The sequence below is a fragment of the Aquarana catesbeiana genome, linkage group LG04 (genome assembly GCF_042186555.1).
Source record: "Aquarana catesbeiana isolate 2022-GZ linkage group LG04, ASM4218655v1, whole genome shotgun sequence".
Lineage (NCBI taxonomy): Eukaryota > Metazoa > Chordata > Amphibia > Anura > Ranidae > Aquarana > Aquarana catesbeiana.
The window spans coordinates 183757616-184001408 of record NC_133327.1 but is presented as its reverse complement, the minus strand read 5'-3'; the positions used below and the strand labels follow the sequence as shown (position 1 = coordinate 184001408).

Sequence of the window (243793 nt, the reverse complement as noted above, 5' to 3'; positions counted from 1 at the left end):
CACAGGAGAGCGCTTCTCCTAGGGGGTTTACCAATGTGAGGAGGAGCCGCGAGCGCCACCGGGGGACCCCAGAAGACGAGGTTCGGGGCCACACTGTGCAAAATGAACTGCACAGTGGAGGTAAGTATGATATGTTTGTTATTTAAAAAAAAACAAGGGTTTACAAGCCCTTTAACCTAGTCACCTTAGTGTTTTTACCTTTTATTGCTGAACTAAAAACTAGAAGAGAAGGTTTAGGAGTAGGACACCCAAAATGAGCACAGTCTTTCCATTGAATAGTAGTGTATCTCTCTCTAAGTAGTCTGTCTCTTGACCCTATTTAGAGCAGTCAAACATATCTTAAAGTGGAGGTCCACCCAAAAATGGAACTTCCGCTTTAAGGGAGGTGACCCCCTGACATGCCACATTTAGCATGTAATTTTTTTTTGGGGGGGGGGGAATACCCTCTTTTCAGAGGGTCCCAGCTCCCACTTCCTCCCGGCGCACAGCGGCACCGGAAGGGAGATCATCTCTCCCCCCTCCCTCTCGGCAATCATCTGGGACACGTCACAGGTCCCAGATGACTGCCCGGACAGTCACGGCATGCGGTGCGGCTCGCGCATGCGCAGTGGGTGACCGGCTGTGAAGCCACAGCTGGGTGCCCACAGTTAGAATGCCGGCGCCGGGGCTTCGTTCCCCCACATCGCTGGACCCTGGGACAGGTAAGTGTCCAATTATTAAAAGTCAGCAGCTGCAGTATTTGTAGCTGCTGACTTAATTTTTTTTTTTTTAAGCAGAACTCCACTTTAATTAGTCGGCATTGAATCCTTCTTACAATGTCTGGATGGTAGCTTCCACCCATCTCTTGTGCAACACCTTTCAACAAGATGATTCTTTTTCCAGAACAACTTCCTCCAGGTATACACTCCAGAAGAAAGCTTAAAGTGGGCCTCAGGCTGCTAGCATTAGTTAATAGGAAAGTATATCATATTTACTTGTTTTAAGCTTTTTTTTATTTCTTCAGCGACTTCCTGGTTTCTTGCCTAGGCAAATGATGGCATACATCTCAGGAGTCTTCAGGAAGGGAGGAGAGGAGGAGGGGTTTTCTCAGCTAAGCGCATTCTCCTGCATGCATGCTTGAGCTAAGGGCAGATGGATTCCAGGAAGTGCTACATAAATCATTTGCCCTTACTCAAGATGGCCATAGCCAGAAATACTAAGGGGTCGTTTTTCAAAGTGATTTCTCAACAACATACTGTAAAGCATAGAGACATGCATGGATGGGGGAGTTTGCTTTGAATATTAAAAATATATTAAATAGTGTTTTTGGTTTGTGATGCCCATATGCAATGAAAATCGGCTTTAAGTCCTTTGGCACCCAGCATATACCTTAGGCTGAGCCAAGGCCCAAGTGGAAATTCTTCTAGGAAGAGCCTGGGAGGAGAGAGACCTTTTGGAAAGGTGACCCATATATGTATCATTTCCCAAACCATACCTCTAAATAAGGACCTCAGGGATTGGTTGGGTTAATTTCATATTCATAACTTAGAGACTGACTTTCCCATACGGTTTACTGGAGCCTCATTCACAGTGTGGTCTCAGGTGTGAATGAGGAGCAGGTGTGTTTCAATTTGGGGTTATCGCTCTCACTCTCTCATACTGATCACTGGAAGTTCAACATGGCACCTCATGGCAAAGGACTCTCTAAGGATCTGAAAAAAAGAATTGTTGCTCTACATAAAGATGGCCTAGGCTATAAGAAGATTGCCAAGACCCTGAAACTGAGCTGCAGCATGGTCGCCAAGACCATACAGTGGTTTAACAGGACAGGTTCCAGAACAGGGAAATAGACGTATGACTGCTGCCAGTATTGCTGCAGAGGTTGTAGGGGTGGGGGGTCAGCCTCAGTGCTCAGACCATATGCCGCACACTGCACCAAATTGGTCTGCATGGCTGTCGTCCCAGAAGGAAGCCTCTTCTAAAGATGATGCACAAGAACAATTTGCTGAAGACAAGCAGACTAAGGACATGGATTACTGGAACCATGTCCTGTGATCCGATGAGACCAAGATAAAAGTATTTGGTTCAGATGGTGTCGTGTGTGATGGCAACCAGGTGAGGTGTATAAAGACAAGTGTGTCCTACGTACAGTCAAACATGGTGGTGGGAGCGTCATGGACTGGGGCTGCATAAGTGCTGCCGGCACTGGGGAGCTGCAGTTCACTGAGGGAACCATGAATGCCAATATGTACTGTGACATACTGAAGTAGAGCATGATCCCCTCCCTTCGGAGACTGGGCCGAGGGCAGTATTGCAACATGATAACGACCCCAAACACACCTCCAAGATGACCACTGCCTTGCTAAAGAAGCCGAGGGTAAAGTTGATGGACTGGCCAAGCATGTCTCCAGACCTAAACCCTGTGGGGCATCCTCAAACGGAAGGTGGAGGAGCACAAGGTCTCTAACTTCCATCAGCTCTGTGATGTCATCATGGAGGAGTGGAAGAGGACTCCACTGGCAACCTTTGAAGCTCTGGTGACATCCATGCACAAGAGGGCAGTGCTGGAAATTATTGGTGGCCACGCAAAATATTGACACTTTGGGCCCATTTGGACATTTTCACTTAGGGGTGTACTCACTTTTGTTGCCGGGGTTTAGACATTAATGGCTGTGTGTTGAGTTATTTTGAGGGGACAGCAAATTTACACTGTTATACAAGCTGTACACTCACTAATTTACATTGTAGCAAAGTGTCATTTCTTCAGTGTTGTCACATGAAAAGATAGAATAAAATATTTACAAAAATGTGAGAGGTGTATTCACTTTTGTGAGATACTGTATGTGTGTATATATATATATATATATATATATATATATATATATATATATATATTACACAGTATCTCACAAAAGTGAGTACACCCCTCACATTTTTGTAAATATTTTATTATATCTTTTCATGTGACAACACTGAAGAAATGACACATTTTTCTACAATGTAAAGAGGTGAGTGTACAGCTTGTATAACAGTGTAAATTTGCTGTCCCCTCAAAATAACTCAACACACAGCCATTAATGTCTAAACCCCGGCAACAAAAGTGAAGGAAGGGGATCACGCTCTGCTTCAGTATGTCACAGTACATGTTGGCATTTATGGTTCCCTCAATGAACTGTAACTCCCCAGTGTCGGCAGCACTCATGCAGCCCCAGACCATGACACTCCCACCACCATGCTTGACTGTAGGCAAGACACACTTGTCTTTGTACTCCTCGCCTGGTTGCCGCCACACACGCTTGACACCATCTGAACCAAATAAATTTATCTTGGTCTCATCAGACCACAGGACATGAGTCTAGTAATCCATGTCCTTAGTCTTCTTGTTTTCAGCAAACTTTGCGGGCTTTTTTGTGCATCATCTTTAGAAGAGGCTTCCTTCTGGGACAACAGTCCCAGAAGGAAGTGTGTGGTGTATGCAATGTGCGGTGTATGGTCTGAGCACTGACAGGCTGACCCCCCACCCCTTCAACCTCTGCAGCAATGCTGGCAGCACTTATATGTTTATTTCCCAAAGACAACCTCTGGATATGACGCTGAGCATGTGCACCTAACTTCTTTGGTCGACCATGGCGAGGCCTGTTCTGAGTGGAACTTGTCCTGTTAAATGCTGTATGGTCTTGGCCACCGTGCTGTGGTTCAGTTTCAGGGTCTTGGGAATCTTCTTATAGCCTAGGCCATCTTTATGTAGAGCAACAATTCTTTTTTTCAGATCCTCAGAGAGTTCTTTGTCATGTTGAACTTCTGGTGACCAGTATGAGAGAGTGAGAGTGATAACATCAAATTTAACATACCTGCTCCCCATTCACACCTGAGACCTTGTAACACTAACGAGTCACATGACACCGGGGATGAAAAATGGCTTATTGGGCCCAATTTGGACATTTTCACTTAGGGGTGTACTCACTTTTGTTGCCAGCGATTAAGACATTAATGGATGTGTGTTGAGTTATTTTGAGGGGACAGCAAATTTACACTGTTATACAAGCTGTACACTCACTACTTTATAGCAAAGTGTAATTTCTTTAGTGTTGTCACATGAAAAGATACCATAAAATATTTGCAAAAATGTGAGGGGTGTACTCACTTTTGTGAGATACAGTATATTATATAGTAGGAATATTTGTGCCTTACCTGAGTTCTTCTGCATGTAGACCTTTCACTTCCTGTGACCCTCTGCCACCCTTACAGAGACTGGAAGCTGATGCCCAGCTGGCAGCACCCCAACATTTGCCCGTGGCCCTGACCAACTGAGTAGTCAGGTACAGAACTGTAGCCCAGTTGTTCCTGCTTGTGGTCCCAGAGTACCTGATTGTTCCATATCAATGATGCCCTTCATACATTTGGAGCCAGTTTGTTCTTCATGAACACCCAGCGATCCTCTCTGAGTTCAGGATAAGCAATGTAAAAAAAAAAATCAGCACTTCGAGAACCTGTAAGCTTCTAGACTGCTCTATCTGCTCAGCCAACCACCCATCACCTGTCTCCACCCTGTACAACGTACATGTTGAACTTCCAGTGACCAGTATGAGAGACTGAGAGTGATAACACCACATTTAACACACCTGCTCCACATTCACACCTGAGACCTTGTAACACTAACGAGTCACGTGACACCGGGGAGGGAAAATGGCTAATTGGGCCCAATTTGGACATATTCACTTAGGGGTGTACTCACTTTTGTTGCTAGTGGTTTAGACATTAATGCTGTGTGTTGAGTTATTTTGAGGAGACAGCAAATTTACACTCTTATACAAGCTGTACACTCACTACTTTACATTGTAGCAAAGTGTAATTTCTTCAGTGATGTCACATGAAAAGATAGAATAAAATATTTACAAAAATGTGAGGGATATACTCACTTTTGTGAGATACACTATCTATCTATATAGATATATATCTATATAGATAGATAGTTTATCTCCTTATATCCTTTTACAGTTTATAGAAAACCACAGATATACAGTGTATATATATATATAAAGAAAACGTTAACCCTTTGGCTGGTCACTGCTTGATCTACAGGCCAACATGTCTTTGAAGTATTCAGTATAATAAACGCCACTCCAAATCATTCTTCTCCTGCCGAGCATGTCTGGGCACTGCTGGCAAATCAACTATTTCATTTTTTTTCATCCTTTTGGTAAGTGAAAGTATCTTGGCAAGCACAATGTTCAAAAGCAGGATTTTGGTGGCATCTATTGAAAAACTACATAGGACCTCTCTAACCCATACATTATTTTTTTTTCAGCGGTCCAGCTGTGAACGAGAGTCTAATCCATGGTGCACACAGAGGAGGTGCTGAAAGCCTCAATGGGACCTGTCAATACACTGCTGCACCATATGAAAAGTTTTCTTTTTCAAGTGCTGCCAAAGGTGCCGGGGTGGTACCACAAATGATTTAAGGACACATTTTGACAGGGAGAGAAAGAAAGTGTCCTTAAATGACTGGCATTGACTCTAAATACTGGGGAGCATGAACCAATTAACAAAGTGAGGGCAGTCCTTTCAGTATCCATTTTCTATAGTCTGTGGCCTGAAGCACGTAATTAAATGCATGCCTCATTCTTCACACTGTAAGAACATACAGAGTGGGGTCTGCAGGTCCACTGCATTATCTCATCCTGCATTCATTCACTGGCTTACAAAGCCACCATCTGCGCTATGGAACCTACATCATCGACCATAAAGAACGGTTACCTCAGATGACACAGTGGACAATGTATAACTTATATAAAATACATTTATGTAGGCAAATCAATCTAAATACAACACTAAGTCCATTAAAACAATATGTGAGAATACCTGGTTGGCTTTTTATTCACATATGAATGCTAAAACGAAGTTCCTGTGGCCTTGAAATAGCAGACAGATCTTTATACTTCAAAACAGCATTGCTGCAGAAAGAAAGCAGTCAAACACCATTTTCATTAAATATACTGTATATTCTGGTCATATTTTTCATTTAAACGCAAAGGTGAACATCAGCGCGGGGGGGTTTTGTTGTTTTATTTCAAAGAAATTGTCACTTTGCAGTGGCGGCTGGTGCCTACTATTTTTGGAGGGGGCGGCCCAACCAACACAACTACCCCCAACCGCAGGAGACGCAGACACGGCCAGCGGCAATCACCCCGCAGCACGCGCGGGAGACACGCACACGACCAGTGGTGATCACCCCACAGACACTGACACATCCAGCAGCAATCACCCTGCAGCATCCCCCCCCCGCGGGAGACACAGCCAGCAGCGATCACCTTACCTAGTGGAGACATGGAGGCAGGAAGAAGGAGGAGCCGGGCCGAGGACACATGCATTCTCCATTCTGGCCGATTGGAACCCAGAAGTGTGTCCTGAGACACGATTGGCCAGGGAGTCATAAGACTCCCTGGCCAATAGGTGCTTCCTGATTGGCCGGGAGGAGAATGTGGCAGAATAGCGAATATTCATTCGCTAGTGTCACACAACTGGGTGGGATCAGGGCGCACTCTCTGCGCCCCAAGCCCACCCTATTTTGAAGTCTATTAGAGCCTCTGCTTCCGCCCACAATGCACGGGCTGCCACTGCTTGACTGTCACTTCGGGGTTGATCTACTGAAGGCAAATAGACTATGCACTTTGCAAAGAGCAGTTGCACTCTGCAAGTGTAATTGCTCCAGAGCTTAGTAAATGAGGTAAAGCTTCACTTTGCAAAAAGTACCTAATCACATGCAAGGAAAAAAACCCCAGAATTTTTGCTTGCACATGATTAGATGATGGAAGTCAGCAGAGCTTCTGCTCATTTAAGGCCTGTACACGCGATACGAAAAATCGGATGGAAAAATTAGTACGACAAGCTGTCTGCTGACAGGGCCGATCCTGGGTGGGTGCGCAGTGTGCACCGCACCCAGGCGCCGCAGAGGGAGGTGCTAAAGTGCCAGCCAGGGCATCGTCAGTCCCGTGTGCTGCCTCGTGCCGGCGGCAGTGTGCACATCCCCTGCCCGCTGGCACGCCCGTGGCAGTGTGCACATCCCCCGCCCGCCGGAGTGCACGCGGCAGTGTGCATATCCCTCACCCGTGTCCCTGCACATCCCCTGCCCGGTGCCCGCTGTATTTTCCATATGAGGAGGGAGGAGGAGGTAGGCTAGATCTGCCCCACCTCCTCCCCATGTCCCTCCTGTGCCTGCCCACAATCCCTTCATGCAGCCAATCTGTGCCTGGGAACATGGTGTGGGCAGGAGATTTCAAACCAGCCATTGATCCTGCCTGATAGTCATAGTCTTCCAGCCTATGTGCCATAGTCTTCCATTTACCATAGTCTTCCAGCCTTCCATGTCCCATAGCCTTCCATGTGCCAGTTTTTCAGCCTTTCATGTGCCATAGTTTTTCAGCCTTCCATGTGCCATCGACTTCCTGCCTTCCACGTGCCATAGTCTTCTTGCCTTTCATGTACCATAGTGATCCCTCCTTCCTGCCTTCCATGTACCTCAGTGTTCCTTCCTTCCTGCCTTCCATGTACCATAGTGATCCTTCCTGCCTTCCAGATGTCATAGTGATCCATCCTGCCTTCTGTGTGCCATAGTGATCCTTCCTTTCTTCCCTGCACCATAGTGATCCTTTCTGCTTTCCATGTACCATAGTGATCCCTCCTTCCTTTCTTCAATATACCATAGTGATCCCTCCTTCCTTTTTTCCATGTACCATAGTGATCCTTCCTCCCATGTACCATATTGATCCTTCCTCCCTGCCTTCTATGTACCATAGTGATCCCTCCTTCTTGCCTTCCATGTACCACAGTGTTCCTTCCTTCCATGTACCATAGTGATCCTTCCTGCCTTCCAGGTGTCAGTGATCCTTCCTTTCTTCCTTGTACCATAGTGATCCTTCCAGCTTTCCATGTACCATAGTGACCCCTCCTTTTTTTCCATGTACCATAGTGATCCTTCCTGTCTTCCATGTACCATAGTGAGCCCTCCTTCCTTTCTTCCATGTGCCATAGTGATCCTTCCTTTCTGCCTTCCATGTACCATAGTGTTCCCCCTTCCTTTCTTCCACATACCATAGTGATCTTTCCTTTCTGTTTTCCATGTACCATAGTGATCCCTTCTTCCATGTACCCTAGTGATCCTTCCTTCCTGCCTTCCATGTACCATAGTGTCCCCCTTCCTTTTTTCCATATATCATAGTGAATCTTCCCTCTCCATACTACAGTACTTATTCTTTGGCTCCAGCCTGGGTTCCTCATATCCTTTATAATCCTCTATTTTAGGCTTTTTGTCTATTTTCAGTTTATACAAAACCAGATGTATTGGAAGTATTTTCTAATTGATTGTGTTGAGGTTTATATGTATCCCTGAGACTCCAGCTTGTGGCACAGCAATTAAAGCATATTTATAGGTACAAGGACCATTTGGTGGGCACTGATAAGGCTGCATTTGGTGGGCACTGGTAGGCTACAATTGGTGGGCACTGATGAGGCTGCAATTGGTGGGCACTGATAGGCTGCATTTGATGGGCACTGATGAGGCTGCATTGATCTCTTGTAGTATGTCTGCAGTCCCTGATCATCTCTTGTAGTATGTTTGCAGTCTCTGACCATCTCTTGTAGTATGTCTGTAGTCTCTGACCATCTCCTGTATCATGTCTGCAGTCTCTGACGATCTCCTGTAGTATGTCTGCAGTATGTCTGGGGGCTCTTTCTAACAGAGGCCCTGTGTCCATTAGAGAGACCCCCCTTCAGGTCTCATTAGAGTACTCTGCTTCTCTTCCTGTATTTTATTGTTAAGAGATCAAGGGAGGGTCCCAGAGTAATGAAGACTCCTTAGTGGAGCATCTCTGTGTATGAGCCTTTGCCATAGAAACCTTTGTAAAGGGGAGGAGTTAGGATAACCACGCCCATGTGGGGGCGCCAGAAATATTTCTGCACCCAGGCGTATGTGACACTAGGATCGGCCCTGTCTGACGATGCTTGGATCGTTAGTATGGTGCTTTTGACAGACGACTTTGCTGTTTCTTCAAAAGCTGGATGTGCAGACTATAACATTTTTGTCGGATGTGAATTCAACATCCGATTTTCGTTTCATTAGTACGGTTTTTGTACGAAAAAAAACTGTAAGAGCAGGCCTACGCTGCTCAGAGTTGAAAGAATACATACAAAATTATTCAACACATTGCATCACTTCTAACGTTGTATTCTGTCGTACGAAAAATTTGTATTGTGAGTAACTTCTTCACTTTCGACATGAGACTAGCATGCAACAAAAAACGGACGAACGGTCGTCTGAAAATCTGATCGTGTGTATGAAGCTTTACTAAGCCCTGGAACAACTGCTCTTGCAGAGTCTATATGCCTTTAGTAAATCAACCCCTTTGCCTTGAAGACCTATGACCTGACTATCACTTTCCTTGAAGACCAAAGACAGGTTTGAAGCAAGTGAAGTCTGAAGTAAAGGAGCGCTCCTGATCTGCATACTGATACTCAGTGAGTGGATCAGGATGTTTTTTAGTCACAGGTTTTCTTTTAAGTGCATGAAAACATTAACCTTTGTAATGCATTTTTTACACAGCCTAACATTTTATAAGCAAATTTTAAAGTCCCAAGTACACAAAAATTGACGCATATAAAACATATTTCAGATGCATTTTCTTCAGAACCACCAGGTTTTTCTCCATACATAGACATGATATGTACATTTCACATATCATGTTATGTCATCTCAAATATTTGTTTCTAGCCTTAAATGCTTACTTTGGAAAGGGGTAGAATTAAATTCATCAATATGCCAAAAGTGATACTAAAAAGTTATAAATACATTGAGTTTGTTGTAATTGGGTAATGTGCTACTGTAAAATAATGCGTATGTTACAACAAAATACATACAATATATATAAAACTATATTCCTGTATTTTGATACCAATATTACCATATAAATGTTATTTTGATATAAAAAAAAAAAAAACACATGATGTCCTCACTCTTATCCAAGTCTCTCCTTACTTTACTGTGTAGAAAAACTTGCTTAAACAACAATAGTGGCAAAGGAGTAAGCACTAAGCTGTCTTTTTTATTTCTTCTGTATCAGTACAAAAACAGTGCCTTTACAAAAGCTAAAATACTATATAGAAGGCCACAACAGTAAAAAGATGAGTAAAGTCTATAACATATTTCCTGAAAATTTTTTAGAAAAACTTCTGGAGCAATACAGAAACAGAGGAGTAAGAATAAATGGATGCAGCCTCTCAGGACACATTTTCACTATTGTGCTGCAGCGACGCACGTCACGTGTTGGTGCGACGTTCAGTGTAAATGGACGGAGGTTGCAGCGCAGCACAGCACAACACATGGCAGCAAACCTAATGTGTGTTGTTGAACGTTGCCACAAATTGTACTTTCTGGTGCATTAGGCGTCCGATTTAAATAGTGTAAAGTAGTAAAGTGTTACTAAATCCACAACAGTAAAATCAGTCTGTACATGCAGTAAAGCATCCTCCACATTGTGTAAAAAGGCTGTTTTGATCCTGTCTTCTCTGTTCCTCCCCTTCTTCCATTGTCCCCAATCCATTTGCTGATAGTACAGAGCCTTGGGGGCACTCTGCATATGCTCAGTTTGGTGTGTATTGCTAGAGTTTTTTTTTCTTGGGAGAGTCCATGTGATCAGCACAGGGCTAATCAGCACTGTCCAGACAGAGGGTCAGGGGCCAGGGGTCATGCAGCCTGATAGGACAATCAGGGGAGAATGAAAACTCCTCCTACAAGCTTTAGCCAGACACTGATAGAAGTCACAAGCTCTAACTTTTGATGAGAAAAGGCATTTAGCAGCTTATATTTACTAAAACCTTTGCATTTCAATGCTCTGTGTAGTGTGGGAGACCAGATATAGTGAATGCAGGGTCCTAGGTTTAGTAACACTTTAGTAACACTTTAATAGCAAAGAGGGAAGACACATTAAGGAGTCAATGCTGCTCACCCCAATATGGACAAGAAAAATGGAAAAAAGTCCCCCGAAGGGTAATGAATGAATGTAACAACATATAAATATAAGTTGGGAGCTCCAGTGGGAAAATACCCATACCAAATACATATAATAGCAAACATAGGTTATACACAGCATGTGATAAGGCTATTGCATAACAATCCTGACGCGTTTCGACCCATGAATTTTGGGGTCTCTTCAGAGGATGAGTTTGCTAAAGAAAAATGAAAAATTTATAATAGTATGTACAGCTTATTTAAAAGAGTTACAGCATTGGCAAGTTTGTTTAGCAACATGTTTAGTAACACTTTGCACATAATTACCACTGAGTTTGGATGTACTCCTCGATCAGAGCCTCCCCACATAGCAGCCAGACCATCCAGTGTGCCCACACGTAGCAGCACCCCGGAAGAGGGGGGAACAGGAATCCACTTGATATGACTTGCAAGGAGCCACACGTATAATTGCCCCCCCACCATCACGCCATAGGGGAGGTGGGGCCGGAACCTACGAAAATTGTCAGAGCGTTAGCTAATGAATATACCCATATGGGTTAGTGGTTAGATTTAACTGTTGGGCGGTCAGAAAGTGTTGTAATCATCTATTACAGCTTGAATTAGTCATGTGAAGGATAATGAGATTAATAAAGTGACTATATTAATATAACTAATATAAAATATGTCAGGGATGACCTTGTCTTTTATTGCTGACAATGGCGGTGATAGGAAGAAAAGTGAGGAATGTGCATAGTGAATAATGACGTGTAAAATATAATGTAAAAAATATGAAGAAAATGTGAAAAAAGGAATGTGCATGAAAATGATGCGAGTGAGTGTTTGAACAAAAAAAAAAACAAAACAAAAAAAACAAAAAAACAAAAAACAAAAACAAAATGAGTGTATGTGTGATGTGTGGATTTAAGGAAAAAGTGCATGATATTGCCAAGTATCTAAGTCTACGGCATCCAAAGCTGGTGTGCACATAGATCAAAATTATGTATAAGTATAATATTATTCTATGGGGTCTGATAAAGCATTGGTAATCAGATGTATCATGAGTTCTTACTCACTCCTACCGTTGAGGAAAAGAGTCTGGCCGTCCAAGGAGGAAGTGGAGAGATCACACTCAAATCCACCCTCATTAAATGGTATCCTTAATTAGTACTGAAATTAACAACAGGTATCGTTTCTTCCACCCCTTAACCCCGGTGTGTAGAGGGAGGCTGTGGCCGCCATTGGCAGGCCTCGTGTGGCTCCCTCGGCGTCCATCAAGGCGAAGCCCTGACATCTGTCGTCACCTTCGCCGTAAAATACGTGACATCATGAGGCCGCACGCACATGCGACCCGCACGTGTGCGCACACCGCACGCAATGTCCGAAGGTGATGGGGGATGCCGCCGGCAGGGTAATCACGCCCGTGGGCGGCCGACCCGGGATCCGGCCATCCAAGGGGATAGACAAGGGGAGCGCAGGTGACTGAGCTCCCCACCCTGCCGGGAAGACACATCAGGGAACATGATCCCCGACCCAGGGAGCATGCGACCATGCAGGCATCACAGGGCCCCGATGGCGCAAGCTGCAAGCGGGGAGGCGCCGATCGAGAGGCACACAAACGAGCTCACATATGCAATTTGTGAAAAACAACAAATAACAAAAGTTTTCTACATAATTGCTTATTGATAATACAAAGTAAACATTGGAAACTGTGCACTGACAATTCTAACAATATTCCTAAAAATATGTAAGAACCACAACAACCCAGAGATGGCAACATAATTTCAACGTTTAAATAGATTTGTTTGAAAGGAAATAACTCTCAGACACACAAAAATAACTCCCAGATACACAAAATAGTAAATGTATAACAACCCAAATAAGGAAATTTGCATCGGATCCAGTGGATCCCTCATTGCTCACGGTTGTGATGCGATTTTACTCTATTCGCAACCACGAACAAGGCTATGAATTATAGACTCGATTGAGTATAATAATAATACAGACTCACAATACAAGAGCGTAACTGATTTAGTGAGCTCAAGGGGAGAAATATAATTCCGATTTAGTCCTCTTATTGAGAGTCTACTTAAGATCCTAATATGCGATTTAACATGCGATTTAACACATTTTTGGAAAATATATGGATACAATCTAATGTAGTATCTAGGATTAATACAGAGGGATATATACAGGAGAACAGACAGTGCACAGCTCATGTCTAACTCCCATGTGTCAAATGGGGGAAGGGGTGTTTAACCACCCGAATTTGTATAGCAAAGAGGGAAGACACATTAAGGAGTCAATGCTGCTCACCCCAATATGGACAAGAAAAATGGAAAAAAGTCCCCCGAGCGGGGTTTTTAGGCAGCTAGCTATAGATATGAGCAAGGCATTAAGTAAAATATTAAAATGCTTTATTGAAGGGTAATGAATGTAACAACATATAAATATAAGTTGGGAGCTCCAGTGGGAAAATACCCATACCAAATACATATAATAGCAAACATAGGTTATACACAGCATGTGATAAGGCTATTGCATAACAATACTGACGCGTTTCGACCCATGAATTTTGGGGTCTCTTCAGAGGATGAGTTTGCTAAAGAAAAAAGAAAAATTTATAATAGTATGTACAGCTTATTTAAAAGAGTTACAGCATTGGCAAGTTTGTTTAGCAACATGTTTAGTAACACTTTGCACATAATTACCACTGAGTTTGGATGTACCCCTCGATCAGAGCCTCCCCACATAGCAGCCAGACCATCCAGTGTGCCCACACGTAGCAGCACCCCGGAAGAGGGGGGAACAGGAATCCACTTGATATGGCTTGCAAGGAGCCACACGTATAATTGCCCCCCCACCATCACGCCATAGGGGAGGTGGGGCCGGAACCTACGAAAATTGTCAGAGCGTTAGCTAATGAATATACCCATATGGGTTAGTGGTTAGATTTAACTGTTGGGCGGTCAGAAAGTGTTGTAATTGTCTATTACAGCTTGAATTAGACATGTGAAGGATAATGAGATTAATAAAGTGACTATATTAATATAACTAATATAAAATATGTCAGGGATGACCTTGTCTTTTATTGCTGACAATGGCGGTGATAGGAAGAAAAGTGAGGAATGTGCATAGTGAATAATGACGTGTAAAATATAATGTAAAAAATATGAAGAAAATGTGAAAAAAGGAATGTGCATGAAAATGATGCGAGTGAGTGTTTGAACAAAAAAAACAAAAAAAAAAACAAAAAAAAACAAAAAAACAAAAAAAAACAAAATGAGTGTATGTGTGATGTGTGGATTGCAAGCCATATCAAGTGGATTCCTGTTCCCCCCTCTTCCGGGGTGCTGCTACGTGTGGGCACACTGGATGGTCTGGCTGCTATGTGGGGAGGCTCTGATCGAGGGGTACATCCAAACTCAGTGGTAATTATGTGCAAAGTGTTACTAAACATGTTGCTAAACAAACTTGCCAATGCTGTAACTCTTTTAAATAAGCTGTACATACTATTATAAATTTTTCTTTTTTCTTTAGCAAACTCATCCTCTGAAGAGACCCCAAAATTCATGGGTCGAAACGCGTCAGTATTGTTATGCAATAGCCTTATCACATGCTGTGTATAACCTATGTTTGCTATTATATGTATTTGGTATGGGTATTTTCCCACTGGAGCTCCCAACTTATATTTATATGTTGTTACATTCATTCAATACCCTTCAATAAAGCATTTTAATATTTTACTTAATGCCTTGCTCATATCTATAGCTAGCTGCCTAAAAACCCCGCTCGGGGGACTTTTTTCCATTTTTCTAGTAACACTTTAATAAGCTGCCTTAATGCAACGCATGTTAAGTAGCGGCATAAAATGCATCAATGCACACGCAATAATGCACTGCAACAGTTTAGTGTCCAGTGATTTCATTTAGGGTCCATTCATTCTCTACATTTACTTTTTGTAAAACGTTGGGATGACCAAAGGCATATAAGCTCCTTAACTGACTCCTCTTAATCTGCCTCACTGACACCATTTGCTGAAGTTGCCACAGAGCTTGCACGGTGAAAAATCTGTCCTTGATAGCAAAGGAAGGCAACTGGCTGAGAAGAGGTTTTTCAACATCAGAAAATCTCAGTGAATGAGGCCTCATGCACACAGGGCTTCTGCTTAGACTAGGGGTGCTCAACCGTTTGAAGAGCAAGGGCCACGTAAGTGATATGGTAACTGTTCGTGGGTCACAATGAAATTAAGTGTTGCATAATTTCAAATTTTTTATTTTGAATATCATAATGAGCGTTTTCCTTCTGCAGTCACTGAATGCTGGTGGGTGGAAAAGAAGGAAAAGTCAACTTTCAGTGATTGCAGGAGGAAAATGGAGAGGATTGGTTGCTGTACAAATACAACTGTACAACTTGCTGTACAAGTGTAAAACAGAATGTGTGTGAGGACTGAAGCAATGTTTCTCAACTCCAGTCCTCAAGGCGCCCCAACAGGTCATGTTTTCAGGCCATCCATTATTTTGCACAGGTGATTTGATCAGTTTCATTGTCTTAGTAATTACAACAGCCGTTTCATCTGAGGGAAATCCTGAAAGCATGACTTGTTAGGACGCCTTGAGGACTGGATTTGAGAAACACCGCCAATGACAACGGCAGACAATAAGAAAGATATTTTCCATGGCCCGCTAGGAGTGCTGGAATTTAGAGCGTTGTCTGCTGCCAGCCACCAGATGGCATACTGTATGGACAGTTGGTGTCATTTGGAAAGAACTTATTAGGGTAGGTAAATATAGACAACAGGATCAGCGGCCTGATAGATGGACATTACAGAAATATGGGGTCCTCAATGTCTGTACACACTGTTCGCTCGACGCTCTGTTGGTGGAGCAATCTCAGACGGTGCCATGTGAAAGGCAATGGAACATAGTAAATACTGAGCACATTAATAAACATTGGCTTTAAAAAGTCTTTAAGACACAGTTTGGCATTTCTTGAATCTGTTTAATCTTCGTCTTCTGAGCTCGTCCAAAGTTGGATGCTGAGAAGTTTCCCTATGTCCTAAAAGTGAAAACAAGTAAAATTTTCATCAGGTGTATGATAGGTCTAAGCAATCAAAGATATGATAAAAAGGTGTTATCAATTTCTCAGCACTATCTTTAAGGACCCATTCATATTTGTATAAGCACAATGTGTTTTATTGCATGCAAATGTATTTCTACTAGAAATCTCACTTATTCCTACAGTATGTGGTCCGTTTCACATCAACATACTGCACCTTGGTCATTCTTATAATATAAAAGCATTTTTAAGCATTCATGTGCAGTGCATGTACCCATTGAAATGAATCATAAATGCACAAAACTATATGGGGTTGATTTACAAAAACTGAAGCTTGCAAAATCTAGTGCAGCTGTGCATGGTAGCCAATCAGCTTCCAGGTTTTCTTGTCAAAGCTTAATTGAACAAGCTTAAGTTAGAAGGTCATTGGCTATCAAGCACAGCTGCACCAGATTTTGCACTCTCCAATTTTAGTAAATCAACCCTATATATCAAGGATATGCAATTAGCAGACCTCCAGCTGTTGTAAAACTACAAGTCCCATCATACCTCTGCCTCTGGGTGTCATGCTTGTGCCTGTCAGAGTCTTGCTATGCCTCATGGGACTTGTAGTTCTGGAACAGCTGGAGGTCCGCTAATTGCATATCCCTGCTATATATCATGCAAATTTGCAGATTCAAGGGTTTTTAGTGCATCTGCACCATGGAAATCTATTTTAGCCTGAACTCAAAAAACACATATTTAAAATGTACAATAAGAATGCGGGCATGTGTTACTGCATGCACATGGCCTTGAAAAGGCCCTTGAGTGAATTTTTTTTTGCCTTGACTCTCTGCAGAAAGATCTGCCTCAACCTTCAACTGCATCTGTGACCAACTTTGTTTGGCCTTATGACAAACACTGGTATCACTTGGCTCCACAAAATTATCCCTAGGAAAAAAATGTAATATCTATATGAGGGTAAGTCACATTACTGCTTAGCAAGGTATCTCACAGGCACAGTGAATGGCAAAATAGCAAGCTAGTGGGTGATCAAATTATCTAAATTCCTTGCATATATTGACCATTTGTTTATCTGACAGATAATGGAATCTAGCTTTATGATGATTAGGTTGGCCATGCCGTACCTTTAAATCTGAACAGATATTGATTTCACAGGTTATGTGGCTGATTACAAAAAATACCTGTGTAATTTATACGTGCAAAGTTTTAAAGGGTTGAGGTGGAAACTCTTTACGATATCTAGAGCAGATTTTGCACAATTTTCCCCTCGCACAACCAGCATACTTGCCAACTGTCCCAAATTTCCCAGGATTTAGACATTTTTCCCGATTTTAGCGTTTCCCGGGAAATCAGTTTTTCACCGTTTTTTCGCCGCCGCCCGCCGCTAGAGGTAAGTGGACGACGGAGACAATGTCTCCGCCGGCCGCCATTTTACAGCAGACCTGAAGAAGTAACAACAAGAACAAACAAGAAGCTGAGTGATGGGTGGGTGATAATAGAAATTGAGCTGTGGTGCCGCAGTTCAATTTTTATTGTAGCCACTGGGCCGGCTCCAACTCTATTTTGTTCCCCCTTGGCCTTTTTTTCTTCTGCAATTCTGTAATGGCGGCGGAGACACCTGATGTAAGGACACTGCTGTGGGGATACCTGATGTAAGGGGGACACCGCTGGGGGGGATACTTGATGTAAGGGGGACACCGATGCGGAGATACCTGATGTAAGGGGGACACCTGATGTAAGAGGGACAAATGAGGTAAGGAGGACACCGCTGCAGGGATACCTGATGTAAGGAGGACATCGCTGGGGGGATACCTGATGTAAGGGGGACACCGCTGCGGGGGATACCTGATGTAAGGGGGACACCGCTGGGGGGATACCTGATGTAAGGAGGACACCGCTGATGGGATACCCGATGTAAGGGGGGAGACCGCGGGTGGGATACCCGATGTAAGGGGGACACTACTGGCGGGATACCCGATGTAAGGGGGGCACCGCTGCAGGGATACCTGATGTAAGGGGGACACCGCTGTGGGGATACCTGATGTAAGGGGGACACCGCTGCGGGGATACCTCATGTAAGGGGGGGCTCCACTGGAGGCACCTAATGTAAGGGGGACTCTACTGGGGACACCTGATGGCATCTGGTGGCAGGCAACGGTGGCAATTGGCACTCTCAGGGCTTCCACGTATTCTGCATTATGGCGAGTTGAACTATTTGGTTTTATATTAGAATGTAATAATAGTAATAATGTGCTTCAATCATCCTGACACCATAATCATGGTGCTGGGATGATTGAAGCGCCAACACCAAATGTTTGGAGTATCTTTATCTGCTGACTGTTAAACTAAATTATTTCTATTGTGGTGTAGGATCTGGGCCTGCTGTCCCTCCATCCGTCATTCATCTCAGACTCTAACCACACCCTTTTGAGTCATGCCCCCTTTAAGCCATGCCCAATATTTAGCTTAAAACCACACATTTTTCTTTTCCCGCTACATCACACCTACAAATGAATGCCCTGCCCCCTAATTATAACACGACTCGGCCTACAGACAAAAAAAGTGTCCCTATAAATTTTTTTACAATGTTGGCAACTATGCACCAGGAGTACAAATAACCAGCCATATGCATAGACAGTAATCTGTAAATAACAAACTGTTGGTGAGACTTGGGGACAATGATCTGGAGACAAAATAAATATTGATATGGTCCACAATGTTGTATCTGATGCTATTTTGCATTTTTATGAACTGTACTTGTATGACAGCTGAAATTTGGTAGGCCTTTTTCCAGAACTTTGAGCTTTCCTAAAATGCTTTCCTAACTAAACTGTATTTTTTAAAACTAAACTGTGTTCGGTTAGAACATGGCTTTTCCGTTTTCTAAACAGGGGACCTCAAATACCCTCTGCTTTACATATGCTGTTGGCTGTATGACCAACGGGTGGTCAGACATCAACAAGATAATGCTTGTGAGTCAGCACTTTTAAGGCTGTTTATCTAGAAACAAGAGTTAAGTATTTGGATTTGGCTTAATGCAGGTCAGCCAGAGGAAGCACTTTATTAATGAGCCACTTAAGTTAAAGCAGCATAACAGCTTTAAGTAAACTGTAATTAGTTTCCACTATAGCTTATCTTCCAGCAGGTGGCAGCAGAGTCATACACAGGATGCTGCCAGCAAATTAGGACAAATGCCAGTCAGCAAAGCTTTCCACATAGTAAGCAGAATTAGGCTTATTTTGAAAACAGATGGGCACTACAGAAGCTGCTCTACTGAATGTTATGGGGTTGTTTATTGTCTGGCTGGTTTCAAAATCAGGGATTACTCTGCAGCATCTAGCAGTTTCTGTGTCACATAAGGCTGCAACCACAGTGAGTGAAAGCCCTCGGGATCCCCATGTAGGATTTTTTATCCCATTCTTTAGTAATCCAGACTAAAAAACAAATCACGTTGCACTGTGCATGCCTTATGACAATTCATGATTTTATTATTTCAGGCAACACTTCACACTCTTATTACAAAGATTAAAAAAAACAAAACAAAACAAAAAAAAAAAAAACCTTCATCCCCAAGCTGTCAATGTTGAATGCACCATAAAAAAATAAGACAAATTCTAAGACAATGAAAATGTGTTGACATGTATGTATCAGTTCCAGTGGTTTAAAATATGACTTCACTTAGGAGCAACACCAACAGTTCTCATTTAAAGCAGTATTAAAGTTGTTCTAAAGCCTAAACATTTTTTTACCCTAATGCATTCCTTGCTTTAACCACTTCAGCTCCGGAAGGTTTACCTCTCTTCATGACCAGGCCATTTTTTGCGATACAGCACTATGTTACTTTGACTGATAATTGCGTGGGCGTGCAAAGCTGTATCCAAATAAAATGTTTGTCTTTTATTTCCCACAAATAGAGGTTTCTTTTGGTGGTATTTGATCACCTCTGCGGTTTTTAGTTTTTGCACTATAAACCAAAAAAGACTGTAAATTTTGAAAAAAAAAACCCAATATTTTTAATTTATGCTATATAACATACCCAATAAAAAAAGCTAATTTCTTCATCAATTTAGGCCAATATGTATTCTGCTACATATTTTTGGTAGAAAAAAAATCCCAAAAAGCGTATATTGATTGATTTGCGCAAAAGATATAGCATCTACAAATTATGGAAGATTTGTATTTAGTTTACTAATAATGGCAGCGATCAGCGACTTATAACAGGACTGCGATATTGTGGCCGACAAATCGAACACCTGACACTTTTTGGGGACCAGTGACACTAATACAGTGATCAGTTCTAAAAAATATGCACTGTCACTGTACTAATGACACAAATCCCCCTAATGAAGACACGTGACCCTGTGTCGAACATGCATAGGGGAAGGGCCAGGATGGAGCACGGATCCTTTCACTCGACAGATGCGATACACAGCTTATCCCTCCTGACAGGCAAACTTTGAGGCAAACTTTGGAGATTGTTATCAGATTGGTGCACTCACGCACCTTGCAAATGTGAATACCCTAATGTAGGGAGCTTTTATACTAATAAATATTTATAAATGATATCACACTATCCAGTTTTTCTTTTCCTTTATTCCTAACTGTGGAGTTGCTGCTGAAAACTGTATCTGGATTCCATCACTGAGCCGTGGGATGGCTCATAAACGTGTTTAGACTCAGTCTCACAGCTGAGTCGCACGCTCTGAGGTGAGCGGCTGTCCCCGGGGGGTCACTGGATGGCACTTGAGCATGGAATTCTGAGCACTAAGCATGAAGATTAATGCACGCACATTGGATTTTTTATGAACCGTTTTTATGGACTTTATGTTCATTTCTTTCATATATTGGACTTTAATAATCACGTACCACATCTTGGATTTGATATTCACACTCATTGTGTGGCACTTGGCACTTTGTTGTATTTTGCACTTATCACTGCGATATATTTATTTATATAATTTTTTAAAATATTGATTTATTTATTTTTTTACACGGTAAATTTCAGACTATATAAATGATTTTTTCATCCATTATATATACAGGTAGTAGTTCAGTAATCGCTAATCTTATTCTAATGGTATACATCTAGTATATTATTTACACATTGCACTTTAAAATCACTTGTTTTTTATATATATATATATCCTTTGTGCCTTGCTGTGGCTGGATAAGCAGCTTATGCGGTATTTTCAGTATACCTCATATGCATTAATAATCTCCAGATTGATATTTTCACCTTAGCGCAGGGTATCTTTTGTATACATTGTATTGCACGGCATATGAAATGTGTTCTGCGCGGGCAGCTAGGTGATTTCCACATTTGAGGCAATATACCATTGTGGCTCACAAAATCCCCCTTTTATCTACTAATGACACATGCAGGGAAGGGGTTAACATCATGCACGATCAAAGGGTTAAATGTGTTCCTAGAGAGGGCTTACTAACTGTGGGGGAGTTGATTTGGCTGGGGGAAGATAAAGATCTGTGTTCCTGCTTAGCAGAAACACAGGATCAGTACATTCCTCTCTCACAGAACAACCCGCTGATTGGCTCCCGTTGTGTCCAATCACATGGGAGTGGGTCGCCGGTGGTGAGTGCACGTGCCCCAGACCTGGAAGTGTCAGATCACTTACAAGTTACATGATCTGGCACAGAGCGGCTGCCCTGTCGCAGTATATGTGCGTGGGGCAGTGCGCAAGAAGTTAAGGAAAAAAATATTGAGGCAATCAGTATCCCTCCACCCATTCAATTTAATGCATCGTGATCAGTGGGCGGTACTGCCTGCTGAACGCAACAGCAGGGATAATTTTTTCTGCAGCATGTGTACACCCCCAGCCGCTATTATGGTAGCATAGGGCAATAAGCACGGAAACTATAGCTCAGCCATGTGGTTTTACCACCTCCCAACTGCTAATGTAAACTAGGCCTTAGGGTATCTCTACTCTGGATAGAGGAGCAATGAGACACCTTTTGACAGCAGTCTTGTCAAACATGCACCAGGGCACCTTTCACACGAGAAGTCAGATAAAGTCCAGCTATCTGTTTTTCAGCCAGACCTGATCGGACCCTCCATTCTCTTCTATGGCAGTCGGATGTACACCCTGCTACCTCCAGCTCTGACCTTATTCGGCAAAAAAGGAAATGGAAGGGAATCCGTTCCCCACCATCTGGCCGTATTGGAATGGAGGGGAGTTGGGTATAAATGAACAGCCAGTTCATTTGTATCCAACTGCCCGCAGAGCAGAGCAGGCTATGTCCGTGTTCGCTCTGCATAAACGGAGCAGACGCGGACCTGTCACCTGCATGCTCAGCTCAGGGGGAGATCAGCAGGATCCCCTGCTGAGAAAAAAACAGATCCGGCCTATGTGAAAGGGGCCTAACACCTTTCTGTTGAAGATTGGCATCCTTTATATGCCAGAGATGCACTTCAGTCCCAGCTTGACAACATACATAATTTCACAGTCCGATATCACATGAAACTTGTAACTTAAGGTCCAGAATATATGTATATTAGAATAGTTATAGTTTTCACGCAGAGATTTATCAACCTCACTGCTTCATTTACTGCTATCCATTTTATTTTTTTTATTGCAGGCTTCTATTCTTATCTTTGGAAAGCAGTAATATCCTCATACTGGTCTCATCTGCCAGATTAATGTAATTAACAGCAACTGAGGCTCATCTAAATGTGTCTGCTCAATTAAGAGCTGCCTGCCAGTCGCTTTTCTTGGAAAGGAAGATAGAGCACATTACATCTTCAATGAAACATCCTTTTCCCCAAATATAACAGAACTTCTCGGACATTTTTAGGCACCGAAAAAGCTACTCATAAATGAGTAAGGCCTAGTTTACACATGCAAAAATATATCCTCGTCAGGTCCGGCAGGCAGTACAGGCATTGAATGCAAATTATTCAAATGGTTGCTGCCTGTCAAACGCCTTCTGAAATGCAGTCCACCACGGATTGCGTTTCAGAGTGACAGGGGCTGCCGCAAGTGTAAAAGAAAGCCCTAAGGAAGAGAAATTCCACACAATCTGTAGCCATGGAACTTTGTGGCTTCCACCTGTTACAAGAAACTGCTTAGCTGTATTTTTGTAGCTTTCTAGAGACACATACCGTTTGATAGCAAAAACAGCTACAGAAGTGGCTGCAAACATAGTGCAAATGTAGTACAGTGTCTTGGTACACTTCTACCTTGCAGAACTAGGGTGCTTGGTATGATTTCCAGTCAAGACACTACATACATGGATTTTAAGGCCAGGTTCACACTAGTCCGGTGCGAATTACAGCTCCGGTTTCCCTGCGAATATAAAAATGATTCATTCAGCGGTTCCTCTCTGTTGTAGCTGCGGATCAACTGACCAGGGAGAAGGGGGAGGTGTAGGAGGAGGGGGAGAGAATTTGTGTTTACAACGGAACACATCTGCGAATTAGATGCGTTCCCATTGAAGATTATATGCCTGCAATTCGCACCGCACTGCCTAGAAAACGCACATGTTTTTTGTGCAAAGGCAGAGTGTGTATGCAACACACATATGTGAACCAGATATGAGAAGGGCAACCCAAGGTCAGGTTATGGGTATATGGGATATCTCCTTCAAAGGGCAGGGGTTTTCTTGAATCCCTTGACCTGCTGGGAGAACCTATATATTCGGGTGAGGTCAGGTGATCGCTGTTCTGTACCACCTGGATCGCTGTCTGGGTGGACATGTGTCGTATGCCCCGGACTGCTAGGCCAGAGATTGGGCCTATCCAGGGGGGCATCTGGCTGCCAGGCTGTACGAGGGCCTATTCAGAAGTAAGAGGGCTGCACAGGGTTGGGATTGCGGCTTGTCCAACCAAAAGTGACGGTTCTGTTGGCCGGAGAACCGGTCAGAGGTAGAAGGAAAGCTGTCGCCACAAAAGGACCAACCACCTTTACCAGGGACCACAGTGAGTAACTGAAGAAAGTATCGGAACCAGCCTCCCTGTGTTTAGCGCCCCCCCCGGCTGTCTGTGTGAAAAGAAGCCTTCAGGCAGCACCAATGTGCATCAATATATGGGGGCAACTCTCCACTGACCTCCAGTGGAAGAGGTTCTTATAAAGCGGCCAGTAATGTAAGAGGGGCACTTCTCCATAGACCACCAACAGAAGGGGCTTTCACCCACTAGCCATCTATGTAAGGGGGGTCATTTCTCCACTGACCACCAATAGAAGAGGAGCACTTCTTAACTGACCACCAACTGGCTGTCTATGTAATGGGGCACTTTACCACTGACCACCAATTTAGGAGAGCACTACACTGACCACCAATGTAAATAAGGCACTTCACCGACTACTTGTCTGCATTTATTTTCTAGCTATTATTAATATTATTATTCATTTAATTTCTGAATTATTACTGAAGATCAATTTAATATATAGAGGAGAAGTATTGATAAAATGTAATCCTCCCCGGTTGATAAATATGCTAGCATCACCTGTGGGTTCATCTGGGGTAAAATGGATGAGAAAGGCTTATTTAATAGAATAAAAAATAAAGAAGATTCAAGCTGGTAAAGCCATAACAGTCATATTAAAGAAAATACTATAAAGGTAAAAATGCAATAATTTAGAATACGGGCCCATTGAAAACGCATTGTACTTTCCTTTGAAATGGTGAGATAATACATGTTTGTTATAAAGGGCAAACAGAGGGTGCTTGATGCTCTGACTGCTGATGTGACAGAAAACTGCACTGATTCTACAGATAGGATGTTAGAGGTCAATATTCTGCAGGCACGTGGAGGTTTTTTTCTCGGTTTGCTTTCACCATGCAGTCTCTAACTCTTGCTACATAATATGGCTATTCTACTTATAAGAGAATGTCTTGTTTGTGTCTTGGCACATAATACATAAATTATGTCCATAGATTACAGGCAGTGCCTCTTAGCACACTTGATGAAGCTATCCAGCTGGGATCCTGGCAAATCACAAACAGCCAGTCTTTTTTCTTTTTTAAATTCTCCAAACTGAGACCATTACAAGCAACATGTATGTTATATTCCATTATATTGGTGCTGCAATAAAAGATTCACATCATAAAAAAGGTTGTATCAAAAACAAGCATGCAAAAAGTTCATAATAGAATTCCTCTGACAGATTACTGTACATTACTTATCACACAGAAATGTCTGAGCGAAAGCCTAAGCTTGATTGGAAAACATGAACTGTACATGATTGGATTAACAATGGGTTTCTATGCAAGAGAACCAGTCAATATGAAGGAGACCTAATGCTGCAAAGCAGAAGGGTGGGAAAGGTAAAAAAGTATGTCTTTAAATTATGAATATATTTTACTGTATCTATAAAATGAAATGATGGCAAGCCATTTTCACCAAGAATATCATCTCTACAACGGAGCTCATATCTTAATCCCAACAAAATGCTACAATAAAATGTAACCAGTAAAAGAAATCTCACATGAAAGAAATATGGGGACTGCTACTACTGACCTTTCTAAAAAGGCCAGGTTGTCATGCTGATCCAATGACTTCAAAATTTTCACAATCTCTGACCTCAAATAACTACGTGGATTAGGAATTTTGGCTTCAGTCCGACATCCTTTGCTGCATACTGAAATCAGAAACAGCCAGGCAACCTGCATTTTTAAAAGATGATCAGTAATGACAGCCTATGCAGATCTGCCATAGTTACATATAGTAGGTGAGGTTGAAAAAAAACACCATCAAGTCCAATCTATGTGTGTGATATTATGTCAGCATTACCTTGTATATCCCTGTATGTTGTGGTCGTTCAGGTGCTTATCTAATAGTTTTTTGAAATTATCGATGCCCCCCGCTGAAACCATTGCCTGTGGAAGGGAATTCCACATCCTTACCGCTCTTACAGTAAAGAACTCTTTACGCAGTTTAAGGTTAAACCGCTTTTCTTCTAATTTTAATGAATGGCCACCTGTCTTATCAAATTCCCTTACGCGGAAAAGTTTTATCCCTATAGTGGGATCACCAGTATGGTATTTGTACATTGAAATCATATCCCCTCTCAAGTGTCTCTTCTCCAGAGAGAACAAGTTCAGTGCTTGTAACCTTTCCTCATAACTAATATCCTCCAGAACCTTTCGTTAGTTTTGTTGCCCTTCTCTGGACTCTCTCCAGTTCCAGCACATCCTTCCTGAGGACTGGTGCCCAGAACTGGACAGCATAGTCCAGGTGCGGCTGGACCAGAGTCTTGTAGAGCGGGAGAATTATCGCTTTAGCTCTTGAGTTAATCCCCTTTTTCATGCATGCCAGTATTCAATTTGCTTTGCTTGCAGTAGCTTGGCATTGCATGCCATTGCTGAGCCTGTCTTCTACTAGGACCCCCAGGTCCTTTTTCATCCTAGATTCTCCTAGAGATTCTCCCCTCTAGTGAGTAGATTGCATTCATATTTTTGCCACCCAAATGCATCATTTTACATTTTTCCTCATTAAACCTCATTTGCCATGTAGTTGCCCACCCCATTAATTTGTTCAGATCTTCTTGCAAGGTTTCCACATCCTGCGGAGAAGTTATTGCCCTGCTTAGCTTAGCAACGCCTGCAAATACAGCGATTGAAGTGTTTATCCCATCCTCCAGGTTGTTTATGAATAAATTAAATAGGATTGGTCCCAGGACAGAACCCTGGGGGACCTCACTTTCCACCCGTGCCCATTCAGAGTACTAGTACTCCCCATTTATCAATACCCTCTGAACTCGCCCCTGCAGCCAGTTTTCAATCCATGTACTCACCCTATGGTCCATGCCAACGGACCTTACTTTGTACAGTAAACGTTTATGGGGAACTGTGTCAAATGCTTTTGCAAAATCCAGATACATCACGTCTACGGGCCTTCCTTTATCAAGATGGCAGCTCACCTCTTCCAAGAAGGTTAATAGATTGGTTTGGCAAGAACAATTCTTCATGAATCCACGCCGATTACTGCTAATGATACTGTTTTCATTTCTAAAATCTTGTATATAGTCCCTTATCATCCCCTCCAAGAGCTTACATACTATTGATGTTACGCTAACTGGTTTGTAATTCCCAGGGATGTATTTTGGCCCTTTTTTAAATATTGGTGCTATATTGGCTTTTCTCCAATCAGCTGGTACCATTCCAGTCAGTAAAAATTAGGAACAATGGTCTGGCAATTACTTGACTGAGTTCCTTAGGCCCCTTTCACACTGAGGCGGTTTGCAGGCGGTATTGCGCTAAAAATACCGCCTGCAAACCGCCCCTAAACAGCCTCCGCTGTTTGTTCAGTGTGAAAGCCCGAGGGCTTTCACACTGAAGCGGTGCGCTGGCAGGACGGTGAAAAAAGTCCTGCAAACCGCTTCTTTGGAGCGGTGAAGGAGCGGTGTATTCACCGCTCCTAAACCGCTCCTGCCCATTAAAATCAATGGGACAGCGCGGCTATACTGCGGCAATACCGCGGCTATAGCCCTGCTGTACGAGTGATTTTAACCCTTTTTCGTCCGCCAGCGGGGGTTAAAACTTCACCGCTAGCGGCCGAATACAGCTACAAGAACGATGGTACAGCAGCGCTAAAAATAGCGCTGTTGTACCGCCGACACCCCCACCGCCCCAGTGTGAAAGGGGCCTTAAGGACCATTGGGTGCAAGCCATCTGTTCCTGGTGACTTATTAATGTTACGTTTTTCAAGTCTTTTCAAGCCATGACAGGTTTCCTTTAACTAAAGATGAAGAACTCTAGTGGGGAATGTGGCGCTGTTCATAAGGTGTGTATTGGTAAGAAGTGTATAATATTAAAATAATGATATGAAAAAAACAATAAATGAATATAAAACAAAACCTATCAAGTGCATATCTTATTTGTCAAGCTTCACATGGTGTGAAAAGCAGAGGTGCAGAATGTGTGTTAGATAATCATATAGGAAATACGTGCAATCAAGAAATATTAAATTGTACCAACAGGTGAATGTGCGTGTTGGTGACGTGAGTAAGCAAAAATGCAAAAAAAACACATAAAAATGTCAAAATAAAACACAAATAACAACAATGGTGTGGTGAATAATCATGCACCAAAATGTTCATAAATCAAGTCCACATGATGTGAGTATCCAAAACTAAAAAAAACGTGTGGAAAATCTTGGCTGTCCCAAAGAACCAAAAAATATTTCATAAAGTATCTATATATGTGATATTCGTGGTTAGTGACTCTTCTTCTGGAACCCCCACTTGTGTCCCCACTCACCGAAAGACCCAACCCCTGCAGGGGTAATGGGCAAGTATAGATAAATCCCCTCCTGAGATCCGGTCAGTATCTCCTATGGATCCGGGATTCCCTTCCTGCTGTGTGTTGTCTCAATTCCTTTAGAATCGTCCACCACAGCGTTTCCGTATGTATGGAGAAAAAATGAGCCTCAGCCTCAGCCTCATTTATCTATACTTGCCCATTACCCCTGCAGGGGTTGGGTCTTTCGGTGAGTGGGGACACAAGTGGGGGTTCCAGAAGAAGAGTCACTAACCACGAATATCACATATATAGATACTTTATGAAATATTTTTTGGTTCTTTGGGACTGCCAAGATTTTCCACACTGTTTTTTAGTTTTTTAGTTTTGGATACTCACATCATACTCTTACCATTACACACCTTATGAACAGCGCCACATTCCCCACTAGAGTTCTTCATTTTTCTTTGGATTACACTTCGGTGTTTGTCCATTTTTTTGGGGGGGCTGCAGTTCTCCTTTACATACCGTCCTAAGCGCAGAAATATTTTAGTCTATAGGTTTCCTTTAACTGCCAAAATAGTATGGAGTTAATCATCTTATATCGCAAATGTTAAAAACAGAGGTGATTATATTACAAATAAATGTGTAAAAAGGAAATCTCAAAGCAGATAAATCATTGTGCAAGAAAAGTTTGTTTTTCCCTTTAAAAGAGGAACTTCATCCAAGAAAGAAACATTCAAAAGTCAGTAGCTACAAATACTGTAGCTGCTGACGTTTAATAGAAGGACACTTACCTGTCAAGGGATCTTGCGGTGTCCTCGCCGGTTCTGTGCAGGTCTGCGGGTCCCCGTCTCTGGCATGTTTACTAAGGGAAGCCCACTGTGACTCCTTGCAAAACTTCCCCTTTAGGGGGCACGCTAGTGCAGGATTCAAGGGACTGAAGCAGGCAGTGAGGAGGCATAACAATGTCTCTTTACCACGTGTCATATGCTCTCTGAAGAGCAGTACAAGTATGGCCCTAAGGCTGTCTGATGCTTGCTTGCTTGCACCAGGCTAATCTCAGTGCACCTGAAACAGACCATTTTCCCCCACCCAGTCAACCCTGGGAGCAGAAATCCTACTATGCGCTCGTGTATATGGTTGTTTGTTTTGTTAAGTACAGTCCATAGCATCTCAATAGGATTACATCCCTTTGAGATTTTTATTTTATTTTTTAAATCAATTCTTTAGGAAAACTTTAGAAAATGGTACAATATATGTCAATGAATAGTTCTATGGGCAACCAGGATATTATTCCCCAAGCTATATTCATGCTGTATTCTGTTTTTACCCAAAGTTTATTTTTTTGCAGTCCTATGGGAAAGACAGAAAGGTGGGGATAGAACTAGCGAGGGATGAAGTTAATAGTTGATTTAGGTAATGAGCGTGGATAATAGGGAGGAGGGCAGGGCAACAGGCCAGGAAGGGGAAAGATTTTTGGGGGTGAAAAGTGTAAGCCAGATGGGGTAGCCAGGCCCCGACCATATAATGGGGAACAGGCTTAGAGGTAAGATTAGGACAGGGTAGAGGGGAACGGAGGCTTATGAAAGGTTGTACGGCAGTAAAAATTAGTGCGTGAGAAATCCAGTCAGAAGGTACTGAAGGTAGAGGCTTTTTGGGTAAGGCCAAGTGGAGAAGTTGTTTGAATGCATCTATAAAAGGTGAAGTATGTCCAGTAAAACTAAGCGATCTGGAACTTGGAGTCTTTGTCCTCAAGGGAACCACTCAGGTCTTCCATCAATGTAATATCTTCAATATGACAAAGTCATTGCTGAACTGTCTTCGGGGAAGGAAACTTACAAAAAAGTGCTGGAATGAAGATACAGTTGTGCTCATAAGTTTACAAACCCTGGCAGAATTTATGATTTCTTGGCCATTTTTCAGAGAATATGAATGATGACACAAAAAACATTTCTTTCACTAATGGTTAGTGTTTGGCTGAAGCCATTTATTATCAATCAACTGTGTTTACTCTTTTTAAATCATGACAACAGAAACTACCCAAATGACCCTGATCAAAAAAGTTTACATACCCTGGTGATTTTGGCCTGATAACATGCACACAAGTTGACACAAAGGGGTTTGAATGGCTGACTGCCTTCTCCTCTTTGCGCTGTCCCATGGTGGCTACCTTGTGGGCCACGATGGGACTGTTCTGCATTTGGTTACTCATTCCCTCTGTTTGAGGTGGTGTGGCCCTTTAACCTCCCCCCTTCATCTGAGATGGGTGGGGGTTGTCTTTGTTGTGCCGCTAGCGCCCTGCAATAGGCGGACATTTCCGCCTATTGCAGCCAGCAGCAGATTATTATACGTCATCAGCTACGGCACACCTTCCCGCCCAGGCCAATTTTCAGCTTTCAGCGCTGTCGCAATTTGAACAATTGTGCGGTCATGCTACACTGTACTCAAACAATTTTTTTATCATTTTTGTTCCCACAAATAGAGCTTTCTTTTGGTGGTATTTGATCACCTCTGCGGTTTTTATTTTTTGTGCAACAAATCAAAAAAGACTGAAAATTTTGAAAAAAAACAAGTTTTTCTTTGTTTCTGTTAAAAATTTTTGTAAATAAATAAATTTTCTTCTTCAATGATGGGCACTGATACGGCGGCACTGATGGGCACCGATGAGGTGGCACCAATGAGGTGGCACTGATGATGGGCACTGATAGGTGGCACTGATGGGCACTAAGTGGCACTGGTATGCGGCACTGATGGGCACTCATAGGTGGCACCGATGGGCACTCATATGCGGCACTGATGGGCACTCGTGGGTGGCATTGATGGGTACTTATGGGTGGCACTGATGGGCATCGATAGGTGGGCACTGATGGGTACAGATGGGCACTGACAGGTGGTACCGATGGACACTGATGGGTGGCACCGATGCCCCTAAGGGTGGCATTGCTGGGCATCACTGCAATATAATGGTGCCAATCAGTGCCCATTTGTGGGCACTGATTGGCACTGACTGGGCACATGTGGATGGCCATCCACATGTTGCCCCCTTCCCTGGTGGTCCTAGTGGCGATCCCTGGTGGTCCAGTGTGGTCATCTGAGGGGGGCTGCCCTGATAAACAATCAGCGCAGACCCCCCCTGTCAGGAGAGCTGCTGATCAGCTCTCCTCTACTCTCGTCTATCAGACGCGAGTGAGGAAAAGCCGATCAAAGGCTCTTACTATTGACATCGTGATCAGCCGTGATTGGACGCGGCTGATCACGTGGTAAAGAGCCTCCGCCGGAGGCTCTTTACCAAGATCGGTGTAGCAGTGTGTCAGACTGATACACCGATCGCTGCGATGCGTGCCCCGGCGGGCGCGCGGCGGCATGTTATCCTGCTGGACGTCATATGACGCCCAGTCAGGATAACTGAACCACCGCCTGCCCGTCATCTGCTATGGGCCAGGCGGGAAGAGGTTAATGATGCTCAAAGTGAAAGAATAAAAATGTAAAATTCCTTTAAATATGGTGCCTGGGGGGGGTCCCCTTAGTCTGCCTGTAAAGTGCCGCATATGTGCCATGTATAGAACCTGCTGCAATTGACATATATAAAGAAAAATAGACATTTAAATTGATTTCCCCCCCAAAATCCAGACCAGATGCTTATCCAAGCATGCAGCCTGGAAGGCCAGAAGAGGGGGGGGGGGGGGACGAGCGAGTGTCCCCTCCTTTGCTGGCCTGCCAGGCTGCATGCTCAGATAAGGGTCTGGCATGGATTTGGGGGGGACCCCACACCCTTTTAAAAAAAATTCTATTGCTGGCAATGTTTTTTGACAGCTGATGATTCATCTGTTAAGGAAGCAGCGGCTGGCTTTCCGACCCACTCTGGAACAACCAGCAGCTATTCAATTGCACTTGGTGGGTGAACAGCAAGCCAAGAGCCCTGAAAATTCGCCAAACACCTGAACTGTTCGCTGTTCAGGGCCAAATCGATGCTCAGCCTGAACAGTTCTCCCATCTCTACTTGGGGAGAAGATGCTGGTTCCGACGAGAGACCGAGACCGTTGGGGAGAAGGGAAGATTCATGAGTTTAGTCCCTCTTTAACAAAGGTGGACCGGCCCTTTAAAATTAAATATCATCAGTGAAAACTGTGCCAAAACAGCAGTCCAACATATGGGTTTCCATTTTCTTTTCTACTAGTAACCCATTTTGTCGGAAACTGGCTCTGATGTATGGTTCAGGATACCAGCGGCTCTGCTGCTTCAGAGGAGAAAATAGTTAATTGGTTTTATTAAGAGAATTATGTATTTTTGGTACAAGAAACTACACAAAACTTTTTGTTTAGACTGGAGGCCTTCTTTAAAGGAAGGTATTCAATAATGTACAGTTTTATTTCAGAGCGAGAGGTCTGTATCAGTGTGAAATCAAACATTTTGTTAAGAATCAACCCTCTATTCACTAAAAATGGCTTCAACAACCACTGCAACAGCTTCACTTATGCTCCCAATAAAAAGCAGATTCATATTTAATACAACAAAATCCGTTAAGTGGCAGACTGGACCTCAATGAAAATAAAGGTAAGGACAGCAACATACTTATGTAAACACCAAGCAAATAAATGGCATGTTTGATATTTCCAGGAATTAAAATATTTCTCCTGGGTGTTAATGAAGGTAGAAAGAGATTCATTTAATATTGCCTCCAAACATTTCACGACTTGGATGTGGAAAAATGTTGTTATTGGAATTAAGACAAAACATGCTTTCATAGAAATAAAGGCTTTATTTTCTTAAGTTACGAGAGTTGCCAGAAGTGGATGCGAGTATGAGCCAGTGTGGCATGGTCAGAGGCTGTGAAAATGCGTTCTATCATATTGGAGAGCATTAAATCATGATGAAACTGTAGCCAATAAAAGCACTGTTCAAGCACAGTGTGATTCTGATATTGTCTTAATGTGATTAAGTAAGAGCTTACGTTATTTCAATTGCTGTGAAAAAATGATGTGATAATTACCAATGCATATACTGCTGGAGGGCTATTTGTGTAAGCGGAGTCGGACCTCACAGTATTCTACACAAGGTTCATCTTTAGGGCAAGACTTGTCTAGCCTCCCATGTGTAGAAATAAATATATTGTTAATTGCAAGGCATTTATCTAAACTAAATAAAATTCCCACTTTAGGAGGATTTCTGGAACACTTACATTTATTTCACCAAATTATTGATTTTAGATGACTATACTGAATGTATTTAATGTGTGTATTTTAGGTGAAGTATACTGTACATTTGATGTCTTTAAAGAGTATCTAAACCCAAAATAAAACATGCAATATAATGCAACTTATTGGCCCTTAGATGTAGTGGCTGCATTTGCTTAATTTATCAGGCTTTGTTTCCTTTTATTTCCACCTGGTAATCCTGCCATTAAAGGAGAAGCAGGACCAAAGCTCTTTTGGCCCTACCTCTCCTGTGGGTCATAGGAGTGCACCTTGTTCTGCACTCCTGTAACCCGTATTTAGCTGACAGCATGCTAAAGAGCGCTGGCGGCTGAAATCACTCAGCGGGTCCAGGCTCTAGAGCAGTGGTTCTCAACCTTTCTAATGCTGTGACCCCTTGATAAAATTTCCCAAGTTGTGGGGACCCCTAACAGTAAAATTATTTTCGTAGCGTGGGTTATCAGCACCCAAGGCAAGACAAGTAATTTGCGCCCCTAACCCATGGACATTTAGCGCTCCCTGACTCCCTTCCACTCGTACGGGATTAAAACCCCATATGGTACATTTTAGGATATACCACTCTTTCTATTTGTTCTCCTTTCTTTCCCTTTTATCTCTCTCTATCCTAATTTCTTGTTTTTTTCTCCCATCCCCCTCTCTTTAGCCGTCTTGTTCTTTTTCTTAATCTTTCTCTCCCTTTTTCTTTGTTCCTCCCCCTCTTTTCCTCTCCCTTCCATGAATTCTCTATTTTTATAGCTTCTCTTACTCTTTGCTTTGTTGCTTGGGGGGAATGGGATGAGTGGCAGTGTTGGCGGGGAGTTGGGATGAGTGGCAATGCTGGTGGGAGTTCTGATCAGCCAACTTAGGTGCTCTTGCTCAAGGTCATCTGCTGATCTAAGAACTGTAGTGGGGACTTTTAATGGCAACTATAATCACAGGTAGTGTTACTCACTGTGTCTCTGGCTTTGTGGTGTCTCGTAGCAGTGACACCAATGCAGAAATCAGGACATAGGGACTCCTCCAGCCCCTCCCACTTCACATCCCTCACCAGTCAGCTGAATCTAAAAAGCAACGTTTATTAGCGTGGTCCCACCTCCCCCTCTCACTCGTGGGCAAGATTAAATTTCTTAACCGCTTGCCGACCTGCCGCCACTGTTTTACTGCGGCAGAATGGCACGGATGAGTGAAACGACGTTACCTTACATCGCTTCGCCTTTTGGCCACTAGGGGCGCGCGCCTGCAGCGTGTGCCCGAAGCCAGTGCGAGTGCCTGGCGGGCCCGATGACCGCAGGGCACCCGCAATCCCTCATGACAGAGCGAGAACCGGGATCTGTGTAAACACACAGATCCTGGTTCTTTCAGGGGAGTAGAGAGAGATTGGTGTTCATACTAAGTATGAACACCGATCTCTCTCTCCTCCTAGACTGTCCCATCCCCCCTACAGTTAGAACACACCTAGGGAACACAGTTAACCCCTTCCCTGCCAGTGACATTTACACAGTAATCAGTGCATTTTTATAGCACTGATCATTGTATAATCGCCAATGGTCCCAAAAATGTGTCAAAAGTGTCCAATTTGTCCGCCGCAATATCGCAGCCATTACTAGTAAAAAAAAAAACAAAAACCCATAAATCTATCCCCTATTTTGTAGACGCTATAACGTTCACGCAAACCAATCACTATAAGCTTATTGCGTTTTTTTTTTTACCAAAAATGTGTAAAAGAATACATAGACCTAAAAACTGAGGAAAAAAAAATTTTTGGGATAAAAAAATGTGGGAAATTTATTATAGCAAAAAGTAAAAGATAGTGTCTTTTTCAAAATTTGTACGCGCATCTTTTGTTTATAGTGCAAAAAATAAAAACGAACCAAAAGAAAGCTCTATTTGTGGGAAAAAAAGGATGTCAAATTTTGTTTGGGTACAGCAGTGCCGTATCACAAAAAGTGGCCTGGTCATCGAGCAGCCAAATCTTTCAGGGCTGAAGTGGTTAAAATGAAGTTGCTACCCTCTATAGTGTATATCCTTTGCCATGCCCCGGTGTGGATCCCTAGGAAATATTTTAGGCAATTTGAATCATCTGCAGTAACCTCATTTCTTTGGGGTGCTCAAAGGCCTAGATTTCGGGTGGCAATCTTGCAAAGGCCATGGACTGAGGGTGGTTTGGAATGTCCAAATTTATTTGCATATTACCTTGCAGCTCTGCTCACTCAGACCCACAACTGGTTGGTAGCTGATGAGATTAATGCTGCCGTGGTGCTTGAGGTTGTGCAGCTCGTCTCCTATGAAGCATTACGTATTATACTATACAGGGGTAGGTTAGCCCCGTTCCCACTCACTCAGTCTATGATTGCTGTCATTAAGCGTGGCAACTTCAGCACTCAGAGCCCTCTACTGCTTTTTCACCACATACACCACTATAGCATAACCCCTCTCTAAAGCAATTTTTCTTGCTTCCTGACCCTATTGTGTGGGCTTCTAAGGGGATAAAATATCTTAGCCAAATTTGTGAAGGGGGCGTGCTCCAGACATTCGACACCCTTACATGTTACGGGAGGATAGTCTAGGTAAACCATTCTCTTCAATATATACAGTATGTCTCTTCAACCCTCTGTTTATGATGGCCTTGACAAGTTACTGTCACGCTAGCGCGAGGAGGTTCCAGAGTTAGATTCAGAAGACTGGGAGGATGTTTGGGACTACCCTATGCAAAGCTTGGTCCCAGCCAGAGACAAACTAATACAATTTAAGATTCTTCACAGATTTTTACTTCGCACACTCCCGATACCTCGATTTAAGTCACCTTAGGCCTAGGTTACCAATCACTTTGTTGTTCTTTGCGTTTGTTGTTTTTCTTTTTTCATTGTGTTTAATGCCAAGCCTGGGTAAGCCCAATAGGCTTTATTTTATATTTCACGTTATATTCTTACAATAAAAAAAAAAAAAAATGATAGCGGTGATAAAATGTCACCAAAAGAAAGCTCTATTTGTGTGGAAAAAAAATGATATAAAATTTAATTTGCGTACAGTGTTGCATGACCATACAATTGCCAGTTAAAGTAGCGCAGTGCTCAATACCAAGAAAATGCCCTGTTCATAAAGGGGTAAAACCTTCCGGAGGTCAAGTGGTTAATGTCGGGATCAACCCAGATGCCTGGACCAACAGCTGGCTCAGCCTCTCAGCGAGCCACTGAGAGGTTGAGCCAGTGGCTCTCACCCTTCTCCAGAGCCGAGTGACCAACTGAGCGCTGGAGGGGCAGATCAGAGAGCCAGTGACTGACAGTCACCAGCTCTAGGTTAACTGAAGACCTAGAACTGAACAAACTGGTCTTTGATTGCTCAGTTCTGGATTGATACTGCATCCACCTAGGAGAATATGAATTTTTTTTTTATCCTGAACTTTTCTTTTAATGAACTTTTTGGCCTGCGAGGTTTCACTCATTTCTTTACTGTATTTATTTATGGAGGGAGCCATAATTGTCAAAGAAGCTGAATTTCAAGCATGTATACTTTTCTTTATTTCCTTTACATGGTGGATTGATGGGACAAGTAGTTTACTCAAGAAAGATCAAATTCTTTGTGCTACCATTTTAGCTCTCAGTAAGTAACATTTCTGGCAAGTTTAACAAATATTTTCTGTACTTGATGAAAATGTTCTTTGCCTCAAAGAAAGAAAACCAATGCTGCCAGCACATGTAAGAACTGGTAAACTTCAAATATATTACATTCTTGTTTGAGTTTAGATATACATTAACTGCTTCAGCCCCGGAAGATTTTACCCCCTTCCTGACCAGAGCACTTTTTGCGATTCTGCACTACGTTGCTTTGACAATTGTGCGGTTGTGCGACGTTGCACCCAAACAAAATTGAGGTCCTTTTTTTCCCACAAATAGAGCTTTCTTTTGGTGGTATTTTATCGCCTCTGCGGTTTTTATTTTTTGCGCTATAAACAAAAAAAGAGTGACAATTTTGAAAAAAAAAAAACGCATTATTTTTTACTTATTGCTATAATAAATATCCCCAAAAAATATATAAAACTATTTTTGTCCTCAGTTTAGGCCGATATGTTTTCTTCTACATTTTTTTTTTTACCAAAATCGCAATAAGCGTATATTGATTGGTTTGCGCAAAAGTTATAGCGTCTACAAAATAGGGGATAGTTTTATGGCATTTTTATTATTATTATTTTTTTAAAAGTAATGGCAGCAATCTGCGATTTTTATCGGGACTGCGACATTATGGCGGACACGACGGACAATTTTGACACATTTTTGGGACCACTGGCATTAATATAGTGATCAGTGCTATAAAAATGCATTGGATTACTGTAAGAATGTCACTGGCAGTGAAGGGGTTAACACTAGGGGACGATCAAGAGGTTAATGTGTCCCCTAACTGAAGGGGAGAGGGGACTGTGCAGGGGAGATGACAGATCACTGTTCATACCCTGTATGAACAGACGATCTGTCTGTTCTCCCCTCAGAGAACCGGAAACTGTGTTTACACATACAGATCCCGGTTCTCCGTGTGTCAGTGGTGATCGCGGGAGCCCGGCGGTGATCGTGACAGCCGGGCACTCAAATCGGTTCGGGGGGCAAGCAGGGGGGTGCGCACGCCCCCTAGTGGCCACAGGGTGAAGCAATGTTACATAGTACGACTGCGGCGGCTGGTCGGCAAGTGGTTAAAGGGAAGTCTTATTCAGAAAAATAAGGTCCTGGCATTGCTGAGGTCTTTAAGAAGATAACTCTTTGAATAAAAGGCCTGACACAAGAAGGCAGATCCAAAGGTTTGGCTTTACTCTGACCTCATTTGCTGCATGTTAGTTCTGGGTCAGTGAAAATATTAATGCTAGAAAGAGTTAGCCACCTAGCATTTTCAGAGGAACTATTGTGATTGCAGCTCATAAATATTTCTGATTACAGATGCTCTTTAAGGAGTTTTCCGAATTCTGTAAAAATTAGACCTTTGTTTTGGACCACTGTGTGTACTAAGAGGGAGTACTTCTCCCTGCACCCCTCTTGTAGGTAACAGTGTGCCCCTTGTTTCACTGCTTATGTGATGTACTAAGTTTGATAAATCGATAGAATGGTGCTCATTGGGTTTGAATTGCTGGGCCCAAATACCTGATTTCACCTCTTGGTGCACAATAGAGAAATCAGAAATGCCAGCCGCTTGTCCTGGGAAAACAAGTAAGGCGTAGGAAGGAGACATTCCTAATACTACACAGTGGTCACAGAAACAGAAGTGAATTTTAATGGATGTTTTCACCTAACTCTCAAAGTAAATTTTTTGGTTACATACTGCATAAGTAATACAAGTCCATGAGAACATTCTATCTGCTCACTTAGGGAAAAGTGGACTTTGATGGTTTTTGACCAACAGACTCCCCTTAAAAACTTTGGTTGCGAGTTACAGTTTACTTTTATTGCTTTTAAGAAGAGAAAGCGAAAAAAATATATTTTAGAAAGCTGAAAGTAGAAGTTTGGATGTAGGGTGAACTGAGAGGTTAAGTGCTGTGTGTTAGAAGTCATCCAATGAGTCAAGCTCAGCAGTCACTGAAAATCCCCTATACATACACAGTACACATACGCCTTCAGACCGCCCTTAGTGGCTGAACTTTGATCACATCTTGAGTCCCAAGATGCAGTTGTGCTCCCAGGAACCCCTGTAATACATTCACTGGGCTGTGTTCGTTCCTCCTTTAAGATTATAACCTCCATGAGCAGAGCCCTCCTATTCCTTTTGTATTGAACTGTATTGAAATCATACGGTCTCCCTTTATATTGTAAATCACTGCATAATCTGTTGGTATCATAAATCCTGCATAATAATAATTATTGAGTTATCATGATAAAAGAACCGTATTTATCGGCGTATAACACGCACATTCATTTTAAGAGGGAAGTTTCAGGAAAAAACTTAAATTTTAAATAAGGAACTTTGAAGCAAAATAAGGGTCAGTGCCCATCTGAAGCCTCACCATTGCCACCAATGCAGCCTGATCAATGCCCATCTGCAGCCTCACAAGTGCCATCAATGCAGCCTCATCAGTCCACATCAATGCAACCTCACCATTGCCATCAATGCAGCAGCCTCACCATTGCCATCAATGCAGCAGCCTCACCATTGCCATCAATGCAGCAGCTTCACCATAGCCATCAATGCAGCAGCCTCACTATTGCCATCAATGCAGCAGCCTCACTATTGCCATCAATGCAGCAGCCTCACTATTGCCATCAATGCAGCAGCCTCACTATTGCCATCAATGCAGCAACCTCACCATTGCAATCAGTGGAGCCTGATCGATTGCGCATCTGCAGCCTAGAGGGGACAGGGAGGGGGGGCGGGACAAGCGCTGACAGATTACATTCAGTGAGAATCTCCTATGATAGACAGAACAGTGGTCCAATGGCGGCCCAGGAGACGGGACTTCCTATTACAGAGGCCGCCAAGTAAACAGGAGATTCTCACTGTATGTAATCTGACGACACTCGTCCTGCCCCGATCCCTGTCCCCTCCGAGGCAGCTAAAATTGAAGTACTGGCATATGACACGCACACGCTATTTGCACCTGATTTTCATGGTGAAAAAGTGAGTGTTATACACCAATAAATACAGTAATTCTTAGTACCGTATATACTCAAGTATAAGCCGTCCCGAGTATAAGCTGAGGCACCTAATTTACCACAAAAAACTGGGAAAACTTGACTCGAGTATAAGCCGAGGGTGAGAAATGCAGCAGCTACTGTAAGTGGAAAAGAAGGTCAACTATGCCCATCTGCAGCTGCATACCTCAGTGTCCATTGCTGTGTCCATTGCATACCTTAGTGTCCATTGTGCCTCACTGCTTGAAAACGGAGTGTTCCCCTATCACGGACAAGGAGGCGGTGCAGCTTTTGTACACTGGAATGGCTGCCATCGGACTGCATGACACGCTGATCAGGTAGGCAGAATAGACATGTGAACAGAAGTTATGAATTATCCGAAATAAAGAATGCCGTATCTAAACAAATGGAACAGAACGAAATAATAAATAATATTAACAGGTTTTTATTATTATTATTATTATTATTAATTAGTTACGTTCCATTCGTTTAGATACGGCATTCGTTATTACGGATAATTTGTAACTTCGGATACATTTGTATTAATTACGTTCACTAACAGCCAAATTTGAAAGGAAATTCCAATACCTATAATTTAATAGTTTGTAGTAGTTATTTCAGATGTTCGAATTTTCAGGTTTTCGAATCTTCGAATTTTCGGATCTTCGAATTTCCAAAATTTAGAATTTCCAAAATTTCGAATTTCAAATGTCCAAATTTTTGAATTTCCAAAATTTCGTATTTTCAGAATTTTCGAATATTCTGAAAAATTCAGAAACTTGATAATTCGGATATTTCCGAATTTGTCTAAATTCATTAAAAAACTAATGTGGAACTAAACAAATTGCACATGTCTAATCCCTATTGTGGGATCACCAGTATGGTATTTGTACATTGAAATCATATTCCCTCTCAAGCGTCTCTTCTCCAGAGAGAATAAGTTCAGTGCTTGTAATCTTTGCTTATAACTAATAACCTCCAGACCCTTTGATAGCTTTGTTCCCCTTCTCTGGACTCTCTCCATTTCCAGCACATCTTTCTGAGGACTGGTGCCCAGAACTGGCTGGCATACTCCAGGTGCGGCCGGAGTCTTGTAGAGTGGGAGAATTATTGTTTTCTCTCTGGAGTGAATCCCCTTTTTAATGCATGCCAATATTCTGTTGGCTTTGCTTTCAGCAGCTTGGCATTGCATGCCATTGGTGAGCCCATCATCTACTAGGACCCCCAGGTCCTTTTCCATCCTAGATTCCCCCAGAGGTTCTCCCCTCAGTGTATAAAATGCATTCATATTTTTGCCACCCAAATGCATTATTTTACATTTTTCTACATTAAACCTAATTAGCCATATATTTGCCCACCTCATTAATTTGTTCAGATCTTCTTGCAAGGTTTCCACATCATGCGGAGAAGTTATTGCTCTGCTTAGCTTAGTATCGTCTGCAAATCTCAAACAGGGGTTGAACGGTTTACCCCATCCTCCAGGTCGTTTATGAATAAATTAACCACTTCGCATCCAGGCCATTTCTGACACTTCGCTCCTACATGTCAAAAATCATAATTTCTTTGCTATAAAATTACATAGAACCCCCAAACATTATATATGTTTTTTTAGCAGAGACCCTAGAGAATACAATGGTGGTCATTGCAACTTTTTATCTTGCACGGTATTTTTTTAAAAAAAAAAACAGTTTCATGCTTTAAAAAAAACAAACCAGCAAAGTTAGCCAAATTTTTTTGCATTGTGTGAAAGATGAAGTTACGCTGAGTAAATAGATACCTAACATGTCACGCTTCAAAATTGCACACGCTCGTGGAATGGCGCCAAACTTTGGTACTTAAAAATACCCATAGGCGACGCTTTAAAATTTTTTACTGGTTACACGTTTTGAGTTACAGAGGAGGTCTAGGGGCAAAATTATTGCTCTCGCTCTAACGTTCGCGGCGATACCTCACATGTGTGGTTTGAACACCGTTTTTATATGTGGGCAGGACTTACGTATGCGTTCGCTTCTGCGTGCGAGCTCACGGGGATAGGGGCGCTTTAAATTTTTTTTTTTTTATAGTTAATTTTACTTAAAAATTTTTATTTTGACACTTTTAAAAATTATTTTTTTTTTTTGATCACTTTTATTCCTATTGCAAGGAATGTAAACATCCCTTGTAATAGGAATATGACACGATCAGTCCTCTTTACAGTGAGATATGGGGTCAATAAGACCCCACATCTCACCTCTAGGCTGGGAAGCCTAAAATAAAAAAAATAAATAAAACGATCGCCGCTTCACAGCCGAAGCGGTGCCGTTTTTTTTTAATGCAGAGGCCGGGCGTGACGTCATAACATCGCGCCCGGCCTCCGAACGATCATAGAGACTCCGGCGACCATCTGGTCCGCTGGAAATCTCTATGGTGAACATCCGGCGCCGGCGGATCTGCTATCCGATTCACCGATCGCTGAGGTGAGTCGGTAGAAGCACCGGAGGGCAGCGGGAGGGGGGGGGGCGTCCCCTCTCGCCGCCCGTAAGAACAATCAAGCGGCGGAACAGCCGCTATGATCGTTCTTATGGTGTACGGAATCGCCGGCTGAAAATGCCTGTATCTGAATGATGTCTGCAGCCATCAGGCATCATTCAGATATAAGCCCTGAAAGTCGAGGCCATCATATGACGGCCTCCGGATGTCAAGCGGTTAAATAGGATTGGTTCCAGCACAGAAACCTGGGGGACCCCACTACCCACCCCTGACCATTCTGAGTACTCCCCATTTATTACCACCCTCTGAACTCACCCTTGTAGCCAGTTTTCAATCCATGTACTCACCCTATGGTCCATGCCAATGGACCATATTTTGTACAGTAAACGTTTGTGGGGAATTGTATCAAATGCCTTTGCAAAATCCAGTTACACCAGATGGAAAACATGTAGGAATCCGCACCACTCAAAATATATTATTTGATATTATTATTATTATATTATTATATATTTTCAGAGTGGTGCGGATTCTTACATGTTTTCCATTTTTCACCTTCTGCATTATTTAAACACGACATCCAGTCCTGCTCATCGGCTGTTCCCTGGGCTTATTGTGCATGCACTTGCCTCAGCCCCGAGCCTGACATTTTATTGGACATCCCCCATCCCTCTTCCAGCAGCTGGGCTATTACACCTGTTCCATTAGCGGACATGTACTGTAAGTGTCTAGATTTTTTGCTTTCCAAAATTTTTATATATATTTTTTCTTTTTTTTTTTTTTCCCCTACATAGGGAATTCCCATTAATATATTATCCTTTACCATTCAGATTCATATTTATAGATATCGTTGACAACACACTCCTGATGAGAGGATGGATCCTCGATAAACGCGTACAGTGTTTTTACGTCACCACAGTTTGATTTTTTTACTCAGATCTACTATGTACCTGCTTATTTATGCCATCATGTATCTACTGTATATAATATGAAATCATTTTTTAAATTTATGTATGTCAGCTTTCTATGGAATTTGTTTTTTATGATCGCATCATGTATTTTGAGAATATTTTTTCTTGTCTGTATAATAAATCAATTTCTACTTCGTATATTCTTTTTTGTACCTTTACCTGATTTTGTGCCTCACTCAAAGTCCCATGACCACTGTTCTTTGCATACTTATGTATATACCGGTATAGAAGCCTGTCACTGGTGCTGTGTCAGTTCATATCTTTCTTACATAGGCAAACTGGGAGGCCGCCTAGGGTGCAGCCACGGCCGCTGGTTTCCCTTGCTGTCCAGGGTTTCTGGCATAAGCCACAGAAGGGGCAGATGGCCGCATTTGCCTCCTCTAGTGCTGACTGCAGCCCTGTCACAGAAGAGTAATCTGTCCTCTTCCTCTCCTCGCATATGTTCTCTCCCCGGCCAGTGAACTGGAGGTGTAAGTCACCTTATGCAGGGGCCTCTGGACTGGAGGTAACAGTCTCTCTATGAAGAGCCTCTATAGAGAGACCGCTACCTTCAGTCCAGGGGCACCTTCATAGAGAGATTGCCACCTCCAGTCCAGGGGCCCCACTATAGAGATATTGCAACCTCCAGCCCAGGATCGCTGCCTGATCTGCTGCAGTAAACTCTAGTCTAGCTGCTATTTATTGTCTGTCCCAGAGCAGGTGAAGAGCAAAACTGCATATAGGGGGGGGGGCAAGAAAATGGGACTATTGGAGCCTTATAAGTGGATCCTGGAGGCAGGCTCTGAATTTGATGGCACTACAGCACCACACATTCTCAGTTTAAATACATTCAAAATTCATATATTTATACAAGAATGATTTATAAATAAATATATAGAAATTTAAATATATGAATTTTGAATGTATTTGAACATGCTCAGAAGTGTCTTTTTTTTTGGGGGGGGGGGGGTGCAAGTAGCTAGTCTTGCCTATGGTGCAAAATAATCTAGCACCAGCCCTGGGAGGAGGAATATGATGTAGTGTTGTGAGGGAGGTGCTAGGAGAGGGAGCGTGCAGCTGTCACCTGTGCCCTGCCCCCGAGCATAGTGCCCAGGTCATGTGACCCCCCCCCCCTTGTCTTAGCCCTGCCTACAGTCATAGCCTCTATTGATCTCCTGAATATCCTTCCCCCGTCCATATAGCTCCTGCTCTGTATGTACAATCACTCATGCCCCATACTTGGGGAAAAGTGAAAATTGGAACAGGGAACAAAGGAAAAAAATGGAAATATTGCGGAACACGGCAGGACGCTGTGACAAATTTCCACCATATAAGTTAGTCTCCGTTCACATCTGCGTGTTCCGGTAATGCGCACAGAAATGCACGTTTCCATGCAATCCCCGAACTTGCAAAAATATGTGCCTCGCGCTTGTAGTGCCATTTATTGTAAATGTCACCCCAAAATGTGAGACGCCAATACAACAAATGTGGCAAAATACGTGGTAAATAAAACAAACCGGAACGTGCCATGGGCTACTTTGCCACGCTTGTCGCTCATAGGGCAGGGCACTGAAATCAATGGACTGCTCTATGCTTGTTGGGTGTTTGTCATCCAGGTGTATGTCAGAAGTGTGATTGGGGCCTTCATTTCACAAACTATGGAATGCTGAGAGAGCAGAAATCAGCAATTAGCACATGTGCAAAAATGAAAAGAAAAAAATAAAATGTCCAAACAGTGAAAGGGTTAAAATGACCCTCAAAATGACTGAGCGCCCCCCCCTCCCCCCCTTTTTTGCGAGCTTTGTGAATTCAGCCTGTAGGCTCAGTATACAGATGTAATAGGGATACGGCTCCTGTAATAACATGTTTTTCTTGAAGTGACGGTTATTGTGAATTAGATTTAACTCTTTCACTACCAAACTATATTGTTCATTTGTTTCAACCCTTTAACTGTCAAACCAAGTAACCCCTCCTTCCCCCTCCCACACACACACACACACACACACACTTTAACCCTTTCACTGCCGGGTAATTTTTTTCCCCCCATTTTTCGCCCATATGTTCAATTATAAATAAAGAAAAACATTTTTTTGTTAGTGTTGGATAGAGTGGAGAGGAATTAGAACCCCTGTCAGGTTTTTATTGCCGTCTGCGCCCCCTCTATGGAGAATCACCCTCTCTGTTTTTTATGTTTACAATTACCACCAAAAGTGAAAGAAAATTCCAGATTTTGGTTTGTCACCGGAACAATGAACTAGAGGGGAAATCTTCCAATGGGGACACCCAGGGATTACAGTATATAGATGGCATGATGTATATGGAAACCCCACTATAATTCTTCTTGCTAGCTGCCAATAGTCACTTTAGAGATGCAAATGAATGAAACCTATTTTGTATATTATATTTGTGTGGTAGCCTATATGTCATCTGAGAAGTAATGCAGCCACCACATCTAAGCATTGGTAGGCTGCAATATAATAGATGTTTGCTTTTGGGATCAATACCGCTTTAACCACTTGACCTCTGGAAGATTTTACCCCCTTTATGACCAGGGTATTTTTTGCTATTCAGCACTGTGCTACTTTAACTGGCAATTGTGTAGTCATGCAACACTGAATGCATTTTTAGCTTTTTCTCACACAAATAGAGCTTTCTTTTGGTGATATTTCATCACCACTGGGTTTTTCATTTTTTGTGATATAAAACGAAAAAAGACTAAAGATTTTGAAAAAAAAATATATACATTTTTTATTTTCTGCTATAAAACATATCCAATAAAAATTTTAAAAAAATCTCATTTCTTCACGAATGTAGGCCAAAATGTATTCTGCTACATGTCTGATAAAAAAAAAAAAAAATCTCAAATAAATCCCAACAACTGTATATTATTAGGTTTGCATGAAGTGTCTGGTATAGATACTGGAATTTTTTTTTTATACTAGTAATGGCGGTCATCAGCAAATTATAGTGGGACTGTGATAGTACAGCGGGCAATCTAATACTAGCTGACGCTGGCATGGTGGTATTCTAACTGACACTGTCAATAGTGACACTAATACAGTGATCAATGATAATACCATACACTGTCACTGTACTACTGACACTGGCTAGAAAGGGGTTAACATCTAGGGGCGATCAAGGGGTTAAATGTGTGCCTAACAATGTTTACTGCGTGTGTTATGTGGTGCTTTTACTAAGCGACCGCGCTGTTTTTTTCCTTGTTTTGCAGGGAATAATAAAACAGCAAGATTGCCTGTCAGTATTCGTAGCTCTGTGTTGTTTACAGCACTTAGCTCCCTTCCCTGAATGACAGAGCCGATCAGCGGGTGCCAGCAATCAATCACTGGCCAGCACTCGCTGATCAGCTTGTGCTGTAACAAATCACAGCACAGCCAGGGGTGGCGGGTGCACGTGCGCCCCCTACAGGAAAGCGCTGATCATGTGTCAGATGTCAGTCAAAAATGGAGAGGCGGAATTTCCCCAGAGAGGGCACAGACAGCAATGAAAACTGACAGGTGTTCTAATGCCTCTCCACTCTATCCAAAACTGAAAAAATAAAAATAAAATGTTTGGCAGTGAATGGGTTAAAAAAAAAAAGGGGGGGGGGGGGAGGACTGGCAGTAAAAGGGTTGAATTTTTTAATCTTTTTGGCGGTTAAAGGGTTAAATAACGATCATAATTAAAATTTGTTCTGGCAGTGAAAGAGTTAAAAAAAAATTGAGGCGAACTGCTTTGGCAGTGAAAGGGTTAAAAATTGGAAAACATCCAAAACTAAAAAAAAAAATAAAATAAAAAGTTTGGCATTGAAAAGGTTAAAAACTGAAAAAGAAAATGGACTGGCAGTGAAAGGGTTAAAAAAAATTGATCTTTTTACTTTTTTTGGCAGTTAAAGGGTTAAATAATAACAATCATAAATAAAATTTGTTTTGGCAGTGAAAGGGTTAAACATTGGAAAACCATTTGGTTTGACAGTGAAAGGAGTAAAAAAAAAAAATTAAGAGAGAGGAAGGTTTGGCAGTGAAAGGGGCAAAGAAGAAAAAAAAAAAAAAAAAAAAAAAAAAAAGAGAACTGCTTTGGCAGTGAAAGGGTTAAAAAAAAAAAGCCCACTGTGATGTCATCACCTGACCTGTTGTCATAACATCACCACTTATGATGTCATCACCTGCCCCTATATAAAGCCACGCAGGGCAGCTCTGGCATCAGTAACTGAGTGTTCATTGTACAGTGAAGACCTGTTATTGTCTCTGTCGAGTGTTTATTGTCCCTGGCACTTTGAACTTTTTTCTTTATAATTTGATGTACAAAGAAAAATATATAAAATGTAGGTAAGGATGCTCAATCCGATTCCTCTTTCTTTATTGCAGATGAAGGCGAGATTTACTGCAGACACAGCTCACACGGCAGGCCTGCCACAGTGAGCAGGATTGAAAAGGGACATTTACGTTCAGACTCCAGCAGAGCGTCTCACCCATGTTCAGGATCCAGCAGAGTGCGACACTCCCGTTCAGGCTTCAGAAGGGGGGGCCGTTCAGGCTTCAGAAGGGGGGGCCGTTCAGGCTCCAGAAGAGTGCGACGCTCACGTTCAGGCTCCAGAAGAGTGCGATGCTCAAATTGAGACTCCAGCAGAGTGTGACGCTCATGTGCAAACTCCAGTAGAGTGTGATGTGCACATTGGGACTGTACCAGACATTGAGACTCCACCAAAATGCCAGAGGAACCATGGGAACATCTCCTCCAGTAAAGATGGGGCAAGGTTAAAAGAAAGGATAAGCAGATACTGGTGTGGTAGGGGATTCAATTATTAGCGGGACAGAGAGGGCAATCTGTCACAAAGACCGTGAACTCCGAACAGTATGTTGTTTACCAGGCGCTTGGGTTCGGAACATTGCAGATTGAATGGGAAGATTGTTGCGTGGGGCTGGAGAGGACCCAGCTATCTTGGTACTTATTGGTACCCATGACGAAGTTAGAGGAAGATGGAGCAGCATACAAAATGATTTCAGGGACTTAGGAGCTATGTTGAAGAAAAGGACCTCCAAGGCAGTATTTTCAGAAATACTGCCTGTACCTCAAGCCACACCAGAAAGGCAGCAGGAGCTTAGGGAGCTTAATAAGTGCCTGAGAAATTGGTGCATAGAAGAGGAGTTTGGTTTCATGGAGAACTGGGCTGACTTTGCAGCCAATTACCACCAGCTCTACAGGGACAGACTGCACTTAAATGGCAGGGGTGCAGCTTTTTTGGGAATGAAGATGGCCAACAAGTTGGAAGAAATATTAAATTAGGTGGTGGGGGGGAGGGATCAGAGGAAGACAAGGAACATGATAGAGGATCTCCAAGTCAAGCCATCATCACTAGAGTGTCCTCTTAAGTCATCACTCTATGGAAGGATTCTAATTAGCATCGGACTCCAAGAGAGCAATATCACCAGTACTCTTCATAGACAGGAGTGCCACAGTGTTTTTTTGCAGGCGTGTGTTGGACCAGCTATGGAGGGGAGGTTGGAGGCTGGTAGTTGTTGCTGCAGGCATGCATTGGACCAGATATGAGGGGAGGTCAAAGGATGTTAGTCTATTCTACAGGCATGCATTAGACCAGCTACAAGGGGAGGTTGGAGGCCATTATTGTTTTCTGCAGACATGCCTTGGACCAGCTATAAGGGAAGGTCAGAGGCCGGTAGTCATTTTTGCAGGTGTGCGTTGGACCGGCTATGAGGGGAGCTTGGAGATCGGTAGTCCTTTTTGCAGGTGTGTGTTGGACCGGCTATGAGAGGAGGTTGGAGGCTGGTAGTCTTTGCTGCAGGCAGGCATGGATTGGACCAGCTATGAGAGAAGGTCGGAGGCCGGTAGTCTTTTGTGCAGGTGTGCGTTGGACCGGCTCTGAGGGGAGGTCGGAGGCTGGTAGTCTTTTCTGCAGGTGTGCGTTGCACTGGCTATGAGGGGAGGTTGGAGGCTGGTAGTCTTTGCTGCAGGCAGGCATGGATTGGACCAGCTATGAGAGAAGGTCGGAGGCCGGTAGTCTTTTGTGCAGGTGTGCGTTGGACCAGCTCTGAGGGGAGGTCGGAGGCTGGTAGTCTTTTCTGCAGGTGTGCGTTGCACTGGCTATGAGGGGAGGTTGGAGGCTGGTAGTCTATTTTACAGGTGTGTGTTGGGCAGGCTGTGAGGGGAGGTTAGAGGCTGGTACTTTCATTTGGCAGGTGTGCATTAGTCCAGCTGTGAAGGGAGGCTGGAGGCTGGTACTTACTTTTTGCAGGTGTGCATTGGACCGGCTAGAAAGGAAGGTGATTTCACATATGATTGCAAATATATGCAACCAAAACCTCTGTTTTTTTAAATTTGATTTTTTAACTAGTTTAGACTTTCAATGCATCTCTTGCTATGTATGTCACACTTTGGAAATTATGTTAGAGTAGAGTTAGGGACCGCACTGTACAGAGGGGCCTTGACGTGGCAGTGCGCTTCACATATATTTGCAAACGTATTCAACGTAAACCGAACGCAAGCTGTTCAAACAATTAAGACTTTTTTCATTTTGCTGGCTAGCTGGTAGGTGTTCTGGAGGATTCTGTGTATTGTATTATTCTATGAAGTACCGAATCATGTTGCAATGAATGTTAACACATATTACATGCATTAGTTTGTTGCAGTGCCATCCATTGTCAATGGTACCCCATCACATCGGCCGAACACACTTCCAACACACATGTGCACATCAATAAACTACCATGCAGTTAGAAGGATTTACGTATGTTCCGATTTTTCTTCTGACTGTTTTGAACACAACACAGTGAAATGGCCAGCTGTAGCATGATATATTATTAATAGTGGTGTTTAGTGGTTCATCAGTTTTAGTCAACTTGAAATATATAGAGAGCCTCAGGTGCGGCCCCCGGTACTTCCAGATAAGCCTAAAATAAGGTTTACCTGTAGGTAAAATGAATATCTCCTAAACGGGCGCGTTTAGAAAATATTCACACTGGATGCAGCCGGTGACATCACCGGCGCATGTGCTCTGAAGGTCCTTCACAGCACCATGCCCGGAACCGTGGGCATGCGCAGGGTAGTGACGTCATCGCGGCTCTGGCCACTCACACAGCCGGAGTCTGTGAACCCAGAAGGAAGACCAGGAGAAGACGGAAGCCCTGTTGCGCATCACAGGAGGGCTTCATTCTAAGGTATGTATTTCAGGATTGCGATGCATACTAGCACATTATGCAATTGTCTTACAGGGGATTCCAATGGAATCCAATACTCTCTTCACCGCTTCACACACCCTGGTGCCCATCAGATGTGCTCTCACCTCCTACGGTGGATCCCAATGTGTTTAAAACAGAGGTCTAATATAGCTCTCGTTTACAGGCACCTTCCATATAGAATTGCTCTGTCCTAGTTCTCTATTATTTCCCAGTGCATTCTGGGATACAGGAGCCTCCACTCTCTCTCCTCCGATGTCCAGCTAATACTTAATAAATGCTTCATTAATACACTATAAATGCTCTAAGTGACGTTAAGGTGCAGTTACAGAACATTGAAATCTTTGGAAGTGGTTGACAAGCGTCATGAAAGTGACAGGGCTGTTTCACATGAGCGTCAGCTTGTATAAGAGCGTTGTGAACAGCAAGCTTTAACAAAGCATTTGCAGAGCTTTCAGCAAATTCGTTGATGCTTTTAAAGTACCATTCAGCTCCAGACACTTTCAGAACATATACACACATAAACCAGAAATGACTGCTGGTGACGTCTTTCCAGTTGGCTTGTTGGTTTCCCGGTTTCCCAGTGCATCCTTGGATATCTCATACCTCCAAAAGACAACAAAGCGAACGCTGAAAAAAAGGCCCTCAAAAACCTAAGGTGCTATATAAGAGAGCGTAATCAGACTTCTATGGAGGCTTTGAAAATGCTTTGAAGCACCAAGAAAGCGACATGGGGTATAATTTTTTAAGCAAAACAAACACAGGACTGTAAGGTAACCATTGTATTCAGTGACAGGGGCTTTTATTGCCATTCAGCATGCTTTAAAAAGCGCATTCAAAGCCATATTTTAAAGTAAGTGTAAATGAGCCATAATAGTCCTAAAAGTAGTAAGAAGTCAACAGCAGTACTAATCCAATCTAATCCACAATCCAAAACTAGAAAAATAGTTTTATGGCTTTACATAACACTTCAACCACTTGCCGCCCGCCCACCCGCAATGTACTGTGGGTGAGTGGCCAGTGTAGGCAAAGGGACGTTCCCGGAAATAGCTGCCTACTTCTAGGTTTAGGGCATGCACATGCCCACCCCTGCCTGGCACCCGCTGTGATTGTACACAGCAGGAGCCTGTCAGCAAGTCCCAGCCAATGATGGCCAAGATCTGCTGATCGGCTGTGTGCAATCAAAGCCCAGAGCTCTGTGTTGATAAACAATACAGAGCTATGTACAGAGAGCGATCTGTCAGTTACTCACTCAGAGATCTAGTAGTAGTAAAGCAGCACATATTACACACACTACACATAGTTAGGCACACAGTTAACCCTTTGATCTCCCTAGATGTTAACCCCTTCCCAGTCAGTGTCATTAGTACAGTGACAGTGTATAGTATCACCAATCGCTGTATTAACGTCACTGGTGATGTCAGTGGCAGTTAGTCAGTTCCTCCCAGCGTCAGTTAGTGTCAGACTGCGCACTATCGCAGTCCCATTATAAGTTGCTGATCACCGTCAGTAGTATAACATTTTTTTTTTTTTTTTATTATATAAAGTTAATAAAATTTCCAGCATATATACAGTATCTCACAAAAGTGAGTACACCCCTCACATTTTTGTAAATATTTTATTATCTCTTTTCATGTGACAGCACTGAAAAAATGACACTTTGCTACAATGTAAAGTAGTGAGTGTACAGCTTGTATAACAGTGTAAATTTGCTGTCCCTCAAAATAACAACACACAGCCATTAATGTCTAAACCACTGGCAACAAAAGTGAGTACACCCTGAAGTGAAAATGTCCAAATGGGCCCAAAGTGTCAAAATTTTGTGTGCCCACCACTAATTTCCAACACTGCCTTAACCCTCTTGGGCATGGAGTTCACCAGAGCTTTACAGGTTGCCACTCCTCTTCCACTCCTCCATGACAACATCACGGAGCTGGTGGATGTTAGAAACCTTGCGCTCCACCACCTTCCGTTGGAGGATGTCCCACAGATGCTCAACAGGGTTTAGGTCTGGAGACATGCTTGGCCAGTCTATCACCTAGCAAGGCAGTGGTTGTCTTGGAGGTGTGTTTGGGGTCGTTATGTTGGAATACTGCTCTGCGGCCCAGTCCCCGAAGGGAGGGGTTCATGCTCTGCTTCAGTATGTCACAGTACATGTTGGCATTCATGGTTCCCTCGAACTGTAGCTCCTCAGTGCCAGCAGCACTCATGCAGCCCCAGACCATGACACTCCCACCACCATGCTTGACTGTAGGCAAAACAAAGTTGACTTTGTACTCCTCACCTGGTTGCTGCTACACACGCTCCACACCAGCTGAACCAAATAAGTTTATCTTGGTCTCATCAGACCAAAGGAAATGGTTCCAGTAATCCATGTCCTTAGTCTGCTTGACTTCTGCAAACTGTTTGCGGGCTTTCTTGTGCATCATCTTTAGAAGAAGCTTCCTTCTGGGATGACAGCCATGCAGACCAATTTGATGCAGAGTGTGGCGTATGGTCTGAGCACTGACAGGCTGACCTCCCACCCCTTCAACCTCTGCAGCAATGCTGGCAGCACTCATACATCTATTTCCCAAAGACAACCTCTGGATATGACGCTGAGCACGTGCACTCAACTTCTTTGGTCGACCATGGCAAGGCCTGTTCTGAGTGGAACCTGTCCTGTTAAACCGCTGCATGGTCTTGGCCACCATGCTGCAGCTTAGTTTCAGGTTCTTGGCAACCTTCCTATAGCTTAGGCCATCGTTATGTAAAGCAACAATTTTTTTTCAGATCCTCAGAGTTCTTTGCCATGCTGAAATTCCAGTGACCAGTATGAGAGAAAGAGCGATAACACCAAATTTAACACACAAAAAGAGGGGAGAAGGAAATTTCCCAAGTAATTCTTCAGAGAGGAACAGCTGGTATTATCAAAAATATAAATAATTCTTTATTGAAAAAAATCCACAAAAACACTAGTAACTAATGAATAATTAATGTATAAATGACACACCTCCACCACATACAGTAAAAATAGATAACGTTGTCTTATAACACAGATGGCCACCACAAGCAGACTCCCAAAAGGCGGAAGTCCCCGACTACTGTCGTCACTTCCACTGTAAACACGTAACGTCATGACGTCACGCGCGGACTACCACATGTTAAGGTGTTAACTTTGGGGTCATCCGTAAGTATGGTCCAAGGTTTGCGAACTATATCTTTAATTGCATTGTGTTGTCTAGAAAAGCGCAGGATTATCCTGGTAGAATCAGGACTGGAGTAATTTCTAGCTTTATGTTTGAACAATAACTGAAATCTTGATTGACTGTCTCTTTTCTGTGCGTCTTCCTGGCAGGGTGGGGAGCATAGACATCTGCGCTCCCATTTTGCCTCACTACCTGGCTGAGCATTCCCTCGGCCGCCTGTGTGAGCGATCTCCTTGCCGGCAGCATCCCCGTTCACTTCCGGACATCTCATGCCGTGCGCGCACACATGGTAATCCGCGCATGACGTCACGTGTTTACCGCGAAAGTGACGACAGTGGTCGGGGACTTCCGCCTTTTGGGATGCCGAGGGATCCACACGAGGCGTGCCTGTATGGCGGCCATAGCCTCCCTCGGTCTGTCAGGTAAGGGGGCGGGGATCACCAGCACCTTTGGCTTGTTTTGGAGTGCTCTCCTAATCAAGGACACTATATAATCATTGGGATGAAGGTTGATCTGGAAATGATCCCTTCATATCCCTCTTGGACGGTCAGACCCTTCTTAACACCTTAGGAGTAAGTTATATTTAATCATCTATTTATCATTGCTGGCCTCTTACCTTGCTTTGCCACTTACACGATAATACATTATCATTACCCTTCAATTTTTACATTTAGTGCACGCGGTCATTTCGGCCCCGATTCACACTAGTATTATTATTCATGTATGACCACTTTTCTTATTATATACCTATTAGCTATAATAGAAGTATATGTTTTTGTGGCAAAAGCTTATATATATATATATATATATATATATATATATATATATATATAGCTTTTGCCACAAAAACATATGCCAATGCTGACATATGATTGGTTGATAGCAATGCCTCCATTTTCTATTTAATTTATATATTCAGTTTTTAGAAAACATTCCCATGATCTATTTAAACATTGTGATGGAGGAATGGGTTATTAATCAGGTGTAAAACCCCTCAATCTCTCTGCATATTTTACATCTATATTCAGTAACAAGTTCCTTCCTTGCAATTTTCAGACATTCACTGTTTAACACATTATTTTCACAACTAATTTAAATAAGCAGTTGTAGCATCCTTACCAGTTTCATTAAGACTCTCCTGCAAGGCTTGTTGCAGCTGTTCCTCTTCATTGAGCCCTCCTGTGTATATATTGTAGGGTTCCTCTGAGCGGTTTCTTTGGTACTCATACTGTGGATATCTAGCATACCCTATTTGAGCAATGTACACAGTTTAGTTTTTATGGTTAATTACTTTTCTAGTAATTACAAATTTATTAACTAGGCGTAACTAGGCTCAAACCAGGATCCATGCAACAGGAAACCAAAGGAACTTTATGAGAGATCCACAGATAGCATGCCCAGATGTAGGATAAAACTTATGTCAATGCACACTGTTCTCCAAAACTAGTTGGGCTTCAAATGCCTCACTGCTCTGGTGTGCCGAGTGCTTATAGTGATTATGGTCAGGTGTGGCTGTGAAAAACAACAGGCGGGAACTCTACAAGGTTAACAGCTTATCTCAGCGTTCAATAAGCAGCATTGTAAATCACATTTCTTGAGATTGAGGAGAATTTACAAATATATGGAGGAAAGTCAATCAAGAAATAGAATGGCAATCAAGTAACAATTTAACCACTTCCTGCCCGCCGTATGCAAAATGACAGACGCAGGGTGGTTCTGTAATCCTGACTGGGCGTCATATGACGTTCAGCAGAATAAGCCGCCCGCAAGGGTGCGCAGCTCGGGGATTGGTAGTGCGGGGGTCGATCTGACACACCGCATCTCCGATCTTGGTAAAGAGCCTATGATGTAGGCCTCTTTACCATGTGATCAGCTGTGTCCAATCACAGCTGGTCACATCGTAACCAGGAAGTGCCGTGCAGTGCAGACCCATCAAGGATGCCCACTAGAGCCCACCAAGGATGCCAACCCATGCTCACCAGGGATGCCTGTCAGTGCCTCCTCATCAGTGCTGCCTATCAGTGCCACCCATCATTGCCCATCAGTGCTACCCAAAAGTGTGGTCTATCAGTGCAACCTATGAGTACCCATCAGTGCTGCAAATCAGTGCCACCTATCAGTGCCCACCATTGCTGCATATCAATGCTGACCCATCAGTGCTTATCAGTGCTGCATTTTAGTGCCTCGTCATCAGTGCCAGTCAGCGCAGCCTCATCAGTGTAGGCAAAAACTTACTTATTTACACAATTTTATATAACAGAAACGAAGAAAAACATTTTTTTTTCAAAATGTTTTTTTTTTTTTTTATTTGGTTAGCAACAAATAAAAAAACCCAGTGGTGATCAAATACCACCAAAAGAAAGCTCTATTTGTGGGAAAAAAATGATAAAAATGTTGTATGTGTACAGTGTTGCATGACCGAGCAATTGTCATTCAAAATGCAACAGCGCTGAAAGCTGAAAATTGGTCTGGGCAGGAAGGGGGTGAAAGTACCCTGTATTCAGATCCATCTTTAATATTGATTGGACCCTGGGCAAACATTTTCTTTGGGCCCCCCAGCTCCCCCCCCCCACTCAAAATCAGTTTACTGTAGCAGATCAGGCAGTGATTGCGATTGGTTGCCAGAGGCTATAGCATATCATTACCGTTCACTGACTGGATGCTAGAGGTAACAGCACACATTACAACTCACTGATTAGTTGCTAGGTTACAGCACATAATTTCTGCTTGCTGATTGGTTGCTCCTGCACGCCATGGACTGGGGAGGTGAGGGGACCCACCAATAGACAGAAAACTCCTAGAACTTGCTATTACAACTATGAAGGTTACAGAGTGCAGGCTTGACTGGTGCTTTACATCCAGAGTGCAGGATTGAGGGGTGAGTTACATATAGAGTGCAGGGTTGAGGGGTGCATTTCATACAGAGTGCAGGGTTGAGGGGTGCGTTACATACAGAGTGTGAGGTTGAGGGGTGCGTTACATATAGAGTGCAGAGATGAGGGGTGCATTACATACAGAGTGCGGGGTTGACTAGTGCGTTACATACAGAGTGCGGGGTTTACTGGTGCGTTACATACAGAGTGCAGGGTTGAGGGGTGCGTTACATACAGAGTGCAGGGTTGAGGGGACGTTACATACAGAGTGCAGGGTTGAGGGGACGTTACATACAGAGTGCAGGGTTGAGGGGACGTTACATACAGAGTGCAGGGTTGAGGGGAACGTTACATACAGAGTGCAGGATTGAGGGGTGCGTTACATACAGAGTGTAGGATTGAGGGGTGCGTTACATACAGAGTGCAGGGTTGAGGCGTGTGTTGTGTACATCCAAGTCCCCCCCCCTCCCAAATACAGAGCTTTCCTCCCCTGATTCCAGTTTAAACCCCCCCATTCAACGCATAGCTTTCCTCGGCACCAATTCCACCCCCCCCCTTCAATACACAGCAGTCCTCCTGCACCATTCCACACCCCCCCCCCCTTACTGAATACACAGCATTCCTCTGCACCAATACCACCCGCCCCCGCCTTCAGACTCCATTACCTAAAAACCATCAGAGTGGGCCGGGCTGCACAAGAGAAGCTGCAACATGCATGTCCGTGGAGGAGCTTCTTACACCCCCCCCCCCCTTCCTCTGCTCTCTTATACAGCTCAATGTGTGTAGAGCAGAGAGGGATGTGAATGGCAGCCGGGAGAGGAGCGCTGTCACTTGTAAATAGGGAAGCAGCGCTTCTGTATTAACATGTGACAGTAGTGAGCAGCTGAGCTAGCAAAGTGACAAGCGCCGGAGCGGAACTCCGGCTGAAGGAAAAACCCGGCAGGAAGCGCTGATGCCAGGGGCAGCTCAGGTGCTTTGGGGCCCCCCTACAATGGCTGAGTCCTGGGCAGATGCCCTGTTTGCCCCGCATTAAAGACAGCCCTGCCTGTATTGAAGTGGTTAAAGTTTCAATAAAAATTTGCTTTAGGTAACAATAACTCAAAATTGGTATTGCACCCAAATTATACTACATTTTCCTTTAATACATTAACGTGACACTAAATAATAGACTTACTCCTTATAGAAACATAATCCACGCACATCCACCACTTAGTATACATGTAATCTATTTTTCATGAAATTGTTTCTTCCTGTGTTTTTTTGCATGCTTTCACTTCTGATGTTTGGAGTGAGCAGTGCTCGGTAGTTTGGTCATGTGCACTTCTCTATGCACACTACAAATCCCATAGTTCCTAGTACATCTTGGGAGTGAGCAAGAGAGGGTGGCAAATAAACATAGTCGCCCTCCAACAGGAAGTCTGATCACAGTAGCCAAAAAAAAAGGTAATTGGAGGGTAATGGAAGGTACTTTTTGAGTTAGGATTACATATTTCAATAGATTTTTTTTTCAAACCAAACTTTAGTGTAACATTAATACCGTAAACAATAGCTTTAATAACTTTTCTGAAAAATTAAGCATTATTCTATATCTGGACATCCTAGAGATAGTTCCCTGTTGCCTGGAATTTGAGTGAAGCCAAGTAATCCTGCTGGATTTGCATGAACTCAGTTACTGTTAGTTTTAACTGAGAAGGTGTTGTCACATATGATTGTTTTGTCACTTGAGGTTTGTAACTGCACAAGGAAGAAAATACAACAGGGTAGCAACTATCCAACTGCATATTGGATTTATAATGAGTAAGCAAGGTGTGCAGGATTTATAGCAAAGGATCACCCCCTCTTTGTTTTTGTGTTTTTACTGACACCCATATCCTTATGAAGAAGGTTTCCTTTTACCTCCTGTCAAAATACAGACAACTCCACATCTTTAGTAGAGTGGGTCAACAACAAAGTGAAAAATTGGGAATTTGTTTAATGGTATACAAAAGTATGTAACATTCATTTGCTGTGATGTTCCTCCTAAGTACTGATTAAGTAATTTAATCTAAAAACAAAATTCTAGCATAGGCACCATAAAGGTACCAGTAATTACCAATATTGCCCTCTAACTAAATTCAGCATATAAATACAAATGGCTGGAGAATGAGCACCCTCCACCATCTTTGTAGCAGTGCTCTGGCCACTAGATAAGGGGGGGGGGGGGGGGGGTGGCAGGTAAAATGGTTACTATATATGTATCCACTGGTTTATTAAGCCATTTGGCTTAGATTCGGGTTGAAGGGTTTTATTATTAGTGTGTATATAGCATACAGAAACAGCCTACCAGAATTGTTGAATCTTTGACGTCTTGGTTGATTGCGTTCAGTGAAAAGGGATCCTAAAACAAGGAAAATATTATTGCAATAACCCTTTTTTACGCACATGAAAAAAAAAATGCACATTTTGGCATTTTAGAATTAAAGGCTGGTAAGTTACAAATTTGCAAAGAATTGCATAATTGTTTATCAAATCAAAATCTTCAGAGACAAACTAACTTATTTTTGGTGCATACAAACAGAATATAAATCTCTAATGTTTCTGTAAAATACAAAAGATGAGACTGTTTCTTAGTAAATTGATACCAAATATGTCAAGCCTCAAAATGTTGTGCTACTGCAAAATATGAAGATATTATGATACTCATATTTGTCATTCTGAGTTTTTTTAAAAGTCTTTACAGCTCATCAGTTTGTGGTTATTCATAACATTATAGCCCTAGAATTATTCCTATTCCACCATGTGTAGGGATGCTCAATATATGTTGCACAGTTATCCTTTACCTACAGGTGCATGCCCTTTGCAATTGTGTACGCATATGTGTGGGTACAGGGGGACTTTTAAAAATGTTTTTGTCATTTTTTTTATTTATATATTATTTTTTATTTTTTTAAACACATTTTTACTTATTTTCACATTGGTTCTCTTTATTGAGACCATAATGCCTTTCCTGCACCAAGGCCAAGAACATCAAGGACAGAAAGTATCCCATCTGCGGTTTACCTGGTCCAGCTGGGGAACTGAGTGATTCTAAGCTCATCACACAAAAGGAGAGCTCCCTGCACTCTCCATCCTGACAATCCAGGAGAACCAGGTGAGCACAGGAACTGTGAGGGGGGCAGCCACTACAAATCTCTGTAGAAATGTTCACCAAGAAGCTCACTGACAGAAAAAATGTAAAGTGACAAATCGCATTCACAGAGAAAATGTAAACAAACTCAGGGCTGCTATTGCAAGTGTGAGCTTGTTTATAGCCAGTTACCACTGCTGCTGAAATACTTAGGACTGTGGCTGTGAAAGATTTAAAAACACAATAAATGTCATACTCCAAAGATTTGACTTTATAAAGCTGTTAACATTAATAGGGTTTATAGCACCAGTCTTATGTGGTACCTACTTAGCGTACATACTAAGCTCTAGAGTTCTTTAAATTTTCTGTAGCCTGCTGCATACATAGCCAACTTGTATAGTTGGCTATAGTTGGTGGGTCATGTCTCTGGTTTACTGTATATGGTCAGGAGAGTTTGGACAGCTGGGGGAAAAAAAAAATGAATACCAGATAGGAAGCAGTAAGGTAAAACATTTCCCTCTTCCTTGTTTCATCAATTTCACCACAAAATACAAGAAAAAGGAACTTATTGTTAATTTAGAAATAGTGAGTGATGTCAAACAAATCATTCCTTCCTGGTCCTGTAATTTAACTCCTCTGCACACTCAATGTGTGAGGTGAGGTAGTGGACATGGGAGGAACTGTAAAGGCCCATTGACACCTGTTTGTTATGTTGCATGTTAACGTGCATTTTGTTAGGGCATTCTATTCATTTTGAATGGGCTGGAAACGCACCAAAGTGGACAGAAAAATGTTCCTGCACCTTTTTTTCTGAAGAGTTGTAAAGGTGCAAGGAAGGTCATTCAAAATGCATGGCAATGAACGGTACCAATGCGCATTACTTACGTTACCAGAACAACATCACTGGCATTAATAGATTAAAATGACAAATTCAATAGACCAGAAACAATATATAGTTGGGATATTCATAGATTTAAAAAAAAAAAACATTTGACACAATAAACCATGACATATTATTTAGTAAACTAGAACATTATGGTATTAGGGGTAAAGTGTTAGACTGGGTGAGGGTTATTTGACTAACAGGAGGCAGTTTATGAGATTGGGTGATTATTGTTCATCACGTTTGGAGATTACTTGTGGCATCCCCAGGGGTCAGTGTTGGGCCCTAAATTGCTTATTCTTAGATCAATGATTTATGTATGGCAGGGATATGCAATTAGCGGACCTCCAGCTGTTGCAGAACTAAATAGCAAGACTGACAGCCACAACTATGACACCCAGAGTCAGAGGCATGATGGGACTTGTAGTTTTGCAACAGCTGGAGGTCCACTAAAGTATTGAAGATGGTGTTATTTGCTGATGATACTAACATTTTTTGTTTGGGCAGTGATTTGCAGTCTCTAATACAGGTGATTAATATACAGTTGAGTAAATTGAAATTATGGTTTGATAGAAATAAATTATCATTAAACCTGAACAAAACAAGAGTAATACCCTTTGGGAACTGCAGAAGTAACACATAAATAGATATTCAGATGGAAAGGGTTAATATTGACAGAGTTAATGAAATTAGATTTCTCGGGGTGATAATAGATGATCAAATCTGTTGAAAATCACATATTAACATTGTGCAGTCCAAAGTATCCAAAAGTATAGCAGTTTTAAATAAAGTAAGACGTGTTCTGGATTATAAATCATTCTGTATGTTATAGTGTTCAATAGTTCTTCCATATCCTAATTATTGTGCAGAGGTTTGGGGCAATAATTATATAACTAGAATATATCCATTGATCATATTGCAAAAAGAAAGCAATACTGATTATTTATTGAGCAGGATATAGGGATCACACAAACTCCTTGTTCTTACAGTTAAAACTCCTAAAATGCAAGGACATGGTGCAATTACAGACTGCACAAATAGTATTTAAAAAGAAAAATAACTATTACCAGGAAATATACAAAAAAGTATTTATTGCAAGGGAGGCGAGTTATAATCTAAAGGGAATATTTAATTTTAAGACTCTGACTGCGCTGACAACTAGGAACAGCTTCTGTATTTCTATTTGTGCAGTGAAACTGTGGAGCTCAAGAAATGTAAGGATAAACCAGTTTAAAAAGAGGTATAAGAATGAAGGTGTTTGAACTATTATTGTTTGTTTATTTTTTTTATTAATATTGTTATTGATTTTTTTTTTTATTATTGTTAGTTTTGTTTGGGTGTGTGTATATGCATGTATGTATGCATATACTGTATATGTAAGATTGTGTAGTTAGAATATACTAATTACCAATAATCTATTTGAATTATTAATTAATTATTGTATGACTATAGCAATGGGACATTGAATAGTTAATTATTACTTATGGAGAAGGGGTAGGATTAGATACGTTTGTACTTCTTCTCACTCCTTTTCGGATATGTAAACTAAATTGTTTTTTATAGTTCTTTTTTTGTCTTCTCTTGTAACTAGTTGGTTTTGTGATGATCTACTACGGAATGATTACTACTTTTATTCTGTATGTTTTTTTTTTCACGTTTGAAATAAACTAAAACGAACTAACTTCATTACTGCAATGCAATGGTATAATCCAGCCTTAGACCATTACCAATCCATTATCCTCTAGGTAAAGTGTGAAGCCCAAAAAAGTAAGAAAAGTAAAATAAGGGAAAATATAAAATCTTTTTTAATAAGCATGTGCAATTTCAATATTTTAGACTGAATATTCAGAATCTTACTTTAAATGGAACTATACTCATCTCCCTTCCAGCAATGCGATGTCTGAGAGCTCCCTCACCATCGCTGACAACATTGCTCAGTCTTCTTCCAGGTTCAGCCATCTTTGGTCATCTTAATTGGATGATGTAACTCCCGTGCATCTGTGGGAGATCATTCATCCCAGCAAATGCCAAATTGTACCATGAGCTGCGCATGCACAGTTCAGTGTACATTGCAAAGAAAATTGTGAATAAGAATATAATAAGAAGAATCCTTTATTACAGAAGAGACATATGGGTTGATTTATTAGGGCACATAGGCTGTTCACTTTCCAAGTTGTAATTTGCAAGGGGATTTTCATCAAAACTCTGAATGTGGTAAAATACACTTTGCAAAGAATACCCAATCACGTGCAAGGAAAATTAAAAAACAGAATTTTTGCTTACAGATGTTTGGATGCTAGAAGTCAGCAGAGCTTCAGCTCATTCACAAAACTCTTTGTATTTGTGTATGTTATTGTTTTTTATGGACCTCTGTCCATTTTACTATTGTATACAAATAAATTGGCATCAGCTTTGTAAACTTTATTTACTCTGACTCTTAACCGCTTCATCCCCGGAAGATTTTATCCCCTTCCTAACCAGAGCACTTTTTGCGATTCGGCACTGCGTCGCTTTAACTGACAATTGCGCAATCGTGCAACGTGGCTCTCAAACAAAATTGACGTCCTTTTTTCCCCACAAATAGAGCTTTCTTTTGGTGGTATTTGATCACCTCTACAATTTTTATTTCTTGCGCTATAAAACAAAATAAGAGTGACAATTTTGAAAAAAAAACGCAATATTTTTTACATTTTGCTTTAATAAATATCCCCCAAAAATATATAAAAAACATTTTTTTTCCTCAGTTTAGGCCGATACGTATTCTTCTACATATTTTTGGTAAAAAAAAAAAAAAAAAAATCGCAATAAGCGTTTACTGATTGGTTTGCGCAAAAGTTATAGCGTTTACAAAATAGGGGATAGTTTTATGGCACTTTTATTAATAATTTATTTTTTTACTAGTAATGCCGGCGATCAGCGATTTTTATTGTGACTGCGACATTATGGCAGACATGTCGGACATTTTTCACACATTTTTGGGACCATTGTCATTTATACAGCGATCAGTGCTATAAAAATGCACCGATTCCTGTGTAAATGACACTGGCAGTGAAGGAGTTAACCACTAGGGGGCAGGGAGGGGTTAAGTCAGTACTAGGGAGTGATTACTAACTGTAGGGGGGATGGGCTAACTGTGACACTACACTGATCACTGCTCCGATGACAGGGAGCAGAGATCAGTGAGACTTTCACTAGGCAGAACGGGGAAATGCTGTTTACATTAGCATCTCCCTGTTCGTACTCTCCATGAGGCGATCGCGGGTATCCCTGTGGCGATCAAGTCCGCAGGACCCGCGACCCAATTTATGGAGCTCCCGGCCGGCGTGCGGAATTCAAATGGACGTACATGTAAGCCCATTTACCCAGCCGTGCCATTCTGCCGACGTACATTGGTGTTTGCCAGTCGGGAAGGGGTTAAAGGAGTTGTAAAGGCAGAAGGTTTTTTATCTTAATGCATTAAGATAAAAAACCTGTGTGCAGCAGCCAACCCAACAGTCCCTAATTACTTACATGGGCCCCATCTATCTCCAGTGATGCCCACAAGCGTCTTAGACATCCAGGACTCTCCTCCTGATTGGCCGCGCCATTGGCTCTTGCGGCTGTCAAAGTCAGTTAGCCAATCAGGGGTGAGGGGCTGGGTCAGGGCTCCGTGTCTGAATGGACACACGGAGCTGTGACACGGCTCGGGTGCCACCAAACACAAGATGCTTGCTGTGAGGGGTACTCAACAGGAGGGAGGGGCCAGGAGCAGTGAAGCGGGACCCGAGAAGAGGAGGATCCAGGCTGCTCTGTGCAAAACCAACTGCACAGAGGTGGTATGCATAACATGTTCGGTATTTTTTTTATTTTTTAAACAAGACTTTACAATCACTTTAAACTGCCTGAGGGGTGTTTTTGTTGCGCATACATGCAGTGTTTTGTATTCACTAAACTCTGGGAAAAAGTACAACTTCCAACGCAAAGCAAACAGTCTATTTGCCCGGCGAACAGGAAGGATTTTTATTGGATACTCTGGGGTTGATTTACTAAGGGCAAATAGACTGTTCGCTTTGCGTTAGAAGTTGTACTTTACAAGTTAATTTTTCCCAGAGTTTAGTGAAACCACCCTGCTAGCGACCGAGAAAGGGTTAAAAACCACCGCAAAGCGCCTCAGCAGAGGCGCTTTGCTGGCAGAGGCGCTTTGCTGGCGGTATAGCCGCGCTGTCCCATTGATTTCAATGGGCAAGAGCGGTGAAGGAGCGGTATACACTCCGCTCCTTCACCGCTCCAAAGATGCTGCTAGCAGGACTTTTTTTCCCGTCCTGCTAGCGCACCGCTCCAGTGTGAAAGCCCTGGGGCTTTCACACTGGAATCAAAGCAGCGGCACTTTCGGGTCGATTTGCAGGCGCTATTAGCGCAATAGCGCCTGCAAACCACCCCAGTGTGAAAGGGCCCTAAGGTTCGCCGTTATTGGATAAGGGTTCACTCACTTATTTTCTCGGTCATAATGGTCAATATTCCTAAAGAAGAGAGTGTAGAAGGCGCATGCACGGAAGCTCCATGAGCGGTCGCTCGTTCTGAGAGCTCCGCTCCACTCCGGCCTAATAACACCGCCACAGCTATATTAAGCGGCGGAACCGGACCATCGGACCCCCTCCTCACCTCCTGGAGTCCTGAGGGACCCCCTCGCATGATCGGGGGCTCAGCCAGACGGGACCTATCCCGATTTCTGGATCGCGGCCTACACGAAAATGGCGGCCGCCGGCGCAACATGAGGCTCCTCAAAGAATCTAGCGGCATCCCTGGAAGACTTCCCACCTCTGCCTTCTCATAAAGGCAGGATGAATCATCAAAATGTGAGTAATCCCCAGGATGGGATATTACCAACATCCCCCACAGACTCTTTAGGCTGCAGCCCCATGGAAGTCCCCCCCTAACCCAGATGGAGGAGAGCTGCCCCACATCCGGACCTCAGAATGATCCCCCTGCTCCCATCCCCACAGACTTCGCAGCCCTCATGGACACCTTCTCTAATATGCTCTCAAGAGGGTTAGCCCACAATGCCTCACAAATCACCACCACTATACAGGCAGATCTGCAGCAACTGGGTGCAAGAATTGAAGCAATCGAATTAAAGACTGATCAAATTGCTGCAGTTGCTAACCAGAACACTGACAGGATCCAAGAATTACATGACCAACTGGACATGGCATACTCAAAACACGATGACCTCTAAAATAGGTTTAGTAGATATCATTTTAGGCTAAGAGGCCTTCCAGAATCGTTTAAGGACACAGATAAAATCGTTCGCTCTTTCATCAAACATTTAATTCCGGACATACCAGACTACAGACTGGAATTAGACCAGGCACATAGGGCCCTGCAACCTCCGCGTCAAGACAGCCTACCCAGAGACATAGTGGTTAAACCCCACTTCTTCAGAGTTAAAGAAGAAGTTATGCACAAAGCAAGGGAATCAGAAAATCTCTCCATCCAGGGACATCCGATTCAAATTTTTGCGGATCTTTCCCCCTTCACGATATAGAGACGGAGATCCTTAAAGCCACTCTTGATCATCCTATCGCAAAAATCGATCACTTACAGATGGTCGTTTCCCTTTCGCCTCAACTTTGCCTACTTAAATAAATCTCACAGCTTCACGAATTTTGGAGAAGGGGAACGGTTGCTGCTACAACTGGGCCTTATTTCCCACTTGCCGGCATCATCAGCAGCTATGAATCCCAAAACACCTCAATCCGCAAAAAGACCACCACCCTCAAGTCCCATCCAACCCTTGTGGCACAAACAACAAGCCAAGAGATCCAAAGATGGACGCCCTCCTTAATGAAAAGTCTACTAGCAACAGTGCCTTCTTCTCCCCAGGATCTCCTGCGGTAGTCTTCTGGCAGCGGGACAATGACTTCCCAAGCCCCCGTTTCCCTCTGGCAAAGTTTTAGCCAGAGCCTGTTGTTGATTCTGAAACGTTTTCTTTTTGCCTCATTTTTCTCAGGACACCTTCAAGTCTATTTTTATGGTTCTATTTTTGGTTTTATTTTTCTGGCGGTTTGGCTGGAGTGGCTGCACTTCGCCTCCACGAGTTTCGGAGTGGTATTTTCCCCCACTCAGAGACACCTCCATAACCCTCTTTTTGGGGTTTTTGTTCTTTGGGAAAACCTTGAAGGGGGTGGCTTCTTGCCCCTCCCTCCTGTAAGGGTTCATAGATTGTTATCTAGTCATAATAAGAATGTTTACTTGGTTATGGCATTTCTTTTACATTGCTCTTGACATGTCTTGTCTCTCCCTCTCAGGGTTGATCTTCCCCCATTTTCTCCCCTCCTCCTCTCACCTATTCCCAGAGTCACTCGGAGGCCCGACAATGCAACTACAACCTGGATTCCAAAACTCTCAGGCTGTGAAGGCTTGGACACAAGCACAAATCTTGAAGTCTCAGGTAAGCACTTATTGTGTGATGCGCACATCCCCCCCTCTGTTCCATGCATCCTGACACACTCATCCCTCCTTCCCTCCTCTGTATAGCCACACACAATGTGCAGGGAATGAACTCTCCGGTCAAAAGACGTAAACTATTTAACCACTACAAGTCCCAAAAAAATCGCAGTTCTTTTATTACAGGAAACTCACTTCCCATCCTCATACAACCCCTCCTTCTTACATGGACACTACACTCAGTTTTTTCTTTCCAAAGCTGAAAATAAGACTAAAGGAGTAGCCATTTGCTTTGCAAAACACCTCAAATTCTCCCCATCCGAAGTTATTAAAGACCAAGCGGGCAGGTTTCTTCTGGTAAAAGGCACAATTGAGGGATCATTGTACTCCTTTATTTCTTACTACGCCCCAAACAAGGGTCAGGCTTCCTTTTTCTCCACAATGATGTCCACACTAGGCCCGCAACTTGAGGGGAAAATAATAATGGGAGGAGACACAAACCTCCCTTTTGATATTTCCCTAGGCAAATCGGGGTCTGGACCCCCTCGCTCCAGAAAACCTCCAAAACAAAGTACTAAAATAGCCACCACACTGTGTTCTCATGGCCTAGTGGACATCTGGAGAGAGATGAATCCTAGATCCAAAGACTTCACTCATTACTCCGCCCCACACCACCTCTACACCAGAATCGATCATATTTTTATTCAATCACATAACATCCCCTGGGCTACTAAAGCAGTGATTAGGGACACCTCCATTTCAGACCACTCTGTGGTTCTCTTATATATGCAACAATCTCCCAACCCGGGTAACAAATTCATATGGCGCCTTAATGAAGGGCTCCTAAGTGACCCAATCCAATGCTCGATTTTAGCAAAGGAAATACAGGAATATTTTCGTTTAAACAATACTGAAGAGGTTTCCCCGGAGGTGTTGTGGGCAGCCCATAAGGCAGTCCTCAGAGGAAAAAATATTCAAATCCCCACTAATCTTAAAAAAGAACGCACGGCTGAAACCAACAACCTTCGGTTAAAATTCCAATCTCTGTGTGGAGCCCATAAAAAGGAACCCCACCAAGGATTCTCTAGAGGCGCTGGAAAATGCGAGGACATCTTTAAACCTGGCCCTTACCTCCGAGGCTGAGAAACAGCTTCGGTGGTCAGGAGCCCGCTTTTACTACCAAACTGACAAAATAGAAGCTAAATTAGCAGCGAAATTGTCACCAAGACCGCGATCAGTTGCCTTCCCCAAAATTTGCACTAAATCGGGTGAACTATCTCAAAACCCAAAACGCATAATGGAAACATTCCATGACTTTTACACATCACTATATAAAAAGGAACAAACAACACCTAACCATTCTATATCGGACTTCCTAAACAACCTATCCCTTCCCAAATTATCTCCTGAACATTCGGACCTACTAGATGATCCAATTACTGACTCAGAAGTGCTCAAGGTGATTAAGCACCTGAAACAAAACTCAGCCCCAGGTCCTGACAGCTTTTCCGTTGGTTATTACAAAAAATTTGGTCCTATATTAACCCCGTATTTAGTCAAATTTTTTAACTCTCTCAGGTCTGGCTCTCCCCTGGATAAAGCCCTAAATCTTGCCTTTATATCGGTCATTCCGAAACCCGGCAAAGATACAACTATGGTCTCCAATTATCGTCCTATCTCCTTAATTAACAATGATTTAAAAATTTTAACTAAAGTTCTTTCCAACCGGCTAGCATCCTGCATAGCTCTCTACTTCAATAAGGACCAGGTGGGCTTCATCCCGGGGAGACAAGGACCTGACCAGATCAGGAGAGCATTTGACATTATTTCACTTCTCAAATCTCAATGGATGGGGGCCCCCCACAAAATGGTTATCTGTTATCCATCGACTTGCAAAAAGCTTTTGATACAGTCACCAGGCCCTACCTATTCCAGGTACTAGAACGCTGGGGTTTTGGTCCACGTTTCTTGAGCATTCTTAGAGCCCTGTATTCTGGCCCAAGTGCACAGGTCAGACTGCAGGGCTACTACTCCGAACCTCTTACTATAGAGAGGGGAACTAGACAGGGGTGCCCTCTCTCCCCGCTTCTATTTGCCATAGCCATGGAATCCCTGGCTATTGCGATTAGAAATCACCCTGACATTAAAAGGGGTGTTGTGTGGCAAACGCGAGCACAAATGCGCCCTTTTTGCAGACGATCTGTTGCTCTTCGTGACTTCCCCCCTAATCTCTACTCCTAATATCTTCTCTTTGCTTGATAAGTTTGGTGAGGTATCTGGTCTGTGAGTTAACGTATCCAAATCTTCCTCCCTGAACATTACGGTCCCTCCCAATGTTTTATGTAGCCTACAAAACCACTTCCCGTTTTCCTGGAACGAGCTCTCACTTCCCTACCTAAGGGTCAATCTCACAGCAAGTATAGCCTCCCTCTACTCATCCAACTACCTGGCCATCTTTCGCAAATTGATATCGGACCTCTCCCTTTGGGATAATCATAACTTATCCTGGCTAGGCCGTATTAACGCAATCAAAATGACCCTCCTCCCCCACATACTTTACTTATTCAGATCCTTGCCCATCCCTATCCAAAAATCGCAAGTACAACCACTCCAATCCAAAATCATAAAATTCATTTGGGGCCCGAAGGGAAGTCGTTGTGCACAACATATCTTATTCAGGCCTAAATCACAAGGTGGTCTTGCCCTACCTAACATTTGGTGGTATTATCAGGCAGCTCAGTTGGCCCAAATCTCCATTGTATACTCAAAGGGCCTGAAACCTGATTGGGTTTCAATGGAACGTCATGCAGTCCCTTTCCACACGATTGATTTTTTGCTTTGGTCCCCCACTAAATTGAGACCACCCATTCTAGCCCCCACGTTATCACACTCTCTGGCCTTATGTGACCGACTTCATAAAAATCCCTCCCCGATTTCTTCCCTCAAACCCCTGGCACATATTTTTCATAAACCCGACTTTCCGCCAGGAATGAACATTTTAGCGTTTAGTTGGTGGCTGAATAAGGGATTACTTAGAATAGGGAACTACTTCACTTCCACAGGACCGCTCTCTCTGGCATTCTGTACTAGTAAGCTTGAAATGCCCCCTGCTGAACATTTCCGTTTTATGCAAATACAACACTTCCTTCACTCCATTTGGCCAAATAAATCTGAACCCCCCCCACAGTAACTAACTACGAATTATGGTGTGCGGGTGCAATGGATCAGAGAGTGGGGATCTCCATCATATATGCATCGCTTGCCATACGCCTTATCCTGGGAAAAAGACCTTGATTTCTCTTGGGATAGAGATCAATGGTTCTCCTGCTTTCATCGCTCTTTCAAAGGAATCTTAAACGTTTCCCTCATGGAGGGCAGCATTAAGGTGCTCATGAGATGGTACAGGGTACCCTCTCTTCTTGCAAGGATATTTCCTGATGCTTCCCCGCTGTGCTTCCATAGGTGTAATCATATAGGGACGCTGTACCACGTATGGTGGTCCTGCCCACGAATAAGGAGTTTATGGAACAAAGTATTCTCAGTGATCCGCAAAGTAACCACCGTTCAGATTACTCAAAACCCAGAGATAGCTCTACTGAATCTGAAAGTGGAAAAGGTAGATAAATATACCCAACAACTGATCTTTTTCATCCTACTGGGCACCAAAATCACAATAGCCTCTTGTTGGAAAAAAACGCAGGGTCCCTTTCGCAGCGGTGAAGCATAAAATATCCTGGATTATGGCACAAGAGAAGATAGTTAGCATTATACAAGACAAAGTTCGTATTTTCGAACTAATATGGGAACCCTGGGCTAATTTTTGCCATATTTCCTTATGCCCTGGCGATAGACTACCAGAGCAACAGGTACTCTGAGTGACTCCACTGATAATCCCCATCACTTGTGAATCTCTTCTTACCCTCCTCCCTTCTCCTCCCCCCGGTCTTCCCTCCCCTTCCTTATATTACCTCAGACTCTCTGATTGCTTTCTCTGTAAGCTGTATAACCCTGATACTTATTTATTTGCATTTCTTTGGAGAGATAAAGTATTACCTTAACATTTCCTGGGCCCCCCGAGTTCAGGGGCTTTTTTTGTTGTAACTACCTCTCCTCCAGCTAGAGGATTTGTAGCTAAGTTGGTTAGATCACTTGACCATAAACATTAGGGGGGTAGGGTTCTTCATACTTCTAGAATAGAACAATAATATCGGACTCTCCCAGTTGGGAGGGACTCGGCCGAGGTTGGGGTTCGGGGAGGTGGGGAGGTCCCATGCCCGCAGTGTGTTCCCCTATGGGGCAGGTGGTGGACGCCTCTCCTGCTCCCTGTGCCCTTGCAAATCCAAGAGATGTCCTTCCTATCCCCACAACCGTATCACCCTCCCCAACAAAGTGTTACACCTGCCTACTCCAGTCTTTTGATCTTCCAGAATATACATCTTATCTCACCCTAGCTACTGAGACATGACAATCCTAGCTTAAACTCTTGATATGTTTGAAATTGTAGCACAAAATGTTGTTTTATTTTTCTCTTTTTTACATCCTGCTTTGCGAGGCCTCGCCTCGGATTTATTTCTATCTTATGTTTCCTTATGCCTTAATTCTTTGTACTGCTTGCTACAAATGTTTTGTCTAAATTTTTATTAATAATAAAAATCTATTGAAAGAAAAAAGAAGAGAGTGTATCCTTAATAAATAAGCCTGTTGAAAATATCCCTAGGCATACCCAGACCCTAAATTATTTTATGTCCTTAGTGGCTAAAATCACTATAGCCACAGCATGGAAAAGCTCGGTCATAGATATGGCCTTGTTGAAACGGAAAGTTACGTGGATCATGCTGAATGAAAAGGTAGGGAGTATCTTACGAGATAAGCAAGCAACCTTTGACAAAATTTGGTCTCCATGGCTGGATTATTTGCAGGTCCCAGGAGACTGAAGCCGATAATGACTGGAGGATCCCCGGATGGACTCACTTCTTTCCTCTCTTTCTTTACCATTTCTATTGTTCCCCTGATCCTAACCTAACCGGGGGGGGGGGGGGGGGGGGAGTTATTTAGAGAGATGTGGTCACTGGACTAGAACCCTCTTTATTATTTTTGAGGCCCTACTCACTCACAGTAATTATGTTTCAGTAAGGTCTCAACCTCAGGATCTTCCTCCCCTCATTGATTCTTATTTTGATATACAGGGCAATAATCCTGCCGGCTACCTTTAGGGATATTAATGTCTTTGTAACGTACTATGTTAATAACCCAAAGCTTATTTTGCTCGTCTATTTCTGTTGATGCCCATATGTTCCACCGTGGCCTTATTATAGACTTAACCGGTTTACCAAGATCTTCCCCTGACGATTTCCTACTCTGCTCCTCTCATTTTTTTTGTACCAGTTCTTGTTGATTCAGAGTATGCGAGGATTGCTTGCTGCTCTGCACAGTGTTCATTTACTCTGCATTTTTCAAAATACTAATAAAAACGATTGAAACAGAAAAATCCTTCCTGTTCGCACTTTTTAAAGTTCCGCTTTAAACCCAAATGTGACTGGTTCTCCTAGAGCCTCATGCACACTGGGCATTTTGCTCGGCTCCACTCGGCTCCTGAGTTTAGGTGCAGGTGGAAAGCAGAGGCATACCATCCAGTTCTGCTTCTGCCAGCCTGTAAAACTTTATGTGAGGCTGCAAGCTGCTGCGGCTTGGCAGGGCTGGACAGTGCACAGAGTTCTACTAAAGTCTAGGGCAGTATGTGTCCAGGGATGCATGCGCTGAAAGCAAGCACAAGCAGTCTGTGTTCAGAGTATTTCTACCTGGGCTCATACTGCCCTAAACATTAGTAATGCACCGCTTAGCCCTGTCCAGCCACAGCAGCCTACAGCCTCTTGTACCATTTTACAGGCTGCTGATAGTGCACGTGTGCTTTCCCTCTGCACTCAAATGCCGCCATCTCATGCACCAAGTTTAAATGCCCAGTCTGCATGAAGCCTAAAGAATCCATACAAACTCATGATTGCAAGTGAAAATAGTGGCACAAGGAATACTTTATATATTAAAGATGAAGTTTAGCATTGCATTATATAGAAAGGGGAATTAAGGACAACAAAATGCTTTCATCTTCTTCAGCACCAGATTTACTGCAGTACGCTGCACAGTGATCACAGTTGTATTGAATTCTCTTTACATGTACCACTTGTTTAATACTGCAGACAGAGAATGACAAAGCATATGTCTCTCATCACCTTCCGAATGAAGGAAATCTTCAGTGCCGCTTACTTTGCCTGCAGACACAGTGATTTATCTCCACTTAAAATCATTATGCTCTCTAAGCCCTGTTCAGTTTTATTGTCCTTTTTATTATTACGGTATCATGCCAATCACTGAGTATACCATAAAAATATGCTATATATTCACTATTTGAGAAGTAAAACATTAATATTACTTAGAGAGGGCTTGTAATGAATGACAAATACATCATTAAATTCTCCTAAGTATGTTGTTAAACCCACAGGTATGGCTTTTAATAGAGCAGATTATTGCTTTTCAATTGTGGATCTTGCAGGAAGAGTAGAGCATCTCTGTACTACTAGCATATGGGGTTATTACCTGCACCATTCAGAATCCACTGCAGGGGTCCAAGTGTGTATAACAAGCCAACCAATATACCAGAGAGATGGCCAACAAAGGATGAGCTAGAAAACAAAAAAATATGCATTACTGTGTGTAGACAAGCTTAGCTATACGTAAGAAATATACACTGCATTTGGATCAGCCTAGGATACCAAAAACAATTGCCTCTTGTGCCCAAAACAGCAAGCCAGGTTCTCTCTCTCGTTTTCCAACATGCAGAGGTAAATGAAATGGCAGAATTTACATAGCTGAACATGGTACAACACAGGTAGCGCTACAAATACTTTATAAATTTGGTCTGCAATGACATGCTGAAATACTGAACATTGTTTTCACAAGTAGGGGACATTTATCCTGAAAATTAACAGAATTAGATGCATTCTTAGCTACCTTTCACTTAGCCACATCTATGTGGCCATTTGCCAGTGTATTTGGGTAGCAAACTGAGACTATGGGGTTGATTCACTAAAGGCAAATAGGCTGTGCACTTTGCAAAGTGCAATTTGCACTCTGCAAGTGCAGTTGCTCCAGAGCTTAGTAAATGACCAGAAGCTCTGCTGACTTCCATCATCCAATCATTTGCAAGCAAAAATGCTTTTTTTCATTTTCCTTGCAGGCGATTGGGTATTCTTTGCAAAGTGAAGCTTTACCTCATTTTCCAAGCTCTGGAGCAACTGTATTTGCAGAATGCAACTGCACTTTGCAAAGTGCACAGTCTCTTTGCCTTTAGTAAATCAACCCTTATGTGCAAACTAAAGCCAGCCAGTCATACATGGATTGAAATTCAGCTGGTTCAGCAGGGACTGGCCGAATTTTAATCTATGTATGGGCAGGCGGTTTATACAGAAGAAGTCAGTATTTTTCCACTCGATCAGTGTATTCGGATAGCGAGGAAGTCTCCCTGCTGTTGGAATACAATGATTCAGCGGGGAGGATTCCCCCATCTACCTTGAATGTGTGGATGGGAAGAAAGAAGAAAGAAGGAAGAAGGAAGAAGGAAGATTAAAAACATTAATATTAAACAAGTAACAAAAAAATATAATTCCTGAATAATAAACAAAAAAAAATTTAAATATTTCTCTTCTCTTATATATCACACAAAGAACAAAGTCAAATTTTTTTATATATATATATATATATATATATATATATATATATATATATATATATATATATATATATTCCATAGAATCCCACATCTTCCTCCTGAAAAGGGTTGTATATCACCAGGTAGCAATAGACAGGGTAGGTGGAAGAGGGTGAAGAGTGGGAATGTATGTCAAGAGTAATTTGATAGTGAATATGAGGGATGACATAACTGGACCATGGAGGAGGTGGAATCCCTGTGGCTAGAGCTTCAAGGGGAAAAAAAAAAACAAAAATGGGAAATTAATAGTGGGTGTATTCAATAAATAAGTGATTTCGCTCAAACACATAAATGTTACAAACTCAGACATATAAGTGATAAGTGTTAGATGGAACTAATATCACCTAGTGTAGGTCACTGTATGCACAGTGTGTTTTTTATTTTAATAAAACGTTTTTTTTAATACTACACCATTGGAAGCCCCCTTGTTTTTCCTCCTATCTCCTTGGCTCGAGGTCCAGGATCCTGAACCACATCCAGCAATGAGTTGTCACGGACATCCATCCATTTGAAACCAGCGAACACCACCTGACAACTTTGGGAACGGCTATCTCCACCAGCAGCCGGCACTGTTTACAGGGCTTTTATTCAAGCCCCTTAAGGTAAGGGCAATGAGAGCATGAACACTGGGGGATTGAGCACGGATAGTATCTTTATTCATATATGAAAATACCTTCAAGATTATGAGTACTGCAGATGCCTTTATGTATAGAAGATTTATCCTAGCCATTGAACTTTGGTGTTTTCATCAGCAACACCACCTTGTGTGGATATTTTTAATTTATTTTTTATTTATTATTCACAATATCACTGTTGGACATTTTTTCAGTTGATTTTATTTATTCAGTAATTTGACCTACACTAGGTGATATTAGATTTTAGATTTTGCAGCAGCACTCTTACTATTTTTTAGCACACGACAATTTATGTACCATTGTGTAGCAGCGCAGAGGTCCCTTCACGAATAGTGGGTGTATGTTACAGGCCCCCCCAACCTGAAGGATGAAGAGGAGACCAATCTCCTCTCGCAATTAGAAATGGTGGCAAGGCAGGAAAACGTTACTATCATGGGGGACTTATTACACGGATATTGTCTGGACGAACGGAACTGCTCAGTTATCTAAGTCCCCTTTCACATGGGCGTCATCTGTTCAGTCACATTTTTGCTAAGGAAAAATTGATTCAGTTTACATCAATTTACACCAGTTAGCCTCCATCTTCCATTTGCAGACTTGTTCCATTTAAAAAAATGGGAAGAACAAAAAAAAAAAAAAAAAAAAACTATACCTTTTAGTACTTCTATTGACATATTTCCTCAAATGCTTGTTTCTGTCTAGCAGCTTGTTAGATGTGGTCACAAATCACAGGACTACAGAATAGTTTGTACTTTACCAATGCGTAAAACTGCTTTTAAACTTGACCTTAACAAGCAGCTATTTACAAAGTGTGAACAATAAGCCATTCAACAGTCTAAAAAAGCATAAAATGTAAACTGTTCCTGGTACCTTCAAAAGTTAAATTAAACTCTGTTTCACATCCAGGTTACATGTTTAAATTTAACTTGGGATGGGAATTCCTCATTTGAGTAATGCTTATCTTGTGGTGCCCATATCAATTGACAGAGCCTAGTTAGATTCCAGAGCAATCCTGGTGACTACAACATCTTACGAGGATTACATAATGTTAAAATGTTTTGGGAGTGAATCTTTTCAAATGCAAACATTCATGTATGGTATTTTGGATAAAAAAAAAAGTAAGTCTAAAAATAACTCCCAAATAGGATCACAAATCATGTACCATTAAAAACTGTTCATAAAAAACACTCCAACATTACAAAATAGAATGTAAAATCATGAAATCCTTTACACTGTAGGTTTAAATTCTAAGAACATTAAACGTTGACCTTAAAGTCCCTTAATAGCCTTGCAATTTTTAGTGGTGCAGAGATAACCTTATTGATAGTGCAATATTTACAATGGTGTTCATTGAACTATAAAAGGTATCTGAGACAGCCCCACCCCCAACAATAGCTTTGTATAAGTGCTGTGATTTCAGAGTTGGGATTTTACAGCTCTGGACTCTCTTGTGTAAATTTAAATGCTGAAGATTCATGAACAGCTGCCCTTTGGAGGCTTATAGAAGGAGTTTAAAATGAAGCTACATTGCTATATGTATACCAGCTTTGTGTTACAAATAATTGTGAAAAATTATTCCTAGAGCACTATAGGTTACCTTGAGAGACAGCACACGAGAAGCTGCATGCGTTTAGGCTTATTTTGTCTGATTTTTTTGAAAAACATTGACAGTACTGTGCCAAGGAACGTGTGCTGTAAAGTAGAGATCCTTTCATAAATAAATAGTAATTTATTAATCGAAAACCTTCAAAAGAGATTAAAAAAACAATTACATTGATTGGGGAGGCATGGCTGGATCCTGAGCATGAAAAACAGCGGAGATGACGTATCACAATCAATGGTGCTTGATTGTAATACGTCATCTCCGCTGTTTTTGAAGTGCAGCTGGAACACACCACAGCGTTTCCATGCAAATGGATTTCTAAGCTGCAAGATTTTGCTGTTTTTATCTTGTTTTTAGCTGTTTTTTTGGAATAAAACTGACATACTTCACTATGGAAGCCCTTTCTTTTTAAATTTTTTCCCACTAACCATTGGACAACTCCCTTCAAATCGTTTTGTTCCAGGGAACATGCTCAAACGATCTGGATTCATTTTGGTGTGTGTGTCCTGGAGGTCGGTTAAATGCTGGGATCAACATTGAGATTGTGCACAACTCCTGCTGAATATACCCATATGAGCTTGATGACTACCTGTAATGGGGTCATGGAAGTCTGGTGAGTAGGATGTGTGACAGGTGATGGAAGATATTTCAGTCATTCAGGATTTGAAGATTGTGTACAATATCTGAAGAAGTTGATACATTGTCTGAAGACTTTGATACATTGTTTGATTATTCACTATTTGCACTACTGAACTTATTTTGTGTTTGGACTTTTTATACACATATTATATTATCATGTTGGTGCTCAGTTGAAACCACATTATGCGCAAAGCTTGGGTGATTAAACCAATTTTTGTTGATGGCACGCCAATTCAAATATTTCCTGATTTATCCTGGATCACCCTTCAGAAGCGCAGACTTCTTCAAACACTCCTACACTCCTTACGGAATCACACCATCATTTACCGCTGGGGCTTTCCCTTCAGCCTGATAGCAATGCACAACAAGAAGACGGCAACCCTTTGGGTCCCTGAGGACATTCGCTTCTTCTGTGAGACTCTGAACATCCCCATTCCAGACCTTCCAGGTTGGGATATCGTCCCCCCTCCTCCCCCATCAACTGGATGGCAAAAGGTTCCTGTGAAGCAGGGGGGAGACCTCCAGATTCCCCCAACAAGAATCCCAAGCAGCAGCCAGCCTGAGGACCTTCCATGGCTGATAATGCCCTTTTTTACTTCCTTTTACGGTCTAAAGCCTTGACCACGGGAGAACATTTAAAACATTTTTTTTTTTACATCTAACTAAAGTTGAACTTTTTATTCCTTTTGGTTGACCAGTTTTTCTCCCCAGGTTGTAGTTCCTCTCCAGCAGGGGTGGGTCATTGTCCCTCCTGGGCTGGCTGTTTTTTGGTGGGTCTGCCGCTGCCCGGGTCGTGCGGTCCGGGTGATCATCCCCCTGATTGCTCGGCCTGGGTACGGGTATCCCTGCGACTAGGACTTTTGTCATGTAAGTTACTAACCACACACACATGGTGTTCTTTATTCGACTAGTATTGTCCCCTAGCCTTTTAGCCATGTTTTTTATCTTCTCCTTAAGCAGGTCCTAGAGTTTAGACAGCAGTTGACACTCGGTGTCTGACATTAACCCCCCCTTAGTTTGTTTTGTTATTTAAAGTTCCTTACTTGATGCTATTTAGCCCCTGTCGCCCTTGTTGAATGATGGTGGTAATACGGAACTATTGGTCCACTGTTAGACCCCAATTATTCGTTCTGAAAACTGATTTATTTTCTTTTGTTTCTCTCCTTTTTTTGGCTCTATAGCTCCTCACTCCTGGGCTCACGCTTCAATCCATATGCGATGGTTACCACCTCTGGCATTGAGACTTGCCTTTCGGGCCTCCTGGGTTAGATGAGTATAATACACTCCTACATAGGTCTCCACAATATTCCTTGCTCACTACCCGGCCTTATCATGATACAGGTTTTTCTCACATAATGTTAATGGCCTTAACTCAAATTTTCGGTTGGCTCTGAGAAGCTTCAGAGACTTGGGGGCGGATGTAATATTTATGCAAGAAATACACTTTGATAAAAGAGGCACCTTGGCGTTCACTTCTAGATCCTTCCCTATGGGGTTCCTAGCCTCCAGTACTAAAAAGAAAGCAGGGGTAGCTATTTTGATTAAAAAGGGCTCCCAATTCACACCCCACTCTGATCCTCAGTGTCAGTTTCTGATCCTTAGTGACAAATGGCAACAATCTGACGTAACTTTTTGTAACATTTATGCCCTGAACGCGAATCAGATGTACTTTGTAGCTAAGGTATACAACCGCCTATTTAGAACTACTCACTCCTTAGTAGTGTGAGGGGACTTCCACAACATCGGACAGGACGTCTTTCAAAAAAAAAGCGCCGCTCCACGCCTTTCCAGATAATCTCAACAGTTTCGTCAGGTCACTCGCAAGTTCGCTCTGTTTGATGCCTGGCGAGTAGTTCACCGACAGAGAGTCAATATTCCCATTACTCCCATCCTTTCCGCACGCACGGGCAGTTAAACTATTTTTTCATAAACGCCTTCTTCCTATGTCATGGTTGGACCATGCCCTGATACTTTTGAAGCTCAACATAGACGCCTCTGGGGTCAAACGCTGCCACTGGCGGCTTAATGACCTTCTTCTGAAAGACGTTGCAACTAGGACAGAATTAGAAACTACTTTGAAACTATACTTTATAGACACTAGTACCCCGAAGATCTCCACAGGAACTCTCTGGGAGGCACACAAGACGGTAATAGGTGGGCACTGTATAGCTGTCTCAACTGCCTGGAAGAAGAAAACCAGGCAAGTGAGACAGCAGAACGCACAGAGACTTCGAGACTTAGAATCTAGACTGACATCTTCATCCTCCATCCGTCTCCTAAGAGAAATTATTCGCCTATGGGCGGGTCCTCAAGAGCACAGACATAGGTAAAAGTTGAAAAAGCCCTTCAAAAATTGTGCCAGCTTTACTATGACAAGGGCAACAAAACCCACACCCATCTGTCACGTAAACTCCGTGAGCAAACCTATGCTTCGGCCTCTCAGGCCCTACGGGACCCTACTGGGACTCTTCACTCCCACCCTGACCGTATTGCCTTATTATTCCGCAACTACTTATCAAATCTATATAATAACCCCACCATACCGCACCTACCACCTCCAGAAAATTTCACGGATCATGTGTGAGCTTACCTGATGAGCAGTGGAGTGTCCACCCTGCCAGAGGAGGCTCTACAGTCTCTCAACTCTCCGATAACCAAAGAGGAGATTTCCAAAACTCTGAGACTCCTGCCAAATAGCAAGAACCCAGGTCCAGATGGTCTTCCTTATGAATACTATAAGTCTTTCTTGCCCATCCTACTCCCACATATGACTCGGCCTAGACGCCGAGGCCTTCGATAGGCTCAGGTGGCCTTTTATGTTTTCAACTCTTGAATATCTGGGCTTCCGGGGGCCGTTCCTCAGGGTGATCAGACACTTATATGCTACTCTGTCCACATCTATCAAAACACCTTTTGCGGCATCCCCTGCCTTTCTGATCTCGAATGGGACTAGGTAGGGATGCCCGCTCTCTCCATTGCTTTTTGCCCTGTGTATCGAACCCCTGGGAGCCCAGATCAGACAGGATGCCAAAATGAGTGGAATTATGGTTAGGGTACGAGAGTTTAAAGTATCATTATTTGCAGATGATATACTCTAACGCGACCACGAGTGACCCTTCCTAATCTCCACAAGCTCTTGAAGGATTTTGGGTCCCTATCGGGATATAAAGTAAACTCTACTAAATCAGAAGCCCTGACAATCAATATTGTCCCTTGGAACCCTTGGAAGTCCGTCATCTTACCAAAAATGTTCCCTACACTTGGAAAGCCTATGCCATTAAGTATTTAAGAGTGCAACTTACTTCCCGATACAAATCTTTATGCGATCAATTGCAACCAACCGTGTAGAAAAAATTTCCAATAGTGTTCACCACCCAAGAAAGTGATAGTCCCCAAACCACCTTCAAATAATAAATCCAAAACCTGAGCTACAATGATAATCTCCAGGTCATATATCCCCACTCTGATGGGATTGTAGATTCCCGTGGTTCAGGAGGTATGTTGTCTCAGCTGTTAATTTCTAGTTCACTCACATTTAGCGGGGCTAAAAACCGCTTATAAAACGATCAGAAATGCTCGCAGGCTTCCTCCTCATTACACACCCGGCGTAGTGAAACTCCAAGGATGACGTCACTGGCTCCTCCCGACGTGTTGCGTCACAGGTCTAGTGACTTTCTCAAGGGAAATAAAAAACCCAAAATATTGTATTGCTTCATGACCCTCCCAGTGCCCATCCAATCAGTATATCTTAGAAAACTCCAGACAGATATTTTAAATTTCACGTGGAATTATAAACACTGCATAGCCCACTCAATACTTTATGCCTCTTGAAACGGGGGGGTTGGCTTTTCCAAACCTCCTTCATTACCATTATGCTAACCAACTAAGAGCTGCATCCTGGATCATCCTTCTGTCCTATAACCACTGGACACAAATAGACAAATTGTGCCTAGCCCCCAGCCACCCGAATAATTGGTTATGGAATACTAATGCCAAGGTTCCTTCCACTTCCCTATTACATACCATAAATTTGCTATGTACTATAACGAGACAACTAAATCGTGTTACTCCACTTCAATCTGAGGCCTCCTTAGTCACGGCCTTTCTCTACAACCCTAAGCTCCCTGATAGCCTAACTTACCAGATGATATCACTATGGTTGCAGAAGAACCTCTTTCACTATGGACACCTAGTGAACCCAGTGACCAGGGTATTACTACGACTTTGACGAACTTTGAACTAAGCACGACCTCCCTCGTACTGCCTTCTTTGGTTACCTTCAAATTAGCCATTACGCCCTTACTTTCACCCCTAGCCTTCAGTTCTCTATGCCTTCCCCATTTGAAGGATTAGTCTCATCAGGTCCCTCACAGAAAGGACTGAACTCGGACATATATAAACTCCTGAATTCCGCTGACAAAGCTTCATCAGGGAAACATAGCGACATGCGTAAATGGGAGGAACACCTTGGGGAGGAACTGTCCCCTGAACAATGGAGATCTATATGGTCCTGTGCAGCGCAAGAGTTCTATATGTACACTTTATAAAGAGAACACTTATAAGGTGCACTTCTTTTGGTACATGACACCATCTCGCCTACATGCTATATACCCATCAGCTTTGGAATGCTGCTGGAGATGTTTTCAAGACTGGGGCACGTTATTTCATATCTATTGGAATTGCCCATAGCTTCAGTCTTATTGGCGCTCGGTCCGGGGGCTTCTCCATCGACTGTTTGAAGTGGACATTCCCTTCTCCCCTAGGCTTTTTCTGTTGGGTCTCCTCCCTCCAAAACACCCTGGGCTAGCCAAAAAATTGATTGGCCATTCATATACTAACAGCGGCTGGGTGTTTAGTGGCGCTTCATTGGAAAAAGTGACACCAACACTATCAGATCTTTATACTAGAATTAAAGATGTGGAGCCTATGGAGTCCATGTCTGCCCGTTTGGATAATCGGGTGGCTCGACATATGGCGATATGGGCATGCTGGTATCTACGCATAGATCCCTCTTGATCGCACGAGTTCCCCTCCTACCTTGTGATGCAAACTTGTCTAGAGCCCAAGAGCGACGAGTCAAGCTGGTTGGCGTTTTTTTTCCCTGGATATGCAGATTACGCAATTAAACGTTACTTAATATGCTGATTTTTATTTTTATTTGACCAAGGTTCTCCTACTGTAATTATTTCAGCATTATGTTCTCATCTTCTGCAGAGGTGTACCACAGCCTCTTTTGTTAATAGGCTATGGCTCATATTTTATATTTACTGGTTGCCTCTGTGCTACCCAGAGAAATTTATTGTTTTCTATTATTTTTGTTTCTTATTTTTACTTTTATCTGTGTCCTATATTTTTGTATTGAAATGATCGAAACTTGATAAAAATTGTCAATAAAAACAAAACAAAAAAACAATTACCGTATATACTTGAGTATAAGTCGAGTTTTTCAGCACATTTTTTTGTGCTGATAGTGCCCCCCTTGGCTTATACTCCAGTCAAGCACTTTTCTGCAGCAGAGAATGACATTTTCCGAACCGAATTTGGGGCCCCGTATCTCGGGGTCACTTAGCTCTACAACATATCCAAAGCTGGGGTTCCTAGCACCAAGTGGCCCTGAGATACGAGGCCCCAAAATCGGTTCAGAAAATGTCATTCTCTGCTGCAGAAACGTGCTTGACATTTTCCGAACCAACTTTGGGGCCCCGTATCTTGGATATGTTGTAGTGCTTGTTCCACTGGGTTTGCACAACAAATTTGGGGTTACTAGCACCAAGTGGCCCTGAGATATGGGGCCTCAAAGTTGGTCAACTGTGTCCATCTGGAGCAATGTCATTTAGGGGCCCTTTGGGTCCAGAGACCCCAAATTTTGGCTGCAGCTAGGGGGCATCTAGGAACCCTTAACTACCGAATTTGAAGTTCGAGGGGCCTATGGCTGCAAATGGGCACAGTGAGGCATGCAAATAGGCACAGTGAGGCTGCAAATGGACATTGTTGACCCTCTTTTCCACTTACAGTAGCTGCGCATTTCTCACCCTAGGCTTATACTCGAGTCAATAAGTTTTCCCAGTTTTTTGTGATAAAATTAGGTGCCTCGGCTTATATTCGGGTCGGCTTACACTCGAGTATATACGGTACGTTAAATCAAACAGAACCAGCTGTGTTGAAGTAAAAAAAATGTGTGAGAAAAAAAAAACAACCAACCACATGCTCTACTTAGTTGAGATTGCTGATGACAGTTCAAAAAAAATCATACACAGTGACAAGACTCACACAAGGTGGTCTTACTGCATCAAAAAGTACTCTGATAGGCAGAAGATATGGATGTTTCCAGATGTGCTGCCAAAGATCTTCTGCAGAAACACAAAGAAAGAGGCAACATGGAAGACTGAAAATGCAGATTGGCCACTTGGTGCCACATAAGACAAATCATGCTGACTTCCCTTTGTGTTTGGCAGAAACCCAGTGGCATCATCAGCTAAGATTTGGCAAAAACCAGTGGGCCTCTGGTACACCCACCTACAGTTTGGAGAAATCAGGGCAGAAGTAGTCTTCATAGAAGACTTGTGGCTAAAAAAAACATTAAAACAAGGCCAAGCATAAAAACACAAGCACTGATGTCTACAAAAATGGCAGCGAGTGCTCTGGGTTGATAAATCCAAATTTGACATATTTGGCTGTAAGGCAGTTTTCTGAGAGCCTGGATGTGGTGCTTTGAGGAGTATCCACAGGATACAGTGGCGGTCCCTTAAAAGTTTGAAGTTGCATATGGAGTTGAGGATGTGGTCCACATTATTGGGCTCCTCAATGTTGAAAAGTACAGGCAGATACTTATCCATTATGCAAAGCCATCGGAGAGGCTTCTGATCAGTCCTAAATTCACTCTGCAGTGGGACAGTGATCTCAAACATACAGCCAAAATCAAAGAACTTCAGCAAAAAGACGAACAAAGCAGTTCTGGAAGACATGGCATGGCCCCACAAAGCCCTGATTTTAACATCATTGAGTCTGCCTGCAACTACATAAAGGCCCTGTTCACACTGCGTGTAGCATGAACTTGTGTTCCCACTTACGACTTTGTATGGGCAATTCTAACGCAACTCCACATGTCGTGCATAGGGCAGCCCATTCAAGTGAATGGGCTGCCCTATACATGTTTGTTATGGCAAAGAAGCTCAGGGACCAAATTCTGGCCCTGAGCCAGTTGTGTTTTTACATGTACATTAGTTGTGCGAAAATCGTGGCAAAATTGCATGGGTGCTTGAAATAAAGGCTCAGGATGAATGGCACCCAAACGCAGGTCTTGCCACAATTTAGAATTATGGGCAGAATGGCACAGATTCTGCCCGCACTAATTGCCCATGTTCACACACGAGGCTGAAGGGACATAAACAACTGAGAAAGCCTATCCACAAAAAAACTGTGGTTATATCTTCTAGATGTCTGAAACAAACTACCAGCTGAGTTCCTTAAAAACGGTGTGCGAATGTACCTAGGAGAGTTAAAAGGCCAGGATTTGAAAAAAATAAAAAAACAAAAAACATACATACTGACCTAGGTGGATGAAGCATCAATCTGATGCTGCATCTGTCTTCCGCCTGCTTTACACCAAGAAATGAGCGATCAAAGACTGCTGATCACTCAGTTCTAGGGTCCGCTCTGAGCACAAAGCAATGACTGTCAGTCACCACTCTGTGCTCTGCCTCTCCAGCGCTCACTGGAGCGCCAGACTGTGGAGGGGGTGGGAGCAGTTGGCTCAGGCTCTGAGCGGTGAGCTGAGAGGCCAATCCAGCTGCCAGTCAGGCACCTGGGTAGATCCCGACATTATTGTCGGCTCCCTGCAGAGTCTAGACCGGCTCAGTGACATCAACAGACAGTGAACTTTAGCCCGCTGTCAGCTGAATCTGGCTCACAAAACTAAGTGCACTCCTGTGACCCACATTCGAAGTATAGCCAAAAGGAGCTTTGGCCATATTTCTCCTTTAATGAGGTTTTAAATGCAATGGGTGGACATGCAAAATACTGAATAGATTATGTGTTTTCTTTCCCCTGTTCATGCACTTAGTAGTTGTTGTTTATCAAATAAACTACAAATTACATTATATTTAAACCACCCTTACGCTACAGCATTTTTTCACCACTCTTTCAATGGGTTCCCCAGAGCCACGGCTGCTTGAAAACGGCATTACATACCCTTATACTCCAGATGTTAATTTATTTAATAGAGGGCTAAACACCTAGTACATAGGCCTATCAACTATGTCTAATTACAAATTCACCCTCTGTTATCCAGTTGCAGGAGCCATTTGTTTTCAATCATTAATCAGCCTTTGAAAAGTTTAATAATATGCTGTTTCTCATGGGAAATTCAGTATATGCCATGTAATTTGTTTTGCTATTAATTAAAATAAATGTGCTCCAGGTTTTCACCTTACAGTAATTGAGCACTTAAAGAAACTAGCAATGAACATAGAGACAACAACTTGTACCATAATCAAATTAATTGTGTTGTCACAAAAGCATGAGCACTGTGAATGAAATGTAACACGCTTATAGTACAGTTGGGGGATGACTGCAGAGGGTGCACAGTCTGTAACAGACAGAGCCCGTGAGGTCATGAGGCCCAAAAGCTAAGCGATACTACCTTTTAATTACCAACCTCATGTCCACACTGCTTCCTGTACAGAACAAAAAAATAATTTCTCTTGCTTTCATATCCCTTTACTATGTTATTTTGTACTGTTGAAGCCTCCAGGAGCCTTGTGTTGTGAATGGGGATTACTTGCAGCTCCTCATTTCACAAATTTTAACCTTGATGTGCATCCATTTAGACTATAGCCCTAAATATTGGATTCAAAGGACTATAATCCTTCATTCCAACTTAAAGTTTAAAGTGACTCTCGAGCCCAAACTTTCCTTTTTTTTTTAAATTCCGATAGCATTGGAAAAAATTGCTGCATTTTTATTGCTATCTGTGCCCCTGCTGTGGGGATTCTTCCTATATTATTATTATTATTTTTATTATTATAATACAGGATTTATATAGCCCCAACAGTTTGAGCAGCTCTTTACAATGTAGGGAGACACCACACCAACAGTACAATTCAAAACAAGAGGGTTAGAGGAGCCCTTCTTCTGCGAGTTTACAATCTAAGAGGGAGGGGCTGGTGAAACAAAAAGGTAAGGACTGTGAGGGATGAACTGATGAGGGGAGTAGAAGATTCGTTTGTTAGCTGGAGGCAAGATAGGCCACCCTGAAGAGGATGATTTTTTAGGGATCACCTAAAAGTGGACAGAGTAGGAGACAGCCGGACAGAGTGCGGTAGCGAGTTTCAGAGGATGGGAGAGGCTCTGGAAAAGTCCTGGAGAACAGCATGGGAGGAGGAGACAAGGGAGCTAGAGAGCAAAAGGTCTTGGGAGGAGCGGAGAGCACAGTTTGGGTGATATTTGGAGATAAGATTGGTGATGTAGCTCGGGGCAGAATTGTGAATGGCTTTGTATGCTGTTTGTGTTTTGAACTTTATTCGTTGGCCAATGGGAAGCCAGTGGATGAGTCTGGCAGTGGCATTCATGAAAGACTGAAGAGGGGATAGCTTGCGGAGAGGTAGGACAATGAGGAGGGAGTTACAATAGTAAAGGCAAGAGATAGCAAGGGAGTGAATAAGTTGCTTAGTGGTCTCAACGGTTAGAAAGGGGTGTCTTTTGGAGAGGTTTCTATATAATAAAGTGTATCTAAAGCCAAAACATTTTCTTAGCTTTAGACAGTGAGAGGAAAGGTCAGAACCTGTGTCAGGTTTTCATTTCTGGCCGTGTTCCTGTTGGATAGATGGGCCTTCTCTGTTTGTTTCTGTCACCATTATTAAAGCGACAGGAAGTACTGTGAAATCCACATTTTATTGTTGTCACTAGAAGGTGACAGGAATTCCTTCAGTAGGGAGAACGGTTTGAATGACAATTGTCCAAATGGCTTTGGAAAGAATTTCACTCACTCCTTGTTGTGTCTACAGGTCAGAAAGTGTAAGAAAAGTTCCAAGGGGGACACAAAAATCAGCTAAGCAGGGGGTCTAAAACTGGGTTTTAACTAGAGATCGTGAACAAAGAAATACCCATGCCCAGGAAAAAAAAAAAACTCTAATGATATTATATGCAGCTGCTGTCTAGTGTCAAAAGAGGTAAACCAATACAAAATTTCAGAAAGTGCTTGCTATACTGCAAACTAATGCTATCCATACAATTGCAACACACTAAGAATGACACTGAAGTAATAGTGATAATGCTTAGTGCAAATACAAGCAAAAATTGAAATGCTATATAATTAAAGTGACATAGTGCAAAAACAGTCCTTTGTGCAATCTTGAGTGCTCCGTGCCTCATTCCTAGGGTTCCATCACAGGTGTTAGCGTATTCAGACAGCACTCACCAGATGTTGGTGACTTCCTGGCCTTATAGCAAGGAAAGTCAGCAAAGCTTGTAGGTCATTAGGGGGACCTGTCCCACATTTCCTGGTGTCTGGTTTCCACAAATTCAGTGTTCCTCCCTGCTGTAGTCCAAGGGGTTCTCCCACACGGTTATATGCCAGATGAAAAATAAGTGGAGAGATAGCCTCCCATAGTGTAAAATCCTTAGGTTTATTGTTGTAAACTAACAATATAAAATTTACAAAAAAAAAAAAAAAAAAATCAAATCGCAATGTAAACAGTCACTGTATAATTGCAAACAGCCCTCTAGTAGTGTAGCAGCTAGAGATATACTTTAACCTTAGGAAAGGAAAGTCTTCCAAAAGGGACACCAGTTTTGTTGGGACTTCACACCCTCACTTTGGAGATATTTCCTCTCCCTTCCTGTTGGGTCTCTGGGACAGGAAGTTAAGGTATATATTCCCAATAGGACACAGACAGCCAAAAAAATAAAAAAAATAACGTATTTGAAGGGGGTTTAACCATTCCCCTTTTATTAAAAACTATAGACACGCTTTAAAGCTACAATCCTGTAAAAAGTAGAAATCAAGTCTTGAGATGCATACAAGGAACAGTCTATTTTCTCTGGGTTTCACCTAGACATTGCAACTTTGCAAAAGTGCAGTACGCTTCATTTTGTCAGTGTTTTTTTTTACCAAGTTTGTAATGCAGGATAGGAATTCTCAAACAGAAAATGTGGAACCCATCTCTCCTGGTTATAAACAATGTGCTACTAGCCCAATAATGTATATAACAAAAATCAAGATACTCCCAATGGCTTATAAGCAGCTTACAAGTAATGAAAAATACTTGTTTTATATAAAAATATTGTTTTTATTTTCAATAGGTAAAATTATATCAATAACAAAAGGGAAAGGGGATGGGAAAGAGAATGTGGAAAAAGAGGAACAAGAGCTCTGGTGTGCACAAAAAAAATAAAAAATATTAGATGTCTATGTGATATTTATCAAAATGAAATCCACAAATGGTATATCTGTGGTTATTACTGTTTAGAGTAAATTGTTTAGAGTAAGGGGTTACTCTAAACAATAATATGCACAGATATACCATTTGTGGATTTCTTTTTGATAAATGTCAAATAGACATCTAATATGTTTATTTTTGTGTACACCAGAGCTCTTGTTGTTCCTCCTTTTCCATGTTCCCCTTCCCATCCCCTCTCCCTTTTGTTATTGCTGCTTTTATTTATGCAATTTTACCAGTTGAAAATAAAAACAATATTTTTATATAAAACGAGTATTTTTCATTACTTGTAAGCTGCATATAAGCCATTGGGAGTATTTTGCACCAAAAATCCTAAAAAAAAAAAAAAAAAAAAAAAAAAAAAAGTTTAAACTTACCTGAACCCTTGTTGCTAGGCAGTCTTCCTAATCTGCCTTTTCCTATTCCGCGGCGTGTTCTGCTCCTAGCTGAGCGGCCCAGTTTGCTTCTGGGAACTGTGTGTGTTCCCAGAAAACCACGGGGCCATTCACAGATTGCCGCGCTGCTCGCGCGCGCGCAGTAGGAAACTGGATGTGAAGCCGCAAGGCTCCACTGCCTGTTTCCCTTACTTAGGATGGCGGTGCCGGAACCCGAGAGCCGAGGAACGTGTCGGCCTCGGGCGGCCGACATCGCGGGCACCCAGGACAGGTAAGTCTACTTATTTAAAGTCAGCAGCTACAGTGTTTGTAGCTGCTGATTTAAAAAAAAAAAAAAAAAAAAAAAAAATTTAGCTGGCCGGAATCCTGCTTTAACATACAAGTAAAGTAATTAACCGATTGTCAGAGTATTGCTTTAAAAATCATAAGTGCCTTTTCACATGGGCTTTCTGATCAGGTCCACCTTTCACTTTTTCAGGCGAACCTGATCGGAAGCTCCATGGGCAGGCTGAAGTAAATTAATTTGTGTCAGCTTAACCACTTGCCGACCAGTCGCCGTACTTATACTGTGGCAGATGGGCTCTCCTGCGCAAACTGACATACCTGTACGACGGTCTGTGCATGTGAGAATGCGGATTCGATGTCCGCTGGCCGCCCACGAGGCATAACGGGGATCTGCCATTGTAAACAAGGCTGATCCCTGTTCTGACAGGGGACATCTCAGATCTGCTGTTCCCAGTGATTGGGAACAGCTATCTCTGTCAAGTCTCAGGCAACCCATCCCCCCTACAGTTAGAACACGCTGAGGGAACACATTTAACCCCTTGATCGCCCCCTAGTGTCATTCCCTGCCAGTGTTGTTTATACATTGATCAGTGCATTTTTATAGCACTGATCAATGTAATAATGTCACTGGTCCCCAAAAAGTGTCATTTGGGGTCAGATTTGTCCGCCGCAGTCCCACTACAAATCGCAGATCGCTGCCATTACCAGTAAAAAATAAATAAAAGTCCCTAAATCTATCCCATAGTTTGTAGACGCAATAACTTTTGCGCAAGCCAATCAATATACGCCTATCACAATTTTTCAAAAAACATGTAGAAGAATACATAAATGGCCTAAACTGATGAATACCTTTTTGTTTTTATTATTTTTTGGGGATATGTATTATAGCAGAAAGTAAAAAAAACTTATTTCTTTCAAAATTGTCACTTTTTTTGTTTATAGCGCAAAAAATAAAAAGAGGCGATCAAATACCACCATAAGAAAGCTCTATTTGTGGGGAAAAAAGGACAACAAGTTTGTTTGGGTACAACGTCGCACGACCGCGCAATTATCAGTTAAAGCAACCCAGTGTCTTATCGCAAAAAAATGGCCTGGTCATTAAGGAGGCAAATCCTTCCAGGGCTGAAGTGGTTAAGCCCACCTACAGTAAGGGAAAATAGGATTTGATCCACTGCTGATTTTGTACACTTGCCCACAGTCTATAATTTTAATGGTAGGTTTATTTTAACAAAGGTCGAGAATAACAAACATTTTTTAAAAAAAAAACGCATTTCAAAAAAATGTTTAAATTGATTTGCATTTTAACCACCTGACATCTGGCCGTAGCCGAATGACGGCTACAGCGTGGATGCCAATTCCCAGGAGGCCGTCATATGACGGCCTCCCCTTTCCGCGCTCACGAGCGTGCATCGGGGAAATTCTGTGTTGGCCATGTCCCTTGGACACAGGCAATCACAGATCGCTGTAAATGGCCAATCACAGCGGCCATTAACAGCGCGATCGCCATGGCCAATGAGCGATGCTCTCAAATGTAAACATTTGAGATCATCTCTCATTGCCGGCTCTCTCTCCTCACACAGAGACAGCGTTTGAGGAGAGAGAGAGAAACTGTCAGCGATCTGTGAGTGTTGCAAAAACGTTTTTACAGTGCCTACAGTGCCCATCAGTACAGTGCCCCATCAGTACAGTGCCCACCTGTGCCAATCAGTGCCCACCTGTCTGCCCAGCGGTCCTCAGTGTCCATCTGCACAATCAGTGCCCACCTGTGCCACCTCATCAGTGCCCACCTATGCCACCTCAACAGTGCCCACCTGTGCCAATCAGTGCCCATCTGCGCTGCCTCAGTACACATCTGTGCAATCAGTGCCCATTTGTGCCACCTCATCAGTGCCCATCTGTGCCGCCCCATCTGTGCACATCTGTTCCACCTCATCAGTGCCCACCTGTGCCACCTCATCAGTGCACATCTGTTCCACCTCATCAGTGCCCCTCTGTGCCACCTCATCAGTGCCCCTCTGTGCCACCTCATCAGTGCCCATCTGTGCTCATCAGTGCCCACCTGTGCCACTTCATCAGTGCCCACCAGTGCACATCTGTTCCACCTCATCAGTGCATATCTGTTCCACCTCATCAGTGCACCTCTGTGCCACCTCAGTGCCCATCTGTGCTCATCAGTGCCGCCTCATCAGTGCCCATCAGTGCAGGCTTAGCAACCATGTCCAAAAGAAGCTTTTCCACCGAGGAGGCGTACCAAATACTGTCCCAAGCTGACGAGAGCAACGGGGAGCTCTCTTTTTCGGATTCCCTTTCTGACTCCGATTCTGAGTCGGACATAAATTATGAGCCAGTCCTCAGTAGTGGAACACTGAGTGACTCAGAGGAGGAAGATATTCGGCCCGCCAAACGAAGGCGTTCTGGTGAGGAGGCAGTGCCATCCACCAGCACCGCAGTGCCATCCACCAGCACCGCAGTGCCATCCACCAGCACCGCAGTGCCATCCACCAGCACCGCAGTGCCTCGGCAAGAAAGGCCAAGGACCCATGCCAGCCTTCCCTATGCCCTGCAGAACCCCTTGTGGCTTCCTCCTAATTCAGGAGAAGCCAACATTCCCCCTTTCGATGCCCAGCCAGGAGTCCAGGTGGACACGGAGAATTTTTCCCCAATACATTTTTTTTTATTTAATTTTTACCGAGGACATGCTGTCAAATATTGTGGCCCAGTGCAACCTTTATGCACAGCAATTTATTTTGAATAATCCAACATCCTATGCCCGTCCCTATGAGTGGAGAGACCTAACGGAGGAGGAGTTGAAGGTTTTTTAGGGCTCACATTTAATATGGGACTCACAAAAAAAAACACTTTGATGTCCTATTGGTCAACCCACCCCATCCACCACATGCCAGTAAGGTAATGCCCAGAAACAGATACCACATGATAATGAGGTTTCTTCATTTCAATGACAATACCCAGTGCCCTCCCCGAAATGACCCAAGCTATGACAGGCTTTTCAAAATTCGGCCACTTTTAAATTTTTCTGCAGTATTCCCCCAGCTGTTTACCCCGGACCAAAACATATGTGTGGATGAGTCCCTTGTTAAGTTTAGTGGCAGGCTTAAAATAAAACAATATATTCCCAGTAAAAGGGCCCGCTATGGGGTGAAGGTATACAAATTATGTGACCGAGTCACAGGTTACATGTATGCCTTCAAAGTGTACGAAGTAAAGGACACCCAGCTGCAACCCCCTAATTGCCCAGACTACTTGGGATCAAGCGGGAAAATTGTTTGGGACCTCATATACCCCCTACTGCAGAAAGGCTACCACCTGTATGTAGACAACTTCTACACATCTCTGCCCGTTCCACAACCTTCACCGGAAGAAGACGCCTGCATGTGGTACCATAAAAAAGAACCGGAAGGGCTTTCCTCAAAGTCTGGTCAATAAGAAATTGAGAAAAGGAGAAACGGCAAGTCTACGAAACAACGAGATTTTGGCAGTGAAGTGGAGGGACAAAAGAGATGTCTACATGTCTTCAATCCACGATGATACCTTCATGGAAATCCCCAGAAGAAATGGCCCCATACAGAAACCTAAATGCATCTATGATTATAATTTGTTTATGGGGGAGTCGACTTGAATGACCAGATGCTGGAACCGTACCTTGCCACAAGACGGACATACCATTGGTATAAAAAAGTCGCAATTTATTTTTTTTATTTGGCCATCTACAATTCATATGTAATTTATCGTAACTCCACCCAAAACCCCAAACGCTTCCTTGGCTACCAGGAGGAAGTTTTCACTGCCCTTATATTCCCGAACGGCCCACCAGAAAATATCCGATCAGATGTTCTAAGTCGACTCTCCGAACGCCACTTTCCTGATAAAGTCACTCTCAAACCAACAGGCCAACAACGGCAAAAAAAATGTAAGGTGTGTACCAAAGCAGGATTCAGAAGAGACAAATCTTTTTATTGTGCACAATGTCCTTCTGAACCAGGCCTCTGCGTAGGTGAATGTTTTCGCCGTTACCACACTTCACTAAATTATTAGTGAAGTATGGTAAACGTAAGCCTCCATTCCTGCAATTTACCCTCACACCCCTTATGCCACTGCCTCCTCTGTAACTGACCCTGGCTTGTTATTTGACCATGCTTCTGCCTAATGATTCTGCACATACCTCTGCCTGATCTGGAACTGACCTTGGACTGTTTTACCATGATATTTGCCTGCCTCTTGGACTGATCTTGTACCCTGATACTGGACTAGTGGGATTCAACACAGGGGTCTCACATATGTGAGGGGCTCCAGAATTGTTTTTCTGGATGAAGAAAACAATTTTTTTGTTTTCTCAATCCTAGATTAGGGTCTGGAGACTCGGAGGCTTCAAAGAGGTTTAGGTGGGAGAAGCCTCTACCCCGTCCCCATTCTGTCCTGAACGAGGCCCTACTTCTGCCTGTAGGACTTACTGCCGTCATGCCCTCTGCCTGTCGCACTGACCACACCACATGGACCTGCCTACTACCAGGACCAATATTTTTGGCACTGCGGACAATATCTCTGCCTGCACTGACCCTGGACTTTATATGGACAGTAACCCTGCCTGCTGCCTGGACAATTGTGTTCGCCGCTGCTGACCAAGTCCCTGCCTGCTGCCTGGACCAGTGCTATCCTCCTGTGTACAACTGCGCTACTACAACCACAGGTAATCTTTTGTTTACGCTTTCAACCTAAGCGAAGCTACCTTTAACGAGGAAGAAATGAGATTAGGTTTGAAATATGCTCCTGATAAAAACCTTGACCCCTTCGAAGTATATATAGACCTCCAAAAATTTGTAAGGAAACTGAACATTAAAACATTTTTTATAATGAAAGGTAATAACAGTACCCAAGCAGAAAGAGACCCCCGGATGTTTCAACACTCAGGATTAAAAAACAATTCCACCTTAAACTCTAATGTACAACAAAATGAGAGCCTGGCGGTTTTTAAAAAGATGGTGGAGCAGGACCTAAGGAAACTGAAACCGAGGAAAATAAAAACAAGCATCTGGAACACCATCAAGGAAATAGAGGGGAAGAAAAATATAGTCATTCGGCCGGCCGATAAGAGGGGCGGCTTGGTTATATTAAATAAAAAGGATTACGAATTGGAAATGAACAAGCTGTTGAAAACCCCTGGTGGGGAAGGGGAAGTCCTATTTGAAGGACAGTAAACAACTGATTGGGGAATTGAATGATTTTAAAACAAGTGAAAACAATATTTTGGTAACTATTGATATAAACTCCCTATATACGAATATCGTACAGGAAGATGGCCTAAGGGGTGTCGAATGGGCCTTACATACACTAACGGACCTAAAAGAAATACAAATTAAATACATACTACAAGGGTTAGAACTGGCCATGAGCCACAACTGTTTTTGGCATAAGGGAGACTTCTATACTCAGATTAAAAGGAGTAGCTATGAGGGCTAAATATGCCCCCAGCGTGGCCAATCTGTTCCTTAACAAATGGGAGGAGGAACAAATTTACAGTATTGAAAGACGATACCTAAAATTGTATCGGCGGTATATAGATGACATTGTCATAGTGTGGGGCGGCACTGAAGTAGAACTACAGCATTTCTTTGATGAAATAAGTTGCAATATCAATGGACTCACGTTTTCGGGAAAGTGGAATAAGGAAAGCATAGACTATCTCGACCTACGAATATACAAAAATAACGGATATTTGAATACAAGAACATACTTCAAGACCACGGACAGGAACGGGTACATTCCAACCAGCAGTTGTCACCATCCACAATGGATCGGGAATATCCCCAAGGGACAACTTATGCGATAAGACAGGAATTCTACCAGTAAGCAGGAATACAAAAAGCAAACGGATATCCTAATTAATAGGTTCGTGGAAAAAGGGTATAAAAGGAAGGATTTACTAACATTAAAATGGAAAGTCGGAAATATGGACAGGAAGACGCTTATTGAAGGAACAAGGAACCAACAAAGGAAACCAACAGGAAAATAACCAACTTCAGGTCGTCATCCAATGGAAAGGAATTTACTATCAGAGAACTTATTACTTGCAATAATACCCATGTCACCTACGTACTAGAGTGCCCATGTCGTAAACAGTATGTGGGAAGGACAACTAGACAGCTACATGTTAGAATTCGAGAGCATATTACAAATATTTAAAATGGGTTCAACAAACAGTGTTTCTAGACACTTTAGAGACCATCACAACAGAGACCCAGCATGTATGACATTCTATGCGATTGACAAAATTAAGGGCCACTGGAGGGGTGAAAATAAAAAAAATCAAAGTTTCACAAAACGAGACCAAGTGGATATTCCAGTTGGACACCCTCCAACCTATGGGAATGAATCTCAACCTAAACTGCTTTCTTACCAACTTTTGAGATTGCAAATATAGCAACTACTAGGAAATTATAAGAAGGCAGGGAAGAGATAATAAGGGGGTTTATATTATCAGTACATCTGACCCAAAGTAATAGACGTGGCCAACGTAACGTACTAATATGATAGGTGACAAGGGGCTATATATGCAAGAACGAGGCACACATCATCCCATGTGACACCATAGGTATATCTCTACTCCCTTTTAATAATGAAACAACCATGGAGACTATATTGGTATTACAGATGACCTGATGTAATATGCTTGGATATGCCACTATAGCAAAGTGCCTCCAAGTATATACCACCACACATGTATCCTCAGTTAAGGTTCTATTTTGAATTTTATTTCCACTTTTTTCTATTAGTACCCTTCACTGATATTTCCTGACAATATACCCGGATACATTAAAAAGTTCAGTATTGAGATCATGAACCTTCATCCCGGCCCAACTACCTGTAGCCAAAGCCAAAGCCAAAAATATTTCTTTTAAAAATATTTCTTTTAAACACACCCCAGTCATGTAGGGACAAAAAGGTACAGGCTTGTTTGTTTGGATATACACCCTCCACCTAGGCATATAGAGGGGATGCACACCTCCATTAGGGGACTTTGACTTTATCCATGGAAGATAACAGGCTTTTAATATCACCCTTCTTATTAGCATAAACAGACCAACTCGTACCAAATAAATAGACATTATATGAATAAATATAGGCTGACATGCCAACATCCACACATTTTTTCTTTGTATATATAGAAATTTCTCTTTTTATATATATTTTTTCTATTGTATTCTTATATTTTACATTGTATATATAATTTTAATATATGTAATTTCTTAGTGTTGATCTCCTTTCTATGATCTTTTTTCCCCTCCTTTTTGGGTATTAATGCATCCTCCTTTTTAAGAGTTTACATATATTTGTACAAGTTTTTAATATATTGGTTTTAATGGGGCTATGTATGAGCGTACATATATTTGTATTTTCTGTTATTTTTAATATCGTCGGGTTCGATATGGTTACGTTTAGCAGCGGAATTACCTGGTTATAGTATGCGGGATCTCTGACTATATGGCCCTTAATTAAAATATTGAGTAACCACACAGACATCGAACGGGGGTGACACTGAGATAAGGAGTAAAAACATAGGGAAAGGTTTCACCCGGATTAGAGGATTTCTAGGTATACAGCACTGCAAGGTCTTATGTCCGTAGAAACACAGGCAAAAGGGCCATCGACGAACGGAGGTCTATTTGCATAATTGCGGAATATACTGTGTGGGAATGGGCTTCGGTCTGTAATATCTCAGACAAAATGGCCGCGGGCGGACTTCGGTCCGCAAAAACATAGGCAAAATGGACGCCAATTACACAGGTGAGGAAGGGACACCGCATGCTATATAAAAGGTGGGAGGCACAGCAGAGGTCACGCTCCCGTAGACGTCCAATGACGAAACGCGTAGGGCGTGGCCTAATCTGTGCTTCCCAAATAACATTGAACAGCTGATGGTTAACCGGAAAACTCTGTCTTTTTTGCTTACTACACGTTTTTAAATAGTGAGTACCGCTCTGCTTGTTTAAATAAACTCTTTAAAAAACGATCTTACACTATGGGCACCCCTTCTCTTTTTATATGATACATCACGATACTGAGACTGTCAGGAATTGCCGCACAGTGGCATAGACTGTGATTGCCCGATACCCCAGCAGGGGTGAAGATAGCTGTGAGTGTCCGCACATTAAGAGCACTGGATTTAAACGGCACTTCTTCACAATATCATCACCAGGAAAACTAAGAGCACGAATATTACACGAAAAATCTTTTGTGTGAAAGAAGGACTTTTATATAAATGTTTTTTGCACGTGTGCACTTTGAATGATTTTGCACTTAAAGTTGAATATTTAAATCAACACCCCTTTGCCTTTCACTTCCCTTTTCCCCTCCCCCCCACCACACCCCCCTCCTGGTTTTGCGCATTTGTGAATATTTTATATATGATAAGCACTATGGTACATATGATCTAAACAGCTACATATTGAATGCGTTTTTTTGGTTTTCAGATTATTAACCTTACTTTCAAAGTGAAGTGAACACAGCACATGGTTTTGCGCATTTGCGAATATTTTATACATGATATGCACTATGGTACATATGATCTAAATAGCTACATATTGAATGCGTTTTTTTGTTTTTTTCACTTCACATTTTTTCTTTTATCACGACTATTAACCTTACTTTCAAAGTGAAATGAACACAGCACATTAACAGGACATTACAGGGTACTAAGAGGAACAGCGCCACACCCATCCCTCAAACTATCATTACTGAGTAATTGTCATTCAAGGTGTGTGAGCACTGAAAGCTGAAAATCGGTCTGGATAGGAGGGGGGTTTAAGTGCCCAGTAAGCAAGTGGTTAATGAGTGAAATAAGTATTTGACCCCTTCACAAAAAATTACTTTGTACTTGGTGGCAAAACCCTTTTTGCCAATTACAGAGGTCAGATGTTGTAGTTGGCCACCAGGTTTGCACACATCTCAGGAGTGATTTTGACCCACTCCTCTTTGCATATCCTCTCAAAGTCTTTAAGGTTTCGAGGTTGACATTTGGTAACTCGAACCTTCAACTCCCTCCACTTATTTTCTATGGGATTAAGGTCTGAAGACTGGCTAGGCCACTCCAGGACCTTAATGAGCTACTCCTTGATCCACTCCTTTGTTGCCTTGGCTGTGTGTTTTGGGTCATTGTCATGCTGGAATACCCATCCATGACCCATTTTCAATGCCCTGGCTGAGGGAAGGAGGTTCTCACCCAAGATTCGCCCCTTTGATGCAGTGAAGTTGTCCTGTCCCCTTAGCAGAAAAACACCCCAAAGCATAATGTTTCCACCTCCATGTTTGAAGGTGGGGATGGTGTTCTTGGGGTCATAGGCAGCAATTCTCCTCCTCCAAACACGGTAAGTTGAGTTGATGCCAAAGAGCTCGATTTTGGTCTCCTCTGACCACAACACCTTCACCCAGTTCTCCTCTAAATCATTCAGATGTTCATTAGAACACTTCAGACGGGTCAGTACATGTGCCTTCTTGAGCAGGGGGACCTTGCGAGCGCCTCAGGATTTCACTCCTTCACAGCATAGTGTGCTACCAATTGTTTTCTTGGTGACTACGGTCTCAGCTGCCTTTTTTAGTTCTGGGCTGATTCATCGCTGTTCTCACGATCATTGAAATTCTACAATGTGAGATCTTGCATGGAGCCCCAGACCGAGGTAGATTGACAGTTATTTTGTGTTTCTTCCATTTGCGAATAATCGCACCAACTATTGTCACCCTCACACCAAGCTGCATGGTGATGGTCTTGTAGCCCATTCCAGCCTTGTGTAGGTCTACAATCTTGTCACTGACATCCTTGGACAGCAATTTGGTCTTGGCCATGGTGGAGAGATTGGAATCTGATTGCTTCTGTGGACTGGTGTCTTCTATACAGGTAATGAGCTGAGATTAGGAGCACTCCCTTTAAGGGAGTGCTCCTAATCTCAGCTCGTTACCTGTATAGAAGACACCTGGGAGACAGAAATCTTGCTGATTGATAGGGGATGAAATATTTATTCTGATTAAAATGCAAATCAATGTATAACTTTTTTGAAATGTGTTTTTCTGGAATGTCGTTATTCTGTCTCTCACTGTTAAAAAAAACCTACCATTAAAATTATAGACTGATCATTTCTTTGTCAGTGGGCAAACGTACAAAATCAGCAAGGGATCAAATACTTTTTTCAAAAGAGCAAACTTACCTAAAACTAGGAACCTTGCTAGAACATATAAATTGGGATAAAAACTTAGAAACAAGATGGGTTTGCTTTAAGAGGATATTAAATAAGGGCATTAGCCAGTGCATCCCATTGGGAAGTAAATCTAAAAGAGCGAATAAAAGTCCTGGATGGCTTAACTCCATTGAAAAATGCATATAAAAGCAAAGGAGAAGGCCTTCAAAAAATACAAGGCTGGGGAATCATCATCAGCATTCAGACTTTACAAAGAATGCAACAAGATATGTAAGGGTGCAATTAGGGCAGCTAAGATAGAACACGAAACACACATAGCGGAGGAGAGCAAAAAAACCCTTAAGAAATTCTTTAAAGTATATAAACAGTAAAAAAGGGAGGACAGACCATATTGGCCCCATAAAGAATGAGGAAGGACAACTGGTTACAAAGGATGGGGAGATAGCGTAGGTATTGAATTTATTCTTCTCTTCAGTCTTTACGAGGGAATCAGGGGGTTTCAGTAACCAAAACTGCAGTGTTTGTCCTCATGACACATCACAGGAAGCACCCTCATGGCTAAGAGGACAGAATTAGAAATAGACTTGGGAAACTTAACATTAATAAAATCACCGGGACCAGATGGCTTGCACCCGAGACTACCTAAGGAACTCAGTCAAGGAATTGCCAGACCATTGTTCCTAATTTTGGAAATGTGGAAACCTTGAAAGAAGATCTGAACAAATTAATGGGGTGGGCAACTACATGGCAAATGAGGTTCAATGTAGAAAAATGTAAAATACTACATTTGGGTGGCAAAAATATGAATGTAATCTACTCACTAGGGGGTGAACCTCTGGGGAAATCTAGGGTGGAAAAGGACCTGGGGGTCCTAGTAGATGATAGGCTCAGCAATGGCATGCAATGCCAAGCTGCTAACAAAGCAAACAGAATATTGGCATGCATTAAAAAGGGGATTAACTCCGGGGATAAAGCGATAATTCTCCTACTCTACAAGGCTTTGCTCCGGCCTCACCTGGAGTATGCTGTCCAGTTCTGGGCACCAGTCCTCAGGAAGGATGTACTGGAAATGGAGCGAGTACAAAGAAGGTCAACAAAGCTAATAAAGGGTCTGGAGGATATTAGTTATGAAGAAAGGTTGTGAGCACTTAACCTTTTTCTCTCTGGAGAAGAGACGCTTGAGAGGGGATATGATTTCAATTTACAAATACCATACTGATGACCCCACAATAGGGATAAAACTTTTTTGCAGAAGGGAGTTTATTAAGACACATGGCCACTCACTAAAATTAGAAGAAAAGAGGTTTCACCTTAAACGGTGTAGAGGGTTTTTTACTGTAAGAGCGGCAAGGATGTGGAATTCCCTTCCACAGGCGGTGGTTTCAGTGGGGGGCATCGATAGTTTCAAAAAACTATTAGATAAGCACCTGAACAACCACAACATACAGGTATATACAATGTAATACTGACATACAATCACACACATAGGTTGGACTTGATGGACTTGTGTCTTTTTTTCAACCTCACCTATGTAACTATAACTTTTTTCCCCTCACTGTACCTGCCAGTTTGTCCAGGTCCTGAACAAAAAATAGAAAAGAACTGCATCCTTTTCTGTTTTTATGGACCTAAACATGACAAGTCAGAGGTAGCCTGATATAAACGGACAAAATTCTGTTTACATCTGGCTGTCCACGAGCTAGCACGAGTCCACGTGGGTCCGGTGAGCACAACCTGAGGAGCATAGATGTAAAAACATTTAACATCTGTCCCATTCTCCAATTTAGCAGGGAATTCACCCAAAAACTGACATCTGCCAATTTAACATAACTACCAGTGGATTTCCTCCACCCGGGCAGCCCCAGTGCACCGTACAGACAGTCATTGACATAACTGACTGTGCGCTGCTGTACTCATGTATATGGTGGTGCTATCATAAACACGAGTACAACCTACGGACGTATGCAAAAAGCAGCCATTCATGTTACTGACAGGCTGCATGCTCCACCTAGGTTGACTGGATGGAGGAAATATGCCAGCAATTATACTGAATCTGCTCAGCCCAGAACCCTCACTAGAACTAGCTATGTTGTCTCTGCTCCTTAGCCCTATGCTCCATCACAATGCATAACACACAAAGGAAAGGTTTGTCAGTTTGTTAAATTAGTTCAGTTTTGAATGAAGATAATATTGAATATGGTGACAGTATGTCTGTATAAATACATATGCACAATAAAGTAAAAAAAAAAACAAACAAAAACTGGAATTTGTTATTTGTAGAAAAGGAAAAAGTATGTAAAATCTCAAATTAATTTTGTGAATTGCAAAATATCATTACAAAGGCACACATGGTCAAGGGTATGAATATCAGGACAAACAAGCTTTTTCTGAATGGAAAAATCTGACAATTTAATGAATATTAACAAAATATTAGAAAAGGAAACAGTCTCTTGCATATGTAATTAAATCATCATAATGAAAAAAGTACATAACAAATGGCAAAGCAGAAAATGAAAAATGTTTGCACAGAAAATGCAACTGTTCCTTTTAATTTCTTCAAAAAGGAAGAAAATTTACCTCTAGGGTGCGGAGATGCGAAAAGCAGGGGTGTGTGTGTCTCCCGCAACTTTTTTTACTGATAGAACCAGCCAAGGAATAAAAAAAATGCCAGATGGCCGCTTACCAGATCTGTAGAATCTCTATTACGGAGATCATATAGGCACATATAGGAGAGGTCATTCAGGGTGGGTGAGTGATTAATATACATATCCGTCTGGATCCTCCCCTCCACCGGCAAATTCAAATGTAATGTACTCCACAGAGTCCCATGGGGTGCATTATAAAAAGAAGAGAGAAGGCTTCATAGTACAATGAGTTTAAAAGAAAAAGCACAGCTGCAGCGTAAGCCAGCCAGCTGATGTGTGGTGACATTAGTTCCTAAGGCTCCACCCGACGCGGCGTTTCTCCGTACTAGGCATCGACAGGGAAAGGAGGCTAGTCTCCTTTCCCTGATGATGCCAAGTATGGAGAAATGCTGCGTCAGGTGGAGCCTTAGAGACCAACGTCACCACACATCAGCTGGCTGGCTTACGCTGCAGCTGTGCTTTTTCGTTTGAATTGTCTGCCAGTGCTTCCTAGGATATGAGTTGCCCAGGATATAGAATAAATTAATCTTTTAAACTTATTGTACTATGAAGCCCCCTCTCTTCTTTTTTAATACACCCCACAAGTGCATCCTTTCGGATATGAGACTCCGTGGAGTACATTACAGCATTTGAATTTGCTGGTGGAGGGGAGGATCCAGACGGATATGTGAATTAATCACTCACCCACCCTGAATGACCTCTCCTATTTGTGCCTATATGATCTCCGTAACAGAGATCCTACAGGTCTGGTAAGCGGCCATCTGGCATTTTTTTTACTCCTTGGCTGTCCGGTGTGAAAATATATCGTGGAAAGAACCATTTTCATTCCTTTTGAAGGACTGTCTGCCTAATGGAATTATTATGAATGGCATACAATATGGACGTTTCCATTTTCTCTTTATCGTCATTATATATTGATGATAGATTTTACATTAATATTGATCTACTTTGAAACACACTTATTAGCATAGATTTTGCATTTGTCTACTTTGAAACACATTTGTTTACAGAAGTTTTGGTTGCATATTCATCTGCACAATTTGGTTGCGCATCTAACCCCTTGTTGTACACATTTAAACAGTATAGACACAATCTGTAAATACTGACAATACCCATAATTGGTTTACTTTTAAAAATTCAACACAGCATGACAAATTATAAGTCATCCTGCTGGGATACAGTTGAAAAACAAGCTCTGTTATGCATGCCAAAAGAGGGCAATGGGCATGAGCAGATTGCGTCTAAATATTGGGAGTGGCTGAAAAGAGGAAGAGTAAACAGAACCACTTCTTGATCACGTACCTCTAAATGAACATAGTAACTGCTTGGGTAAGGATATGGCCCCGATGCCTAGCTTCATAGTGTTGCAATTTTAACTCAACATGTCAAGTTTCACAGATGGCATTGCCTGTCAAACTTGCCCGCGGAGCTCAATCGGGTTGTGCAGCAACCACAGGCGAAATGCTTGGCTTGCGGTTGTGACAAAGTATTTCAATGCAAAATTCCCATTCAGCTGGAAAAAGAGAACACAGTCAGGAGGCATCAGTATCACCTCCTGCACTAACAGGGGGAGCATCTTAAAGGGGCATTCAATACCAGGAGTGTGCATTAAGTACAGTGTGCAGGGTTCAGGGGGTGCGCTGCATACAGAGTGCAGGGTTCAGGGGGTGCACTGCATACAGAGTGCAGGGTTCAGGGGGTGCACTGCATACAGAGTGCAGGGTTCAGGGGGTGCGCTGCATACAGAGTGCAGGGGGTGCGCTGCATACAGAGTGCAGGGTTCAGGGGTGCACTGCATACAGAGTGCAGGGTTCAGGGGTGCACTGCATACAGAGTGCAGGGTTCAGGGGTGCACTGCATACAGAGTGCAGAGTACAAGGATGCCCAAATCCCCCTCCTTGACAGTACCTGATAGAGAACTGCCGCTGCAGAAGAGCAGGATAAATTACTCAGGAGGAGCGTGTAGTGTAACTGCAGGGCACATGGGGTCATGGGCACAGGCTTCAGAAGCTGTTGCCACCAGACAAGCACTGGGTTCCAACTACCTTTTTATGCATAGATGGCAGGCGGAGCACAATTGAAATCATACTGCAGCCAGACCTAGAGGAGCAGTATTGGCAAATGTGGCCATCCTGCTCCCTCCACCACTGGCTCCAGCCTGCTTCTATTTAAAAATAATCCAAACTGGCTCCAAACTCTGCCTGGATAAGTGGCTGCTGGTTCTGCACTAAGCTTTCAATGGGGTTCTTTCTTATACTTGCTGAGCCAACACTAACCTGCCTGAAAAAAAAAAAAAAAAAAAAAAAAAAAGGGACTTATTTTTACTGACAAAATTTCTGTAACAGAGGTTTACAGACAGCTGTAAAAATCACTGATTTTTACAAACGGTCAGTAAATTTACTGATGGTTGCCAACCCTGGTTGATACCCGGTGTTGCATACACCACAACACAGAAAGGAGTGCATTTATGAAACATTTGCATAGCGATTTGCTATGCTGACAAAGGAGCTTGACAAAAGGAGTGCAGCCGTCACGTCACTCACGGCTAGCCGGCTCAGGAAACGCGTCGCACAGTGTGTGACATCATCCCTTCCCCGGATCACTGTTTGCTTCTCAAGCCTCGCTCCGGCGTTCTCCCTCGCTGTTGGCCGACATATATCCAGCGCTTCGGGAACAAGACAGAGGATACACATCCACGGCTGGGAGAGATGACCTCACGGACCCCCTTGATTGCCTTGGGACTTTTTTATGCTTGATACCCTCTTTGTAAATGTGAGTGCAAACCTTGTTGTTGCCTTTTTAATAAATTGTTTTAAAGTCTGTACCCAGAGGCGCCTCAGTTTTCCTTGTTTTACAGTGTCTTTTTGGGATTATGGTTTTCACTCCCACCGGAAGGCTGCCATGAATGTGGACTCCACACATCATCCCCATCACCCATTTTGCTGTGTCACATCACGGACTCTATCTTCATTTCCATTTTTTGATTAAATGTTATTTAATTCAAAGTTCATTTATGTACAACATTGTTATACAATTTGGATTTTTGCTTTTAATTCTTTGCGCCGAACACTTGTTATATTGCTATGCTTTGTACATGGTTGTGTATGCATCTTGGAGCCCAGCTCACTTAGCAGTGATGTATATAAATTATACACCAAATATTAAGGCTGGGTCCATACTGGAGAACGCAGCGGCTCACAGCAGAAGTCCGATGCGTCTTGATTTACCATTTCAGGTCCGATTTCAACCCAAATTTTTGAGCCGAATTCGGACCTGAAACGGGCCAAAGGACGCACAGGAATCATGTGCAATTTGCACCGGAGCCACTGCAGAGATAGGTGAACAGGCTCCATAGAGAGCCGGTCACAATCTCCTACTATGCAAATTGGATGCGGGAACATCCGCATCCAATTCGCAATAGCGTGAACCCAGCCTAAAGGTATGTGGATTACAGTGGTTGTAAACCATATACCAACTGGAGTGACTAGTCTTAAGTGATACATAGAGATGAAACAAATCCTCCTGCATAAGTTGTACCTGTTTATCTGCAGCCATCTCTCCTTTACAGCCTCCTAAAGCACACATTTTACACAGCACCTCTGAGCTCCAGCAGCCAGGGGGCGGAAAATTGGATATCACTACAGAGCCCATAGGAAGGACCTGACTGTAACCTGAGACCTGAATGGAGGGAATAGACCCCCCCCCCCCCCCCCACACACACACACACAAACAAGGGAAACATGCACAGCTGAGGCTGTCAATCACAGATAGCAGAGCAGGCAGGCTGGAGGCAGAAATCAAACTCAGTGCTTTGGATTGCACCAAGTACACACTATAGAAGGATATGCTTCATGTAAGTTTTACAACTACTTTAAATGTCTCTCTCCTGCCTGAGCTGAATTACCAAATTGATCTACTATATGAACCTATTGTCTGTAGTTGGAGGTTTAATGAACAACAATCCCAGTCAGGACAAATGTTTTATATACACACAAATCAGTCATAACTTTATGACCACCCACCTAATATTAACCACTTGCCGACCGTAATATGTATATATGCCATGAGGTTTTGAAGGGCGTGATCTGTACTAGCCCAAAACTATAAGCCCTCACCCCTTGAACACACATATATATATACACATACATATACACACACACATACATACATACATACACACACACACATATATACATACACACACTTTTTTTTTAATTAATATATACGCAAGTGTTTTACTGGGATTATGACTGAAGATATCAGCCATAACCCCGGTACTGTTTTTTTTTCTGCAGGCGGCCGGCTTTCTCATGAAATCAGTCCGAGCGGCTCATGAGCTGCTGAAATGGTTTCGGAAGCGGCGGAAGTGGATGTCTGTCCCCTCCCGCTGGCGTTTTACAGTCTGTTTCTGCTGGTTCACCTGAGAAATGATCCAACAGTGCAGCCAGCTGCTCCCATAAGCGATCAAAGAGTTAACACTCTTTGAGCCACTCTATAGCCCTGGGAGGACCGAAGCGACGTCATGTCGTCACTTCCGTTTCAGGCTGGAAGAAAATAATACATTTTTTTTTTTTAAGGCCCCTTTCACACGATCGGACCGTTCAGGTCCGCCTGTCAGTTTTGACGGCAGACCTGAACGGGCACTCCATGTTAGCCTATGGAGCAACGGATGTCAGCGGAGACATGTCCGCTGACATCCGACCCGGTCCGATCCACTAAAAGCAGACGGATGGCCCTACGTCCAGGTCCGTCGCTGGCAGATCGGATCGGGTGAGATCTGATGAAAACGGACATTCTGATTCAGTTTTCATCTGATCCCTCCATAGGCGGCAGTGGCACCTGACAAGCCCCTCCCCGCTCAGTGAGCAGAGAGGGACCTGTCATCCGCCGGCTAGGCGGAGATCAACGGACTGATCTCCCGCTGAGCCGGCGGACTCCGTGGAAGCGGAGTCCGCCTCGTGTGAAAGGGGCCTAAAGCTAAAGAACACTTTTTTTTTGATCTTTTGCTTTTAAAAAAGGTAGAGATTTGGGGTCTTTTTGAGCTAGATCTTTCCATGAAGAGGACTGGTCATCCTTATTTCTATTACAAGGGATGTGTACATTCCTTGTAATAGGAATACAAGTAAAAAAAAAAAAAAAAAAAAAAAAAAAAAAAAAAAAGTAAAGCGTCCCTATCCCTCTGTGCTCTGAGCTGTGCACAGAAGCGAACTCATATGCATATCAATGAAAACAAAGAAGAATGGTGGCACATCAGGAAGTAAAATCAGAAAAAAAAAAAATCAGAAGAATTTATTGAAAGTCCATAAAATCAAGCGAACATGACAAACATCAATCCAAAAAAGGAGCTCAGTAGACACATTTCACACAGACGTGCTTATTCATCACTAATCACGCGCATATGTAAACGGTATTCGAACCACATATGTGAGGTATCACCGTGAACGTTAGAGTAAGAGCAATAATTCCAGCCCTAGACAACCTCTGTAACTCTAAACAGGTAACCTGTAAAGGCATTTGAAGCATCGCCTATCGAGATTTTTAAGTACCGTACATTCCACAAGCGTGCACAATTTTAAAGCAGAACATGTTGGGTATCTATTTACTTGGCATAACATCATCTTTTACATTATACAAAAAAAGTGGGGCAACTATTGTGTTTTATTTTTTTAATTCATTAAAGTGTATTTTTTCCCCAATAAATTGGGTTTGCTAAACTGCTGCGCAGATACCGTGCGACCTAAAAAATTGCAACGATCAACTTTTTTTTTTTTTTTTTTAGCCTACGGCACCTGGTATTCCCAGGTGGTCTCCCATCCAGGTACTAACCAGGCCCGACCCTGCTTAGCCTCCGAGATCAGACGAGATCGGGCGCTTTCAGGGTGATGTGGCCGTAGGCAACGATCGACATTTTATTCCCTAGAGTCTCTGCTAAAAAAAAAAAAAAAAAAAACAAAAAAAAACCAAAATGTATAATCTTTGGGGGTTATAAGTAAATTTCTAGCAAAAAAATACTGTACCTTTTGCACAATAGCCAAAACAGCCCTGAATCATTGAGGCATGGGCGCCACTAGACCTCTAAATGTATGCTGTGGTATCTGGTACCAAGCTGCCATAGCAGATCCTTTAAGTCCTATAAGTTAGGAGGTGGGGCCTCAATGGATCAGACTTGCTTTTCCTGCACATCCCAGTGATGGCTGATTGGATTGATAACGTGAGAATTTCAAAGTCAACACCTCAAACTCGTTTTCCTCAAACAGTTTTTTTAAATCATTTTGCCGTGTGCACACCGCTATCAGGGAATATAGTTCGCATGAAGGGGTGTACTTAGTCAGAAAAATTGTTTAGGTAGATAGTATATGTCAAGTAACATCCACGTGATAGGCAGGACCCAAGGGTTCCTAGCAGAACATTGCCCAAAGCATCACAATGCCTCCAATGACTTGCCTTCTTCCCAAACTGCATCTTGGTGCCATCTCTTCCCCAGGTAACCAATCCTCATGATGTAAAAGAAAATGTAATTCATCAGACTAGGCCACCTTCTTCCAATGCTCTGTGGTCCAGGTTTAGTGCTCACAAGCACATTGTAGGCACTTTTGGTTGTGGACACGGGTCAGCATAGGCACCCTGACCAGTCTGTGGCTGCACAGCCCCATACACAATAAACTGCAATGCCCATTTTTTCTGCTTTCAAACACCTCAACTTCAGTGACATATTTACTTGCAGCCCACCGACTTACAGATGCCATTGTACCATGATAATCAATTTAATTCACCCGTCAGTGGTCAGAAAGTTATAGCTACAATATGTAATCTCTCCAGTGTCACAAGCTGTACATGACTCCATCTTATTAGGAGAATATGTTAAATGGAAAAGTAAATGGCCTAGTGACGTCCACCATAGACTGGAAACATTCCAGAGATAAAAGAGCAAGCATAGGCAAGCAGACAATGTAAGGAAATGAACATTATTCATCAATTACCAATCTGTCAGTGATTCATTTGTCTGCCTTGGATGATTCCTCTGAAGCAGATGTGCACACATGTACTACAAGTGGGAATATCATCCTGCTTCTAATTCTTTTATTTAGTTTACAGCTACTTGTTCTAAAAGACGCCAGCGGCAAAGAAATATGAAATCTGCCGATGTTGAGGGCTGTCACCATCCTTGTTTCACTGCTTATGGAGTTCTTGACTGCAAACAAGCATGAGCAAATTCCACCTGCACCTTCAAAAACATTTCAGAAATTGCCTTTTCCACCTGAACACAAAGGTGCTCTATTTGACAAAGATAAGGAAAATGAATAAACAACTGTAACAGTCATGTTTGTGGCAACCAGTTTGAAGTATTTCATATTTTGTGACATGCTACTTTATCCTGCATGATACAGCCACTAAAAAACGGATGATCCACTAGAGTTAGGTGATCATCCTGCTTTACCTACTATGAAAGTTTGTCCAATGCGAATTTGAAGAATATGAAAGCAGTGTTAAAACCAAAATGTAATATATTGCAGCTTACCAATCCATAGATGTGGTGGCTGCATTAGTTTTTTCTTTTTTTGGCTTTTTCCTTCTGTTTTCACCTGGTGATCTGTCTAGTAACACACCTCCTGAATTAGAGTTCCCCCACTTTGGATGAAGGAGTACAGCAAGCACATTTGGACATCTGCATTGTCAGTCTGGGGTCAGGGGAGTGTTAGGTGGACTAGCAGATTTAGATACACTAAGAAACTGAAGCCAAACTCCAGCTCACACTGCAGTTACAGAAACACTTCATTCATCCAGATGAAGTACACATTCCAGTGTATGAAACGCGTAGACGGAGGGTAGTGCTAACATATCTCAATGACCCCCAAGTCTGAGCGATAAGGCAGAATTGCCTACCATTCACGCTGGAAGTTTTGACTGATTAAACGGCTCATTTGACATTCACTTGATATCCACCTGGAGGCTATTTGGACTATCCAAGCCGTACTCCACAGACACTATCTCCGCATGTGTCCTGCACTATGCCTGGGATGATTGAATCCTCTCCCTAAAAACCAGCAGTTTTAGGCATTATCTTTTTATGATACAACGGCTACAATTGCGGACACTAACCAAATCAAAACTACAGCCCAAAATCATCAACTGATCCAAAGGACATCTCAACAGATTGAATCTGGAAATCCATCCTTGACATACAGAGACCTGTAACTGTGATACAATCAGAGTAAAACGCCCATACACGGGCAAATATTGTTCAATTACATTCCCGTTTTGATCTATGCAGCAGGTTTAAGACTTTGTTTATCGGTGGATACGATTCATACTTTGGAGCCAACAGATGAGCCAAGTTCTACATATTCTGCCATTGAGGATTCCTCCGCTGTAGTGACATCAGTCTAATTGTCATCTACATGAGACCGTATACATTTTGATAAACGCCTATACTATGGACATTTGACACAACACAAAACGGAAATTTTTACCTTTGGGTGTTTACATTGTTTCCCTGATCTAGCTTCAAACTTGACTGAATCAGCCAATAGGATGTTAATCATCTTCAACTAATGCATATTCAATGACATATACCGGTCAACTACAGAAAACAGCAGATCTCTGCAGTTAATTGAAAGTTGGAGACACCTTTGCTTCACCCTTGGGAAACTCATTTTCTTTTTAGGTCCATTTTTCCTCCTGGTCTTTGGTATTAGTCTTGATATAGTAGGGCTCATGTATTAGCGCTTTTTAATTTGTGACAATATTATCTTATTACAGTGCGATTTTATTAGTGATTCATGAATTTTTTGCAAATTACATGAACATTATCCCACCAGGGTAGGGTTGTTCCACCTGGAATGGAACACTGTCAATAATTTTGTATTTTACCAATAAAGCTTCTATTAATTCATTCATATACTGTGGCTGATCTCCCTTGATTGTTTTAGGGTTACCCTTTAAACCTCCCCCCTTATGTCCTAGGCTGCACGCTTTCTGGGAGATATACCACCCTAAGGGCAAATCGGTGGGTCAGTTTACCTCTATTGTTCACTAACCAATAATGTAGGATTCCTTTTTTGCCTTTTATAGTCTGTTATATACCTGTCATCCACCTGCTCAGCAGGAATCAGCGGAGCGATCCTCCACTGAGCAAGCGGAGTCCGCCAAACGGAGGTGCCCATATAAAAAGGAGCCTTATGCCACGTACACACAATCGTTTTTCTCGTCGGAAAAAGATATGATGGCTTTTCCGACGGCCTTCTGCTCAAGTTTGCCTTGCATACACACGGTCACACAAAAGTTCGCTGAAATTACGACCGTCAAGAATGCGGTGACGTACAACACTACGACGAGCTGAGAAAATGAAGTTCAATGCTTTCAAGCATGCGTCGAATTGTTAGCGAGCATGCGTAGGAATTTTGCGAGTCGGAATTGCCACAGACGATCGCATTTTCGGATAGGAACTTTTCCCGACTGAAAAATTGAGAGCATGCTCTCAATCTTTTGCTGGCTGGAATTCGGCCAGCAAAAAACTGATGGAGCATACACACGGTCGCATTTTCCGATGAAAAACTCTCATCGGTCTTTTGCGGGCCGACATTCCGATCGTGTGTATGCGGCATAAGACATGATTTCCTATTGGAAGTATCTCACCAAAAAGCTAATTTTTGTTTCAGGGGATGCCTGAAATCTGACTTGTATCTTAGGCAGACTTCAGAGAAAATTGGTGAGCCAATCACACAAGCAGGAAATGATGTTTCTGGGGTGCATTCTGTACACATTCTGTGTACAGAATACCTCCTCGTAGCCATATTGCATTTTCAGAAAATTACAGAGCTGCAGATTGAAAAGAAAAAGGTAACTTAACAACATTCAATTACAATAGTTCTTGTGTTGCAATCGAATATGCTATATTATTTATTTCTTTAGTTGCTATTTTTTTCCCCACGAAAGTGGAGTTACCCTTTAAGCTTTGACTCTAGTAATAAGAATCCTTTATGTATGGACTTCCATCTACAGAATTTTTAAGTGCTTCAACTATAGCTAGACCAGCATTAGACATACTGTACCGTATATGCCTATTTCGTACTACAGTTGTCACCTATTTTAGGTTACAGAGATACTAAAGAAATACATAACTAAATACAAAAATATTATATTATATATACTTTCACTTCTATTTTAAATCTTTATACTCTCTGTTCCACTTTCTTTAAGGAATAAAAACTTCCCCAGGCTTTTAGTGCATCCTATCTGCTTTACGCTATGGTTAAACATATAGCATGTCACATCTAATGGACCAATATTCATATTAGTGTGGATAGGCCCACCAAGAAATTTGCCTTGGGACACCTACTGCTAATTCAAAAATGAATATCTATGATAAAAAAGTACTAATTTATATAGACAATAACATGCAATAAGAATATCTGGGGATCTGTTTTATTGTGTTAAGAAATAAAATTATAGTTATCTATGTTTTATGTGGTAAGCAGCCAGCTGACAAGGATAATGGTTTATTTTAAAGTTGTGGTTTCCTAAACATTAATTTCATTTTCATCTTGATTATAAATTGTAGAATAGTGCAGTTGGGTGTCTATTTTCCAAAAATAAATGGCATGTTTTTTAAATCCGTTCATGTATGACGTAAAATATACACGTTTTATATAGAGAGATTGTTGGCTCTCTGAACTACAGACACAGATAAGCCAAGCACAAAGTGAGGAGTGCTGTAACCCAATGCAAGCAATCAACAACCACCTTTCATTCTTCTCAATGCTCTAAACCAGGGGTAACCAGTAAAATTTTCCTCCAGAGGTCCGAATCTCATATTTGTTCCGTGACTCAGATCCTTCACATCACAACCTCCCTTTTAAATCAGTTTCTTTGTTCCCACTTTACATCAGCATCATCAGTCTTCCCCTTCACATCAACAATTTACATCATAGCCCCCCTTTACTTCATAGTGGCGTGTCTTTATATCACAGTCCCCTTTTACATCACATTGCTCCTCTTTACGTTACAGCCCCCCCCCCCCATACAATACAGCCCCCCTTTACATCACAGTCCTACTTTACATCACAGAGCCCCTTCACATCATACACCCCTTTGCATCACAGTCTCCATGTTTACATCACAGCCCACCTTAAATCACATTGCTTTACATTACAGTCTTCTTTAAAATGCAATCCCCTCTTCCAATACAGCCCGCCCTTTACAGCACAGCCCCCCTTTCAATTTCAGCTCCCTTTACATTATATCACCGCCAACCCTTTACTTTGCAGCCCCCCTTTAAATTACAACCCTATTGCATTACAGCACCCACCTTTACATTACAGCCCTGCTTTGCATCACAGCGCCACGCTTTACAATGTAGTCCCCCCTCATTCTTTACATATCAAGCTACCCCTTTACATAGGGCTGGGAGATTTTCTTTAAAAAAAAAAAAAAATCTTCGATTCTCTTAAAAAAAACTCAATTCACGATTCGAATCGAGTTTTTTTTTTTTTTTTCTTTGGAAACCTGAGGAGCTGTGGGCATGAGTTTTTAGGCGAGGCCGCGGCTTTGGCCTAGTCTGTGACGTCCGGCCTCGAGGACTAAGCCGAAGCCGCGGCCTCACCTAAAAACTCCTGCCTGCAGCGCCTCAGGACCAGCGCAGTGAAAAAGAAAAAAAATCTAAAAAAAAATCGATTTGCTTAAATTTTGAATCGATTTGACCTCTCAACTCGATTCAAGATTTAAATCGATTTTTTCCCCAGCCCTACCTTTACATATCAAGCTACCCCTTTACATTACAGTACCCGCTTTATACTTCAGTAGCTCTATACATTACAGCCCACCCCATTTACATCACAGTCCCCAACTTCACATTACAGCCTCCCTATAGAGTATAGCTCTCCCTTTAGACAACAGTGCCCCCCTTTACACTGCACCCAGTCCTACCTTACACAAAAGGGCAGGGGGCTGGAGGTGCATCAGGTCTGGGAGGAAAGCGGAAGCTTTCCAACTTTTCCTGATGGCTAGTAGGGGATTGGTTGCGGCTACCGCCCTAGCGGTCAATCACTGCTGGTTAAGTTGAGGAGTTAGTCTGCTCCCACCTTCTGTCCAGGCCAGCTGGCACTCCTGCGTTCTGCCCCGTGTTGAAAATGACAGTGTCGGCATCGCAGCACAGTTAGGCCATGGTGGTCCGGACAGAGCCGTCATCCTGTAAAATGGTTTTACACAGAGCAGCTCAGATCCTCCTCTTCTCGGGTCCCACTTTGGCTCTCCTGGCCCCTCCCTCCTGTCGAGTGCCCCCACAGCAAGCAGCTTGCTATGGGGGCACATGAGCCGCAGCTCCGTGTGTCCATTTAGACAGAGCTGTGGTTTGGCCCCGCCCTCTCTCTCTCATGATTGGCCAACTAAATTTGATCAACAGCAGTGGGAGCCAATGGTGACGTTCCTGTGTCTCAACCAATCAGGAGGGAGAGTGGCCAAGTCATTTGTGCACATCGCTGGACAGAGATGGGCTCAGGTAAGTGTTAGGGGAGGCTGGGGCGTCTGCTGCACACAGAAGGTTTTTTATCTTAATGCATAGACTAAAAAAACCTTCTGCGTTTACCACTTTAAAGCAGATCTTCACTGCATCTCAGCACCACAAACCACAAACACTATTACATTCATTTTTAATATTCAAAGCAAACTCCCCCACCAATCCATGTCTCCATGCTTTATTTTGATGCAAAATCACTTTGAAAAACACTATCCTAGCATTTCTGGCCGTGGCCATCTTGAGTAAGGGCAAATGACTAATTTAGCATTTACTTCCTGGAATCCATCTGATCAAGCATGTATGCAGGAGAGTGTGCTTAGCTGAAAAAACCCTCTTCATCTCAAGACTCCTGGGATATATGACATAATTTGCCTAGGCAGGAAACCAGGAAGTAACTAAAAAAAATTAAGAAAAAAAAAAGTTTAACACAAGTAAATATGATATACTTTCATATCTATCTACTAATGATATCAGTATAAGGTTTAAAAATGATCAATGTTGATTGGGAGCGTGAAGTACCACTTTAGGCTGGCCAGACACAGCTTGATACCTGTGAATAAGCTGAAATTTGCACCATGGGTGGCCCTGCAAATACAATCCAGCCTAACAAACTTTGATTAACCCCTTGGCACCGGCCACACACAAATATGCAGCCTCTCAGTGGGTGGGCCTTAGTGCCAAGAGGCCGCATATTTGTGTGAATTGGTGCAAATACAGCTGTGCCGAGAGCGCATGCCCTGCGAGCTCCCGACACAGTGGCTTGTGGCTAACGAAAAGTTCCCGATCACAAGTAGTGACAGCCAATCACTGCAGTCATATGATCATAAACCCGGTCCCGCCTGCCGGCATCCTAAGCCTCTTAAAGCGCAGCGCCAAGAAGTTAAGAAATCACAGGAGCTGGGCTCTCAAGCACATCAGATATTGCCTGATAAAAAAAAAAAAAAAAAAGAAAAAAAATGTTTTAATTTAACTAAGGTGTTTACGGGCATCATTAAAGCACATCTTAACCCCAAAACAAAAATCATATATGTTAAAGCTTATTAGTCCCACAATATAGTGGCCACATTTGTTTTAATGATGATGATGATGATATCAATACACTATGTAATGGGATTGAACAAAGGCAGACATGTCTGAAGTCCAGCCTGTGTGACAACCATCACTGCCCCCACAGATGCAGTGAAGACGTGAGTGTAGCCATGAAGAGCTAGGAATTGTGTTTTACAGAATTACCAGGTGAGAGCAAACGAAAAAAAAAAAAAATAATAATATTGCAGTTGCCACATCGAAGGACCAGTAAGCTGAAACATATTAAATTTTTGTTTTGGGGTTTTTAAACATGTGCCCATATTAAATTTAAGAAAGTGCTGCAAGAAATTCAAAGCAGGCACACCTTTACATATTTTCATGAAGGCCCTGGGGGTTTTAAAAACCATTGATACAACCAATTGGAAAAAACAGTTTTAAAAAATGTAAAATTAAAACAAAAACTAAACTAAAAGACAAAACATTTTTTTTACTTCAGATAGAGTAAGGGAGGGTTATAATGCCTGTCAGGTTTTTTTTGCTATCTGTCTCCCATTAGAGAGATTTTCCTTCACTTCCTGTCCCAGAGCCAAAAGAAGAAGTGAGAGGAAATACCAAAATAGTGGGAGCTAACAGCTATCAGCCTCTGGCACTGCTGAAGTGTTGTGGAAGACCAGGATGCTTCCAATAGCGGCCTTCAGCTTTTCTGCATTGTTCGGTCTCATGTCTCTCATCTTTCTCTTGGCAATGCCCCATAGATTCTCTATGGGGTTCAGGTCAGGTGAGTTTGCTGGCCAATCAAACACAGTAATCCCATGGTCACGGAACCAGGTTTTGGTGCTTTTGGCAGTGCGGGAAGGTGCAAAGTCCTGCTGGAAAATGAAGTCAGCATCCCCATAGAGCTCGTCTGCGGAAGGAAGCATGAAGTGCTCCAAAATCTCCTGGTAGACGGCTGCGTTGACCCTGCACTTAATGAAGCACAGTGGACCAACACCAGTAGATGACATGGCTCCCCAAATCAACACAGACTGTGGAAACTTCACACCGGCATCTTACAGTGTGTGCCTCTCCATTGTTCCTCCACACTCCGGGTCCTTGGTTTCCAAATGAGATGCAAAATTTGCTCTCATCAGAAAAGACGACTTTGGACCACTGATCAACAGACCATGTCTGTTTTGCTTTAGCTCGGGTAAGACGCTTCTGACGTTGTTTGTTGTTCAGGAGTGGCTTGACAAAAGGAATACAACATTTGAAGCCCATGTCCAGGATCTGTCTGTGTGTGGATCGCTCTTGATGCACTGACTCCACCCTCAGTCCACTCCTTGTGAAAGTCCCCAACACTTTTGAATGGCCTTTTCCTGACAATCCTCTCCAGGCTGCGGTCATCCCTGCTGCTTGTGCACCTTTTTCTTCCACATAACTTTCTATTAATGTGCTTTGATACAGCACTTTGGGAACATCCAGCTTCTTTTGCAATTACCTTTTGAGGCTTTCCCTCCTTATGAAGGGTGTCAATGATGGTTTTCTGCACAACTGTCAGGTCAGCAGTCTTTCCCATGATTGTGATTCCTACTGAACCAGGCTGAGAGACCATTTAAAGGCTCAGGAACCCTTTGCAGGTGTTATGGCTTAATTAGCTGATTAGAGTGGGACACTTTGAGCCTAGAATATTGCACCTTTTCACAATATTCTAATTTTCTGAGATTGTGGATTTGGGGGTTTTCATGAGCTGTAAGCCATAATCATCACAATTATGACAAATCATGGCTTGAACTATCTTGCTTTGCATGTAATGAGTCTATCTCATATATTTCACCTTTTAAGTTGCATTAGTAAAATAAAAGGAACTTTTGCACGATATTCTAATTTTTCTTATCACCTGTAGAGGGGGTGAATCTCCCCAATTTGGGTACAGACAGCGAGAGGTATAATCCCTTTCCACTTTATCCAAAACTAAGAAAATTTTTTTCCCTTCAGTTGTACTTTAAGTTAGGTAAAATCTATAGTTTCTTTATGTCTGATTGTACTTCACAGCATCTTATTCCCTTCTGAATTGCTGTATAAAAAAGATTTTCTACTTTTAAAAAGAGAATGGAAAATTCTCCTCTTGTACTTACTTATGTTGACCAAGTCTTAAAACTTCAGATACTTGGCTAAGGTCTGAAAGCAGCTTGGCTTTTCTTGGTGGAAAAGTCTTTGTTCAGAAACCGCTTGAAAGAAATAGAGCTAAAGCTGCATTTTTAGAAAATAGAACAGATTAAGGGGTTCAGCTGCCTTATTGCTGGCCAACACCTGGTCCACTTTATATCAGTGGCACTGCAGGGACTGCACAAAGCCTGAAAATTTACATAGCCTCATATACATTTAGAAAACACTAAGGGCCCTTTCACATTGAGCAGCTGATGTGCTTTTGGGGTTTAAAAAGTGGAACAGAAATGCATAAAAACTGTATCCCTTTAAATCCAATGGAACACTTCACACCTATGCACTGGGGTGTGGTGCAGTTTTAAAAGCCCTGCATGCAGCATTTTTGGTGAATGTTTAACAGGTGCACCCAAAACGCACCTCCCCATTGAAATGAATGGAAAATGCATCAAAAATGCACACACACGAAGCAATCTTGGTGTGTTTGAGTCATGTGTCAAGGCAAGTTTCACAGGTGTACCGGTATGCTGGGAGACAGGAATCCAGAAAACGCACCATAAAACACCATAAAAAAAAAAAAAACAAAAAAAACTTGGTAATGTTTTTAGGCACACCAATGTGAAAGGGCACTTGGAAATACATTGACAAAATTTTTTTTATTTTCTTTTGGAAACTGTGCCCATATAAATTCTGCAATTATGTAATTCTAATTTAGAAATGTTTCTAATGAAAAGAAATGTTGTACTGAGAAATACCGTATATAGTGGTGTCAAGCTAACCTGTTCTACACTCCAGCCCCCAGGTCTTTACGCCTGTGCGAGGTTGTCGGTGTGCAGCCCACATTTGTCCAGGCTTTGTCTTTAAAGCGGTTGTAAACTTCAGACATGAAATATTAAAGCAAATCCCTCTATAGTGTGTACTTATCTCAATCCAGAGCACTAAGTGTCATTTCTGTCCACTGCTTTGTTCCTCTGCTCTGTGTGTTCTTGTCTGACACACATTACCAGCAGCTGTGCATTCCTGGTCTGCAGCCTGTTTCAGCATTTCTCTGCATTCCTAGTCTGCTTCTTGCTCTTGGTCCCTGTGCACCCCTGCCTGCTCCCAGTGCCTCTGTGTTTCCATGCACACCTGCCAGCTTGGTTTGTACTACCTAGAGACGTGTGATCCCAGCATCTCGGTGATGCAAGGGACTTCTAATTGCATATCAGCACTCAGTACCCAGTAGCTGTTCCCAGCAGTAAGAGGGCCACACCCTGGGAATCATTTGCAGCAAAACCCAAACCCAAGTTCAGGTGCTCTGGTGAAAACAAGCTGGCTCCTTAGACTATTCACCTTGGCCCTCCCAAGGGCTCTTACCTTCGCTACTGTACATGCAGGCATGATGGATTCTCTCACTGCTGCCAATGGGTATCCGGCCTATCAAAGACTCTCTTTGCTTAATCCATGGCAAACACCACTGCCTAGCCTCAGTTGCTACAAATAACACAGAGGCACTGGGAGCAGGCAGGGGTGCACAGGGACCAAGAGCAAGAAGCAGACTAGGAATGCAGAGAAATGCTGAAACAGGCTGCAGACCAGGAATGCACAGCTGCTGGTAATGTGTGTCAGACAAGAACAAATAACTTTTAGTTAGCTAGTGCGCCCACTAGTAGCAACAGTCTCCCGTGACACTCCGTACACTTACTCCCCTGATAGGTGGCCACTGCTAACCTCCCTGCCTGGTTGCCACTGTATACTTTCTAAGTTAATGACCAAGACCAAGTATGCAACCAGCAAAGACAAACTTAAGTCAGAACTCCTTCATGTTTGTTCTGGGCCATTGAAAGTATTCACGTTCTTGGATAGGCATGACAGCCTGGAACCCAACAATTTCAAGCAAGGGCAACAATGGCAGCCTGCATATTTTTTCAGTGCTGCTTTCCTGTGTAATGTATCTTTATGCAGAGTACGTGTATTCAGTCAGCAGAAATATATTATTTCTACATTTACTATGCTGCACCAGCAAGTGCTTGATCTGCATTCATGATATGAGTAACCTCAAATAAATATACTTAATAAATATACTTAAATGATAATTGCTAATGTGGGATAAAATCCTAGTGTGTGGTAAGATAAACAATGTACAGCACATAAATGTTCTGAATGCTGTGTTTCAGTATCTATGTTCTAAAAAATTTGCTTATGCTAAAGATCAACAAATTACTACCAATAAATAATGGAAAAACTGCACTTTTACCCGAAGGCCTGCAAGAAGTTCACGGAAAGGATTTGCAAGGAGTTTTATCTACACAGGCAAAGGTGCATTTTGCGCTCCCCCCAAAATGAGACCCCCTACTGCCATATACTCTGCATGTGTATTGGAGGGGCTGGTTTATTCCCTCCCCACTGTCTACAGCTGTGCTGGTACCTCCAGGAGATAGATGCGCACAGCCCATTGCATTAGGGTGCACGCCAAAACTCGAACACACACATATACACAATATATTATATATATATATAGGGCATTGGATTAGTTTTTACAATTTTATTATATATATATATATATATATACACACACACACACATATACACACATACACACATACACACACACTTTTTTTTTTTTTTTACCTTTTTTAGGAACCCTGTTGGAGGGCTTTGGTGAAATATCAGGGTATCACTTTTGAGACAGAGAAAGGGACTGATGACAGATTTCCCAGCCCCTTTCTCTGCAGCCTCAGCTGCACTAGACTGGAGAATGAATGGGAAGTGTTCTATGCTGAGCCGCTTTTTGTTCACGTACAAACTGAAGCATACTAAACCGTTTACTATGCTTCGGTTTTGAATACATACCGTGAGCGATTGGTACTGATCACTCACTGTGTTCATTCAGAAATGAAATGGGCCGGTAACTGACATTGTGCCCATGCAGCATGGTGAATCTGCAAACCATGAGCGATTGGGGTGTGCCCAGGTACCCTCAGCACACCCTGTGCGCACGTCTATGTCCAGGAGTACATAATGCACAGAATGGGAGGGGACAGGAGTGTATAATGCATAGTAGAAGTCAGGAGTACAAAACAAAGAGCATGCAGGAGTCAGGGGTGTGTAACACAAAGTGTAGGGGTAAGGAGAGTGCAAAATTTCCCCTGCAAGCAAGTCTCTCCTCCATTTTATCCTCTCAGCAAAAATCCCCACTACCTCCCTTTCAAAAAAAAAAAAAAATCCAGTCCTAATCTGCACGCTCACCTCCCCAGTGCAATTCCTGTCTGCCACCCAGAACAAATCCTCCCCTAAAACCCCAAATCCCCCTCCCAACACAAAACTTCTCTCTCCTTCCTCAGCACAAGTCTTCCTTCACCCTCCCCGAATCCCCCCTCCTAGCACAATCCCCACTTCCTTCCCATCCCAGCAGGGTAATAACCAGAGCTCAATGCCAGAATTTGTTCCAGGGATTCAACACAGATTGCTGGTACTTAATCTTGGGACGGTCCCAGCAAATCTGGGACAATTGTGAGGTATGTTTTACCCCCCCCCCCCCTCCCTGCCTGGTGCCCTAAGGAGGCTGCCTAAGCCACCTAATGCTGACTGCAATTTTTTCCTTGACAGTATAAGCAATGCACAGAACACATTAATCATTTTTTGCTAAGTGCAAGGTCAGCCATACACAGTTTGAATTGTTAATGGGCAGACTGAATGTACAACCAGCCTGCCAGATTCTCTTGTGAAAATCACTAGCAGCTGCTATAGCCGCTAGGTATCACTGTCTTCTCCCGGAGGGAATGGCTTCCCCCCCCCCGCCCTGCCAGGAGAAGGCAATTGCTTGTCAAGAAGGATTCCCCTGTCAACATTGTCTGTTGATAGGGGAATCGTGCAAATTTCTTTCCTGCAACCTGTGGTTGCAGGAAAGAAATTTGCACCATGTATGGCCAGCCTAAAAGAGTTTCCTCAGGGCAGATGTGTCAACAGGGCTGATGGCTTCTGTTTACACTGCCATTTATACATTCTCTTTGTTCAGATACTATTGACAGCGATGTACTTCTGGCACTGTGTCTAGGAGAACTGTGGATATCATACTGGGAAGTGATCGTATTGTTTATCTGCCCCTCCTCTCCCCTTGTCGATTCACACAATGCCTTATATTCTGTGACTGTTTCTATAAACTTTCCAGCGCACTGCAAAACCAACATTTCTAAATGTATACACCATCTCAGAGCCCAAACCAAATCACCTAAAATGGGCTCTGAACAGTAATTATATTGCATGATTACCTAGCCAGGACATCTGTAACGCTTACTGTATGTAAAGTCCTGTTACGAACAAATAGCATCATCCCCATTCCCTTTACCATCCCGATTTCATCATAACAGGGAATAAGTAGTACACGCATAGCTTGGAGAAAAGAGCATATGCTAGCTCTTTAATGGTAGGCTGTGTACACCCATCGCATTTAATATCCCAGGTAGAGGTATGTTCATATTTTATGTAACAATATGAGTTATGGCAAGCTGACAGATATTTTCCTCTCATCTTTTGTGCAGACAAATGATGACATTCCTGTGGAAAAAATGCACATTTTCAATGCTGCCGCCTGTGGCAATGTTTGTTCTTCAGCCTTTTACACTAAGTGAGATTGATGGTTATAGTTTATTCACACATGTAACATGAATCACCAGGTTGCTCTGCGGCATTAGAAAAACAAGGTAGACATTTTAGCAAGGGGTGGGAAAAGAAAGCCTAAAGTCAAGTTAGTGTACTAGTACCTAATCTTGACAGATACAGATCTTCTATTTCCTCATTGCATGATTCACCTGTTCTTACTAAAACATCAACAATATTTGTTCTTAGCCAGCAGTCTTCCAGGGCCCCGGTCAGCGGTGGCCCATCCATAAGGGCCACAGCCCTCCTAATCTCCATGCGAGGTGTTGGATGCATAGAGTTCTGAGGGTTTTTTTTTTTTGTGACACACATGATTAGAGTCAGAGGCTCTAATTGGATTCAAAAAGGTTGGGCTCGGGGGCGCAAAGCACTGTGCCCTGAGCCCACCCTCTTATGACAATCGCGATTCAACAATCGCTATGGTCTTCCTGCTTCTCCTTCCAGCCAATCAGTACAGGAAGCAGGTCCTGAGACCAGATTGGCCGGGAGGAGAAGCACCAGTTTGGCCGGGAGGAGAAGCCAGGGAAGCCACCCACGAGCTGGATGGGGTAGGCCATGCAGATGTTAGCTTGCTATAAATGTATACCCGATCATGGAATTTGGTGGACTCTGTAACCTCATTATGCTATCAATTTATAACCATGTTATTATCAGTTACCACTGTTTTAGAAATTGGCACTATGGTTAGTGTGTATTTCTATGTATATGGAATGAATGTATGTAACCATGTGTCTACAGAATATTAAATAATTTAATATCCACCATTTATTCAATTGCAACCACATGCTTCATTTAAAAGTCCCACCCTTTTGCTCCTACTTCTCATATTGATAGGGATGGAGGCGCATGACCTTACCAGGCCATGGCCTCATTCAAAGTCCCAATTTTTCCCTTCCCTCTTTTCCCCGTTGTTGTTATATACAGAAAGGTGCTGCTGTTTAGCATATGCGCAGGGATGCCATTAAAGCGGAGTTCCACCCAAAAGTGGAACTTCCGGTTATCTGATCCCCCCCCCCCCCTCCGGTGCCACATTTGGCACCTTGGGGGGGGAGGGGGGAGAGTGGGTACCTGTTTTTGACAATTACCCTGTCTCCACTTCCGTCGGACCTCACCGCGGTAAGGTACAGTGGGGACGGAAAGTATTCAGACCCCCTTACATTTTTCACGCTTTGTTATATTACAACCATTTGCTAAAATCATTTAAGTTCTTTTTTTTTCTCATTAATGTACACACAGCACCCCATATTGACAGAAAAACACAGAATTGTTGCCATTTTTGCAGATTTATTAAAAAACTGAAATATCACATGGTCAGAACCTTTGCTCAGTATTTAGTAGAAGCACCCTTTTGATCTAATACAGCCATGAGTCTTTTTGGGAAAGATGCAACAAGTTTTTCACACTTGGATTTGGGGATCCTCTGCCATTCCTCCTTGCAGATCCTCTCCAGCTCCGTCAGGTTGGATGGTAAACGTTGGTGGACAGCCATTTTTAGGTCTCTCCAGAGATGCTCAATTGGGTTTAAGTCAGGGCTCTGGCTGGGCCATTCAAGAACAATCACGGAGTTGTTGTGAAGCCACTCCTTCATTATTTTAGCTGTGTGCTTAGGGTCACTGTCTTGTTGGAAGGCAAGCCTTCGGCCCAGTCTGAGGTCCTGAGCACTCTGGAGAAGGTATCTGAAGATATCCCTGTACTTGGCCGCATTCATCTTTCCCTTGATTGCAACCAGTCGTCCTGTCCCTGCAGCTGAAAAACACCCCCACAGCATGATGCTGCCACCACCATGCTTCACTGTTGGGACTGTATTGGACAGGTGATGAACAGTGCCTGGTTTTCTCCACACATACCGCTTAGAATTAAGGCCAAAAAGTTCTATCTTGGTCTCATCAGACCAAAGAATCTTATTTCTCACCACCTTGGAGTCCTTCGGGTGTTTTTTTTAGCAAACTCCATGCAGGCTTTCATGTGTCTTGCACTGAGGAGAGGCTTCCGTCGGGCCACTCTGCCATAAAGCCCCGACTGGTGGAGGGCCGCAGTGATGGTTGACTTTATACAACTTTCTCCCATCTCCCGACTGCATCTCTGGAGCTCAACCACAGTGATCTTTGGGTTCTTCTTTACCTCTCTGACCAAGGCTCTTCTCCCCCGATAGCTCAGTTTGGCCGGATGGCCAGCTCTTGGTCGTCCCAGCTCTTGGTCGTCCCAAACATCTTCCATTTAAGGATTATGGAGGTCACTTGTGCTCTTAGGAACCTTAAGTGCAGGAACCTTGGCCAGATCTGTGCCTTGCCACAATTCTGTCTCTGAGCTCTTCAGGCAGTTCCTTTGACCTCATGATTCTCATTTGCTCTGACATGCACTGTGAGCTGTAAGGTCTTATATAGACAAGAGTGTGGCTTTCCTAATCAAGTCCAATCAGTATAATCAAACACAGCTGGACTCAAATGAAGGTGTAGAACCATCTCAAGGATGATCAGAAGAAATGGACAGCACCTGAGTTAAATATATGAGTGTCACAGCAAAGGGTCTGAATACTTAGGACCGTGTGATATTTCAGTTTTTCTTTTTTAATAAATCTGCAAAAAATGTCAACAATTCTGTGTTTTTCTGTCAATATGGGGTGCTGTGTGTACATTAATGAGGAAAAAAATTGAACTTAAAATGGATTTTAGCAAATGGCTGCAATATAACAAAGAGTCAAAAATTTAAGGGGGTCTGAATACTTTCCGTCCCCACTGTATGTCAGATGTGCGGCCCCCTCCACCTCCCTCCTCCTTCCTCTGCTGCCTAGACAGTAAGAGAGCGCAGTGCGCTTTTGTGCATGCACAGTAGGGACCGAGCCATGAAGACGCAAGGCTTCACTGCCGGGTTCCCTTACTGGCAATTGTGGCGGCAGCATCGGCTGGGGTGTCAACATCGCTGGATTCCAGGACAGGTAAGTGTCCCAATATTAAAAGTGAGCAGCTACAGTATGTGTAGCTGCTGACTTTAAATTTTTGGAGGGAGGGTGGAATAACGCTTTAATTCTTAATGGCAACCCCACGCATTGGCAAACTATGCGGTGTGGTGCGATTTTACAAAAGGGTCGGGGTGTCTTTCCCGCGTTTGTCTCGGGTAGGGCTAGCAATTGAAATGAATGGGCTGCCCTACACATGTACCCATAGATGTGACCCAAGGCTAAGTCCAACGTGATGCATGCCACCTCGTGGCCTTATCTCTTATATGCAACTGAGTTTTACTGAGCTCCGGGAGTACAGCTATTACTTTACTCCTAGCGTTCTGACAGGAGAGACTCTGTTTTTTCACACATAAGCTGCTCTACCCACCCCTCCCCTCTGCTGTCCATTCACAGAAGGTTTTGTAACTCTGCAACTGCTGCAATGAAGACCAGAAGGTCCAGCGTTGGAGCGCCAGAAATATAGGGATAGTTGTACTTACAGCACTCAAAAATGTAAATTGTATATAAAAAGAAGTCCAAAAGGTGGCATGAACCTCATTAGACTTAACCCATAGTAATTTGGCACATTTTAGAAAGTGTTCGAATTTCTAGAGTTCAGCTTTAAACACTGTCCAATGAGTTGGTAGTCGACATAGGAAGTTTCAAAGCTGAAACAGAATAAAGTGGTGTGATCTTCCTGGCTGTGCTCATTGGCTGAACATAATTACAAATTTAATGTCAGGTAAAACACTTCATATATATATATATATATGTAATTCAACCGTATATTTAGCAGTTTGCCTGGAGTTTGGTTTAAGATGCACGTTCAAAACATTTATCTTACGATCTCCAATTTGTTTTGTGTAGATGTCAAGTTTCTTTCATCAGCGGGACTCTCACAAATGAATAGCCTTAGGTAAGATAAAGTAACACATTTCCCACACCTAAGAGTCTGTGCAATTACAAACAACATGGTCTAGAGAGCCTTACAGAAGATGCCACTACCGTAACATATGCTGAAAAAAGAACTCCCTTTGCTTTGTTCAACAGGAGACATTTGTGAAAAACAAGCAAGAACCACTGAAGAATAACACCCTCTTTACCCTATAAGCTCATATGTTGTTGTTATAAGATCCAGTAAAGCAGTACGGAACAGCTACGTTTTAGAGCTACACTAGATCATCCCCAAATTGATTTGCCTTTAACGCCGAAAATTAGACGGATATTAAAAAGGCACAAATACATTCAGATCTAATAATTAATATATCATTTACTTTATGCATTTAAAATATGAGCAATCAGTAGCTCAATTTGACTTGGTATCAGCCCCTTGCAGCCTACTGTACAGTAGAGCTCAGAAATGGGGAGGGAGAAATAGCACGAGGAACCAGTTATGCTACAGTTCAAAAAGCATGCTGATAGGTGGAGAGAGCAGAGTGATGGTGATATGAGCTCTTCAGTGTTCTGTTTCTCCTTCTACTGTCCAGTCACAGGGTGGGGGTGGAAAGGAGACCTGAAAGTGAAAATGCAGCAGAGAACCTGGTCCCCTTCTTTTCCAAGCGTCAGAACTGGATGGACAGAAATACAAATCCTTTGACAAGTAAAACAACTCTCATAAAATGTGTAGGGATGTAATAATTTGGCTAAATTCCTTTTTTATATTTTTAGACCTAACTGTTACTGAACAGAAGTGATCCTCTAAGCATGGAGTGTACTTTTTCTGCACCCAGTTGTTTACACCAGCAGGGTTTGCTGGAGAAGTATCATTCTGTATTTAGGGGTTTTATTAGTGGATCTGGGGAACCTGCTGATGCATGCTGGGAGAACACATATCTGTGACACTTCCTGTTCCGTCTCCTCCCTCCTGGGCCTTTGCCCTGTGAGGATGTCATCTTAGAAGTTCAATCTCTTCTAGCCTTCAGGCTTTGCACATGGAGCAATGCAGAGATCTTCCTTCCTAGGAGGAACCTGTGATGCATCCTACTGGGACTTTATAGTCAAATAACTGCACCTATTGCATTTTCAATATAGCTGCCTGGGAGCTGAAGATCAATATTTAGTCACTTCTATCGAACATTACTACAAAAAGGGCTACATATGTATTCCATCTGTGTATTCAGATGTAATCAACCCTATTTGGGGCGGCTCTTTGGTGAGATATCAGGGGTCTAATGACCCCTGACATCTCCCCTTTGAGACAGAGAAAGGGACTGAGAACACAGATTTTCCAGTCCCTTTCTCTGTAGCTTCAGCTGCACTAAAGATGAATGGACAGGAGACAGGCTCCTCTCTATTCAAAAACTGAAGCATCGTAAACACAAGTTTACGAAGCTTGGTTATGAATGGTCAGAGTCAGTGATCACTGACTCTCTATAAGGAAGGAGCCTGTAAATGACATGGAGGGGGAGCAGAGAAGGTGCTGAGAAGGACACGGAGGGGGAGCGTAGAAGGACACGGAGGGCGAGCAGAGAAGGGGCGTAGAAGGACACAGATGGCAAGCGGAGAAGGTGCTGAGGACATAGAGAGGGAGCAGAGGTGGACAGGGAGGGGAAGCAGAGGAGGACACGGAGGGGAAGCAGAGGAGGACACGGAGGGGAAGCAGAGGAGGACACGGAGGGGAAGCAGAGGAGGACACGGAGGGGGACCTTAGGAGCACGAAGGAGGAAATGGAGGAGGACACAGGGGACAGTTGGGGGTGATCGGTACGGGAGTTATAAGCACTGATCTCCCAGTATAGATTTCAATAAAGCAGCTGAAAGCCGCGGGAGGGAGAGGTGGCTGTTAGCTGCTTTATTGAAATCTATACAGGGAGCTCGGTGCTTGTAACAGCCCCCACCACCGCACCAATCATCCCAACTGCCAAGGTATTAGATTAGAAATGGAAGCATTTGCACGAGTACAAGTACTCGTGCAAATGCTCGGTATTGGCACCAATACTAGTATTACCCCAATTACCTAAACTCTTTGTGTTTGGAGGAAGAGGAATGCTGCCTATGACCCCAAGAACATCATCCCCACCGTCAAACATGGAGGTGAAAAGCTTTTTTCTGCTAAGGGGACAGGACAATTCACCACATCAAATGGATTATGGCCGGGACCATGTACTGTCAAATTTTGGGTGAGAACCTCCTTCCCTCAGCCAGGGCAGCATGACAATGACCCAAAACACATGGCCAAGGCAACAATAAAGTGGCCGAAAAAGAAGCACATTAAGGTCCTGGAGTGGCCTAGCAAACCTGGTGGCCAACTACAAGAAACGTCTGACCTCTGATTGCCAACACGGGTTTTGCCACCAAGTACTAAGTCATGTTTTGCAAAGGGGTCAAATACTTATTTCACTCATTAAAACGCGATTAAATTTATAATTTTTTTGAAATGCGTTTTTCTGGATATTTTTGTTTGGTATTCTGTCTCTCACTATTAAAATAAACCTACCATTAAAATTATAGACTGATCATTTCTTTGTCAGTAGGCAAACGTACAAAATCAGCAGGGGATCAAATACTCCCCCCCCCCCCCCCCTCAATGTATATATACACACCATAGTTTGTAGGCGCTATAAATTTCACGCAAACTAATCAATATACACTTATCAGGATTTTCTTTGCTCAAAAACATGTAGCAGAATACATTTTTTTCAAAGTGTTTGGTCATACGTTTTTAGAAAATAATAATAATAATATTATATATACATATACATATACAGGGGGTCCCCGGGTTACGAACAGGATAGGGACTGTAGGTTTGTTCTTAAGTCGAATTTGTTTGTAAGTCAGAACAGTACCTTTTTTAAGTGCAAATCTAGCCTCAGAGACAGGATGTAAACCCAAATCAACAGAGAAAGGCAACCGGATGGCAGGGGCGGCATGGTTAGTTCAAATATGTTTTTTGTTTCTTTTATTTTTTTACTTTTTAATCACTTTTTTTTATTTGTATTTATTTGTAGCTTGTCGTTTACTTTTTTTTAATTTTTGTATAATTTTCTTATTTTTAATATTATTTTTCTTATTCTTTACTTTTTTTAATTATTTTTTTTATTTTATTAATTTAATTATTACTGTATTTCTTATTTTTATTTTTTTTATCAATTTTTTTTTCACTTAACTTCATTGCTATCACATAGGAGGAAACAATTCCCTGTGTGATAGCAATTGGAGGTGACAGGTTCTCTTTATTGACCCTGTCACCTCCAAAACAGGAGTCCAGGAGGGCAGCTGAGCACAGCTCTCCCCTCTCACTATTTTCACTGTATGGCACAGCAAGGAGATGGATGGTGAAAGCAGCCATCAGAGGCCAGGCAGGGCGGCCGGCCGCGGTGCACCCTCGCGGGGCAGCGGCGTAGGAAAGACCGGGGATCCTGGAGGCTTCGTAGGCCGCACAAGGCCTCGGCCACGACGGGCAGTTTTAGCGGCCTGGCAGGCCACCGGACCATACCAGGCCTGTGGATGGGCAGGCAGGAGGACAAAGGGGACCCGCAGCCAAGCCAGGAACGGAGGAAAGGCTCAGGAGAGGAAGATTCGGCCAGCAGTGACGTCATTCGGGCCCCGTTCGTAAGTAGGGGTTGTTCGCAACTCGGATGTTCGTAAGTCGGGGACCCCCTGTATACACACACATACACACACCACTTCAGCTCCAGAAGATTTTACCCCCTTCATGACCATGCCATTTTTTGCTGTTTGGCACTTTGCTACTTTAACTGGCGATTGCTTGGTCATGCAACCCTGAACCCAAACTAAATTGATATTTTCTTTCACACAAAAAAAAAAAAAAAAATTTATATATATAATTTTTTTTTTTTTTTGCGTGAAAGAAAATATCAATTTAGTTTGGGTTCAGGGTTGCCTGACCAAGCAATCGCCAGTTAAAGTAGCAAAGTGCCAAACAGCAAAAAATGGCCTGGTCATGAAGGGGGTAAATCTTCTGGAGCTGAAGTGGTTAATGATTAAAATGTGACTCTATAGGTAAGGTGCAAAATACACATTTCGTAAAATTATATAACACCACAAATAAAGATGATATAACATTAAGTTACTTACCCTGGAGAAAGTAAATGAATTGCTACTAACTCGGCCCAGCAAGCATACTTGTTAGGAACGTGCAAACCAAATATGCTGCTTGAGCCTCCAGGGTGATAATGATTATTCAGAACTTTTAAAGCAAAAAGGACCCCTAGATATAAAACATAAAAAAAGAGAGAATTACTTCCAGCACACAGGTAAGCAGGGAATAAAATGACTGAGTTACAGGTACATGCCGAAGTCAGAAAAACGACAGTTGCAAAAGAGGAAACAATTGTCACTAGTGTTCGTCATAGTCCCATAGTCACTTGTTCATGCTTCAATGTCAAGCAGGGAAAGAGAGAGTTATACCCCAAACCACCAAAGAGCAAGTCCAAGTAATTTGTATCACTACTCTCTAGATAGAAGTTGTAACATCACTGGTCATGAAATTCAAGGTTAGTTTTTGAACATTTTCCCTATTTCCTTTAAGTCATTCTGTCACAGAGAGTAATAAGAAAAACAAAAAACAGTAGGGAGTGAAGTTACTGCTTTGACAAATTCAGTTATATGTAAAAAATTAAGCTTGAGCTATTGAGCTCCTGAAAAAACAACAGGCTACCTTCTACTGAGGAAAGACCCAAAAACATTTGAAAAAGAGCTCTATCTTCTGGTGCATATAAAAAAATACGAAATAATCATATGCTATATTTTATATTTAAAGCAGATTTTTTTTAAACATTAGTATTGACCATAGATAGATTACATACCAGAGAATCCCACAGCACACTGCATTTTATAGGATGGGTCATGCAGACTTTCAGCGAGGAGTAACTGAACCAGAACATAAACCACGCCAATCAGTTGTGAGAAGGCTGCAATTATTACAGCAAATGACACACTCCCTAACCTCTGCTCCAGCTTTGTTCCCTTCCATAAGAGCGACACCATATTAAAATATAGATGCCAGTCATCAGCATGGTGGAAAGGTGAGAAAAGCAAACGTTCCCAGTCTCTGTGATAGTAGCCTTCATTTACGCTGATACAAACATAAAGCAAGGGTTTTATGGGGTTTAAAAATAAATAAATATTAAGTCCCAGCAGGGCTAAAGTCACAGGAGGGATGTTGTTAAACCCAAACTGATATATCTGGGCAAACAACAATAGAAGCCCAGCATCTACTCCTCGTCGCCTCTGCATTGTGGTACTTCCCTTGATTTATAGTTACAGAACTGAATGTGATGAAGACATGTGATGTTACATCTAGAAGACAAAATGCAATATATTAGTATGAACAATCGTACAAATACAGTATATTTAAAGCTGAACTCAGGGATGAAAAGTATTTAACCTTGCCCCTCTCGCTTTGCCTAGGAGGTGATTACTTACCTTATTCTTCGCTCCTGCAGGCCTCCTTAAGTGCGACCAGGCCCCTGAACCCTCTTCCCTTCACTGCCTGACCATTTGCAGTGATCTGATGTCATCCCATACAATGCAGGACCAGCAGTCCTACACTGTATACACTGTTAAGATATATGTGAAAGTAGGGGATACTCAACACTGAAAAAGTTAAGTAAATAGATAGTACCCCGATGTCTCAGCCTAATATTAGGTGGGGTTTCTGAAGCCAAAAGGGTTAAAAATAAAAAGAAGTCTTAACGTAGGTAAGTGATAGAGGTTACCAAAGGGGCTCCTATGAGAAACACACTGTGGCATAGAAACAAGACATGTGAATCCAAAACCATATAGAGAACCTTCACCATACCATAGTAAAACAATTGTGACAACGTTGTCAAGAAAGAATTAAAAACAGCCTGGACTCTTCAAACATACAAGCAATCACACTAATGGCTAGCAATGATGACCAGTAAATAGGAGTAGCCCTTGCGCAAAGAGACACCCAACTTCAGTAAACTGAATTGATAAATGTGACCCCAAATGAGGGGTCAGAAAGGTCAGAATCCAAGGATACGAGCAGATATAAAGAATTCCTTCAATGTTAGCAGTAATGGAGAGACAAAGTCATACACTGTACAGAGGATAATGAGGGTCCACCCACTAGAGCTTTGGACAGCTGAGTAGAGTATATCAGCTTAATCATCATCTCCTAGGCAAAATGTACAGTTAGCCCTTGCAGTTGGGAAAAGGGAGGGGAGGGTCCCTCTGCAAAGGGTTAATGTTTTTCATGCCTGGAGTTCAGCTTTAAGGAATATACAAAAATGTAATTCTACTCTTACCAGTGATCCTCTTTTTCTGGATTCCCCCACAACAGCTTAGAACTGGAAGAAACAGTCTTTGTCTACCTGTTGGAGGAAGAAAATAGACTTTAATGGTCTTGCCCCATCACCTCAGTGTTATCTAAAGATTAAGACAGGGTTCACAAGTGTACACTGTGGTGTGCTGCATTAACGTGTTATGTTGCATTAAGACAGACCCTTTATTTATTTTAATTTTTTTTGCAGACTCTTTATTTACCTTCACCAGATCACATTTAACAACATACAGTGCCTTGAAAAAGTATTCATACCCCTTGAAATTTTCCACATTTTCTCATATTACAACCAAAAACGTAAATGGATTTTATGTGATAGACAAACACAAAGTGGCACATAATTTTGAAGTGGAAGGAAAATGTCAATACTTTGTAGAACCACCTTTCGCTGCAATTACAGCTGCAAGTCTTTCTGGGTATGTCTCTACCAACTTTGCACATCTAGGAGAATGACATTTTTGCACATTCTTCTTTGTCAAAATAGCTCAAGCTCTGTCAGATTGGACGGAGAACGTGTGAACAGCAATTTTCAAGTCTTGCCGCAGATTCTCAATTGGATTTAGGTCTGGACTACGACTGGGCCATTCTAAAAACACATGAATATGATTTGATCTAAACCATTCCATTGTAGGTCTGGTGGAATGTTTAGGGTCGTTGTCCAGCTGGAAGGTGAACCTCTGCCCCAGTCTCAAGTCTTTTGCAAGGTTTTCTTTTAAGATTGCCCTATGATTGGCTCCATCCATCTTCCCATCAACTCTGACCAGCTTCCCTGTCCCTGCTGAAGAAAAGCATCCCCATAACAAGATGCTGCCAACACCATGTTTCACGGTGGGGATGGTGTATTCAGGGTGATGTGCAGTGTTAGTTTTCTACCACACATGGCGTTTTGCTTTTAGGCCAAAAAGTTTAATTTTGGTCTCATCTGACCAGAGCACCTTCTTCCACATGTTTGCTGTGTCTCCCACATGGCTTGTCGCAAACTGCAAACAGGACGTCTTATGGCTTTCTTTCAGAAAAGTCTTTCTTCTTGTTACTCTTCCATAAAGGCCAGATTTGTGGAGTGCACGACTAAAGGCCCGTACACATGCTTTGATTTTCGGATGTCAAGTGTGTTAAGGCGATAGATCATCCGCAAATCTTACCGTTAGTACGGTGCTTTCGACAGCCGATTTCACTTTTTCATCAGACAAAAGCTGAATGTGCAGACTATAAATTTTTTGTCGGATGTGAACTCAATGTCTGATTTTCATTTCACTAGTATGGCTTTCATACAAAAAAAAAAAAAAAAAAAAAAATCATAAGAGCAAGACTACGCATGCTCAGAAACGAAAGAATACATACAAAACTATTCAACACTTCTTACGTAATTCTGACGTTGTATTCTGTCAAATGAAAATTCTCATATTGTTAGTAACCTCTTCACTTTCGACATGAAACTAGCATGGCACAAAAATCAGACGTTCTGTCGTCCGAAAATCAAAGCGTGTGCACGAGGCGTTAATAGTTTTGCTGTGGACAAATTCTCCCACCTGAGCTGTGGATCTCTGCAGCTCATCCAGAGTTACCATGGGCCTCTTGGCTGCTTCACTGATTAATACTCTCCTTGCCTGGCCTGTCAGTTTAGGTGGACGGCCATGTCTTGGTAGGTTTGCATTTGTGCCATACTCTGTCCATTTTCAGATGATGGATTGAACAGTGCTCTGTGAGATGTTCAAAGTTTGGGATATTTTTTTATAACCTAACCCTGCTTTAAACTTCTCCACAATGTTATCCCTGACCTGTTTGGCCTTCATTATGCTGTCTGTTCACTAAGGTTTTCTAACAAACCTCCAAGGGCTTCACAGAACAGCTGTATTAGGGTTGTCCCGATACCACTTTTTTAGGACCGAGTACAAGTACCGATACTTTTTTTCAAGTACTCGCCGATACCGATTACCGATACTTTTTTTTTAATGTCACGTGACAGTTTTTTTTTTTTGCTATTTTTTTTGGGGGGGGGGGGTCAACGTTGTACGTGTGTGTGTTTTTTTTGTTTTTTTTTTTTTACAATTTTTATTTTTTACAATAATATTTTTTTATTCTTTATTGTTTTTTTATCAGCCTTTTTGGAGGGCTTTGGTGAGATATCAGGGGTCTTAACAGACCTCTGATATCTCCCCCTTGAGACAGAGAAAGAGACAGAGGATAGAGATTCCCCAGTCCCTTTCTCTGCAGCGTCAGCTGCACTGAGAGTGAATGGAGAGAAGACAGCGGCTCCTCTCCATTCATAAACTGACACATTGTAATCACAGGAGATTACAATGTTTCAGTTATGTGAATAGACAGAGTCAGCTGACTCTATCCATTCACAAAGGAAGGAGGAGGGGGACGGAGGAACTGAGGGGGAGAACGGAGGGGACAGATAAGGAGAGAGGAACGGAGGGGACAGATAAGGAGAGAGGAACGGAGGGGGAGAATGGAGGGGACAGATAAGGAGAGAGGAATGCAGGGGACAGCGGAGAGGCACAGAGGAACGGAGGGGGCATGGAGGAGGATGCAGTGACAGTCAGCTGTGAGATCACCGCTGTATGTCACTAAAGCTGGTGAAAGCCGCTGGGGGAGAATCTTGTAACTCCCCCACGCACTGATCACAGCTGTCTTCTAGGTATCGGGGAAGCATCGGGAGCATTTGCCCGAGTACAAGTACTTGGGCAAATGCTCGGTATCGGTGCCGATACCGATACTAGTATCGGTATCGGGACAACCCTAGTATTTATACTGAGATTAAATTACACACAGGTGGACTCTATTTACAAATTAGGTGACTTCTGAAGGCAATTGGTTCCACTAGATTTTAGTTAGGGGTATCAGAATAAAGGGGGCTGAATACAAATGCATGCCACACTTTTCAAATATTTGTAAAAAATGTTGAAAACCATTTATCATTTTCCTTCCACTTCACAAATATGTGCCACTTTGTGTTGGTCCATCATATAAGACCCCAATAAATTACATTTATGTTTTTGGTTGTAACATGACAAAATGTGGAAAATTTCAAGGGGTATGAATACTTTTTCAAGGTACTGTACCTGCACCTTTCTTCCAGACGTAATGTGCCAGAACTCATGGTAATGCAGGTTTGTTGTGAAAGTGTGCTATTGAACAGTAATGGCACCCCAAAGCATGTTACTGCAATGCAATGGTTTAAAAGGAGCCCTAAAGTATGTGTCAATAACCACTTCCCCGCCATTATGTGACATTTCCTCAGGGGTGCACAAGCGTGCCGGAGACCTGCTCCCGCTGGAGCCCAGTGGCCGGTACCTTGGACTCGATGTCCGCCAACACCCACCGATTGTACAGTACACAGGCAGGACAGCTGCCTAGGTAAACAAGGCAGATTGCCATTCTGTCAGTAAGGAAGGTATTGATTCTGTGTTCCTGGAACATGGATCAATGCCTTCTTATAGTAAAAGCACCTCCCCCACAGTGATAAAACAAGGCTAGGAACAGAGTTAACCCCTTGATCACCCCTGATGGTAACCCCCTCCCAGTCAGTGTCATTAATACAGTGCATATTTTTTTAGCACTGATCACTGTATTAGTGACACTGGTCCACAAAAAGTGTCAAAAAGTGTCCCCAATCCCCGCTATTACCAGAAAAAAAAAAAAAATATATATATAATAATAATAAATATATATATATCCCATAGTTTGTAGACGCTATAAAACTTTTGCGCAGACCAATCAATATACGCTTATTGGGATTTTTTTTAACCAAAAATATATAGCAGAATACATATTGGCCTAAATTGATCAAGAAATTAGATTTTTAATTTTTTTTTATTGGATGGGTTTTATAAGTATGCAGGCATCCGGGGTAAAGCTGTCCACATAGACCATCTTTTGCACCACCATCGATGTCATCCTTTCCACGCTGCGCTCTATACCTCCCTTTCAGATCGCTCTACTGCAGGGTAGTCTTCCTGGTCACAATTGCAGACTGACAGTGGTGAGAGCCGGCGGTGTGGAGGACGGTCTATGTGGACAGCTTTACCCCGGATGCCTGCATACTTAGATGTGCCTCTTTTAATCATCAACCATGTGAGTTGCTCAATGTTTGACCTTCATTAAATGTAACCATATTGCTACACTTAGAGGCACCTCTCTTCTCTTTTATACTCTGTAGCTCCTGCTGGATTTTGCTTCTAATCCCCTAGTGGAGGCTTCCATTTGTGGATAGACATTTTATGGTTACACAACCTATCACATTGCTATAATCTTTTTATATGTACTACAAACTGAAAGACCTATGAATAAATGGTTGTGGAACAAATCATCTGAGTTTCCATTATTTCTTATGGGAAAATTTGCTTTGATATACAAGTGCTTTGGATTACAAGCATGTTTCCGGAACAAATTATGCTTGCAATATAAGGTTTTACTGTAATGTATGGCTAGCCTTAGATATTACACTCCCCTTTCCTCCGGCTTCTGTGGTGACATCATTTGGCTGCCGAGATCCCAGATGATATAGTAGGTGCGTGTGTGCGAGTGTCTGTCCTGGCACTGTTTGTGTGGTTTGGTTAACTGTCTTCACTCTCTGGAGTGCATGCAATGAAGAGACAGTGTAGGGGACAGAAGTGCACATCACATGGCAATATAGTCATATGCAAAATCTTTGACGAATGCACTGTGGCTATAATGTACAGGGGCAGAGGCTTTGGGGGACAAAGCCTTTGTACATAAGATAGGGAGACTAAGCTGAAAATTCGCAGTCACCCTGTTGTGAAAAGGTATAAAAAGGTATCCATATAGGCCCAATCTTTAATGTATAGTACTTAGGGTCGCCACCTCATCCCTTTAAACCCAAACACATTAATTACAGTTGGGCTCATAAGTTTACATACCCTGGCAGAATTTATGATTTCTTGGCCATTTTTCAGAGAATATGAATGATAACAAACATTTTTTTTTCACTCGTGGTTAGTGTTTGGCTAAAGCCATTTATTATCAATCAACTGTGTTTACTCTTTTTAAATCATACTGACCCTGATCAAATATTTACATACCCCAGTTCTTAATACTCTGTATTACCCCCTTTAACATCAATGACAGCTTAAAGTCTTTTGTATTTGTGGATGAGGCTCTTTATCTTCTCAGATGGTAAAGCTGCCCATTCCTCTTGGCAAAAAGCCCCCAGTTCCTATAAATTCTTGGGCTGTCTTGCATGAACTGCACGTTTGAGATCTCCCCAGAGTAGCTCAATGATAATGAGGTCAGGAGACTGAGATGGCCACTCCAGAACCTTCACTTTATTCTGCTGTTGCCAATGACAGGTCGACTTGGCCTTGTGTTTTGGATCATTGCCATGTTGGAATGTCCAAGCACGTCCGATGCGCAGCTTCCTGGCTGATGAATGCAAATGTTCCTTGAGTATTTTTTGATAACATACTGCATTCATCTTGCCATCAATATTGACCAATATTCCTGTGCCTTTGTAGCTCACACATCTTCAAAACATCAGCGATCCACCTCCGTGTTTCACAGTAGGAATGGTGTACCTTTCATCATAGGCCTTGTTGACTCCGCTCAAAATGTAGGGTTTATGATTGTGGCCAAAAAGCTCAATTTTGGTCTCATCACTGCAATCACTCCAAATGACTTTGTGCCACAAGGTTTGAGGCTTGACTCTGTGCTGTTTGGCGTATTATGAATCAAGATACTTTGTGGCATTTGCGTAGTAATGGCTTTCTTCTGGCGACTTGACCATGCAGCCCATCTTTCTTCAAGTGCCTTCTTATTGTGCATCTTGAAACATAACATTTTTTCAGAGTCCTGTATTTCACCTGAAGTTATTTGTGGGTTTTTCTTAAATCCTAGTTGGTCTACCTGACCGTGGTTTGGTTTCAACAGAACCCCTAATTTTCCACTTCTTGATTAGAGTTTGAACACTGCTGATTGGCATTCTCAATTCCTTGGATTTCTTTTTATATCCCTTTCCTGTTTTATACAGTTCAACTACCTTTTCCCGCAGATCCTTTGACAATTCTTTTGTTTTCCCCATGACTCAGAATCCAAAAACGTCAGTGCAGCACTGGATGAAAAGATGCAAGGGTCTGTCAGGAGTCCAGAAACTCATTGACCTTTTATACACACACACACTAAATTACAAGCAAACAGATCACAGGTGAGGATGGTTACCTTCAATAGCCATTCAAACCCCTTTATGTCAACTTGTGTGCATGTTATCAGGCCAAAATCACCAGGGTATGTAAACTTTTGATCGGGGGTCATTTGGGTAGCTTCTGTTGCCATCGGGGTGGATATAAATCAATGATTAAAAAAAATTATTTTAATAAAATGCTTTGAGTGGAAATCTATCTAAAGATAGTTTTCTATTTAAGATACATTAATAATTTAGTTTATTCAGCATGAAATGGAGTTATGTAGCATGAGGCTGTATCTTCTGAAATATTTACATTTTTGGTAGACTCAGTCAATGAATCCAAGCTCTGCAAGCTGACATAAAATGCACTGCATTGATGCATTCACACAATTTCACAGTAACCATAAACAAAAAATCCCAAAAATCAGGAATATTCCTTTATCCCATTGTTTTGCACATTTAAGTACAAACTGTATCATTGAATTGGTTCTGATATCGCTGTTTTACTAACCTGACAGCTTATTATTCTAAATAGGAAACCTTCATTTTGTTTGCAAATATTAAAGATTTTAACTACCAGCAAGAATACGCCTTTACATTTAAAGAGCACCTGTCATTTCAGATCCATCATGTTAGTGATGCCACGTCTCTCACCTTGTTGTGTCACTGCCGCATCAACAGCTGTCCCATTAAAGTGAATGGGACTGTCGGTGAGTCAGCAGCGGGTCAGAGGAGGAGCCACTGTGGGACAGAGATGACAGTTGCTCTTTAAAAATTATGATTTCAATCGATTTGATTTAAATCAAATCCACCCCGATTGCCATTAGGATTAAAAAAAAAAAAAAATAAAAAAGGGAGTAAAACACAGTTGATCGATAATAAATGGCTTCAGCCAAACACTAACCATGAGAGAAAGAAATGTTTTTGTGTTATCATTCATATTCTCTGAAAATGGCCAAGAAATCATAAATTCTGCCAGGGTATGTAAACTTATGAGCACAACCGTACACAGGTTCTGAGGCCAATTTAATGCAGGTAAGGCACTACATTTAATTACCACCTTAATCAGCAACAGAACCTGTGTAATTAATATGACGTGGGATATGAGGGATGACGTGGCAACCCTAATTATACTATATGTTTATGATCATATGAGAAAGTACAAAATGTTTAGCACCTAAGACAAACTTCAGGGTTGGGCAGGAAATACTGCCAAGTGTGAACAGCCTGACTTCCAAGCATGCCACAACAGCCACTGTAATTCTATTTTAAATTCTAATCATTGGCTTACACCAGGACAAATCTGAACAACACTGATTGCATATTTCGTCAGTTGCCATTTTTACAGCAGACAAACTTTGGATAACAGGTCAGCCAAGTAGTGCTAAGAGAAGCAGCACTAAAGAGATTTAGGATGTGACTTTGGGGTTATTCTACTGAACAGAACATCTGGTATTTGTGCTAAAGTAGAGTTGCTGACATTGCTTCATTAAAATTCTATTAGTATCTCTGGTGGGAGCGACAAGGGAGTCTGTGCCACTTAGCATTACTGTACTACAAGTCAAAGAAAACATTTTTTGTTCTGAAATATCCAATGCATAGATATGGACAGTCACATTCATTCATAAAACAAATGCTAACAGAGAACGGGATATTTGTTTATCTACCCACCACAAATGGAACAAGTATAGCTACTGTATTGTCTTGTTGAGTGTCATGACAGCATGCAATGTCAAAACTGTAGCTTTTAACTGTAAAAATTACTTCTTCTGGCAGGCCTTACATAATTTTGTAAGTCAAATATGTATCAGACTCCTAAGCATATCTGAAAAAGCAAGAATAAAAATGTACAAACAGTACAACAGATATGACACATAGTAGTTAATAAATCTGTGTTCCTGCTACTTAAAATAAGGCGTGTTAATTACATGCAAGACACAGCAACAAGTTCACTTTAATATCGGGCCCCATAAGCTGCAAGTACCTTCTTTTCACTCCCCAACCAATGTGTTCATCAAAGTAAGGGAGAGTAAAGCTTTGTGTAAGCTCCAAATCGTGACTGTTAAAGCCTCTCTCCCTGACTACATGTGACAGGGATAGGTGTTCGAGTGTCCAATCATTGTCACATGGGAGAGAGGAAGGTGAGCCAAGTGCTTTCCCAAAACCAGTATTAGATGGTCCTCTTTGCAGCCAAATAAAATGGCGGGAGAGTGAATGAAAGGTGGGAACATGTGGCTGGTGGGTTGCATATTTTACCCACTCATTATTCTTAACATAGCAAATTAGAAAAAATTTAGAGTATTTGCATTTTTACTGATTTCTGCTTTATTGCAATTTTTTTTTTTTTTTTTTTTTTAAGTTTCCTGGTTTTTAATCAAAACAAATCTAAATGGCAGGACTAGGTTAGGCTAACTCTACATGTCCAGGCTTGATTACAGCAAACCCTCCTAAAATATAAACCTCACTTATTTTGACACTTATCATTGTTAAGGCAGAAGATCCAACAAAAATATAAATGTCATGTTAAAAGTAAATTCCTGAAGAGGTCGTTAAAAACTATTCATATCTATCAGTCTAAAAAAAGGGGTACAAAGCCCCATCTGAAGGTGGTCATACATTATAAAATTTTTCTTTTTCAATTTCTTTTAGATTTACCTTCAAATATGTAGTGCAAAGGCCTGTCTGATTGCATACACATTGAAGGTGATTTACAAGAAAATTGTATAATATGTCACCAGCCTAAGGCTTTGGGATTCCAGTGACCCATAAAAGAGCCATAATGTTCAAACAGAAAGCTCTTGTAACCCCACACAATATTCCCAGGACTGGCCAACCTGCCAAAGGGTAAAAATATCTGTAAAATCATAAAGTGTTCGAGAACACACCCCAAAAAAAATGCATTCTTCTCTCGCAAAGGCAAAGACCGGTTTAAAAAAACCCTAGTTAGACTTACCGGTAACGGTATTTCTACGAGTCTTTCAGGACAGCACCTGGAGAGAGCGCAGCTCCACCCACTTTTCCCAGGAAACACTGCAGTCAGTTTTTTCTTTAAAGACCGGACACTTCCACCATGGCCTCAGTTGTTCATAGAGTACCTCCAGCCATGCTGAAATTAGATAAGCAGAACATAGCAATAACACCACATTTTTATAAACCAATTAGGGCGGGTCATCGGTGCTGTCCTGAAAGACTCGTAGAAATACCGTTACCGGTAAGTCTAACTAGGGTTTTTCTCCCCTCGTCTTTCAGGACAGCACCTGGAGATGATAAAAGAGTACTTACTCTAGGGTGGGACCACCGCCTGCAGGACCTTCCTGCCAAACGATTGATCCGCTGCTGAAAGCAAGTCCAACCTGTAGTGGCGGGTGAAGGTGGAGAAGCTTGTCCACGTGGCCGCTTTACAGATCCGGCCTGGAGAAGCCCCCGCTCTTTCTGCCCAGGACGTTGCTACTGCCCTTGTTGAATGGGCCATTACCCCTGTGGGAGGATCAGCCCCTGCAGCCCTGTAGGCTTCACTGATCGCCATTCTAAGCCATCTGCCTATAGTGCTTTTAGAAGCACAATGACCCTTGCGTGATCCAGAAAAAAGAATAAAAAGAGAATTTGTCTTCCTAAACTCTCTCGTAATCTCTAAATAATGGAGTAAACATCTCCTCACATCCAGGGTATGAAAAGCCTCCTCTTTAGAGTTGGATGGTGAAGGACAAAAAGTAGGTAAAACTATCTCTTGTGCCCTATGAAAAAAGGTTGCGACCTTTGGCAAGAAGCCCGGGTCAGTTTTCAGAACTACCCGGTCTGAAAATATCAAACAAAAGGGTTCTACTATAGATAGAGCCTGTAACTCACTAATTCTTCTGGCTGAGGTAACTGCCACCAAAAGAACCAGTTTAAGCGTCCATACTTTTAACGTTGCTTCCTGTGGTGGCTCAAAGGGTGATCTAATCAACCCCTGTAGCGCCAGAGATAAATCCCATTTAGGAAAGGATTTGAAGGGTACCGGCCTAAGCCTGGCCAATGCTTTGAAAAATCTCACTATAAATGGTTCTTGAGATAACTTTCTCTCAAGAAACACCGACAAGGCAGCTACCTGGACCTTCAGGGTACTGGCTGCCAGCCCCATCTCCATACCCTCATTGAGAAACTCTAAAATCGAGGGCAACTCCTGTGGTGAACATTTTTTAGTCATGCACCAGGAGTTAAACCGCTTCCATGTCTTAAAATAAATACCCCTGGTAACCTTCTTTCGGCTATTTAACAGGGTTGATACCAGCTTATCTGAGAAGCCCCTTCTTTTTAGCAGCTGCTCCTCAGTAACCAACCTGTCAGCCTGAGCTGATTGACATTTGGATGCTGAAGGGGTCCCTGGGATAGCAGATCCTTTCGAAGTGGGAGAACCCAATGTGGTTCCACTGCCAACCTCTGTATGGTTGCAAACCAGGGTCTCTTGGGCCAAAAAGGAGCCACCAGGATCAAACTTGTGGTCTCTCGCTGTAGTTTTTTCAACACCCAAGGGATCATTTGAAAGGGGGGAAAGGCGTAGCACAAGTGGAAGTTCCATGGTTGTGCCAGCGCATCCAAACCTTTCGCCTGATCTTGCCTGTTTAGTGAGTAATAGGCTCTCACCTTTGCATTCTTGTGGGATGCGAAGAGGTCTATCTGAGGAGTTCCCCATTTCTTTACTAACTCCTGGAATACCTCCCTGTTCAGACTCCATTCTGCCTCTAGTATCCTTTCTCTGCTTAGAAAGTCTGCCACTAGATTCAGCTCTCCTTTTAGGTGTACAGCTGTTAGGGACTTTACGTTGCCTTCCGCCCAGGATAGCAACTGAAGTGACAAGGCTAGCAAGACCTTGCTTCTCGTGCCCCCCTGTCTTGTAACATATGCCACTGCTGTGGCATTGTCTGATAGCACCTGAACATGATGCCCCCGGACTATTTCCTCGAAAGCCCACAGTCCTAGGAGAATAGCCCTTAATTCCCTTCAATTGGAGGATCTCCCGGCTTCCCTTTTTGTCCAATTGCCTTGAGCCATCTGTCCTTCCAGGTGGGCTCCCCACCCCCAGGAACTCGCATCTGTTGTTAACCTCCTCTCCTGGGGAAAAAACCAGAGCAGGCCCTTGTTCAGATTGGAGTGGCTCCTCCACCACCAGAGCTTCCTCTGAACTCGGGGAGATATCGTTATCATCTTTTCTAGGGACTCTCCATAAGACCAATTTTTCAAAATTGTCTGTTGAAGTTCCCTTGCGTGCAAACGTGCCCACTGTACTGCAGGTATTGCTGCAGTAAGGAGCCCCAAAACAGACATCACTGATCTGATAGAAATTGGCAGGTTTGTCTGGGCCTTTTTTACAGCGTTCTGAAGCTTTACTATCTTCTCCTCTGGGAGATACATTTTTCCCTGTATGGAGTCGATAGTGTAACCTAGAAAGGTTATTGCCTGTGATGGGATCATGTTCGATTTTTCCTCGTTTATTAACCACCCTAGGCTCTCCAGATGCCTCCTCGTCCTTTGTAGATCCCTCTCCAATATGTGCCCTGATTTGGCAAATATTAGCAGATCGTCTAAATATGGGACAATCGAAATTCCTTCTATTCTGAGAGGGGCTAAGGCCTCCGCCAGAATTTTTGTGAATATCCTCGGAGAGGATGACAGCCCGAAAGGGAGAGCTCTGAATTGCAGATGTAGGACAGATCCCCCTATCCTGATCGCAAATCTGAGGTGCTTCTGTGATGTTGGGGATATAGGCACATGGAGATATGCATCTCTTAGGTCTATGGATACCATAAAGCAGTCTGGGGTCAGGAGACCCTTTACCGAAAAGATCGTATCCATCTTGAACCTTTTGTACCTGACCGCTCTGTTGAGTATCTTCAGGTTCAGGATCAATCTGAACTTGCCTGAAGGCTTCCTCACCAGAAAGACGTGTGAATAGCACCCCTGTTCTAGCTCGTTGGGGGGAACATTCACTACCACCCTCTGCTGAATTAACTCCTGCAGAATTGCTGACATAGCCGTAAGCTTCTCCGGGTCTCTGGGAGCCTGAGTTAAATAAAACCGAACCGGAGGGGGTTGGGCAAACTCCAGTCCGTAACCCTCCCTTATAGTTTTCAGGATAAATGGACTGTCTGTTATCCTCTGCCACTGCGGGAAGAAGGCTTGTAACCTTGCTCCCACAGGCTGTGGACCGTCACTGGCTCTTTGTATTTGGGGTAGGGGAGCGAAAGAGTACCCCTGACTTGCCCCTGCCTCTCTGAGACCTCCAAGGTCTTTTATATCCTGTCTCCTTTGAGTCTGTGGTTTTCCGAAAAGGACGAAAATTTTTGTTGCCCTGAGGAACCACCTTTTTCTTAATGGGGAAGGCTTTCTTTTTGTCAGCCGTTCTCTCAAGAATGGCTTCAAGACCTGGGCCAAAAACCAAATCCCCCTCAAAGGGTAAACCGCATAATTTGGCCTTAGAGGCTGTGTCCCCGGTCCAAGTCTTGACCCACAGAGCCCTGCGCGTTGAGTTGATTAGGGCAGATGATCTGGCCGACATCCTAACCGATTCTGCCGAAGCATCTGCTATATATCCAACGGCTTTCATAAGCACTGGTAAGGTCTCCAAAAGATCCTTACGAGGTGTACCTGCCTCGATATGAACCTTTAGCTGTTCCAACCAGTGCTCCAGGTTTCTGGCTACCACTGTTGATGCCATAGCTGGCTTTAAATTTGCTAGGGTGGAATCCCAGGCTCTCTTTAGCAGGGAGTCAGCCCTCTTGTCCATGGGGTCCTTGAGGATACCCATGTCCTCAAACGCGAGGTCAGTGTTTCTCGACACCTGAGAGAAGGCCGCATCCAGTCTAGGCTTTTTGTTCCAGACCTGTGCGCTATCTTCCTCAAAGGGAAACCTGCGTTTGAGGGATCTAGAAAAGAAGGGGGCCCTCTCTGGGTCCTTCCATTCTCTCTTAACTGTTTCTGACAGAAACTTGTGCACCGGAAACATCCTGTGTTTCACCTCACCCATGCCTTGGAACATCCTATCGTGTAACGACAGCTGGGCCTTGTCCTCTGTAATATTAAGAGTAGTGTGGATAGTTTTTAGTAGATCATCCACCTCCTCTAGAGACAACTTATATCGAGAAGAAGAAGAAGAAGATTCTTTCTCTTCCTCTGCTTCTTCCTCAGATTCCGTAGCCACGCTACGATTTTCCTCCTCCGAGTCACTGTCACCCCTATATGCGGAAACAGAAGACTGGGAACGAGGTACTGAGCTGCCTGCGGCTGGACGTTTGTCAAGGTAGGATTTAAATGACTCAAAAGTCTCCGCCAAATCTTTCCTAAAAGAGCTCAGTAAGTCCTGCTGAACCACAGGTACACTAGGAGTGGTTTCCTCCTTAACCAGGTCTGCAATGCACCCTTTGCATAACACCTTAGCCCAAGACTCTTTAAGCACATTTTTACAAGATGGGCATTTTCTTTTAACAGGAAAAGACGAATGCTTGGTCTTTTCTTTTGCCTTCTGAAATACACAAACAGAAAACACCTATAAATAGCATGCTGAAAAAGAGTGGAGAGCTAACACTTTAACCCCCCTCCTTCACTCAGCCAGTAAATCCCCCCACAGATTTACTTCACAATCTTAAACACATTTACTTCCTGCTTCAATACCCAGGAAGAATGCTGCAGGCTCTTTAAAACATTTACCAAAGAGGGAACTAAAACATGCCCATAGAGTAAGTTACAGAGACACACTGTCCCCGCTTACCTGGGCCTGGCTGACTTGTGTGGCTCCTGCTCCTGCCACCACCGATTGTTCCTCCTCCATATTGACAGGATTTGCAATGGCGTTGGTGCTTGTTTTTTAAACTTTCCCGGTCCACACGCCGCTGCGAGGGCCGGAAATGACGTCAGCCGGAAGAGACCTGCCCTCCCCTCCTGCGTTCCAGCGGCCGGAACCGGAAGCCGCGTCGCGCCGCTGGAGGTCCCGCCCCCGGCCGTAGTGACGCGCTCGCCACCGGAACCCGGAAGGCTGAGCAATGGGGTTGAAGAGGAGACGCCGCTCCTTCCAAGCCAGCCGCCGGTCTAAAGGAGCTGGGACCCCCCGCAGCCTGACCCTCGCCGGGTATGAAGAGGGGGGACGCCGGAGCAACCCCCGCATGTGAAGGGAGGAAGCTGGGCTGGTCTGCACAAAAGAACAGAAATACCGGTATGCCCCCAACTCTCTCCACCTGGAGACAGCGCAGCACACCCCTGGTTCCCTGCAGCGCTTCCACCACGGCGGAGGAAACACTACAACTGAGGCCATGGTGGAAGTGTCCGGTCTTTAAAGAAAAAACTGACTGCAGTGTTTCCTGGGAAAAGTGGGTGGAGCTGCGCTCTCTCCAGGTGCTGTCCTGAAAGACGAGGGGAGAAAAATAATAGTTAGAAAGGCACTTGGTAATCAGGCGGTATTTACAAGTAAAATGTTGCGCTATAACAACTCCAAAACATTCCAAAATCACACAAACGTTAATGTGAAAGCACAAAAATGTCCTTTTGTGAATGTATGTATTATGAAAAGACAGTCCTCCAGGTGAAGATATTTTAAAATATCCTCCCTTAAAACGGGGAAGTAATAGAGAATCATCACCATCACCTCTTAAGAAGAACCACCATCTTAAAAATTCAGATGTACGCTTACCAAAAGTAGATGACCTTTTAACTAAAGAAAGGGCAAACAGGCTATTTAAAATAAAATCCTCCAAAGGGTTCCACCTCCCGCTAGCATTGTTTACAGGTCTACACATTCAATGCCTCCTCTCATCTCACCTCTAATCAATATTCAAGAGAATATAGGAAAGACAAATAACCTACATAACATAAAACCCTGAATTAATCCTTAAAATCACTTACAATGTATATGAGCATTGAGACAGAATCACAGCTGGCTTGTATGGCACTTTTACCGTCACTTTCGGTTTACACAATGAAGTCACAACTGACTTCTTCTAGGTCCTGGAAGAAGTCTATTGTGACAACACGCATAGGGAGGTGTGGCGTGCTGACGACATCACGTAAACTGGAAGTGACGGCTGAGGCTGTATTGTACAGTAATAGGTCAGAAACCACAGCTAACCAAGAACGTAAATGCTTGGCTGTGGTAAAGCATGTACTTCCACTGTGGAGGCTCTCATAAATGTACAAGAGTTAGAACTGCAGAGAATACTGGGGTGCCATGAAGTGGCTCTGCAGCTTACGCATGTGTTTGCAAATGTGTGATAACCAAAACCCTGTTTTTGAATCAAACTGTTAGATAGGATAATTTGGTTGGTAAGCAGACTGGTTGGTGAGTTGAGCTGGGAATTTTCTCTGGTTCCGTTTTGCTGTTGTAAAAAACATTGTCAGCAGCACAGGAAGTTAGGGTATAAAGCTAACACATAAGGCTTCTATTCCTTCCCCAATCATATCCAAAAAAAGAAGAAAACAAGTTTTGTTTGACATGCACTTTAATTTAATGTTTTATAGACACAACAGGAAGCGAGAGGATATCTCTCAAAGTGGTGGAAATCTCTTTAGCTAGAGCACATTGGACAAGTTCCCTTTCTTTTCCAGTTCCAGTGAAAACTTGAATGTAATCTTTTCCCTCACTTCCAGTCTCAGTGAAAATGGTCACCAGAACAAATGAAGAGGGGAATTGTTCTAGTATAGACACCGACAGCAATAAAAATGTGACAGAGACCATTACCACTCAATCCAAAACGTAAATACATTTTCATGTAAAGTGTGTTACTGGTGGCCTAGGGAGTATATACATCCTTTCCTGCTTTATGGTACAGTTCTTTTAGTTAGCAGTGTCATCAGTTAACTCAGTAATGCTAGCCCTAACAGAACAATTGTGTGGACAATGCCTTGCATAATATTGTTGTGAGGAATGGGAATATCCAGTTCTTTTTGTGCCACATAGCAGGTCGCTATGCAGTGTCACAGTTTAGCCTACGGATCTCCTAACATTTCAGTACTGAGGTCCACATCATATATTTTACAAATATTCATGACCAAAAAAAAAAAAAATAGAAAAAAATAAAAATTCAGGTTTTATAAATGAATGAAAAAAAAATTGAATTTAACGAACAAACAACATCCAAGAAACCCCCCCACCTTCACATCAATACCCTCCTTGCTCATCAGAGCCCCCTTTTTACATCAGAGACCTCCTTCACATCAGAGAGACAACTCACATTGGAATCCTCAGTCCCCCGTCTTATCTTACAATCTTCATCACAACATGCATGGCTGGAGGTGGTAGGCACAGTAAGTCTGGACAGAAGGCAGAGCAGGTCGTCTTCTGAATGTTGGGATGGCCTGCATGCTGCCACCATGGATCAGTGTTTCTGTGGTGCATTTGGGCCAGCCTCCAGCACCATAGCAACAAATGATCCTGCGTGTCCTGGCTTTTTACAGCATCATTGGTTGTAATGGTGCTGGCGGTCGACCCTCTTGCACCATTGAAATGCATGATGCAAATACAGGACAATTGCTGTGGGCTGGTTAAACTCTTGTAGGAGGCTGCATGTGGCCCCCGGGCTGTAGTTTGGAGACCCCTAGTTTAGACATAAAACTTTTTTTTTTTTAATCAAAAAGAGAAAATGAATTATATATGAGTGTACTACTGATTGGAAATTACACCTGGGAAAAAAAACATATACTTTTAATGTGGCTTTTTTCCTCAATGAAATCATGTCCATTAGATGTGTTTTCTTCCCCATGAGCTTAATTCTATGACCCTGACTTTTGAATTTTGATTCTGACTCAGAACTGCAGAACAATGCAAGCTATTCTGAGCTAATGAAAAAAGCACTTCATATGCAGCACAAGGTTCTTTTGATACACATGAAACATTCTTTTCTAATACTGTACAATAATTTTCAAACTATGCTGCTGCCTCCAAAATGTACAAAATTGTAAGGTCATGCCTAAAGTAGCTATTTGTCATTAACCTCAGCTGCCACGTGCCTGCATTTTTCAAACCTACTCAAAATAAATGAAAAGGAAGAACACTTCTTTATAACAACCAAGTGTTCCACTTGTTCATAGCAAGCCTTTTCATTTTACTGCTTCCTTACTTATTGCCGCTTCTGTTCAGAGGTCTACATCATCCTGTCAAATGATCCTTGTCTGGGACAGGGCTTTCCAGAATTTGAAGCTTATGCTGAACCACATCACCATCCTGCCAAAAAGGACATGGAATAGTAAACACTGAGGCTCCTGTAACAGGAATAAACCGATCTATGTTTCTGTTGTAGATAATTCAAGGATAACTGCAACAAACTCATTAAATTTGGTGCAAAATAATGCACCCTACCACCCTGACAGCAGTTATTCTGCACTTTTATTGATTAATGCAGAACACAAGAGAAGAGTCAAAGCTCGACCCAGTTTTCTGCTTTATTATTTTTTGATTACATTTAATGCAAAAAATGCAATTGACAATAAGAGTGGCTGCAACATTTGGCTAATAAAGATAATAATAACAATGTCCATTTTGTTAGTACAGCTTGGGAACTAGCTAGCAGCGTTACATACAGCAAACACAATTTCAGTCAAAGGGAGTACAAGCACTAAAATCAGTGCACAAGACAATGATAGTCTGGGGGTGGGAAACTTTTGCTGTAGTCCACATTATATGGTACCAGCTAGTGAAGAATCAACTGAAATGCTGTAGCTGTAATGTAGAAACTAACTAGAGAATTAGAGAGTAAGGAGAAATGTAAGAGAGGAAGTAGGGCACGCTAGGAGGACAAGGTAGGAGAGGGATAGAGAGGGAAAGTCCGCCTTGGGTAGATGATATGAGCCGCTTAATGGCTAAGAGGGATAGCTTAGCTATCAAGTAAGGCTGGTCAGTAGTGAGTAATCAAAGTCCCTAGAGTAAATTTTTGGGCCCAGACCCATTCAAATTTATATAAATTTATCATTAAGGAATGTGAACATCTTTTAATTCAGGCGGTTCCATTTTACTATTCACCTGTACCAACAATGGGGTTAAAGACCACAAAACATTGGCTAGTACCCGTTTCACTGCCATGAAAAGGAACGTAAGAAGGCAAACTGAGAATGCTCGGGTGTCAGAGTTAGTAGGGCCACTTTAGGATTATTCAGAATACCTCTTCCCAAAAAAAGGTGTAGACCATCTGGTATACCCCACGCCAAATCATTTTAATGCAAGGAAAAGTCCACCATATGTTGAAAAGGTACCTGGGATTGACCGCCTCTAAAGCAGAATCCTGACACTGAAGGAATGAAGGAGAAATTTGCCAGAGAGACTGATCTACCCACTACCTAGAGAAGCGTTGGCAGGTCGGATCTAAAACGTGTTTAACCTGGACTGTAGTTGATCATTGCTGCAGAACTTCTTCCTTTATTGCTGCTGTATTATCCTTCTGCAGTGTGGACAGGGTAAACTATATATGTATTAATGCAGAAGTACAGTAGCCATCTTTAAGAACAGTCATATGTAACCAGGTGTAGCGCTAAAAAATGAGAAAGAAAATATTGCTTTACCACATAAAATAGCAAAATAAATTGTGAAAGGTAGTGTTTTGTATATTTTGTGAACATTCATACATATAGAACACTTATATTATAAAGCCCTAGAGTCACCAAAAGTGATGACAGGATGTAATAATGGCAATAAAGTCCAAAACTGAATATGCAGGTACGATGGACATAAAGGTTGCAATGGTGATAAATTCCAAAACATATACTCGTGAAAGATTTCTGAATGTAATCCAACATGTGCTGACAGACACTTGTGCGAAACCACCACCCGGGATGACTGGAGGCTTACCAGAAAGTCGGGACCCTCCTAGCATACGATATATGGGTCAAACAGGCTTGGATTGCTCACTGGCAATGAAGGTGGGGAACCAAGGGCTGGTGAATGGTAAAGTTGTAAAGTTGCTATCCCAAAGAGGTCTTCTTCATATGGAAGCTCGGACACCAACGGACATTACCCACTTCTCTCTCTGCAGAGACGTAGAATTCATTCAGCTGCCTCTTCCCTCCACAATTCTCCAGTCTCTCTTAGCTCTCGGAGAGCTAAGAGAGACTGGAGAATTGTGGAGGGAAGAGGCAGCTGAATGAATTCTACGTCTCTGCAGAGAGAGAAGTGGGTAATGTCCGTTGGTGTCCGAGCTTCCATATGAAGAAGACCTCTTTGGGATAGCAACGTCGCCACAATGCAGGAAGACATGTTTTCAGAAAGTGGCTAAGCTCTTGTGCACCTCTTCACTCTCCTCCCTGCCGGAGGAGTACAGCGAATTTAGCGATGTCTTTGAAAAAGGCCAAGCCGGTAGTTTGCCTCCACACTGGTCGTATGATTGCGCAATTGACCTTCAACCTGGTGCCATACCCCCTCATGGCCGGGTTTACCCTTTTGTCTGCCTGGGAGGACAACGCCATGGAGTAGTATGTTGCTAACGCATTTTCTCAAGGATTCATCCGTAAATCCTCATCTCCTGCTGGTGCTGGTTTCTTTTTTGTGAAAAAGAAGAGTGGTAAACTGAGAACTTGTATTGATTTTAGGGGTCTCAATCACTTCACGATTAAGAATGCTTATCCGATTCCGTTGATTACGGAGTTATTTGACTGCCTCAAGGGAGCAACAGTTTTCACGAAGCTTGATTTGATTTGGTGCTCAGTTTGAAGCTGTGGGTGCTCAGTTTGAAGCTGTGGAGCTTGGTGTAAGTGGAGCTGGATTAAGTGGGAGTTAAAAACAAGTGTTAGAGTATACAAGTCTTGCTGTCTGTTGGTGTGTGTTTGCTGTCTGTTGGTGTGTGTTTGCTGTCTGTTGGTGTGTGTTTGCTGGGTTGCATTTTGGGGACTTTTCCTTTTAGTTTTTAATTTGCCTTTTGCTGTCACTTTTTAAATAGCTTTTTTTTTTTTTTTTTCTTGTTTCATCAGTCTATCAATTAAGGGGTGTGGTTAATTGCTCACAGGTGCCTATTTAACTTGTTGTAGGACTCAGTCTGAGCGTGCTTAGTTTGAAGCTGTGGAGCTTGGTGTAAGTGGAGCTGGATTAAGTGGGAGTTAAAAACAGGAGGTTATAACAGGGGTCATAGTACCTGTGTAGTGTGAGTATCTGAGTGTTGTCTGAGTAGTGTGTGTGGATCGTTAGTACTTGTGTATTGTGTACCTGTGTATTGTCTTGACGTGTACCTGTGTATTGTCTTGAGTATTAGTGCCAGGAAGCTAGTTGTTAGGTAATTTGGACAGGGTAAAATCCCCAAATCCTCACCAAATTTAATAGGTACGATGCCCGGCGGGTGTGGAGAGGCGACTCTTTGTACATCTTGCCGCATGTATGCGTTCCTTGATCATCCGATCGAGGGCGAATACTGCTGTGCAAAATGTAAGCACATTGTTTCCCTGGAAGCCCAGGTTCTGAATCTGGGGAAGCAACTGTCAGCACTGAGAAGTCCCTCCATACTAAAGGTGAGCCAGGAACGTACACGGCAGGTGCCGGCAGGGGCCAGCACAGAGGCGGGTGGAGACAAAGAGGTGCAGGCACTAGCAAAGAGTAGATGGGTGACAGTCAGGAGGGGTAGAGGGGGAAGTGCCAGGGAGGCCGATCCAGGACTGGAGCATCCCAATAAGTACGCTCCATTGAGTGACATTGGTGTAACCAGTCAGGGACCAGCACTGCTGGAGATGAGGGACTCTCCTAGCTGCCAGGGGAAGAACTCCTCCAGTGAGAGTGGGGGGGCAGCAAAGGGAAAGGAAAGACAGATTCTGGTGGTAGGGGACTCAATTCTTAGAAGGACAGAGAGGGCAATCTGTAACCAAGACCTGAAGCGCCGAACAGTATGTTGTCTACCGGGCGCTCGGGTTCGGCACATCACGGATCTTGTGGACAGATTACTGGGAGGGGCTGGGGAAGACCCAGCTGTCATGGTGCACGTTGGCACCAATGACAAAGTCAGAGGCAGATGGAGTGTCCTAAAGAACGATTTTAGGGACTTAGGAGCTAAATTGAGGAAAAGGACCTCCAAGGTAGTGTTCTCAGGAATACTACCGGTACATCGAGCCACACCAGAGAGGCAGAGGGAGATTAGGGAAGTAAACAAGTGGCTGAAGAGCTGGTGTAGTAAGGAGGGGTTTGGGTTCCTGGAGGACTGGGCCGACTTCTCAGTCGGTAACCGGTACTATAGAAGGGACGGACTGCACCTAAATGAGGAGGGTGCAGATCTGCTGGGAATGAAGATGGCCAAAAAGTTAGAGGGGTTTTTAAACTAGGCGATGGGGGGGAGGGTCCAGAGACAGTGATAGCCAGCGCGGAAGATATTCCAGAGGGTAGTATTGGGGGCATTAGTGGTAGGTTAACCAAAGCACAAAAACACAAGGTGAGTATAGTAGCAAGTACAAGTTGCAATCTTGAAACACCCAATACGAGGACAATATGCGACCGGTCTAAACTATGTGGCATGTTCACCAATGCCAGGAGCCTGGCGGACAAGATGGGTGAACTAGAGATACTGTTGTACAAGGAGGATTTGGATTTTGTGGGAATTTCAGAGACCTGGTTCAACAGCTCTCATGATTGGCTGGCAAACATTCAAGGGTATACCCTATACCGCAAGGACAGAGAGGGTAAAAAAGGGGGAGGGGTATGCCTATATATCAAGAATAATGTACAAGTGAATGTGAGAGATGACATCACTGAGGGGGCTAGGGAGGAGGTGGAATCTTTATGGGTAGAGCTCCAAAGGGATGAAGCTAAGGGGAAAATACTGGGAGTATGCTATAGGCCCCCTAACCTGAGGGAGGAAGTGGAGACGGATCTCCTATCACAAATTGGATTAGCAGCAAGGATGGGAAGTGTTATCATAATGGGGGATTTTAATTATCCAGACATAGACTGGGCGGAGGGAACCGCGCATTCATTTAAGGCTCGCCAGTTCCTTAGTGTCTTGCTGGACAATTTCATGGGTCAGATGGTAGACGCACCAACTAGAAATAAAACATTACTAGATCTACTGATTACCAACAATACAGACCTGATAACAGATGTGGAAATACGGGGCAATTTAGGTAACAGCGATCACAGGTCAATTAGTTTCAGTATAAATCACACAAATAGGAGACATGAAGGGAACACAAAGACACTGAATTTCAAAAGAGCCAACTTCCCTAAACTACAAACCTTGCTAAAAGGCATAAATTGGGATAAAATATTAGGAACAAAGAATACGGAGGAGAGATGGGTTTGCTTTAAGAGCATATTAAATAAGGGCATTAGCCAATGTATCCCATTGGGTAATAAATTTAAAAGAGCGAACAAACATCCTGGATGGCTTAACTCCAATGTAAAAATGCATATAAAAGCAAAGGAGAAGGCCTTCAAAAAATACAAGGTTGAGGGATCATCCACAGCATTCAGAATTTATAAAGAATGCAATAAGAAATGTAAGGGTGCAATTAGGATGGCTAAGATAGAACATGAAAGACACATAGCGGAGGAGAGCAAAAAAAATCCCAAGAAATTCTTTAAGTATGTAAACAGTAAAAAAGAAAGGACAGACCATATTGGCCCCATAAAGAATGAGGAAGGACATCTGGTTACAAAGGATGGGGAGATGGCAAAGGTATTGAATTTATTCTTCTCCTCAGTCTTCACGAGTGAATCAGGGGGCTTCAGTAACCAAAACTGCAGTGTTTATCCTCATGACACAACACAGGAAGCACCTACATGGTTAACAGAGGACGGAATTAAAATTAGACTTGAGAAACTTAACATTAATAAATCACCGGGACCAGATGGCTTGCATCCGAGGGTACTTAGGGAACTCAGTCAGGTGATTGCCAGACCGTTGTTCCTAATTTTTACAGACAGTCTATTGACTGGAATGGTACCAGCTGATTGGAGAAAAGCCAATGTAGCACCAATATTTAAAAAGGGCCCAAAAAACATCCCTGGGAATTACAGACCAGTTAGCCTAACATCAATAGTATGTAAACTCTTGGAGGGGATGATAAGGGACTATATACAAGATTTTAGTAATAAGAATGATATCATTAGCAGTAATCAGCATGGATTCATGAAGAATCGTTCTTGCCAAACCAATCTATTAACCTTCTATGAGGAGGTGAGTTGCCATCTAGATAAAGGAAGGCCCGTAGACGTGGTGTATCTGGATTTTGCAAAAGCATTTGACACAGTTCCCCATAAACGTTTACTGTACAAAATAAGGTGCGTTGGCATGGACCATAGGGTGAGTACATGGATTGAAAACTGGCTACAAGGGCGTGTTCAGAGGGTGGTGATAAATGGGGAGTACTCAGAATGGTCAGGGGTGGGTAGTGGGGTTCCCCAGGGTTCTGTGCTGGGACCAATCCTATTTAATTTGTTCATAAACGACCTGGAGGATGGGATAAACAGTTCAATCTCTGTATTTGCAGACGATACTAAGCTAAGCAGGGCAATAACTTCTCCGCAGGATGTGGAAATCTTGCAAAAAGACCTGAACAAATTAATGGGGTGGGCGACTACATGGCCAATGAGGTTCAATGTAGAAAAATGTAAAATAATGCATTTGGGTGGCAAAAATATGAATGCAATCTATACACTGGGGGGAGAACCTCTGGGGGAATCTAGGATGGAAAAGGACCTGGGGGTCCTAGTGGATGATAGGCTCAGCAATGGCATGCAATGCCAAGCTGCTGCTAATAAAGCAAACAGAATATTGGCATGCATTAAAAGGGGGATCAACTGCAGAGATAAAACGATAATTCTCCCGCTCTACAAGACTCTGGTCTGCCCGCACCTGGAGTATGCTGTCCAGTTCTGGGCACCAGTCCTCAGGAGGGACATACTGGAAATGGAGCGAGTACAAAGAAGGGCAACAAAGCTAATAAAGGGTCTGGAGGATCTTAGTTATGAGGAAAGGTTGCGAGCACTGAACTTATTCTCTCTGGAGAAGAGACGCTTGAGAGGGGATATGATTTCAGTTTACAAATACTGTACTGGTGACCCCACAATAGGGATAAAACTTTTTCGCAGAAGAGAGTTTAATAAGACTCGTAGCCACTCATTACAATTAGAAGAAAAGAGGTTTAACCTTAAACTACGTAGAGGGTTCTTTACTGTAAGAGCAGCAAGGATGTGGAATTCCCTTCCACAGGCGGTGGTCTCAGCGGGGAGCATTGATAGCTTCAAGAAACTATTAGATAATCACCTGAATGACCGCAATATACAGGGATATGTAATGTAATACTGACACATAATCACACACATAGGTTGGACTTGATGGACTTGTGTCTTTTTTCAACCTCACCTACTATGCAACTATAATTTGAGAGAGGCATACAATCTCGTGAGGATCAAGGGGGGGGGGGCGACGAATGGAAAACTACGTTTAATACCAGAACAGGCTATTACGAATACTTTGTAATGCCGTTAGGTCTGTGCAACGCCTTGGCAGTTTTCCAAGAAATTATCAACAATGCCCGCCGGGATTTCTTGCAGCTATGCGTGGTTGTTTATCTCGACGATATCCTCATATTTTCCAAGTCCCTAGAGAGCCACCACACAGATGTATGCTTCAGAGGCTGAGAGATAATAATCTGTGTTGTAAAATTGGAGAAGTGAGTGTTTCATCGTGAACCGGTTAACGTCCTGGGTTATGTCATTTCCACTGCTGGTTTTTCGATGGACCCAGAGAAATTTTCGTCAGTTCTACAGTGGCCCTGACCCATGGCTTTACATCCACTGCAACATTTTCTTGGCTTTGCCAATAATTACTGGATGTTTATTTGTAACTTCTCGCCTCTGGTCCAACCCCTGACTGATATGACCAGAAAGGACGGTAACCCACAGAATTAGTCTCCAGATGCCTTTGAGAGTCTCAAGGCTGCCTTTGTTTCTGCTCCTGTGTTGGTACATCCTGATCCTATGGTACCTTCAATCCTTGAGGTTGATGCATCCGAGACTGGAGTTAGTGCCCTACTGTCTCAACGTCCTACCTCTGAAAGTGCTATGCATCCTTGTGGCTTCTTTTCCAAGAAATTGTCTCCTGCGGAATGCAATTATGAGATTGGGGACAGAGTTGTTAGCAATCATTTTAGCCCTTAAAGAATGGAGGCATCTCCTCGAAGGTACCACTGTGCCGGTTCTTATGCTGATGGACTCTATGAATCTCACATTCTTGTTTGAGGCTAAACGCCACTCTTCCAGAAGGGCGCGATGGGCCCTTTTCTTGTCAAGCTTCAATTACATTGTTTCATTCTTACCCAGTACTAAGAATGTAAGGGCTGATGCATTGTCGCAACAGTTTTCCTCTGCTTCCAAGATGGAGTCGGTTCCTGTTCCTATGATACCCCCTGATCATATTTTGGCTACGGTTCATACCAGTCTCACTTCAACTGTGGGTGACAGAATTCTTGCCACTCAGATCCATTCTCCTCCTGAGAAACTCTTATCGCTGCTTTGTCCCCGAGAGTCTTCGCACAGCCATGCTCCAGACTTGCCATTCTCCCAAAGCTGCTGGCCACCCAGGTAAGAATCAACTCATTTGAGCTATTTCCCAATTCTGGTTGCCTAGTCCACACGCTGATGAAGCCGCCTTCGTATCGGTTTGTTCCATGTGTGCTGAGAGTAAGACACCATGACACCTTCCAGTGGGCCTCCTACAACCCATACCCAATGGAGAGAGGTCTTGGACCTACCACTCTATGGATTTTATTGTGGCGTTACCAAACTCTCAGGGCAACACAGTTATCCTTATGGCAGTTGACCGGTTCTCAAAAATGTCTCATTGTATTCCACTTAAGAAGTTGCCCACATTCAAAGAACTGGCTTCCATTTTGCTCGGGAGATCTTTCGCTTACATTGGCTACCCAAGGTTAGCATCTCAGACAGGGGTAGCCAAGTTGTGTCCAGGTTTTGATGAGCCTTTTTGGGAATTCAGCTTTCCTTCTCCTCTGCGAATCACCCGCAGTCCAATTGGGCTGCAGAACGAGCCAACTAGTCCTTGGACCAGTTTTACGTTGCTACATTCCTGACCACTATAACAACTGGTCAGACCTCTTACCTTGGGCGGAGTTGCTCACAATAGTGTCGTCAATACCACTTCCCAATTGTCTCCATTCATGGCAAATTTGTTCCTCAGAGCATTCCTCCATTGGAGGAGTATCTCCGTGGTCTTCGTTCCACTTGGGTACAGGTCCAAGAGTCCTTGCAGCATGCCAATGATAGGTACAGACTCCATACTGACTGTGGATGCCTACCTGCGCCTTCCTACCAAGTTGGGGACAGGGTTTGGCTGTCGTCTTGCAACCTCCGACTCAGTGTTCTGTGAACCTGGCACCATGGTTTATTGGGCCTTTCCGTATTCTTTGTAGGATCAACCCAGTGGCTTACGCTTTAGACCTTCCTTCTAATATGCATATTTATAATGTATTTCATGTCACCTTATTAAAAACCTTTGGTAGGCCACCACTTCACCACCTCTGTACCACGTTCTCACCCAGTTCAGGTTGAGAACCATGAGGAGTATCAGACACAATCTATCATTGATTCCCGTAGGTTCCGTGGGCACATACAGTACCTGGTTCATTGGAAAGGGTACGATCCGGAGGAACGCTCTTGGGTCTTATCCTCGGACGTACATACTCCTGTCCTTCTCTGTGCTTTCCATAGACGTTTTCCCCTCAATCCTGGTGGTCCTCCAAGGGGAGAGGGGTCGTTGAGGAGGGGGTACTGTCAGGGCTAGGCTCAGCCCTTCCTTCTCAGAGCTCTGTATTTAGCTGTCTGTTAATTGGCAGTACTCTTCATTCCACAGTGAATCACCTGGTTTTCATTTCCTGCTCGTCAGATAAACCTGCTGGCTATTTAAGCGCTTCAGCCCCAGAAGATTTTACCCCCTTCCTGACCAGAGCACTTTTTGCAATTTGGCACTGCATCATTTTAACTGACAATTGCGTTGTCGTGCGACGTTGCACCCAAACAAAATTGACGTCCTTTTTTCCCCACAAATAGAGATTTCTTTTGGTGGTATCTGATCACCTCTGCGTTTTTTATTTTTTGTGCTATAAACAAAAAAAGAGTGACAATTTTGAAAAAAAAGAGCAATATTTTTTACTTTTTGCTATAAAAAAAAAAAAAAAAAAAAAAAAAAAAGGAAGGTTTTCTTCAGTTTAGGCCGACATGTATTCTTCTATATATTTTTGGAAGAAAAAAAAAAAAAAAAAAAAAAAAAAAAATCACAATAAGCATATATTGATTGGTTTGCGCAAAAGTTATAGCGTCTACAAAATAGGGGATAGTTTTATGGCATTTTTATTATTTTTTTTATTATTAGTAATGATGGCGATCTGCAATTTTTATCATGACTGCGACATTATGGCGGACATATCAGACACTTTTGACACTATTTTGGGACCATTGTCATTTATACAGCGATCACTTCTATAAAAATGCACTGATTACTGTGTAAATGACACTGGCAGGGAAGGGGTTAAACACTAGGGGGCGATCAAGGGGTTAATTGTGTCCTAGGGATTGATTCTAACTGTGGGGGGGGGGATGGGCGTCCACTCACATGACAGCGATCACTGCTCCAGATGACAGTGAGTGGTGATCTCTGTCATGTCACTAGGCAGCGGCTCTGTGATGTGATCGCCGGGACACATTAAAGGGGATGTACAGGTTACGCCCATTTGCCCACAGCTGCCATTGTGCCGACGTATATTGGCGTGCAGATTGACTGGATCAGCTCTCCTGTGCTTTCGCCTGGTCCATATATCTGGATACTCTATGCTGTGTTTTCCTGTTAAAGACTTTTGCCTGGCTAACTTCCCTTCTCATTCCTAATCCTGTTTACTGCCTCTATTACACTGATCTCTGGATTCCCATTTCACTGGCTTGTTCCGACTACCTGCTCTGGTTACTGAACCCTGGCTATGTTTTGACTACATTTGCTCTGTTTATACCATTTTACCATTTTGTTAAAAAGTGGGATTTTTTACTGCACTTCTGTCTCAGTCTGATTCATGGTTCCTGACAATTACAAATTGGAATGTAATGGCGAATAGCTGGATGTTAAATACTGAGCATCCTGTTCATAGCACTGCATGTGCCCAATAAGTGTCACAACAGAAATAATTGGCAATAGACAAAGTAATACAAAGGGAGTTAGACGACAAATAAATTTGCTTTAATGTAGTTTAAAGTATATTATAAATATGAATGATATGCGTTTCTCATAGCATTCGTTTTTACCTTAACTCTATTGTCTTTTATCATAATATAGCTGAGCAATAGTTGATTCTAAAAGGCTCAACTGCTGCTTTTAAAAAGGAGTGTAGATGAATGACGCATTTTCCAACATTCCTGAAATTTCTCTCCTAAAAAGCAAAGCAGGCCAATAAATGCCCTACATGACAGGAGGTGTTTTATTTGTCACTCAGAATAGCATACAGCCACAGAGAAAGATATTCAATCTGCTGTGCTGGTATATATAGTGTATTTTAAGTGAGCAGATACAGTACTTGCACTATTAGCAGTGTTTAGCCTAAAATTTTCTATGTGTTTTTCACAATTTACAAGCTTTCGTCACCTTTTTTGATATTACATTAACCCCTTTGCGCCGAAGGGAAAAGAAATATATGCCCAAGCACAATTTTGACAAGTATTAGTTAAACTGTACATACCACCACAACTACTTTGTGCATCCAGGTGGATTGTACCGCTTTTTTTTTTTTTTCCCAGGACAAATTAGCCTTTCATTTGGTGGTAAATGGCAATGGATATCTCCTGATTTTTTTTTTTTTTTATTATCAAAGGAAAGCTGGCCCACAGGCAGGCAGGCTGCACTGGGGGACACAGGCAGGCAGGCTGCACTGGGGGACACAAGCAGGCAGGCAGGCAGGCTGCACTGGGGGACACAAGCAGGCAGGCAGGCAGGCTGCACTGGGGGACACAAGCAGGCAGGCAGGCAGGCTGCACTGGGGGACACAAGCAGGCAGGCAGGCTGGCTGCACTGGGAGACACAGGCAGGCTGGCTGCACTGGGAGACACAGGCAGGCTGGCTGCACTGGGAGACACAGGCAGGCTGGCTGCACTGGGAGACACAGGCAGGCTGGCTGCACTGGGAGACACAGGCAGGCTGGCTGCACTGGGAGACACAGGCAGGCTGGCTGCACTGGGAGACACAGGCAGGCTGGCTGCACTGGGAGACACAGGCAGGCTGGCTGCACTGGGAGACACAGGCAGGCTGGCTGCACTGGGAGACACAGGCAGGCTGGCTGCACTGGGAGACACAGGCAGGCTGGCTGCACTGGGAGACACAGGCAGGCTGGCTGCACTGGGAGACACAGGCAGGCTGGCTGCACTGGGAGACACAGGCAGGCTGGCTGCACTGGGAGACACAGGCAGGCAGGCTGCACTGGGAGACACAGGCAGGCAGGCTGCACTGGGAGACACAGGCAGGCAGGCTGCACTGGGAGACACAGGCAGGCAGGCTGCACTGGGAGACACAGGCAGGCAGGCTGCACTGGGAGACACAGGCAGGCAGGCAGGCTGGCTGCACTGGGGGACACAGGCAGGCTGGCTGCATATGACGGGCACTGGTGAGGCTGCATTGATCTCTTGTACCACGTCCCCAGTCTCTGACCATCTCCTGCACCACGTCCCCAGTCTCTGACCATCTCCTGCACCACGTCCCCAGTCTCTGACCATCTCCTGCACCACGTCCCCAGTCTCTGACCATCTCCTGCACCACGTCCCCAGTCTCTGACCATCTCCTGCACCACGTCCCCAGTCTCTGACCATCTCCTGCACCACGTCCCCAGTCTCTGACCATCTCCTGCACCACGTCCCCAGTCTCTGACCATCTCCTGCACCACGTCCCCAGTCTCTGACCATCTCCTGTATAAAAACATTTTTAAAAAAATAAGTTTGGGTATCGTTTTCGGTATCGTTTTCGGCACCAAAAAACCCATTCAGTGCACCCCTACCTCTAAAGCCACCCCGCCCCTTAAAGCAGCTGATCAAAGACGGATCTTATTTAATCAGCTGCTTTCCTGGCTGCAACATTTAGGAAATGATGGCTCTGAAACTGGAAGTAAAGTAATCCCTGATACTTCCAGGATCTTTTATCACAGAGGAGATGGGAGAACACATATTCCTCCATCTCCCCTGTGGGCAGCCGACTGCTTACTGTGGTCCTGGGCAGGTGGCGGCTGGAGGAGGGAAGACTTGCCAATTGGTGTAATCACTTTTACAAGAAAGCCAATTGCTGGTTGTAAAAAACAATACCAGGAGCCGTGATGCTGATATAACCACTTGCTGTCCAGGATGTTTATACACATACACTCATGGCAAGTGGTAAAGCTCAACTCCAGGTTTGTTAAAAAGAGAAGTATGGGTTTTTTGTTTTTTTTTTAGATTCATACATACCTAGGTGGATGCAGCATCGGCGTAGCTTACCAATAATCACAATCAATAGTTTTCTATTCTTAGGCTACTTTCAGACTATTTTTAGCGGCGATTTACCGTTGTTTTAGCAGTGCTATTCAGCCACTATTGGGGCAGTTTTAACCCCCGCTAGCAGTCGCAAAGCGCCGCTATGCCAGTGCCGTCCAATTGTTTTCAATGGGCAGGGGCGCTTTAGGAGCGGTGTATACACCGCTCCTGCAGGGCTGCAAAGATGCGGCTTGCAGGACTTTTTTACTGTCCTGCAAGCGCACCGCTCCAGTGTGAAAACACTGGGCTTTCACACTGGAGAGACAGGAGAGGCTCTTTACAGGCGCTATGCAGGTGATATTTTTAGCACTGTAGCGCCTGTAAAGCGCCTCAGTGTGAAAGTAGACTTAGGCTTTTTTCCCCCCTCAGTTTTCACCTGGTGATCTGGCCAGTAACACACCTCCTGTATTCGCGAGGCACAACTCTGGATGAATGAGCACAGGGGGCACCTTTGGACAGCAGCATTGTTAGTCTAGGGGGAGGACAGCGTTAAATGTATTAGCTCATGCGTGAAGGGCGCTGCGCTTTCTGAATGGCCCGGAGGAGGGGGGCCAAACTTTTAAAGTTGAAAGTAACCTTAGCGTATTTTTTTTTTTTTTTAAATTTAGCACAGGTAGCACCATGCTGGAAACAGACTGATTTGGGTGTAGGTGAGCAATGATGGAAGCCACTCTAAATGTTGCTACTTGTAGTGCAGCTGTCCCCGTTAATGATTGCCTTATGTGCACTGCAAAATATAATAAACCCTGTTGCATGCCCCAGTCGAAACGTGTAGGGCTTGCTATACTTGCTTCCCACATTGCTTTTACTCTTTTTCAGTGATCATTTTTTATACAATCATCTGTTATTTGATGCTTTGTAAATTATTATATGAGATTAAAAATCTTTTATTTATATGACCTGTGCCGTTCTTTTTCTTTTTTCAATATGGTCAACACGTGACAATGTTTCATTCTGTCACTGGTCCTTCCTACTGACTTTTTATTGAGGTACAATCTACATCTACCTGGAAAACGTGCCCCAGTTCCGGATATGCGGTTGTCTTATTTGGATTTACATTGGCTGATCGAAACATTTGCTTCTGGAGTGATCTTTTTATAAAGCTTCGTCTACCTCTCAGTCGGTGATACTGATAAGCACCTGTCTTTCGGCTAACACACGCCTTATTGACCCACTGTCATATGACATGTAGGTCCAACTTGTCTGGTAAGAAGTACCCATCCATTATCTTCCATTTAGATGAATGTTCACTCGGTCAAGCTTAGAGTCTTTTAGTTATCCTCGTGTATTTGTCATCCCATCATTTGCCACAGAGGATTACATCATATCCATCTGATTGGACATTACATCTTTGGGAGTCTATTTTCAGTATTTGAACGTCACTATGTTATAGTTACCACACCTTATTATTGTATGTTGTTTTTATATTTTCATAGGCTTACACCATTGTTAATTTTTATTATAGCACTTTCTTATACCAATTGTTGTGATATACATTTGGGCCATCACAGTGTTTTATTTAATCTATTTTTGATACATTTAGCGCTGCACTTTTGAATTCTCTATCAATTCTGGACTTTGTTTTAGTGTTAGCAGCTTTGTGCATTTTAATTTGTTTTTTATAGTGGTTCAATGCAGCAATTTTCTACACATTTTTCCCTTAAAAAAGCTTCTTGGTTGGATATCTCAGGTGGGTCCAAACTTGTGTCTGAGCAAGCCTGAGCTAATCGCTAGCCAGGAGCATCACCTATTCAGAAAGAAAGCAGTGGCCAGAGAAGTGAATGTGATGTGCAAGGGCCATCCAAGAGGACTACAATCCCCTTCAGGCAAGTTCAAAACAGAGAATCTCTATTTATGTTGAGCAGTAACACCTTGGGGCATGTTTATAAAGCAGTAAATATGACATGAAGGCTAAGTTCACACCAGCATTGAAAGCAGGCGTTTGAGGGGCGTTTTTAACACTCCTCAAACGCCAATGCAAATGATACTACGGACAGCACACAGTGTTCACATTATCAAAACATAAAGCATTAGCATTGCGTCGCTTCAAAATTGAAGCCTCATGTTGAGTCTGGAGGAGTTTGAAGCCTTTCAACGCCTCCCATTCAAGTCTATGGTAACGCTCTGCAAACGCACTGGCAGGCATTTGCTGCGAGTTTGCGGCGTGGTTGCAGTGCATTAAAATGAGTTAAAAAAAAAAAAAAAAAAATCATGCAGGAGGAATATAATGTCCCACAATGCACTGCAATGATAGATTGTCCTGCAGTCACTTCCTTCTATGCACTTCCTGTTTGTACCCCTTCTGAGGGTAGGTGCATAAATCATGATACATGGCATGAAAATGCAATTTAGAATATCTCTAAGAGACAATTGGAGGTACCCAATAGCACCGGGATGCCCTTCTCCTCTTCCTCTGCTAAGCCAATTGCTCATACATCAGCATCATTTGCAGGAGGCCAAACATGAGAAGCATAGTAAGGGAATCAATGCCATTGCCTTCCCTGCTAATGGAGTATACACAGGAAACCTACACCATGACAAGCCACACCTCAAAGCGTTTAACTGTTATTATTGTAATGCCACGTCCCCTTAAAAAAACAAATAGGCATTTGTGAAGTCAGTTTAACACACATTAACGTGCATGAAATGCGTCAAAATTGTACATAAGGCGTTTGGGGAGTGTTTTTAAACCACCATTAACGCCAGTCTAATGCCCATGCTAAAGCACATTAAAGTGATTGTAAAGGCTTGTTTTTTATTTTTTTTAAATAACAAACATGTCATACTTACCTCCACTGTGCAGCTCATTTTGCACAGAGTGGCCCCGAACATTCTCTTCTGGGGTCTCTCAGCGGCTCTCGCGGCTCCTCCCCACATCAAATAACCCCCTAGGAGAAGTGATCTCCCTGGGGAAGGGTTACCTTGCGGGTGCACTCCCAAGTCCAGCATTTGCGTCCATAGACATGAAAGCCGGACTCGGACCCGCCCCCTGGCGTCCGCGTCATTGGAGTTGATTGACAGCAGCGGGAGCCAATGGCTGCGCTGCTATTAATCTATCCAATCAAGAGATGAGAATCCCAGGCAGAGGAAGAGTGCGTCTCCGGCGTATGAAATTCCAGGGCTCAGTAAGTAAAATGGGGGGGCTGGTCGGCCAGTCACTGCCAGGTGACATGAACCTTTACAACCCCTTTAACTCTATAAAAACGTTTGTTAAGAGTTAGCCCGGGTTCACACCTATGCAAATTAGATGTGCGTTTCCCCACATCTAATTCGCATAGTAGGAGAATGTGACTGGCTCCCTATGGAGCCGGTTCACATATCTCCGGGGCGGCTGCGGAGCGCACTGCACAAAAACGCTGTGCATCTTTGGCTCCGTTTCAGGGCCGAATTCAGCATAGAATCGGCCCTGATTCGTCCCTGAAACGGGGAACAGGGACGCACAGCGCTCCTGTGCGATCCGCAGCCCGGTATAGTGTAAACCCGGGCTTAGACATTTAGTCAAGTGTGAATAAGCCCTAAGGACCTTTTTACACTGGTGCGTTTAAATAAAGGTGGTATGCGTTTTTCAAAAATGCATATCATGTTTTTAATGTGTTTTTGTGTGCTTTCTGGTTCACTGACTCCCAGCATGCACCTGTGAAACGTGACCCTGAATGCACCAAAAACACAAACGCGGTGCGCTTTTGATGAGTTCCCATTGACTTACAATAGACGATGCCTTTTGGTGCGGTTTTGAAAAACTGCATTAACCACTTAAGAACAGAACCTCATTTTGAGATTTGGTGTTTACTGGTTTAAAACGTGTTTTTTTGCTAGAAAATTACTTTGAACCCCCAAATATCATATATATATTTTTTACTAACACACTAGAGAATAAAATGGCGGTCACTGCAATACTTTGTCACACCGTATTTGTGCAGCGGTCTTACAAGCGCACTTTTTTTCGGAAAAATACACTTTTTTTAATCAAAAAATAAGACAACGGTAAAGTTAGCCCAATTTTTTTTTTTTATATTGTGAAAGATGTTACACCAAGTAAATTGATACCCAACATGTCACGCTTCAAAATAGCGCCGCTTGTGGAATGGCGACAAACTTTTACCCTTAAAAATCTCCATAGGTGATGTTTAAAAAAAATTCTACAGGTTGCATGTTTTGAGTTACAGGAGGAGGTCTAGGGCTAGAATTATTGCTCTCACTTTAACGATCACAGCAATACCTCACAGTAATACCTCACCGTTTACATAAGCGGGCGCTACTCACGTATGTGTTCGCTTCTGTGTGCGATCACACTAATGCCCCGTACACACGGTCGGACTTTGTTCGGACATTCCGACAACAAAATCCTAGGATTTTTTCCGACGGATGTTGGCTCAAACTTGTCTTGCATACACACGGTCACACAAAGTTGTCGGAAAATCCGATCGTTCTAAACGCGGTGGCGTAAAACACGTACGTCGGGACTATAAACGGGGCAGTGGCCAATAGCTTTCATCTCTTTATTTATTCTGAGCATGCGTGGCACTTTGTCCGTCGGATTTGTGTACACACGATCGGAATTTCCGACAACGGATTTTGTTGTCGGAAAATTTTATATCCTGCTCTCAAACTTTGAGTGTCGGAAAATCCGATGGAAAATGTGTGATGGAGCCTACAACGGTCGGAATTTCCGACAACAAGGTCCTATCACACATTTTCCGTCGGAAAATCCGATCGTGTGTACGGGGCATATGTGTGTCACTTTAATTCCTATTACAAGGAATGTAAACATCCCTTGTAATAGAAAAAAAAAAAAGCATGGCAGGACTTCTTAAATATGAGATCTGGGGTCAAAAAGACGTCAGATCTCATATTTACACTAAAATGCAATAAAAAAATAAATATATATATATATATATATATATATATATATATATATATATATATATATATATATATATATATATATATATATATATATATATATATTTTTTTTTTCGGAAAAAAAAAGTCCGTCTAAGAGCTATGGGCGGAAGTGAAGAAGTTTTGACGTTGCTTCCACCCTGCAATGGTATGGAGTTGGGTGGGGGCCATCTTTCCCTCACTCAGCTCCATGCCACACACGGAGAAGGATGCGATCGCCTCCACCGCTACCGGTGGCTCCGGTAAGTGGCAGAGGGCACCAGAGCGCAGCGGAAGGGGGCACTCTCCCGCCAATAAAAGTGATCTTGTGGCGAATCCGCTGCAGAGACCACTTTTATCTGAAGAAGATACTGGGGTTATGGTAGCTAGCTGCTGCCATAACAACAATATTCCTCTTCAAAACAGCAGATGTATAAGGACAGCGGGCGGTCGGCAAGTGGTTAAAGATGCAGCACGCAGGCTAAAATTAAAGTGATACTAAAGTCTTATTTTTTTGTTTTAAAATAACAAACATGTTAGGCTCGGTTCACACTGGGGCGACTTGTCAGGCGACCTAGTCGCCTGACAAGTCGCCTCCCGTTCTGTGCTATGGAACCGTTCTAATCGGAGCGACGCAAGTCGCTCCGACTTAGAAAAAGGTTCCTGTATTACTTTGGGGGCGACTTGGGGCGACTTGCATAGACTTCTATGCAGAAGTCGTCTCGCAAGTCGCCCCGGCAGTCGTTTGCAGGTCGCCTCGCTGAGGCGACCTGCAAGTCGTGCCGCCCATGTGTGAACCGAGCCTTATACTTACCAGTTCTTTGCAGTGGTTTTTGCACAGAGCAGCTCTGACCCTCCTCTTCTCAGGTCCCCAGCCAGTGCTCCTGGCCCCTCCCTCCTGCCGAGTGCCCCCACAGCAAGCAGCTTGCTATGGGGGCACCGAGCCAAGCCACTGCTCTGTGTGTCCATTCAGCTGTGGCTTGGCCCCGCCCCCTCTCTCTCATTGGCTCACTAACTTTGATTGACAGCAGCAGGCGCCAATTGCGCCCGCTGTCTATCTCAGCCAATTAGGAGGGAGAGTCCAGGACAGCCAAATCTCTTGTGCACATTGCTGGATTGATACGGGACTCAGGTAAGTATTAGGGGTGCTCAGGGTGGATAAAAACAGATGGTTAGACTTACCGGTAATGGTGTTTCTACAAACCTTCCAGGACAGCAACACATGAGAGATGAGAGGCTCCTCCCTACAGGAAACGCAATCAGTTCACAGCTGTTAAAAGGCCCCACCTTTCTCCTTCCGTCAGTTGTTGTAAAGTAATTCTCCCAATCGACCCACAAGGGGTCTTTAATCACCTAGGCATTTACCATCCACTGTATACATTTTCTCCCTCCTTAACAGGGCAGGAAGTAGGCCTGCCGTCCTGGAAGGTTTGTAGAAACACTGTTACTGGTAAGTTTAACCGTCGGTTTTCTCCTCTCACCTTCCAGGACAGCAACACATGAGAGTATAATCAAGTAATCCGCAGGCTTACCTTAGGGTGGGACCACTAGCTGCAAGATCTTCCTGCCAAATGCCAGGTTCTGCAGCGTGTTTTACCTACATTTCATTATGACTGATGAAGGTATCTTAACTGGATCAAGCCCACTTCCTGCAGCTAGCAGGTCTGGCGTCTCCTCCAGCACTTCCCTTTATTCAGGGTTGCACTGTGCTCTGCCTCCTGTGCTCTGGCCGGAAACTCCAGTTTTGGAGAGCAGCTTGGAGCACACTGAGTTCTCCCCTTGTCGCTGCTTACGTTATCTGGATCTTCGCAGCATGTTGCTCGGCGTATGCAGGGGAGGACAGGAGGAGACCTGAGCTGATGAGCAAAGTGCAACGGCAGGGGACCATCACGTATGCCCAGACCACCTGCATAACCTCATGGGGTGACATGTGAGAAGCTCTAAGGCGTGCAGCCCTCACTGGCTTTCCTAAACCTGGCTCACAGGGATACCATCCGACTCTCTAGGTCTTCTGGTCAGAAAAAACAAACAAATGTTTCGGTGTGGGAGAAACACAATAAATACTGATATAAAAAAAATAGAGGTTCTAAAATAAATCTGCTATAAACTAGCCAACATCCCAAATTTGAATATGGTACAAAGATTTCCCACTACGGGTGGGACTTTTTAGACATGGACTGTGAGACACTCAATTTAGTAAAAGAGTATAAAGTAGTTTTATTTAACAAAAACTAAAAAAAAAGCATATATGCACTCAAAATGTAAACATACAATAAGGTTTTATGCATTCGTGTTTTCTATGCGTTACAGAGTATCATGCACTCCTTCAGGGATAATCTGACATGCAATTTGTATTATATGTAGCAATCTAAAACATAAAAGACATACATTTTCAATAACAACATACATTAAATTAGCAACATTATCCACCCAATGGCAACCGGGGGATTAAGGCAAAGTTCTGCCCCTTAGGAGATGATATGATACTTCTTTTTGTCCCTTACCTTGCACGCCGTGGTTCCCCAGGTGACCGCGCATGCGTGCCTCTGGGAGCGCGACACATGACTTCACTCTTCCCGCATCGCCATCTTGGATGTGGGCAGGGGGTGGAGCCGTGCGCTCGGTGGACCGTGTTTTCAGCAGACACTGATGTGTGAGTGATTACCATCACTCACACCTGGTAGGAGGGTGGTTCATGTTGGTTAGCTCCTATATATAGGGAGCTCCAGCAGGGATGTAAGCAGTGTTGTGGCAATCGATGAGGCAGCATACCAGCGGTTCGGATTGGTTCAGGTAAAAGCTCTTTCTGACATACTTTTCCAAATCTGTAGCTGCTTAAACCTTGTTTTGTTAAATAGACATTATCCTTACCATATCCACTCTTCCTGTTATTCTTAGATTGTGACATTTTTGGATGTGTCCTTCGGTGGGTCGTTCAGGTCTCTTTTTGGATCCTCTCAAATCATCTAATACGTTTCCTATACGGCCATTGGTGCTTATGGATCCATTAATCAAACACTGCATGATATAATCTGCCCTCATCTATGTACACACATCATCCCTTTGAGGTATATATTTAATTAGTGCTTGTTTCTTATTTAATTATAAGCATTCTTTTGTTTTCTCCCATGCAAACCTCTCTTTGTGAGGATATATTGGCAAAAAATTGGGGTATAAAAATAAGCTGTAGATTCTGATAGCTGTTTTTCTTTACATTCCCAGCCTCCTGCTAATGTGGTCCCGGGTTGCGCTCAGGTGATCATCGCGCCCACTCCCCACATTAACCAGGAAGCCTCTCTGCCTTAATCCACCGGTTGCCATTGGGTGGCTAACGATGCTCATTTAATGTATGTTATTATTGAAAATGTGTCTTTTATATTTTAGATTGCTACATATAATACAAATTGCATGTTGGATTATCCCTGAAGGAGTGTATGATACTCTGTAACGCGTAGGAAACACAAATGCATAAAACCTTATTGTACGTTTACATTTTGAGTGCATATATGCTTGGAACCTTCCGGGAAATATATGCATGCTAAAGTGATTTGTACAGACAATCCAATCAAGTGTTTTTATGAATATATTTTTCTTACTGTTTTGATAATTGTTAAATAAAACTACTTTATACTCTTTTACTAAATTGAGTGTCTCACAGTCCATGCCCAAAAAGTCCCACCCGTGGGAGGAAATCTTTGTAATATACACAATCAACACTGAGGGATAAGGGGAAAGGTGGGGCCTTTTAACAGCTGTGAACGGATTATGTTTCCAGTAAGGAGGAGCCTCTCATGTGTTGCCGTCCTGGAAGGTAAGAGGAGAATTTTTTTTTCTTTTTTTTTTTACAAATTTATTTTAATAAAATGCTTTTGGAGCAGAAATCTATCTAATGATAGTTTTCTATTTAAGATACATTAATAATTTAGTTTATTCAGCATGAAATGGAGCTTAGTGATGTATCAGGAGGCTGTATATTCTGCAATATTTAAATTCACTCATTTAATGAATCCAAGCTCTGCAAGCTGAGATATAGTGCACTGATGCATTCACACAATTTCACAGTAACCATGAGCTAAAACAAAGTTTGGGAATATTCCTTTATCCCATTGTTTTGCAAATCTATTTAGACTGCAAACTGTATGATTGAATCGGTTCTGATATTGCAGTTCTACTAACCTGATAGCTTATTATTCTAAATAGGAAACCTTCAGTTTGTTTGCAAATATTAAAGATTCTAACTACCAGCAAAAATAAGGGCACTTTCACACTAAGACTGTAGCGGTAAAGCGCCACTAGTTTTCGCGGCGCTTTCCCGCCGCTAGTGGTGCGCTTTTAACCCCCACCGCAGGGGTTAAAATCGCCTGCTTCGGCAGTGCTGCCCATTGATTTCAATAGGCAGGGTGGTGCAGGACCGCCCCAAAGATGCTGCTTGCAGGACTTTTTTTCTCATCCTGCAAGCGCACCACTCCAGTGTGAAAGCACTCGGGCTTTTACACTGGAGTGACAGGAGAGACTCTTTGCAGGCGCTATTTTTAGTGCTAAAACACCTGTAAAGCGCCTCAGTGTGAAAGTGGCCTTTGAGACCTTACATTTAAAGAGCACCGGTTATTTCAGATACATCATGGCAGCACCTGTTAGCGGGAATCCACTCACCTGCTGCCGCCAGGTACCTCTCCTTATTGTATCGCTGCCGTATCACCAGCCATCCCATTAAAGTAAATGAGACTGTCGGTGAGTCAACAGCGGGTCAGAGGAGGAGCCGCTGTGGGACAGAGATGACATTTGCTCTTTAAAAATCATGATTTAAATCAAGCCTTTTTACTTGTAATTTAAATCGACTTGATTTAAATCAAATCCACCCTAGGGGGGCTGCTGCACAACGTTTTTATCTTAAAGTGATTGTAAAGGTTAGTTTTTTTTTTGTAAAAAAACATACATGTCATACTTACCTGCTCTGTGCAAGGGCTTTCCACAGAGCGGCCCTACTTTTCTGGGATGACCCAGCAGTGCTCCTGGCTCCTTCTCTTCATTGTGTGCCCCTACGGAGAGACGCTTTCCATGGGGGAGCCCGTGCGGGCGTGCTCCTGAGTCCTGCTGCTGTGTCCATTGACACAGACAGCAGGACTTGGCCCCGCCCCCATATCACTGGAATTGGATTGACAACAGCGGGAGCCAATGGCTCCCGCTGCTATCAATCTATCCAATGAGGACCCTAAACAGCAGCTGGAGCTACTGGGCTCGTGCTTGTCCCTGAAATGATCGGGTTCAGGTAAGAAAAAGGGGGCAGCTGCCGCGCAGAAGGTTTTTCACCTTAATGCGTAGAATGCATTAAAGCGGAGTTCCAACTACAATCAATACCTTTTTTTTTTTTTTTTTTTTTTTTTTTTTTGTAAACCTTTCACAAGCATTTACAATGGCATTGTAACACTCACGTCTTCTGTATAATTTGTCCCCCGATGTCTGGTTTCATCTGTTAAAAGAACTTTTATAATGCAGTGGTGGCCATTTTCATTTTGCTTGTGGGCATGTGAAGCCCACAAGCATCCTGTTCCAGGATACGGTGCTGCTGAGCGACCAGCATGCACCGCCCGTTCTCTCTCCAATCTCGCGCATGCGCATTGAGGCATTCTCGCAGCGCTGTCAACTACTAGGTTGTCATCACAACGGGAGGTGGTATCGAAAGTGCCCGCCCCGTTGTGATGGCAACGAAGCCCTCGGCGCTGCCCACTGACCCCTGGGAGTAGCGAGCGGAGGCACCGAGGGAAGTGACGTAAGGAGCCTAGGAGAGGAAGGAGGAAGATTTCAAGGGACCACATAGAGCCAAGGCATTAAGAGGTGAGTAAAAAAAAAAATGTCCAAATGTTTTTTTTTTTTTTTATATATTATTTCATGCACAGTAATTTTTTTTTTTTTTGGGTGGAATTCCACTTTAAGGTGAAAAACCTTGAGGGTTTACAACTCTTTTAAAGTGATTGTAAATCAGAAGGTTTTTTTTTTTTTTTTTTTTTAATCTAAATGCATTCCCCCTAACACTTACCTGAGATCCCTCTATCCAGCCATGTCCACGAGTGGCTCAGCCATCTGAAATTCTCCCTCCTAATTGACTAACTGACTTTGATTAACAGCAGTGGGAGCCAATCAGGAGAGAGGGGGGCAGGGCCGGGCTCCGTGTCTGAATGGACACAGGGAGCTGTGACTTGGCTTGGGTGCCACCATAGCTAGATGACTTGCTGTGGGGACACTGAACAGGAGGGAGGGGCCAAGATCACAGAAGAGGGACCCGAGAAGAGGAAGATCTGGGCTGCTCTGTGCAAATCCACTACAAGAGAGCAGGCAAGTAGAAGATGTTTGATATTTTTATAGGGAAAAGAAATTAGACTTTACAATCATTTTAATGCATAGACTGCATTAAGATAAGAAATCTTCTGTCTTTAGAACCACTTTAATAAAGAGAAGTTTAAAGAAAAAAAAAAGGGATGCAGCATGCAGAACTTTTCAAAACTCTGCACACCTGCAGTGCGGTAATGTGAACAGTTACATATGTTTTAAAAAGGAAACGTTTTCATGCATTTTTGTCGCTCAGAAAAAGCGCACCAGTGCGAATGAAGCATTACTAGATGAATCGTCCTGGAGCATGCGATTTAAATACTAATAGATTGATCCACCACCAATAAATGCTTGGTAAAAGTCACACACAATGCTTTGTAAACTAGGAAACATGTGGCTGTCACAGCCTATATAGCTGCCGAGTCTATGAACTTTACAGAGAGTAGAGAAGCCTTGTACATACATTTTCTTTTCTGTTAGAACATTTTCTATTTGGATCTCTTATTATTTACCTAGCTCCGTAAAGTCAAAACTTTTCACTCACCCCACTGCCAAATTCCAAACTCTATAAAACTCTATTGCATTCTTTGTAAAAGAAAAACAACTTTCCACAATAAACACATCACACTACCTTCACACGTAAGCTACCCAGCTTGCCTCATTCTTTAACATCCAGAAATGCACTATACTAGTGTTTCATCCTGTCCCCATGTGTCTGTGATCTTTCAGTCTTCCCACTTCCTGTTTTAAATAAAGTTTTATGGAAACGTCAATATAAATAGTGCAGAGGCGTGGTGTTGTGTTTTCTTTCTGTTGATTCAATGCTGCAGCATTGGAGGAGGACAGATCACATGACACTGGACTGTGAACCCGGAAGTCTTGTTTATGAGAGACCTTAGAGACAGACTGGAGGAGGAAACAGCACCTAATGTTATAGAATGATGAGGTGCATGGATTTATATGTTTGTAATACAAAGGGGTTAATACAGCACAGTAAGTATAAACTTATAGCCAGTTGTAAAACAAATTCAGCATCCCTTCCCTTTTTAGTTACCAACCTGCACCATGCAATAGAAATGTAGATATGAGTGTTCAGGTCCTAAATAACTTCTTATGCTGTATACAACACATAAGATACGAAGGAGCTGTTGCCACTTTTTAACCCTTGCTTATGGCAAACTATTATATATATATATATATACACATACATTATCTCATAAAAGTGAGTACACCTCTCACATTTTTGTAAATATTTTATTATATCTTTTCATGTGACAACACTGAAGAAATGACATTTTGCTACAATGTAAAGTAGTGAGTGTACAGCTTGTATAACAGTGTAAATTTGCTGTCCCCTCAAAATAACTCACTGCACAGCCATTAATGTCTAAACCGCTGGCAACAAAGGTGAGTACACCACTAAGTGAAAATGTCCAAATTGTGCCCAAAGTGTCAATATTTTGTGTGGCCACCATTATTTTCCAGCACTGCCTTAGCCCTCTTGGGCATGGAGGTCACCAGAGCTTCACAGGTTGCCACTAGAGTCCTCTTCCACTCCTCCATGACAACATCACGGAGCTGGTGGATGTTAGAGACCTTGCGCTCCTCCACCTTCCATTTGAGGATGCCCCCACAGATGCCCAAGGGTTTAGGTCTGGAGGCATGCTTGGTCAGTCCATCACCTTTAACCTCAGTTTCTTTAGCAAGACAGTGGTCGTCTTGGAGGTATGTTTGGGGTCGTTATCATGTTGGAATACTGCCCTGAGGCCCAGTCTCTGAAGGGAGGGGATCATGCTCTGCTTCAGTATATCACAGTACATGTTGGCATTCATGGTTCCCTCAATGCACTGTAGCTCCCCAGTGCCGGGAGCACTCATGCAGCCCCAGACTATGACACTCCCACCACTATGCTTGAGTGTAGGCAAGACACACTTGTCTTTGTACTCCTCAGTTGGTTGCCACCACACACGCTTGACTTCATTTGAACCAAAATAAGTTTATCTTGGTCTCATCAAACCACAGGACATGGTTCCAGTAATCCATGTCCTTAGTCTGCTTGTCTTCAGCAAACTGTTTGCGGGCTTTCTTGTGCATCATCTTTAGAAGAGGCTTCCTTCTGGGACGACAGCCATGCACATACCTCCCAACTTTTTGAGATGGGAATGAGGGACACCTATTAGCAAAAGTATGCAGGCATAAAACACACCCCTTGCCACACTCCCTTTAAGGAGAATTGTACAAAAAAACAAGATTGGTTACACCCACAAGTGCTTTTTTTACCACTACTATTCCTTCATATTGGCTTTTGGAATTTACAAATGCAGTAATTTAGAAATCAGATGAAAGGTTTAGCACTGGAAAACACTTTTTGATAGATAAAAAACCCCACGTTAGACTTACCGGTAACAGTATTTCCACAAATCTTCCAGGACAGCTACTTGAGAGATGATTGGCTCTGCCTTCTACAGGAAACACAAATCAGACACAATTTAAAAGGCCCCTCCCTTTTCCGTGACCCTCAGTTGTATGAAGATCAAGTAAACGTCCACCAAAAGTGAACTCGGAAGAGGAATAACAGAGACTCATTAATACACCACAACCAGGTTAAAAAAGGGGATCAGTGAAAAAAGAATAGGGTGGAATTTAGACACTGTCCTGGAAGATTTGTGGAAATACTGTTACCGGTAAGTCTAACGGGGGTTTTCCCCCCTCATCTTCCAGGACAGCTACTTGAGAGGATAAGCAAGATCTATACCTTAGGGAGGGACAACAGCCTGAAGTACTTTCCTTTCAAAGGAGAGATCCTGGCTGGAGAGCATCTGGACTCTATAATGCCTGACGAATGCATGAGAGGAGGCCCAGGCAGCAGCTTTGGAAATATCTTCCTATGATGCACCCGCTCTTTCTGCCCAAGATGCAGCTAGCAACCTAGTAGAGTGAGCCCTAACTCTGGAAGGAGGGGATTGTCTTGAAGATTTGTATGCCTCACATATAGCTTCTATCTGGAAATGGAACTTCTGGAAGCTTTGGAACCCTTATTGGGACCACTAAAAATAATCAGTAATTGTGAATCTTTCCTAAATTTACTAGTAACTTTTAAGTAGTGTAGAAGACATCTTACATCTAAAAAACCAAACCTTTCTTCCTCCAGATTCCTGGGGGAGGAATAAAAGCTAGGAAGAACCACTTCCTGGTACCTGTGGAAGTCAGACGAAACTTTGGGCAAGTACAAAGAGTCAGACATGATCACTACTCTGTCATCTAAAATCCTCAAAGGATCTTTACACGAGAAAGAACCTAAATCGGAGACCCTTCTCCCAGAAGTTATTGCCAAAAAGAAAACCATCTTTAGGGTGACTAATTTTAAATAGGAGTCACGAGGTGGCTCAAAAGGAGGTCTGGCAAGGGCGTTCAATACCAATGACAAATCCCAGGGGGGAACCTGCTTGACTACTCTGGGTGTATGTCTAGCCCTGGCTAGGAGGAATCTCTTAAAGGCTCCTCCGCCAGTCTTTTCTCCATGAACAGAGATAGGGCAGCAACTTGAACCCTAAGAGTGCTGACAGCAAGCCCTTTTTCCACTCCCCTCTGTAAAAAATCCAGAACATAGGGAATGGCAAACGAGTCTACCCCAGCCCTTTTTAGCCAGGTTACAAAGGTCCTCCAAACTTTGCCATAAATCTTGACTAATTTTTGGCTGTCTAGAATAGTCTCAATAACCCTAACTGAACATTGTTTCAATTGTAGGATGCGCCGCTCAGCCTCCAAGCCGTCAGATGGAAAATTCAAGGGTTTGGATGTAGCATTGGTCGCTGGTGTAGAAGGTCTCTTCTCTCTGGCAGGGGCCAGGGGGACTCTACTGAGAGTGCTCTCAGTGCGGAGAACCAACTCCTCCTGGGCCACCATGGAGCAATCAGAATCACTTCTGCTTGTGAAAGATACAATCTTTCGGACCACCAGAGGCAATAGCGGAAATGGAGGAAAGGCGTAGGCCAGGGGAAAATTCCACTGGAAAGAGAGCGCATCTGTCCCTAGGGGCTTTGCTTCTCTGTCCAGGGAAAAATAAGCTGGAAGCTTGCTGTTGTGGGTGGAAGCAAACAGATCCACTTTGGGCATTCTCCACTTGACAACTAACTCCCAGGAGATTTCCTAGTTCAGCTCCCAACTGGTGGAAGTGATAGTTACTCTGCTCAGATAATCTGCCAGTATATTTGCTGACCCACTGATGTGGATTGCCCTGATTGAGGAAACATTGTCCTCTGCCCAGGAAAGGATCTCCTGACTCAACACTAGCAGGCTCTCTGAGCGAGTACCCCCCTGCTTGTTGAGCTAAAAAATCAATAGGTCCTTTGCATGAACCCTCGTTTTCAAAGTGATCATAGCTTTTCCTACTGCTAACAGTTCCCTGTAGTTTGAGGATTGGGCTGCCTCTTTTGGCTGCCAGGCACCCTGAGCCTGCCAATCCTCTGAGTGCGCCCCCCAACCCCACAAGCTGGCGTCTGTGGTAATCTTTACCGGGAAACGCTGGGCCCAAGCCTTCCCTACCTGCAGATGCTCCAGTCTGACCCACCAGGGCAGATTAAGAGAATTGTCTCCTGCAAGCCGCACAACCTGGTCCAGAGAGGCCTATCTGTGATCCCAACAATGCAGAAGAAATGCCTGTAGGGGTCTGGAATGCAATTGGGCCCAGGGCACTCCTGGAATTGCTGCAGTCATCAAGCCCAACAGCTGCATTATCTGATGCAGGGATGTCTGGGGATTGCACCTAAATTTCTGCATGGAAAGGAGGATCTTGGAGATCTTCTCTTCCGGTAAGAAAATTCTTTGGGCGACTGAGTCTATCAGGTAGCCCAAAAAAAGACAGCTCTGGGAGGGCACCAGAGCAGATTTATGCAGATAGGACTTTCCAACCCAATCTTTGGAAGGTCTGCAGAACTACTTGCAGATCCTGATCCAGGCCGTCTTTGTCCCGGGCAAAGATCAAAAAGTCATCCAAATAAGGGACGATTGAAATTTTTTGCAAACGAAAAAAGGCCATGACCTCGGCCATGACCTTTGTAAAGATTCTCAGAGCTGCCGAGAGACCAAAAGGAAGGGCTCTGAACTGCCAATGACTTAAGCCATTTTCCGAGAGGATCTCAAACCTTAAAAACCTCTGATCTTGGATATTGGAACATGGAGGTAAGCATCCTGAAGATCCAGGGTCACCATGAATACCTCTGCCAATAACAGATTCCTGAGTGAGTAAATGCTTTCTCTCCGGAAACGCCTGTAAACCAAGAAACTGTTTAGGAGGCTCAGATTTATGACCATCCGAAATCCTCCTGATGCCTTCCTTACCAGGAAAACATGGGAATAAAATCCTTGGAATTTTTGATCCTCCGGAACAGGGGAAATAACCCGTTCTGATTTCCAAAGATAAATCGGACCTAACATGCCCTGCCGTTTCTCTTGGTCCCTCGGCAGATGAGTGAGAAAAAAACCTCTGGAGAGGAGGGAGATTGAATTCCAACCTGAAACCCTCTTTTATGACCTTTAGAACAAAAGGATTTTCTGTTACTTTTGCACATTCCTTGCTGAAAAAGGTCAGCCTTCATCCTACCCCTGACCTGGCGTCACTGAGAGCTTTTTGCCTGGGTTGAAAGAGCAAAGAGAGACTCCTTAGCTTTGTCTTTGCTAAATGACCAATTTTTCTTTGCCCGCTGACCCCCTGGTTTGAAGTTAGCTTTGCCCCAAAAACTATGAAAGGGCCTCTTACTTTGAGGCTTAACCTTCCAAGATGGGAAACGTAGATGTGCATGCATGCCGGAAGCAACCACTCTGACAGGTCTGCTCAGTTCAATTATTTCCACATCTCTGTTTATTGCAGGGCGGTGCTCAATGTTTTATACACAAAGAACAGTAGATTATACGTCACTACTATGTAAATGTGGTCAGTCTAAAGGGTACATCTTATTGGCTGAAATACAAGAGGAATGCAGAAATGTGATGCCGAGGCTTGGTTGTTGCTGGCTGTTCTCCTCACTTCCTCATACCTCCAATGCGGGGGCTGTAGGGGGTAGACGCCATCTTTTGGTTCCAAAGCAGAGCTGAGCTGTTTACTATATAATAAGCAAAGAGTTGCATAGAAACATGTATACACATAAGAAAATAGGCATTTTTATGATTATCATTATGTTCATTACATTCCTTCACAGTCCCCCCTAAAATGGCTATTTTCTTCTGTCTTTTCTGTCCCTCATGCTAAAGGTACTACTCCCCTGGCCCATTCTCCTTAGCAACTCTTTTAGGCTGTATATAGAGACAGGCAGCAACTAGTTCACTACCCCCCTCTATACAGCTGGAAAAGGGCAGTCAGGTGCTATCTATCCCTATAACCCTATAGGATTGTGAGATTATGGACAGGGAGTGACTGTGGAGGGGTGAAGGGTTTGTCCTCTTCCATCATAAGGGGGTCCTCCTCTTCTTGATGGAGATATGTAGGTGTGCTGTTGTCTACAGCCTTGCTCATCATTAACTTCTTTACGAAAGGTAGAATACAGCATACAATCAGGGCTAAAAGAACCAGGATTGGGGGCGTGGCTTAGCAATGGCCGTGTGAAGAAGCGTTTTAGAGGAGCTCCTGGCTTCCCCCTGTCCTACCCATACAAACGGCTAATTCATTCATTTCTGCGGCATGCCAACCTCCGGGAAATACAGAACAAGAGCATCGGTGAGCAACAACCGGAATTCCGCCCCACGGAGCAGTATCAGGAGCTACTTTCGGGACTCAGAGGAGCTCGCCGGGCGCCATTGTTTCAGCGCCACGTGTACACATCTCAGCTGAAGCTGCCTCACCTTCTGTGCCTGCATCCTCTCCTGCGTTCTCAGTCGACTACTTAGATTCCGCTAGAGACTCGCGTCCCGACATGGCGGGCCACTCGAGGCAGATGGGAGACATGCCCGACGATCTACGCGCCATTCTTCAGGCTCTACCTACTAAGGCGGACTTTGAGGCCCTCCCGTCCAAGTCGGACATTGAGACCCTTATTCAACGGGTAGAGGAAGCTTGTGCCAGAGATATACAAGAGATAAGGGTGGAACTACAGACGATCTCTGACAGAGTGGAAGCAGGTGAAAGTTTGGTCTCTGCACTTTCACAGCGGATTTCAGCCCTGGAGCATTCACGGGAGACTCAGGCAGCCACGACAGTGAACTTACAGCTCCATTTGGAGGACCGCAGCCGCCGTAACAACTTGCGGCTGCGGGGTATTCCAGAGGCCACTGGAGCGGAGGATTTGGAGGCAACTGTAACAGCCATTTTCCAGGGGGTCTTGGGTACACCGCAATCCTCCATCGAACTGGACCGCGTCCACAGGACACTTAGTCCTAGACCTACAGATCCAGACAGACCCAGAGACGTTCTATGTAGGGTACACCGCTATACCCAGAAGGACCTCATCCCCTGCAAGGCCTGGGAGCAGGGAGAGGTGCTGTTCGATGGCGCCGAGATTAAAATCCTTCCGGACCTTTCCAGAGCCACACTTCAAAGGAGAGCGATGCTGAAACCTGTCTTGGAATTGGCCAGAAGACAAGGCTGCACGTATCATTGGGGATACCCTCTGGCGGTTACTTTCCGGAAAACACCACGGCCTCTTTCACTCTACGTACCCAATCGGACTTACCGGCCCTTTTTACCTTTTTGGGATCTGAACCGATCAAGGTTCCAAATTGGCTGACCCTAGTTCCTCGTCCCACAGGAAGACCAGGTCTCTCCACTCAACGTCACCAACCACCTCGCCAGCAACGCTCCAGAAGAGGATCCAGGGCGCCTTCTAACGAGGGTACACGTGAGTCTTGATTTATAGCTATTTAATACAAGACCATATTACAGCCCGAGCATAGCAAGTCTTTATCATACCTAGATTTATTGGCCTACGGACTGATCCCCTTTATGTACGAACGATTGGTATTCCTATTCCCACTGACTCCCAGGCAGTTAAAAGTGTAACGCCCGGACGCAGGAGACTCTTTATCCCCAACACACACTTACATTGCCGATCGGGTGATAGAGACAGGAACTCTGAATATAGATGGATTTCATTCCCCAGTACCCTATAAAGAGTCAGCGTGGAGAGATCATGTTAGATCTTTGGAAACTACCTAGGACATAATAGAAAGAGCTCCAAAGCTCTTCTCCTCTGCCTTGGGCCCCCCGCCACGTTTATACTTAAACCCGCTCTATGTAGACTTCTTGAGGCATCTACCAACGGGAGGTTTAGAATACATTATAAGACTGCAAAAACTGCCGCAGACCAGACGAACTCTACCAGGGTATTGTATGTTGCAACAGATACTACACAATGCGGTTGAAAAGCTGAGCATACATGCAGGGTTTATTGAGATGGAGGGAGGGGCAGCGGGATGGGGGATATGGTTAAGCTCTTGGATCACAAGACAAAAGCGAGACTGTGATCTCCATCCCTATGGGACGGTCTCTCTGATCTGAAGGGAATTGGACTGCCTGGGGGAGAGGGAGAGTGTTAGGATGATATACCACCAGGAATCATCTCCCCCCGGAGAAGTGAACTTGGGTAACACATATCGGGGATGGGGGAAGCAGTTTTAAGTTGCTTTGTTCCCTTTCGTTTAACAGAAAAGAAAAGTTTATAAGCTGCTCCCATGTCTCCATAAGTAGGCATAAAGGGATCCTCCCCTATGCTCGGGTAAGATCATTATCTGTTTTATATATGTTGCTTAAAGTAATATTTTTTGCTTATGTAGACGTTATTAAAAGTTATGAACATGCCATCCATCCGCAATTAGATATTGCAGCCGTCTTCAATCAGAATATAACACATACAGTCACACGGCGGGGGGGGGGGGGGGGAGCGCGTGAGTGTTCTTCTGGCTATTCCTTTCCGCAACCCCAACTAGGCCAGCACTCGATTACCAGTTAGTACTGGTGAGCGTCCTAGCACTATTGTTCTACTGACATAGAACACTCTCTATAGAGTCTATAAGTGCGTTTCCGCATTTTCAAAATTTTCTATTTCTTTTCTTGACCTTTAACCTCTTCAAACTCTGTTTTTTGGTCGGATACGCCAGTTTTCAGCCTCAGATTTTATTTTATATTCTTCTAATCCCTTCTCTCACTCCCTTATCCCTTCTCGTCAGCTCCTTTCCTTCTGAACTCAACCCCTCTTTCTATACTGGGCAACATGGAGGCGGTAAACATTTTCTCTTTAAACGTAAAAGGCTTGAACATACCGGAAAAGAGAAAGATGCTATTACATGATCTAAAACATCACAGAGCAGACCTAGTACTACTACAGGAGACTCACTTTAAAAGCAGTAACCTTCCCATTTTAAAAAATAAACTCTTTCCATTGGCGTACCATTCCACTAATGGCTCATCCAAGACCCGCGGAGTGTCTATACTCATTTCACAAAAAGTCCCCTGTAAATATAAAGATATAAGAGCAGACCCAGAGGGGAGATATTTGTTTCTTAAAGGGGAGATCGGGGGAGTTCAAGTGACCCTCGCTAACATTTATGTACCCAACTGTCACCAAGACCACTTTATCCACAAAATCATGGAGACCCTCCTAGAATTCACGTGTGGCCACCTCATAGTGGGTGGCGATTTTAATGTCCCACTAATCCCCGCTGAGGATACTTCCTCGGGGAAATCATCGGTAACGCCTAGTTCTAGGAAACGAATTTCCAGGACACTACATAGAAAATTGAGTACTGTCCGTGATACTTTTTTTATTTGCACTAACATACAATTTTTCAGGACAAGCTTTCGGGGTATGTCCCCTTCTTCAAGGTCCAAGCAGTACTGATTCACACATTTTTAAGCAGAATGTTAAAGAAAAAAAGGAAAAAAAAAAAAAAAAAAAAAGAAAACAAAACACATACAAATCAATGGTAATAAAGATAGCAGCAGAGTTAGTGAGATAAGACAGAGGGAGAGCTAGGAGGGAATGCAAGGGGGGGGAATACTAATCACAGAGCGGTCGTAAAACTTTAGCATAATGTGTAAGGAAACCAATGTCTAAATTCAGGCCATTATTCTTTGTGTCAAAAAGAAGTATCATTCTTAGTTCAAACGTTTTCCTTTCCTGGATAGTTCTGAAATTCCCTTTAAGAACTAAGACATTGAGGTCTTCTATAGTGTGGTCCGATTGTGAGAAATGATGTCCCACAGGTGTGCATAAACTGTCTTCTTTATGTTCTTTGATGGTATGTCTGTGCAAATTCATCCTCACTTGCAACTTCTGTCCTGTTTCACCAACATAAGATCCTTTGCTGCACCTTTTGCATTGGATGAGGTACACAACATTACTTGAGGTACAGCTGTAAGATCCCATGATATAGAAGGTCCCATTTGTGTGTGTAACACTTTTGGATAGATTTATCTGGTTGCATAGTTTGCAGCGTTTTTTATTGCACGGTTTGCAACCATTATTTTTGACTTCATAATCAGAGTGAAGTTTCCTGCTGATTAGTTTGTGTCTGAGGTTGGGTGGTTGTCTGAAAGCCAATAATGGGGGTTGTTGGAATATTCCTTTCAGAGTTTCATCCTCTGTTATAATGGGTTGTAAATCTTTAATTATCTTTTTGATCCCTTCAAGTGCTGGGTTGTATGTGGTCACTAGAGGTACTCGGTTATTTGTTTTTTTCTCTATGTATTGGAGGAGATTTTCTCTACGGGTTTTCAAGGCTGTGTTTATGCTGTTGTTTATGGTTTTGTCTTTGTAACCTTTCTTATGGAAGGAGTCTGCCAGTGTTCTGAGATGTTTATCTCTGTCTTCTGGGTCTGAACATCAAATCATCAACTTACTACACCAGAAACAACAGTCCTCTCCAAAGGCCTCACATTCTGCCCAACCACCAAATTGGATAAATTACAGGTATGGTCAGATATGGAGGAATTCTTTAGGAGACTAAGGCTCAAAGAATATTTTGACAGTAAGGAAAGGAATCCTAGGACAATAGATGGTTACAAAAGGAAAAAGAACAGCAACTTCACACCTCCACAAGGACGCAACCCCAAACTGGATACCTATATTGACAGCTTCAGGCTGCGAGTTACATCCCTGATATCCACCCAGCAAAAGAAAACATTATACAACCTTTCGCCACTGGAGCGAAGAGCTGTACATGATCTGCGCAATAATCAGGCCATAACCATCAAACCAGCAGATAAAAGGGGGAGCAGTCGTTGTGATGGATACAGACAAATATATACAAGAGGGCCAGAGGCAGCTGGCAAATACTACTTACTACAAAAAACTGGATTATGATCCGACCCAGGATTTTACTAAGCAATTAAAAGGTCTCATTGCGACAATGCCAAGCCACCTACATTCAGAACTCATCAATGCAATTCCGGATAATCCAGAAATGGGAGACTTCTACATGCTGCCCAAGATCCACAAGCCAGGAAATCCAGGCAGACCCATTATAACAGGTATGAATACACTTACTGAACATATCTCAGGCCTTGTAGAAAACATGTTAAAACCTTTAGTCATGAACACTGCAAGTTTCCTGCAAGACACCACTGATTTTCTGAACAAGCTTAACAATATACAACAATTACCACCTAATACTCTTCTAGTCACTATGGATGTAGAATCTCTGTACAGTAACATCCCTCACAAGGATGGGTTGGCGGCATGTCACAGATTCTTATCATCCTCACCAGACCACAAATACACTGCTGAGGATGTGACACGGCTCATTGAATTCATTCTTACACACAACTACTTCACTTTCAATAATGACATCTATCTCCAGTGTATGGGTACTGCCATGGGAAGCAAAATGGCACCCCAATATGCAAATTTATTTATGGCTGACCTGGAGGACAAATTTCTGAACAGCATACAACAAAAGCCATACAGATATTATCGCTATATTGATGATATATTCATGATATGGACTGAAGGTGAAGAAAATCTAAACCAATTCTTTTCATTGATCAACACTTTTCACCCATCTATCAAACTAAAAATGGACTATTCGAACACACATGTCAACTTCCTGGACACTACAGTATACATCAGGGATGACAAGCTACACACGTCAATATACAGAAAACCGACTGACCGATGCAGCTATCTTCATAGTTCCAGTTTTCACCCCCAACACACCAAACGGGCCATCATACACAGCCAGGCCATCAGATACCACCGAATTTGTTCAGACCCAGAAGACAGAGATAAACATCTCAGAACACTGGCAGACTCCTTCCATAAGAAAGGTTACAAAGACAAAACCATAAACAACAGCATAAACACAGCCTTGAAAACCCGTAGAGAAAATCTCCTCCAATACACAGAGAAAAAAACAAATAACCGAGTACCTCTAGTGACCACATACAACCCAGCACTTGAAGGGATCAAAAAGATAATTAAAGATTTACAACCCATTATAACAGAGGATGAAACTCTGAAAGGAATATTCCAACAACCCCCATTATTGGCTTTCAGACAACCACCCAACCTCAGACACAAACTAATCAGCAGGAAACTTCACTCTGATTATGAAGTCAAAAATAATGGTTGCAAACCGTGCAATAAAAAACGCTGCAAACTATGCAACCAGATAAATCTATCCAAAAGTGTTACACACACAAATGGGACCTTCTATATCATGGGATCTTACAGCTGTACCTCAAGTAATGTTGTGTACCTCATCCAATGCAAAAGGTGCAGCAAAGGATCTTATGTTGGTGAAACAGGACAGAAGTTGCAAGTGAGGATGAATTTGCACAGACATACCATCAAAGAACATAAAGAAGACAGTTTATGCACACCTGTGGGACATCATTTCTCACAATCGGACCACACTATAGAAGACCTCAATGTCTTAGTTCTTAAAGGGAATTTCAGAACTATCCAGGAAAGGAAAACGTTTGAACTAAGAATGATACTTCTTTTTGACACAAAGAATAATGGCCTGAATTTAGACATTGGTTTCCTTACACATTATGCTAAAGTTTTACGACCGCTCTGTGATTAGTATTCCCCCCCCTTGCATTCCCTCCTAGCTCTCCCTCTGTCTTATCTCACTAACTCTGCTGCTATCTTTATTACCATTGATTTGTATGTGTTTTGTTTTCTTTTTTTTTTTTTTTTTTTTTTTTTTTCCTTTTTTTCTTTAACATTCTGCTTAAAAATGTGTGAATCAGTACTGCTTGGACCTTGAAGAAGGGGACATACCCCGAAAGCTTGTCCTGAAAAATTGTATGTTAGTGCAAATAAAAAAAGTATCACGGACAGTACTCAATTTTCTCTGTCACAATTGCACTAATACGGCTACAACAAATCAGGACACTACATAGAACACAACTGATAGATGTGTGGAGACTCCTCCACCCGACTGAACGCGATTACACTTTCTACTCGACCCCACACAAAAATTACTCAAGGATTGACTACTTCCTAATCCCACATGCCCAATTACACGCCCTCCGAGACTCCAAAATAGGGTCAATTACATAGTCTGACCACGCCCCGGTTATGTTAACATACGCACTGACGGAGAATACTACTACTAGATCTAAAACATGGCGACTAAATGAAAGCCTTCTACAAGACGAAGAAGTACTAAAAGATGTCTCTATAGAACTAGATAATTATTTCAAACCCAATAATACCCCAGGCAGTGATCCCGGAATAATTTGGGAAGCCCATAAGGCAGTAATCCGCGGAGTCCTAATCAAACACGGAGCACGCAATAAACGAGAAAAATTACCTCCCTGCTCCAAGAGCTACATCTAGCAGAAGCAAGACAAACACGCCCAGACACCAGCTGGGGAGGCAGAACTTATACAAATGCTAACTAAAATAATGGATTTAATGCAAATTAGGGCGAAAGCTTCACTCCAAATATGCCGTAGGGTCACATACGAGTCAGGGAACAAATGTGGCAAACTTCTCGCCAATTCACTGAGGGAACAGACCCTTGCGAATTACATCCCACGTATCGTGTTACCCTCTGGACAGAAAGTTTCACATCCACAGAAAATAGCCTATGCGTTCCGGGAATTTTACTCCTCACTTTATAACCTACAAACACCTCAATCCAGTGAGCTGTTGGATGAACACATTGCTATAGAAGAAATACAGAAAGCAGTAGCATCCTTCAAGGTAGGCAAAGCCCCGGGACCGGATGGCCTCACGGCCCAATATTACAAAACTCTGCTGCCGGCCCTAGGAGAACATATGCAGAAATTCTTCAGCTCACTGGGCTCTGGATCACGTATAAAATAGTAAAAACCTTCGCGCCAGTGGTGTCGATAGCAGATAATATATATGAATTACATATACTGGTGATACATCTAGTAAGAAAACATTCCCAACAATAAAGAAAATTTGTGGAAATATATAAACAATCAGTGTAAGCTGCTCCCCACTACGTTCACTACGAAACGTACGTCGGAGCGGTACGTGGTCACATGTCCTATCACCCAACAACATCCGGATCCTTTGGCTGCCCCCCTGTGTAAGCTGGAACGCACGCCAGCGTGGAGGAGACATGAAAGGCTTTTTCTGACTGCGAAGTCACCCTGACATGCAAACAGCCCCAGTGCCGGGTAGGCACCCACCAATGTAAGCGGCCATTTGGCTTTTTAATTTGTTTACTTTTTTAATAAATGGTTTTACGCTATGGAGACTGTTTTTGTTTCCTATGTATCCTTATCCTATCTTGAATGAGCTTGACGGGAACGATCCATGCCTATAATACCAACCACAGTCCGGCCATCCATGTGAGCAGGCACAACCCTGCACAAGCGCTAGTGACTCTCTTTTTAACTAAAGGAGTCATTGGTATCTGGTAAGCAGATATCTACTACTTCGAGGTGTTTTCCTTTGGTGATGGAAAACCTTTTGTTTACAGCAACAAGATTGGGATAATATTGAAAGATATCACTTCAACCACTTCAAATCACTTTTTTATGTGGACAATCAATCACTATATATTTTTTTCACTATTGTGGGCACTTCAATGTGTAATCTAATGATGATTTGTCATTATTATGTTTTTCATTTTTTTGGTAATGCAGGAGATTTATTTATTTAAAGCACTTGATTAGTATGGTATCTAGCGCCCCCTAGCTTTCTTACATTTCCATTTTTTCGGTAATGCAGGAGATTTATTTATTTAGAGCACTTGAATAATATGGTATCTAGCGCCCCCTATCTTCCTTACATTCTGGATCACGTATACCTAGGGACACGCTAATAGCTCATATCACAGTAATTCCCAAAGAAGGGAAAGACATGTCCGCTTGTGGGAGCTACAGACCTATTTCACTACTCAATCTTGATCTCAAGATATTTACGAAAATATTGTCCACCAGAATCCAAACATATCTCCCTTCCTTGATCCATTTGGATCAGGTTGGTTTTGTTCCCAACATACTACACGTAGTGAATCAGAATAAAATTCCTTGTGTCTTCCTCAGCACGGACGCAGAAAAGGCCTTTGACAGGGTGGACTGGAATTTCATGATCTCTGTCCTGAGACACATTGGACTAGGAAGCAGGATGATTAATTGGATCAACTCAGTTTACGCGGACCCCACAGCTCGGGTTCGTGTGAATGGAGTCTTGTCGGATCCCTTCATGATCAGGAACTGTCACCACTCCTCTTCGCCCTGTCACTGGAACCCTTCCTGCAGACCGTGCGAGCAAACCCGGATGTATCCGGGGTGACTCTGGGAGAGACACAGCAAAAAAATAGTTGCGTATGCAGATGATATGATGTTCACCCTCACCAACCCAATAGTTTCGGTACCCAATCTACTACAAGAACTTCAAATTTATGGCAATCTCTCCAGTATGAAGAATAACTTTAACAAATCTGTAGCCATGGGAGTGGGTCTGTCCTCATGCGTTCTGACAACTATTAGAGACAGTTTCAACTGTCTTGGGCACGTACATTCCCCCCAAAATGTCACAGCTATTTGCTTTGAACTTCCCTCCACTACTATCTACAGTTAGGACTTTGCTTACAACTTGGAGCAAGGGGTTAAATTCTTGGTTTGGTTGATGTAACATCCTTAGATGTGCATCCTACCAAAGTTCCTCTACCTACTCCAAGCCCTACCGATTCCTATACCTTCCCACTTCTTTAACCAAACTAGTGCCCTTTTCTCAAATTTTATTTGGGCAAACAAAAGACCCAGACTCAACAAAAGACTGATCACACTTCCCAAGACATTTGGAGGCCTGGCGGTCCCAGACCTCCGTAAATATCAGCAAGCGACCCACTTAACTAGACTAATAGATTGGATACGTCATCAACCTACTAAATTATGGATTCAAATTGAGCTGACCCAAAGTGAGATATCCTTAAACAGATTGCCTTGGTGCCATAACTCCCTACCACGTACGGTTAAGAATCATCCTCTCATAGGAGTAACATCGAAAATATGTGCATCCCTTTTCACACGTGCAAAATTAATATCTCCCAATTCCCCACTACGCCCGATATTGGGAACACCAGATTTCACTCCGGGACACATAGATCCAGTGTCTTTATGTGGCAGGGGATACTTCCAGTATTCCCACTTTGCAACGAATGGGCGGTGGCCTACAGCTGAGGAGCTCATGAATCCAGAGGGGCAGTTCCGTTTGGATTTTTTGAGAACTCTCCAACTTAAACACTATCTTAGCACGTTACCTCCTCCCGAGGGTCCTGTGCAGACCTTGACAACCTTTGAGGCTCTGTGAGCGGAGGAGGGAGTCCTACCTCATGCACTGTCGACCACCTATCAGTTGCTGATTATACCACCAGAGAATCACCAAATACCTGCGTTGGGGACTTGGGAAAGGGACTTACAATGTACATTCTCATCACGACAAAAACAGAATATCATCCTCTTTACGTTTAAATCTTCAATCTGCACAAAGATACAGGAAACGAATTTCAAAATACTCACTAGATGGTACAATACACCCACAAAACTGCAAAAATTCTATCCCTCATCCCCGGGGCTATGTTGGAGATGCCAAGGGGATCGGGGGATGATTCTCCACATCTTCTGGAGTTGTCCTTTATTGGATAAATACTGGAAGACTATACAACAAACGATACAAAATTTATTTATTTATTTTTTTTTTTTCAAATAACAATTTTTATTATACATAAAGATATGTACATACATTAAACAGTGTTGTCGCATATAATTAAGTGCAACTGGTGTACAGTCAGTCTGGTAAACAGTAGACTTCAAAATATAGTCATCCAAATACAGTAATGGTTTAACATTTTTCATAGCCACTATGACTGTCAACCAGTAGGTATTGTTGGCAATCTGAATATAGTTTCTCAGTGTAAGGAAAGAAAGGAGATAAGGGAGGAAAAAGGAAAAGAGGGATAAGAAGGGGAAAGGGGAAGGGGGGGAGGGTTCAGCCGCCGGTCTAGGGTGGGTCCTCTCGCCTGTGCCAGTCTTCCCAGACCTTGTCATGAACCTCCAGTCTATTTTGTAGTCTGGCAGTCATTTTCTCCATTAGTTCGATGTCTTTTATTCTGGTATAGAGGTCTGCTTGAGTGGGTGGAGACTGTTTTTTCCAGTGGAGGGCTACCAGACATCTCGCTGCTGTAAGAACATGGCCAAGTAATTTCCTGGATTGTCGAGATATACGTAATCCAGACACACCAAGGAGAAATAATTTCGGGGTTCTAGGTATTTGTACGCCCAACAGGCGGTTTAATAGTAATTGCGTTTCCGTCCAAAAGGGAACTTTTTTGGGACATGACCAATAGATGTGATAGAAGGTCCCTCTGTCTTGCAGACATCGCCAACATTTGTCCAAACTAGAAGGATAGATGGTGTGGGGGACATCTGGTGTCATATACCATAAAAGAATTTTATAGGCGTTCTCTCTGTACAATGTACAGAGTGAACTTTTGGCTGCTTGAGACCAGACTGTCTTCCATGTTGACTCTGATATTTCCTCACCCAAAAAACTCTCCCAGCAGAGCATGTATGTATGTATGTTTACCCTGATCAGTAATGTCGTAGAAATTTAGTATCCGGTAGATATCAGAGATTAGCCCACGTCTGGCCGAACCTTCCAATATCAGGCCCTCGAAGGAAGTTGGGGCCGAGAATTGTAGGTTCGGGGCAAATGACTGAGAATAGTGCCTGATCTGCAAGCATCCATAGAACACTTGTCGTGGTAAGTCAAATTTTTTCTGGAGTTCTGTGAAGGAAAGCAATCTACGCGCGCATGGATGCACCAGATGACCAAAATGGAATAGACCTCTCGTCGCCCATGGAGAAGACATCTGGTGTGTAAGGCCTGCAGGCAACCTGGGGTTGTAGAGGAATGACGTGAGGGGTGAGCTTTCTGAGCATAGTTTATAAAGTCGTGATAGTTTACGCCAGAGTGAACTAAGATGGAGCATAGGGCCCAAGAGCTTAGTAGGATCTACCTTCACCGTTGCATTCCATAGCATGCTGTTTGGGTGGACCGGTGCCATCCATAACTTTTCAATTTCTGTCCACTTATTATAAGACCGTTGGGTAAACCAGGAGGCTAGGGCTCGTAGTTGAGTGGCTTGATAGTATTTAGTTAGGTCAGGGAAGGACAGCCCGCCGTCCGATCGCGCCGCCGTCAGGACCGATTTTGGTATTCTATGTCTCTTGTAGTTCCATACAAAGCATATCAAATCTGCCTGGAGTTTCCTCAGTTCAGCCTGTGGTATTGGGATGGGCAGTGTTTGGAAGAGATAAAGCAGCTTTGGTAAAATAGCCATTTTAATAGAGGCTATCCTCCCTAATAGGGAGATATGATGAGCCTTCCATTTTTGTAGGAGGTCCCTTATGTTTTTGAAAAGGGGGGGGGGTAATTAGCACGGTATAAAGTGGAATAAGAAGGAGTTATCTGGACTCCCAAATATTTCAGGGATGATGTTTTCCAATGATAGGGAAAACATTGTTGCAGGTGATGGGTCTCCTGTATTGGGATATTAATGGGCAGGGCCTCTGACTTGGTCGCATTTATCTTGTAACTCAATAGAGATCTATATAGATCGAGCTCAGCATGCAAGTTGGGGAGTGATATCCTAGGCTGGGTCAATGTGAGAATGATATCATCGGCAAACAGTGCCAGCTTAAAATCCCTATCTCTCAGCGGGATTCCATGTATATTCGGGTTTTTTCGAATGGACGCCGCCAGAGGCTCAACACACAATGCAAATAGTAACGGTGAGAGCGGGCACCCCTGGCGGGTTCCATTAGTGATCGGGAAAGCCTGTGAGAGGGCGAAGGGAGTTTTTACCTGGGATGAGGGATTGGCGTACAGGTGTCTAATGGCTCGCAAAAATGGACCCCGGAATCCCATGCAGTTCAACGTGGCGAACAGGAAGGACCAGCCAAGGCGGTCGAAAGCTTTTTCTGCATCCAAGCCGAGAACTAACGCCTCCAGCTTGTTCCTGTTCGCCACATCTATCAGGTCGATAATTCGTCTCGTGTTATCCCCAGCTTGACGCAGGGGGACGAAGCCCACCTGGTCCTTATGTATTAGAGAAGGAAGTATCAGGTTCAATTGCATCGAGAGAAGTTTAGTAAAGATTTTTAAATCAGAGTTTAGAAGTGCGATTGGCCTGTAATTGGCACATACTGAGGGATCTTTGTCAGGCTTGGGGATCAACGTGAGGAATGACCTCTGCATGTCCTCAGGGATAGTGGTTTTCTGAAAGAAAGCGTTAAAGAGCCTACACATGTGGGGCAGGAGAGTCGGGAGAAAAGCCTTATAGTACTCATAAGGAAGGCCATCTGGTCCGGGGGATTTATGTGAGGGTAGGGTTTTAATAGTAATATAAATGGAAAAAAACTGCGCTTTAGGGCCTGGCTATAGGATCAGAAAGCACAGGTTGCTGCCTCCCTTTCCACAAAGTCCCTAATAAGGTACCTTGTACAGTATGTGAAAGTAAAAAGTTAGGGTATATTGGCGCTACCTATAGACATTAAATACTGGGATAGCCTATACATATATCCCCCCTTTTTTATTTTTTAAAAATTGTAGTGATAGGTCTGTGGGGTATATGAATTATCTAAATTCCCCTTATAGTATGAGTGATACCCCAGCAAACACAAAATATGTCTACTAATCATATAACACACGTCAAATGTTGCACAGCTTAGATAGTTCTACAGCATCTAGAGAAAAAGCCAGAGGCTATATTCCATTATGTGCATTTGCTGAAAGCCATATACCAATGCGGTGATGTGCGTATAGGTTATATGTATTAAATTAATACCCTATGCATTTTGGGTATAACTTAAAATCGCATACAGACAAAACAGCTAATAGAAAACATCCAGCAACTAGATTTCCAACATATATTATGACAGTCCATATACTGATGTTCCTATGGCAATTTCAGATTCCCAATGGTGACTTGGGTGATGAATCAATTTGTCAGGTGACTCTCGTGCTCCCCCTTTTGGCTGCCTACTCACCAGCTTCCAGAACCCCACCAGGGGTATACCGCATATGGTGTAATATGTTGGATCACTTCACTGGCTGTTTCATCTGGTAAATCTTGCTGTAATCAGCTCCACAGACCCCACGACGGGGAAATGCTCCTGTATCTTCTAGCTGTTATATATTGTACTGGATTCCACTCATATATTCAAAAAGAAAGGAAAAGCTTCCATGGCGTAATAAAGTATAAACACTTTATTTAAAATATATATGAAAGCTCACACAGCGAAAAAAACTGGGCTGAAAATTAGTGAATTCAAACAGGCAGGACTAAGTCACAAAAATAATTTGCAGAGTAAAAATTAAAAAATAAAAATAAAAAAGAGAGAAAAAATCAGGCGCTATTGTATGCCTCTGTCCAGATGGATTAGGGCAGCAATAGACCTGAGCAGTACAGACTTTTGTTAAAAAGTCCCTCCTAACAGGCATAGGTAGCGAGGTGGGGGTATGTAACCACCAGCCGCTCACAGCGTCCTCCTCTCTCGTATGCCCTGGAGCTGACTGACAGAGCGTGATGCCGTTGTGCGCGCTTCGTCACATGACGTCCTCAGCAACCGTTGCTGAGGACGTCATGTGACGAAGCGCGCACAACGGCATCACGCTCTGTCAGTCAGCTCCAGGGCATACGAGAGAGGAGGACGCTGTGAGCGGCTGGTGGTTACATACCCCCACCTCGCTGCCTATGCCTGTTAGGAGGGACTTTTTAACAAAAGTCTGTACTGCTCAGGTCTATTGCTGCCCTAATCCATCTGGACAGAGGCATACAATAGCGCCTGATTTTTTCTTTCATTTTTATTTTTATTTTTATTTTTTAATTTTTACTCTGCAAATTATTTTTGTGACTTAGTCCTGCCTGTTTGAATTCACTAATTTTCAGCCCAGTTTTTTTCGCTGTGTGGGCTTTCATATATATTTTAAATAAAGTGTTTATACTTTATTACGCCATGGAAGCTTTTCCTTTCTTTTTGAATATATGAGTGGAATCCAGTACAATATATAACAGCTAGAAGATACAGGAGCATTTCCCCGTCGTGGGGTCTGTGGAACTGATTACAGCAAGATTTACCAGATGAAACAGCCAGTGAAGTGATCCAACATATTACACCATATGCGGTATACCCCTGGTGGGGTTCTGGAAGCTGGTGAGTAGGCAACCAAAAGGGGGAGCACGGGAGTCACCTGACAAATTGATTCATCACCAAAGTCACCATTGGGAATCTGAAATTGCCATAGGAACATCAGTATATGGACTGTCATAATATATGTTGGAAATCTAGTTGCTGGATGTTTTCTATTAGCTGTTTTGTCTGTATGCGATTTTAAGTTATACCCAAAACGCATAGGGTATTAATTTAATACATATAACCTATACGCACATCACCGCATTGGTATATGGCTTTCAGCAAATGCACATAATGGAATATAGCCTCTGGCTTTTTCTCTAGATGCTGTAGAACTATCTAAGCTGTGCGACATTTGACGTGTGTTATATGATTAGTAGACATATTTTGTGTTTGCTGGGGTATCACTCATACTATAAGGGGAATTTAGATAATTCATATACCCCACAGACCTATCACTAGGGTTTTAATAGTGGCCGTTAATTCTTCCTCTATGATTGGGGCATTTAGTGACATTAGGTCCGACCCCTGGATTTTGGGAAGTCCACTATCCTCCAGATATTGTCGCATACGATCTTTCAGATCGGGAGGGAGTGGGTCCTGGGGAATCTCAGGATTATTATAAAGGGTTGTGTAAAATTCTTCAAAGGCCCGAGCTATATCTTGGGGGTGTGATAGAAGAGACCCCTTCTTATCTTATGTGGGAGCGCTCGGTTAATTTGCGTGCCAGAAGGGTATGGGCTTTGTTGCCTTTATCATAATATGTTTGTTTTAGCCTAAGCAGTGCCTTCTCCACCTGTCCTAGCGCTAAATCTCGGAGAGTGTTTCTAAGGCAGACCACTTTTTTAAGGAGAGGTAGAGATGGTGAAACCTGCAAACGATTTTCTAGGTTTTTAAGATCTCTTTCGGCTTGAGTTTTAGATGCCATCGCAGTCTTCTTCATAGCCGAAGAGATCGCGATGCATCGTCCCCTAATGACTGCCTTGTGGGCCTCCCAGAGAATGGGGAGGGATACTTCCGGGGTATTGTTTTCTAAAAAGTAGTTTTGCATGGTTGTCTCTAGTTCTAATCTGGATGGGGCATGTTGGAGGAGGAAGTTGTTTAGTTGCTAATTATTGGGTTTGCGGGTAGGGGTACCTATGTCTAATGATATAATAACCGGAGCATGGTCGGACCAGGATATGGGTAAAATCTGAGCTGTTTTGGTAGCGCGTAAGGTGATATTATTAACGAAAAAATAGTCTAGTCGGGAGTGCATGCGGTGGGGAGCAGAGAAGAAGGTGTATTGCCTGTCTCCTGGGTGTAAAGCCCTCCATGCATCGAATAGAGCGTGTCGTCTGGTTAGTTGGCGAAATAGTTTGGAGTCACGAGCGGCTCGAGTCTGAGGGGCTGTGGGGTTAATCGCTTGTCGGTCCAGACCTACCGAATGAACTAGGTTAAAGTCTCCACCAATGATCAAATATTCATTGGATAGCTTAAAGAGGCGTGCGAAGACCTTAGATAAAAAGTGTATCTGATGGGTGTTAGGAGCGTAGACGTTACAGATAGTTACCGCCTGCGTTTGCCACTGTCCCCTTTAGAATTATGTAGTGCCCCCTAGGATCAAAGAAGGACTCAGTACATTTGAAAGGAGAACCTTTTTTAAATAGGATGGCCACACCCGCACGTTTGCGGGAGTTAAAGGCCTGGTAGACCTGGGGATACTGTTTAGATGCAAAGGTGAAGGCGTCCCCTCTGTTAAAATGTGTTTCCTGCAGCATAGCTACATCCGCCCCAGATCGCCTGAGCTCCCTCAACGCAAGATGTCTTTTTTTTTTTGTTTGAGTTCAACCATGAACATTGAACGACATGAGCCTAGCCATGGTCATTAGTGTATGTGTGCACTTGATTACTTAGCTTATCCAGCCGTGAGTCCCTTACGATCTCCAGGAAGCGAGTAGTTCCGGACATGAAGCGCGACCAGGTGACCGTCCCAGACCAGCGGCGAGCCACCAAGGATAGGGGGGTGGGGAGGAGAGAGGGGAGGGTGAGTGAAGAAAGAGAGAAAAGAAAGAGAAGGAGGAAGTTGGTTATTAACATTTCAGTTAGAAATAAACATTTCGTTGTTGTCCCGGGCAGTGTATACCACCCAGATTCAAAAAAGTTCCAGTAGGTCCCCCTGGTCAGCGCCTCCGATAAGGGCCCAGCCCGGGGGGGCATAGTGAATCACCTAAAACAAAATCAACTAAGTTTAAGTTCTCAATACAAGGTAACAGTGGGGAACTTTAGTAAGGTAAACCTCTAGGGGGACTGATGACCCGAAGAACCACCACTAACAGGTCTCCAGAGAAAAAGAAAAAAGCCCAGTAATGATAACTAAATAATAGGCGGGGGGGCCTAAGGGGGAATACATGTAGCTATAATGAGAGGGGCAGGAGTTAGGAGCAAGGCGGTCATCCTTTTTTAGGTTTAGACTTGGTAGAGCCTCTGGGGGAGTCCCGGTCCCTGGGGCGTTTAGTTGGTGGAATCTTCTGCCAAACCACTGGAGGTGGCGTTGGCGAGTCCACTAAGTCCCATTCAGGCAGTCGAGGGACGGGGATCTCCAAGGTGTCACAGAAGTTATCCAGGTCTTCAGGGAAGCGCAGTACTGCTGATTTTCCTTGCCGACGAGCAGTGAGGCTAAAGGGGAATCCCCAGCGGTAGGTTATGTCATTTTCTTGTAGCAAAATGAGCAGGGGTTGAAGCAATCTGCGTTTCTGCAAAGTAATCCAGGAAAGGTCTGGAAATAGCTTGACTTGCGTATTTTTGAAGAGCACTTTGTGGTGCGGGCTTTGCGCATGATGTCCTCCTTTAGGGGGAAAGAGTGGACCCTGCATATGACATCTCGGGGTCTGGAAGCAAGCCCTTTGGGACGCAGGGCGCGGTGAGCTCGGTCCATTTCAATGGGTTTATTTGGAGGATCCCCCAGGAGGTCATTGAATAAGAGTTGGAGGGTCTCGTGGAGGTCTTCGGGACCTTCAGGCTCGGGTAGGCCCCTGACTCGGATGTTGTTTCTACGCCCCCTATTGTCCAAGTCTTCAATATGGCGTTGCATGTTCCGGAGCATTATATGATGGTCAGCCCCCTGCACTTGTGTACGATGTACCGCCAGCTTGGTCTCCTGTATTTCCTCCTCCGCCATTTCCATCCTTTCAGATAGATGTTTAAGGTTGGCATGTATCACTTGGATTTCCGCCCGGCAGGCGGATTTAACCTCCTGTATGAGAAGTTTAAAGTCCTCTTTGGTGGGGATAGCTTGGAGGCAGTCTTGCCATGAGGTGGGCTGTTGGACGCACGGGGTTTGGCCCATTTGGTGTTGTGGGCTATGCGGTGGGGGGGGGGTTCCCTTTGGGGAGTGGAGGGGGGTGCAGGTTTCCGGGAGTCCCAGAACTGGAGCTGGGGGGGCTCCATGTCTCCCCATGGAGGCCTTTGTGAGTAAGAGGGGTGAACCCCTTCCAAGATGTCCATGGGGTCAGGGTCGGTGAAGTTGCCACCTGGGCGTATGATTTTAGCTGACTTGGTCCCTGTTCCGCGGGCCTAGAGACACTGTAACGGGTTTGTCTCTGCGGTTGAGGGGGTTCAAGGGGGGGACTAGACACCGACTGGGGGGTACGTCCACCATATTGTATCTCTGGCCTGTGTCCATGATCCCATGCTCTCACAGGCTCTGGTAGTGGGGGGAAGTCATTAGGCTGCAGTGATGGTGTGGGGGATGCCGATCCTCCCTGGGATAGGAAAGGATCTGACATCGAACGGAGCAGCTGCGGGAAGGCCCCTGAACACTGCGTGTAAGAGGCTGCAGTGGGGCCTAGTGAAATGTCCTGGGGCGCGCATTGAGTCTTCCTCTGTGCTGGGAGGAGTGGGGGTGGACTCACCGCTGCTGGTCCCCTGTCTGATTTTCCCTCCGTCTCCCGTTCCAGGTCCGCTGCTCTGTGGGATAGTGGAGGCGAAGCCGAGCACTGTTGTGGTGACTGCCTCGTGGAGGAGGTAGGAGCCATCGGCGCCATCTTGTCCCGTTCGTCTTCGGACATGGCGGGCGCTTTAAAGTATTCGCGGAGGGTCACCGTGGAGCCGGGTGGCGGCTGGAGTGATCCCCTGGGCTTGGAGGATCTGGTTCTCCTGCTTCCTCCCATAAAATGTGGCTGTAAGTCCCCCTTTTAGGCCTTAGTGCTGTGAGCTAGTGGAGAGCTGAGGGTTCAGGCGTCCATGCAGGGCAACTTCCGGTCACGCCCCCCGATACAAAATTTCACAGATCGCCCCATCCCAGCGGAGCCGGGCTTCTACCTACTACATGCGACAGACATGGCAAGCAAAAAATACAAAAAATCCCTGCTCAGACATTTATTGGATGCAGCAAAATCATGTATTCCACTACTGTGGAAATCCATCAAACCCCCAACCATAGGCATGTGGATTAGGAAAGTTGAGGACATCAGGAAAATGGAGGATCTCATCCTCACGGCCCGACATAAAAATGAGTTATACACCAAAACCTGGTCCCTCTGGTTAACCTTTTATATTCTCAAGTGAAGGACAGACTCTTCTGAAGGAGGACTGAAGACACCTGACTAGCCTATCTGATACTCCGACCCCGCGCACGGGACGGTAGCCGCCTCCATGTATGCCCTCTCTCCCCCTCCTTCCCTTCTTTCCCCATTCCTTTATCCCCCCCTTTTGCTACGCTCTCTTTTAACTTAACTTAACTTATTCCTATTATTTTTACTCTTAAAAAGAAAACAGGCAGGAGGAAGGGGTTACCCAGACAATTCCAAGGATGATAGCAATTCTGTTGACTGTATTTATTTTTATGTTAGTATGTTACGGTTTTTGCATTAGAAGTAAATGCAGTTGTGTGAGGCTGCGTCCTCAATTTTTGCACTTATACTTGTTGTGAATCTGGGGCTCTGCCCTTTCTTGTGTCTAAATAAACACTATATTTGAAAAAAAAAGAACCAGGATTATTAATACTGTTACCCCTATCTGAGCGAGCACCTTTTGACACCTACTCATCCAGCTAAAATATTGATTCCACGGGTCTATGATACCTGAGTTCTTCTTCAACTCCAGTGACACATCTTCTAATTTCTTTATAGCTAGAGTAACCTTACCATTTGGGCCAGTATTATCAGGAATGTAGGTGCAACAGGTTCCCATTTTTCTATCATTTTACAGACACCTCCTTTCTCAGCTAACACCATGTCTAAGGCCATCCGGTTCTGGAATGTCATGTAGGAAGTGGGGGCTAACTGGTCAACAATTCCCTGGAGGGCATCTCTAGTGTAATTCACAAATCTCTGTTGGTTATAGTATATGTGGTTAATCCAATCTACATTCTTGTTGACAGTTATTATGGGGATCAAAGACTCAAAACCAGCTTTTACCTGGTCCCTTTTTTTTAGTGATGGCCTCCTCCTGCCCCCCCCGACCAAACAGAAAAAGGATATGCAGCATGGTCGTCATGAAGTGGGTGGGATTTTGCTCTCAGGGATTGGAGCTTTCTTGCTGTGGGAAGCGTGTATCCAGGTGTTCTTCCCGGCCAATTTGACTGAGGTGGCTGTGGTCAGCAAAACTTGGAATGGACCATCATATCTTGGATCAAGGATCTCCAGTCAGTAGTTGGTGTGTTCCTGTATCTAATTCAGGATCTGGAATGGAAGAAAACACCTGGGCATATATTTGGGTTATTTCTCATGATAACGCGGTTACATAATTAGTCAGCACATCAGATTGCAACTGTTACTGTTGTGGAAAGTAACAGCCAAGTCTGGGGGCTGAACCAAACAAAATTTTATAGGGGATAGGGCATGTTTCCCTCGGGAGTGTGTCTGACACTGAACAGGGCAATGGGCAAACTGTCTGGCCAACTCATGTCTAGTCTCTTGGGCCATCTTTAACATCCTGTTTTTTTTTTTTTTTTTTAGGGTCCCATTCATCCTTTCTACCTTCCCGCTACTTTGAGGGTGGTATGGGGTGTGTAGAGCCAACTGAACCCCCAGTGCTGCCCAAATCTCTTTTGTAAGGGTTGCTGTGAAGGCTGGGCTCTGATCGCTCTCTATCACCTCTGGGACCCCAAATCTACATACTATCTCACTCAGTAGTTTTTTAGCTGTGGTCCTGGCAGTCATGTCCACCACCACTAGGGTGTATTCAAATCTGCCACTTTTTTGGCATTTGGATGTGATCAATTTGTATCTTCTGGAAGGGGTATAGGACTTTTGCCAGGTGCTTTTGCGGTGCCTTTTCTGTGCATCCTGGGTTACATTTGGCGAAGATAATGCATGATCTGCAGAAGTTGTTGGTCAGTGGAGTAACTCCTGGTGCTACATAGTACTTGTCGATAAGAGAGTTCATAAGAGTCTTTGTCAAGTGGGCAGCTCCATGTGCCCATTGCACCACGGCTGGGTACATACTCGTGGGTAGACGAGGCTTCTTGTTGCACTCGAATAGGCTGAGAGTTGCTCCTCTCAGTTTCCAGCTTACCTTCTCATCCAGACTTGCTGCTTCCACTGGGAGAGTCTGTAGGGCAAGCATGGAGTGGTCTTCTTCTACCACCCTGCTGACCACTTCCCGTGGACCACTGGCTGTCTGGCAGCTGAATCGCTAGATGATTGCCTCGAGCTTCCTTCGAGTTCAGCTTGTCATGTGCTTTTACTTTCAGAATAGTCACTTGGGTTGGGAGAAGCAAGGTGTCCGTCAGGTCTTTGATAGCTGAACTGTGTTTCACAGGTGTTCCTGCAGCCGTCAGGAATCCTCTGTCCTTCCAGATAACACCAAAATCATGGGCAATGCTGAAAGCATATCTTGAATCAGTGTGAATGTTGGCTCTTTTTCCCTCTGCCAATTTACACGCTGTAGTAAGTGCCTGCAGCTCTGCCTCCTGTGCAGATATCACCGGTGGTAAGGCTTCAGCTTGTAGAACCGTGTTTTCAGTGATGACCGCGTATCCTGTGTGGTATTTGCCTCGTTCATCAGCAAACAAAAATTGTTAGGTCTGGATTCTGCAGGGGTATTTCACTCAGTGGGGAGATGCATGGTTTCCAGCCGCATTAGTTCGAAGCAGTCATAGGGTAACGAGTCAGGACTGGGCTCCTCCTCCATTCCCCCTCGGGAAGTGGAAGAAGGGTGGAAGGGTTCAGTGTTTGACAACGTAATAGAGTAATGTTGTCCGGTAGAAGGTGGGAGCATTGGAGTCTCAGGTGTCTGGCAGTGGGCAGATGTTTCGGCTGGATCTGGTTCAGTATGGCAGCAATGTCATGAGGAGCAGGCAGAATGAGGAAGTGTCCGAAGACAAAGTCCGAAGTTTTGTCAAGCAAGGCTTGTGCAGCAAAGACAGCTTGTAGACATGATGGGCCACCTCTTGCTACCGCATCCAGCCGACAGAAATAATATCCTATGGGGCGTAGGCGATTGCCGTGTGATTGGGTGAGTACACCTGCAGCATGTCCCAGATGTTTGGATACAAAGAGCTTGAACATTTTGTTGTAGTCTGGTAGCCCTAGCGCCGTGGCAGAGGAGATGGAGCTTGAGGGCCTCAAAGTTGGATATGTCTTCAGGAGCTGGAAGGGGTCTGATTTCAGAGCATCATACAAAGATTGCATCTGGAGGGAGGCTTCTGGAATCCATGCTCTGCAGTAGGAAATTAGTCCAAGGAAGACATGAAAGGGCTTCTGGCCTTGTGGCAGTGGGATGTCAGATTACTTTCACCCTGTCTTCAGTGAGGTGTCTTGCATGGAGATGTACAGGGTATCAGGGCTCCATTTGACATGAGGGCCTTGACATGCTTCGAAATAGCTACAGATTGGGCTAACTTTAGAGGGTATTGTGGTTTCTGTGGCAGGGGAGCTCCAGGTTTCAACTGCACCATGACTGGTGGCACCTTTAAGTGTCCGATGTCTTCCAGTCCTGTAGACCATAGGCACACAGGTATTCTGTCAAGTACTTCCTGTGTATCCTGCCTGAGCCCTGAGACAAAAGCAGTTGATAACGTGTGTGTGTGTGTGTGTGCGCGCGCTTTTTCATAGTGGGAGAAGCCCAGATCATCAAAGGCCTGTATGAGTCTAGCGTGATACTTCTCCACAGACTCCCCTTTATTTTGGGTAATATCTTGGGTTGTGGTAGTCTGGTCTGCCAATTTCTCCTTTGCCCAGTCGCGGAGTTGGGCACAGAACTCCACGCCTGAGGTATAGGAAGTGGCACTTGTCAGGCAGGCATCATTAAAGGCTGCCTGTATGACCTGCCAAAAGACATGTCCTGCTTTCATTTGGCATAGGCTGATCAAGTCTCTCCAGGCAGCTAAGTAAGTTTTTTGTATCTGCACTATCCTGCGGTAGAAGGGCATTGGCTGTTTCTCTGGGTCAGGCAGACTAGTCACTAAGGCCGCTGCTTGTGATGGGGTAAAAGCGACATACATCAACGGTGCCCCTTCTGGTAACCAAGACTGGTGTTGGGGCGGGGGTTGAGAAGGGGCACTGTTCCTTAGGGTTGCCAGCATATGCTTGAGATCCTCTCGGAACTGTGAGTCTGGAGCCGGATTGGGGGTTAAATTAGCGGGAGGCCTTGCTGCCTGCTGTTGATCTTCCCACTCGGATGCTTCTTCATCATTAATATATCCGGCCTGTGAATGTGGTGCTTCCGTATTGGGGAAGACAGGTGTGTGGTATGAACCATCCTGGTTTAGAACAGGGAGAACTGGGTATAGGCCGTGTTTGGGACTTCTGGGTGTACTGCGGGAAGTGCACTGGGCTAGGCAGGAAGTGAAGGCCTGGGTGCACTAAGATGACTGCCGGGTGGAAGTGCACTGGGTTGGGCAGGAAGTGAAGGTATGGGTGCACTAAGATGGAAGTTGTCACAGTGGGTTGTGCTTGGGCTGGGGTGGTGAGAAGGAGGTAGGCTTTAGGCAGAGGGCAGGGTTGTCCCTCCCCTCCTTTGTTCCAGGTTCTACCATAGGGATCAACTTTATGGTACACATACATAATACAATCGCCATCTTTCTTGTTTCCTCTATCCAACTCTTTGTGAAATGCCTTTGCCATTCTGTACCAAGCTTCTGCCACATCCAGTAAGCTGTTATCACACAGAATTCCTCTCTGTTCCCTTATCAGCGTAGGCTACTCCTCTGGCTGCAGTCTGGCAACACTGTCTTTCAATTCACAGACTTTTGCTACTTTGAACAACCTGTTAACTGCTTCAGCACCTTCTATCATCTTCACAATATCTAGAAGCTAGAATTCCCTTCTCCGCTACTGCTACTTTCTGTTCTATCTCTTTGAGGGTCTGCCCAAACCCCTGTTCTGGGTGGGGCTCGTAGAGCTGCGAGGAAAAAATGAACAGGTTTCTCTCCCTCTCCTCGCTGTTCCTTTCTATATAGTAAGCTCCAGCAACCCTCATGGATACCAAACATTAATCCACATACACATTTAGGACGCCTGCTGAGTCGCAATCCTTCAGGACAGCAGACACTGAACAAATAATACACAGTCAGCAGAGATCCAGTGGCAGGTTCATTAAAACAGCCCCAGGCGAGAAATAAAGGTTACCTGCCTCTGAACAATCTCAGGGAGCCAACAAGACCAGTGACCAGACCTGACAGAAACAAGTCGTACAGTGGTAAGAAAAAAATAGCTTACCGTACTGTTAGGGTTGCCCAGACCCCCTTGGTCTGTCTTGGCCAGCCACTCGGTCCCTCAATCGCAGTCTCCCTTCGGTCGAAACCTGGAGCCCCACGCTCTGGGCGCCAATTGTGATGGTTCAAAACCTCGCTCAGGTTCAAATTAGCTATCTGCTGCTGGTCCTAATTTATAGTGTAGATGTGCATGCATGCCGGAAGCAACCACTCTGATACGTCTGCTCAGTTCGATTACTTCGACATCTGTTTATTACAGGGTGGTGCTCAATGTTTTGTACACAAAGAACAGTAGATTATACGTCACTACTATGTAAATGTGGTCAGTCTAAAGGGTATATCTTATTGGCTGAAATACAAGAGGAATGCAGAAACTTGATGCTGAGGCTTGGTTGTTGCTGGCTCTTCTCCTCACTTCCTCATACCTCCAATGCGGGGGCTATAGGGGGTAGACGCCATCTTTTGGTTCCAAAGCAGAGCTGAGCTGTTTTTTATATAATACTTAAGGAGTTGCATAGAAACATGTATACACATAAGAAAATAGGCATTTTTATGATTATCATTATGTTCATTAAATTCCTTCACAAGATCCCCGTCCCAGGATTTTAAGCAGATTGCACGTCTAGAGCAACTGATCAAAGCTGACATTTTTGCCACTGATCTAACCGAGTCTGCTGCCGCGTCTGCCAAGAAAGCCACTGATTTGGCAATCAGGGGGAGAGATTCTTTGATTTCTTCTACAGGCGTGTCGGTGGAGAGCAGGTCATCTAGCCTCTGGACCCAAACATCTAGATTTCTAGCTAAGCAGGGGGATGCCAGGGCTGGTCCCAGAGAGGAGGCTGAAACCTCCCAGGCCTTACGGAGCAAAGCGTCAGCTTTCCTATCCATCTGGTCCTTAAGAACCCCAGAGTCTTCAAATGAAAGATCAGATCTTTTAGACACTTGAGACATAGGAGCATCCAGTCTGGGACACTTGAAAAACGTCTCTTCAATGTCAGACTGGAAATAGGTATCTAGCGGTGTTAACAGTTTCCTTAATCCCTGACCCGGATTCCTCGTCAGATGAGGAATCTGAGTTCTCCCCCTCCTCTGGATCAGAGACCGCATTGGAAACTAACGGTCTCTAACACCAAAGGGGGTAGAGATCTTGACGCGACCGAAGGAACCTGGGGTACTGTCACTGCTAAGGGTGTGGAAGGGCCCAACCCAGCTGACCTATCATTAAAGGCTTGAAAGGAGGAAACTACTTCCTTCATGGAAACCATCAATTCCTTTAGCTTAGAAGCAGACTCAGCCCCTGCCACTGAAGAAATACATGTCTCACATAACAGTTTCCTACAGCTATCAGGAAGCTTGGATCTACAATTTCCACATTTCCTTTTCACAGGTTTGTCAACCCTAAAAATAGAAACCATAATAAGAAAGGCATACAAATTACACTTTCTAACACATTTTACCCCTGGATATACAATCTCTCATTACAGCGGAGAAGTACTAACCTTAGGGGTAACACAGGACCCGATTGCAGCCGCTGGATTAGACAGAGCGGGTGCACCGTCCTCAGGGGTGTCCTTAACCTGCATGATGAGAAGGACCAGGTAGGAGAGCGTTGTAATGAGCTTGGATGCTGTTCGTTTGCTGTATAGCCAGCAAAACATTCCCAGCAGCGAGTGTGCCTGAGTTGGTCCTTTTTAAACATGAAGAGGCTCGGTGTCCGGAAGTGCATGACATCACTTCCGGTTCCGGCGGTGAGACAGGAAGTGCACTCGCCACCATCTTGTTACACCCAAAACGGTGAAAAGGACACAAGGCAGTGCTCTCTGGGGTTACCAAGGTGGATCAGGATGCTGGGGGGTTGAAGTTGCAGAAGATTCCCTAAAGCAAGTAACCACCAGAAACACAGGGGGAACCCTTCTCAGACTGCTGAAAATAGCAGAAAATACTGCAGACATGGCCACAACCGGTCTGAGTATTCTGAACAAGGGGGGGTCCGCTAACCACAGTCACCAGACCAAACGAAAGAAACAAACATGACGGTGCGTACTCCTGGAGGTCTGGAAACAGAAAACAACTGAGGGTCAGGGGAAAGGGAGGGGCCTTTTAAATTGTGTCTGATTTATGTTTCCTATAGAAGGCGGAGCCAATCATCTCTCAAGTAGCTGTCCTGGAAGATGAGGGGGGAAGTGCATTTTATATACATTTATAGATCAGACCAAAATGAAGGACAAATGAGGAGGAATGAGGGACAGAGGGACATCGCTCCAAATCAGGGACAGTCCCTCCAAATCAGGGACAGTTGGGAGGTATGGCCATGCAGACCAATTTGATGCAGTGTGTGGTGTATGGTCTGAGCACTGACAGGCTAAAACCCCACCCCTTCAACCTCTGCAGCAATATTGGCAGCACTCGTACATCTATTTCCCAAAGACAACCTCTGGATATGATGCTGAGCACATGCACTCATTGGCCACCGTGCTGCAGCTCAGTTTGAGGGTCTTGGCAACCTTCTTATAGCCAAGGCCATCTTTATATAGAGCAACAATTCTTTTTTTTCAGATCCTCAGAGAGTTCTTTGCCATGAGGTGCCATGTTGAACTTCCAGTGACCAGTATGAGAGAGTGAGAGCGATAACACCAAATTTAACACACCTGTTCCTCAGTCACACCTGAGACCTTGTAACACTAATGAGTCACATGACACGGGAGGGAAAATGGCCAATTGGGCCCAATTTAGACATTTTCCCTCAGGGGTGTACTCACTTTTGTTTCTAGCGGTTTAGACATTATTGGCTGTGTGTTGAGTTATTTTGAGGGGACAGCAAATTTACACTGTTATAGAAGCTGTACACTCACTACTTTACATTGTAGCAAAGTGTCATTTCTTCAGTGTTGTCAAATGAAAAGATATAATAAAATATTTACAAAAATGTGAGGGGTGTACTCACTTTTGTGAGATACTGTGTGTGTGTGTGTGTGTGTGTGTGTGTGTGTGTGTGTGTGTGTGTGTGTGTGTGTGTGTGTATATATATATATATATATATATATATATATATATATATATATATATATATATATATAATTTAAAAAAAAAATGTATGGGCACTAAACAATATTGTAAAACAGCAATAGGTTCTGAGAACGTACCCACTTGTGGACCGCAATACGTACATACAGTATACGCTCAATCATTTTATTAGGTACACCTGTTCAATTGCTTGGTAACACAAATTGCTAATCACATGGCAGCAACTCAATGCATTTAGGCATCTAAACTTGATGAAGACGACTTGCTGAAGTTCAAACCAAGCATCAGAATGGGGAAGAAAGGGGATTTAAGTGACTTTGAACATGGCATGGTTCGTGCCAGATGGGCTGGTCTGACTATTTGAAAAACTGCTTTAAACTGGGATTTTCACACACAACCATCTCTAGGGTTTACAGAGAATGGTCAGAAAAAGAAAAAATATCCAGTGAGTGGCAGTTATGTAGACGAAAATGCCATGTTGATGTCAGAGGTCAGAGGAGAATGGGCAGGCTGGTTTGAGATAATAGAAAGGCAACAGGAACTCAAATAACCACTAGTTACAACCAAGGTATGCAGAATACCATCTGAAAGCACAACACATCAAACCCATTCCTGTCAGATAAGAACAGGAAACTGAGGCTACAGTTCGCACAGGCTCACCAAAATTGGACAATAGAAGATTGGAAAATCGTTGCCTGGTCTGATGAGTCTGGATTTCAGCTGCGATATTCAGATGGTAGGGTCAGAATTTGGTGTAAACAACATGAAAGCATGGATACACCCTGCCTTGTATCAAAGGTTCAGGCTGGTGTTGTTGGTGTAATGGTATGGGGGATATTTTCTTGGGACACTTTGGGCCCCTTAGTACCAATTGAGCATTGTTTAACCCCTTGCCGCCGAGCGTGCGCAGATGTGCGTACTCAGCTTTCAGAAGTTATACTGGGATGATGCCCGCAGCTGCAGGCATCATCCCGGTACTGTTTTTTAGAGCCGGCGATCGGCTTTCCAGCAATAACAACCGATGCGGCTAAAAGCCGCTTGGCTGTTATACCGGAGGAGCTGGAGGGGACGCCCCCCCTCCTGCCGCCTCCCGCCACTCTTACTGGGCCTCCCGTTCCACCAGGAGGCCCGATCAATAATCCGCCGCCTCCTGCAGCTAATGACAGTCTGGAACAAAGCTGTAAGCGGCTTCGTTCCAGCCTCCTAATTGTAAACAAGGAAGCGACGTCATGACGTCACTTCCCGTTTACTCGGCTGCCAATGACGCCGGTTTTAAAAAAATTTACAGTATTCAGAATCTTTTAAACCCCCGATCCCTCCATAAAGAGTACCTGTCACCACCTATTACTGTCACAAGGGATGTTTACATTCCTTGTGACAGCAATAAAAGTGATCAATTTTTTTTTTTTAAACAGTTTGTTAATATTAAAATAAATAAAATAAATAAGAAAAAAAAAATTTTAAAGCGCCCCCGTCGCTGCGAGCTCACGCAGCAAAGAAAATGCATACGGAAGTCGCGCCCGCATATGTAAACGGTGTTCAAATCACACATGTGAGGTATTGCCGCGATTGTCAGAGCGAGAGCAATAATTCTAGCACTAGACCTCCTCTGTAACTCTAACCTGGTAACCGTAAAAAAAATTTAAAGCGTCGCCTATGGAGATTTTTAGGTGCCGTAGTTTGTCGATATTCCACGAGTGCGTGCAATTATAAAGCATGACATGTTTGGTATCTTTTTACTCAGCGTAACATCATCTTTCACATTATACAAAAAAATTGGGCTAACTTTACTGTTTCGTTTTTTTTAAATTCATGAACGTGTCCTTTTTCCCAAAAAGTTGCATTTAAAACACTGCTGCACAAATACCGTGTGACACAAAATATTGCAACTATCGCCATTTTATTCTCTAGATTCTCTGCTAAGAATATATATATAATGTTTGGGGGCTCTAAGTAATTTTCTAGCAAAAAAATATGGATTTTAACTTGTAAACACCAAATGTCAAAAATAGGCTTAGTCATGAAAGGGTTAAATGCTACGGCCTACCTGAGTATTGTTACTGACCATGTCCATCCCTTTATGACTACAGTGTACCCAGATCTCTCAGTAAAGAGCGTCTGTTACTGTCTATTGTTATCACAAGAGATGTTTACATCCTTTGTAATAACAATAAAGGTGATAAAAAATTTTGTTAAAGAGACAGTGTAAAAATAAATCATAATAAAAGCATTTTATTTATATTTTTGTAAACGGTGTTTGCACCACACAAGTGAGGTATCGTCGTGAATGTCAGAGCGGGAGCAATAATTCTAGCACAGCCCTCCTGTGTAACTCTAAAATGGTAATTTGTAAAGGCTTTTAAAGTGTCGACTATGGAGATTTTTAAGTACTGTAGTTTGTCGCCATTTCATGAGCGTGTGCAATTTTAAAGCGTGACATGTTAGGTATGTAGGGTGGTGAAGAACAGGGTTCTTCTATTTTTTTTTTTTGGGTCACTGGGGAAGATATCCTATTTGATGCGGCTGTCCAATGTGACTTTAGCAGCCATCTTGGGTCAGGCAGAGCCTATTTAAGGCCCTGGCTCTCAGGTTTACGCAAGTGGTTAGCATAGGGAGAGGTACCCCGCCTTTCAGTGTAGCGCAACACTTTTATATTCTCATATAAATTACACCAAAAAAAGATTTCTACTACCTATACAATACAAAATAGTGAAAGATAGTTACTACTACCACCCTATTGAGGAAGCCCAATCAGGGGGAAAGCGTCTAGGAGGGAGGACCCGAACCCCTGACATCACACCGAAGTCTCGCCAAGTACTGTGGTGAGCAGTTAGATGACTGGATTTGTGTAGCGCTTTGCGAGTATACTACTGTAAGTGTAATGCTTTGCGGAGTGTTTAAATAAACGTGTAAGATGGAGTATACTAGGTCTGTGCCTTTCTGTTCTATATGATACATGATTGGAGTCATATGATCTCATCTGGAAACGGATGGTACGGTTGTCCTGTAAAGGCTGAGGAGAATTGAGGTGGTGATCCCTAAGGAGCGGCATTATTGGAATAACATTGATTAGTTTGTTTTTATATTATTGAGGTGAGCAGGTTTTTCACCTGGTGGTGAATGTGCATATACTGTATGCATGAAGATTGAAGACACAGGGTGTTTTCCTTCTCTTATTTATGTACACTGAACTATATTTATATAATTTGTGAATTTGCGGACTTTATATATAATTTTTTACTATCTTTCACTATTTAGGTATCGTTTAGGTAGTAGAAATTTTTTTTGGTGTGATTTTATATGGGGATATGAAAGATTGTTGCACTACACTGTTTTTGGTTATACATTTTTTTTGCTTGGTGTTGTGGAATTACTAGAGCTTTGTGTGAACCGCTACTGCATTCTTCAATACAAGTTCTTTATTGCACCGTCTCATCTCACCGCACTGCACACCACCTACAGGTATGAAAAAGAGTTGGGGGACTGAAGGGATTTTAACGGTGCCAATGAAAATATAATGATTTGAGCTGATTAAAATATAAAAAAATTTTATTTATACATAGTTAAAAGAATGTACAGAAACTATATTCATTAAAGTAACAAACGTTAGGTGGTCATATTGAACAAGCAATTCAGGATCAAGAACGAATACGTTGCACATTAGCCCGACATGTTTCGCTATTAGCTTCTTCAGGGGATGTGCAAAGTCAATCCGAAACACTATACAAATGAGAGCGCAAAAAATATTATAACAAAGCATACAGTTTAGATGGTTAAATTGCATGTGATAACAGTATCAGTGTGAGCTTGGTTTCCAAAGAAAAAGCACGGATAAAGTCAACTTACCCAAACGGCTGCTACCACCAGCAAACAAACCAGGCCGGACCCCAACAGTCACCCCAAGTGCCCTAATTCGAAAGGATCAGTCAAAATGTGTGGCCATAGAGGACAGAAAGGCGAGACTATGAAACAGAAGATTAATATGGGATTAGTAGCTAATTTAATGAATGTCTATGGCAGACAGGGACAATTGTCTCATATATAATACTTACTGAGAAGTATATATCATTAATCCATGTGATGGACACTTTTGGAAGCGGTTTTGATATGCCTGCTTTGAAATTACCGTATATACACGAAGCAAGCTGGAAAAAAGCATAGGAGGGGGGAGTCTAAGTAGTAATATGAAAATGATATAAATTATATTGAGGCTCAACTATTTAACAAAAGAATATCAAATGTGTAATAATGAGAAAAAAAGGTTTTTTTATAGAGAAATAGGTGAGTATATGGAGAGATTTGTAGGGAGAAAAAAGGGAAGGATGTCCAATGGGTTAAACAAGTTAAATGAGAGGGGCACTAGCAATCAAAAAGGTCCTGAATTTGATAAATCAAATGGCAATTGAAAAGCAAAAATTGAATAGGGTGATTAAAATAAAATAATATAATGAAGCCAAAGGAGTGGGCAGAGCATGCATGTGGCAGGGCAAAACCAAGCTTACCATTATCAGAAGCTCCGCATAGTTGAAGTGTCACCCTCCAGCTCTAGCTGAACAAGCAGCCAGATCAGCCGGTTTATATCTGTCCTCCGACGAGCTGGCGTGTGACGTCGCCAGCTCGAGGCGGACGAAAGAAGGCCAATGCGCATGCTCAGTAGGCCAAAATCCCTCAGACTACATCACCCAGTGGGCCATGCGAGGAGGGAGGGGTCAAGTCTGCCCATGATAACATAGGACGGACATAGTAGACCCATAATCCCCGCAGCAGCCCGGGGGATGTAAAGATGATAACACAAAGGTATGATCCAAGGCTGCAAATTGCAAGCCATAGAATCAGAGAGGCCTCGGATCGCAGCCAGACGTAAAATTGGGCATGCACTGTAGACGGTAAAGCATGCCCTGGGCGTCCGTATGACCATTTTAGACCCATCTCTCAAATGGAAAAGAGGGGGAGCCAAGAAGCGGCACGGATGGGCTGGAAGAGGAAAACAGGGAAGGGCAAGGGGCAAAAGAGCAGGACCACTAGATGGCTCTAACCTATCTGGGCATTTAAAAGGGAAACCAAGCTCACAAGTATAATGTGGAAAATAATCAAAAAAATCAAATGTGTAAACATTTAAAGATACAGGACTGGTCATGAAAAATAGATAAACCTTATATCAATACAGAAATAAAAATTAGAAATAAAACACAAAAGTTCAATAGCCATGGGAACAGGGAAAAAGGGAAGAGATGATAGGATGGGGAAAAAAAGGGGGGATGAATAAACCTCCAAACAGGAGAAACAGCCAATGAAGAGGAATACCCTAGAGGCTAACATTCATTGTGATTAAAGAAAGGACTTGAAACTCAAGCTCTCATTGAATCCAGGGAATATTGTAGCTTTGAGGTCGTGGATCCACCGAGCCTCTAGCTGTAACAAAATGCGATCAACGCTGCCCCCACGGAAATCTAGAGGGACATGTTCAAGTGCCAAAAACTTGGATGTATTGGGGGTTGAAGTGGTGATGCATGCCAATATGCCGGCTGATGGCAGTATCCATCCTGTTTTTTTTAATTGGTTTAATGTGATCTCGTATTCATTTAAAAAATTGTTGTTTTGTTTTTCCAATGTAGAAGCCGCCGCACAGACACTGAGCTAAATAAATAACTCCAGGTGTCTGGCAGGTGACCCTAGACTGGGGGGAATGCCATTTACCATTGGGAAGTTTGAATTTGGTTTTTCGGTCGACAAATTGACAAACATCACAGGCACCACAGGGAAAGGTGCCCCAATTAATTTGGGTTGGAAAAACTGGAATATTTTCAAAATGACTGTGGACCAAGTGGTTCTTGAGGGACGGAGCTCGTCTGAATGTGATTTCAGGTTGCTTTTTAATGTATTTACTTGCAGTGGGATCTGCTGATAGAAGTGGCCAAAATTTGGTCAGTATTTGTCTAATTTCTCTGTGTTGGCTGGAGTAGCAAGTGATAACTCGTACTGTGTCGGATTTAACAACTTGTTTATTTGAGAAGATCAAAGAATTTCTATTTTTGGCATTAGCCCGATTAAACGCTTTCTTGAGACAGGCATGGCTGTAACCTCTAGTTCTGAGTCTGTTGTATAGATCCCTAGCAGCAGTTTGGAAGTCAGAGTCCTTGCTACAGTTGCGTTTGAGCCGTAGGTACTGGCTATAAGGGATGCTTCTGATTAAAGAGGTAGGATGCGAGCTTTGAGCATGAAGAATAGTATTTCCCGCTGAGGGCTTTCTATATAGGGATGAGTCAAGTTTGCCTTGTGCATCGATAGAGATGACCAAATCCAAGAAGCTGATGTTATTCTGACTGCAGTGCATAGTAAATTTCTAATTGAAATTGTTAATTGAGATTAATCGCATAAATTCATTGAGTTCAGTTTGAGTTCCCGACCGAAAAATAAGAACGTCATCTATAAAACGATAACATGCAATCATTTTGTCATGAAGATGATTCAAATCCTCTCTGGAAAGGACCTCTTTCTCCCACCCCCCAGGTACAGGTTTGCATAGGAGGGGGCACATTTGGTCCCCATTGCAACTCCCTGTACCTGGAGGTAGTGGGAGGAATCAAGTTGGAAAACATTGTGTTTCAAAATGTAGTCAAGCAGGTCCAGTACAAAAGTATTGTATTTGGCAAAGGAGGGACCCCTTTCATCTAAATGATGTTGTATCACTTTGATCCCATAATCGTGTGGGATAGCATTATAGAGGCTTTCTACATCAAGGGCTACTAGCCAGGTGTTAGGAGGAAGAGAGATGCCTTCAATTGTTCTCAAAAGGTCAATAGTATATTTAATATAAGAAGAAAGTGAAACAACATGATGTTGAAGGTAGCTATCTACTAGGGAGCTGGCATTCTCTGTGAGGCTAGAACAGCCTGAGATTATAGGACGCCCTGGGGGTTCAATCAGGGATTTGTGCACCTTGGGTAGTGCGTAAAAGGTGGGGAGCCTCGGATCCTTGACATTCAAAAAATTTAGTGTTAAGGTCAATGACGCCTTGATGGTAAGCCCTGAAGATGATGGCACGATATTGTGCATTATAGTTATCAATCACTGTTTTAGAAATGGTACGGTACCAATTACGATTCATAAGAATTTTCTTGCACATAATTACATATTGGGAAATGTCCATGAGAACCAAGTTTCTGCCCTTATCAGAGGGCTTGATTATTATTTTAGAATTTGTTTGCAAAGATTTGATGGCATTTATTTGATCTAGAGTCAAGTTGGGGGTTTTGATGGAGGAGATCTTTAAATCCTCTATCGCTTTAGATGTTTGTTGGATGAATGCCCATATATTAGGAATGGTGTTTAAAAGTGGAAAAAGTCTGGACTTAGGTTTAAAGGACTGAGGAGGTGGGAAGGACATGCCCTCGACCGACTGCGCCGGTAGGGGGATACCAACAGTGTCGCCGTCGTTGGCATGTCCCTCCTCCCAAAGTTCCATCAGATTCTCAAGAGCTTGATGTTCCTCAATGTTCTCCTGAATGTTTAAATTGTGGTCTGCTGAATTCATTTCAAGTGGGAGTTTATCAAAAATAGTTCTATATAAGAGCCTACGTGCAAATAAGTGCAGATCTTTAATGAGCGAAAATTTGTCAAATTGGGAATCAGGGCAAAAAGTTAGGCCTAGTTGTAGAACTTGTGTTTCTGCATCCGTTAAATTATACGAAGACAGGTTTACTATAGATAGTTGCTGATCGTTATCAGTGGCATTGGTGTGGATGGATAGAGGATTTGACAAGGACCCAGATCCTAATCCTTCCCTAAAAAAAGGGGTGCTAATTTAATGTCAGTTGGTAAAGGAGTTCCAGAAGGAGAAATAATTACCTCAGTAGTGCTTACCTTATTGGTGATGTTAGAATGCATGGGAAAAGCAGTGATCGAGGTAGTGGGTGCCATGGAAACCATGGTATGTGAAGCCGAGACTTGTGGGCCACGAGTGACCGGAAGTGAAGGGTGAGATAAAGATACCGAACGTGCGGGTGCCTGTTTAGGGAGAACCGTTTGTGAACGACATGATGATGAGTTACCAAGATGATGTGTTAAAGATTGGGTAGATGCTGCATCTGAGTTGCCTTTACGCCTTTTGGGCAGTCTGTCACCCGAAAGATCACGATAAATGGTGGATTGACTAGAAGAAAGGGATGAAGAAGAAGACAAATTGGTGACATTGTTATCTTTATTAGTGTTACATTCACTGGTGTAATTAGAGGGTTTTTTCTTTAAATTTGTGTTTTGGGCCCATTTGTAGGCAAAGCCATTAGTGTGTGCACTCATATCCCGTATGAATTTATTTTCTTTTGTACAAATTATTTCCAAGGTGTATCTTTCTATGTGTGTTTTAAGGTCTTGTTCCTTTTTCTTAAAGTGGGTTCTCGTAATTATTAGTGCATATTCCTCATACCACCTAGAGATAGTCATCAAGTAGTTTTAACTCAGTATCATACTGTGTGCAAAGCAGAGACATCATGCCAAATGAACAGGATTGTAAATTGGTTTCCCAACTAGATTTCAGTGGTTCCTCTATCTTTTTCAGATTAGGAAAAATTTGTATTCTGAGTCCTCAGGGGACTATATTGTTGTCTATGTATTTCTAAAAGTACTTTTTGTGCCAAAATATTCTTTCTTTACGCTCTAGAAGATGTTGTAGTCTAAGAAAGGTCTGGTCCAGGTCCTGATCAGAAATCTCCCCAGAATGTTGGGACTGCTGAATTTTGTCCTTGAGACCATTCCAGGTCTCTCCACTGAACATAGCCATGTTTGAAGGAAAAGAAGAAAGAAGAAGACAAAAAGTGGAGAAACAAATACAAATTGGAGACCAAAGGAACAACAGACCACAATCATTGACTAAGAGAGGGAAAATTGGGAAAAGGTTAGGTTCCCATGAGCAAAAATGAAATAATTCAAATTGAATACTTTACATGTAAAAGGGGAAAACTTTACATATTGTATAAAAAAAGGATTAATTAATAGGTTAATTATTACAACATATTAAGTAGTTATTGTGTTGCCATCAAACAAACCGGAGGGGAGTGTATTAAAACACTAAGAAAAAAGCAAAGGGTTGGTCTAGTTCATGGTATAACACCCCTAGGTCAGGCACCTCATCCCAAAAAAAAAAAAAATATGAAAATATAATGATTTCAGCTGATTAAAATATAAAATTTTTTTATTTATACATAGTTAAAAGAATGTTAAGAAAATACATTCATTAAAGTAACAAACGTTAGGTGGTCATATTGAACAAGCAATTCAGGATCGATAACGAATACGTTGCACATTAGCCCGACATGTTTCGCTATTAGCTTCTTCAGGGGATGTGCAAAGTCAATCCGAAACACTATACAAATGAGAGCGCAAAAAATATTATAACAAAGCATACAGTTTATATGGTTAAATTGCATGCGATAACAGTATGAATTAAAGTGTGAGCTTGGTTTCCAAAGAAAAGGCACTGATAAAGCCAACTTACCCAAACAGCTGCTACCACCAGCAAACAAACCAGGCTGGACCCCAACAGTCACCCCAAGTGCCCTAATTCGAAAGGATCAGTCAAAATGTGTGGCCATAGAGGACAGAAAGGTGAGACTATGAAACAGAGGATTATTATGGGATTAATAGCTATTTTAATGAATGTCTATAGCAGACAGGGACAATTGTCTCATATATAATACTTACTGAGAAGTATATATCATTAATCCATGCAATGGACACTTTTGGAAGCGGTTTTGATATGCCTGCTTTGAAATTATATACACGAAGCTAGCTAGAAAAAAGCATAGGACGGGGGAGTCTAAGTAGTAATATGAAAATGATATAAATCATAAGCTCAGCGAAGCTGGCCCCCCTACAATCAGCACAAATAAAAACTCAAGTGTGTTTCTTTAGTGCTACGTTTGTGCTGTTTTGTGCCGTAAAAATTTACATTTGTGCTGCTTTTATTTTTAAGATATTAGCAATTGTTTTTTCCAGACTGTGACATCACCTAGCCCCCCTACAACACCCAAATGACACAAAACTGGTCTCGTTGGTTAGTGCTACGTTTGTGCTGTTTTGTGCTGCTAACATTTCCGTTCTATCTTTTATCGTTTTTTCGTTATTAATGATTTATTAAAGGTCACCAAAGGTCAGTCAGCCCCCCTACAACGCCCAAATGACACGAAACTGGTCTCGTTGGTTAGTGCTACGTTTGTGCTGGTTTGTGCTGCTAAAATTTTTATTTGTGCTGTTATGGTTTTTAAGTTATAACAGGTTTTTTTTTTTTTCAAACCCCACTCACTTTGCCCACCCTACAATCAGCACAAATAAAAACTCAAGTGTGTTTCTTTAGTGCTACATTTGTGCTGTTTTGTGCTGCTAAAATTTCCGTTTTATCTTTTATCGTTTTCGCGTTATTAATGATTTATTAAAGGTCACCAAAAGTCAGTCAGCCCCCCTACAACACCCAAATGACACAAAACTGGTCTCGTTGGTTAGTGCCTCATTTGTGCTGGTTTGTGCTGCTAAAATTTTTATTTGTGCTGTTATGGTTTTTTAGTTATAACAGCTTGTTTTTATATTTGTGCTTTTTTGTGTCATAATAATAAAAATTCGTGCTGCTTTTATTTTTAAGATAATAGCAATTTGTTTTTTCCAGATGATGACATCACCCCGCTCTCCTGTCACATACCTGGTTAGTGAGCTCCTGGTTAGAAAGCAGCCATGGGAGCACAGTGAGGTATGAGTGCCTGTGATCAGTCCAGTAGACTGCTTGGTGGAAGCAGTCAGCAGGTGGATGTGGCGGCAGAACCAGCTGGTGGCAGATGAGCTGGCACTGAGCTTGGCTGGTGGCAGACTGTGGGTAAGCAGCTGGAAGCAGGAGACAGATGAGACCTTGCTGGGCTGAAGAGCTGTAGCAGGCTGGATGAGCAGGATGCAGGGTCAGATGAGCCGGATCCATAATGGTCAGGCAGATCAGGCATAGACGGCACACAACAGGATAATCGGGTCACAAACCAAGTCAGCAACAGGAGGTAGATCAGGCAAGAAGAGAAGGCAGAAGCAGAATCCAGAGACAAGCCAAGGTCAGGGCAGGTAGCAGTCAAACAGAGGTCAGGAGCAAGCTGGGTTAGGATCAGAGGTCAAACACAGGAATCAGGAATGAACATACAGAAGCGGCACACCAAATTGCAGCCTATTTAAATAGTCTGTCTGGTGCCAGCATTGGTGACAGGCTCACGCTCATCTGCCCAGCCAGTTGCCAGTCTGCGCATATGTATGTACAGGGAGACATCATTTTGTGCTATGCGAAAGCCTTCCCTGACACCCCCTACAGCTCTTCGTCTGACGGCTCTTAAATAACTGGGTGGTCCCGCCCCCTCTGATGCACGGGACATGACGGGACTTCCCTGTGGCATTCCCCGTGACGTCACAGGGAAGTCCCGTCAAGTCACCGTGCGTCAGAGGGGGGCGGGGTCACGGGGTGGCCCCGCCCCCCCTTATTTAAGAGCCGTCAGACAAAGAGACGCCGTCACACAGCGGGAGCCTCCCTTCATGACAGCATGGGTGCGGAGCGGCCCGGAGAAGAAAATGAAGAAGAGAAGAAGGAAGAAGAGAAGAGGATGAAGAAGAAGATGAAGAGAAGAGCGGGAGCCTCCCCTCATGCCATGGGTGCGGAGCGGCCCGAGGAGAAGAAGACAGAAGACGCCGCAGAGGAGATGCTGGATGAGAACGCTGGAGGAAGAACCAGAAGAGCCAGAAGAACCAGAAGAAGATGAAGGAAGAAAGAAGAAGCATTTAAATAAAGGAATTGTCAAAAACTGTCTCTTGTCATTTTTAACATTTTTGACAGTTTTTTAGTGAAATGGTAGAGGTAAGTACCCCCTTACCATTTCACACAGGGTTGGGGCCGGGATCTGGGGGTCCCCTTGTTAAAGGGGGCTTCCAGATTCCGATAAGCCCCCCGCCTGCAGACCCCCACAACCACCGGCCAGGGTTGTGGGGATGAGGCCCTTGTCCTCATCAACATGGGGACAAGGTGTTTTGGGGGGCTACCCCAAAGCACCCTTCCAATGTTGAGGGCATGTGGCCTGGTACGGTTCAGGAGGGGGGGGGCGCACTCTCGTCCCCCCCTCTTTTCTTGCGGCCTTTGTTTTTGTTTTTTTTTGGCGCGGGGTTCCCCTTAAAATCGGTATGGAATTTAGGGGGAACCCCACGTCTTTTTTTTTTTTTTAATTTTGGCCGGGGTTCCCCTTAATATCCATACCAGACCTAAAGGGCCTGGTATGGAATTTAGGGGGACTCCCACGTCATTTTTTTTTTTTTTTAATTTTGGTTCGGGATTTCCCTGTGGGGAATTCCCATGCCGTTTTTATCAATGAACTTCTATGTGTATTGTCGGCAATGCAATAGCCGCGGGTAGTTTTAAATGGCTTTTTTTCCTTCGAAACGTCATTTTGCTGTCAGACTGTTCTAAACACAGGAAACATGCGCCCCTTTACAGGCATACTATAGACACCCCCCAGGTACGAAATTTAAAGGGATATTACACTTTTATTGTTTGACTTTAAGCATTATTAAAATCACTGCTCCTGAAAAAACGGCCGTTTTTAAAACTTTTTTTGCAATGATCCATGTCCCCTGGGGCAGGACCCGGGTCCCCAAACACTTTTTATGACAATAACTTGCATATAAGCCTTTAAAATTAGCTCTTTTGATTATTCATGTTCGTGTCCCATAGACTTTAACGGTGTTCGCGTGTTCGAGCGAACTTTTTTCCTGTTCACATGTTCTGGTGCGAACCGAACAGGGGGGTGTTCGGCTCATCCCTACTCCTGACCTCCGTTTGACTGCTACCAGCCCTGACCTTGGCTTGTCTCTGGATTCTGCTTCTGCCTTCTCTTCTTGCCTGATCTACCTCCTGTTGCTGACTTGGTTTGTGACCCGACTATCCTGTTGTGTGCCGTCTATGCCTGATCTGCCTGGCCATTATGGACCCGGCTCATCTGACCCTGCATCCTGCTCATCCAGCCTGCTACAGCTCTTCAGCCCAGCAAGGTCTCATCTGTCTCCTGCTTCCAGCTGTTTACCCACAGTCTGCCACCAGCCAAGCTCAGTGCCAGCTCATCTGCCACCAGCTGGTTCTGCCGCCACATCCACCTGCTGACTGCTGCCACCACGCAGTCTACTGGACTGATCACAGGCACTCATTCCTCACTATGCTCCCATGGCTGCTTTCTAACCAGGAGCTCACTAACCAGGTACGTGACAGGAGAGCAGGGTGATGTCATCATCTGGAAAAAAACAAATTGCTATTATCTTAAAAAAAAAGCAGCACAAATTTTTATTATTATGACACAAAAAAGCACAAATATAAAAACAAGCTGTTATAACTAAAAAACCATAACAGCACAAATAAAAATTTTAGCAGCACAAACCAGCACAAATGAGGCATTAACCAACGAGACCAGTTTTGTGTCATTTGGGTGTAGTAGGGGGGCTGAGTGACCTTTGGTGACCTTTAATAAATCATTAATAACGCAAAAACGATAAAAGGTAGGACAGAAATTTTAGAAGCACAAAACAGCACAAATGTAGCACTAAAGAAACACACTTGAATTTTTATTTGTGCTGACTGTAGGGTGGGCAAAGTGAGTAGGGTTTGAAAAAAAAAACTATTATAACTTAAAAACCATAACAGCACAAATAAAAATTTTAGCAGCACAAACCAGCACAAACGTAGCACTAACCAACCAGACCAGTTTCGTGTCATTTGGGCATTGTTGGGGGGCTGACTGACCTTTGGTGACCTTTAATAAATCATTAATAACGAGAAAACGATAAAAGATAGAACGGAAATGTTAGCAGCACAAACGTAGCACTAACCAACGAGACCAGTTTTGTGTCATTTGGGCGTTGTAGGGGGGCTGACTGACCTTTGGTGACCTTTAATAAATCATTAATAACGCAAAAACGATAAAAGATAGAACGGAAATTTTAGCAGCACAAAACAGCACAAATGTAGCACTAAAGAAACACACTTGAGTTTTTATTTGTGCTGATTGTAGGGTGGGCAAAGTGAGTGGGGTTTGAAAAAAAAAAAAAACGTTATAACTTAAAAACCATAACAGCACAAATAAAAATTTTAGCAGCACAAACCAGCACAAACGTAGCACTAACCAACGAGACCAGTTTTGGGTCATTTGGGCATTATAGGGGGCTGAGTGACCTTTGGTGACCTTTAATAAATCATTAATAACGCAAAAACGATAAAGGATAGAACGGAAATGTTAGCAGCACAAAACAGCACAAACATAGCACTAACCAACGAGACCAGTTTTGTGTCATTTGGGCGTTGTAGGGGGGCTGACTGACCTTTGGTGACCTTTAATCATTAATAACGCAAAAACGATATAAGATAGAACAGAATTTTTAGCAGCACAAAACAGCACAAACGTAGCACTAACCAACGAGACCAGTTTTGTGTCATTTGGGTGTTGTAGGGGGGCTGACTGACTTTTGGTGACCTTTAATAAATCATTAATAACGCAAAAACGATAACAGGTAGAACGGAAATTTTAGCAGCACAAAACAGCACAAATGTAGCACTAAAGAAACACACTTGAGTTTTTATTTGTGCTGATTGTAGGGTGGGCAAAGTGAGTGCGGTTTGAAAAAAAAAAAAAACTGTTATAACTTAAAAACCATAACAGCACAAATAAAAATTTTAGCAGCACAAAACAGCACAAACGTAGCACTAACCAACGAGACCAGTTTTGTGTCATTTGGGCGTTGTAGGGGGGCTAGGTGATGTCATAGTCTGGAAAAAACAATTGCTAATATCTTAAAAATAAAAGCAGCACAAATGTAAATTTTTACGGCACAAAACAGCACAAACGTAGCACTAAAGAAACACACTTGAGTTTTTATTTGTGCTGATTGTAGGGGGGCCAGCTTCGCTGAGCTTAAATCATATTGAGGCTCAACTATTTAACAAAAGAATATCAAATGTGTAATAATGAGAAAAAAAGTTTTTTTTATAGAGAAATAGCTGAGTATATGGAGAGATTTGTAGGGAGAAAAAAGGGAAGGATCTCCAATGGGTTAAACAAGTTAAATGAGAGAGGCACTAGCAATCAAAAAGGTCCTGAATTTGATAAATCAAATGGCAATTGAAAAGCAAAAATTGAATAGGGTGATTAAAATAAAATAATATATTGAAGCCAAAGGAGTGGGCAAAGCATGCATGCGGCAGGGCAAAACCAAGCTTACCATTATCAGAAGCTCCGCATAGTTGAAGTGTCACCCTCCGGCTCTAGCTGAACAAGCAGCCAGATCAGCCGGTTTATATCTGTCCTCCGACGAGCTGGCATGTGACGTCGCCAGCTCGAGGCGGACGAAAGAACGCCAATGCGCATGCGCAGGAGGCCAAAATCCCTCAGACTACATCACCCAGGGACGGACATAGTAGACCCGTAATCCCCGCAGCAGCCCGGGGGATGTAAAGATGATAACACAGGGGTATGATCCAAGGCCGCAAATTGCAAGCCATAGCTACATTGTTTTTGGTTATACATTTTTTTTGCTTGGTGTTGTGGAATTACTAGAGCTCTGTGTGAACCGCTACTGCATTCTTCAATACAAGTTCTTTATTGCACCATCTCATCTCACTGCACTGCACACCACCTAAGGGTATCTTTTTACTCAGCGCAACATCCTTTATTTTTTGCTAAACAATTAGGTATTCTATTGTGTTTTTGTTTATTGTGTGTAAAATTCATTAAGGCTGGGTTCACACTAGTGAGAATTGGATGTGGGTTTCCTCTGCATCCAATTCGCTTGATAGGAGTTTGTGACTGGCTCTCAATGGAGCTGGTTCACATATCTCCATTGCGGCTGCAAAGCGGATTGCACAGAGGTCCTGTGTATCTTTGGCTCTGTTTCAGGGCCAAATTCAGGCAAAAATTTGGCCCTTATTTGTCCCTGAAACTGAGAACAGGGACGCACCGGACTCCTGCTGCAAGCCACATGGGGTTTGGATGTGAACCCAGTCTAAAGTGTATTTTTCCCCTACAAATTGCTCTTGAAAATGCACAAATACAGTGTGATATAAAAAATTGCAACACCCACCATTCTGATCTCTAGGGCCTCTGCTTAAAGAAAATATATATGATGTTTGGGGGTTCTAATTAAATTTTCTAGCAAAAATACAGTTTTTTAATGTAAACAAAAAATGTCAGAATTGGCCTGGTCTTAAGGTGGGAGGTGTCAGATAGCACATACAGTCTGATTTTATACAAGACATGTGCTTGTTCACACCTGTAACCTGTGTTTATTTGCACAGATGAATGCAGGCTCAGCTCTAGGGTACATAAAAAACAATAGTTTTCTATGTGGCCCATTCAAATTACAAAGGGACAGAGATAAGGAAAATTGCTGCATGTCTACATTTTAACTCATTATACCGGAGCTCACCTGAAGTCTCTATTGGCCACCACACTGCAGCCCAGCTGGTGCGCATAAGAATGAATAAAATGGGACTTTATCTTTTTTTTAATTCTATTTAAATGTGACCCTTCGGCTCTAGCTGAACAAGCAGCCAGATCAGCCGGTTTATATCTGTCCTCCGACGAGCTGGCGTGTGACGTCGCCGGCTCGAGGTGGACGAAAGAACGCCAATGCGCATGCGCAGGAGGCCAAAATTCCTCAGACTACATCACCCAGGGACGGACATAGTAGACCCGTAATCCCCGCAGCAGCCCGGGGGATGTAAAGATGATAACACAGAGGTATGATCCAAGGCCGCAAATTGCAAGCCATAGCTACACTGTTTTTGGTTATACATTTTTTTTGCTTGGTGTTGTGGAATTACTAGAGCTCTGTGTGAACCGCTACTGCATTCTTCAATACAAGTTCTTTATTGCACCATCTCATCTCACTGCACTGCACACCACCTAAGGGTATCTTTTTACTCAGCGCAACATCCTTTATTTTTTGCCAAACAATTAGGTATTCTATTGTGTTTTTGTGTATTGTGTGTAAAATTCATTAAGGCTGGGTTCACACTAGTGAGAATTGGATGTGGGTTTCCTCTGCATCCAATTCGCTTGACAGGAGTTTGTGACTGGCTCTCAATGGAGCTGGTTCACATATCTATCTTTATCTTTTTTTTATTCTATTTAAATGTGACAAACAGTGCCTTGTGTTGTAAAAATGCAAGGCACCGATTCCCAAGACCAGCTGCTAAAACCGCTAACGTGTGGGCTGGTTTGAAGGGGTCCTTAAACCAGGTCGAAATGGAAGCAAAGCAAAACCACTGCTACTCTTTCTAGTTGTTGGGATCCTAACGGAAACAGTGCAAGGGCATTTAGCACCCTGCTTAGACATATGACAGATATGTTAACAGCTCACTGTACTTGTATCTACTTGTTGGAAACACACATGAGGTGATTCAATAAAGCATTTGTAACACATTTCTGGCAGTGTGTATTTAGTCAAAAGCCTTACGCAAAATTTATGAAAACCCTACAATATGGAATTTTAACTGGGGGGAATTACCCCATCCCCCCCCCCCCCCCCCCCGTTCAGCCCCGGAAGGATTTGCCCCCTTCCTGACCAGGCCATTTTTTTCGATACGGCACTGTGTCGCTTTAACTGACAATTGCGCGGTCGTGCGATGTTGTACCCAAACAAAATTGATGTCCCTTTTTCCCCACAAATAGAGCTTTCTTTTGGTGCTATTTGATCACCTCTGTGTTTTGTTTTTTTTGCACTATAAACAAAAAAAGACTGACAATTTTGAAAAAAAAACACAATATTTTGTACTTTTTGCTATAATAAATATCCCAAAAATTAAATAAACAAAACAAATTTTTTCATCAGTTTAGGTTGATATGTATTCTTCTACATATTTTTGGTAAAAAAAGCGCAATAAGTGTTTATTGGTTGGTTTGCGCAAAAGTTATAACGTCTACAAAATAGGGGATAGATTTATGGCATTTTTGTTATTATTATTTTTGTTTACTAGTAATGGCAGTGATCTGCAATTTATATGGGGACTGCAACATTGCAATGGACACTTTTTTGGGACCAGTGACATTTTATACAGCGATCAGAGCTAAAAATAGCCACTGATTACTGTATAAATGTCACTGGCAGGGAAGGAGTTAACATTAGGGGGCGATCAAGGGGTTAACTATGTTCCCTATGTGTGTTTCTAACTGTGGGGGGGAATGTGGCTGACTAGAGAAGGAGAGAGATCATTGTTCCTACTTAGTAGGAACAAACGATCTCTCTCCTCTCCCCTGACAGAACCGGGATTTGTCCGGGCATGGGCACGCGCATCAGCTCCGGGGACATGTTGTGGGCGCATCTGCTACAGCGTCTTAAAGAGCCAACGTACAGCTATGACGGCTCGCCCAGGGGAGCCAACCTGCCGCAGTATAACTGGCGGCTGGTCGGGAAGCGGTTAATTAAGCTTTGAAAATGAATGATTTGGCCCCAGTCTTAGTAAATTTCCCTCACATTATTTTATACAGCAGTATTTTAAATCTTTGAAGAACTGACAAGGTCTCTTCGATATGCATGAATTCATTAAGATAGATGCATTAAGATAGCCTCTCATCAGTACAAAAAAAACAAACTTTGATATTCATACCGGGTCCACTCCAATCCTTTTTATAGATAATCTGGTGATTTAAGAACTCTGACGTGTTGGAGAATTCCTGAACACATGCACTGCTCCATGCTAATTCTCACATACAGGTCATAGCCTGCAATTTCCATGTGAACTCATGTTTATGTGAGCATGTTGCTTGGATTCATGAGGAATAATGCCCCTGGCTTAAAAATCAGAGCAGAACTAAAAATTTGCTGGATGGTCTACCTTGTTACCTGTGTAACTTCATCCTGTTCTATGCCTATTTATTGTTGACCCAGCTTGCTTTTGGACCTACTTCTAGCTAATCTGCCTGTTGCTGACCCTGCTTGTATCTTTACCTTCTTTACTCTCCCTCAACCTTGCTTACCCTACTTGTTTTTGGACCTGCTTTTACCTTGCCTCTCTGTTGTAGACTCAGTTTCTGACAACAGCTGGCATTTGCGTTACCGTTCCCAGGTGTGACCTTGGCTTGCCTACTGACCATGACTCTGCCTTCCACCCTGCCTACTGTCTGTCTCCACAGTTGCCGGTGTTCTGTCAAGAAGTGCCCGCTATCGAGAAGTGCCTGGTATGTACAGCGCATGCGCCGTACGCGATCAGCACAACAGCTGAGCTGGGCTGACGTAACCAGGGCGCATGTGCACATCGTAGGAGGTATCTCTCAATGGGAGGTACCATTTCACAGGCACAATTTAAAACCTATACAAACAGCGGGGGAGACCGTAGTTCTCAGATTGTGCATCGCTGCTGCTGGAGGGCAACTAGTGGCTGTGTTGAAGAGCTGGTTTTGCCTGTGTTGCAACCTGACCTTTCACACAGGCAAAACCAGCCATTTAACACAGCAAACCCGCCCTGCAACACAGACAAGACTGGACCATCAGCACACTGTAAAAGCCACCCCGCAACAGCGAAGCACAATGTGAGAACTACGGTTTCCCTCCGCTGTTTGTATGGGTTTCAATTGTGACCGTGAAATGGTATCTCCCATCGAGAGATGCCTCCTACAATGTGTGCTTGAACCCTGGTCACGTCACTCCAGCTGATCGGCAAATCAGCTGAAGTGCGGCTCCGTCCTGCGCATGCGCGGGCACTATTCAATAGGGGGCACTTCTCTACAGAACACCAACTTCAGGTTCTTCTTCGATTATATTACCAGCTGCTTCACTGCACTTTTTTTTACATTAATGCAGTGGCGTTGTTATGGGGGTGTGGGGGGGGGGGGTGGGCCGCACTAGGTGACAACTGCCAGAGGGGTGACACTGGGGCTGCCGTTACACACTGTATTATATAATTATAATGCAAGCCATGCGGGGGAGCGAGGATGCCTATAACACTTCCCTGTCAGGTTAAGCTGTCACTCGGCCCCTCTGGGATCTCCAATATCAGTCCTGAGGTCGGAATTGGTGGGCAAAGCTGGGGGTGTGACTGCCTCCCCCACTCCTCCCACAGACTCCTTCACCATGGCTGATCCCTCAACTGAAGGAGATAGAGGCGAGGACTCAGCTGCCCCGCCTGGGTCTTCATCTCCAGGAATGATTCTGATTCTGTAAGTTACTGCACAGTGCACACTATCACTGCACAGTCCTGATCTGCCCTAGGGCACCCCAACCAGCCCTATGCCACCTCAACCTGCCCTATGCCACCCCAACTTGCCATATGCCACCCCAACCTACCATATGCAACCCCAACCTGCCTTTGCCACCCCAGTCTTTATAAGACTGTCTACTTTATTATGACTTCATGAAATTAAATCATGTTTAGGATGCATTAATGTAGAAATCTAAGCAGTTACTAAGGGTACATTTTTCTAAACTGCACATAAAAAAGAAAAAAACATTACCATCATGTTGCTATGAAAAACTTTAGCTGTTAGGGATGTAGTGGAATTTGAAGGAAAGCCAAGAAAACTTCTATACTATTACAGCATAGATGAAGATCAGATCATATTTGGGAGGCATATTGCAAAGATCTAAATAATTCCTATGGGTTCACAAAGATGTTCTCACAACTGCTTATAACAATGATTGTCATCATGTTGCTATGAAACATGTTAGCCAGTTTGGGTTCAGTGTCCTCAAGTTGGAGGGATGTAGTGGAATTTGGAGGAAAGCCAAGAAAACAATATGTGGAGTAGGCTATGTTTGGACTGTAGTGAAAACAATGTTTGGGTGCATAATGCATCCATATTAGACTTGTACTACTCCATATTCTTCATGGTTATATAACTATATTTAGGTAGAGTGGCTTCACATTTTTCCTGTGATGGAGTGCTTTAACAAAGTGCAAAGACGTTTTTCTATATTTATGTAAGCTGCGCGTCTGGAAGAAGCTAGCCAGCTAGGAGGTTTCCAAAAAAGGATTTCCTGAAGAACAATTTTTATTGCCGCTACTAAGTAATTTAATGGTCTTAGCAATGCATTTATAATATTCCCTCTTTGGGCTACTTCAACAATATGATGAGGGGAGCCTGGAAAATATCACTTTTTATTACCGTAAATGTAATTAAAGAATTTGTTGTTTTTGTTCCAAGAAGTGGCAAATTATATATTTTTGGATTACATTATGCTATTGACAAGTGTGAAGTACATTGGTGATGGACAAGGATGAACTGAAGAATGGTAATGTTGGGCTGTAATTATTGGTGTAGCAACAGGGATAGCAGTGTTAGAACTTGATCCCCCTTGTCCTAGGGGGGCTTGTGTTTCTAATTGTAGAATATATGATTCTCTACATTGTTAGAAGCATCATAAAATAGTTTTTTTTGGTGAATATATGGCAGCATACAGATGGTTGCCCTGTCCCCACCCAACCCACAGGATCAATTATAACTATAAAAATCTGGCTGAAAGCCCCCACGCTCTTTCTCTTTTTGTCCTCAAGACTGTAAGATCATTATAATTTTCCTAATCGTCTTCCAGGACAGCCACCTGAGAGATGATTGGCTCCACCTTCAACAGAAAAATTCTGCACTTCTGGTGAGGTACTTCCAGTGGGAGGCCATATTGCAGGAAACATTCCTGCTTTACCTGCTTCACATATCAGTTCACACAACTGGAGAAAGCAGGGCAAAAAGTCTGCATGAGTAGTAGCTTCTGGGCCAGGGGTTTTCGAAGCTTCAGCCACTTGCACTTTTGGACTAAGGGCTCCGTTTGCACCTTGGCACAATAGATAATGGGGGAACAGCAGAGCTTAAAGGAAACATTGCTTTCTGTAGACAAAAATATCCTTCAGCTTGAACTCCTAAGGCTTCACATTCAAAGGTAAAACACTAATATGAAGGGGTCACAGCAATACCTAGATGTTATTTCTGGCTCCTACTCAGTCTGACTTTTCTTATTTCCATCAGAGTGTGGCAATTTCAATATGAAACTCTCAGCCCCGGTTCACACAGGGGCGACTTGTCAGGCGACTTAGCTGCCTGACAAGTTGCGTCCCGTTCTGTACTACGGAACCGTTCTAATAGGACCGACGTAAGTTGCTCCGACTTCGAAAAAGGTTCCTGTACTATTTTTGGGGCGACTTCAGGCGACTTGCATTGACTTCTATACAGAGGTCGTTTTGCAAGTCGCCGCTGAAGTCATGTGCAGGTCGCCTCTGTGAGTCGGCCTGCAAGTCGTGTTGCCCCTGTGTGAACCGGCAGTAAGATTCCTACATCAGATCTTTTTGTAAGAAATGTATTATGCTTGATGCCGATTCCGAATCTGCCAAATGGTTACATCACCTGTTTCAAACAGACTTTGAAGTAAAGGCACGCAGAAGTTCTTCACATATGGAGATAACAAGGCCCTTAATTTCTGGGATGATAATGTCTGCACCAAAGTGTTTGATGTAGCAACTAAAGCCACCATGGAAGACAAGGAGTATCTAAAAACTTGAAAAACAACCCCACGCATACTCCCCCGTCACCTTTGGGATGAATTAGGACGCTGTCTCCTATGGCAACAGTCTTATAAAAGTTACTAACTGTAATTGTATCCAACTATTTGCAACTCGATCAGTTCTCTGCTTACCCCACAATCACACACTGTGGCTCTTCAACTCAATGAGCTCCCAGTCTCTCTCACTAGACTTCAGATCCAATAGCCAATGGATCCTCTTCCACTGTTAGCACTTAGTATCTTCCTCAAGTGTCACCCCCTCTTCCCTGCTGGGTCCCTGGCTTAGCACTCACAGATACTCTTGAAGCGTTACCCCTGCGGACATGCTAGGTCCCTGGCTTGGCGCTCACTGATGCTCCACAAGCATCACCTCTGCTATCCCACTGGGTCCCTGACTTGGCACTTGCTGAAGTTTTCCCACTTCTTCACCGTCCCCAGTTGGCGAGAAGTCCGTTCTGGTACTGGCCTCAGCTTACTCACAGTGGTCTCCAGTAACAAGGTGGATGGTCACTTAGTGGCAAGAGCTTCCCCCCTACCTCCGACCACAACTGGTTCCCCAGTCGGCGGAACCGTTACTTCTGGTTGGATTACAAGCCGCAGTCCCAACCCTACGCTGCTCTCCTGCTTCTGGATAGGCTCTCAGACAGCCTAGCAGCCAGATGTCCCTGGGATAGGCCTTAGGTTTCTGGCCTAGCAGCCCGGGGCAATCCGACACACATACACCCAGACAGCCATCCAGGGGTCACAGAAGCCCAATCACCTGACTCCACCCAAATAAATAGGCTCTCCCAGCAGGCCAAGGGACCCAAGAAAATCCCTGTCCATTGGCTGAGATACCCAATTCATTCATAATCTGTCCTTGCTATGCCCTTGCTTATCCAATGTCACCAGCTACCCGGCCACCTAGTGACAGAAGAGAGAAGTGCAGCAATTCCAGAATTAGGGGGAAATCAATTGCTCTCCTAACAATTGGCCATGGCAACTATCTCCTGGCAACTAAATGTAATAACAGCACTGCCTAAATATCAGGGTGCTTCATCTGTATTTAGTGGTTCGCCTACAGTTTTGCTTTAACCCCCTTAGTGCCGACCGTATGCACATATGCAGCCTCGGCTTTAAGGGGTTATACCAGGATGATGCATGCAGCTGCATGCATCATCCCGGTACCGTTTTTTAGAGCGGGCGGTCGACTCTTCAGCTCTGGTATCCCGAAGGAGCGAGAGGGGATGTCCCGCTGCCTTCCGCCACTCTTCCCTGGCCTCCTGTTCCAGCGGGAGACCGATCCACGATCCGGCACTTCCGCCGGCTAGAGTGAGACTGGATGGAATCCGGAAACGGCTCCAGCCTTCTTTCTGTAAACACGGAAGCGACGTCACTTCCGGTTTACTCGGCTGCAGATGGCCCTGTTTTAAAAAATAAAAACGACAGTATTCAGAATCACTGTTTTTGGCGATCTGAATACTTTGAAGTGCAAAGGAGCGATTTGGGTTCTTTTAGACCCCCGATCCTTCCATAAAGAGTACCTGTCACCACCTATTTCTGTCACAAGGGATGTTTACATTCCTTGTGACAGCAATAAAAGTGATCAAAATTTTTTTTTTAAATGACAATGTAAAAAAATAAATTAAATAAATTTAAAAAAATGTTAAAGCGCCCCCATCCCGGCGAGCTTGCGCTGCTAAGAAAACGCACAAGTAAGTCGCGCCCTCATATGCAAACGGTGTTCAAATCACACATGTGAGGTATCGCCACGATCGTCAGAGTGAGAACAATAATTCTAGCACCAGACCTCCTCTGTAACTCTAACCTGGTAACCGTTAATTTTTTTTAAAGCAACTTGTAAGCAACAAATGTCAGAAATAGGCTTAGGCATGAAAGGGTTTTTAACTGAGTCTCCCATTGTGTTCCTTCTCAGTGAATTAGAAACTGATCAAGGGTTTACCAGACACACACAGGTAGGAGTGAGATTTTGAAGTATGGTGATAAGAAAAACAATTGTGCCATATAACTAGGCCCCATAGTATTTTAGTAGCTGTGGCCAAAATAATAAAAGCAGAAACAATAGTAGTTTGAGAACTTTAGTAGCAGAAGCAGCAGCAGAATAACTGCTGTATTGTTGGCATTCAAGTAAAACATACTGTATCAGAGGTTTTCAGTAATAACTCTCATGGAGATGGTCAAATTTTCACATTAGCTAAACACTACTAGAACAATGTTGTGTGTTGGCCATATAATGTACAGTTTATACTGTCACTTAATCATAGTTTCAGGGACTTGGCCTGAAGATTAGGAGGACTTTCAGAAACAGGTCCCTTTTGGCTCCTAATGTTCTTCTCATGTTATGATTTTAAGTGTGAAAATGTTTTCAATGACTGGAGACAGAAACTTTGGCTTTGTTAACCAATTTGCAGTACATGTAACCTCTGCCAAAAAATGGTGTCTCTCTTCATTGTAAATAACTAATTAGGGATGGAAATAAACATAATACGAAAGCATGTAAAAAAGAAATGGTCAAACTGGTGTCTTTTCCTGGCACATAATGACAAGAGACAAGGCTGTGGATTACTTTTAAAAGATACAAAAAAAAAAAACTTTCCCAGAAATGATTATTGCAAGCTTTTGGAAACTAGAATCCGTCTTTATGGGCACTTCTGTTTATTAGAATGCCACATCATCTGCCATCTAGCCAAAAAACTGTATGCCCGTGATTATGTGATGTGGAAAATATAATTTGTGCAATAAACTATGTGGTTTAAAACAATTCACTATTTATTATGTGTTCTATGTGATTATTTAGATACCAGAGAGAATACATTATAGTGCATGGTTTATAGACAGAGACTGTACAGTACTGATGCTGGCTATAGACAGACACATGTTACTGCAAGAACAATGGGCAGGGAAATATGATTTGCCCATCCTCAGCAGTTCTGGGACCTGCCACTATTTCCTATACAACATACCCCATGGACTGAGGAAGCGCAAGCAGGTTTAAGGAGTGTTACCCCAATGTTTCATATTCCTGATGTTTCTGCTGTACCATGTACTAGTGTTAAAAAGTACCCTGTTCTCTTTGTATTGTTTCCTTTGAGTGAAATGCCTGGTGTTCCTGCCAGTTCCTCTGTTTTTCTATTTCAAACTGACCACGTTAGGTATGAGAGCACACCTTTCCCAATGTGGTCAGTTTTCTAGCTGTGCTGGGAGAACAGCCTACCTGTCCTCCAGTGATCCGATTTGTACTTATCATGCACAGCCATTAACTGGGAAGATCAGTGTCTTGCTGTTTCTTCACCCCTAGATCTCCAAGCCCCTCGTACATATGAGAACAGAGATATGATTGCTTATTTTAAAAAATAAAATAAAAAAAAGTATTTATATTTTTTCTTATATACACCGTGCCTTGAAAAAGTATTCATACCCCTTGAAATTTTCCACATTTTGTCATGTTACAACCAAAAACGTAAATGTATTTTGTTGGGATTTTATGCGATAGACCAACACAAATTGGCACATAATTGTGAAGTGGAAGGATCATGATAAATGGTTTTCAACATTTTTTACAAATACATTTCTGAAAAGTGTGATGTGCATTTGTATTCAGCCCCCCTGAGTCAATACTTTGTAGGACCACCTTTTGCTGCAATTAGAGCTGCAAGTCTTTCTGGGGATGTCTCTACCAGCTTTGCACATCTAGAGAGTGAAATTTTTGCCCATTTCTTTGCAAAATAGCTCAAGCTCTGTCAGATTGGATGGAGAACATCTGTGAACAGCAATTTTTAAGTCTTGTCACAAACATCTGTAAAAACATTTTGAAAACCATTTATCATTTTCCTTCCATTTCCCAATTATGTGTCACTTTGTGTTGGTCTATCACATAAAATCCCAATAAAATACATTTACGTTTTTGGTTGTAACATGGCAAAATGTGGAAAGTTTCAAGGGGTATGAATACTTTTTCAAGGCACTGTACGTTTATAATTATTTTGCACATAGATGTTATGTAGCACCATTTGTTTATGCAGGTCAGTGCTGTTTATAGAGAAAAATATATTGCCAAAAATAAATTTGTCACTTTTTGGAGGTTACACAACACTAAAGACTCTTCTTCCACCTTAAGTGGCAGTGCCCAGGCAGTGTTGCCAATCTACCAGATTGAAATATACTGACACGACACCCAAAATTTACTGGCACAGACAAGTTTTTACTGGCATTTCCAAAAGTTACACAATTACAGTTTTAAGTGCAAATTTCAGTATTTAGGCTACAAACAATTACAATATGCAATTAGTAATGTGATTATGACCCCTTTCACACCGAGGGCGTTTTGCAGGCGCTATAGCGTTAAATAGCGCCTGCAATCCGCCCTCAAACACCTGCAGCATTGTTTCCAGTGTGAAAGCCCGAGGGCTTTCAGGACGTGCGCTGGCAGGACGTCAGGAAAAGTCCTGTCAGCAGCTTCATTGGAGCGGTGAAGGAGCGGTGTGTTTACCGCTTCTCCACCGCTGCTCCCCATTGAAATCAATGGGGCAGCGCTGGGATACCGCCGGCAAAACACCGCTATTGCGGCGCATTGTGGGCGTTTTTAACCTTTTCTCGGCCGCTAGCGGGGGGTAAAAGCGCCCCGCTAGTGGCCGAAATGTGCCGCAAATCCGACGGTAAAACGCCGCTGTAAATACGTTTTACCGCCGACGCTATAGGCGGCTCGGTGTGAAAGGGATCTTAAGGTAGATACTAAGGCAAAAAACACATTTCTTATTTTATTTTCAATATAGTAAGTAGCATAGGGACAGGACTCAGGGAGGGCAAGAAATTAGAATGGGCAGACACACACACACACACACACACGAAATTGATTCTCACAGTGACAGTCTCTCTCCACGCCAGGTGGTCCCTTCAGTCCCCTCCAGTCCAAACAGCACTGACAGTCCCGCTCCTGGCTTGCCTTGCTCCCGTTCCCGCAGACCCACACAGAAGGCTTCGGCCGTGACATCACATGATACACTCAGAACCGCCCCTGCCAGACCCGCCCCCCGTTGGCACCATCCAAACACACTGTAGCCGGCACTCACATGGTCTCGGCTGAGCATCACAGCTATATTTTTTACTGGCAAATTAATGGGCTCAAATTGCATGTGAATTGCACAGGAATGCGGTGCGGTTCCCGTGCAATTCAAATGCTGGTTACAATGTAAACCAAGCCTTAATGAACTGGCCACTGTTAGGAGTACTGTGATCTCGGAGAGGTAGTCAATTCATGTAAATGTAACACTGTACATATTAGCATATATTACTTCTAATGCTAAGCTGTCTGCCACTTTTCAAGTGTAATTCTACCCAGGCATAATAATATAGTTATATTCATAGAATGGTGAGCCAAGTCAGCCCCTGATGTCTTACAATTATTGAATACTGCAACAAAAAGATCCTTCTGCCATTATTCTTAACTGTCCTTGTCCACCTCAGAATTTTGGATGTTCCTGCCCACTTTTCTATGTACAAGGTCCTCCTTTGCATTCAACTTAGTAAATAAAACCGCAAAGAAGAAGACTGAGGCCTGTTCAGAATGGACACAGTAGGTGTGACCAAGGAACTCAAAGTAAATATCTCACTAATACAGCCTCCAAGACAATGTCAGATGGTTTACTCTCCAGCATTTACCAAAATATCAGTTTTGGATGGCCTCTTGTACACGAGCTCTGAATCAGTCCAACATAAATTCTCTCTGCCTGGAAAGCCAAGGTTTTGCGTATAGCCACTTAAAGACATGAATAACTGTGCAAAGCTGTACATGGGTACACACCAGTGCCAGTGTAAACATGTCTATGGGAAATACACTGGATATTACTTTCCATGGGTTCAGGCTCCGCTGTGTAAGAGGCCTTAGGATCAAAGGGTCAGTCTGTCCAAAACAAATGTTTTGGTAAATGCTGGAGAGGTATACCGCCTGACAGTGTTTTGGGGACCGTATTGGCAAGATATCTGTTTTCTTTACTGTATTAATGATTATAATGGTTACAATGTTATAAGATTATACTATGTTGGAAGACTATGCTGCTGATACTTGCATTCACAAAATGGGCATCACCTGGTGTACTGTTACTTTTTCTCAAGACCCTTAGCGATGACTTAATTGAAATCACACCCTGAAGAAGCAATTAGTCTGGTCATAAGATGCCATTATATATGTATACTAAAAAATCAGCACACTGTCCCTGCCTTTATACTGTTAGCAACAATGAGGTATACTTCTCAAAAGGAAAAGCAACAAATGTGTACTAATCCTGTGCCACAGCTAACCAACATAGATAAAAATTGCTAATCAATGTGTAATGATTGCTTCCATTTAACAAGTATTAAAGAATCTCATAAACTTCACCATACAAAACATGTAAATAGTGGTGCTATCTAAACCAAGAAGACCAAAAAACACATAAAATGAATAATTTAAAATAAAAGTAAAATTAAAATAAGTGAATAGGAGACCCCCAGTGTTAGATATGAATTCATTTAATCTCAATAAAAAATTGTCCATCTAAGGCCGCGTACACACGGGCGGATTTTCGACCAGACTTGTCCGACAGACTTTCCAGCAGACTTTCGACGGACTTCCCACGGACATTTTAACGAACGGACTTGCCTACACACGATCACACCAAAGTCCGACGGATTTGGACGTGATGATGTACAAAATATGGACTAAAATAAGGAAGTTGATAGCCAGTAGCCAATAGCTGCCCTAGCGTCGCTTTTTTGTTCATCGGACTAGCGGATTTCTGGGTCCGGCGGAGTACAACGTAAAGATTTGAAGCATGTTCCAAATCTAAAGTCTGTCAGATTTGCGACTGGAAAAGTCAGCTGAAGGTCCGTTGAAGCCCACACATGATCGGATTGTCCGCCGGCTTTGGTCCGTCGGCATCCTTCGGACAAGTCTGGTCGAAAAGTCCGACCGTGTGTACGCTGCATTAGAGTCTACATAAGTCTAATTTCAGTGATCTCAAAAAAAAAAAAAAAATATATATATATATATCTGTCACTCTGGTTGCTGGAGAGCCTTTCCTGACAGTAAGAGAGCAGACAGCCAAGGATCGTTACTGGGCACCAGGAGTTGCTGCTCCCAATGAAGTTGATATCTACTCTGGGTCTGGTTTGTTGCGTTTTGGAGACCGTAAGATGAAGGACACAATGGTTTGAGAAGCATGTCAGAACGTGTCTGTACAGTACCTGACTACTGGTACTACCAGAGGTGAACTCGTTAGGTCATAGGAAGCCATAGAAAGGCCAGGTAGATGGCCGCCTGGATGACCAGGCTGGGCAAGAGGCCAAAGATAGCGCTTGTGATGGGTAAGCATTTGCCGTTGGTAGCGGGCTGCTGCTTCTGAATTCTGCGCAGCAGGGCTTTCACTGTATGGGCTATGAATACAGATGGCTCTCCGGGATTCCAGGAAATGCTGAATACCGGCTACAGCCTGATAGTGTTATAAGTGAGAGCCAGCTGTGTACGGCAATAAGAAATGAAGGCTAGGGCATGAGTGATATCTGCTGTGGTTCCGGGACAAGCGACTAGGAACCTGCAGTAGGTGTTCCAGGCCGTGCGGTAAGCCTTAAGTGTGTTGCTAGACAGCGAGTGGTTGATGAGCCGGGTTGCATTGGCAAGATGTGGCTTCAATCCATTGTTAACTGAGACCAAGGTGGGATAGGAGTGGATAATGGGTCGGCTCTGGATTCCTGCTTGAAGAATGAGACAAAATTGAAGCGAGACAGTGCATCTGCTGTGGCATTGCACTTGCCAGGAATATGCTCACAGTAAATGTTAAATTGGTGATGTAGTGATAATTGCACCAGTGACTTGGATCTACCCTTATTAATGATGTCGGCCGTAGCCTGGTTGTCTGTGGTGAAAAGTACTGTCAGACCTGTCCACGTGTGGCCCCAGACTTGGGGTGCTGCCACGATGGGGTACAGTTCGAACAAATACGAGGATCGAGCGAAACCAGGAATCAAGCAGATTTCTGGGGGCCAGGGACCGGCGAGCCAGTGGTGGCCAAAAATAGCAGCAAAGCCTGCGGAGGCTGCAGTGTCTGTGACTACTTGTGACGACTGGGTTGATACTGAGGGAATAAACATGGATATGCCATTCCAGTTGGTGAGGAACTTGTCCCACATAGTTAAGTCCGCTATGGCTGCTGGGTCGTTGTCTGAGGACTTGGTCGGGGTCCTGTACTTGGGCGAGAAAGACCAAGAGCCGTGAGATGAGTGACCGCCCCTGAGGAATAATCGTTATTGCAAAATTGAGCATCCCTATCAAGGACTGCAGCTGTCTTTTAGTACAGCCCTGTGACCAGGTAAAATTGTGAATGACCGACCTAACATGGGCTAGTTTGTCAGCAGGCAGGCTAGCCTGCATAGCCTGCGTGTCCAGGACGATGCCTAAGAAGGTGATGGAATGTGCCGGGCCTTCCACTTTGTGTTCGGCTATAGGCACATTGAGATTGTTGAAGACCACTCTTAGCTTGTCTAGATCTACCGGGGGTATGTCTAGCAGAAAGTCATTGAGATAATGGATAACACTGTTGCACTGGGCCTGGTGTGATAGGATCCAAGTGAGGGACTGGGCGAAAACGCTAAACCGCCGTGGGCTGTCTTTAGACCCAAAGGTCAGTTTGGTGAAAAATAGTAGGAATCCATCCGCTTCATGCTGTGCCACTGCCAGAGGGGTGGCCCAATAGGCAGGAGCTAGAATGAGTCTGCGATATCTGCTTTGGATATAGTTCAAAAAGTAGCTGCGCTAAAAAAAAATTATACTTAACATATAATGAAACAGGATATATACCTCTCAGTGTGGAGGTGATGCACCCGTGATGTGGTGACAATATGTGCTATTAAGAAAAACTTATTGATACCCTATCCAGCGACAATATATGTAAAATGATGGGTACATTCAGTCCATTCCAATAAATGACGGGGAAGGGAGAAAGTTCACTGGCAGAATGTTTCCTCAAAAGTGGGAAAGACAAGAATCCATGCGGTGTGAGTGCTACAGTAATAACTCCAAGAAGAACGTGACAAAAGGGTTCCTCCACCAATGTAAATGCTGCCCCTTACCAGCTCCTTTGATCTCCTGTTACAGAGATCATACAGGCATGTTGCTATCAACCCCAGCCGCGGGTCTTGGCAAGGAAGGGTCCCACTGTGTCAGGAAATGTTCCATCCGCTGGTAATATCTGTTATTCGGCATGCAGTACTGAGGTCCACCAGCAGGTGTCTCCTGGCAGTTTGGAACTGTCAGGAGAGCTTTTCCCTGTTAATGTTATGTCATCTTTGGGACGCAGTACTGGCGTCCACCAGCGGATGGATCCTGGCAGTATGGAGCAGGTATTCCCCTCTGCAGACAGGTGTCACCTGAAGTTAATTAGCAGAGCTGCAGTATAAATACCCCGCAATTGCACACTTATGTTGCCCTGGTATTGTCCTTGAGCCCTGATCTGCATCCTGTTACCCTGATCCTGTAACCTGAACCCTGATTCCTGGAACCTGGAACCTGTTTCCTGTCCGTTACCTGAACCCTGAACCCTGGACTCTGGACTCTGAGCCTTGTACCTGACCCGTCCCTCCTGTATCCATCCATTCTCTCTTGTCCTGTTTATCTCCCTTCCCAGCTACTGATTCCGTGTTTATGACCCCGGCCTGGCTTGACTACGATTCTGGTACTCCCTCTTGCTACATATGCTGGTTGGTTTTAGATCACTGATTGTTTGGTTGTTCACTTGTATTTGTGGTGTGTTCACATATGCATTTTCCTTAAATAAACTTACTTTCACCTATTTATGTCTGGTTCACTCTGTTGCAGTCACACAGTTCTGGTCACATCTGGTTTATGACACCACAGAGAGAGATGGTGAAGTCCCTATGGGTCTTTTTTTTTTTTTTTTTTCCCTTTCCTTCTTTTCCTTTCCTTGTTTTTCTTTTCTTCTTCTCTCACCACTCCCAACCTTCACTTCGGACACTGAGGTGTGTTCCCATGCCGTATTATAAAATCTCAGGCTTACAATTACTCATTTCCTATTTTATACTAGTACTTTCCAAAAGTGTCCCCCTTGCCCACACCCGGGGGAACGCCCGCCGAGGGCGTCTCAGTGTCGCTCCAGCCCTTGTGGGCTAAGGTTGGTGAGTGCAACTTAAATTCACGACTATTTTCTCCAATATCAACTGTCTTATATGGTTATTACATTGTTGTCTTATTTTTAAATGTTCAGCTGTTTTTGTAATGTTGATTTCTTTACTCTGTAGAAATTGTACTAGGACGCCTCCTGAAGAAGCGGCTTGACTGCAAAACTGTAGAGGTCACGTTCGCAAGTACAAAATATATCTGCCTTCATTTACCTTTGTGGGCACTACATCATAACCTTTTTGTCAACATTGCTGTCAACATTTTTGTATTATGTCACTTGTTTACTTATTATGGTGTCCTTATATGGACCTTTTAATGTCTTACTTTTCAATAAACTCAAGTTTTTATATATTTTTGTTTATACCTCTTTGGTACCGCAATAGTCCTAATACCTCCTTCCTCTGGAAGAGATAGGACCCAATTGGAGGGGTCCTACCTGTTTTCTCTTTCAATTATTATTGCTTGTCCTCCAAGTCGCTATGTGTGATAAAGCTGTTATGGCACTTGGTGTTCCTGTGTTTGAAATATAATATTTGGCTTAAGGCAAAGTTCGTACCAGGGAAGTTTAATATTCTCGCTGATTCCTTGTCTCGATTCCAGATCTCGTGGTTTCGGCAACTTCTTCCCAGGGCGGATCCAGTGGGTCCTGCTTGCCCGGAACATTTATGAGCCCTGATATGATGGATGCGGTTCGGGCTATAAGAAATTCGGTCAACCTGCATACTTGGTCAGACTATGTGTCTGCTTGGCACAGATGGGTTTACTTTGTGCCGGTTTGTGTCCAGAGGCTCCTTCGCAAAGAGCCATATTGGCTTTTCTATCATTTCGTATACTCACATAGTAAAAATACTGCCCGGTATATCCTTTTTCTTTAAGCTCCGGAAGCTTCTGGCCTGTACGCGTTTTTTTTACAGTGAAACAAGCATTAAAGGGATATAGGTGGACTTATTACGTGCCGGATGGCAGGAGGCCCATATCACGGTAATGCTCCCACAGTTGGGTGGAGTGACTGTGAGTATCTGTGAGCCAGAATTTGAGGCAGCACTGTTCAGAACGACCTTTATACTGCGGGGCTTTTAGGATTTCAGAGCTGGTCCCGCCCAACAAAAGTCCGGAGGGTGTACGCCTGGATCAGGTCATATTAGGGGGTGCTAAAGTTTTCATTCAGCAAACCAAAACGGATCAGCTAGACAGAGGTTATTGGCTTGCTATTCCTGCTGATGAGGATGTTAGTCTTTGCCTGGTAGAGATGGTTTGGCAATATCTTTCTATACGCCCGCTGGGTGCGGGGCACTTACTGGTCCATACTGATGGTCTTCTGCTAACTCGATATCCATTTGATTATTTATTAAAAAAATGTCGCTGCATTGGAAGTCGCCAGGTGAGGTAGGTCGGAGGTTTATGTTCGTCCTAATCTTTTTCTTTAATTTCCCAGGTGGCCCACGTTATGTATGAATCCTGGGGAACTCCTATGTTTTCTGGGCGCTCTAGAGAGCGGCTCATCTGACTTATTCGGAGAATTTGTCATTGCCGGGTGATCAATTCATGGTGCTGTGGAAGGGTGTGCTAGGTCTCCAGTGACGACAACTTGATTTATTGCTATCACAGCTGGCCTTCCCCTTCTGTGTTGATCATACATATTGGTGGTAATGATTTGGGGAGAATGAGAATGCTAAATTTGTTGTTTACTATGAAAAGTTATTTATGTAGATTTAAACTGACTTC

General features: G+C 43.2%; 1 protein-coding gene and 1 non-coding gene across 4 annotated transcripts; both read right to left on the bottom strand.

Annotated features, from left to right (window-relative positions):
* Positions 1-15195: 15195 nt before the first annotated feature.
* Positions 15196-175836, bottom strand: RHBDD1 (rhomboid domain containing 1). 3 transcript variants are annotated; one of them, XM_073625976.1, is made up of 9 exons: positions 175713-175831; positions 150480-150583; positions 133219-133284; positions 131752-132244; positions 131021-131153; positions 73708-73793; positions 59025-59078; positions 54948-55076; positions 15196-16036 (listed from the first exon to the last, which is right to left on the bottom strand). In XM_073625976.1, the coding sequence occupies exons 4-9, from the start codon at positions 132179-132181 to the stop codon at positions 15948-15950; spliced, it is 921 nt and encodes a 306-aa protein (XP_073482077.1). In that variant the 5' UTR covers positions 132182-132244; positions 133219-133284; positions 150480-150583; positions 175713-175831; the 3' UTR covers positions 15196-15947. The 3 variants fall into 3 exon arrangements, with proteins under 3 accessions (XP_073482077.1, XP_073482076.1, XP_073482078.1); XM_073625975.1 differs by lacking the exon at positions 150480-150583 and having other exon boundaries at positions 175713-175836; XM_073625977.1 differs by lacking the exons at positions 15196-16036; positions 150480-150583 and adding an exon at positions 40313-40432 and having other exon boundaries at positions 175713-175836.
* LOC141141631 (5S ribosomal RNA) lies at positions 108501-108619 on the bottom strand. The gene has a single exon (XR_012244177.1). It is a non-coding gene; the product is annotated as a 5S ribosomal RNA (ribosomal RNA).
* Positions 175837-243793: the final 67957 nt, after the last annotated feature.

Bases quoted from the DNA above. Each gene is read 5' to 3' on its own strand.
- RHBDD1 (XM_073625975.1), bottom strand. From the start codon at position 132,181: ATGCAGAGGCGACGAGGAGTAGATGCTGGGCTTCTATTGTTGTTTGCC. The intron at 131,154-131,751 runs GTATGTAATCTA...TTTTATATCTAG, and splicing joins GTGTGCTGTGGGATTCTCTG to GGGTCCTTTTTGCTTTAAAA. The intron at 59,079-73,707 runs GTAATAACCCCA...TCCTTGTTTTAG, and splicing joins GTGGATTCTGAATGGTGCAG to GATCCCTTTTCACTGAACGC.